The 258015-nt window shown below is 32.6% G+C and overlaps 4 protein-coding genes and 1 long non-coding RNA gene across 14 annotated transcripts; 1 reads left to right on the forward strand and 4 right to left on the reverse strand.

The window, feature by feature from the left end:
- Positions 1 to 3829: 3829 nt before the first annotated feature.
- LOC127732094 (sialin-like) lies at positions 3830 to 32539 on the forward strand. The gene is made up of 10 exons (XM_052241147.1): positions 3830 to 4006; positions 7111 to 7301; positions 8374 to 8604; positions 9618 to 9801; positions 17608 to 17729; positions 18739 to 18888; positions 19765 to 19897; positions 27326 to 27481; positions 27844 to 27929; positions 28565 to 32539. The coding sequence occupies exons 1-10, from the start codon at positions 3907 to 3909 to the stop codon at positions 28769 to 28771; spliced, it is 1560 nt and encodes a 519-aa protein (XP_052097107.1). The 5' UTR covers positions 3830 to 3906; the 3' UTR covers positions 28772 to 32539.
- Positions 32540 to 41654: 9115 nt separating this feature from the next.
- On the reverse strand, positions 41655 to 101410 carry LOC127732239 (uncharacterized). The gene is made up of 9 exons (XM_052241320.1): positions 101101 to 101410; positions 63538 to 63727; positions 60890 to 61043; positions 55284 to 55506; positions 51325 to 51393; positions 49294 to 49385; positions 47908 to 48689; positions 43513 to 43700; positions 41655 to 41870 (listed from the first exon to the last, which is right to left on the reverse strand). The coding sequence occupies exons 1-9, from the start codon at positions 101302 to 101304 to the stop codon at positions 41655 to 41657; spliced, it is 2118 nt and encodes a 705-aa protein (XP_052097280.1). The 5' UTR covers positions 101305 to 101410.
- Positions 101411 to 106475: 5065 nt separating this feature from the next.
- LOC127732114 (uncharacterized) lies at positions 106476 to 233721 on the reverse strand. Of its 10 annotated transcripts, XM_052241164.1 has the most exons (15): positions 134648 to 134777; positions 132727 to 132999; positions 131815 to 131985; positions 129948 to 130196; positions 126202 to 126375; positions 121786 to 122049; positions 121073 to 121246; positions 120281 to 120355; positions 119612 to 119764; positions 118669 to 118750; positions 116680 to 116849; positions 116162 to 116332; positions 109663 to 109796; positions 108841 to 109015; positions 106476 to 107342 (listed from the first exon to the last, which is right to left on the reverse strand). In XM_052241164.1, the coding sequence occupies exons 1-15, from the start codon at positions 134712 to 134714 to the stop codon at positions 106867 to 106869; spliced, it is 2808 nt and encodes a 935-aa protein (XP_052097124.1). In that variant the 5' UTR covers positions 134715 to 134777; the 3' UTR covers positions 106476 to 106866. The 10 variants fall into 10 exon arrangements, with proteins under 10 accessions (XP_052097124.1, XP_052097130.1, XP_052097126.1 ...); XM_052241170.1 differs by lacking the exons at positions 131815 to 131985; positions 132727 to 132999; positions 134648 to 134777 and adding exons at positions 229543 to 229713; positions 233639 to 233721; XM_052241166.1 differs by lacking the exons at positions 121786 to 122049; positions 126202 to 126375; positions 129948 to 130196; ... (1 more) ...; positions 132727 to 132999; positions 134648 to 134777 and adding exons at positions 180993 to 181256; positions 190464 to 190637; positions 193888 to 194136; positions 229543 to 229713; positions 233639 to 233721.
- On the reverse strand, positions 171979 to 174525 carry LOC127732115 (uncharacterized). The gene is made up of 2 exons (XM_052241174.1): positions 173896 to 174525; positions 171979 to 172434 (listed from the first exon to the last, which is right to left on the reverse strand). The coding sequence occupies exons 1-2, from the start codon at positions 174475 to 174477 to the stop codon at positions 172102 to 172104; spliced, it is 915 nt and encodes a 304-aa protein (XP_052097134.1). The 5' UTR covers positions 174478 to 174525; the 3' UTR covers positions 171979 to 172101.
- Positions 203177 to 212022, reverse strand: LOC127732116 (uncharacterized). The gene is made up of 4 exons (XR_007996068.1): positions 211858 to 212022; positions 209772 to 211145; positions 209127 to 209301; positions 203177 to 205601 (listed from the first exon to the last, which is right to left on the reverse strand). It is a non-coding gene; the product is annotated as an uncharacterized LOC127732116 (long non-coding RNA).
- Positions 233722 to 258015: the final 24294 nt, after the last annotated feature.

Below are 258015 nucleotides of genomic sequence, written 5' to 3' on the forward strand. Positions count from 1 at the left end.
AATTTCCGATAAAAAACGTTGAATGCAAACGATATCAACCTACGCAGTCTTATATTATAGGACTTAAGTGCTATGTGCGAATGGTTTTTACGTGGAATTTGTATATGGCCTCACTACAACTAGATTATTATATGCAGAAGATCTTAAAAATGTCTGCTGTGTAGGTTTATAATTGGACAACATTTAAAAAAGAAGATGTGTTATGATTGCCAATGAGACATCTCTCCACAAGAGACCAAATGACTCAGAAATTAACAACTATCGGTCACCTTACTACCTTCAACAATAAGCAAAACCCATACCTCATAGTCAGCTATAACAGGCCCCGACATGACAAATGTAAAACAATTCAAACGAGAAAAGTAACGGCCTAATTTATGAACGAAAAACAAATGTGTAACACATCAACAAACGACAACCATTGAATTACAGGCTCCTGACTTGGGACAGGCACATACATACAGAATGTGGCGGGGTTAAACATGTTAGCGGGACCCCCCCCCCCCCCCCCCCTAACCTGGGACAGTGGTATAACAGTACAACATGAGAACGAACTATAAATATCAGTTGAAAAAGTCTTAACTCATCAGATGAATACAAATAGAAATACATCTAACAAAAACACAGAGTGGACATGGCCGGTTACTTGTATATCCCAACAACAAAAAGACACTAAATACAGATCTTAGAGTACTCGCATTTACTAGCAGCTAGTTCAAAGCCACTAACAACTAATGAAAAAAAATCATGCATCTAAGACTAAATTATCAATCAGTACACATCTAACATAGTTCTTTAAGGTAATTGGTAGCTTTATTATTGAGAATTTTATGAACACGAATCAATTATTGACAAGAAATCCTAGATTTGAAATTTAACCATTTCAGCTCTTTAAATAAATTAACAGTAGAGGTGTTAGTATTGGTGCATTAAGTATAATTTTGACAGCTCTTTTCTGCATCTTAGCAATTCTTTGAATTCCATCTGCATTACATTTTCGCCATATTGAGCAACACAAATGAATTATGGGCAGAATATAGGCATTATAAATACAGAATACCTAGAAGCTCTTGTGTTTCAACAGATGTTATTGGGTTATCTTGTATAACTATATATTTAGTTTATGACCTATCAAATATCGTTTTTGATTTGTTCCAACCAGCATAAAAGTAGTTTTTAATGGATTTTAATATTACCATATTGTTGTTTAAACACGATTTCTTTATAGTATAATCTATTGGTATCGTGGTTTAGTTTTCTCTTTATCGCTTCCTTATTTATACCAGACTGTTTATACCAAGGGTATGAAGTGTTGTATTCAATGACTGAAATTGATGCCTCTTAAGTCACATGATTTATGAATACAACTAACAGTAGGATACATAAAAATAGACCCTTGAGGAACCCCATGTTTAATGATATCAGAATCTGAAGTTGTATTAACTGAGCACACTTTGTGTGGTCTATTTGAGAGACACGAGTTAATTGGACCATTTCACTAAAAAATCTGAGACATTGTTTGAATGAATGCAATAAATGGCAGAGAATGAGATGATCGACAAGATCAAATGCTTTTTTTCAGATCTGGAAAGGCTGTTCCTACATTTTCTGGGAAAACACCTAGTATACTTAAGTTAATTATATATGTTATACTTGGTGCTAAAGCTTCTGATGATTTTTTAAGGGAAAATGGGCCAACATCATCTATATATATATATAAGCCTGTTGTTTTTGGACGTTTCTTACTTACGGAAAGTATATTTTAGTTTCATATGTTTTGATAAATGGAATCGTTAATCTAACATTCTGGGGGATTTAACCTTGCACGTACGAAATTATTTAATTTATCTGCTTGAAAGGATTACAATCTCCTGTTGTTGTGAAGTATGTGTTAAAGATGTTTTCTATATCTTGTATATTACCATATTTCTTATTACTGAGAGCTAAGGTAGAATAAATTACATTTGGAACTGTAGGTTTTAAATCTTTGAGTTGATCCCACATTTCTTTATGTGGTTTGCTATTTTCTATTGGCTGCTTGAAATATGACTGTTTAGGGAGCAACCATTTAACTACAAGGGGGAAGGGGGGAGAGGGGGTTATGGTTTTAAGTCAGTTTGTTTGATTCAGAATTTCTTTTCGTGCAAAGCGCGTACCAATTAATTTACTTTTTCAACACTATCAATCAAATAATTTGGTTCAAAATTTAACACTACAAGGTATGGGGAAAATCTGGATTCAGAATATTTTTTGTGTCTTCTACTTGAAAAGAATATTTTTCATCAATTTGAGAATCAGAATATATTTTTTAGGAAAAATATATGGTAAAAAAAAAAGTATTATAACACCTCCTAATTCCATTTAAAATTTTTTACAAGTATTGTCATTCTATTTTCTCCATTCTCTCTGATATCTATGATTCTTAGATAAATATGCATTTCATTTATAAATTCATTGTAATGGCAATCTGCTCCGCCTATGTGACGGGCACTGTGATTAACAAGATAAAGACAATAAAAAAATAGATCTGTATTGTATAACAATGTTTTTCATGTCTGTATTATAACTGAGACTACTTTACACATAGTTGTCTAATGTTGAAACGAGATATAAAAAACGCTTATAATAAGAATGTGTTTACATGTATTATGTTCATGGTCTTATTCATAATTCTTGGTGAAACGGCGGTATTTAGTTCAATCATTTTCCCCGCCAATTTAGGGTCTCACTAATTAGCAACAAGAAGCGTCAAGAAGCGACAAGAAGAATAATTTTAGCGTCAAGAAGCGACAAGAAGACTATTTAGCGACAAGAAGACTATTTAGCGACAAGAAAACATTTTTTTTTATTAAGATTACTTATTCCAAATAAATATTAAAATATATGCAATTGATTTTTTTTAACATATGGGCAGGAATAAATTAATATTTGTTTTTTTATTATATTGATCAGATGAAGAAATTAAACATTTGTGAGGAAGAAAGGGATTGTGTAGTTTTTTTTAGAGTGTAAGTTTAATAATGCAGGGTATAACTTCCCTTACTATTTCCTTTGCCCAAGAGGAAAACCCTTATCCTAAGGGATTTAGTTTGTCACGGCAACTTTGTACACGCGTCAGACTATACAATTACACGCGCCAGAATATACAATCATTGTAAATTTTGAACACCTGTTGAAAACTCAAGATTGTCATTAATTTCCTTTAATCTTCAATCAACATTAAACTATTCATAAAGTTAACATGATAAATATCGTTAAATGAGGAAATACACAAAATAAAATGATGAAAAATATTCACATTTATGTTTTACTCTTGTTTGAATTTGTGTCTGTATTTTCTGGACAATGATGCACAAATAATGCTTTTCGCAAGTTTATTATATAGTGTATATTATTTAAGAGAGTTTTAAAAACAAATCATAAGATTAATATCATAATACGACAGGGTAAACGTAATACTTGCTGTTATACATAACAAATAATAAAATATCACAAATACATGTAGCAATTAGATCTATGTTTCAAATTTTTTTCTATCTATTTATCGATAGAATATTGACTTTCTTGCCGCTAAAATTGTTTTTCTTTGCATATTCTTTTAATATTTATTTGGAATAAGTAATTTTAATAAACAAAAATGTTTTCTTGTCGCTAAATAGCCTTCTTGTCGCTTCTTGTCGCTTCTTGTCGCTAAATAGCCTTCTTGTCGCTTCTTGTCGCTTCTTGTCGCTAAAATTATTCTTCTTGTCGCTTCTTGACGCTTCTTGTCGCTAAAATTCTTCTTGTCGCTAATTAGTGAGACCGCCAATTTATGACAATGCGTTTGTCATGTGATCAAGTTGTCTTCTCTTTGTTTACAAGGCAGATGGTCTCCTTTGCTGTTCATCCTCACATGACATTAACACAATGTCTGTTGTCTCCGATGAAACCCCAATGATATATTCCCAATCACATGTAAAAAATGACTACTCGAAAGGAACAGGAGCGGTACTAAAACCTCCTTCAGGTGATCAAATCAGAAATTTACCCGTAGCGATCAGTTAAATATATAGCAATTCTGCAAGTGTTCTTAAGTTTGTGAAGTAACATATTATGCTGTGCAGTGGAGGATCCAGAAATTTTCATAAGTGGGGGCCCGGTCAAGTCGTGCTTCAGTGATTCCCTAAATAATCAACCATTTTTTCCCCTTTAAAAAAGGTGGCACCCCTAAATTACAGGCCTAAATCCACCTCTGCTTTGAACACTTCAAACAACAAACCAGTTGATAAAATTTATCATTTATTCCAACTGCTCTTTGAGTTACATGATTTTTACAGTTGCTGAAGTGACCAGTTGCTGATTTAATGTGTCCCTTTGAACTGCTCTGATGAATGACAGTCCTTGGAGACTAATTGCTGGAATGCAGGGTTGGGCAAGGAACTGATTAATTACGAATGTAACAATAATAATTTTGTCTACAGTTACATAGCGTTATTTTTACATTAATGCAATCCAATGTATACTGGGACTAGTAATATGTATTTAAATAAAACTTGAAAACTTATATTTGAATTTTACAACAATATTGCAAAATTTTTTATTTACAATGAGATTTCTACAAATCCAGTATGTTGTTTTGGGAGCATGTGTTAGTCCGACGCATTTTGAAGCCATCACAAATGAGTGATGCAGCAATGTGCATGTCTGTATTGCATACTGAACCGTGAGTGAATGCCATTCTGCACTACCCCTTTTTAAGTGTTAAAGAAGTTTTCAATGTCTTTCATGCTTCAGGTGAAAAATATTTTTTTACTCTTGCGATGTTTATATTCTTGTCCAATCTTTTTGTTGAGTGCATGTGAGGTTGTTTCATGTTGTCTTTTAATATGAGTTCATAATATCATCCATTACTGATTTTATTTCAACTCCAATTTCAATATCCAACTTAACATGCTTAACATACGGTAGATTAAAAAAAAACCAATGATAAACTTAATTTGATGGTAACAATTGCCGACAGATTTTGGGAAGAAACTGGTAGAAACAGTGTTTTCATTTTCAGAATCCCTATAATTTTGTTTTTATTGGCGAAAAAAAAAGATTAAGCAACAAAACTATAGAAGGTTAAAGCAGTGGTTTAAATATACTTTAAGCAAGTGAAGGTCCAGGACCTTTGACCAAAGATACTTACAGGTCCGCCTTTATTCTTAAAGGTCAAATTTTTATTGAAAATTCATTTTATAAAAATAGAAATTCCTTACCATAACAAAACAACCATCATATCTTACTACATTACCCTCAGTTTTTTTCAAATTCAGTCAGAAAAAGGCTTCCTCTTTTCCAACCACTATATGCTGTGTTAAATAACACTTTGTACCTTTATAATTGGTTTGGTTTCAATTGCTGCTTAAGAACACTGGCCTAACTTTGTGTCAGATAACTGCCCAACTTAGGGTCAGTTTCTTTTAACCACTTTTTTTGGCAAGATATATATATGCTGGTGGTTATTTTTCATCATGATTTTTATGGTGTCAAGTTTTTTTTGTACAATGAACCCAGGCACTTTCCCTTTCACTGTTTGTGGGGAAAATTTACGTTCTTGTTTTTTCCTGTCATATATTTGGTCTAAAGACAGATCCTGTCTTTCAGGCTGTGTAGGCCATTTCATCAATCACCCCCGTTGTATCCCCTGCTTCATCAGGTTTTCTTTAGAAGGGGTCACTCCAAACCCAAACAAACTCATACCGTTTACTGGTTATGTTTCAATATTACATTCTCGAGTTTCCCGGGATCTTGTACGACTACCTGTCACATTACTACACATCAATTCAATTGTGAAGAATGTAAGCAAATACATAAGTTTCCTTTCAATAAAAATGCATATTTCAAGATTTTTTTGATTTTATATATTTTTGTTCAACATGTTCAAAAAGCTTTTGTAACTTTTTAACCTGCAAAAATACGAAAGTCCGTCGGGTGTAACTAACTACCGGTGGGAAGGTCCGAACCCTTAAATGGAAGGTCACAGACCTCAGACCACCGCTAATTTGAAACCCTGTAAAGAATAAATCTAGTGTACATTGAAGTGCATTAATGTAACAATAACACAATGTAACCGTAGACACAAATATTATTGTGTCATTCGTAGTTAATCAGATCCCTACCCAACCCTTTATTCCGGCAATTAGTCTCCAATGTAACAATATTTTTTTTATTATTGTTACATTTCCATGTAACCGTCATGACCGTAGCCAGTGCCTATTCAAAAATACCCCAAAACATCAAAAAATATAAATTGTGATTATGATTATGATTATGATTAGCCATTAAACCTACCATTTCTAGTGAAAATATTTATTTTAACCATGTCATTGTAGAAGTATTAAATTAAGAGGAACTGCTGCAAACTGATTATAATGCGATGCTGCACAATCCTTTATTAAAGTTTATATTAAGTATCTGTATAAAGGTAGTTGGGGTGACTAAATGTTCAACATTAGATTTGTCTTATTCTTCTGTCAAAGACGTCTGGGTCAATGTATACGTTTAAATTTCAATATAAAAACTAGTGTTCAAGGACCTTGTTTTCCATTAACATTAAAATTAACGAAGTCACAGTTATTTGATATGGGTTATATAGTGGAAACTTAATTATTCCTTGTTGAGAAAACATTAAGTGATAGAATTGGATAGAATTGCTTTTCTAAATTTTTTCGGAAATGTCTTGAATAAAAATAGGAGGTCATAGGCATGATAGGGGGCCTGATTTAAATCTTCTTGAAAATTAAAAAAAAACACAAATTGTCCTAGCATGCCTATCAAATTCAGTATCTGCCCTTAATTTAACCAGACTTTTTCTGAAAGTCACATTTACACTTAATTTTTTGATAGTTTAATCTTTAAATTTGAAATTTAAGATGTTTCTGTTGTATATTGAATGATACTTGCTTAATATTTTCTATTAATAAATGCACATAATAATTTTTTGAATTTACAGTATACCATGTATACATGTAACAAAAAAATTATTATGTTTCACTGGGAAAACTTATAACGTTATCTTAATATTATCTTCTTTAATCCTATTCTGTTGTCATTTAATTCAGGGTGCTATGTAATTTATAATTTCAGGAGAATGTTTTGGAACCAGACATTTCCTTGCCTTTATGGCCTTTTTAGGATTTGTAAATGTCTACTGCTTGAGAGTCAACCTGAGTGTAGGATTGGTTGCCATGGTGAATGACACTGGTACAACTAAAAATACCAGTGATGAAGAAGCATGTGCAGGCCCTGATTCTGGTAAAAATACTACGGTCAAAGTGGTATGTATAAATCATGGTAAAAATTTTTAGTACAATGTATCAGTATAAAATGAGAGATAAGTAGGGCCAGATCAAGAGTTTAAGGAAATTGACCAAAAATATACTTGGGAGTCATGATCAGTGTAGTGAGGCAAATTATTTTATTGATGATTTTATGCAGATTTATTTTTTAATTAAACAGAAAGACATTTCTTATGTATGTGTATGTATTTATTTACCATAAGTAAAATGAGATTTTGGGTATACAGGAATAAGACAACAACAAAACAACATGAATAACCAATAGACATCTACAGGCAAAAACAGAACTTCAACAATAGACAGATTTCTTGATAAGATTTTTGTGAACATAATTTGTTGTTGAAATGAAAAACAGCTATGTTAACATGGTTAAGCTAACAATGTTTCCTTATGATTATACCTAATAGATATTAAACAATAACAAGTATATATCAATGTTGCATGCTGTGTGTTTTAATGTTATGTATATGTTATTCATATTTGGTAAAAAGCTCTCAAGAGCTTATGTTTGTATTTGTTATATGTGAACCGAATCAAAATAAGACTTTCGTATTCATATTCTTATTGGTCTAATTTGGTTAATTGATGTGCTAACTCACTTACAAACAAAATAAAGTTATCTTCGTGACTGAAACTGACAGTTTATTCAATAAAAAAACTCAGATAAAAAAATATAATTTGTTACTTATTTAGAAAAAAAATGCATTACAAGTTATCATGGTTATGTATTGATTAAATTGTCAATAACACTTGAAAGAAAATGGAATGAATGCCCTGTGTATAAAAAGTAGAAAAAAAGGATATAGAATAAGAAAGCACTTAACTCATGTACTACAGGTTGATTTGACATTATTTAGAAATGTCCATCTATACATTTATCGTCATCATTACTAAGAAATGTTGTAATCAATGCAGTCATTATACACTGTATCTAAATTCATGATCAGTTTATTTAATTTATTAAGCTCCGCCTAGGGCTTTGGGCTTTGGGCATTGTATTTTATTTTTTATATTTAATTCTTCAATCAAACTTGTTCTTTTTGTATTTTAGGGAGAATTTAACTGGGACCAAAACACACAAGGGATCATTCTTGGATCATTTTTCTATGGTTATATCTGTACACAGATTATAGGAGGAAAGATGGCGGAGATTATTGGTGGGAAGAGAATGTTTGGTTTTGGTGTACTATGTACCGCTGTACTGACAATGCTGACACCACTAGCTGCCCGAGCTGGACTCGGTTATTTTATAGCACTTAGGATTGTTGAAGGTATTGGGGAGGTGTGTAATTTTATCCATTAGGGCTATGGGCTGAGACATTGAAGACGAATAAAATGAGGGGGAAATTCACTTAAGCAGCCTTTACATGAGGGTATGAATGCACTTCAGCGTCAGGCATCAAACAGTCATATTGGGCTACCATTAGTGTCACATTGGTTAAAATTTTACCCTGATTCTTCAAAATATTCGTTAAGTGATTCATCAGAGGTCGCAAGTAATTATGTTTACCCTTATTTTTGAAAAAAAAACCAACCTGATTCATCAAAATTAGTTGATTTTTTCATCGTCTAAAAGGAAAAGTACATTTTATCTACATGCATCAAAAATTATCATTAATGTCATTTGGCAAGAATTTTTACTGTTATTCTTCATGAAGGTACCCCCATTACGACCCTCTTACATAAGGCGCGAAAAATTGTAAATTATACATCTGCATCAGTTTCTTTTCATATTTTGTTTCAATGAACAAAGTTAAAGACAAATTCATACAATTATGATTAGAAATTCATTAATTTCACCATGTTCACGATTTCAAAGTTAAAACAACATTCACATCAGATGTGAAGATGTCAGTTTAACTTAAAAATAGATTAATGTAAAAATTATTTATAAAAAGACAAGTCCTGGTTACGGCCAGAAACAATTTTATTTACAACCAAGTCATATAATTGGAACTGGGCATTCATTGACCAAAAAAAACAGCAGGATTTGATGGCCTGTTGGATGTTGTTTGTCTATTGAACTATGGAAGTGTAGTTATTATAAATAAGAAGATGTGGTATGACTGCCAATAAGACAACTCTCCATCCAAGTTACAATGTATAATAAGTTAACAATTATAGCAGCTGTTCCTTGGCTCTTTGTGTATTTTTTTGCTTTGCATGTACTGATTTTGTGTAATGGATGAATACCCCATATCCTTTGTTTTTCTATTATAGGTTAAATAACGTCCTTCACATGTTTTTTTAAAGCAAACAGCAGAATTTGTTTCTAGTAGTTATTTTATTTTTCAGGGTGTAACTTTCCCAGCTATGCATGCCATGTGGGGACAGTGGGCGCCTATCTGGGAGAGGAGTAAACTAGCAGGGTTTAGTTATGCTGGAGCACAGTTAGGAACAGTGATAGCCATGCCTTTATGTGGAATTCTAGCTGACTCTGATTTTCTTGGCGGATGGCCATCAGTGTTTTATGTTTTTGGTAAGTGAGTGAATGATTAGAGCATAGCAATTGGTACTGAAACATTGTAGCCAAGCTGGTAAGTTGGATTTTTTGAGGATTCAAATAAGCATTTTTCTAGTTTCCAGACAATAACTTGTGGAATGGTGTATGGATCTCTCTGAAATTATTCTACAGTAAAAATTGGCTTTGGGGAGTTATGGCTCAAACCTTTTAGGAATTAGGGCCAAAAAAGGGGAGGAAAACAAGGGTGTCCTGGTTAATAGACAATTACTTAAGTATAAAATATAATTTAAAAGCAGTGTAGGGGAAGTAATTCAAACACAACATTTTGAATTACCTCCCTAACACTGCTTTTCAATTATGTATAAAGAAATTTTGTATTGTCTTGAGGTGATTAGCTGTCAATTTATTTTTAGAAGTTACTATTTTAAATATGCTGATGAAGGTAATTTAATTTTAGCCATGATTATGTATGTCATTTTCTATTTTAAGACTTTTATGATGTATTTAAATGGGTTATTATGGTTACAAACTCCAGTGGAAATTTGAATTGAGATAATGACTATATCTTGAGGGAAAGAATCTTTTTGGGAAGTTTGCTATAGCAATACTTTCCTAAGTCCTCGGCCTCAAACTTTCAGGTGACAGTCTATCGCAAATGTTCTGCTCCAAGATAATGTAGTACTAGTATTTACAAACTAAATATTATTTTATATACATATAGGGGCCTTGGTGGCCGAGTGGTCTAAGTAGTTACTACTGTAATCACTAGCCAGTCAACACTGAGGTTGTGAGTTCGAACCCAGATCGTGCAGGTGCACTCGACTCCAATCTTAATTGACTAGGATTGTCAGTTTTCCTATCCAAGGTCGGTGGTTTTCTCCGGGCACTCCAGCTTCCTCCACCAATAAAAACTGGCCGCCACGAAATAGCCCAAAAGCGGTGCTTAAAAGTGGCGTTAAAACACCAAAAATCAAATCAAATCAAATATACATATACACATTCATGGATCTACAAACTGTCGATACCTGTATCTTGTCATTGCACAAGGTTTTTCTCTGACTGTTTATGACGTCTTTACACTAAATCCATTGTATGTTGGATGTGTATGGATTGATAATTTAGTCTTAGATGCATGATTTTTCTATTAGTTGTTAGTGGCTTTGAACTAGCTGTCAATAACTGCGAGTACTCTCAGATCTGTACTTAGTGTCTTTTTGTTGTTTGGATGTACAAGTACCCGGCCACGTCCACTGGTAATTGTAGTATTTGTATTTTTATCCATCTGATGAGCTAAGCCTCTTTCAACTGACGTTGTTCTGTTACACCACTATCCCAGGTTAGGGGGAGGGTTGGGATCCCGCTAACATGTTTAACCCCACCACATTCTGTATGTATGTGCCTGTCCCAAGTCAGGAGCCTGTAATTCAGTGGTTGTCGTTTGTTTATGTGTTCATATTTGTTTTTCATTCATTTTTATACGACCGCAAAAATTGAAAATTTTTTGGTCGTATATTGGTATGACGTTGGCGTCGTCGTCGTCGTCGTCGTCGTCGTCGTCGTCGTCGTTGTCGTCGTCGTCTGGCGTCGTCCGGCGTCGTCCGAAGACACATTGGTTTTCGCACTCTAACTTTAGTTTAAGTGAATGGATCTCCATGAAATTTTACCATAAGGTTCAATACCACGAAAGGAAGGTTGGGATTGATTTTGGGGGTTATGGTACCAACAGTTAAGGAATTAGGGGCCAAAAAGGGGCCAAAAATAAGCATTTTTGTAATTCCAGACAATAACTTGTGTGTAAGTGTATGGATCTCTCTGACATTGTACCACAAGGTTCCATATCACAAAGGGAAGGCTGTAATTGATTTTGGGGGTAATTGCCTCAAAATTTTAGGAATTAGGGGCCAAAAAAGGGGCAAAAAACAAGCATTTTTCTAGTTTCATGACAATAACTTGTGTGTAAGTGTTTGGATATTTCTGAAATTGTACTACAGGGTTCCATATCACAAAGGGAAAGCTGGAATTGAGTTTGGGGGTAATTGCCTGAAACGTTTAGGAATTGGGGGCCAAAAAGGGGCCAAAAATAAGCATTTTTCTAGTTTCCAGACAATAACTTGTGTTCAAGTGTATGGATCTCTCTGAAATTGTACTGCAAGGTACCATACCACAAAGGGAAGGCTGAGATTGAGTTTGGGGGTGATGAATCATAAGGGGGTTCAAAAAATTTGGGGGGGGGATTTTTTTTTTTTCGTTTTTTTTCTTTTTTTCCTTTTTTTTTCTTTTAAAATTTTCCATTTTAAGATTGGTTATTTCTGATTAATATTTAAAAGCAAATAATAATGATATGGTAGGAGTTACACACCAAACAGGATGTGTAAATTATTATATAATAAGTATTGTGCAATAGCAAGAAATTTTCAATTGCACAGTATTGCACAATTGCAAGAAATCTTCAATTGCACAGTATTGCGCAATAGCAAGAAATCTTCAATTGCACAGTATTGCGCAATAGCAAGAAATATCCAATGGCACAATATTGCGCAATAGCAAGAAATTGTCAATTGTACAGTATTGCACAATAGCAAGAAATATTCAATTGCACAGTATTGTGCAAAAGAAGATACTTCGTATAAATTGCTTATTTCTTGATCAATTTCAATGGGGTTTTATTCTTGAATTCTTGGGGTTCTTTAATATGCTGAATCTAACCGTGTATTAAGTTTTTGGATTTTGGGCCCCGTTTTTAAATTGGTCTACATTAAGGTCAAAAGGGTCCAAAATTAAACTTAGTTTGATTTTAACAAAAATTGAATTATTGGGGTTCTTTGATATGCCGAATCTAACCGTGTATTTAGATTCTTGATTATGGGCCCAGTTTTCAAGTTGGTCCAAATCGGGGTCCAAAATTAAACTTTGTTTGATTTCAACAAAAATTGAATATATGGGGTTCTTTGATATGCTGAATCTAACCATGTATTTAGATTTTTGATTTTTGGGCCCCGTTATCAACTTTGTCCACATTGAGGTCAAAAGGGTCCAAAATTAAACTTTGTTTGATTTCATCAAAAATTGAATTCTTGGGGTTCTTTGATATGCTGAATCTAACCATGTATTTAGATTTTTTATTTGTGGACCCGCTATCAAATTGGTTCATATTGAGGTCAAAAGGGTCCAAAATTAAACTTTGTTTGATTTCATCAAAAATTGAATTATTGGGGTTCTTTGATATGCCAAATCTAACCGTGTATTTAGATTTTTAATTATGGGTCCCGTTTTTAAATTGGTCTACATTAAGGTCCAAAGGGTCCAAAATTAAACTTAGTTTGATTTTAACAAAAGTTGAATTCTTGGGGTTCTTTGATATGCTGAATCTAAACATGTGTTTAGAATTTTGATTATGGGCCCAGTTTTCAAGTTGGTCCAAGTTGGGGTCCAAAATTAAACTTTGTTTGATTTCAACAAAAATTGAATATATGGGGTTCTTTGATATGCTGAATCTAAACATGTATTTAGATTTTAGATTTTTGGCCCAGTTTTCAAGTTGGTCCAAATTGGGGTCCAAAATGAAACTTTGTTTGATTTCAACAAAAATTGAATATATGGGGTTCTTTGATATGCTGAATCTTACCATGTATTTAGATTTTTTATTTGTGGGCCCGCTATCAAATTGGTTCATTTTGAGGTCAAAAGGGTCCAAAATTAAACTTTGTTTGATTTCATCAAAAATTTAATTATTGGGGTTCTTTGATATGCCAAATCTAACCGTGTATTTAGATTTTTAATTTTGGGTCCCGTTTTTTAAATTGGTCTACATTAAGGTCCAAAGGGTCCAAAATTAAACTTAGTTTGATTTTAACAAAAATTGAATTTTTGGGGTTCTTTGATATGCTGAATCTAAACATGTGTTTAGATTTTTGATTATGGGACCAGTTTTCAAGTTTGTCCAAGTTGGGGTCCATAATTAAACTTTGTTTGATTTCAACAAAAATTGAATATATGGGGTTCTTTGATATGCTGAATCTAAACATGTATTTAGATTTTTGATTTTTGGCCCAGTTTTCAAGTTGGTCCAAATTGGGGTCCAAAATTAAACTTTGTTTGATTTCAACAGAAATTGAATATATGGGGTTCTTTGATATGCTGAATCTTACCATGTATTTAGATTTTTTGTTTTGTAGGCCCGCTATCAAATTGGTTCATATTGAGGTCAAAAGGGTCCAAAATTAAACTTTGTTTGATTTCATCAAAAATTGAATTATTGGGGTTCTTTGATATGCCAAATCTAAACGTGTTTTAGATTTTTAATTTTGGGTCCCGTTTTTTAAATTGGTCTACATTAAGGTCCAAAGGGTCCAAAATTAAACTTAGTTTGATTTTAACAAAAATTGAATTCTTGGGGTACTTTGATATGCTGAATCTAAACATGTGTTTAGATTTTTGATTATGGGACCAGTTTTCAAGTTTGTCCAAGTTGGGGTCCAAAATTAAACTTTGTTTGATTTCAACAAAAATTGAATATATGGGGTTCTTTGATATGCTGAATCTAACCATGTATTTTGATTTTGGACATTGGACCATAATAGGTAAATTAAAAAAATTGAAGTTCTTAGACCACATTCTTTCTGTGTCAGAAACCTATGCTGTGTCAAATATTTAATCACAATCCAAATTCAGAGCTGTATCAAGCTTGAATGTTGTGTCCATACTTGCCCCAACTGTTCAGGGTTCGACCTCTGCGGTCGTATCAAGCTGCGCCCAGCGAAGCATTTTATTTGTACATAAATTAGGCCGTTAGTTTTCTTGTTTGAATTGTTTTACATTGTCATTTCGGGGCCTTTTATAACTGACTGTGCGGTATGGGCTTTGCTCATTGTTGAAGGCCGTACGGTGACCTATAGTTGTTAATTTCTGTGTCATTTGGTCTCTTGTGGGAAGTTGTCTCATTGACAATCATACCACATCTTCTTTTTTTATATTTGATTACTGATTCTAGGAAGATGCTTTTGAAATTTTGAGTCCTTTTGAAAAGATTACAGCTTGAATAAAAAAGGAATGAATGTTCACCGACAATTCAGGTGAATTTAACTTCATTTTGAAAATGAGTATCACAAACACTACGCGGATTTTCCATGCGCTGAAGAGAAAATCAAAAGAAATCTACGTGAGACATCGTTTAATTCATGAAAATTTCATGAATGAACATTTTCCTGCGCAATTTTTACTACGTACGATATTTACAAATGTTTATTATTAAATATAAAGTAAAAGCCCGAGTGTATCGAAAGAAAACCGTATGACTGACATTACTGAATGCAACATGTTTTATATGTTGACCAAGCCGTGGGATAATTGACAAGTGATAAAAGTTTGATTGAACAATTTAGACAAGTGACAGAAATACTCGATAATCATATGGCTTATGTCACACGCCAAGGATGAGTAAAGGTCAATACTGTCTATGATCGAAAAGTGCATGTTTTTGTCAAAACATCGATCAAAAGGTTTTGATGCCAGAAGCATTTGAAAACTTTTAAATTCTGCTATTCAAATACTAGCTGTTTCACATTCCAATGTGGATTTAAGGACCTTCACTCGTCCAGCATGCTCAGTCACATGGATCAAACTGACAGCTTAAAAACATTGACTCAACGACAGTTCATACATATCACAGCCTCCTCAGTGTTACAATTAACAATTACATTTGTACACAAATCGTTACAAGGATAAGGCAGACAAGTCAGCTTCTACTTAGAATAACTCAGTGTATCAAGACAAGTGCTGTAGCAATTATTTACATGATTAAATGAAATCTGTCCATGTAATAGCAAAATGACTTTCTTACTCTTAGTGCTAGTCCAAATAATTATGACGAACTAAAAATCTCAAATGTTATTGCCTCAATGCTAAATTTCACTGCATCAACTATAAAATGTGTTACAGGGTTTATAAGCACCTCTATGAATCTAGTGTATATAAACTTTTTATTCCTGTCGTCATACTGCTATTGTTATGTCCCCACCGTATTAAGTTTTACCCTTTTTCTTCTGTAAGTATGTACATCCCTTACTTGTACATACATCCGTACATCCCAAAATTGGTTTTTGTTCTCTAACTTTAGTTTTCCTAAACCAAATTGTATGAAACTTATACGCTATGCTTATTTCCACAAAACACAGGTCAAGTTGAATTTTGGTGGCGTCGATTTTACAATTCTAGAGTTATGCTCCTTAACAAATGGAAAAATTGCTTTAATTTTTTGTTTACGATCTCTAACTTTAGTTTGTCTCAACCAAATGTTATGTATCTTGTACACGATGCTCATTATCACAAAACATTGATTCAATTTGAGTTTTGGTGGCGTCAGTTTTACTGTTCTAGAGTTATGCCTCTTTAAAAATTTAAAAATTGCTGATTTTTGTCGAGCCGTTGACTTTTGTCGAAAAAGCAAGACATAGCGATCCTTCATTTCGTTGTCGGTGGCGGCGGCGGCCACAAATATTCACTCTGTGGTTGAAGTTTTTGAAATTTTAATAACTTTCTTAAACTATCCTGGATTTCTACCAAACTTGGACAGAAGCTTTACACACAATATTTTTAACAATGTTTAACCACAAAACCAAGACCAAGTTTGAATTTTGGTGCCGTCATTTTACTGTTATGATTAGGGTTATGCCCATGCCAGTTACAAATGGAAAAAAATACTATCAAATCACAGGCCCTCGATATGGCATGGACACATAAAGAAATTAACAGAGCTTATATTGTATATTTGATTATTTCAGATCTACAGTTTAAGGTTGCAATAGAAAATATCAAAATTTTATATGACAAACATATGAAAAAAGTGATTTTTGATAATTGCTGAAAAGAAAATGGTTTAGTTAAAAACATCAAAGCTGTGATTAGATACATATTTGAAATAATACACATCTATAACCTATTTTAATTAATAATACACATCTACAGTTGCAAACTTCCCAGAGGTGCTATTTTGGAGAAGGGGAGGGGTAAAAAAAATTGGGGGACAGGGACAATTTGTTCTCAAGATTTCAGAAATTAAAAAGAAAATTTCTTCAAATATTTATTTTTTTTTGGGGGGGGTGGGGGGGGGTCAATTCGCAACCACATAGTGTATTGCACAAAAGCAAAGAAATGAATATAAATTCAAATCACATAACCAATTCAAGTTCTTTGACTACAGTTATTCTGTGTCAGAAACCTATTATGTGTCAAATATTTAATTACATTCCAAATTCAGACCTGTATCAAGTGCAAGTATTGTGTCCATTTTTGCCCCAACTGTTCAGGGTTGGACCTCTGCGGTCATATCCAGCTGCGCTCGGCGAAGCAATCTATTTTTCAATATACATATATAAGATAGAGAAACTTTATCTTATAAATGATGCCAATTTAAATCTAGAAATGTTATAAGTCCATGGGAGATAAAAAACAAAAACCAAGCAATACAAAGAAGATAGGTGTATTCGCCTGTGTTGTTGTGTAGTTTAATACCACATGTATGATTGTAATTACAGGTGTATTAGGCTGCGTTTGGTTTGTAGTCTGATACACATGTATGATTGTAATTACAGGTGTATTAGGCTGTGTATGGTTTGTAGTCTGATACACTTGTATGATTGTAATTATAGGTGTATTAGGCTGCGTTTGGTTTGTAGTCTGATACACGTACATGTATGATTGTAATTACAGGTGTATTAGGCTGCGTTTGGTTTGTAGTCTGATACACATGTATGATTGTAATTACAGGTGTATTAGGCTGCGTTTGGTTTGTAGTCTGATACACATGTTTGATTGTAATTACAGGTGTATTAGGCTGTGTATGGTTTGTAGCATGGATGTTACTAGTACATGACACACCTGCAAAGCATCCTAGGATATCTAAAGTGGAGAGAGATTACATAGAGAAGTCTATAGGTGTCAAAGAGGTAGGTAGTTGTTCCTTGTATCAAAAGATTAGTAAATAATGACTTCTACATCAAGGTGAACTTCCTCAGGGGGTTTCCTCCCATCCTCTTGTTGTAGAGAAAAAATGCTGTGTATAAAAAATTTCATAAATGAAATTTTCTAGGCATTATTTTTTACTTGTTTATTATTGACAAATAAAAAACCATGTGTTACATATAGTCTTACATATTTTATTTTGAGCAGTCAATAATAAAAAACAAACCAAGAAACCAAATCGATATTTCTATCAAGTGATATCAATCAAATAGAAAGGCTACAAAGGTACTGTAAACACATTAGATTTTCAGATGGAAGATTGAAGATAAAACATTTCAGCCTATTAGATTTACAACACCATTTATGTTGATAAAAGACCTCCTGATCTGAGGTCTAAACTCCTAACCAAAATTTCACAGTCTCCTGATCTGAGTTTCACAGTCCATTCCATATGAAAATAAGGAGATGTGGTATGATTAACAATGAGACAACTATCCATGTAAGTTTAAATGAAGTTGATGTAAGAAATTATAGTTAACTGTACTGCCTTCAACAATGAGAAAAACCCATACCATATGGTTGGCATACATGTTTGTAAGGGCTGTTCTAATAATGGAATGTAGTTAGAAGGAAATGTTAAGTTTTGAATGTTGGTCTTATATGCATACTCCAGCAGAAGAGTATTGGTACAGAAATGTATATAAAGTTGTACGAGTTTTGTATCAATAGTTTCCGTATGATTTGTATTTGAAAACCAATGATGTTGGGAAATCTTTGTAGTAATATTTGAAAAAAATCTACTTTTCAATATATTTCTGTGCCAATTGAAAGGGAAGCTAAAAAAAGAGGATATGTAATATGTGGAAAGTCCAGGTGTCAATAATGAAAAGGATAAGTATACACCATTTTCAAAGCACACATCAAACATGTCAAATAATTTTAGCGCAGTTAATAAATAATGATTGTCAATTAATCAGAAATATTCTTTTACAGAGATTACCAACTCCATGGTTAGCCATTTTAACCTCTCCAGCAGTGTGGGCAGCCAGTGCAGCACATTTTGCCAATAACTGGGGATTTTATACCATGTTGACATGTCTACCTACTTATATGAAAGATGTACTCAAGTTTGATATCAAATCTGTAAGTTTGTGTACAAGTAGTATAAATGAAAGATAGGGAAAATACCAAGCAGTCAATCAATAACAATAAGTTGAAGAAAATGTTACAACACTGTGGCCAAAAGCTTAACCAACAAAACAACACAACAACAAAGCAACGTAATTAACAAAACAACAATCTTAAAAGAACTACACAGAAAACTAAAGATTGAGACAAAAAAACCTACCAAAAATTCAGGTGCTCAGGAAGGGCAATAAATTCCTGCACCACTTGTGACATATTGCTCCTTTTTAAAAAAATTGTTGAGATCATATCTGGTGATAAGGTATTATACAATAGAAAAGTCAATGAATCAGAAGCCAAACAATACAACAAAAGCGCTGAAGATATGGTCTGCAATTTGCCATTTCAGATTTTGAAACAGTAAAATGTTGACATAAATATTCTGTAATATTCCAAGCTCAAACTTGAACCATGCATTTAGGACAAGAAGCTAAAGAATACTAAAAAGATCTGTCAACAATCCCAAATTTCTTTCTCAAGAAAAACTGAAAATGATTAACTGGAAATAATTAATTGTTTGAGCATACACCTTAAGATGTTTAAGAGGCAACAGTAGTTTACCTATACATGTAGTCTCATAGATTATTTTAGAGTGTACAAATTAATTTAAAATGGTGGTTTTCATATGTTTTCTTGTTTCCCCAAACATCAAATTCAATAATTGTTGTGGTATTTTTTTAGCAAAACAAAACTATAAAGCATATAATGTCAGCCAATTCTCAATACTATAAATTCAGAATTATTGTGTGCATTTATCATGTTTATTGTTGCGATTTTTCAAGTATGGTTTTGTATCAGCCTTGCCTTAAGCTTGTTTGTTTTATTCATTAATAGGATGGTTTTGTATCAGCCTTGCCTTACCTTGTATGTTGGATGAGTATGAATATATCATGTAATTTAGCAGATTTTATCAGGGGTAGAGGATATCTGTCTACTCTTAATACTAGACGAGTTATAAACTCATTTGGTGAGTATAATTTTATGAATGAGATAGAAACTTATGTCACATGTACAGGAGCAGAAAATAAATCCAGAGATCACCATTTTTTACTGTAAATGTTCTCCATGATAATAAAGGTATCTATGTTTGGTTTGGCAATTAAATTCAGGCCATGCCAAATCAATACTTGTTTTGTTGGATTTCTTGCGTGTGCAAAAAGGTCACACTAAAACATTTTTATTCTTAAAATCTGCATTGAGTGCCAGTCCATCCAAATCAGGAATCCAAATTTACACTACAAAAAATTAATGTCAGGCTTATGCTTGAAATAATATCATTTATTAAAAGCAAAGTTTTCATTTTTGGTTGGTGATGTTTCTTTTCACCTCTTTTTGTTAACTTTGTCCATGTCTCTGGTGATGTTTTATATTTCAATGACCTTAATCAATGTACATAGTATAACAGATTAATTGGGATTTTGTTATTAAAAATTACTTAATTCTTTCAAAAATACAACATCTAGTTCTGAAATTTGGCGGTACATGTAGAAATCTCAACACAAACAATATCACATTCAAAGTTTATGGTGTTTATATAGAGCTATCATTATCTACTTTGGTGACATTTCTATTAATGCATATGTATAATAATACATATTTTTGTCTATTAGATATTCCATCACCAGCATGGGTACTCTGAAGTCGAACTACTGTATCACTAGCCTGTCAGCTAGTTTGTGAGTTCAAATCCTGCAAATTGCAGGTGCACTTGACTCCAATCTTAATTGACTAGGATTGTCAATTTTACTATCAAAACTTTGTAGTTCTCATTTGGCATTCTTGCTTCCTCCAACAATAAAAACTGATCGCCACAAAATAGCACAGTTAGGGCTGAAAGTGGCGTTAAACATCAATTTATCTATCAGTTTTACCAACATTGCAGTATAAATGTAACATCACGTCGCCAACACAAAAGGTGAATCATTCTAATATTGTATGCTTACCACAGGGCTATAAAAAAATCACTGGGGAGAACACTGTAGTCCCCTGAAAATTTTATTCTTAAAGTTTATTGATTTAACATTGTTGAAAGATATTTGAACTTTGAATGTGGTTTTTGTCGAGCCTGCGACTTTTGTCGCAGAAAGCTCGACATAGGGATAGTGATCCGGCGGTGGCAGCGTTAGCTAACTTCTTAAAAGCTTTATATTTTAGAAGGTGGAAGATCTTGATACTTAATACTTTGTATATGGATGCCTCATGTTACGAAGTTTCCGTCAGTCTCATGTCCAATGGCCTTGACCTCATTTTCATGGTTCAGTGACTACTTAAAAAAAAAGATAAGATTTTTTGAAATGTTAAATTCTCTCTTATTATAAGTAATAGGATAACTATATTTGGTATGTGCGTACCTTGCAAAGTCCTCGTGCCTGTCAGACAGTTTTCACTTGACCTCGACCTTATTTCATGGATCAGTGAACAAGGTTAAGTTTTGGTGGTCAAGTCCATATCTCAGATACTATAAGCAATAGGTCTAGTATATTCGGGTATGGAAGGACTGTAAGGTGTACATGTCCAACTGGCAGGTGTCATCTGACCTTGACCTCATTTTCATGGTTCAGTGGTTATAGTTAAGTTTTTGTGTTTTGGTCTGTTTTTCTTATACTGTATGCAATAGGTCTACTATATTTGGTGTATGGAATGATTGTAAGGTGTACATGTCTAGCTGGCAGGTGTCATCTGACCTTGACCTCATTTTCATGGTTCAGTGGTCAAAGTTAAGTTTTTGAGTTTTGGTCTTTTTTCTAATACTATATGCAATAGTTCAACTATATTTGGTGAAAGGAAATATTTTATGATCTATATGTCAGTCACACAGGTTTTATTTGACCTTGACCTCATTTTCAAGGTTCATTGCTCAGTGTTAATTTTTTGTGTTTTGGTCTGTTTTTCTTAAACTATAAGCAATAGGTCAACTATATTTGTTGTATTGAAGAATTGTTAGCTGAACATGCCTGCATAGCATGGTTCATCTGACCTTGACCTCATTTTCATGGTTCATTGGTCAATGTTTAGTTTACTTGGTTAATGTTAAGTTTATGTGACTGTTGTAATAAAGCTTTATGTTTAGGACTATCAACATAATATCAATGATTAGTAAAGAAGGCGAGACATTTCAGCGTGTGCACTCTTGTATTTCTAACATGAATTTTTTTTTTTTTTTTTTATTCATAACTCATAATTACACTTATGGTTCTACATCCAGTTGATATTTATATTTCTGCTATGCAAAAGCTTGTGTTTCTCAGGTTCCCTAACTCCAGCAATAGCTAGGAATGTCATGTTTTTTTCCAGGTCTCCTAGCACAACTAACTGTAAATTCAGAAATTACTGGGTGTTTTATTTATTGCGATTTTTGAGAAATTGACAGTAATGCCAAATTAATTGATATGATTTCAGGAAAATCTGCATACAGATATATGTGTTAGATATCAGAATGCCAGTTTTTATACGACCGCAAAAATTAAAAATTTTTTGGTCGTATATTGGTATGACGTTGGCGTCGTCGTCGTCGTCGTCGTCGTCCGGCGTCGTCCGAAGACACATTGGTTTTCGCACTCTAACTTTAGTTTAAGTTAATGGATCTCCATGAAATTTTACCATAAGGTTCAATACCACGAAAGGAAGGTTGGGATTGATTTTGGGGGTTATGGTACCAACAGTTAAGGAATTAGGGGCCAAAAAGGGGCCAAAAATAAGCATTTTTGTAACTTCCAGACAATAACTAGTGTGTTAGTGTATGGATCTCTCTGACATTGTACCACAAGGTCCCATATCACATAGGGAAGGCTGTAATTGATTTTGGGGGTAATTGCCTCAAAATTTTAGGAATTAGGGGCCAAAAAAGGGGCAGAAAACAAGCATTTTTCTAGTTTCATGACAATTACTTGTGTGTAAGTGTTTGGATATTTCTTAAATTGTACTACAAGGTTCCATATCACAAAGGGAAAGCTGGAATTGAGTTTGGGGGTAATTGCCCGAAACGTTTAGGAATTGGGGGCCAAAAAGGGGCCAAAAATAAGCATTTTTCTAGTTTCCAGACAATAACTTGTGTTCAATTGTATGGATCTCTCTGAAATTGTACTGCAAGATACCATACCACAAAGGGAAGGCTGGGATTGAGTTTGGGGGTGATGAATCATAAGGGGGTTCAAAAAATTTGGGGGGGGGGGGGTTTTCTTTTTTTTTCTTTTTTTCCTTTTTTTTTTCTTTTAAAATTTTCCATTTTAAGTTGGTTATTTCTGATTTATATTTAAAAGCAAATAATAATGATATGGTAGGAAATACACACCAAACAGGATGTGTAAATTATTATACAATAAGTATTGTGCAATAGCAAGAAATTTTCAATTGCACAGTATTGCACAATAGCAAGAAATCTTCAATTGCACAGTATTGCGCAATAGCAAGAAATCTTCAATTGCACAGTATTGCGCAATAGCAAGAAATATCCAATAGCACAATATTGCGCAATAGCAAGAAATTGTCAATTGTACAGTATTGCGCAATAGCAAGAAATATTCAATTGCACAGTATTGTGCAAAAGAATATACTTTGTATAAATTGCTTATTTCTTGATCAATTTCAATGGGGTTTTATTCTTGAATTCTTGGGGTTCTTTAATATGCTGAATCTAACCATGTATTAAGTTTTTGGATTTTGGGCCCTGTTTTTAAATTGGTCCACATTGAGGTCCAAAGGGTCCAAAATTTAACTTTGTTTGATTTCATCAAAAATTGAATTATTGGGGTTCTGTGATATGCCGAATCTAACCGTGTATTTAGATTCTTAATTTTTGGTTCCGTTTTCAAATTGGTCTACATAAAGGTCCAAAGGGTCCAAAATTAAACTTAGTTTGATTTCAACAAAAATTGAATATATGGGGTTCTTTGATATGCTGAATCTAACCATGTATTTAGATTTTTGATTATGGGCCCAGTTTTCAAGTTGGTCCAAATCGGGGTCCAAAATTAAACTTTATTTGATTTCAACAAAAATTGAATATATGGGGTTCTTTGATATGCTGAATCTAACCATGTATTTAGATTTTTGATTATGGGCCCAGTTTTCAAGTTGGTCCAAATCGGGGTCCAAAATTTAACTTTGTTTGATTTCAACAAAAATTGAATATATGGGGTTCTTTCATATGCTGAATATAACCGTGTATTAAGTTTTTGGATTTTGGGCCCCGTTTTTAAATTGGTCCACATTGAGGTCCAAAGGGTCCAAAATTTAACTTTGTTTGATTTCATCAAAAATTGAATTATTGGGGTTCTTTGATATGCCGAATCTAACCGTGTATTTAGATTCTTAATTTTTGGTTCCGTTTTCAAATTGGTCTTCATAAAGGTCCAAAGGGTCCAAAATTAAACTTAGTTTGTTTTTAACAAAAATTGAATTTTTAGGGTTCTTTGATATGCTGAATCTAAACATGTGTTTAGATTTTTGATTATGGGCCCAGTTTTCAAGTTGGTCCAAATCTGGGTTCAAAATTAAACTTTGTTTGATTTCAACAAAAATTGAATATATGGGGTTCTTTGATATGCTGAATCTAACCATGTATTTAGATTTTTGATTTTTGGGCCCCGTTATCAACTTTGTCCACATTGAGATCAAAAGGGTCCAAAATTAAACTTTGTTTGATTTCATTAAAAATTGAATTCTTGGGGTTCTTTGATATGCTGAATCTAACCATGTATTTAGATTTTGGATATTGGACCATAATAGGTGAATGTCCAATTTAAAATTTTTAAGTTCTTAGACCACATTCATTCTCTGTCAGAAACCTATGCTGTGTCAAATATTTAATCACAATCCAAATTCAGAGCTATATCAAGCTTGAATGTTGTGTCCATACTTGCCCCAACTGTTCAGGGTTCGACCTCTGCGGTCGTATCAAGCTGCGCCCTGCGGAGCATTTTATTATTACATGTATTGCTATACTCACCCAGTCGCATAATTGGCATTAATAAACACCTTCCAATAATTTCTGAGTTTACAGTATACTGATATCATGTTTTATTTTTATATTTTGTATTTTTCAGGTCTCCTAGCTCCAGCTATACTGATGTCATGTTTTATTTTTCAGGTCTCCTAGCTACAGCTATACTAATCTCATGTTTTATTTTATAGGTCTCCTAGCTCCAGCTATACTGATGTCATGTTTTATTTTATAGGTCTCCTAGCTCCAGCTATACTGATGTCATGTTTTATTTTCCAGGTCTCCTAGCTCCAGCTATACTAATGTCATGTTATACTTTATAGGTCTCCTAGCTTCAGCTATACTGATTTCATGTTTTATTTTTATATTTTTATTTTCCAGGTCTCCTAGCTCCAGCTTTACTGATTTCATGTTGTATTTTTATATTTTTATTTTTCAGGTCTCCTAGCTCCAGCTATACTAATGTCATGTTTTATTTTCCAGGTCTCGTAGCTCCAGTATACTAAAATCATGTTTTATTTTATAGGTCTCCTAGCTCCAGCTGTACTGATTTCATGTTTTATTTTTATATTTTTATTTTTCAGGTATCCTAGCTCCAGCTATACTAATGTCATGTTTTATTTTCCATGTCTCCTAGCTCCAGCTACACTAATCATGCTTATGTCATGTTTTATTTTTCAGGTATCATAGCTCCAGCTATACTAATGTCATGTTTTATTTTCCATGTCTCCTAGCTCCAGCTATACTAATGTAATGTTTTATTTTCCAGGTCTCCTAGCTCCAGCTATACTAATCATGCTAATGTCATGTTTTATTTTCCAGGTCTCCTAGCTTTAGCTATACTAATCATGCTTATGTCATGTTTTATTTTTCAGGTCTCCTTGCTCAAGCTATACTGATATCATGTATAGGATTCATGGACTGTTATATTTTATTTTTTAGCTCACCTGGCCCAAAGGGCCAAGTGAGCTTTTCCCATCACTTGGCGTCTGTCGTCCGTCGTCGTCTGTTGTCCGTTAACTTTTACAAAAATCTTCTCCTCTGCAACTACTTGGCCAAATTTTACCAAACTTAGCCACAATCATCATTTGGGTATCTAGTTTAAAAAATGTGTCCGGTGACCCGGCCAAATAACCAAGATGGCCGCCATGGCTAAAAATAGAACATAGGGGTAAAATGTAGATTTTGGCTTATATCTCTGAAACCAAAGCATTTAGAGCAAATCTGACATGGGTAAAATTGTTAATCTGGTCAAGATCTATCTGCCCTGAAATTTTCAGATGAATCAGACAACCCGTTGTTGGGTTGCTGCCCTGAATTGGTAATTTTAAGGAAATTTTGCCGTTTTTGGTTATTAACTTGAATATTATTATAGATAGAGATAAACTGTAAACAGCAATAATGTTCAGCAAAGTAAGATCTACAAATAAGTCAACTTGACCAACATGGTCAGTTGACCCATTAAGGAGTTTTTGCCCTTTGTAGTCAATTTTTAACCATTTTTCGTAAATTTTTGTAATCTTTTACAAAAATCTTCTCCTCTGAAACTACTAGGACAAATTTAACCAAACTTGTTCACAATCATCATTAGGGTATCTAGTTTAAAAAATGTGTCCGATGACCCTGCCTGTGAACCAAGATGGCCGACATGGCTAAAAAATAGTACATAGGGTAAAAGGCAGTTTTTGGATCATATCTCTGAAAGCAAAGCATTTAGAGCAAATCTGATGAGGATAAAATGATCATTAGGTCAAGATCTACCTGCCCTGAAATTTTCAGACTAATCAAGCAACATGTTGTTGGGTTGCTGCCCCTGAATTGGTAATTTTTTAGAAAATTTTGCAGCTTTTGGTTATTATCTTGAATATTATTATAGATAGAGATAAACTGTTAACAGCAATAATGTACAGCAAAGTAAGATCTACAAATAAGTCAACATCACCAAAATTGTCAATTGACCCCTTAAGAAGTTATTGCCCTTTATAGTCAATTTTTTACAATTTTCATAAATTTTGTAAATTTTTGTAAATTTTTACAAAATATTTTCCACTGTAACTACTGGGCCAAGTTCATTATAGATAGAGATAATTGTAAGCAGCAAGAATGTTCAGTAAAGTAAGATCTACAAACACATCACCATCACCAAAACACAATTTTGTCATGAATCCATCTGTGTCCTTTGTTTAATATGCACATAGACCAAGGTGAGCGACACAGGCTCTTTAGAGCCTCTAGTTTATTTTCCAGGTCTCTTAGCTCCAGCTATACTGAAGTCATGTAAAGGACTACTGGTCTGTTGTATTTGACCTTTTTATTTTCGAGGTCTCCTAGCTACAGCTATACTGATGTCATGTTTTATTTTCCAGGTCTCCTAGCTCCAACTATACTGATGTCATGTTTTATTTTCCAGGTCTCCTAGCTCCAGCTATACTAATGTCATGTTTTATTTTCCAGGTCTCCTAGCTCCAGCTATACTAATGTCATGTATAGGACTAGTAGGTTGTAATTATGTGGTTGTAGTTGTTATGCTGACCTTTGCTGTAGGATTAGGAGGATTCTGTATGGGAGGTTTTAATGTCAACCATTTAGATCTAGCTCCTAATTTCTCAGGTAAGATTAGAATAAAGAACACATTTCCACCTCTTATGAGACCCCAGGATAAAGATTGCACAAAATGACCTTTTTTTGGTGTTTATCCATTAGTGTCATCTATTCAAATATCTGACACTAAAGACGACTGAAGGGAATAACTGTTACAGAAATTTTATCTGTTTATGTAATAGTGTTCCTTCACTGAAATGCCTCTTAAACCGTATTGACTTTGGACTTGGCTTTCAGTGTTGTAGTGTCTATATATTATTTTAAAACATTTTTGATGTTAGGTTGCTGCTTTGTAGCTAAATAATGGTGTGGTGAACCTTCATATGAAAATACCTGAGCATGTTTAATAATTTCTGTTATTTATTTTTCAGGTACATTAATGGGCATTACCAATATGATAGCTACTATACCTGGGTTTCTTGGACCTTATGTTGTAGGAGTTTTAACCAATAATCAGGTAATTTTGATGTATGATTAGTTCATCATTACACTTTGCTCAAAAGGGTCATTGCAAAAAGTGACCATGTGGTCCATTTAAGAAACAAAAAAATGTAACAGAAAAAAAGTACTGAAATCTATTTTTTTTTACTAATTGTACTTTCTTTTTTGTTTTGGGGATTAAATATATACAATCGAACAGTATAATGGCTATGATTAATATAGCCTACAAACTGTAAGATTGTGAGGGTTGGTATGTCATGCTTAAAAATTACTGCATTATTATTTTTATTAATCTTAAATCCTCATGCAAATAAAATTCACTTTTTTTCATGAGTAAATGCATGTGAAAAAAAAAGCACAGTGCCAATTGGTTACAAAAGAAATTCAACCTTTAATTTAACCTCATCTTACGAAATACAAGGAAGTGTTCAACAATATTTCAATTTAGTGAAGTTATTTAAATTATATTTTTAACTGTGCTGGATGCAAATTTCTTTATCACATTCATTAGTAACATTCAATGCCCGGAATATAATTTTTTTCTCATTTGAATAGTAGACAACACTGAATACTCAGTTGAAACAATAAAAAACTCACATAAAGCTTATGTAATATTTTTGGTACCGTAGTCAACAAATTCTCCAATTTCAGGAAACAAGAGGCCAATGGCAGAAAGTATTTTATATATCGGCAGGAGTTTATGTAGCTGGTACTGTTATATTTTTGTTATTTGCCAGAGGAACAGAACAGTCATGGAACAAGGCAAATGGAGGCTTGTCTTTCCGTAATAACAGAAATGTTTCATATTCGGTGCTAGAAGGAGACAATACAGCTAATGGTGCTATAGTAAATCGATGAAATTTATTTTTTAACAATTTGTATAATGCCATGCATACAATAGTTTATTTGCCAATTCAGTAATTTACACTGTAATTAGTGATCCATTTGTAAGAGTTGTTTCCCTTAGAAGAGACATAAGTTATCATTACCATTAAAAAGCAAGCAGAAAAAGCAAATTTATCTGTTCGTAATGTTTATAATCTCTAACTTTTTCAAATCTTTTAATTACATTTAAATTTTTTGCTACTCTAAAACATTTGATATCAATTATAGTTATTTTTCAATAAAAATTGGTCAAAACGCATGTATCAGTTTCAACTTAGCAAGCTTTGCATGGACAACCAGTCTAGAAATTGTCTTCATTTAGCAAGGGAAACAACTTATGTTGAAAGTGTGCTATAACATTATAAAATTGGTAATTGCCAAATAGACTGTTTTGTTGTTGTTTAGTTAAGGTTATATTTGAGATTTTAGTTTTTATTTTATTTTTGTAAAGTAACATGTTAACTTGAAATATATGTTTTTGACAATTTACTATTACAATCTGAATATATAAACCAGTACATTTGCTAAAAATTTATAACTGTTTTGAACTAGTACTGTTATCAACTGGTTAATGTTAACCAACTTATTTTCGTGAGCAATATGTTTATGAAACTTATGAAAATTAAGCAAATACAAGTTGTTTTGATATGATAAACTTGAATCTTCTCTCTTACCAATCTATCAGCAAAATTGAAAAATCATGAAATCATTGTAAACACATGTATCTTAGAAAAAAAAGTTGGTAAACAGTAATCTAGCTATTATGTTGTATTAAGGTTATACACAGTTAAAACCTAACTACCTGTTAAAAGTATATCCAAAGGTCTGATTGTAGAAATTTTTTTTTGGCTTTGTTTCATTGGGGCATTCACACACATGTATTAATATTTATATCAGAGATTAACCACATATTATTAAGTCTTATCAGTTACGGCATTATTGTAGGATTTTATTGAAAAATGGTGTTGTTCATATCATTTTAACTATTTAAATATTGCCAAAGCAACACCCTAAATAGGTTTTAGATAATTAAAAAGTAGACTTCCTTTGTAAATTTCTTTTCGGGCAAGGGTTGGTTTTTATACTAATTCTCTGCATGTATGCATAAAGCCCTTGAATATTTTATAATATTTATTTTACCAAATTTTCTGTCCTTTTATAGCTGTATATTCTGTGACGAGGACATTCTTTAGAAAAAAAAAACATTAGAAGTACAGTTATGTAACATCTAACTCATTGGAAACAACATTACTAAGTTGCAAAATCCATTTGTCCTTTTGAAAAATAAATTATATTTATAATAACATATCATTCTGAAAATGTAATGAATTTTGAAATCATTTGATTTTAGGACAAATTCAGTAGCAAATAATACCTCCGCCTTTATATTTTTATGAACATTTGATATTTAAAGTTAGAATAGTTAACATAAATTTGACAAAAGTTAATAATTACATTTACATGAATGTTCCAACATAAATTTGACAAAAGTTAATAATTACATTTACATGTATGTTCCGTAAAAATCAGTAGTTTTGATTGGCTGACACCAACCCCTAGGTACTCCCATGTCAAATTTTATTTTCATATAAAATACAACAGCTATGACTGCACATGCTATCCATGACAATGTTAAGTCAATGCTTAGAAAAACAAATGAAAAGTTTGATATAACTCTTAATATTATAGTTGTACCATAAATAATAATTCAATGCTTCTTTTTATAATTTTATAAGGTTGTAAAAGTGTTAATCAAGCGCACATTTTTCATATGAAGTGCCCTTCATACAAAATGTGCTTTGATCCAAGCTTTTACACCCCAATAAAATTATAAAGAGACGCATTCAATTCTTATATATAATTTACTTTAATTGTGTGTTTCTTGCACTGTAGAAGATACTTGAATAATTTAAAATTAATGTCATAATTTGCTGTTCAACCAATTGCTCATACCTGACCCCAGATACTAGGCGATAATCTTATTTGACGTTTACTTCACAAAATGAGGGATTATGACATTGCTTTTCTAGGTCAGTTCATATTGTGTTTTATGTAATGGTTAAAATGTCTTGCCAATGTGATATTATACTACAACTATAGTACAGTTTTAGACAGTTTTCTGAAACTAAATGTAAATAAATTTTTGAAATTTGTAAAGGTTTAGGACTGATCTCAATAGGATAAAACTGACCTGGTTAAATAGGATTAAATGAAATAAAACAAGGGAGTAATTAGTTTATTTAATACAATGTTCTTGTACACAACAGCTCAGCTGGGTTTAGTTTTTTCAACCAGTTCCATCCTGGGTGTCAAACCCATACACGGTGACAAGCCCACCCACACCTTATCATGTTTGTATTTCTGTGTTTTTTATGTGTGAACTAAGGTTCCAACTCCCTAAGACAAAGTTGACCTTAGTAGGATTTGGTTATGCTTTTTGGCCCCTTTTGATCATATACTGTAAATCAGAAATTATTGCATGCATTTATTATTTTGGTTTGTTAACAAAGGGCAAAAATGCGAGATTAACTTTTGCAATTTTGGGAATTACTGCATTGAATTTATATTATCGAAATTTAAAACATGAGTTTTTTAATTTTTGCAAATCCTACCCCATCCCAATTTAAGCCATTATAGAAACATAGCAAAAATTTCTGGTTGTTATATGTCCTTGATTTCAAGTGTTCCTGATGAAGACAAATCCAGAAAAGCGCTTAAGACGTAACAATTTGATATATTGTTATATTCGTTTCTCTCCAGTATTTTTAAATTGCTTCCCTAAAACTATAGCTTATCATTTATAATAGATACCACCGTGGTAAAAATACAATACTAGAATGCCATACTGCTACATGTACAAGGCCCTAGAGAGAACAAATAAAATTGAGAATGGAAATGGGGAATGTGTCAAAGAGACAACCCGACCAAAGAGTGTTTATTTTCAATCTTTCACTTTCATTTTGTAGAAATGTTAAATGCACATGCTTATATTTTTATTTCAATAGGTTTTATGATAAAAAGTATCAGCAAATCCACTGCATATGGTGGGCAGAGTGGACTATTTTATTTTTTGGAGAAAAAAACAAAATCTAACTGAACTGTAGTAATGACCTTTTATAACATTTGTAACAGTTTGGCCTACCATGTCATACAAACTTGTAACTTTAGAAAAGGTTAAAGTAAACAAAACCAGCAAGATTTTGTTTAACAAAAACTTAAATAGGTTTCCTTGCTTGGTTAGTGCTATTACAAATAGTGTTGTATTCTTTATGTACCCAGGTATTATAACTAATTTATTTTTGTATGAATAATCTGATTCTTCAGGGAGCAGTGTTCATTTTTGATTTGTCCAAACTTATTAAAATAGAATTGGCCATTTCAGAATCTTAAGAATCTTGGGTAATGACATGATTAGTACAACAAAGTGAAAATAAAGTTACATTAATGGACGAATTTCTAGCGTTCAAATTACTATCATATTATTACAACGTTTTGGGGTAAACATTAGAGAAATGACCTCAAGACCTTAGATTGTGAAACTGCCAATTTTAGATAATTTAGATTATAAAAATTACTTTGAATAATACATATAGATATACATGCTTGATTCTTGTTTCAGGTTAAATTTGTATTCCTAATTGTTAGATATTTTTGTTCAAAGTATGTGCAATATATAAGATGACAAAACTACCTGTGATAATTTATATTTTCAATATAGAATTAAAAAATTTCATTATGTTGTTTAAGTGTTTCATTAGTACAGAAAACAGCCTTTGACCAGACAGAAGGTTAAGAAACTTCTGAGATTCGCTTTGGAATGAATTAAACATTCACGTAATAGGTAACAGTAGTATACTTTTGTGTTAGAATCATACCCTTGTTCGTGGAGTCTTTATAATGTAAATAGACATGTGTATAATGTATCAAATGAGATATAAAAACGCTATATGATGGGCAGATAATAAGTTACTATTGAGAAATGGGAAGTTGACAATAGAACTAAAATCATTACGTTTATCGTATATTCTTGTTTGTATGAGTGAGTTAAAAAACAAAAATAAAGCAATATTACCTTTTACTGACATATTATGAAAAAAGACATTGATAAAAAAAGCATCCTCATCGGTTGTGATTGATTGAATGATTATTGGTGTGTATCATTACTTTCAGCAGCACACTTTGCTATATTGTGGCGGCCAGTTTTTGATATGGAGAAAGCCAGAGAGAACGGTCAACTTACCTTCAGCAGGAAAACTGGCAATCCATGGTCCATTATAGATAGGAGTCGAACGCACCTTCCCAAATCGAGGTTTGAACTCACATCCTCAGTGTTGACAGATTAGTGATCCTGTAGCTAAACTACTTATACCACTTGGCCACCGAGGCTCCTGTCATTGGCTTTGTGTATTTGCAAAGCGAAGTTGCCCTAAATAAAAATTAAATTAATTTCCAAAGCGTTTTTTAGGGTTTGTGTAGATCTTCATCAGAAACACTCAAATCCAAACATTTTAAAACCAAGGATGTATAAGACCCAAACACTTGAAAGAGCTATATGACCAAAAGGGACATAAATCCTTCTAGATCTCATATATACAAACGAATTCGTTCACCGATACGATGTGGCTGTGTCTCAAGTAGCGTTTTCGCGTTTATACATCTTAAGATACCGTAACTGTCGAGACTGTTTTGTAAATTTATGGATTGTGTCCAATTCCCTATCGTAACATTATGACTAAGTCTGGATTCACATGTTCCTTGATGCGTGTTTAGGAGGTAACGCTTACCGTGTCTCTTGTTTTGAGTTCATATGTAAACACCATTTACTTATTACTGACAAATGGGAGTGTCAAAAATTCATGTCTATGAAATGGCAAGCAAACAATGCAATGGAAACAGAAAAGATACGAAGAAGTTAATCTCAAGCCAATAAACAAAGCTACAACTTCTGACACAAACAAAGTAAAAATAAAAATACCAAACTCCAAGGCTGATTCAAAAAGGGAGAAACCCATAAAATCAGACAAAATCAAACGTAAGACAACAAAACGAATAGAACAAGAATATTGGAAGTTGATCAAGTTATTATTTTGAGGTCTCAACCTTATTTGGTAACTTGCGAGAAAGTATGATACATTATTACATATAGAAAGAGAGGCGTCACATGCTTAATATTCAAACTCATAAGTCGATGAAAAACTGACAACGCAATGGCAAAAAAAAGAAAAAAATGGCCAAATAGTTATCAAAGGTACCAGGCTTATAATTTAATACGCCAGACGCGCGTTTCGTCTACACAAGACTCATCAGTGACGCTCAGATCAAAATAGGTATAAAGCCAAACAAGTACAAAGTTGAAGAATATTGAGGACCCAAAGTTCCAAAAAGTTGTGCCAAATTCGGCTAAGGTAATCTATGCCTGGGATAAGAAAACCCTTAGTATTTCAATAAAATCATACTTTTGTAAACAGGAAATTTATAAAATGACCATATAATAGATATTCATGCCAACACCGAAGTGCTGACTACTGGGCTGGTGATACCCTCGGGGACGAAACGTCCACCAGCAGTGGCATCGACCCATTGGTGTAAATAGTTATCAAAAGTACCAGGCTTATAATTTAATACGCCAGACGCGCGTTTCGTCTACACAAGACTCATCAGTGACGCTCAGATCAAAATAGGTATAAAGCCAAACAAGTACAAAGTTGAAGAGTATTGAGGACCCAAAATTCCAAAAAGTTGTGCCAAATTCGGCTAAGGTAATCTATGCCTGGGATAAGAAAACCCTTAGTATTTAAAAAAAATCATACTTTTGTCAAACAACAGTATACGAAACACAACATAGAAAAATAAAGACTGAGCAACACGAACAGGACCAAAAACCGGGGACCATCTCGGGTGCTCCTGAAGGGTAAGCAGATCATGTTACTCATATTGCACCCGTCGAGTTGATCATGTAAGTACAGACTCTGAGATAAGTCTACTCGGTGATGTCACATTCGAGAAAAAGAAGATGGGATTGTTCATGTTGTTGCTACGACATATATATTCCATATGCATGCACTCCTGGAATGTTGCTACACAGAAATGGAAGGTTAACAATTGGAAAGCAAAAACCATCCCTTTTGTTCTCAACCAACCCTCATTGACAATTAATAAGACAAATTCAAGATAAGAGGCGACTTAACTGTATTTGATGTACCCTTTATGTCAAGTTCGATGCGATATATATGTTCAACATAATCGCCAAACTTTATATTTTCAAGTGAGAGGACAGTATCTTTATAGTTGAACGTGGAGTTAAAGGATAATGCTAGCTTGTTTCATTTTCCCTAAGAAGCTCCTGTATGAAGTCTGTCCAATATGAATAAAGATGCAAGTCGGAAAGAAGAGGAGCCGGCACAGTTGGCTCCCATGGGAATGCCAATTATTTGTTTAAAATCAAGACTAATTCTTGCAAGTTGTCTTTGTATTTGGAATGGGGAATACTTGTGTAAAAAGTTCTCTTATATTTTGTCTCTCGTGTTGTGTGGAGGCCGTAGAAAGTTTCCCCGGGCTTGATACAGATCTGTATGTATGCACTTCTGTATTTTTAAATTGATGGTTTTTAATCTTGAGATAACTTATCTTATGTGTGCCACATCATTCTCTCAATTTTAGGCTAGTTTGTGTACCAAAATTTTGAATAGACGCACACCATCTATTCTTGCCCTCATTTTATGGGGGCGGGATCATTATACCGTTATTTATACATCAGACCGTACTGGTTACCGGAATTTTGGAAACACCAAACCAGGTACTTCATATCTGAGAAACAGACAATATATGGCTTCAATTTTAGAATTCATTCATACATTTTTGTATTATTCAAAATTATCAGTCAATATGTGTTCTACAAGGATCACCAGTCCTTTACATTTCATCTGATACCTTAATTACTAAAATATATTCTACATAGTTTAATATTTACACCTATGCGTAGGAACTATTTTGTTTTAAATATGTACTACTCTTTTTTGACCGGACCCGATTTGGTGGTGTTACATCTTAAAAAGTCTATCCAAAGTATTTTTGCAAAGAATTCCGCTCAAGCCGGTGCTAGGGACCATCTTAAATTTGCAGTGAGGTGAGAGTTTTTTGGCTTCGTGTTGAAGGCCTCGCTGTGACTTTAAGATGAAGAACAGCAATAAAAGCGCTGTTCCTTTGATTTTTGTGTGTTTTTTTGCTGTGCATGTACTGATTTTGTGTCATCAATTGATACCCCATATCCATTGTTTTTCTATTAGAAAAGTCAAATATGTTCATACTATTGCAAGAGGAAAGATACTTAGATTATATGTACTCAACAGATCTTAGGAATATTTAAGTATCAACATCTGATTCACACCATCATCTAGAGTAGTTAGTTTTTCAAAAAAATTAAACAACACTTTATAAATTTTGTGCGTCTGAAATATTTTTTCTGGATTTAGCTTCATTAGGAACACTCAAAGCCAAATATTTGAAAGCCATGGATGTAGAAGAACCGAAACAGTTGAAGAGCTATATGTCCAAAAAACGACCAAAAAATAATAGCCAAATCCATATAAATTCAACTTTACTGAGGGAGTACATTGTACCTGTACTATTCTACGTTCTATTTAATATATTTTGTTAGTTCCATTAATTGATCATGTTGATGAAGATAAAAAAAAGTAGGAGGGTTTAACATCGTGGGTTTGTTCTTACAACTGAACCTTGTAAGAGCTTATGTTTGTTTATATTCGAGTGATTTCGTCCTTTAAAGAATTTGATTGATTTAGATTATAATGGCAGATCGTTTATATTCTGTATTGAATTCACTTTTCAGAATCGAGGACATTATAGAGCCAGACAAATGATATGGCAACAGTTTTTTTGTACGGTGGGATTGACTTCTTCATGCATGTCTTTTATACTTCAATGTATTGTTTTCTTGCCATCTCATTGACATAGTAATCAGATCTCTTTTTGTTCATATACACTTATATTTCGTCAACAGTAGTTTACATATGTTCAAGTTTATAAATCGATTAAGAAGACAAATCAATTTAGTAAATAAAAACTGAGGGAATCGCATGAACTACAAAAGGAGCGAGACCGGATGCGTCGACACTGTAAGCGTCTCCTGCTATGCATATCCAAATTTATTCAAAATTTCACAATCGTAAAATAGGACTCATTTGATACATAAACTACCAAAATATATTCTACATAGTTTGATATTTACATTTATGCATAGGCCCTATTTTGTTTCAAACATGTACTACTTTCCAGTATGTTCTGTTCGATTTGGTGGTGTTACATCTTACAAAACCTACGCAAATTATTTCAGTTTGCAAAGAAATCCGCTCAAACCGGTGCTAGGGGCCGTCTTAAACTTGCAGTGAGGAAAGAGTTTTTTGCTCCATATTGGAGGTTTCAAGGTGACTTTGAGAGGAAGAAGAGCAATAAAAGCGCGGTTCCTTTGCTTTTTGTGTGTTTTTTTAGGTGTGCATGTGCTGATTTTGTGTCATGGATGGATACCCCATGTCTTTTGTTTTTCTATTACAATCGGTAACATTATAGACGACTATTCTGGTATCTAAAAGATCCAACACTGATTAAACATAACCAACAAATTCGTAATGGTAACCGTATATTTTATACGTTTCTCAGTGATGAGTGTTCTTGTGTATGTTTGTGCTGTATTTCTGTCACGTAGTGTTGTCACTTTAGCTATATCTTTTAATATTGTTATATAAGCAGGAGGTTTGGCTAGCCATAAAACCAGGTTCAACCCACTACTTTTTCTTAAAATGTCATGTACCAAGTCAGGAATATGGCAGTTGTTATCAAATAGTTCGTTTCTATGTATATTGGCGTTTGTTTTTGTTGCACTTCAGTGTTCCTATTCCTTTGTTTTCCTCTTATAGTTGATGTGTTTCCCTCGGTCTTAGTTTGTAACCCAGATTTGTTTTCTCTCATTCGATTTATGACTTTTGAACACCGGTATACTACTGTTGCCTTTATTTATATGGTGAAGATTTCAGTTATTATTCCTCAGAACTCTGATGGAGCAGTGTTTGTGTAAGTAGCACACCCCTGCAAATGAAGTCCGTATAGCATGACCATGCACGAGTGTAACGTATTTATATACTACTATATATTCTGCATTGACATTTTCCTGCTATTTTTTGCGCATTATTTCTTTGTCATAAAAAGATGTACTTTTTGTTGTATGAACATTTGATTACCTATACAATCTAGCGCAATTGACATTGTATATTCTTTGTGTTTTGGTTTTGGATGTGTTCAGTTCTTGTTTTATATTGAATTGTACTTGCTAATGTTTTTGGAGCTGGTTGGTTTGTTGGTCTTTGCTGGTGTTTTGGTTTTTCCATATTTATATCTTACTAACAATCCCTGTTTTGTTTTGCTCAATATTGCGCAAAAAATGAGAAAACACCATTCATATCACATGCCTTTATTTCATGTAGGAAAATATAACATTTATAACAAGGAATACAATATATATCAACCTGCATTTGGCTAAAATAAAACTGCACCATTTTATCAATTAAAAAATTGCAGAAGAAAAACAGATCTATTCTTCATTTTGTATGAATTACTGTTATTTATGTTCTTTAATTGTCTCTATAACTGTAGTATACAAATAGAACGTAAACGAATGGCAAATCGATTTGAATAGAGTGTATACATTTCTTTCTCTGACAAGACTGTAACCTCGAACAAAGATGGAAAGAAAAATGCACCTGTTCTGAATTTCCATTTGAAGTCAACGCTTTTGATCTTACTCTTACTCTGTATTTTGACTCTCTAAAAAATGTAACAACTTTTGTAAACGTTTCTATTAAGTATTTGTCAAACGTAAAGTCTTTTTTGTCAAATATAACAATATTATAGAATGTAAATCTGGTATTGAATAAAAAATACTGAACAATAATCTAGTCAAATAGAATTTATCTTCCACCAATATAAAAGCACCAAGACACAACATGAACATCCGAAGAAATAACAATATGTAAATATATTATGAATAAGAAAATAAAAAAAAATATATACTCGTCTGATACTTTGGCGGGATATATAATAAATTTAAGCTTTCGGTATATTTAGAGACCTTTGGACAGGATATCAAAGCAAAACGAAGAAGGGGTATGTATGATAAGAGTAATAGTTCCCCCTTAAATAAAAATGAAATAAAGTTCGTCCATTCATTAAAAATACGTTTTTAATAAATGAAGTAAAAAATACAGTTTGGCAAGTGTTTGATGTAATTTTGACACAATCAACATGATAAACATGTCAAAATTGAAATATTTAACAACAAAGTCATTTCATATTGATGATAAGGTATTTGGTCAAATTAAGTTTGAACAATAACTTAACTCGTCAAAAATCAAAAATCGATTTCAGTTCTTATATTAAAATCATTGATCGATATATATTTTAAGGCTTGTTCTTTTGCTCGTATCTAAATATTAATGAGACAAATAAAAACGAGACAATTTTGGCAATAGGTAAATAAACGAAATTGAATTGTGTCTTTTAAACATCCGAAGGATGGATGTATATTGAGATCATTATACATAGCTTTTATTGAACATATATTGATTATTAATTGTACGCTTACCGTTTTCCGTAGTATGTATGTATACCACGTCAGTATATTATTTAACACTCTTGTTAAATGGTTAAATTACCAATGCTATAGACTTAAAGGTGAAATCAGAATGTCTCCTCAATACCTTCAATAAGATAAGCTTTTTTGTATATAAAAAGGCCTAAGCGGAACAGAGAAAAGCCTCTCAGATCAAATATGTCTAAATTGATAAACATGTCATTTTACAGACCAAACGTATTATTCAAAACATGTCTGAACCCAAATACCTTTTCAAAGTATTGTAAATTATAAAATTTTGAAGATCAGATAAACATTTGATACATTGTAAATTTTTATTATCTTCCAAAACCGGTTGAAAGATTTAGTTGACTAAGATGAAATAAACATTGGCCAAATTGTCAACATCTCACAATTTATGAAAAAAAAAATAATAAACATTAAGTTATAATCTGTACACTGTTGTTAAAAAATGCCAGCAAGTCAAATTTGCTATTTAACTTTTTTGCAAAATAGACATGAGTCTAGCATGTCTAGGCCAACATTACAATTTTCCTAAGTCGTTTTAAAGCAAAATGTCTTTGCTAAGTTAAAGCTATGGCTCATATCTAATGTTTATGACAAGATCTCAAAATTCTACTATTTCAGAAGTTTTAGTGTTTTCACATCAAATGCAATAAGTTCGAAAACCTAGAGCAAACATGAAAAACATATCTTAAAAAATTATAAATACGTTTATCTGACAGAATAAAGCCTTGTGAACATGCTGTGAATGCTATTTGACAGATTCATCATATTTTTAGATTTTCTAATTGAAGGTTACACACTTTCTTCTTTGACATAATTAAGCTCGGCTTAAATAGCTACATTGTTAACCAAATCCTTTTTAGGGGAAGAGGTTAGCATTTTAAGCTTATTTAACTGATTGATTTCAAAATAATTATTAATATTCCGGAATAAATTGTTTTCGAGTATAACTGTAAGTAGGTATTTAGTATATTTACTTTTTAAAATTATAATGAATAGAATGTTTGGCTTTCTTTTACTTAAAGGGTCCCATACCATATATAGACCTAAACTAAACTACCCTTTTTCATTAACTTAGACCTAACCAATATCTAACATTAGCCCTAATCCTGCAAATAAATTCCTGACCTAAAAAACCTAAAGCTTAGCTTAAATGTAAAATGAAGCCTAACCCTAAAGTAAGGAAACTCCTAAAGTAAAAGAAGGCCAGTTTTGATGACACAGACTGAGGGCATGACAATTAAAGCAAAATTGATGACGAAATACACCATATTAAACAATGTTAAATGAGACTTCAAACATTACATCTGGTATCATATAAACATGTTAATGTGTTGTTTTTGTATGTATTGTACCTTTAAACGACGCCAGGACAAAACGTTGTATATAAATATTGTTGTAAATTACTTTGCTTCGAGATTAATTTAATTCATTCCGCCAGCAGAATGTATTCTCCAATCGTCTATTCAAAATGTATCTTTCAAAAACCCGTGTTTTTAACTGGTCAAAAGTCTATGACACAATGCTGAAAATAAAAAAAAAAAGATATGAAAGATGATTATACTTCAGCCGGGACACTTCATCATGTTCATGTTTCAATAATTTGCAAGGTTTATCGTGTGTAATATCAATTTCATGTCGCATCACTTCTCTTTACAATGAGGGGCACATTTAGGAATGAAACATATGTGTCTTTTATGTCAACATTTAAAGCCTAGTATTGTAGCAGCAGATAACAACAATATAAGATGAATTTTTTGAAAAATATTTTTGTTTTGGTACTTGGTACGAAACTGTGAAGGTTTAAAACTCGCCTTTCAGAATTTTCAAAGACCCCTGAAATAGCATATATATTTCTGACAACCTTATATTAGAATAGAGAATGGAAACGGGAAATGTGTGAAAAAGACAACCCGACCAAAGAGCAGAGGCTATGAAGATCTGTTATCAACCTCTATGATAATAAACACTATGATGAGACAAAAGACAACCACTGACTAGGTTTTAACTTTGGGGAAGCATATGGACGTATGGCAGTGTTAAATTTTTGTGTTTTGGGGTTCTCCCCCTTACCATATTTAATCCAATCAGTTGACACAAATAGATATGTCCGCAAAAAACATGCAATACAGATAATTACAACAAAAGGATTTCACCGTATAATAACAGTATACTTTATACAACTACTCACCATCCATTTCTTGTACCACATAACACATCTTTTTCACACAGTATTCGCAATAGGAATTCTCCTTCATGTTGTGGAACTTGACTGTAAGGCACAACTACATAGCTTCCCTCCTCAAGATCAAAACGGACAGTTATTTCCCTTTCATCGTTATGTGATTCGCATCTGCTTATGTATTTGTATTTTGAGAAATCTTTACACTCTGGTGTCTTGCACTAAAATTTAAAATAACAAAAAAGTGGTTTTTTTTATTTTGAAAAAGAGAACAATTCATATACTACTGATACCAGTTAGATATGTACGATAAGAGGATACCAAGGGGTATTCAACCCTATACATCGAAGGAAGACATACAATATCAAAGAAAAAAAACCCTTAAAGCACAGCACAGAAACCGAAGATTTAGCTATACACCTATAACAACCAATGCTGAATTCAGATACTCTGGAACTTTAAGCAGTTTCTGATCCACAATATAAGAATAACAAAATTTGATATGATTGCCAATGATACAACTATCCACCAAAGTTCAAATGAAATGGATGTAAGCAATTATAGGCAACCATGAGAAAACCCATACCGTATGGTCGACTATTAAAGGCCCCGACATAAAAAATATGAAACAATTCAATTGAAAAAACTAACGGCCTAATTTATAACAAAACAATTTACGAAAAACAAATATGACAGAGATGAACCAACGAGAACCACTGAACTACAGGCTACTGACTTGGGACAGGAACATACAAAATGTGGCGGATTTAAACATGTTTATGAGCACTCAACCCTCCCCCTAACCTGGGACAGTGGTGTAACAGTACAACATAAGAACAAACTATAAAACTCAGTTGAAAAAGGCTTAACTCATCAGAAATAAATCTAACAAATGCTTATTTCGAATCATAAGTCTGTTAATTTTCTTCATCAAAATAAGCCTTTCTGTCCCATGCCCTTTGCAGTTGTCTATATAAAAATAACATATTAAGTCACAAGAAGGCAAAGAGAGGTAACAAACAAAAACTGCGAGAATCGTCTGGGCTTCAAAGGAGCAAGGAGCGAGACTGACGAGTGCGTAGACAGGGTAAGCGTCTCCTGAATTACGGATGGGTTAAATCAATATGCCACTAGGACTTCGTGGCGCTGGGTATGATTATTACAAGTGCAGTATGATCTTAACAAGCTTATGCGATCTTTTTAATATAACAGTAGATTATAATGTATACAAGGTATGCAATTGATGTCTAATTGTGACTTACTTGTACTTGAATGTCTTAATCACGCTTAAAGCCATGCCTTCTTTTGTTCATATTGAATTTGACTGATGAAATGTGAAACTATCATATGCCAAGGTTTTGTTTATTAGATATAATATGATAACATAATTCACAGTTAAGATCATATATCAAAAATAATCATAACTAATGATTTAAGCCTTAAAATAGAACTATGAATGATATATCAACCTATTTTTAGTTGTAACCCTACATTTATAGTTCATTTTGGTTTTTTTTCACCTTATACGAAACTTTGCTTAGAAGAAAGAAATTTAGCACCAACTTTGAAATGATAGAAAAATTACATTTTGTAAGAAAAATAAAGCCTATTGGTTCAGATTGCATATAGAATAACGATAATTCTGAAGGTAGAGACAGAAATAATAATGACAAATTTTATTAGAACAAATAAATATTACTATATTTAGCTAACTAATTAGACAGAAAAAATTGGCACTATATAGTCCAAATCTAAAGGGAAAAAAAGAAGAATGTATTTACTACTCTTTCAAGACCAGATCTAATCGGGACAGTTATATATTTCTAGAAAGGAAAAATTTAACCAGACACACATAGATACTACCTTGTAAAGGCCTAATCCGATTGGAACAAGTTGTCCACAGGTCGATCCTCTACGGTAGTCCTGCAGGAGTGACACGAGGATGTGGCTTTTACGATGGTAATTTTGTGGTATCATTTCATTTATGACACCTGGCTTGCTGATGGTAAAGTATACACGTGGGCATTTGGACAGATTTGACACATCTAGCTCTAAAACAAAAATATAACAATCACTGCTTGCAGGCCTAAAAAATAACACAAAGACAAGCGAAAATGATATCTTCTAACTCGTTCACTATGCCTGTGTCTTTAGTGACCTTATGTATGTTCATGAATGTAATCTATGTATCGCTGATGAATCATTAAGTCGGAGATTTCGATCAGACCTTTATTTATTTCATAGATACAAATATTGCTTTTGAAGTTTCACCATCCGTATATATTGCTATATGCACCGATGTTTGTTCTTTCCCTTCTTTCTTTTGGTACTGGTTTTCACTGACCTACTTCAATTTGTGATTTTTAATATCTCCTTGATTTTTTTCTTTGTAACAAAAGAGCTATTGTGGCAATATTTTGTATTGTCATTATCAGTCGTTTACAACTAAGATTTGAGTATGTTTAAGGTGCATATGTACAACGAAAATGTATTTGTCAATTATATCGCATGGCATAATATTGTTATGCCATTTCCTCTTGAACTATCATTGATATGGTCATAATTATAAATTAACAGTTTACAAAACTTTGAATTTTTGAAATACTAAGGCTTTTCTACCTCAGGAATAGATTATCTTAGCTGTATTTGGCAAAACTTTTAGGAATTTTTGGTCCTCAATGCTCTTCAACTTCATACTTTATTTGGCCTTTTTAACATGTTATGATTCGAACGTCACTGATGAGTCTTTTGAAGACGAAACGCGCGTCTGGTGCAATTATTAAATTTCTATCCTGGTATCTATGATGAGTTTACTTGTTCCGTTAGCAAGCAAGCATGAAGAAACAATAAACTTTCACATTTTGAAAGACCTTTAAAAGGTCTTTCTATGAAGAGAATATAATACCAAATGTGATAATGTAAAATATTCAAACAAGTTTACTACCACATTTTATATCAATTAGTATCGTAATTTTCATTGTTATTAATAAATGTTATATGAGTATTATAAACCAAATCTTGAATTCTATCCTAATTCTATCCTATTTTGGGGAAATTTCAGAAATTCAAATGTGACGTCACCTTTTTTTTGCGTTGATCTCTTTGGCTAACTCGGCTGTGAATGTTTATGTGCTGGTTTATGTTGTTTTATGAATCCGTTTTTATTCTGTAGTTAGTCACCACTTCGATGTTATCATGTATATCTATTATATAGTCATTTTTATAAATTTACTGTTTGCAAAAGTATGAATTATTCTAAATACTAAGGATTTTCTTATCCCAGACATATAACCTTAGCCGTATTTGGCACAACTTTTTGGAACTTTTGGTCCTCAATGCTCTTCAACTATGTACTTGTTTTGGCTTTCGTACTTTTTTGAGCGTCACTGGTTAGTCTTGTATGGAAGAAACGCGCGTCTTGCGTATTTGATTTTAAACCTGTACCTTTTGTTAGCTATTATTCGTATGTTTCTCTGTCCTATATGTTCTCCCATTTATTTGTATTGTAGTCCTGTCATGTAATGTTGTCATTTTATTAATGTTATATTTAACATTGCCATAAAAGCGGGAGGTTTGGCTAGCCACAAAACCAGGTTCAACCCACCATTTTTTTCTTAAAATGTCCTGTACCAAGTCAGGAAAATGGCCAATGTTATATTATAGTTCGTTTCTGTGTGTGCTACATTTTAATGTTGTGTTTCTGTTGTGTCGTAGTTCTCCTCTTATATTTGATGTGTTTCCCTCAGTTTTAGTTTGTAACCCAGATTTGTTTTTTTCTCAATCGATTTATGAATTTCGAACAGCGGTATACTACTGTTGCCTTTATTTACAAAAGGTCGATGTCTTGTTAATCAATGTTTTGATTGGCGCGGTAGAGAGACACTTTTTTTAGCTTTGAAAAAAGGGGGGGGGGGGGGTAATTAGTTTGAACCTCTTGAATAAACATGCCAAATGACTTCAAACAGTTTCAAATGAGTCTTCAAAAAGCTCTGCTATTAACGAGATAATGAAGAATAGCTAGTCACATGGATTTTGTTAAATCATTTTTCAAATGTGTATTTATAATTTCTCTGTTGAAGCTTTTTTTTTTACTGGGGTAGTGGCGCAGGTCCAGACATAAAAGTCCGACTTATGTGAAATTTTCTAAGTCAAAACTGCTCAAAAAATGCTCAGGTGAGAAATTTGGACTCATAATTTTTTCCTGTAAAAATCCATTAAAACATTCTATGTTCGAATTCCTCACCATCTGCTCAGCTGAGCAGCTATATTTCTCAGCTAATTTTTGTTCTCACCTGAGCAGCTTAGGTGAGAAAATGTGTGCACATGTGAACTACCAAACCGCTCACCTAAAGTATCTAATTTGAATACGTTTCTCAGTTGCTACACATGTGAACTACCAAACCGCTCACCTAAAGTATCTAATTTGAATACGTTTCTCAGTTGCTACACATAACTTTCTCATGTGAATCTCGTGTGCTGAGGTGAGCATAGTCTGTACGGGTTAATTCGTAAATTGGCGATTAGGAATGGAGTATAGTTGACTGTTGAAGTTACAAAAATTTTACATTTATACGTAAACGGTCAAGGAAAAAGGTTCACACAGGGTTACAATTGGTATATGATTTTTACTGGTCAAAATGTACAAATTGTACATATAACTAATTTAATAAAGCTAGTACATTGTAATTATTTTAATAAAAAACCTTTAAAATATCTTCTGTTTTTTTCTTAAGCTGCTCAAAATCATTGCGTTTTGACAACAACTCCAAAATGTACTGACTTTGGTGCATATACTGTACACTTCTGAAGAGATGTGTCTTACTTCGCATTTTGTAGCAATTGAAAAAAGACTTGCCAAGTTGGGTTGATGTTATTTAAGAATTGAACGCTTCTTTTTGTAAATTTATTGGGGTGTAAAAGAGTTGACCGAAGTACATTTTATATGAAGCGAGGAAGCGCTTCTTTCTAAAAATGTGTGCACGGTCAACGCTTTTACAACTATAAAATTACTAAAAGAAGCATTCAATACTTATAATTGGATTTTTTTGCTAGGATCATGAAAACACGATTTCTATCAAGTTTTTCTTTTATTTACGTGTGCACTTTATTGTGGAAGCTCGTGTCGTCATGAATGTTACATTTCATTTTGAAATGAAGGTAAATTTCAGAATGACGCGCGATTGCTGTTAGCCAATCAAACTGACGTATTATAATGAAACATACATGTAATTATTATAAACTTCTCATTTGATTTAGAATTTTGATAATGGTTTTTATTTTATTTTAACTCCAACTTAGTATAAACAAGAATGTGTCCATAGTACACGGATGCCCCACTCGCACTATCACTTTGAAATTGGGGTCAAAACTCTAATTAAAATTACAAAGATCATATCATAGGGTGTACTAAGTTTCAAGTTGATTGGACTTCAACTTCATCAAAAACTAACTTGACCAAAAACTATAACCTGAAGCGGGACACCCCACTTGCACTTTCATTTTCTATGTTCAGTGGACCGAGAAATTGGGGTCAAAACTCTAATTTGGCATTAGAATTAGAAAGATCATATCATAGGAAACATGTGTACTACGTTTCAAATTGACTGGACTTCAACTTCTTCAAAAACTACCTTGACCAAAGACTTTAACCTGAAGCGGGATAGACGGACGAACGGACGCACAGACCGAAAACATAATGCCCCTAGGTGGGGCATAATAAGAGAAGATGGTGGGAATACGTCACGAGGTACTACCACAAAAATCAAAAGACATTTGTTTGTCAACATACTATTTGAAGCACATCCAATACATGATAAATAATACCGTATATATAAAAAAAATGTTCATTGTTGCGTAGGGCTTGCTAAAAGTACTAACCCTGCTGATATGTCCACGAAACTATAATACTATTATTTTTGAAATTTTGTCTCTGCTATGTGGATACGTTTACATATTAATCAGATTTTAATTAGCAAACAAACGTCATTTCAAATATATGTCACCATGCAACAATATCAGATTGTTTACCATTGACCGCATTATACTTTGCTAGGAGTAGCCCTTTGTTTATCTTAAGGTAATGCATTTCTGCTTAAAACCTTGTCTGTATAACATTTGTTATAAAACCATGACTAAATTCAGGAAATTGTTAGGAGATAACACACAAAATAACTTCTTCGCACTTGTCCAGATACAAAAAAAAATGTTTGATAATAGCTTGAATTAAAAGAGTTTAGATATGATATTGATTCAACTTACTGATCCATCTGTCACGATGTTCTACTAAAAGTTTCCAGCCGCCACGTGACCGGAAGAAATCTGTTTTCGTTGCTAGGAAACTACTGTGAGTCAAGTGTGATAAAGAAGACGAAGAGAAGTTTCTTCCTATTAGAGGAGCACTTTTACGTCTATATGCATACGCAAAGCCTGCCTGAAATCCTGTTATATCTGTCTCCCCATTTATACTGTCACCATCCTGTGACTTTTCGGAACATATACTTTCAATCCTAGAGAATGGATAAACTGCAGTATCGTCCGAACTACCTCTTCGCCAATACCATCTCTTCTTGTAAGCTGGACAATCGGAATATTCGTTGTTATTTGTACTACATGGCACATTTCTGCCATTTAAAAGCATTTTCATAATATTATCTGTTTGGGGACTTGACGTAAAACTGTGACGTTTTTGTGTTGTGTCATTTGGCGGGTTTAGAGAGTTATGTAGTCTATTTTGGGATTGACCATTCCTCACAATAAACGATGATGCTGTTGAATTGCGACTACTTAACGGAAGTGCTCCGTCTATACTTTGGCCGCTAGGAGGACGTGTTGTTGAATCGCTTGAATCTGAGCGCTTGTAAATACGTTCTATTGACAACCCTTCTGAACGGAAAGGGTCTGTTCCATTTATTATAATTAATCCACCAAAATTACACCTGAAATCTTCATATTTCATCCAGTACTCGTCTTTATCTTTGCACTGGAGTGGTTTATATTTTTCCATGAACCAAAGGGATACAGACCCCCATGAGATTGGATCACTGCAAAGAAAATTGAATGTTATATGTATCATCAATGTAAATTAAAGCAAACATGCAATGCAACTGTTCAAATTTCTTTGTTAATAATTTGTATTCCCTTATATTCATTTTCTTTGCTGTGACGCAAATGTTTAATCACACATGTTAAAACTATTAGTTTAATGTTGTTTTCTTAATGTTCAGTGACATATATTTCATACATATTCAATACGAGAAAAAAACAGTACATCAATTTTGGAACATTCAAAAAGATGTTGCATACATGTTGGTTCTTAATCGAGCAAAGAGCGTTGGGCTCTCCATATAAGAGGCATCTTATGTTATCATATGTAATGTCCCTATTTCAATCGGACGTATACATTCTATACAGCCAAATGGACGAGACAAATCGTGAGTTTTCAGAAAGTATACGAAAATAAAATAGAATTATAATATAACGTATTCAAATTAATGATTTTCTAAATATAATAAAATGAAAAAGATAAGTACCAGTCTATGACCCCCAATAAATGCCTGACATCTAATGTCAGACATTAAGGATGCTGATGATTTATCAGACTATGTCCCAGTATGTACTGTATAATAAAATGAAAAAGATAAGTACCAGTCTGAAAATTTTCCATGCCAGTTTGGTTCTGCAGTAAATTGACATTTCAATCTGACCATTTCTATCAATCGCCCATCGGTTGTCGGGAACTATATTAAACAAACAAAACATATTAGAGTTATGATATGGCAAATATCAAGCTTACAATCAAAACAGAAGATAATAGTTATAGTATAGCAAATACGATTCTACAATGTAGTGCCATGGCAAAAAAAAATAAATAAAACTGTCATATTTGTTTTTTTTTTATTGTTTCTGTGAAATGAATTTAATAATGCAAAACTTTTCATAATACTTTTGAAAAAAGGCAGAGTTAACACATTCGTGTGTAGGATTTTGAAAACTTATTGATTCACACTGTATTCGAAATCATACTTTAACCTACATGTATGGATATTCGATTTTTGTGTACATGTACATGTATCACGATTTCGTGCTCTCTTCGTGCCAGTTCTTATTTTTTTTACATCTACATATACCTTTTACCCTATCAAATGATCAAATGACCAAATACTCTTTTTTTCTATAGAATAACAGCCACGTACTTTATAATGGGTTAGGGGGAGTATTAGATTTAATCATGATTCTCAGTTTAGAAAGAATACAATGTATATTGCCATTCAAACGAAAATTATTCTCAATAGTTCAATTCGTTCAAAATGTTGAAAAAATAATCTCTTTTTCCGCGATAAAAATGTCATGAAGAAAAAGGGAAAGAAAACATAGCATCCCCTTTCATCAACTAAGTTGGTATATAAATTACTGACGAAGTGACTTGTATTTTTTCATACACCGTTATCGGGCGGTATCGGGTCGTATAACACACCTCGGGGTGTCAGGATTGCCCAAGGATTACCCATTTTATTAATCCTGACGCCCCTCGGTGTGTTATACGACAAGAAAAACCTTAGAATATGCATTATCTATAACATCAGAAAGTTGCCAAGTTTTCGTTTGAATTATTCACAGTTTGTCATGTCAGGGTCTTTTATAGATGACTAAACGGTGTGGGTATTGATCATTGTTGAGGGCCGTTACATAACGTTGCTTATACCCACGTACTTTTGGACTTTGCTGGATAGTTATCTCATTGTCAATTATACCACATCTCCTTATTTATCCATTGTTTATTTTCTTTTTTATCTTTTCGATAGTGTATTGTACAGAGTCGTATCAAACAGTATATATATATATATAATCAATTAATAAACTCTTATATTATAATGTATATTCAATTTATGTTAATCTGAATTTATCTTATTTATGTACAAATCAATAAACAAACAAAGCAATAATTGACAACTACAGAATTTCTGACTTGGGACAGGCACAACCAGAATATTGCGGTGTTAAACATGTTTGCGGGCGCCCAACCCTCCCCTAACCTGGGACAGTGGTGTAAAAGTAAGCTTTATCGCAACTGGTCGTTCATGTAAATATTTTGTTTAATCTTATCTAATACAGACAAATCAGTGACAACACCGTAAGGACTTATACAATACCATAAATATGTACACTGTATTTGAAAAATTTATTTTAAAATAATTTTCCCGCTAAGAATTGAAATTTCACTGTTGGTTCGTATGTGCTCGCAAACACCTTCAAAATCTTAAAGCAAGGTGAGATTCAATTTAGACAAACGTCACGTCACGTCTCCTAATAACATAGCTTCTATCGAATAGAAAGGCGATATATGACAAGAATGTAAAAAAAAAAAGATTGATAACACAACTTTTAAAATCGTTCACTAAATATGGCGTCTGTTGCAAATGTACTTCTCAAACACACTCCCGAAATAACGTAGCTTCTGTCCAATGGAAAGGCGATATACGACAAGAATTGAAAAAAAAAAAAAAAAAAAAAAAGTCGGTAAAATATTTAGAAATTCTTGTTATTTCTGATATGTTTGAAAAATCCATAGACATTCCTTCCCCGCTCACAAGTCTTCTAAATTATTCAGACGAGTTGATATGATAAAGAAATAGATAGGTGAACCCCCTAAAAACAAAATAACTTAAAGTATTATACCTTCGTCGTAGCTGTTATAATGTGTAGATATCTTGTTAGATCTTCATTTTCTTCTTCAAAACTGGTGTTCTAGATAACAAAATATTTAAAAAAGAAATTATGATATATTAGCCAATAGCCATAAAAAACATACTAGTAATCAAGAGGTTTTTTTTTCAGTTCCATCGATGTTCGTCTTGCTGAATTATAAGTTTTCTACGTAATATAAAAATGAGAAGATGAGGTATGATTGTCAATGAGACAACTATCCACCAGGTATAAAGGCTCCGATATGACAAAATGTGAACCAATTCTAACGATAAAACCAACGGCCAGATTGATGTATAAAACAATTTGCGAAAAACAAGTAGGAAAGACAACAAGTCAACCAACGACAAACACTGAATTATATGTGTACACAGCAAAAAATGCAACGCATGTAAACGCATGTTTACCAGGAATTTACCGTACGTTTCTAAACATGTCAGAAACGCATGTTTGGAGCACAGTACGTTTAACGCATGTTTGGGGAACGTATAGTTTACATGCGTTTATGTGAATCATGCGTTTGAAAACATATGGTGAAACGCATGTTTACCATCCGTTTTCAAAAACATGTGGTGAACATGCGTTGCATTTTTTGATGTGTATACTACACAGACTCCTGACATCGGGCAGGCATATAAAATGTGTTGGGGTTAAACATGTTTTCGAGCGCTCATTCCCTCCTGGCATGGGTCATAGGTGTAAAAGCTCAACATGAGAACAAACAATAAAAAATTAGTTGAAAAAGGCCTAACTCATCAGATCGACACAAGTACAGAAAAAAAAAAACAACTAACAAAAAAGATAAGACCGATCTATGAGTACTCGCAGTTACCGAAATCCAGTTCAAAACCAATAACAACTAATAAATAGATCATTGTGTTGTGGCTTGTTGTTTGTCAGTTCGTCTTTTTTTTTCTTTTGAGCATGGTGTTGTCTTTTTTTCCCTTGTTTCTTAATTGGTTTGTTATTGCCCTCATGGTATTTTCTCGCCTTATTGATAATGATAACTATACAATCGTGATTGAACATATCATTATTCTACGTTTTGGAAGTTGTGAGTTCAATTTGCGGCTAAATCAAACCAAACAAAAGCATTATTTTATAATTGGTGAATACTAGATGTACTTTTCTGCTAATCGCCAAATATTTAATAGTTCGAGTGATTGAGGCAGAGTCAGTCGAACTGTAAAAGAGGGACGAAAGATACCAGAGGGACAGTCAAACTCATAGATCGAAAACAAACTGACAACGTCATGGCCAAAAATAAAAAGACAAACAGACAAATAATAGTACAGATGACACAACATAGAAAACTAAAGACTAAGCAACACGAACCCCACCAAAAACTGGGGGTGATCTCAGGTGCTCCGGAAGGGTAAGCAGATCCTGCTCCACATGTGGCACCCGTCGAGTTGCTTATGGTATTACAAATCCGGTAAATAGTCTAATTCGGTAAGTCACATTCGTGAAAAGGGAAGGGTATTGTAGTTACGACATAAGTTCACAATTGGGAAGCTGAAATCATCTCTTTTGTCGTAAAGTTTTGTTTTCAACCGACCCTCATTGTCAATTTCTAGATGTAAGTCAAGATATGAGGCAGACTTAACTGTATCTGTAGTATCCTTTATCTCTAGTTCGATGGGATAGATTCGTTCAACATAGTCACCAAATTTTGTATTATTTAGTGAGAGAACATCATCTATATAGCGGAACGTAGAGTTAAAGGATATTGCTAACTTCTTATCTCTCTTCCTAAGAAGCTCCTGTATGAAGTCAGCCTCATAATAATAAAGAAACAAGCTTGCACTTTAAAAGGCATTAAGACAAGTATATTTTTAAACGAATGTGTAAATATTTAAAACAGGCTAGGCAGTTTAACAGCATATTATTCATTCATTCTTTCCAATTTTAACTATTGTCCAGTAATTTGGCATTATTGTAGCAAAAAAAAAAAAGCAAAAAAAAAAAACAAACAAAAAATGGAAAAAAAAATCAAGAGATAGCTCTTAGATTCATTTATAAAGATTATGATAGTTTTTAGAAATAAGAAGAATAAAAACTATTGCAGAAGAAACATTATAAATAGTTCATAAAAAAGTCCAAGTTATCTTCTTGATTTAATTGATATTAAAATTCAGAAGTATAATTTTAGATCACAGAAAACAGCAGTACTCCCGAGAGTCAGAACTTCCACGTATGGTTTGAGATCGTTTCGCTATAATGCTACACAAATTTGGAATGAGCTGCCTAACCATTGTCGAATGGAAACATCTTTTGACCAATTCAAAAAATTGGTACAAACATGGGATCCAAATAACAGCTCCTGCCAATGCAGTGCCTGCTTATAATATATATTTTTTTTAATTTTGTTTGACTGTTGGATTTGTTAAGCTTTGTTAGCTATTATCTGCTGTGCTAAAACAATGTTTTTAACTTGTATATGTCATCTATTTTAATATCTTACCATGCACTGTATATTTAAAATTTTGCTTGTATGTGTGTATACATTTTGAATTCTATTTGAAAAGCTCACTAGCGCTTGTGTTTATGTAGTTTATTAATATCGTCTGTTGGTCTTTTTTTCTTTATTTTTTAGCCATGGCGTTGTCAGTTTATTTTCGACTTATGAGTTTGAATGTCACTTTGATATTTTTCGCCTCTCTTGTAAATTAAACTTTGAACTTTAACTTTAAACAATCTGGGTCATTTATATACAATCATATTAACAAGTTCTAGTCATGATTTTATATGTTGCAATCTACATTCTATAGATAATATGCAATAATATCCCTAATCTAAACTAATGTTGGATTTAATTGTAGAAATGAATCGTTAAATTGGGCCATATATATAAAATAGCACTATATCTGTAGGTAAACCTTGAATAATATGTCATATAATATAATTATTTTGATAATAAACGAATATCCTTGAATCCTTTCTAATCAAAACTTCCACGTCCATTGTATTATCTATTAACTGTTAAAATTATTCATTTGAATATGGTATGAGTATACTGAGTCTGTATATTTGTTCTCGGGTAAAATATCGAAAAAAGAACAATATAAAAACCGTCTGAATGGGCCAGTTTTTTGTAAAGTACTTAACAGTATTGGCTTTTATTCGTCTAGCCAGGAAAATCATCAACTGTTCTTGATTTGACTTAAGTATCCTGTAGACCATTATATTGTGTTCGACGCAATCTGACCCATACTAAACAATATGCATGTTTGAACTATTCTCGATCGACAGTCACCATTTCAGAACCTAGTGCATTCTTGTTAATAGTTTTAAAACAGAACACCAACCCATTGTAATTGTCCAACGCCGCCTAAACATTTCACATTCAACCAATGATGCAATGTCAGTTTTCAAAATTACATGACATGATTATATTTGTATACATCTCTAGTTCTAAACAAATACCGTGTTCGATGAACATATTTACTTTATTACCAAATCTTTTTCTATAATTCTTCATAGAAAACGTTTTTTTGAAGCGAAAACGAAAAAAAAATTAACATTGTCATTTTGAAACCGCCTAAGTCTGCTAACATCAACGGGCAATCTCTGTAATATACTTTGCATTGAAAATATTAACACGGGTCTAAGATGATGATGGTGGATTGTTGTTAAAAGTCCAGTGGCAAATACTACAGGACTGTCGGGACGAGAACATATTAATGAAATTATGAACCCTACTTTGTGCTAGACCTTAAATTGATACTTTTGCTTTTTATAGATCTGTTCAAAACATTTACCTTTAATTAACACCTCTGCTTTTTATTTAGCACTCCCAAACATTTATCTTTGATTTAGCAACTTCGCTTTTTATTTAGCTTTTCAATACATTTACCAATGCAACACCTCTCATGTAGTATTTTTAATGTTCAGGTAATTCCGCACACTTACCATTAATTTCATTAGCTTACCTCGATGGATTCAAGCGTATGATGAAATCCAGTATGTGTGAGTCTTTTCTCGTTTCTCCAGCACACAAGCAGTGATCGATTCGAGTACGACTTATACATAATGTAAAACAAGTTTTCTGGCGGATTTATATCTTGTGTATAAAATTCACAGATATCTCCGGTAAGATCAGACAAGGCATTCAACATGTTACCGACTTCTATCGATTCGTATGTCTTCATAATTCTACAAAAAAAAAAAAAAAAAAATGTGTATTTTTTTTATCTCATTTTACAACAAAATATTTTAAAATCTTATAACAATGTAAGCCAAAAGCATTTAGGAAGGAGCAAGTGGTTTTTGAGTCGGTGGGTTGCTGTCTAATTGACATTTACAAGAAAAAAAGATCTGTAAAATAAAACCAGATGTGTCATGACAACACAAATGTCCCAATCTTCGGAATGACCAAAAGTACTCACTTATTATTTTTAATAGGAGGTCACTGGGAACAAACGCAAATTCGATGTAGAGCTCAATATTTTATATTAATGAACAAAACGTCCATATCTACAGGTATAACGAAAAATTCCAGACAAGTACAATGTTCATGGAATTTTTTAAGTCCATTTAGGACATAAATCTATGAAAAGTAAGGCATCCGATAAGAAAAAAAGAAACTTATAATTCACGTACTTATCAACTCAGAACCTGCTCAATATCGACAGGCAAAGGGACAAACATATTCAGATCTTGTGGTCATAACAACTTCAGAGTACGATTATCGTACTCAGACTAAGAAATCAGCCAATCATATAACTGTAATCATTGGTGTTTCCAGCACAAATTTGGTACTCGGTGTACCGAGTAAAGTTTTATGACCGTCGGCCCAGGCCTTGTGGTCATTAAAACTTTGAGAACGATTATCGTACTTAGACTCAGAAATCAGCCAATCATATAACTGCAATCATTGATGTTTCGAGCACACATTTGGTACTCGGTGTACCGAGTAAAGTTTTATGACCGTACGCCCAGGCCTTGTGGTCATAAAAAATTCGAGAACGATTATCGTACTCAGACTCAGAAGTCAGCCAATCATATAACTGCAATCATTGATGTTTCGTGCACACATTTGGTACTCGGTGTACCGAGTAAAGTTTTATAACTTAAGGCCCAGGCCTTGTGGTCATAAATACTTCGAGAACGATTATCGTACTCAAACTCAGAAATCAATCAATCAAAATACTGGAATTGGCGTTTCGAGGACAAATTTGGTACTTGGAGTACTGAGTAGATAGGGTTTTTTGACCGAGCGCCCTGGACAACTGTTTGATTCAGTGTTGCTCAGTCTTTAGTTTTTTATGTTATGTTTTGTAGGCTGTTGTTTGTCTTTTGGTCGTTTATCGTTTTTATAATGGCGTTGTTTGTTTGTCTTTTGGTCATTTATCGGTTTTATAATGGCGTTGTTTGTTTGTCTTTGACTAATGAGTTTGAATATCCCTTTGGTATCTCTCCGCCTCTCTTTTTGATATGGGGGAAATTTTGCAATGCAAAAGACCACCTTTGGACCTCTCAAAGAGTTGCTGCATGGTTCCAGAAAATACAAAGAGCATGGCATTTTCGCTACAGAAGGTCCAATTTTTAAACATCGGCTACATTCTTTAGTGTCTCGGTGGAACTTACATTTGGCAATCATTAAAGACAATTTTAATTCATGCTTCAACAGTTATACCATGACCACGACTCATCAAGATTACACACTTGGTTATATTGACTGTTATTCTAAAGAAATAATCTTCAATGGTATTCTGTAATATGGAGCTATTTTTATATATGAACACATACAATTATATCAAATGAATGTCAAGGGACATGCTACATTTCCGAATGTCTAGTCATATATATAAATAATTGATGACTGTACGTCCACAAACCATTATTGAAATTCTAAATATAATATCTAAAAAGTAAATCACTTAAAGCACATACATTGTATTCAGTAAAATCAGTTTTACGTAGCAGCCAACATTCTTTAGCAGTAATTTAAAAAATTATCTACTTAGTACTAACTACATTCCTTCACTCCATTCAGAAGTGGTGTTTACATGTTTCTCTTTCACCAAAGGGTTTCTTAATGTTTTGATATAGATAAGAAGATGTGGTATGAGTACCAATGAGACAACTATCCATCCAAGTCACAATGTATAAAAAGTAAACAATTATAGGTCAAAGTACAGCCTTCAACACGGAGCTTTGGCTCACACCGAACAGCAAGCTATAAAGGGCCCCAAAATGATAAGTGCAAAACAATTCAAACATGAAACCCTACGGTCTAATCTATATAAAAAACGAGAAACGAGAAACATTTATGAACCACACCAACAAACGACAACCACTGAACAACAGGCCCCTGACTTAGGACAGGTGCATGCAAATGCAACGGGTTTAAACGTTGTAACAAGCGCCAACCTTCATCCTAACCTGAGATAGTAGTGTAACATTACAAAATAAAAAGACACTATAAAATATCAATTGAAATCGCTTAACTTGATCAAAAAGACATATAAACAAAAACAAGTAAACATACACTGAACGAATAAGTTTGATCTATGACACAATATAAATACAATAATAATAAAAAAAGATGTAGCAACAGTGTCAAAAAGACAACTCTGACTTGGGACAGGCGCAAAAATGCGGCGGGGTTAAACATGTTTTGTGAGATCTCAACCCGCCACTATACCTCTAGCCAACGTAGAATAAACAAACACACAACAATACGCACAGTAAACTCAGTTTAAAAGAAGTCCGAGTCCGATGTCAGAATAGGTAAAAAAAGAAACTAAGCAAAATAACAATGATACACAAATTAACACAGGACTACTAGCAGTTACTGACATGCCAGCTCCAGACCTCAATTAAACTGTTTGAAAGATTATGTCAAGTTGAAAATCAAGCACAATCCCTCCCGTTAGGGGTTTAAAATCATACCATCATAAAATATATGAGAAGAATATAAACCGTATCATGCCAACAATTGGTTTTAGAACAAATGTGTTTATTTCCGATGCAAAGACCCTATGAGTGAATCAATATTAATACCAAAATATGCCATCTTTAATGACCTGACAACAGTATCGTAACTATATCCCTTCCGAATAAGTCTGTATTAAGGTTTGGTTAGCTTTTTAGGTGAATGTCGATATTTTTTTGCTTTGTATAGAATATTACCATAAAAGATGGATATGAAATACCTGAACGTATAAGATGTCTACATGTTCATTTATAATTACGAATAATGTCTTTGTACCGATGATAACATTTAGTAAATGTTTTGACTAGTTTGTGATGTTGAAAACCCTGGTGTAATAATTTTTCAGTAATACAGAGATTTCTTTCGTTAAAATCAAATACGTTGTTACATACACGAGCGAATCGAACAAGTTGAGATATATAAACACCATAAGATGGTGACAAGGGAACGTCACCATCTAAAATGGATAATTAACAACAGGAAATGAAAAATCATCTCTTTTATCATAAATTTTGGTATTAAGCTTCCCGTTAAAGATATAGATATCAGGATCCAAGAAAGGGCAATGTTCATTGTTTGTATTAGCTTTATTCAAAGTCAGTTCAGCAGGATAAATCTCTTTAGTGTACATACTGAAGTCGTCATTAATGAGAGCCAATATATCATCCAAATATCTGAAAGTTTTATTAAATTTATGTATCAGCTAGATGTTGTTTCCATGGGTCTTTGCTGATTTTAGTCATAAATTGTAATCCATAACAATACAGAAACAGGTCCGCAATCGAAGTAATGCCTACTAATGTTAAAATGAACACAGAACTGCTTCTATTCTAATATGGAAATTTATAACTTTTGTACTTCGAAGCGTACCTATAAGACACGTTCGAAAGGCCGCCATTTTGAATAGATGAAGCCAATACGTGATAGAAACCAACCGTTCATAATTAATAAATAGATATATGATAAGTTTCTTTTATAATGATTTAATTTAATTTCCTATTCAGAAACACCAACACAAATGTCCATTTTGATCTCCGGTGTATTTTAATAAATAAATTGTTTAATTGTGACGTCAATCACGTGATCTCTGGTGTATTTTGATAAATAAATTGTTTAATTGGACATCAATCACGTGATCTCTGGTGTATTTTAAATTGTTTAATTGTGACGTCAATCACGTGATCTCCGATGTATTAATTGTTTAATTGTGACGTCAATCACGTGATCTCCTGTGTCTTAATTGTTTGGTTGTGACGTCAATCAAGTGCGCCAATGTTCTATTGGAACTAAAACAAGGCTTTGTTTCCAAAGCGAAAAATAATAAACGTACAACTGAGGGTTATTATTTACTTGCATTCAGTGTTTTGGAACTAGCCATTATACCATTAAAATTCATCAATTTGAAGAAAAAAAATTGAATTTTTGCACGAAAATTGGTCAGTTTTTGAGTATCATTTATATGACTAACCGTATGGTCGTATATGTTCTTATGTTTTATTCAGGAAGCGAATTAAGGGGAGGCTGCATCTGTTGTGGGTGTTTCTGATGATGGTTTGTTATGAAAAGACCTTATAACGCAACCTTAAAATATGCTTGATAATTAGATATGTATTGTTAAGCGTTTCTTTTTAATAGATATTGATTATATTACTGCATCGAGTGTGATACGATATTTATCCACTCGAGACAGTTAAATTTCAAATTTAAAACGCGAGGCTCACCGAGCGTTTTAAATAATTAAAATTTAACTGTCGAGAATAAATACATATCATATTGCACGAGATTTGGTGTTGGAATCTGTTTCTCTGGTGATTTCTAGACGATATGCAGACAAACTTAATCCTTCTTTTCGAATGATCTGCAAAAAGATGCGTTCTTTCTATGTGACGCAATCAGACATGGTCGCCTTTTTTCATGACGTCACAATAGGAATTTCAGAGAAAAGCAATAAAATTTCACGACATACTCGAATATTGACCAATGAAGAACTGAGATCAAACGAACCACACGTTGATTAAAAAAATTAATTAAAAAAAATAATCAATAGGTCAGCAAAAGGATAGATCGGGTAAGACTTAGAGAAAGATTTATAAACGTGGACAGTTATGTTTTTTTCTCCACAAGAACCGTCTCTAACATTAATTTATTACAAAGTTTTGGTGCTGCTTTTTATGTATTAGTACACATATGGCAAACACAAGATAAAAGTAGACGTTGATGGAAGCTGAAAAATATTTCGATCTTTTTCAAAGATTTCCGAACAAATTTCATATATATTTGCATATTTTTTCCGTATAATTTTAGAAGGCAAATTGTTGCTAGCATAAGATATGTTCCAAAATTATGCAGCATTCGGAAATGTGTAGCATACTTTAAATATTTGTAAATATGTTTTGATCATTTTACATAACTCGAAATTGTGACTACTCCTTTAAGCAAAGATGACGTAAAATGATTCTTGTTATTCGTTCAATTTTTTCTAATTGTAATGCACCCTTTTCTAGCTTGGCTTTTGACATTAATCAATTAAATTCATACATGCACGTCAAATGCAGCAAAACTGATTTTTTTCTCCATATTATTAAAATTTATACTTACTTGGCATAAGCTTTTTCTAGAAGTGGTCCCCAGAATTCAGGTGGACTACCATAGGCCTGACAGTATAACAGACTATTTTGTAGACATGGTAAATTGTCATCTATAATAGTGTCCAACCAATCACCAAACCGCCAAATATTGAAACGAAAAGCACCTGAAAATTATAATGCACTTTTAAACTCATAATGGATACCAGTATTAAAGTGTACGCCAGACGCGCGTTTCGTCTACAAAATACTCATCAATGACGCTCGAATAAAAAAGGTTAACGTACGAAGTTGAAGAGCATTGCTATTCCATCTTGTAATTATAGAAAAAAAACCTCACCAAAGATGTCAGTCTCATAATTTTGTACGCCAGAAGCGTGTTTTGTCTACAAAAAAGTTAAAAAGACCAAATGAAGTACGAAGTTGCAGAGCCCTGCTGACCGCAAAATTCCAAAAGGTTATGCCAAATAGAGTTAAGGTAATCTATTCCTGGGGTAGAAAATCCTTAGAATTTCAAATAATAAAACGTTTTGTAAACAATTTCTTTTTTTCTCCTTGTAAACAACAATTAACAAATTGATATGAACTTTTTAAGAAAAAAATAGTACAAAGTCACGGATTGATGATTGTAACACCTAACATTTGTGTCTGCCTTTATTTATTTTAGGGGACATACATGTATACAGGAATAAATGAAATCATTAATACGTGTTGTTCCTCGTCAAAAAGACTACAAACAAAGACACAAGATAAAAAAAAAAAAAAAAAAAACAAACATCTAGAGGTCAAAATATTGAATTAAAAAGTTTAAATATATTTCCTATTTTGTAAATTGGAAAATGAAAATAAAGACATGTGGTATAATCCAATGAGACAACTATCTACGAAAGTTCAAATGACGAAGATAAGAATTCGATTTACAAAATAAAGATATAACAGTTTCATTCAATAATATCCAAGATTTTATCAGCTTTAAAAAAGAAAGAAAACGCCCTTAATGTCTGATATGAGATATACAATATTTAATTCTATAAACTTAAAAATCTTGCCACTACTACATCACATGATTGGAATAAAAAATAATTAAATATAATAAAATGGTGAAGGTTCGTGTGATTGCGATTAATTTCATTCGTGAAATCGATGATGTTAAGTAAAAATAATATTCTTTGATGAAGTCGTGATTACAGAATCAGACACAAAAATGTCCGCTAATGTATCGTAAATTACAATAATTTTAAGTACAATCAGACTTAGATGTTTGATTTACATGCATGTATCCTAAGTCAGGAATCTGATGTTCAGTAGTTGTCGTTTGTTGATGTGGTTCATAAGTGTTTCTCGTTTCTCGTTTTTCATATAGATTAGATCGTTGGTTTTCCCGTTTGAATGGTTTTACACTAGTAATTTTGGGGCCCTTTATAGCTTGCTGTTCGGTGTGAGCCTAGGCTCCGAATTGAAGACCGTACTTTGACCTATAATGGTTTACTTTTATAAATTTTGACTTGGACGGAGAGTTGTCTCATTGGCACTCATACGACATCTTCTTATACTTATATAGTTAGAATCAGTTCTTATTGAGTTTCAACTCAGAACAGTCTGATTTATCTGTCATAGTACTGTTCTAAGCTGTTCTATCCTTTAACTGATCCGAGAAATTTCCGAACAAGTTCCAGCGAAGAACAGTCCAAAACTGCCAGCATGCAGCTGTTTTACCATTTAAAATGGCCCGAGAACTGATATAAGGTAGAACTGTCAGAACAAGTTCTAGGGGAGAACTCGGTCCACATCTTTTCTAGGGTGATAAGTAAAAGACACAAAAGAAATATATTTTAAGAGCAAACAATTTTTCTTAGAATTTGGAACTTTTCAGAATCTAAATTGATGAAGATTCTTAAAACAGAAATGTTTAGTTTATCGCAATTTGTTTAACATGCTGTCAATTTTAACATGCTTTACCAACACGATGTTCATAGCTATATCTCATAAGAGCAAGTTACTTGTAATCGTGCAATTTGTTAATGGCTTTACAGTAATATTACCAACATGACAAATTATTATCTTTCCCTGCGTAATCTTGGAAAATATTAAGGGAACGCCCATTTGATTTTTCGCGGGGAGGGAGAAAATTTTGATAAGAATAGTCTGACCTATTTTAAAAGAACTGGAAAAATTAATTAATATTCAGAAATTTGTTTTTCTTGCAAACGCACCCCACCCCCTTCCAGAATATTAAATGGTCAACTTCTAACTTTTCTAACAAATTTTAAAACGATATAAAATATGTACGAGTCGATCTAAATGATTAATATACAGTGACCTTCTGCTGTTGTCTGTTCTATGGTCGGGTTGTTGTCTCTTTGACACATTCCCCATTTCCATTCTCAATTTTAAATATGCCTTGTTTCGAAAGAAATAGATATATAAATTGCATCATGTCCTGACATTAATGTCTTCTTAATATCAGTTCTTGTTTCATCAAACACGACAAAAATTGGAATATATAGTTACTCATACGTCACTGTAATAGTCACTATAGGAGAACAGAAGTGATTCAATTGGGGAATAAATAAATGTCGATTTAATATGCATTCAATAAAAAAAACAAAACAAATACACTTAAATGAAAAGACGCTTGAAGCAACTTTTGTATGTAATTACCAATATAATCGTTGATAAAACTTTGATCACAATTTCTGTATCCCGGCATCAATTTTTCCAAGTAACGTACACCCAAGGATGCGACTACGATAGCGGCCTGGAACCAGTCCCTTTTCTTGAACGATTTCCATGGAAATGGAGCATCCCAAGTTCCACCAACTCCGCAAAAAGTTGCATCATTTTCTAAAATCTGAAGTAAAAAAAAAGAAAAAAAAATATTGTGTATGCAACATTTCGTGGTTAATTCTCGTTCCCTGTTTCAACATATTTGTAATATTCAAAAAGAGATGCGACATAAGCGATGATAACAAAAGAAATGAAAGGTGTTCATGCATTTTTTGTGACAAAAGAAAATCTCTAACAATGTTTTTCATCCATCAGTAATAACACAATGAGAGATATATTTGAACATGCTAATGAATGTATTGAATTTCTACAACGTTATGGCGATGCTCAGATCCTGAGCACGAAGGAACAATAAATTACAACTCCGTATATAGAAACATTTTATCATCATTACATAAATGTAAATGCAGAGACATACATGGGTGTTGTTTATTGTATAATGTGCTGAGATGATAGTGATAAAATATTCTGACTTTCTTGTCCGCATAAAAATCTCTGACATGTTATTTCATAATCAGTTTGTAACTTTAATTTATGTGATTTTCTTCCGGGTTGTACTCTATGATTCAAATCTGTTACGTAGAGAATATTCCAGGAACAATGATGCTATATATAGATTTAGTTTACAATCAGCAGCTCTTTTTTGTTCATACTGTTTTAGTTTAAGGTTGTGAATTTTGTCATTGTTGAAGACTTTACGCGGAATCTATAAATATAGGCGCGACTATTTTTATGCCACATGTGGAAAAGGATGTGCCTACCCTTCCAGAACACATAAGTTCATCCACGGTTTTTGCCGGGGGTCGTGTTGCTCAGTCTTTAGTTTTTGCCAGGATCGTGTTGCTCAGTCTTTAGTTTTTGCCGGGGATCGTGTTGCTCAGTCTTTAGTTTTTGCCGGGACGTGTTGCTCAGTCTTTAGTTTTTGCCGGGATCGTGTTGCTCAGTCTTTAGTTTTTGCCGGGATCGTGTTGCTCAGTCTTTAGTTTTTGCCGGGGATCGTGTTGCTCAGTCTTTAGTTTTTGCCGGGATCATGTTGCTCAGTCTTTAGTTTTTGCCGGGACGTGTTGCTCAGTCTTTAGTTTTTGCCGGGATCGTGTTGCTCAGTCTTTAGTTTTTGCCGGGGATCGTGTTGCTCAGTCTTTAGTTTTTGCCGGGGATCGTGTTGCTCAGTCTTTAGTTTTTGCCGGGGATCGTGTTGCTCAGTCTTTAGTTTTTGCCGGGGATCGTGTTGCTCAGTCTTTAGTTTTTGCCGGGGATCGTGTTGCTCAGTCTTTAGTTTTTGCCGGGATCGTGTTACTCAGTCTTTAGTTTTTGCCGGGGATCGTGTTGCTCAGTCTTTAGTTTTTGCCGGGGATCGTGTTGCTCAGTCTTTAGTTTTTGCCGGGGATCGTGTTGCTCAGTCTTTAGTTTTTGCCGGGGATCGTGTTGCTCAGTCTTTAGTTTTTGCCGGGATCGTGTTGCTCAGTCTTTAGTTTTTGCCGGGACGTGTTGCTCAGTCTTTAGTTTTTGCCAGGATCGTGTTGCTCAGTCTTTAGTTTTTGCCGGGGATCGTGTTGCTCAGTCTTTAGTTTTTGCCGGGGATCGTGTTGCTCAGTCTTTAGTTTTTGCCGGGGATCGTGTTGCTCAGTCTTTAGTTTTTGTCGGAGTCGTGTTGCTCAGTCTTTAGTTTTTGCCGGGGATCGTGTTGCTCAGTCTTTAGTTTTTGCCGGGATCGTGTTACTCAGTCTTTAGTTTTTGCCGGGATCGTGTTACTCAGTCTTTAGTTTTTGCCGGGGATCGTGTTGCTCAGTCTTTAGTTTTTGCCGGGGATCGTGTTGCTCAGTCTTTAGTTTTTGCCGGGGATCGTGTTGCTCAGTCTTTAGTTTTTGCCGGGATCGTGTTGCTCAGTCTTTAGTTTTTGCCGGGGATCGTGTTGCTCAGTCTTTAGTTTTTGCCGGGGTCGTGTTGCTCAGTCTTTAGTTTTTGACGGGGTCGTGTTGCTCAGTCTTTAGTTTTTGCCGGGGTCGTGTTGCTTTTGCCGGGGTCCTGTTGCTCAGTCCTTAGTTTTCTTTGTAGTGTTTTGTAGACTGTGTTTTGTCTTTTTTTTCGATTTTGTTTTTGTTGTTTTTGTCACGGTTTTGTGACGCGCAGTTTCTCTTCGACTTATAGTACATGTATCTTCCGACTCTTGTTTAACTGCCCTTCTCTAAATGTTGAACTTCGATCTGGTATTTGATTTTGACCTTTTAGTTGTTTGGAGTTATATTCGAGACATGTATTTCTAAAGAGTATCGATAACCTGCTCATTATGCAAGTTGCGTACTTTTATTTTTCAAATTTTCGGATGGTAATGGTTCACAACAAAGGTATTTTTTTATTGGCTACCTTCGGTACTTAATAACAAAAACCAACTTTAAATTAAGATCTATAATAAATCTGTAATTTATAATTTCGAAAGAGCATCTAATCACGAATTTAACTTTTAATAATTACATAACATGTTTGGTTCATAAGAACCCGTACTTTTGATTGGCTGAAAGCTATCACGAGTTATTCCAATATCAAATTGTATTTCTCAATAAAAATTAACATTCGTGACAGCACATCCTTCTAAAAACAACTTCTCAACAATGCATAGGAAAGCAAACGAAAAATTTGTCGATTGTTTCTGTTTAATCTATTGAAACTTGTATAGACTTGTGAGTTTTAAGAGATTGGCACATTGTTAAGACACCTGTCTATTGTCAAAGACAACATAGATTGCCCTTTATATGTTGTCTGTTTGGTTTTTTTTTCATTGGGTTGCTGTCTCAACGATGTATATCCTTCCGTGCGTAATGTAGATATTTACATATACAAGTTACATGTGTATGTAAAACATGCCTTTCAGTTTACTTATAAATGTGATATGTATCAGAGTCTAAGCACACTTTACACGTATTTCTTGATTGTACAATATTTACAATATGTGATGTATACAAATACTCTGAAAAACACTTGTGAAGATCATGCGATTTACGGATATCAAGTTTTTGATATCCCGTCATGAATTAGGGGATTACTGCCCTGCACGGATGTTTTAAGGACGTATTTCATAACGTCCGTAGCTAATTAACCTGTGTATAAATTAAAAAAAAATATGTACCTGTGAGAGCGTAAATATGCCATTTACTTTTGTTGGCCTTCATAGATACATCATGCAGGCACCTTTACTACAAGACAGCAAACCAGTAACACGAAAAAGACAGGTTCATGCTATATTTGCAGGGCAGTATACCATTAATTCATGACGGGATATCAAAAACTTGAACCTTTATTATAAATCAAAGCATGATATTTTTTTTTAAACCATTTTTTCACGTGAATATATCAACTTCTTATGTTAAAGTGAAAGAAATGTATAAGGCAAATATTTTACAAAGTTTTTCTAATGAAAATAAAACATGTGCTTTTACAGCCGTGATACGGACGTGGTACTATTTTTCCGTAAAACGTCCGTGATACGGATGTTTTACGGACGTATTTCATAATATCCGTAGCTATTTTACATGTGTATAAGTTTTATAAATGAGGCCATTTTCCATAAATTTAATATTCCCAAGGATCATAACTCTTTTTAAAAAAGTCGATCGTCCACTATTATAGAACTTGTCCGAGATATTGCTGATATTAACCTATAATTTAATTTTGGATGTAACACGTCTTCTGATTGGCTGACAGTGTTTTGTCTATCAGCTCATGGACATAATTTTGTCATATGACCGCGACGTCATCAACGTTTTTATCATGATTTACTCCTTTTTAGAATTAAATTATAAGAAATGACTTTAATATTTTTTCTGTCTATTCGAAATAACATAAAAAATGTGGTGCACACTTTTAAATAACCCGCTACGCGGATTATTCAGTGTGCACCATATTTTTTATGTTATTTCTTCATAGACAGAAAAAATGTTACAGTCATTCCTTAAATAGTATAAGATTTGTAAAAATTTGGCAAGAATTGTACCCGTGAGAGCGCTAACGAGGCCATTTTCCATAAATTTATTATTTCCAAGGGGCATAACTCTTTTTTAAAAAGTCAATCGGCCACTATTATAGAACTTGTCCGAGATATTGCTGATATTAACCTATAGTATAAGTTTTATAAAAATCTGGCATGAATTGTACCTGTGAGAGCGCAAACAAGACCGGACGGACGGACGCCCGGAATTTCCATGTCCCCCGCAACGCATTAAGCGGGGGACAAATAAATTCAACTAACTTGTCTATCTTGAATATATCACAATGGCATACAGTTCCGGTAGTTCTGTATTAACATGATTTATGATAATACGTTATGTCATCGTTTTCAAATCAAATTATGTACATGTATTAGTAATTAAACCAAGACTGCAGCTCCCTTGGGTTAAAGTTGACATTTAATGGTATTGACAGTACTATTTAAGTGCATTTTGTTTTGAAGCTGAGAAACTTTGTCCCCTGCTCTGACATGAAATATCATTGTGTCTGTCTTTTTCTGAATTTTACTGATTAATAAAAATTAATGTTAAATCTTTCGATACACGAACGTTTTTCTTCCCCTCAGGCAAATTTGACTCTAGCTGACAACGTATTTCTGCTATTGGATTTTCAATGCTCTTTGTAGTTCATTTGGATTTGCAACTGTTTTTATTTGAATGCAACTGATTAATCTATGTAACGAAATGCGGTACTTATATATATATACTAAATTATTAGTTTTGTCTCTATGATAACTATATATATGAGAGTCTGGATGGGGTTTACAGAATAGAGAATACTTGACAAAAAGAACAGAATAAAGGGAATACAGATACAAAAAAGAGAAACATAGGTCAAAATAGAGAAAAGAATAGAAAAAAATTGGCTAAAAAATTAAACAAAATAACGAAATGAATGCCCCTATTGGTTAGTTAGATGACCTCTAAATTTGATTTTCTAGTTCGCCAATGTATATTGTATCATTGATGTTGTATAATCGCATACTCGTGATGATGTTTCACGTCTGTGGGACATCGAACTTCTAAATACGGGAAAGAAAGCAATTACCTAATTGCCAATAAACTTCAACAATATATATTTATATCTTTTTTTTTTCCAATAATAACATGTCTTGTGCAGAGCCGTTATGTCTAATGTAGAAATAAACAGAAGTTAGCGTGCAACATGCATTCTCAGGTACTTGCACTGAGTGAAATATCGCTATTTATACATTAATCACGTGACGTCAGAATATAAATATAACCCTTTAATGCACTTAAAATAAAAATAAGGAGATGTTGTCTGCATTAGTTATTTTTGCAACCTATAAAAGAGGATCTGATTGGGGGTCCTTCTTTTCGATAATCTTAAGTTTTTAGGTAGTCTTTTTCAATCCTTTATATTTTTTGCCCATTATTCTCTTTTCTTCCCTCCAATTAAGTACCCCATTAGTCGCTATTCTTTATTGTTTTTGTCTTTTTTCTCTATTCATTCTTTTATTGTCCATTTTTCTACTGTATTGGCACATTATTCTTTATTTTGTAAACCCCCCCAGCCAGACCCTCATGTAGAGAATAATTTTCAACATTCAGTCATCAATTTCATACGAAATAAATGCAAACAAAAAACCGCCTCAAGCATTTTTTTTGCAGACTATTTGGAGAATAATTTTCATATCAATAATGCTTTATGGTGCATTATCTAGTGCTAATATCTATTGGTCCCTGGCATTTATATATTGGTTTTCTAAAGAACAATAATCCGATCTAACAGAGAACTTCCTGGTTAACGTTGACATAGACACATTGCTGTTTAATATTAGTCCCACATGTCGTAGATATGAAAAATTGTCGATGACTCAACTACTGCAGTTTTAGAGGTTCATGTATAATTGCATATGGGCTGCGTCGGATAGAAATCGACTTTTTGCAAGTACACAACACAAAACAAGTATATGAATGATTTTGAAACATTCATATACGATAAAAAAGATGAATTTTGGTCTGTTTTGTAGGGTTTTTATATCTACTCAATTTTCAAAAAGTAACAGACTTTGCATAGAGATTTTTTCAACCCGAAAAAAGTTAACAGATGTATTTATTTTCATTTGCATAAGGTCGATTTCTATCCAACGCAGCTCATATGTAAAAATGTATAACTTATTTTATTCAACATTCAGTCACTAGTTTGATAGAAACTAAATTGCAAAAAAAAAAAGATTTAAAATAAAAAAATAAGTTGTGGAATGATTGCCAATGAGACAACTCTCCTCCAGAGACTAAATGACATAGAAGTTAGCAGCAATAGGTCACCGCACGGCATTCAACAGTGAACAAAACCCATACCTCATAGTAAACTTTAAAAGGCCCCGAAATAACAATGTAAAACAATTCATACAAGAAAACTAACGGCCTGATTTATGTAAAAAACAATAAACGAAAAATAAATATAATATATAGCAACATACAACAATCACTTTATTACAGGCTCCATACTTTAGGACATTCAGCATTTTTTGTATACTAATTAGAGAAAAATTTTGATATTAATAAGAATGTATTGTGCATTATCTGGGACGAACGTCTATTGGTCCGAGGCATTTATATATTGGTTTTCTAAAGAACAATAATCCGATCAAACAGAGGACTTCCTGGTTAACGTTGACATAGACACATTGCTGTTTTATATTAGTCCCATATGTCTAGATATAAAAAAATTGTCGATGACTCAACAAGTTTCGGTTGTAGGGATATTAGATATGTTTAACTTATTTTTTTCTTTATTCGATCATCAATTTGATACAAATTGAAATGTACAAATAAAGCTTCAAGCATGTTTTCAAACTTTGCAGAGAGTTATTGTCAAATTAATAGTGATGTTCTGTGTGTTTTCTGGTTCTAATATTTATTTATCCCAGATATTATAATATATAGGTTTCTAAAGAGACTTCGTCTTATTGATTTAAACAAACTGATATAACTGAATAACAATAGATATGGGTAAAATTGTAATAAAACATCGATAAAACCATAGAGGAACATCTGAGATCGTAATGGCAACTTTAGACGTATATTATTCGAATATTTTAACCAACTGATTTATCATAAGATGATTAAACGAACAAAGAAGTCAGGAATCCAATTTCCGTGTCTTCTACATAACCTTCATCAGGTACGCTCGATTCCAAGATATTAGAAAGTGAAATATTTTTAAAACTTAGAGAGCATAAATACAAGTAGAACCTAAACAAGTCGTTCGAGTTACATATACTTGCAACTGCTATTTAAGAATTGAAAGCTTCTTTTTATAATTTTATTGGGGTGTAAAAGCGTTGAACGAAGCACATTTGCGCTTCATAATAAAAATGTGCGCACGATCAACGCTTTCACAACCCTATAATTTATGAAAAGAAGCATTCAATTCTTAAATAGCAGCTGCATAACCATGAAATTAAGAGTCATATCAAGCTGATCGCTGGGTTTTCTATGCATTGTTTTAACATTGTCACGGATAGCACGTGTAGCCATCATAAAAGTTGATGTTAGATTGCCTCGCGATTGTTGTTAGCCAATCAAAATTACGGATTCTAATGAAACATACATGGAATGTAATTATGAGACAATAAAGCACACATTGCACGGTTATTTCTAAGCAACACAAACCCATAGTTTATTGAAATAAGTCTATATCATTCTACGGAATCTCGTGACTTAACATGCATGTTATTCATTAACTTTGTAATAGAAGGAAATGTTAATTGTAAAAGTTGTAAAACCAATATATCTATACATGGAATCGTGGGCTCGTGGCTTCCTGCATTCAGCAGAATAATACAGTGGGGAAAATAATACCGTACTAGTTTGCTTTAGTTTCTTTTATATTTTAAAATCAGGTTGATACCGTTTACAGTTGGTCGCGTTAGTAAAGTCGTCTTTACGTTTCAATCCGACTAGTTCATGAGTATACAATAATCAAACTTGCACAATCAAAGACATTTATTGAACCAACCGTCCGACTTAGAGCATTAAGGTGTTGTGTAGGACACTCGACACCCTCAACTTGCTACCATATTGAACCTGTAAATATCTTATCAAATAAACCACAACCCATTATATACAGAAACTTAACCAAAGTTGTAACGCGTTAATAGATTGTATTTCACCTCATCCCAAAAACAGGGGAATAATGGTTGAAAATCGCCAAATATCTCCAGATATTCTGATACATTCAACAGCTCGAGAAAACCCAAATGTTGGCACTGAAACCTAATTTGTGTAGACACTGACCAGATGCCGACAACCATCGACAAGATACCGGACATAGGACCGCCACAAAAAAATTTGTTGTGTTAAAGTACTTATATGCATTCATTTTTGTTTTTTGAAAGTCAAGTTATGCTTTTTCATAAAATGGAATAACTATGTCAAGTCATCATTAAGATCATTGCCTATTATTCTCAGTCTATTTTTTATATTTTAGCACACCGTTATTCTCTATTCTCTATTCTTTTTTTTCTTTAGTTTGTTAATCTCTATTCTTCATTTCCCCCCTTTTATTCTGTACTCTTTATCCATTATTATATTTTCCGTAAACCCCATCCAGACCCTCATATATAGCTCTACTAACTCTGATTAATATAAATTTTCTACTTTAAATTCAATATAGCAATGGCACAACCAGATGGTTAGCATATGTTTGTTATAAGTATCAAAGAAATAAATAAAAACAAAATGCAATGTGACAGAAAAATGATAGAATTGCTCTATTATCATTATTACATAACACAAAACTTTATGTTGTCATTCCCAGAAAGAAAACATAACCCACACATTCTGGAAAATCCATATATACAATGATCAACCCTTTGTTTAAATATTTCATTTTGTCATCTTTCTGTTACAGCACAATTTTAGTAGATGAAAGGAAAGTAAGTATTTTAATGATGCATCGTTAACCTTGTGGTAAATGTATCGGAGCATGTTGTCTTAAATGCACTTAATACCTTTCCATATAAGTTATAGAAATGTTCTATCATCTATCATGTTATACAAATATTAACGCAGTCAGTGGTATTTAAGATAGGAGGAAACCTGAACTTATACTTCAAGTAGACATTGTATCAAGTTAGCAAAACTGTGAAAGAAACATTAGATACATTATAGGCCATACTTAAGGAACGACCATTTAACTTAAAGGGGGGGTATGGTTTTTTCCTAAAAAAAATATTCTGATCCCCAATTTGGTGAAAACAAATATTGTGGTCAAGCAGATGACAAAAAAAAATATTCTGAATCCAGATTTTCCCCATATAATTTGATTGATAGCGTCGAAAAACTAAAAAAAATAATTTCTGACTCAGACAAAAAACAAAAAACCATTATCTCCCCCAGCCCATCCCCCTCCTTTGAAGTTACATAGTTGCTCCCTTAGAAATAACAAAACACAGCCTGAATAGAAATGAAATACATGTATTACTAGTATGCATAAAAATCCCATGTATGCTAACTTATCGGCGCATTTTCGATTTCACTCCTTTAACAGACTCAGGCTTCTTGGACTGTTATGGTTTTTTTTCTTACATGGACTTGTTATACTTAGGCTTGCTTCAATTTTTGTAAAAGCAAGTATTTCATCATCAAAAACAATGACGTGAGGGAAAAAAGAGAAAAGGTAGTTTTTCATTACAATCATAATCTATATGTGGGTGTTTGCTTTAAGGCTTTAAAAACTCTCAAGTTCTCCATAAAAGACCATCCACCGATTGTCAAATTAATTTGCCTTTCTTTTTTATGTCTCTTAAGATCAGATAGCTTCTTGAGTATTCAGGTGTTTGTACATTTAATTTTAGAGGGAAATGAACGTTCCTAATGAAGGTACTAAAATAAATCCAGGAAAGCCTTATAGACACACACATTTTTAAATAGTTATTTTTGTTTTACATTGATCGCATATTTAGGAATTTTGTTTTTAATTGTTTACATCCTCTCCATATTTGTTTATTTTTCTTCTTATTCTTTTCCCTACAAATTAAGGATTGAATGATAGCAGCAAATGTTACATACATTTTTCCCATGGATATTAAAAAGATTACATGATGTATTCTGATTAGACAAGACCGTCACTCAGGGCCGGACATTTAAAGCTCTGTGTCACAATGTACCATCCAAGAAATGCCATCGATACCATACATATATATCCTCTCCGAGTAGACGGTTCCCTGCTATGGTTCTCATAAGATAAAAGTATGATACCGGGATATAATAGTTGTAAATATGTACTATATATATAGAAATTCCATGTAAAAATTCAAATATTTGTATACCTAAGACTATTATAGGTCAGAGATAGAATGAAAAATTTCGAAATTATTGGCATATTTGTAAAATGTTACATGTTAATGAATTGATCAACTTAAAATAAATAAGCGTGTTTCTGTGCAAATGTATCCATCTTTTTATTAGCAGATCAGGTTTAATGTTTGATTTGTATTAATTTGTCTGCAACAGAGACTTTAATATCTACTGGTCTAATATTACGGATCATAAATTGCAATGTTGATGATGTTTCCCGGCGTTAAATAATTGACATCAAATATCAATTATATGTCATGAATTGCTGGGTCTTTGGAGAAAGAATTTTATTTTAATAAGTCAACATAAGGTTAATAAATCTTAATCAAAACAAGCCATTTTTTAATAAATCATTGTCATGAATAAACAATATACGTAAAATGTTGAAAAATATTTGTTCAAGCCTCTAAGGAAGGAAGAAAATCGAGGATCGCAATCCTTCAATTTAACAAATACAAATGTACGCTTAAACGTGTATCTGCTCGGCTTCTGGAGCACCTGAGATCACCGCCGATTTTTGGTGGGGTTCGTGTTGCTCAGTCTTTAGCTTTCTATGATGTAGACTGTTTTGGTGGGATTCGTGTTGCTCGGTCTTTAGCTTTCTATAGTATAGACTGTTTTGGTGGGGTTCGTGTTGCTCAGTCTTTAGCTTTCTATAGTATAGACTGTTTTGGTGGGGTTCGTGTTGCTCGGTCTTTAGCTTTCTATAGTATAGACTGTTTTGGTGGGGTTCGTGTTGCTCGGTCTTTAGCTTTCTATAGTATAGACTGTTTTGGTGGGGTTCGTGTTGCTCGGTCTTTAGCTTTCTATAGTATAGACTGTTTTGGTGGGGTTCGTGTTGCTCGGTCTTTAGCTTTCTATAGTATAGACTGTTTTGGTGGGGTTCGTGTTGCTCAGTCTTTAGCTTTCTATGATGCAGACTGTTGTTCGTCTTTTTGTCGTTTTCACTTATTGCCATGGCGGTGTCAGTTCTTTTCCGAATTATGAGTTGGATATCTCTTTGGTATCCTCGGTCTCTTTTTATTCCTGTCGTTGTCGTTTATCAACGGTCTCTGCGTTCTCTTAGTATCGCGCTCGTCCTGATTGCGGTAGGTCGCAGGTTCGATCCGTAACCTGGTCAAACCAAATATTTGAACAGTGATATTTGCTGTTTCTTTCAGTGCTAAGCATATGGTATCTAGGAGTAAGAGCAAGTACTGGTTTGCTCGGAGTTAGAAATAATATGTCCGGATGAGTGACATGTCTTCCTGTGAACTGTTATCTTGTGAAATAGAATCTTAACATTAAGACTCGGCGTCTCGGTCTAGTGTAAAGCATGATTTATTTTCCATCACAAATAGAAATGCATTCATCTTAAACTTTTAAAAATATGTAAAAGTTCAAAGTCAGGTCAACGAACCATGACTGAAGGGACATGGCTAAATAATTTACATGGATATGAAATGTGCCAATGCTAGTAAAACTGCACACGGAATATCACCGACTTGCCATCAGTGGTTCCCCTCTAACTAACCTAGCCGCAAAATTCAAAAAAATGTTTTGATGCCAGACGCCGCCGTCCTCGAGAAACTGGACGCCTAACTTAGTGAGCCCTTCGATAAAAACTGTCACAATCAGTTGAACATAGGCTTTACTATTCATATAGGTACAAAACAACAAAACAAAAGAGAAGAAAAATACTAAAAATATTCAGAAGACACAATGTACTCTCGGCTACCAATTTATATAAAAACTATATTTTCCCAGACTAGAATATCAATCAATATTCCTCCAATGGATTTAGATTAAAGTCTGGGAAAAGTATGACCTACACATATAGCGCACACGACCTTGTGTAATTTTAAGCCCATTCGTTTTCCCTACTCGTAGGTTTCTAATGATCTATTGTGTACGGTAAATACGTTTGATGACCTTTTAAAAACCTAATGACCGACCGATTTGCATTAATCGTTGGATTTAAAGGGATTTTAGAATCATGGTGGATAAAGTTAATGCAACTAGAAGTATTTTTCGTAAAAAGAATTACAATTTGCATACATTTCCAGTTTTAGATTAAGGGTAACAGTAGTTTCAGTGATCATGTAAAAATCTATGTAAACGTTTGTTAACGTATTACAGTGCGTTTGAAAACAACATATAATTGGTTTTTCTGGTTTGTTTACATACATTGTGTAAGCTGAAGCTTCATAACTTTACATTATTTTTTTGAATGCCACTGAAAGCGTCAAAAGTAAAGACTATACTAATGTGGGTGTGAAATCACTAAGTTAATTTTGAGTATTTTTGATTCGCATATTTGTAGTAAGGACCAATTCTAGAATATCTCAACATAAAAGATAGAAACGTTTTTGCCTTGGCTTTTATTATTGTATATTCTAAAAAATAAATCTTGTTTGTCATCATTATGTTTTTGTTGTATGGGAGTTGTTTGTTTATTGATGGTATATACAAATAAGGAGATAGGCCATGATTGCCAATGAGACAAATGTCCACCAAAGAACAAAGGACACAGAGGAAAACAACGATAGGCACCATATGGCATTAAAAAAACCACACTGTATTGTAAGCTATAAAAGGTCCAGAGAAAACTAACGACCTGATTTATGCTAAAAACAACAATCAAAAACCAAAAACAGACAGCATCTAGCGACAACCTTTGAATTACAGACTTCTATCTTGTGACGGGTGCCACATGTGGAGCAGGATCTGCTTACCCTTCCGGAGCACCTGAGATCACCCCTAGTTTTTGGTGGGGTTCGTGTTGTTCAGTCTTTAGTTTTGTATGTTGAGTTTTGTGTACTATTGTTTGTCTGTTGGTCTTTTTCTTTTTTAGCCATGGCGTTGTCAGTTTATTTTCGAGTTTGAATGTCCCTCTGGTATCTTTCGCTTCTCGTTTTGTGACAGGCACATATAGAATGTGACGAGGTTAAACATGTCTGTTAGTGCTCATTCCTCGTTGATCCCGGAACAGCGGTAAAATAGCACAACATAAAAACAAAATATAAGATAAATAACGTACCGATTTGAATGTACTTGCAGTTACTGAAAGCTAGTTACAAGCAAATTTTTCAAAAATTCAATCAGTACACATCCAATGGATTAAATGAGAAACACGACCTTGTGCAATGACAAAATATAAGTATCAACAGCATGTACCCATACGTATTTAGATATGTTTTAATTCATTAACAATATTAGAAACGAATAAGACAATCTTCCAATATCTTACTACAGTGTAGAATTGATATTCTTTCAGAATAAGTTAATTCAAAGGATCGATAATTTCACAGGGACCGAATTTAAATGTACGGGCTCTATAAACAACATCATCGTAAAAATTAGGAAGTGATATCCCGTTTGTAATAATATTCCAGCAAGAACAGTAGGATTTCTAACCAAATGTTTGTATCAACAATTAAGTGAAGGTTTTAAGTAGTTTGTGGTAATGACATCCTTGACTTCATAATTTACCGTTTGCTTTGTCCTCCAAAATTTCCGGTAATTCCTGTAATTACTAGAAATATTGAAAGGAAAACAGGAAACAAAACATACAGCATACGAAGATTTTGACTCATTAGAAGAAGTTTTCATTGTTCTGTGGGTTGTTGTTTTATAATGAGACAAATATTTATGGAAGATTAATCCAATGACTACTATTGAATACTGCCTTTGTTTGTATTTTATTCGTTTTGGCTATGAAATGTCTGTTTGTATTCGACTTTGGGTTATTGAATGCCCCTCCTATCTCTTTTTAACTTTTCTACCTTGTATGATAAAAACTGAAAGGCATATTTATGAAACATAACCAAACCAACCAACTTATTAATACATGTTTGATGCACGAAGAATCCAAGGAATAATTAACACGGGGTCCACTTATAGGTCCTTGACCTGAAGGGCAAGCACATCCTACACTTTACGTCACAGCTGGTGAATTAGTCAAAGAAAATGAAGTTAATTACAAAGGATGGTAGAGCGATGTTGATTCTTTCATGCAAGTTTTAATCAATATGTAATTACAATAAAAAAACATTATGATGACTTTGTTGTCTATAACCGTTTTCTAAACAAAAATACATTTACATTCTGCTTAAAAAAGGCAGGCTATTTTATTCCGAAATGTTACATTTTGTTAATTAGTCTTGCAGACACAATACGTTTAAAATATATAAAACTAATGAGGAACTTTTCGGTTTTTTTTTCATCAACACAGCCGTCATCATCATCTTTATTGTTTCGTATTCAAACTTGTTAGCATTAAATATCATCTTCATGTTATTACAATTATAGTCATTATTAAAAGCATTATTATCATTATTATTATCATTATAAAAGAGAAAATTTATTTTTACATCATCATCTTCACCATTCGTATTTTCACTTATTAACATTATAAATATATTATTATTGTTACATTATTATCATTATTATTATAATTACATGTACTATTTCTATTATTATTATTATTATTATTATTATTATTATTATTATTATTATTATTATCAATACTATTCTGGCAGCCATCGGTGGAAAGATAAAAAAAAAAGAAATTGATAAAAAATCTAAATTATCTTTATATACAGTCCGCCAAAAGTTAAGCACCACCTATCTTTGTTGCATCGAAATTTTTTTCATTTAAAAAAACCAGTTAGTCCTCGAAAAAGAGAAAATATTCATGTAGCAATTATGCTAACATATGCCATAAACAAACCATAAACTTAAGTTTGGTCACTGATGCAGGTTCTATGCATTTGAATTTTGCGTTCATAGAAATAGTGAAAATTACACAAATCAGAAACGGAATTTAAGTTTTACTTTGATTTTATTTGTTTACAACAATTAATCACCCAAAATCATTTAAAGTCTCTACAAATAATCTTTGGTATGTTCAGCAAATTTAATGTCAATATTTAAGTCAATAGGATGTGTAACCACCTCTCTTCCGGTACAGTTCCATAACACGGCGTCTCATACTCTGTACAAGCCTTCTGAACTTTAGTTGAGCAAATTTATTCCATTCATCAACAATTGCCCCTCTTAAATCGCCAAGATTTTGCAAAGGTGGCTCTCTGCGATTGAAATTTCTGCTAATGGCATCCCAGATATGTCCGATAGGGTTCAGGTCTGGAGACATGGAAGGCCAAAAGATAGTGTCAATGGCTTCTTGATCTTTGTAATCGGTTACAATCCTTGCCCTGTGTGGTCTAGCGTTTTCGTCCATGTACGAGGGTCTTGACGCAAGTTGGGGATTCTCAAAGTGAGGGACTACAATGTTTCTAAGCACCAAATCCTTGTATGTCTGTCTGTTCATGTTACCCTGCAAAATATGCATACACAACTTACAACAGTATGAGAAGAAACCCCATACTGTAACACCACCATCAACGATTGCTGTCGTTGGGCAATTGCTGTTTCGGTGATAGGCAGTTTTATTTCCCCGCCAAACTCGTATTCTGCCGTCTATTGGTCGTAACAGAAACCAACTCTCATCTGACCAATGAATATTTTGCCAGGTTCTCATGTTCCATCGTCGATGGTCATTAGCCCTTTGAAACCTGATTATACGGTGCCTGGCTGTTAGGGCACGTCTTTTGACAACACGACATGCTCTTAGGTAGCCTCTATGAAGTCGACGGACCAATGTTTGAACACTAACACGACCACCTGGAGGCCAGTGGTGTCTAAGCTATGGGGAAGGAGTACATGGGTTGGCTTTAGCACGACTAATAAGTAGTCTGTCATCACGATAGGTAGTTAAACGGGGTCGTCCGGACCTTGGTCTATCATTTACAGTTCCTGTGTCAATATGACGTTGTTAAAATCTGACAATGACGGTGCGATTAACATTGAAATGGAAACCAATGCTCCTAGTGCTCCTACCGGCATTTGACATGTCAATTGCTTGTCAACGTTCAGTCACAGATAACTTACCGCTTGCCATATTTCACAGTGACTTGGTAAAGGTCAAATTTCACCTGTACGCGGGACAGTAGGAAGATGATTTAAAGGCATTGAAACAGTGTATTTGTAAAAGTGCAGATGACCTTTCATAAAAGGTTGCTTGGAGGGTATATCGGAGTTTAATTTTTTTGGTCGTAATGAATTTTCTTAGTGTATGCTATAGGCAATTCATAACACCAAACATAAATATTTTTTTTGCAATACTAGTAGTTAAAAAAATATTGACAGTTATATTTAGGTGGTGCTTAACTTTTGGCGGACTGTATATGATAATGGTCAACAGTTCTGCATTATTTTCCTTTAAATGCATCTTAATTTCGGAAACAAGCTGAAATCTTAAAGTCATATGAAACGAGTTTCTGGTATTTATACTGTTATGGAGATTATTGAATCAATGCATGCCTATATACTAAACTAAGTCGTTCTGTACGGTTTTTTTTTTACCATTTATTCCGAATCCATTACGTATGATCGACACAAAATATTTCATTTTATGATTGTCCGAAAACTGCTCATTAAAAATTTCGGGTTCTGCTTCCCAAGTTTATCGATCGTTACCTTTTGATAAACAATCAACACAGAATTATAAAGCACGTGAAAAATAAGTGAGATGATAGAGCGATGTTTATTGGTTTTTTTTTTATATTTTCCATGCGTTCCCAGATGTCGATGAAATAGAATATTTAAAGACAATAATTCAGTAGCAGAACATTTCTAAGATTTTGATAAAATAAAAGATTTTCTTTAACGAGAAAGTTTATGTACACGTATTTTATAGTAAAACTTAGCAATTCAAGTATATAAAACATATTCAACATTTTTGTCAAACTTGAAGTATCATATAACTTTAATGAAAGATTTACATTCTAATTTTAATAAATTGCTTCACCTAGCGCAGTTGGATACGACCGCTGAGGTCCAACCCTGAACAGTTGGGGCAAAAATGGACACAATATTCGCACTTGATACAGGTCTGAATTTGGTTTGTAATCAAATATTTGACACATAATAGGTTTCTGACACAGAATAACTGTAGTCAAAGAACTTAGAATTGGTTATATGATTTGAATTTATTTTCAATTTTTTTGCTTTTGTGCAATACACTATGCTGTTGCGAATTGAACCCCCCCCCCCGAAATTTTTTGTTACCCCCCTTTTTTTTGTGTTTGTGCAATACACTATGCTGTTGCAAATTGCCCCCCCCCCCTTTTTTTTGAAAAAAAAAATATTTGAAGAAATTTTCTTTTTAATTTCTGAAATCTGTAATGAGAAAAATTTGTCCCCCCAACAATTTCTTTTTTACCCCCCCCCCCCCTAAAAAAATTCTTTCCCTCAAGATATAGTCATAATCTCAATTCAAATTTCCAATGGAGTTTGCAACCATAATTACCCATTTAAATACATTCATAAAAGTCTTAAAATAGAAAATTACATACATAATCATGGCTAAAATTAATATTCCTTAATCAGCATTTTTAATAGTAACTTCTAAACTTCTAAAAATAAACTGACAGCTAATCACCTCAAGACACTACAACATTTCTTTATACATAATTTAAAAGCAGTGTAAGGGAGGTAATCCAAACATAACATTGTACTTGTAATTGTCCAATAACCAGGAAACCCTTCTTTTTCCCTCTTTTTTGTCCCTTATTCCTAAACGGTTTGAGCCATAACCCCCCAAAGCCAATCCTAACCATCCCTTTGTGGTATGGAAACTTGTGGTCTAATTTCAGAGAGATCCATACACCTTTCCACAAGTTATTGTCTGGAAACTAGAAAAATGCTTATTTTGGGCCCCTTTTTGTCCCCTAATTCCTAAACTGTTAGGACCATAACCCCAAAAATCAATCCTAACCTTCCTTTTGTTATTACAAACCTTGTGTTTAAATTTCATAGATTTCTATTTACATATACTAAAGTTATTGTCCGGAAACCAAATGTCTTCGGACGACGCAGACGACGACGACGACGTAAAACCAATATACGACCGCAAAATTTTTTAAGCCTTAAGACTGTTCAGTTTTGTATTTCTTGAGCTAGGTTATATTATCGATTAGAAGCAATGTTATGCTTGTATACCTGCTTTTTTTATTGTATCAAGACATTAAGATGTAATGAATTATGTTTGATTTTAAATCTCTTCATTAGCGTCTTTGCACATCTGTTGCAGATGCAAAAACCTGCAATGCTCTTGCAAAATTAATCTGCAGTAGTCTCGTCGTTGCGCAACTTTAAATATTAAAGACTGACGTCTGAGGTACTACAAAACTGAGACATTTTGTAGACACTTGAAGTCATATTATGAAACATTTTTGTTAATTATCGCAAAATATACTACTATAAGAATAAGGAGATGTGTATTATTGCCAAAAATCAACTATCTACTAGGGTCCAAAATCATTGGATGTAAGCAACTGTATGTCCCCATACGGCCGTTAACAATGAGAAACAAGAGTTTACACGTTGAAATGTCTCGCTTGCTTTACTATTCATGATTAATTTTCCTTATTTTCATAATGTTCTGCAGATACATTATTATTCGTGGATTTCATGGGTAAAGGTAAACCACGAATTCAAACCTTTAGTGAAGTTCAAAAATTCTATAGTAATATATGGCCTTTGTTAGTCTTGTATGTCTTTTTTATTTTGATTTATTTATATGTTTTGGAGTTTAGTGTGACGTCCATTTTCTCTGAACTAGTACACATTTTTGTTTAGGGGCCACCTGAAGCCCGCCTGCGGGTGCGGGATTTTCTTGCTGTGTTGAAGACCCATTGGTGGCCTTGGGGTATTTTCTGCTCTTTGGTCGAGTTGTTGTCTCTTTGACACGTCCCCCGTTTCCATTCTCAATTTAAGAATTTGGTCAAACCATAAATTCAAATATTCACGAAATACAATTTTTCCCCCTTGCGCGAAAATAAGTACCCACGAAAATAAATGTATCCATAGTACTTTAAACGGCTTTATCTTGTTTAATAGTGCGCTGCATTTACAAGAACACGAAAAATCATCAACAACTTTTGTTGTGTTACCAACTGAAAGAGAACACTACTTGTATATTAAACTTTTATGCCTGGACAGTTCAAAAGCTGATTTAAAACACATTTACTATATATATGACATTGTGTACTTTTTCAAAGTTTTATTAATATTAACACTAAGAACATGAATTATCCGGTCAACTACGATAAGAAGCTTATTAATAAGTTTTCATTATCTATTTCTATCGGGGAATGGGGTTAGTAATATGAACATGATAAAATCATATATCTTTTTCAGCTGTAAGCTGACGCCAGATTCGTTATTCTAACCAGCACAATATTAACTATCTTATTAGTTGCCAAGAACAAGGAATGAACTACATGCACGTCATATTAGAGTTTGAAACTAGACTCCGGAGTATATATATGCATATGATCTTCGCCGGCCATGGTGTTTACACAAAATTATTGCATTGTTATTACATTTAGTTGCTATGTTATAGAATACATCGTACATTATTCGGTTATTTGTCATTTTAACAATCAAACATTTTTAATATAAAAAACTCATCAAAGATACCAGGTTTATAATTGTGTACGCCAGATTCTACACAAGACTCATCAGAGACGCTCGAATCAAAAAAGCTAAAAGGCCAAATAAAGTACGAAGTCGAAGAGCGTTCAGGATAAAGGATACTTGTACTTAAATTCTTGTATTTTCTTTAACAGAGTTTTACATGTCCATAAAAACGCAGCCTTCGTGATCGAATAAACTTGCATGCACATTTTTTTTCTTCAGATTTCTCGTTGTCTCTTTAATTGTCCAGATGACATAGATAGGTACATGTAATTAACTGATTTACTTGTGGCCTCATTAAAATTATATAAGACTAAAATGTCACATTCACGATTAATCAATGATCAATAGTAATTTTACGTCATCACCTAATTGTTGGTGTCATGAGGGTCTGGATGGGGTTTATACAGAATAGAGAATAATGGGCATACAGTGCAGAATGAAGGGCTAGACTATACAGAATACAGAAAAAAAGGCAAACACAAATAAAGAATAAAGAATAATAGGGTGTTAAGATATAAAAAATAGAGAAAAATGGGCAAAAAATATACAGAATAGAGAAAAATGGATTGAAAAATTTAAGAATACAGAATTGAGGGACCCCCAATCCAAAACCCTCAAATATGACCTTATATGTTATCGGATTAGTATAAGTGAAACATATGGACTTTGTCCACGTGTTGTTTGTAACGTTAATAGTGTCAACATTCACTAATATATATAAACAAAAACTTTTCCTACAAAAAAAAATGAATTTGATTAATTCTTCACGGTTATATTTAACTAAAGCATCCAATCATGCGCTAACAATTATGTATATATAAATAGTGTGAAACACATCTTAACAATTAGAATATTCATCCAGGAACTTGTGTAAAATCAAATAGAAGAAAAACTGTCACATTAGTTTCTATTACAAGTAATTAGTAAAACACACACTTCATAGCACAGTCCATCAATAGTTGTGAAAAACACATGTACACGTGTAATTGAACGTAAACGTTCTTACATGGACTTACAGACCTTCCAAAATTCAAACTGACCACACGCACGATACACGCACGCACGATACACGCACGGTGAATGCACGATACACGATACACGCACGATGAGCGATGAGCGTTACACGGAGGATTAACGAAAAATGAATGATGAATGATGAACGCACGATACACGCACGATGCACGATGAATGATGAACACGATACACGCACGATACACGCACGGTGAATGATTCATTGACGAATGAACGATAAGCGCTTAATACACGGTTCTCAAAGCCATTTTGTTTGGAATTGCATTTAAAATTGATGTATGATAATGAAAATCTGTAAGGGTATACAAATTTTAGATATCTCGCTTTCTTATTGTGTCCGCCGTTGTCTTTCATACATATCAATTGGTGTATCCACTGTTTGCTGTTCGTTATCTGTTGTTTATGGCAGTCAGGCCTCGCGATCGGTCTCCAAATTTAAGCCCCCACTTAGGTAAATTAATGATCATTTATAGGGGGGGGGGGGCTTTTTTCTCGGGACAAACATTATTTTCCTTCCTTAAAAACAACTTAACAATTTTCTATATTTTTCATTTAATCATAAACCGATGAATATTAAATGATTTTTAAAAAAATAAAAAAATATTTTTATTCTAATATATCTAAATATCTGGGTTATTTTCCAAATAATTATTTTTTCATTTTTTTAAGGAAAAGGTGTTATCAGTTATGGCCCCTCATTTTAGACATGACATTTTGCTTGATACTGTATGAAGATTATTCGTTGCAACTTTTATGAAGAAATTACCGACTTTTTTTTAACTAGATAAATATACAACAAAAATACCGTTTTTTCTTCTTGTATCAATTTCTTTTCACAAAAATTAAATATTAACAAAGAATTGTTACACAAATGTAGAGCCCTATTTTATAACGAAGATATTCCTAATCTCTTTACCGAAATCCGCATATCTTTATCTTTTGAAACAAAAAAGTTAACGATGTCTGTTCAAAGGACAAAAATGTCCAAGAAACCGAAATGTTATAAGTAAATGTCGAATAATTCAAACCCATTTGTCTTTTAAATTTAGCACATGAAGATATAATTTTTATTACATATACAAATTGATTTTGTAAAAATTAGCTTGTTTATATGTGAACTTTTGTAAATAAAAAATCACTGTGGTTCTAAAACTGTATCACATGCCCATAATTGTCCTAAAGCTAAATGTCATCGTCAGATTATGAGGGTCTGAATAGGGATTCATTATTTCTGTATTCTATCATTTTAGGCATTTTTTTCTAATCGTTATACCTTTTGTCGATCATTCTTTATTCCATATATTCTAGTACCTCATAATTTTCTTTTCTATATATTTGTCTGGTTATTTTTTGTATTCTTTATTTTTTGGTCAAAAATTTTCTATTCTATAAACCCCCATCCACACCCTCATGTATAATGGAAGACGATAAACATTTTAGTATACATACCACCCGTTGTCACTTTCACCTGACATACAAACCACAAATTGTTATTTTTACCTGGACACGGGACTTATATGATTACGTAATAATAACGGATATAGTAAATTCAGTAGAATATAACCTGTATCAACGCACTGGCTTGTTAAATGAATATTGATCTGACAACTGTTTATCATATTTTTAGTTATTTTGAAATTGAGAATGGAAATGATGAATATGTCAAAGAGACAACAACCCGAAAAGAGCAGATGACAGCCGAAGGCCACCGTATTTGATAAGGTTTTAGTTTCTAATGAGACAGTACATGTAACCATCGTATTTTCAGAAAATCTCTAAACGGATAATGAGAGTTTAGCGACCTTGACTGGCTATACAGCCCAAGCACGGTCGGTCTCTAAAAGTTGCCGAATTTAAGAGCCTATATCAAGAGATAGGCTTTACCTAGCTTTAGGTGTTTAAAAAATATCCATTTAAGAACCAAATGTGGCTTCTTTATATTTATACCAAAATTGAGTTCAAGGCAGTATTTTGTCGAAGAGAACAATTACACAAAGTGCAACATGCGAGAAGAGGTTTCATTTCCCTTATTTATTTTTTATTGAAGTGAGTAATCTTTTGAGATTACTTCACGGAAATATATTTTAAATGAAAAGGTGCAACTGGATGCATCCCTAAAAAACAAATTTAAATATATATATATTACCTGAAGATCTGTAAAAGCAGTGAAAGCGCTAGTAAAAGTGATGAATTGAAACCGTTGTCATCTTTTATTAATTTTCTTATATGTTACCAGCATACAGATTCTACTTAACTTTTCTTTATATATATGTATATATAATTTAAATTTGTTTGCTATATATATATATATAAAATGACGGATATTCGTCAATCAGACAGCAATCCAACATAAACACGAGTAAGTTACCTGACATCTAGAATAAGAGGTTTAAGCATACCCCGCGCTGGTCAACTTTCTGAGTTGTGGGTAAAATTCAATATACATGTAGGACTGTGAAACGGGAAATATACGAAAGATTTGTTTTTACGTACGGTGAAGTGTCATTCCCTCAATACATACGGGTCCACCGTGAAACTATTCTTATGATTATATAACGGTAAATGATGATCTCATTAGAGGAACAAATTAAGTAAAGATACATGTTGAAGCAAGAATAATTTCCACATGCAAAACATCAAATAGGACGATCTCTAAATTAGTACGCGGCAACTTTAACTATTACATTCATAGACAATAACACTAGTAAATGCTTTATATACTGACATTGAAACAAATATACAGTACTGCTCATAATAATTGCACATCTGTAGACTTTAATCTAGGTATCCCGCGTTATATAAACCATCGCAAACCATCGAACATATATATATTCCGATTTTCTAATAATGGTTTTTATTATTTTAATTCCCGTAGGTATTGCCCAAAGAAATAGGGTTTATTTAAGGGTTTACACATCTTCATAGCTAAAATATTTTGATACTTATATCACGAACAGATATCTATGACAAACATTTCTTAAATTGTCAGTATATAAATTTAGATTTTTTTTTAAGAAACGTAGGTTTCAGCTTCAGTAGACTAAATTGGCTTTTGTTCGATTGAAGGCTTATGTAAAAATAAGAAAATGTGGTATAATTGCTAGTGAGTCAACTATTCAAGAAAGTTCAAATCAAGAGGAATGCTAGCAGTTATATCTATACGACCTTCGATAATGAAAAAATACGGGAACTGTAAAGTCGGTTATTAAAGGCCCCGCCCCGACATGAAAAAAATATGATACAATTCAATTGAGCAAACTAACGGCCTTCTTTATTTCAAAGCTACATGTATCTTGCCACAAAAAAAAGCCTAAATACATGTATATAACAGAATTGATGTTACGAAAACCACTGAACTACGTGCTTTTGACTTTGGACAGACACATAAACACACAGAATGTTGTGAATGTGTATAGGCCCTTTATTGGTCATATAGCTCTACACTCCTATCTATTTTATACATTCTTTGGCTTTCAAATATTTAGCATTGAGCGTTCCTAGTGAAAGTAAATCCAGAAAAGCGTTATAGATGCATGAAATTTATAAAGTGTTGTTTTGTGAGGGGATCAAAACGTAGGGATCGATGTTAATGTCTGTTTTATATGTGCAATAAATCGGCCTTCTAACTTTAGTGAAACTCTGCAGTTGTTCAGTGACGGATCCAGGGGGAGGGTTCAGGGGGTTGGAACCCCCCTTTTTTTGGACGATCAATGCATTTGAATGGGGACATATAGTTGGAACCCCCCCCCCCTTTTGCCCTGGGTTGGGAACCCCCCTTTTTAAAACGGCTGGATCCGCCCCTGTTGTTTCGTGTATTTGATATGCAAATTATCACAAAACTAAAAGGATAAGATGGATGAATTAATAGTTGATCGTTTAACGTCCAGTGGCATATATTATAGATTCATTATTAGGGGGAGTACAATAATTATGATATAATAATGAACATTGGCAATCATACCACAACTTCTTTTTTATAAGAACGTACATGTGTAGATTTTCGTCTTTTACTGTAAACGACAGTGTCCCCGGGAGTCAAAGCCGAAATCAAACTTGTGTAAATTTCTGAAACATACATTTCATTATTTAACCCAATGTAAAGCAAAACAAATGATACCGTTTTTGAGCTATAAAACCAAGGCAACCCTTTATACTAGTCAAAAGTTGCTGGATCGTGATAGATGCATACGAAACTTCAATTAATTGTTTGTATTTTTTCAATCTTTTATATCCGATAAAGATGAACACAAAATCTATCGGATAAAAACTACCGATTTTTCTATAAGATAAAATTTATCCTTATTGGAGTCAAATTTGTCATATGGATTCATAAAGGACAAAAAAATGTCCTCAGTAACGGAACAAAAAATACCCCCATGGTAAAATAATCCGTCATTCTTTAATACAAAGTACTATTGTGAATTATTTTATTCGGATATTAATCTTTTAGACATACATTAAAAACGGTGTCCTTGATATGCAACCATGAACACAATGAAAAGTGAATCTGTGAAAGTGTTCCATGTTTATTCCATTTAAATAAAGACTTGTTATGATAATACAATATATTTAACTATTTTATCAAAAAATTTAAATAAAAAAGAATATCTTAAACTCGTAAACACAATTTCAAGTTTGAAAAGTTCCTCAATTTAAAATCCTTCTTAAGGAATACGGGATATATTTGCGTGATCTTATACTTGTTTAATTAAAAAAATGCCTTCAAATACATATGTTTATTTGTATTCAATTTTCCACAAAACATATTTAGCTTATTTTAAATGAAAATAAAGAACAGAGAATAAAAACACTGTTGAAGAGAAAATACATATTCGTGTTAAATTCGCATCAGTTTAATTTGTTAATTCAAGTTTGACATCTTAAATCTTAATCCGCAATCCTGACATTTACCCGACAATCTTGTATATTGTATTTTCTCAATGGAATAACCTTACCTGCACGTGACCATCAGAAACGAAGACAAAAATTATATTTGTAATGGTATTTATCAAAACTTAAATGTTTGAAGATTAAGTAGAATATGAATTTGCCAAATAAGCGAAGAATTATAATCTTGCATTGTTCAACATTGGAGAAATGACTCAAGTTGAACATTAATCATGTTAATACTGATTCAATATTTTATTATAGTCTCACCACAAACAAACATAAAATGAGAATCACAGAAATAAACATAAAACATTAAAACATTTGCATTGTATGTACCAATCTTAAAAAGAATAATGAGAGACTTTTAAGGCACAATATATTTACTCATTTAATTTAAAATTTACAGTGTCCACCTGTACTATATGAAAATAAAACATTTTTTCTTTGAGAACTAGGAAATAAAATGCCGTTTCTTTTCAATGAAACATTGTTGATGTTTTTGGCAACTATAGCAGCAACATTGCCGTTATTAAATAAAAATATAAATTTTTCGCTATCTGATAATTAAAGGTTAAAATGTTCATTAAAATGTTTAGCTTAATGTACCATAATTTGTCTTAAATCTACATATAATGGGCATTTTAAAATGACATGAAGTTCATCTTCAATAGTAGAGCTACTTCTTTTCTTTCATACTTTCCAGTTTCTATTTTTAGTGGAGCTACCCCACATCTAAATTTTGCAAAAGCACTGTTGTTTTTAATTGGCGGAATATTTTTTAACAAATAACAGTTGGCCAACAGTATATTTTTAAGCCCATTTCGCTCAGTTGAATAGAAATTCCAATTTTAACTGTTCTGTCGTAGAAATGTCATCATGTTATTGTTTGTACGTAGAACATGTATCATTATATTAAAATGTGTCAGTCCCAGCCAAGATTCACTGAATAACCACGAAATGTTTACAGATGATAAATAAATTTTACACAAAAATTCATGAATCTGTATGAACGTTATGTACGATGAAGTTTATTAAGTGTTCACAAGAAAGTAAGTATGAATGTAAATTTTATTTAAAGTCGGAACATATATATACACTTTAACCGTGAGATAAAATATAAGCTTTGATGAGCTCTATAACCGACTATCATATAAAAACCGTAATGAATGAACGTTACCCGATTAGAGATGAACGTTTGACAAATGCACGTTATCTGATGTACACAGTTATACACGATTGACGAACGCACGATACACGGTTAAGAATGAATGATTGATGAACGCACGATACACGCACGATACACGCACCATACACGATTAAGAATACACGATGCACGCACGTTACACGGAAAATACACGGAACGATGAATGATGAGCGCACGATTGGTACACGCACGATACACGCACGATACACGCACGCAACACGCACGATACACGATGAACGCACGGAATAATGGTCAGTTTGAATTTTAGAAGGTCTGTACATGAGAAGGCGTGATAATGACGGCCAAATAAATAAATATCCTCTAACAAACGAAGGGACAAAGACGTGAACACCTACACCTATCCGGATTACCTGAGATCACCCCTGGTTTTTGGTTGGGTTCGTGTTGCTCAGTCTTTAGTTTTCTATATTGTGTTTTGTTTTTTGTCTTTTAGTCGTTTTTCGTTTTTTGCCATGGCATTGTCTGTTTGTTTTAGAGTTTGAATGTCCATTTTCGTCTCTCTTCTTCATTCTTCAATGAGGTATCTGTATAGTCTTCAACAATGAGCAAAAACATATCGTTAAAAAAAACTATTTAAAGGCCCCACGCCGATTACAAATTGTGTTTTGGGTCTTCGTTATTTCTGCATGTCCTGACTGGACTCAACAATTTTATGTATTATAGAGTTATTATCGAATATCTATCTGTATTTTTTATTTTAGATAATTGTTTTAAGTATATTAATACTTTAACCTTAATATGAAAATAAGAAGATGTGGTATGATTACCTGTGAGACAGATTTTTACAAGAGACAAAATGGCGTAGAAGTTAGCAACTACATGTATATGTCACCGTACGGCCTTCAAAAATGAGCAAAACCTATATAGTAAGCTATAACAGACACCAAAATCACAAATGTTAAACAATTCAAACAAGAAAAATAACGGCCTAATTTGTGTACGAAACAATAATGTACAAATATGATATATTGCAACAAACGACAACCACAGAATTACAGGCTCCTGACTTGGGACAGGCACATATAGAATGTTGCTCGATTAAACATGTTAACGAGCGCCCAACCCTCCCCATAACCTGGGACATTGGGGCAACAATACAACACAATAACAAACAATACAAAACAACAAACGAAAAACAAATATGATAAACATCAGCAAACGGCATTAGTGTGCAACCATTGATTGTGGATATTCTTGTTATTCTCTATAATACATTTAGCCTGGGATCCTGGAGTTCACAAAAATACTTACGACTAAGATTGATCGTAAGTCATGAACAATTCAGTATACTTACGATCAATCTTAAATTAGTCGCAAGTTTTTTTTTTTGTGAAACCAACTCCTGGTTCACTGCTTGACAGTTGAATTGTTTAAATCTATCTAATTTGAGACTGGCTTTACAATTTGTTTTCTGTTAACTTTGTTTTACAAAAACACAGAATATTTGATTGATACACAAGTAAATAAAAAGCCTTATAACGTGAGAAAACTCAATTAATTCGTTCAGTTTATGTTCACTTGTTTTTGTTAATATGTCTTTTGATTGAGTTAAGCCATTTCAATTGATATTTTATAGTGTGTCTTTCTATGTTGTGATGTTACACTATTGTTTCAGGCAGGGTGAAGGTTGGCGCCTATTAAAACGTTTAAACCCGCTGCATTTGTTTGCACCTGTCCTAAGTCAGGAACCTGATGTTCAGTGGTTGTCGTTTGTTGATGGGGTTCATAAGTGTTTCTCGTTTCTCGTATTTTATAGATTAGACCGTTGGTTTTCTTGTTTGAACGGTTTTACACTAGTCATTTTTGGGGCCCTTTATTGCTTGCTGTTCGGTTTGAGCCAAGGCTCCGTGTTGAAGGCCGTACTTTGACCTATAATTGTTTACTTTTTACAAACTGTGACTTGGATGGAGAGTCGTCTCATTGGCACTCATACCACATCTTCTTATATCTATCATAATGAATGTTCTGTAAATTAATCTTTTTTTGTTTATGTTGCTGGAAAACTAGGTCAAGTACTCGTTTGTTCGTTGTATTCTATTTTAAAAATGTGCTTATATATCTTATTTAAAAATTCTAAAATTTTTCTTTGCAGTAGCTACGTATGACAATAATAGTGTATCCACGGTGATTTGTTATTTCAATTTAGAATAAAACAACTGAAGCACCATTTACCGAGAAAGAGAAATAAATAAAAAAAATAGCAGAAATAGGCAAAGTATTATATACATGCCTGCCTGCATTTTAACTAACGCCTCGGTCTGATATTGAATTTTTGCGGTGATGTCAGGAAAGCACTGAATGAAATTTATATATTTAATATGAACAGGAATCTATTTCTAGTATAGAAATAAGGAGATGTGGTATGATTGCCAGTGAGACAACTATATACCAAAGTTCAAATGAAGTGGATGTAAGCTATTATAGGCAACCGTACGACCTTCAACAATGAGAAAAACACATACCGTATAGTCGGCTATTGTATATTTCTTTTAAATTAGCAGAATCAAAAAGCTAGTCAGCGACCAATAAATCACATGTTAGGCAGAAGTATTCATGTAAATTTAAACATTCAAATGGCGAAAATAGGACACTTATGCTCATCACTAGATCGTAATGATGAATTATGCTATTTGATATGCTTTATGGTAATTTCGTCGTTTACAACATTATGAACAATCTAATTATTGATTTTCAATATTTATATTTCAATTATCGTGTATCCTCTTATTCTAAAATAATGGATATTAACGATGATTATAATGAGCACAAATCTTTCTAATAGCAGATCCTGAACATATAATGTAGACATACGATTTATTGATTAATCCTTGCTTTGCGCCCAGTGAATGATATTTCATCCAAATTCTGGACGATCACAAGTTAACAATTAATACGATAAATAGGGTTCTGCTTGTTAGATTGACCTGTTAAGATGTCGGGAAATTTTGACTACCACTTGACAATGAGTGTATATGTATGTTGGATAGGAGCAGTTGTGTTGCTGAAGACCACATACGGGCCCATCAGAGAGTTGTATCTAGGGTTCATGCATGCACAGAAAGCGTAGCATTCACCCGTAACGTTCCCGTTTCCATTGGACATAGCTAGGTATTTAAACATCCCGCACACTCAATTTAGCAAGGGTTTTGAGTGACGATAGAAATATTTCTTTATCCAAGTCAACCCAGTTAATTATCAAATTACTACGATTAACGTTACTCTAAAGACTTTAAGAATTATTAAGGAATAATGTATTTATTTATTTTGCTATTAAGAAATCTGACGTTGGAATTAGCTAATCTTTGGTACTTTTCTCTATTTCTTTACTTCTGGTCTGGACAGGAATCAGAATAAAGTATATAACACTAGTAAAATGAAATACTTGCTACTGGACGTTAGCAAAATTGCTATCAATCTACTGATAAAGTAAGCAGACATTCACAAGTATAATGAAATACTTGCTACTGAACGTTAGGCTAATTACTCTCAATCTACTGATAAAGCAAGCGGATATTCACAAGTATAATGAAATACTTGCTACTGAACGTTAGGCTAGTTACTCTTAATCTACTGATAAAGCAAGCGGACATTCACAAGTATAATGAAATACTTGTTACTGAACGTAAGGCTAATTACTATCAATCAACTGATAAAGCAAGCGGACATTCACAAGTATAATGAAATACTTGCTACTGAACATTAGGCTAATTACTATCAATCAACTGATAAAGCAAACGGTCAGTCATAAGTATAATGAAATTCTTGCTACTAAACGTTAGGCTAATTACTATCAATATTCCGATAAAGCACACATACATTCAAGAATATACTCAAATACTTGCTACTGAACGTTAGGCAAATTACTACAAATCTATTGATAAAGCACGAGGACATTCACAAGTATAATGAAATACTTGCTACTGAACGTTAGTGTAATCACTATCAATCTACCGATAAAGCAAGCAGACATTCAAGAATATAATGAAATACTTGCTACTGAACGTTAGCCAAATTACTATCAATCTAACGATAAAGCACGAGGACTTTCATGAGTAAAATGAAATACTTCCTTCTGAACGTAAGGCTAATTACTATCAATCTATTCATAAAGTACGCGTACATTCACAAGTATAATGAAATACTTGCTACTGAACGTTAGTCTAATTACTATCAATATATTGATAAAGCACGCGAACATTTACAAGTATTAATGAAATACTTGCTACAGAACGTTAGGCTAATTACTATCAATCTACCGATAAAGCAAGCAGACATTCAAGAATATACTGCTGAAATACTTGCTACTGAATGGTAGGCAAACAACTATCAATATGCTTATAAAACAAGCGGACATACAAGAATATAATGAAATACTTGCTACTGAACGTTAGCCAAATTACTATCAATCTACTTATAAAGCAAGCAGACATTCAAGAATATAATGACATACTTGCTACTGAACGTTAGGCTAATAAAGTTCTATCAATCTACTGATAAAGCACGCGGACATTCACAAGCGTTATGAAATATTTGGAACTGGACGTTAGGCATACAAGTATCATACTCATTAAGCACGCGGACATCTGTCATCGGGTAAGAATATGTAATAATCAGCTAAGAACTACGTAATAATTTATGGTTACGCGACATCATAGTATTTTATCATCATCGTGTATTAATAAAAACTATGATCGATAACTACAAATGAAGTCAATCCTTGATGTGACCAACAAAGCTTAGCTAAAATCTTATTAACAAGCAATTTACTAGAACGAATCGACATGAGCATGACATTATTACAAAATGTATATGTCTATGGAATAAGCCTCTCACATGTCTTTTCCAATTTACAAATTGCAAAAGGTAAAGTTTGCTTCAATTTTATTGCAAACTTTAATTCTCAATAGAAATCTAAGACACGGATTTTTTATAAGGAAAAGGTTAGAGGTATATCTAAGACACGGATTTTTATTATGCAAATGTTAATGGTATATCTAAGACACGAATGTTTTATGGAGAAAATGTTAAAGGTATATGGGCTTTTATTGTATTGCTCGTTCCATGTAATATTAAAACCTGGATATTGATTTAGTATTGCTTTTACTTACTAGTATATTACAATCATAATATTTACAATACAGACTGTTAGTCGCCTACAGATGGACGAAAACCAAGCCCCTGAATTATATAATGTTTGTCTTTGAAGGAAATGAAAAATTGGACAAGAGAATTGTCCAGTTAAAAAAAATATTTTTGTGGCAGGATTGCTTCTCTTGAGTAGTAGATAAGCGCTTGAGTTAGCGAAATATTCTTAGCTCATTCGGTTACAGCGCGGATTGTTTTTATAAGAATCATGCTCCCCGGTTACATTATCATTAAATAGTAATATATCTTTTAACATTAAAGACTAAAAATACTTAATGGAATACTTGGAAGGAAAAAAAATAATCATATAAAAGAATATTTTTCATAGGACAATACATGTATGTCTCGCTAGAACCATCTCACATTTTCGTGTTCCGCAAAAATTGGTAAAAAACATAATGTTTTGTAGAGATCAATTCACATCATCATGGACATGTGTACTACGTGTCAAGTTGTCGTGACCACAACTTCATGGTAAACTATCTTTAATCAAATTTTAGCCTGATACGACACGGACGAACAGACAAAAGGACGGATGCACAGACTATCGCAGAAGAGGGGATAACAAATATATGTTACTAGTAATGACAGATTTTACAAACTCATAGCTCATTCGGTTACAGCGCGTTTTTTTTTATAAGAATCATGATCCCCGGTTACATTATCATTAAATGTTAAAATATTTTTTAATATGTAAATGTTTCGTCGCTATGTCCGGATTGAATTCTGTATTAGTGTAAACATATTTTAGTTAATAAGTCATTATGTTTAACTACAAGAATAAATAATACGAAGTATACAAAAAATTCAAAAATAGGATTAGGAACTAGTGCTCTAATATAAATCAATTTCCATACATTCTGTTAGTGTTATTCTATGCTCGCAGATGATAAACTGTCTTTCTCACAAATGAAATTGTTCAAGATAAAAAGAATTTTTACAAGAATGTGTCCATAGTACACGGATGCCCCACTCGCACTATCATTTTATATGTTCAGTGGACCGTGAAATTCTCTAATTTGGCATTAAAATTAGAAAAATCATATCATAGGGAACTTGTGTACTAAGCTTCAAGTTGATTGGACTCCAACTTCATCAAAAACTACCTTGACCAAAAACTTGAAGCGGGACAGACGGAAGGACGGACGCACAGACCGAAAAACATAATGCCCCTAGGTGGGGCATAAAAATTGCTCGTTTGTGAAATAAATTCAAAGGAAATTACCCTTCCATTTTGTACTTACATGTGCACTTTTTTTTGCTTTATATCCTTACATATAAATGATTGAACTAACATTCAGTAGTTGATCATAATTTCACAAAAGACATATTGATCTTTGGTCTTTAAACACTACATAGAAATAAGAAGTTGTGGTATGAGTGCCAATGAGACAACTCTCCATCCAAGTCACAATTTGTAAACAGTAAACAATTATAGGTCAAAGTACGGCCTTCAACACGGAGCCTTGGCTCGCATCGAACAGCAAGCTATAAAGGGCCCCAAAATGACTAGTGTAAAACAAATTAAACAGGAAAACCAACGATCTAATCTATATAAACAAAAAACGAGAAACGAGAAACACTTATGAACCACATCAACAAACGACAACCACTGAACAACAGGTTCTTGACTTAGGACAGGTGCAAAGAAATGCAGCGGGTTTAAACGTTTTAACAGGCGCCAACCTTCACCATGTATTTTATAAAATATTAAAAGGACTTGGATGCAAGCAGAGTAATTCGTATCGTCCAACACATTGTGTTTCCCGAAAGGTCATTACAACAGAAAGTAGAATGGAGCGTTTTCGAACCCGTGTAAACAAAGCTTGGACACCGGATCTGTAATTATGTTAATCAGATTGTTACTTTGGATATCGTTAAAATTCGTTTTACACAAGATAGATTTTTTTTTAGTTTATAACTATTTTTTGTTGTACAAAAAGAGACAAATAGGATCGGATACAAATTTTATCAGTTTATGAAGTCTTTGCATTTGCTTTATATAATATAACAATTACAATAATTATACAGAGAACGATATATAGGTAGGGCCGACTTACCCGGAATTTATTTCACCAAAGGGTCTTTTTCGAAATAACGACATATATTTTTTCAATGTGACCCTAAGCGGCTTCCGTAGAAATTTACCCTACATTTTTCCGTTAAGATGTGCTTCCAACTTAATCATGATTTAATTTACAGTGTTTCAACATAAATTATACTTTATTATGATAACACAATTTTTCCAATTGAGAACAGGATTCCTCCCTTTTTTAAAAGTTTTTTTTTTTGTTGATACAGTCTCCGGAAGTCGGAATGTCTTCTAACCGGTATAAATGTTTTTCAATGTATTTCCAATTTTTCCTTGTCATTTACTTATTGTAACTCACTCTATTCTAGATAAGTATAAGAATCGATACATACCAATATGTTACATTTATAATGAAAGTCGGAAAGCGGAAGCAGAAATTTTACCCTGCAACAGGCACGAACAGACCTCCAGGGAGCTGTTGCATCTTTTCTTTTCCTTGCCGAGATCGTGGCACTCACCATCTTCGAGGAACCAGAGTTAACGCCCAATTTCGACAATGCGTTTGTATGCATCCCGCACAACCAAATGCATCGACGCCTCACTTTAGCAAGAGTTTTACGCCAGACGGGAGAAGTCTTGGAATTACCATATATTTATACTCCACTCAACGCTTGGCGGTTACATTTTATGGATATTACGCTACACACGTGATAATATCTAATAAAGTTGCACTATTAGTTAAAAACCTCTTAACAAATGTTAGTATCTGAACTACGTTGACCTTCGGCGGGCTATTTGGTAAAGACACTTGTCTATTGTTTGGCGTTTTGGACGTAAACCCAACATCTCCTGTAATCTCTATATACATATACTATTGTATATAGCATGTACCATTATTAAAAATCCATATAGTTTAGTCTTGTTGTATTTGAAAACGTAAAAATAATATCAAATAGTCTTTAACTGCTTTTTCATAAAATAACATAATTAATTGTTTATTAATGCAAGGATGAATAATAGAAAACTAAGAATGAACTTTCGATACTTGAATTTTATACATATATAGACATGAAACGGTAATCTTAATTATTTATCATCTTCTGTCTCTATTATCCATGAATGTACAAATGTAGGATGTCATTATAACTGGAACGAGTAGGGTTTATATTTTGACAATGGCATCGTGGTTTGCAGTTACAGTGAGATCAGATGTATTTATTTGTCGGGAAACTAATTTTTAATCTTGAATGTTATAATATACATGTATCAAATGAACTATTGAAAATAGTTTTAGAATATTAATATGTTTCAGTAATTGCGTATACATATCGACATTGCGATATGGGAAGAGAAAACGGGGCTCATCATTAGACTTGGCCAAGACTTATGAAAATACAATCAATAATCAATCAATCAATTAGTTACATTATAATGAGGTCATATCTTATTTATTAGATTCACACTTTTACATGTAATATCAAAAGATTAATCAATACCCAAAAGTTCACCTGTTGTCACCTTACGATTTTAATTTTGTCTGATCTTACATTGTACATATAAAATGACACCTACAAGCACACAACCAAACCACTAGGGTACTTCTAATCAGGGAACCAAGGACGATGAGAATAATCATATTTTAATTATCAAATGAAAAAACAAATGTTTGTAGTTTAACAGAATAAATCACGATCAGCAATTAATTTCATTGACTGATATTTATTATTAAAATAAAGAATTAATGAAATTAGTTTTGAAAAAAAAAAAATTTTAACAATAAAATATTTTTACCTATTCTCGATAGCTTCCGAACCCCCACTGTCTATATAATCACCAGATATCATACTTGCTATTAAAATTGAAATGACACAACTTAAATTGTGTCTGTCCCAAGTCTCATTGTCAAATATATCACATCTTCTTATATTATCTGTTATATGTTGTTCTTCTGTTTTGTATCACAATGATCGGCCATTCATTTAGAGTATAAATTCAATAACATTAAAGACTAAAGATACTTAATGGAATAGTTGGAAGGAAAAAAAATAATCATACAAAAGAATATTTTCCATAGGACAATTCATGTATGTCTCGCTAGAACCATCTCACATTTTCGTGTTCCGCGAAAATGAGTAAACACCATAATATTGTGTAGAGATTTTTTTTCAATTCACATCATCATGGACATGTGTAATACGTTTCAAGTTGTCGTGACCACAACTTCATGGTAAACTATCTTTAATCAAATTTTAGCCTGATACGACACGGACGAACAGACAAAAGGACGGATGCCCAGACTATCGTAGAAGAGGGGTGTAATAAATATATATTACTAGTAATGACAGATTTTACAAACTCATGAGTTACGAGTACCGTTACTCGTAAGATTGTTTTGTGAAAAGAGCCGCTGGGCAGTGGTTTGTCAATAATCCCACTCTTATGATAATACCGATAGATATCATTTTGTTTTGTTTCTTATTCTTATCCACAAGAAAAGTTTGCGTATATAGCTTGATGCATTTGTTATTATGTGACAAAGTTCCCCCAAATGCCAAGGATTCAAAGGTGTGAGGTTACAAATGTTAGTTAGAGTTAGAGGAGAAATTTTCATAATAAATTCCTGTCTGGCTCAGTGGCGATTGGTGAACACATAGAATGAGTGGACTCATCTCAAAAAATGTAAAAGTATAGAATAAAATCCATGATCAAATTGCAGTGAAAAGATATATTTAGTAACAGATGACATCGGAGACATTAATTTCAGCTTTTGTTTTCCAAGCAATTTGATATGACTATTATTTTTCAAACTTTGATTTGATTGTATGTTTACAGTAGCAAAAGTTCATGTCAAGACAGTCATATATTAGTTTTTGACGTATTTAGCTCGGTATCAATATCTTAACATTGAAATAAATCGGTGTCTTTTACCACATATATATTTATTTGATAATTTGATGAGTTTGCACTTGATTAAACAACGGAGTTTTCCGTAAAATGAAATCTAAATTCGAACTAATGCGTTTAATTTACAAAATTTTTAGGAAAAAAAAATTAACGCGAAGAAAAATAAGTACGACCCCTTTACGAAAAAAACTGACTTTTTGATTATAATTCAATGTAGAATGGAATAAATATTAATTTGAACTAAACATGCATATGATGAGATATCATCCTTAGCGTTTTAAACTGTCCACATTACATTCAAGTGGGAGATGTGCATTATGGGAAAAAATACAAAGACATTTAAAATGACTTACCGTTGGTCTTTTGAATACCATTTTTTCATATCTATCATCTCCTGTGTAGACGTATGTAAGTGACGTCAAATCTGGAGGGAATGATGGATCTACAAACAAATCGGCGTCACTCAAACGTTTCCCCTGTCGGCATTTACTTTTTACGTTACGTTTGATCAAAGAAAAATTCTGGTAAGGAACTTCAGAAAATTGTTTTGATGACATCGTTAACTTTAAATAATAATAATATCACAACTTATTTAACATCTTAATAGCACTTTGTTTAAAAACCGCCATCCACCTAAACAAATAAGTCAATATTGTAGTTATACTCGATGTTTTGTCATTAGTAAGAATCTTTATGACTTATGACTGTTTCCTATGAAAGTAAACATTATAATGATACCGATATTATCAGACGACATTTTGTTTCTGCAGCAGGTGTTCTTCAGTTGATCGATAAGTAGATGTCAATTTACAGGTAAATTCTGTAACCAATTACCGTTGATTTGCTAATATTATCGAACAAAAAAACCTTAAACATCGCTTATATAACGTAATACATGTAGAAAGAGACAGGTAAAATAGTATGTATATTGTTAATTAATACTTACATTAAGGTAGATGGGGGGTCTTAGTCTAAATCCATAGAATAATTTGATAATTTGTCAAAATGAAGTTTATATCATGCTTTTTTTAAAAATATAATAAAAAGTATGGGTCACCGCGCTATATTTCACGGTATTGGTTGTGCAAAATTGTCAGATTTTGTATAGATTATGCATGGAAATCCCAAATTTGGGTGATAAAAAGAAAACAACACCATAGAATTTTAAGATAAAATATGAGAATATAGCTCTGATAATATGCTTTCAGATAAGAAAAAGAAATAATGGGGTCACGGGACTCGTTTTCTTGCTACATGATAAAATAGGTAAATTCACAACACATTCTATTACAAAAGTTACTTTATCGAGTTATCTCCCCTTGTAACTGAGTTGTCTACCCTTATATGGTAAAATTTAAAAAAAAATGAATAAAACAAAAATAATCTGATTTTTGTAAAATACAGCTGTAAATATGATTAAAAACATTATTTTCTATATTAAAATGAAAAGTCTTACACATGAATTACATACTACTCTCGAAATTTGCTAATTTCATTAAAGATCTAGACCGATTGTTTCTGCTTTTTCAAAATCCAAGATGGAGGAAGACACCCTATCTACCTTAATTGATTGGAATATTATGTTGGTACACAAAAGTCGCTACCGTGAACTTTAATTTGCACTTTAAATTTCGTTAATAAATATATGTCTTTGACTAAGAATTACGTCACAAGTCATTGGACTTCTGATTATATTTGTTTAGACAACTAAGCGTTTCTTCTCAAATATATACAAATTTTCAAAAAAAACTTATAACGTAAAATGTTTATTTTTCTAATCTACGAATTCAATTAGACTGGTACATTTTGTAAGTTCAAGAAAATATACTAACATTAATATATTGACTATGCATGTGGTAGTATACAAAAATAAGAGGTAGTGGTATGATTGCCCGTGAGACAACTCTCCACCAGATACCATAATGACGTAGCATGTTCTGTTTTAGCTGCATACAAAGACTACGCTCAAATGTTGAAGAATAGAACTTCGCTATCTATTTCTTTTATGAATGATATATAGTGAGGATGAAAAATAAAGGTTACTTTGCTTACCAAAAGTAAGTACATGTATAGATGTAGTATGATTGCCAATAAGACCAAGGATTATATTTTACTATTATATCAATCCTTGATATGACTGTTTGGTTTAGGTTATAAAAATAAAAAGATGTGGTATAATTGCCAATGAGACAACTCTCCACCAGTGATCAAATGACATAGAAGTTAAAACTATAGGTCACCGTGCAGCCTTCAACAATGAGCAAAACCCAAACCGCGAAGTCAGCTGTAAAAGGCAACTAACGTAAAACAATTCAAACGAGAAAACTAACGGCCTGATTTATGTCAAAAATAATGAACGAAATACAAATATGATATACAACAACAAACGACCACTGGATTACAGGCTCCTTGAGTTGGGACAGGCAAAACAGAATGTGGCGGGGTTAAACATGTTTGTCGGGCGCCTCTAAACCTTTTCCATGTAGAGTTTATGTACTTTATTGTACCTTACACTCTTTTCGACTTTTGAGTTCAAATTTTCCCTAAACTAAACTTGGTATCATCCGTCTTATTTTTACGTGCAGTGGGAAAATGTAAATTACGTAGATTAGTACTTATATAAAACGAGAGGGTTTAGATCTTACAAAACTAGTTTAACCTCGCCTGTGTCATGAACCACGTCCGATGTGTCGTATGTCATATCTGAATGTTTTATGAATGTGGATAAATGGGTATTATCATATTGAAGATATTGTATTATGTCGGTTTTTTCACATCTTTTATAGACTCGGGACTATTTATTCTAAAAGCTAGACATCTTGTAAAGACACATGTCTATTGCTGAATACTATATGTTTGCTCAATAGATATATTGTTTTGTTGTTTTTGTCTTTTGTTTGACACATATCGTTTTGACGTACAAATGTATACTCAACATACGACGTTCCTTCATGCTTGTATATTTATGTAACAACACAGTACATATTTTAAGTAATCTATTATGTAATACCTATCTCCAAAAGATGCATGGGATGTTAATTACATTGTACTATGATATTTATATTTTTGTTCATCTATCAGCTTGAATAATCCTCTTTTTTATTTAGATATATAAACGATAGAGGCATATGGAGAAACAACTTAACGTATACTTTACCTTTAGGGGGTATGAGGGGGTCTCAACCCGAATTCCCGAGTAAAATAAATGCCAAATCCCGAATTCCCGTGAAATTAATGCGTCCGTTTCTGCATTACGATATGATTAAATCCGAATTCCTGAATTCCCGACGATTAAACCGGCTATTCCATGAATTCCCGTGAATTAAACGGCACCGTGAATCCCGAATTCCTGAAAAAGGTCCTTCCGTCCCTCTACCCTTGTGTGGAACTTTTAAGACCACATTTTTGTAAGTAGCGGTGGAACATGTTTTACTATTTATAGTTTGTCTGATTTGTTTCTGTTTGTTTTGGAAACATAAGGCAAATTTTCAATAGGTTCAATTGTTCATTAAAAAGCATTAAAACTAATGACAAGTTTGATGCATAATGTGTACCTAAAGTAAGTAACCATTATGTTGATTCTCAAAAGACGCCTCTTAATGTTGTTTAAATATTCCAAAATGGCTCAAGTACACGTTTTAGTAGTACATCCCTTGATTTACGGACTTCATCAGTGACTCATAATAAGAATTACAGCTATCAAAAGATGTTGAGAGTTGACATTTTCAGTTTTATGATATATCCTGTTTAAACCCATTTTATAATGCAAAACCTGTTTGCAGATATGCGATATTCGTGTAATATATATGGTGTTCTTTGCAAGCAATGACGATTTTTTTTTAACAAAAGACGACTGATGATTAATTTTAAAAATTGACATTTAAAAGTAATGTATTTTATACAGTATTCGTAATTTGTCTAAAATATCATAGATGAATTAAATGAAATTTGGGGTACACGTCAGTGAGGCAACAACCCACCAACACAAGTAACCAAAACCTTCAAAGTTATGTTGAGTCTTCAGCAATAGGCAGGTGTCGATATATGTCGAGCTCTAATTCGTGTGGAATTTATAAGGTTATGAATAAATTAAACAGAGACTGTCAAGATTTGCTGTCAACACCAACATTTCATAAAAGACGAAAAATGAAATTAAAATGAATTAATAAATTAATAAAAGTGTCGTTAAAATGAATATCCATGCTGATTAAGCACAAAATTACTCTTCTGGAATTCGTACCAGTACGGAGCCCCTTTAAAAGTGCCATGGAAATATATATATTTTTGTTTGCCGGAGATTTAGTCTGGTGCGCACCAGTTTGAAAAATCGTGCGCACGACATTTTAAAACTGGTGTGCACGACTTCCTTGACAAACGAAAAGGTTCTGTAGACCAGAGATTCTGAGAAATAAATATTGATAGATTGTTTCCAAAATGTCCCTGTTATGAAATGAATTCTGGGGAAATTTCACCTGAGACAATCTTATAATACCGGATAACAAATACTGTGCCTCAATTGTACATAGTATCATAGGATTACTTTCATTATGTGCAATTTTGATTATGTGTATGATTCAATGTAGAAAGATGGATTGCGTACCGTGCATAGTGCCAAGTCCGACTTGGCAAGTGCATTAATGAATGGTGTAATGGGTAGATGACAGTTTATTGTCCAGTGGTAAATTAAATGGCATATTCAAGACGATAAACACATGATAATGTGATATAATATAAACCCAGCTTTGTATTAGACCGACACGCGGAGTCGGATTTTTAACGTGCTAGTTCACAAGACATACTTATAAAAAAGATAACAGTGAGATGTCTAAATATACACAGAATGGGAATCTACACCAGAGACTATCAAAGACTTGTTTGTCATCATCACCAAGTGTAGAAATATGAAGACTCGACAAAAGTTACCTGGCAAAGTTGCATGGACCTTAGATGGATTTGGCTATTTTGTTCATAAAGCTCTTAAACGTTGTCGGTACTTATATACATCCTTGGCCTTCAAACATTCGGCTTTAAGCGTTCCCGATGATGTTAAATCCAACAAACGCTTCCGACGCATGAATTTCATTTTCTTATCACCTACGAAGTTACTGACTTTTCATCTATTTGTTACTAATCCTGAGCATCATGATGGAGGTCACTAGTTGAGCAAAAACCGTTGGTCTTCCAGTACACATGAGTTACCCGTGCTGCCATGTTTATTTTCTCTGTTTAGTCAGTTGTTGATTATTTTAATTTGTTTTGCCTTGTGTCGGTTTTTTTCGACTTGAAATATTTCATGCCCTTTTTAATGTCTTGTTACATTTTAACCTCTCTCTGAGTAACCGGAAATACTAATAACATTAACGGTTTGTGTCGTTTGACTGCTGTATCGTGACGTATACCCATCTTCTTTACTAATGATAAAATAATAACCACACGGAAGATTTCAAGGCGATACACGATGATTATTTTTGCAAACGTTGACTGCAGTTATGAATTGTGGATATTTGCTCAATACTAATACGAGCTTGAAATGTTCTTATTCTAAACTATCAGCAATTTCATTTTTGTTTCTTGTTTTAAACGGAAAACGCAGTTTGAAAAATATTTATGATGTACAGAATTTTTTTCGAAAATACGATCCAAATATAAGGATAAGATGTATGTATTTTAATTATGATATTTATAAGCTGTAGAAGGCGAATATACAACTATTTTATCAACTGTGACGTTTAAAATGCATATAGTTTTATTTTATTATAAAAAGCAAATACATGGCAACTGAAATAGAAATTAAAATGTACATGGCATTTATAAATAATGTATATAGTAAAAATCATTATATTGTATATATGCAGACAAATGATATGTTAACGAATATTTATTCAAATAAAATAAATGACAGTTTTTTCCCCAATAGAACAGGCCTCGATAAAAGTGATTACAACTCTAGGCAAAAAGAAGTCAAATTTGAAGCAAACAATCACCTCCAAAATCCCTTTATAGATGAAACCGTCCTTATTTAATCTTTTATGAAGAAAACATTGATATTTAATAATAAATGAATGTAGAAAAAAGAAACGATATTAGTGTTAAATAAAATGTACATAAAAGTAAATGAATCATCTCCATGCTTCAGTGTAAGCGCCGACCTCGGACGTACCTAAGTGAAATGCTTTCTCCTTTTCAGGTGGTTTGCCGGACATTTCTACGTAATCGTTAGTTTTATGCTGGTCTACAGTTTGTCCCATATCATTATATTGGTTCTCTATAACATCTGCACCGACTGAACACGTGGCATATTTTAGTTTGTCCTCCGACGTTTCGTTCACGACTAGTTTTCTCCGCCTTTTACAAAAGCATGCAAGTATGACCAAAATGATAAGACACAACATAAAGACACATACCCCTATAATTATTGGCATGGCACTAGGTTCGTTCGACGGAATTGTCGATGTACCCTCGTTCTTCGGTCGAAACTTTAATTTGAGCTCGAACTCTGTGTTTTCTGTTCCATCTCCACATATAATAATAAGTATAAATTCGGAACTTGTATTACTTTGAATGCTCACGTTATTCATCAATCTCAAATACGCATCTGTAAAATAAAGCTTAAGATTGTTAATAATAAATGTTGTGTGACTAATTACGTCTGAAACTAGTTTTATATTCCATCTCCACATATAATGATATACATAAATTTGGAAGTTGAATTACGTGAAATATTCATATAAACAACCAATTTCAAATAATCATCTGTAAAATGAAGGACAAGGTTGTTAATCTTAAATGCTGTCTCCCCGACTCTGGTTGAAACTACTAGTAAGTTAGCATTAACTATTTATTCAAATGCGATTTTATGTAAATTATATTGTACGCATTTTACGGATGTTGAAAACGACCAAATAGAGAGTCCTACCACATATCTAAATCGGGACACGGATGTTCAATAACGATCAATTAAATCTCAACCGACTGGTTATGAATTTTAGCAGTAATACGGGTGCCTCTAGAGGAGCTGCCTTCACTTTCCGAATTCACCCCGGTTTTTTTGGTGCAGTTTATATTGCTCAATATATAGTGTTTATTTTCTGTGCAGTTTTTGGTGAACTCTTCTTTTTCTGGTAATCATTTTTTTCTTTGAGCCCTAGTGCTGTCCGTCTTTCTTCAACGTATGTTTTCTTTGTGACCCCCACCCTTTAGTATCTTCTCTTATGTTTTTTTTCTTCAGTTTGTTGAATGGTTAATGTTTCTTGCCTAAATTTATGTTTTAACGAGTACACAAGTCCTCACGTTGCACATAACCCTAATACATGAATAAATAATAAAGCTTAAAGTGAAACACAATTTAAGTGGACACAACTGTCCCAGGTTATGGGATGGTTCAGACCTCACAAACATGCTTAACCCCGCACCATTATGTATGTTCCTTTAATTCAGTGGTTGTCATTGGTTGTTGTCTGTAATATCTGTTCTTCGGTTTTTGTTTTATCATAAATTAGGCCTTCGTTTGAATTGTTTTTGTTTTTTGTCAAGTCAGGACCTGTTAAAGCTGACTATACGATATGTGTTTTCTCATTGTTGAAGGTCGTACGGTGACTTATAATTGCTTAAATCCATGTTTCGTAGACTCTGTTAGATAGTTTTCTCATTGGCAATCATACCACATCTCCTTGTTAAATAAAGGATAATCAAGACCGATACAAAAACACTTACATATATTATATGATAAAATGCACTACGCAAATATAATACAAACGCAAATAGAGTGTATGTTACCATGACAAAGTGGATAATGTCAAATAATTTCTGTATACTGAAAACCATGAATCAACGTTTGAGGTAAAAGGTAAGTTTACTTGTTGACACACGAAAAAAAAATTGCAAATTGAAGATATTGAAGATACATACAATCTTTTTTTATCGGGGCAATTTAGATGTATTACCACCCGTTGTCGAAGAATGTATGTTGACATCTAGGCATGTTGTGAGGTGTTTGTAGTGTTGGGTTCCTGTCTCATTTCCTTTTTAGTCGTACATTTTGTATATACTTTCACGTAACTTTATCTTACTGTTTGTGTGTGACCTAGTCATACCTTTGTCATCAAGCTGTAGGTAAAACAATTCTGTTGGTACATTCGTCTCGTTGATCATACAAGAAATATTATCACCAGAAGGGTCCTTTACTTGGAATTTTGCAAGATATGGATTGCTTTCAGCTGTAGCATGATCTATTTCCAAAGTGTTTTGTAATCCGCTAATCACAGGAGGCTGTAAATACAAGAGCGGACAATGCGATTTGAATGAAAAAAGTGTTTATATCACCTAGTGATTTTAAACATTTGGACTGTTTGGATAACTACCAGTTGTTGAAACTGGTGCAGGTAGACTGGTACTTTTGTAGGTTTATTTGGTCGGTAACATGATTAAAAAGTATAGGCATAATTTAGATAGTGCATTCCTTAGCATAAATTTGATGAAAGTACGTGTAGTCTTCTTGAACTATTTTTGTTACTGGCATTATCATTTCTACATATTTGTTCATCCCTGGCTTTCAATGTTCTGGTGTGAACATATCTTGTGAATGTTAATCCAGATAGGCGATTCGGACAATGAATATTTATAATTGGACATATCTGGATTATAAACATGAACATTCATTCAAAAGTGATTGGAATCATCAAACTATCACGTATTCAGAATTTCGGATTTTGCTATCATATCTGTCTGTGAGGTTACTTTAGTATACTTTGTAAAATAAAATGAACTCTTGTTATTTTTTGTGTTGTTTATTTGTTGTGTATTTGTTCATTATTGTGATATTTACTTTTTCGACTTGATTTTATTTCCTTTTTATATTTTTAACCTTTTTTTTTTTATCAAAATCAGTAGGACATTTCTTAAGTAAATGTACTTACAACATTATATATTAATATCGTAACATTTGTAGTTATAGAATTATAACATGAGTCCTGCACTGTCAGTGTAATATTGTGGCTGTAAGATTTCTGTCCAACTGTATGTGGCAAGACTTCCTTTACGTAGATGTTTCCTGGAATTGATAGATAATAACATTACCAACTAAGACATTAGAATTGAAATGGATTCGAACATAAATCGTGATTTATCCTAAAAATTGCGTCCCCCCTTGGTGACCTCAACATTAGCGCGAAAATGCACGTCGGTGGCTGACAATTTCGACGTCTCCCGCCAATTATTTTTGCAAGGTTATTGGCGACATTTTACAGGTGTGTATATATATTGCTTATAAAGAGCTACCTTAAAATAATAATATTGTTATCGGAAATAAAACATGTGTATCATAAATACCTCTCTCTTTTTATTCTGTTTATGTTCCATGTGAGAAACATCTCAAGCATAGTTATTACGGACTGTTAATTTTTTACGGCTTAGTTTAAAGACTCGCGGCAATTTAGAGCTTGCCATGCCGGTACTGTACACACTCGTGTATTGTTTAAGACCACATGTTGACCTCTAGATGGTTTTTTGTTTTAGTTGGCGGGTTGCTGTTTCATTGACATACCCCTTTAACATTCCTTTATTCACATTTAAATCTCTTTAGATAATTTCACATTTATTCATAAAATCAAACTGTTATTCGGGTGAATGATTACAGTTGAAGAAAACTTGGAGGCTCCTACTGTTTTTAGCCAGTTTTTAAAGTTCACTTGTTTATATAGGTAAGAAGATGTAGCATGAGTGCCAATGAGACAACTCTCCATCCAAGTCACAATGTATAAAAAGTAGACCATTATAGGTCAAAGTACGCTTATTTCGATTGGATCACAGCACAAAGGTTACGTACATGAGGTCTTTTCCTACAAACGGAACTTGCCAGAAAAAAAAAATCTTATATAGCAGAATCTTCAATTTGTTAAAGGAGGCTTTTACCAGACAGAGAAACTTTGCAATAATTTTGAAATTTTTCATAATTTTTGATTTGGCAAAAAAGATTGAATTAATATCTACCCATAACTTTGCTTTTGGTTTGTGCGTCCTTTTTATTCCTCTCCCAAATTTCAACATATACCATCCGAAATTACAATTTTTCAAGCAAGTCACTTAACCCTCTTAATGCCAAAGCGACATATATGTCGTTTCAGTGTTGATGCCAAAGCGACATATAAGTCGTTTGGGGTTTGATGCCAAGGCGACATATATGTCGTTTCAGCAATTTTACAATAAGTATATATTATAAATCAAAACTTTGCAACCTATACTACACTAAATAATTAATACGTTATAACATTGTTGACCATCGGTCATCTAAGTGTATTTTGGAGCAATGACGTAATATCCATGACGTCATTGTGACGTTATAATTATGGCACAAGTAAATTGAGCTTTCTTTCTCTGAAAAAAAACCCGTCTTCCAGCGGCAAACGACAACGTTGGTTTTTATATTTGCATGCACGCACATGACACTGATGCTGACGATTTAAAGATCGACATAAGAGCTGGAAACACAAGATAATTGAACAACAAGACCGGGCCGCCCTTTTTTTGGCATTGTAACTTACCAGACTAACATAATATAAAACACTTTATTAACCGCATATCCGACATATTCGTCAGGCTGTGTGTTGAAAAGTACTTTAGAAAGTTTCGCACATTACGTATGTTCGAATAGCAATGTTTATGTGTTTACCCTCTCAGTCCGAAACGGGAAATCGGTCCACCCATGACAGAATCATGGCCCAAGAGATCGCACAGTTAGGACTCGCTAAATATCAAAAGAATATTGAGATTTGGAGTTATGGAAATTTAGAAAAACACTAATTTTAAACATGGAACTCAACAGAAATTCACTAACATTGTCGATAAAATACACACTGCCAATGCCTTCAGTTTCTTATCTCAATTGAGTTCCTTTTACCCAAATGGTGTTTGACTGATAAGCGACAAATACTTTACTTTAATTTGATAAACAAAATTTCGTATTTATTAGTTTTCGATAATTGAAATTTAACCATGTTTTTAACTCCTTTTGATGTTTCAAAGTGTTCTTTATTATTGCTAGCTGAGTTCCTGTCGTGAAGGAGGAAAGGTTTAATTCCATTTTTTACAAACATATATTTCGTGAACTTTGACTGTTTTATTTGTGTGAACACCGCAGGAAAAATATTTTACAAACATTTTAGAATGAAATCGTGTCATTGAACATTATATGGTGCATTATTGACGGACAATTCCAGTCGGCTTCACATAGTTGATAGACGAAATATTTAATTCTAATTTTAAGTAAAGCAATTTTAAAACTGAATTTACGATTAATTAATTGCATGTCATTTAGTTCAGCGACCAATATTTTATACTTATAATATAAAAATAAGGGAATGTGGTATAACTGCAAATGAGACAAAAATAAACCAAAGTTGAAAAGAAGTGGATGTCAGCAGTATTGCAAGCAACCGTACGGCCTTCAACGATGAGAAAAACAATACCACTAGTCGCCTATAGAAGGCCCCGAAATGAAAAATGTGAAATAATTCAATTGAGAAAATTAATGACCTAATTCATAATACTACATAAGGTCTTATTATATATAGACTAGACTGTAGTGAAAAACCTCATCTCTAATACTATATGGCTTATTCATACTCATGTTCAAGTATAACACACAACTTTTTAATCATTTATTGAAAAAAAAAATGAAAGTTACTGAATGTTTTTGACATTATTTTGGTATTTTTAGCCATGCATGCACCATCTGTATCCAGCTTGAAATTTTAAAGCCTGAGGGACCAGTATTTTTTATTTGAAGTCTGACTTTTCCGGATTTAACAGAAGCTAGGGATTTGATTTTCACTAAACAGATACCACAGACCTGGACATGAAATATTCATAAATAAATTATAGAGAATAAACTGATGAAACAATATGTTCTCCGAGTGTTCGAAATTCATTTTTGTAATTTAACTTAAAAGGATCTTGTCGATAATCGTACTTCTCTGTGCGATGATTCACATTAAAAAATACAAAATGAACACCCAATGTCTATGCATTTGTTAGAAGAGAACACGAAAAGATATATAAGAGGAGACACCCTCTACTGGCACAATTTTTTTTACACAAAAACAGCAGCGGTTATTACGGCCTCTAAAATCTGGACCTATTTTTAACCTTTTGATTCGGTTAATGATGTAAAATATACCATTTAGAAATGATATAAGTTGTTTTGCAGGTGAAGAATACAAGGAGTATGGGTACTAAAATTATTTTCGATAATAGTTACGGGCAATACTTTCTTTCATACTGTTTTTTATTTGCTGTATGTTTTTGAAATTGAGGTTGTTCTACAGAAATTTACACAAAAGGAATCTTGTTACCTTCAATACCCCATCTCCAAGATAAAAAGAAGTGGTTTAGGCCTACATCAAAAGACACAATAAATTAAAAAAAAATCATGACAAACAGAGGTTGACAAACATTCAATACGCAATCACATCTATATAACTTCATATATTTAATAGTCCCGTGTCGAGACAAGTTAAGATAAATTTAAGCCCGTCTTCTGAATTTATCCCTAAACATTAAATGCAAGAAAAAATTTTCTTACATGTAATATAAAAAAAGACTACTGCTCACATGGTTTATGTATAGAGACAGCACAAGACAATGTTGCTAGGTTAAAATATCACGACATTACTCGCCTTCTTTTTTATCGGTAATTGTTAAATCAAAATGTTGCTTATAGAAAAATAAAAGTTCTTGAACATGGGGAAAAACGATTATAACTGACCTTTCATTACCCTTTTAGAAGAAATTATGTACAACTCCTTTTTATACAGTGGCCGAGAAGTATTTTTCACGAACAACTTTTGGCTATATATTACATTTTTTAAATATAAATTTTATAAAGTTATTTCTAATTGGATTTCAATCAACTAATAGAAAAAAATTATCACAAATCTAATATGTTTATAAGTAATATTTATCCTTGGACAATTATCTTTTACTGGTGATATAAACAATAATTTTTCATCCCGAAGTTTTTCATATATTTTACCCAAATTAGTTTGCAAAATATTAATATCAATGTTCACATCAGTAGAAAACAAAAACAATCGAAGATAAAACCCTAAAATATCTTTTTAAAAACTGTTATGATATGAAAATATATAGCCAAAATTGTAGGTGGCAAATAAGTATTGCATAATACTTTACAATATTCCGATGCAATTAAAAAAAAGAACTTTTAATAATTGGTCTTGCGTTTTGGAGAATAATATCAGTCGAAAATTTAAATGGGTAAAGTAATTAACACGTAAATTGCACAAATTCAACAGTATTTTCAAAAATTTATCAGTTAACTTTACATTCTTGAGTCTCCTTGGTCCATCAAGAAGCAAATTTGTATAGAAAGATTTTAATCGGTCAATTTAGCATTATCAAAATGATCTCCTGGTCACCGCTATTGTGAATGCCGGTCGCGTAGAAAAAACAACTTTATAAATCAATATGAGAAAAAAAAAACGCCAAAAAGACGACGTCAAAAGAATTTGGTACTGGCGACGTCAAATTGTCATTGCCCATTGGCAAAGTCGAAACGTTGATTTTTTTAATGTGGCATCAAGAGGGTTAAAGCATTTATAATCTTGTTAGTAAACGTTCAGAAATAACATTATGTTGTAGAAACCTCAAAGTATATCAGTGCTGATTTTTGCACAGGTATGAAATAACATATAATGTTGTAGAAACCTCAAAGTATAGCTGTGATGATTTTGCACAGGTATAAAGACCTTAAAAAAAAAGGCCATCAGTGTGTAATAAAATCATGGAAAACTGCGTTTTTTGTTGTTGTAAAAGTTGCGATTAAAATTCGCGTGTAATATTACACGCATGACGTCCCGCGGAAAATGACGTTTTGCGGGAATTCGAACGCTTAACGTCGCGCCAAGAGTTGACTCCCTCGAAACTGTATAGGATGCCCTTAATATTAGTGCCTTCTTTGATATTACGGTATTGGCGGATGAGAAGTGCGTTTGTGAATGCTGCCTAAAAACTGTACTTTTGATTGGCTGAAAAAAGTCGATAGGCATTTCAGAGTTAGATTTTATCTCTCAATAAAATTCAACATTCATGACAGCATGTGCTTTCCGTGACCACGTCACAAAAATGCAAAGTAAAACGAACGAAAAATTGACATAACTCGTAATTTCACGTTTGTCGCATACATATGTACCTATAAGAATTGAATGCTTCTTTTTGTAATTTTACAGGGTTCTAAATATGTTGATCGTGTGCACATTTTTAGTATGAAGTGATTGCTTGATTTTTAGTTGCTAAACGTCCAGTGGCAAATATTTCATGCATGTTCAGGACGAGAACAAATTAACAATAAATACAATAGGAAGGTCCTGTAATAGAGGATGTATGTCGGTAAAATTTAGACTGTCACTAGAAAATGAGGGTATATAAGATAGGGACAGAAATTTAGCCTTGCAACAGGCCACCTACAGACCCTTCAAGGAGTTGTTGCAAGGGTTCTTAACATGCAGAGAGCGTGGCACTCTCTCTACACGAGGCATCGGATTTAATGTCCCCATTTTGACCGGACGTGGCTGCGTATTTGTACATTCCGAACAGCCAAACGGATGACCACTTTGACAAGTGTTTTACTGCTGGTCGGAAGGAGACCTGTAGTTACCATATTTTTATTCCCCAGTCACCCTTTGGGGTATGAAAAAATTCATTCAAAATGTGCGTCGGCGAATTGGACTATAATGAATGTAGTATTACACCATTGTATACCTTGGACTATTATAATTGTGTAGAATATACTTGTGCAAAACTTAACTTAGATTATCATTTATATATTGTCAAAATAATTTTTTAAAGTTGTGGAAAAAATTAAATATTTGTACAATACGATGACAAAAATTTCATAGTTTTGACAAATAGTTGAGACTGAGAAACATTGCAAAATCGACGTCGGTGTTGATGAATTGACGTCTTTGAAAGACACTTGGGTACTTTATCCACTTTGTTCTTTCATGCATTTGATTTTTGTTATAAAAACAATCTGGAACAAAATAGCTAAATCTATAAATCTTTACGAAAAGTCTTCAAGTATAAATTTAATCAATAGGAAAAGAAAAATTGTAATGTTATGTTTAATATTTTTTTACATTTTTTCGTTTTGAAGGAAACAGAAACTGAAAGTAATTTTAAGATTAATCTAATAAATTAAACAGGTTCCGAATTATTATACAAATTTTGTATTCGTTAAGTCAAAATTATTAAAGATGGGGACAAGTCTCAAAATTTTTTAGAATACATAATATAATATAAAGTGTTTCAATATTAAAGGTATCGAAATTAATATACTTCAATTTCTTAAGTTTGTGATGCACAAAATATAATTGGTAAAATTTATTTTCTTCGAATACCTACTTAATTTTGTATCAAAATAGAAATACTGATTGTCATAGTCCAGTTTTATATTCTCAATGAAATCGCCTTGATCTGGGTCTTTGATTCTAATGTTTGTCACATAGGTGTCTACTGCAGAGTTGTCAGGAATTTCAATGGAGTCATCTGCAAACGACAATTCAACTGCCATGTCTACAACAAAAATCAACAATTTAGAATTGATTAGGTTTGCGAAATGTCGCGTTCAAACCATGGCATGAATAACAGGATTTACTGAAGAATATAGATCTGCAAAAATTAATTCGCTTAGGCTCTTACGCAACAACTGATGCAGTGTGAGATAGATTGATGTTTGATTAACGTTCAGTTAAAAATATTGAAAACAATTTTAGGACGGAGAAAATTGTTTTTAACGATTTTATTCGAAATTTCTGTTTAAAAGATACAATATAGTATACGCGTTTTGTATTGATAACGGTAATATAATTTGATATTAACCAAGTTTTGAAATGTTCAGCTACATAATATGACTAACTTACTCTCAGTTGTTGAAAAATTCCATGCAAATATTTTTTCAGATATAGAAGGTAAGCCATCCGTGTCAATCTCATCGCCATCATTTACGGTTTTCATCAATGAAAATGCCATACAGGTTTCATTGTCGGGAGAACAGTCGTAATATCCGATTATATTATTGCCGCCATCGTACCTATATAAAGAGGAGGAGTTCACTGTTGAAGTATGCATCTATCTTAAACTTCATATTGCAATATACGATCAGTGAAATATATTTTTATTTTGCAGACTAAGACATGGATTCTGTTTGAACACACATATAGGTGAGTTAGACATATAGGGAGGCCGGCACTTTTTCGCGCGCTTTCTCTTGTATGCTGCATCTAAGCGTGCATATTGAATTGGCACTATTTTTACAATATACGTCGCCTTATCTATTTGTAGATTGTTTCTTTAAGCGCGACATATAAAAACAAAAAGAACGCAATTTATTAAAAAATCATTTCATAGCAAACATTTATTAACAGTTTTTTGTTTTGTTTTAGATAGATATTTATCGACTACGATTTTGAAAAATTGTGTGCTATTTTATATTTATTTTTTGATGTTATTAACCAATCAATATTTCGTTTATCACTTTTATCAGCTTGATGAACTTTAATTTCTAACCGACTTTCACTTAGTCAAATTACTTTCAACCTAAATATTTCCCACATTTTTTTACTTATTTCAATATATATGCAACCTATACGACCACGTAAATAGTAAACTTTTTAAAGGAAACAGTGTCAAGTAAAATAAGGAAAACATACCCCCATATATTATACTTGGGAATTAAAGGCCAAGAACAAAGGGATTTAATTGTGGTATGAAGCCAGGAAAAATGAAACGAAGTTATCATTACCCTTTAAATTCACGTTCCGCTATACAAATGGATTCCTCTCACTAAATGATTCGAAGTTTGGTGACTATATGGAAAGCATTTATCCCGTCGAACTTGAAATATAGGATACATGTACTGTTTAGTCTGTCTCATGTCTTGACTTAGAACAAAAAAATGATGATGATTGTCGGCTGAGAACACATCGTCACGACCAAAGGAATAGTTACAGCTTCCTAATTTTGAACTTTTCATTCCTATGTAGCAACATTCCAGCTACGCTTGCATATAGAATATATATCCCCCTATTGAACCAAAAGTTCTAAGTAGTACAATTATAGTCATTTCTTGAAAAGTTTTATGGACGCCATCATGAGTTGGTTGACCGTTATGGAATATCTGTTTAATAGATTACCAAAGATGTGTTCCGTTGTCATAACCACAATACCGTCCTCGTTTCAGCAATTCAACCAATTGTGACATCAACGAATGAGACATCGGCTGATTTGTTTTTGCATAAGCAACACACTGGGTTTTCAGACGTGGAGCAGGAAGTACTCTTTTCAGAAGCACATGAGTTCTACCACGGTTTAGTTGGGGTGCGGGCTATTCAGTCCTTCGTTTAATATGTAGTTATTTGATTTTTTGTTCGTCTTTTCGTCGTTTTTTGCCATTGCGTTATAAGTTTTCCCTCGTTTCCCGCTTTAATAAACTCGTCATAGATACAAAGCAATCATTGCATTATATTGCTGTCCATTTAAGTATAGTTATGCAATTAATTATTTCTTTAGTCGTTTGCAGTTTATGGAGTTTATTTATTCAAATATATAAGTGTAATAAATGTTCTATGTTCATTTGAATAAAAGAAGATATACATCTTTAAGACAGGTACCTACATGTAACACCTACATAGAGGGTATCTCAAATGTTTATCTCATTAAATGCAAATTATTGTCTTTAAATTACCAATAGCTGGAAGCTAATAGTGACAATCTAGAAATATCAAATTCCCTTTGAAAATAACACTATGAACTGTAACTGAATTAGCTACTTGTTACATTCCTCAGACAAATACAAATTTGCTGAATTAACGCGTTAAAACAACAGCAAAAACGAAAACATAATAACTGACCATCCAACTATGTCGTCATGCACGACAGCTATGCGTTCATATTTTGTCAAGTTGTGTTGAACAAACTTCCCAATGTTTTGTGCTGAAATAAATATTGTAAAAAATATATGTTTGGCTCTTTCTACAGGCATTAATGGTCAACAAAAGCTTGGTACTGACATCATTTAAATTCTACATTTTTTCTTAAGAAATGTTGAACATTATGATTATGTATTCAAATAAAGCTACTACGGTTACATGTGCCCATTTGACTGTTATGGTGTTTAATTACTCATACAGTCGGACATCGGTACCACTGCTGGTAGACTATCAGTTCTGAGTAGTACCGTTCGTTGTATGGCTAATTCAAACTTAGATAAAGAAAAACTGTATGAACAAAAATACCGAACCCCAAAGTAAATTCAAGAGGGGTAAGTATATAAAACATGAAAAAAACAAACACTCAACCAACGGAACGAATGAAAAATAACTGCCATATTCCTGACTTTGTACAGGCATTACATTTTTTTTCTCCTGTCAGACAGTTTTGACTGTTCTGTTTAGACCTATCATTTTCCAAAGTTTTATCATTTTGTCTATTTTTCGTTCCCAACTTCAGACTTGAGTGTTAGCGATGAAGATTATTCAAGAAACACATTAATAACACATTGAGATCAGTACTACACGTCTTCTTTAAGCAGGATAACTTACCGACTGCTGCATATATGGTACACATGCGTATAAGAAAGTGTAATAAGGTTGCGTGCATGCATGGTGAAACTTTAATTATTGTTTCTCTGAGTGTTATGAGTAATGCTATGCAATGAACCGAAACTGTATCTACTACAATTACGTGTTAAATGGTTATACCATTTCCTCTACAATAAAAAGTGCTCATATTCTAAAAGATTGAATAGATGTGGTGCATACTGTTTCAATACTACTGATTCAACTAATACCATACCTGTAACGGATATTGTATTTTTCTTAATAGCTTTGTATGTATTTCCTCTCACGCGCCTCCAAACAATAAATTTAACATCTCCAGTATTTATAGGAATAAATTGAAATGCATTTACTGTACCACAACATCCAATTTTGTATATGTCTGTCTTTCCTAGATATCAGATTTATGAAAGAAAATACAGATTTTTCATTCTAAAAACATAAACTGCAAAAAAAAAAAAAAAATGAAACATGTACTAAAAGATAACAGAAGAAAAACTAAATTGTAGAAATAAAGTTAAAGATTCATCAAATTAATAGGTTTTATAAGGTACGTAACATAATGATGATTACAATCTCGCTTAATGTTAAACAGTTAAATTCAGCGAACAACATAATGTATATGTACACTAGTTCTGTGTTCTTCTAATGAACTCTAAATACAAGTTTTTTGCGTAACTTTTTTTTTCATTCGAAAACAATTACCGGTATGTTATCTCCTTACTTACACTGATTTGATTAAAGATACACTCAAAACTGCTGTTATCATTTACATTTTCTTCACGTATGCGTTATATTATGAATTACATAAGAGTTAAGTTAATCAAAATTTCATAGCATATTTCAGACATGTAGAAATTGAGTAAAATGGCCAAATGGCAATAACGAATAAAGCATAAAACATTACCAGAATTAGAAGACACATCCCGTTTAAGTTTGAAATTACTTGGTATCTGATGAGGAAAAATATTTTCATCGCAATCTGTGAAAAAATATTTGGAAATGATTTATTAGCATTACAATACGTTCATATGCCTAATCTAAATCCAATTTTGTTAAACTTTGATCACTTGAAGTTTTCATTTTCTGCTGTAAAAATTTCCAATATTCCTAACATCAAAATATAATAAACATTTCACATCGCTGTAGAACATGTAAATGTGATACGAATATGAACTTTGTTTTGTACTAAACAGACAGGCTGAGTTGTAGTATTAACGTCCAAATTCACATCGTACCAATCGATAGGAAGACATGTCACCTTACTCGGAAATACACCTCTGACTAGGAGCCGTTTTTATTCCTACTCCAGATGCCGTACGTGCTCAGTGGAGAAGCAGGAAACATTTAACGACACCCGGTTACAATATTAATTATTCTTTAAGTAAGCTATTTACTATGAACTTTGGTTTTACATTTGGACATTCTTTTCAGCATTTTTATCGTCGATACTCAAAGTTTGCATACATTTGTTGAAATTGAAAAAAAATTATACATTTATGTTTCAATCAGTTGATAAGAAGTGTAAACTTATGTAAGAATCTCAATCGAAACAATTATGTTTTTCAACGATTAAACAGTCAACATTTAGAGGAAATGTGAAACTAAAAAAATGGTAGTCTGCTTGAGTACACCAGAGGTTATCAAATAGATAACTGTGGTAAAAAGTTAATATTGCATTCTTATCATGTATACAAACATGGACACTGGATACTGTTGCACATTCTTGTTTCTTCAGACGACCCTTTGCAGTCAATCAAATAACCATCCGTTGTGTTAAACTGGTTTAAACAGTTGCGTGTTCTTACTTGTTCTCCAGAACCGCATGATTTAGAACATATCGACCACTCAGTCCAAGTATTCAATTTTGCTTCTGCAACATGCGAACATCAAATAATACAAATAAGCGGATCTATGATCTCTTACAAAAGAAGTTCACAAAATACGGATATTGCCATACTTTTTAATATATTTATATGTGTACACAAATTTGATAAAAGTGATTACACAGTCTGCACAGTACTGAACAATTCTCATGGTTCTACTGTTTTAATGTGTCTACGCATTAGAATTATTTTGTGTATTTTTTTTTCTCTTAAAGAATAGTGTTTATCTAAATGCTAAAATATCAATAAATTTAATTGTCTACATATAAATACGTTCATTAAGGTACTATGAAAGACATCGTAAATGGATAATCATCACAATGTGATAACTTAATTTTCTTATGTTTTAGTGTCAAGCGAATCAATCAATAAAACAATTAAAAAAAGTTCGATTTAAAACAAAACATGGTTTGCAGAATTACAAATAAATATAAATTCAAATGACCACTTAATGAATCATCCCGTGAGTCATTTGTGATAATTGATGACTGCTAACTACTATATTTGATAATTCATTCTCACTTACTTGTGCATATATATTCATATTCTAATTGAGAACATGTTTTATGTAGTTCTTTACAACTAACGTTAAAAGTATTATCGTTTGCTGTAAATGTGCAAGATTTCCTTTCATTGCAATGTTGCCTCATTTCTCGGAGAACATCAAACTTTGACGTAATTCCAGGCACACCACAAGTGTTACTTGCTATCCAGTCTGCACGTTTCATTTGTATATATCCATCTGGGCATGTCCAAACAGTTTTGGTATCTCTACATACGCTTCCTATAACTGAAATAAAAAAAGTTATAATATTTTTTTGAATTATAACAGGAGTAACACGACAGGTACCACACAGTTCACCCCATGCTATAGCCCTCTGGTGTACAAGGTTGTGACCGTGAACAATTCGGGTAATCAGTTAAATCGCTAATGTCACGTAATTTTAATCGGTGACTGGGTAAATAAAATACAAACTATTATCGTAAGTAGCTCAGTTTTTAAGTGTTAATACTGTGAATTAACATTGTATGCGAAATCCGAAATTATATATCGTATAACTACGGCGGAAAACGACAAAGAAAGGACACAATTATGAGGTTTGAAGAAATTTAGAATGCAATTTTTATTCATTCCCAGCTTGCCTTGAACAAAGATTTCACTTTCCCTGTCTGTCTGGCTCTGTCAATGATAATTGCGAAGAACCTTCCTTATTGTGACCAGTAGCGGCGACCAGAGCAACTAGTTGTAATTAAAACTAAGATAAATGTATCAAGAACCACCGAAAAGTTTGTTTTATCATGATTTAAGGCTGTAGATAAAAAATGCGAAATACTTAGATATAAGCATAGGATCTTGAATATGCTTTCCCCTGTTGTCTCATGGAGATAATACGGAAATATCATAGAAAGCAAAACAAGATGTGGGGTACTTTCATTACGTTGACCGTTTGCGACCTGATAGAACTATTAAGTTTCAGTCTTTTAAAGGATTTGTAACTTTATAAATCCTTGGGCTTTCTAAGGGTGTTATGTTGTAGTCCTCACTCTGGCCATGCCAAATCAATATCTCGTTATCCTCTGAGTTTAATTTTGATTTTGTTAAAAGCCACTACTTCATGGCTTAAATACATACTCAAGGGTCAGACGATGTACACATACATTTTTACATGTACTAGTACTGTCAGGCATGTCGATTGGTACCTCACTAATTTGATTTTTTTTCTCGACAAAACATGTATGTGTGTTAACATTTTTTAAAGAACCAATCGTCTTCTCTAATCAATAGTATGTTTAGCCCAAATTACTATATTCTAAATTTTCCTTTCACTAACTTGCAAGTTAGTTTCAGGGAAAGGGTTTTATTTTCTTGTCGGCATCTGAAAACTTAAAGTCAAAGAAACAAATAAACAAACAGGTTAGAGCGAAGGTTGGCGCCTGTTAAAACGTTTAAACCCGCTGCATTTGTTTGCACCTGTCCTAAGTCAGGAGCCTGTTGTTCAGTGGTTGTCGTTTGTTGATGTTGTTAATACTTGTTTCTCGTTGCTCGTTTTTTTATATAGATTAGATCGTTGTTTTTCTTGTTTAAATTGTTTCACACTAGTCATTTTGGGGCCCTTTATAGCTTGTTGTTCGGTGTGAGCCAAGGCTCCGTGTTGAAGGCCGTACTTTGACCTATAATTGTTAACTTTTTACACATTGTGACTTGGATGGAGAGTTGTCTCATTGGCACTCAAACCACATCTTCTTATTTCTATAAACAACTTACATATGTATGAGTAAATTGACAATAAAATATCGTCTTTGGTCCGATACCACGCATAATTCTGACCATGAATTTAAATTTTCAAAGGCGGTGATGCAACCAGTGCGAAACTTTCAAACTAGAAAAGACGTCAATTTGTTGTTAAAGATAGCGCGACAGGAAAAGGATATCCATTCTTTATTCATGGACATTTTTAACGCACATTGTTACAAGTTTTCTATTTGGTAAAATCTATTTCCAAAGCCATCAGCTACTTAGCAATTCATGCAGATTGATCAAGATATTTTTCCTGAAGAAACAGAATATTTCTAGATGAAATTTGTTTCAGGCTCCAATCGTCAATGATCTGATGTTGACTTTTCTATCTGCTTGTGATCCTGGCTCAAAATTTATTTCCCGTCCCTTAGTCTGCTGTCGAGCAGAAAGCAATGATCCCATGTTACTTTTGTAATATTTCTGTCGGTTTATAAACCCTCGGGCAGTTCCGTTCTAGCTCGGATGTAATTATCTATAGTCTCTCTCTGCGACCTTATAGATCTGCAGCCGGTTGTACGAACGTGTCATTAGTCTAATGACTCATTAAGTCTTAATGACCCTTTAGGCTAATGCCACGTTCGTACAACCGGCTGCTGCACAATTGGCACCTTCTGATCGAAAAGGAGGTAACACTTTATTTGTAATTAACGTCTATCGTGCTGTCACTTTTAATATAACCTCGTTACAATGTAATACTAAAGGACAGAATGACGGATGTGTGATTTCTGAATTATCCCTTTTCTTAACGATGCAGGGATATATAAGGGCTTTACAGTTTTGCTGTAAATTCTAAGCTTTCAAAATAATGGTTTTTGCGTAAAAACAATATTGTTAGAGGCTTTTTCTGCTGGAACAACCACATATTTTATTGTTAAGATATGATAAAGCATTCACAACCCTGGGCGTTTTGAAAAGGTTAGAAACCCATGTTCTCATTGAACGTCGTATACCTTTGCCTTGTTCCTATTAGATAAAGTGGTAATATTTTGTTTATCTGGCTTGCACTTTATGTATGTTCTGGCATGGTATTCTACTACATTCATTCATATGAAATGACATATCAGCTACGCGAACATTTATGTTCCTTCTTATACCCAACTATTTTCTGCCTTGTCCTGATATTTGTTGGAAACACATTAATCCTGTCTTGGGTACAGTTTTTTTTCCAGTTATTTCCAAACGAGAATATTCCAAAATCCCTATACTCCATCAAAATACCTAATGATCATTCCCTAATAGTTTCCAAATTAGTGTTCACTTGAAACTTACTCCCTAAATATACTGATATCATGTCAGCGTACAAAATTATACGTTTACGACCAACCACAAGACATTTTAAAAGTCCGATGTCCGATTGGCCGATATTTTCTACTCTACCTGTTTAGCTTTGTTGAAATACCTTCTTTAAGTATTCGAATCAAATTCAATGAAGCCTTTAGTTGGTAAACACTTTTTTTATAGGTTTTTGTTTTGCAATACGATTATTCTACATATAGCAATGCACTTGTATGTGTAAAAAAACACTGTTTAGAATTCAAATATATTTAAAATTTTCATTCGACTTCATTTAATTGTATTCAACCAGATCGTATGAACATGATAACAACAGAAAACAGAAATTACTAGGTTATTGCCAATACAAAATTAAAACGACCAGGAAATTACCTTCGAAACAAAATAGTCAAACTATTGTGCTTGATATAATAAAATATATAAAACTGGTTGCTGGTTGCACATTCATGTCTCTATAATATAATAATTTTTATCGTGGGGAAGTGAAACTGTGTTTTTTACTATTCAATGCGAGTTGAACAATTATACACTAGATAAGTCATTTTGACACGGAAGGCCGAATACGGTATGCCTTGATTGTTCAGGAATTTTGTGGTGTTTAGATATCAAATCAATTACTAATTTGGTTGCGAAATTTCTTTTGCGCTGTCATTTTGTGAGTAAGGTTTTCTTTGATCAGTAAGCATACTAGAAACGTGCGGGAACTCTGGTCATATTGTCATATCTATCTTCATAATTTTCATTCAACGGTACCTGAAGGTGCCAATGGTCAGAACCATAGATAACCTCATGCACCTATTCAATTGTACCCGAAATATGCCAGTTACATATTTGCGACTATTAAAATGCGCTCCCAATTCTCAATGTGTAATTATCAATTTTGATTTGTTAATCTCATTGTGTTTTTGTAACTGTAAGATTGGCATTACATTCTAGTATATTTTGTTAAATATCCAAATGTAATGCTTTCGAAAAACTTACACATAGTTTAGAAGAGAAGGACTTGCCATACAAAGTAACACGATTTACTTAATAGGCTTTCCGAAATTTTCATGGTAAAAAAAATTACTAGTGCTTACGAAAACTCATACGAAATTGTCTACAAAAATACTTATGTAACAAACTATTGAAATATATAACATGTATAAGGTCTCATTATTTTTGTGGCCACATATCACAGATTAACAAAAGAAAACCCTAGACAATGTTGTTCTCACATAACGTAATTCAATCGGAAATGAACAATACTTTGCTGAAATTATTTGAAATATCTTCAAAATATACGTACGTACATCAAATACACTTTGCACTTCGCCTAATACACTCAGAATAGTTTACAGCTGTACTTACAAGGACAAGAATTGTCATTGCATATTTGCTCATCAAAACTGGTTCCAGAACACGAGGCTCCCAACTCATTTGGGGTCGGGTTTGTACAACTGCGTGTAACATTTTGTAAAGCACCACCACAGTTGACGGGACAAGATGTTGTTGCATTTTTCCAGTATGACCAACCACCATTTCCTAAGTAAGAATATGAATAATTATCATTAGATAAGTTGACAATGTTTATAAACAGGATGGTACAACTTTATTGATTTTAGTGATCTCTGTTGATTTGCAACCATTCGATCATCAACAGATTAAGCTGAAGATATTGGAAAGTATAACAGACCAATTGGCTTTTTTTTTTGTGTAAAAAAGAATCATTTAAAACAACATAATCAGCCTGAATATGTTTTTTGTAACCTTCCATGAAAATTAGAAGCTTGAACAATATAAATCCTACAAAAAAACAGAACTGAATTAGGGGCCACCGGATGACACATAAAACAACTCCACTTATAGCAACCATCATGTTCAGTGAAGAAAGAGTAGTTCAGTTGACTTTTTTGCATGTACAATTTCATAAATATATGAATCTAACTCCAATACTTAACATATATGTCAGAAGTCAGAAATTGTTAGGATATCATTAGCCATTTATGTTTAAAACTGAAAAAAAAGAATTTCACAATTAACTTAAATTATTATAATGCTTATTATTTAATTCCGGTCATATTTAGTTTAAATGGTTATGTGGTTTTAGCTAAAAAAATACATTGTGTGATACAATGATTGATTTCAAGACAACTGATGTAATAATATTTAGCACTTAATTTAGATTACAGAACAAACTCATCGTTATATTAATTTTGTAAGGTTTAATGTTTGATCCTTTCTTATCATTATGGGGGTGGTGAAAAAAAATTTCCAATTAACTAATCATAGATACCAGGATTAATATTTTGTACGCCAGACACGCTTTTCGTCTACAAAAGACTCATAATTGACGCTCGAATCATAAAAGTTAAAAAGGCTAGATACAAAGATTTGTCTGCAAGTTTGGCTGTACCTGTAGAAAACATATTTCAAACGGAATAGCACATCCTAAATTTTACAGTGATGTTGTAAACCGAGCCCGGAAATTTAGATACGATCCGGGTAAATTTATCAATCCTTTAAATAAACTTATTCTAAAAGGTTAGCTATTCAACACTGTAATTAAATCTTTGAATATTGTTTTTATTGGTATAACTATTGATTTTGTTATCAGTAGATTAAAATCATACTAAATATAACACATATGTACTTTTACGGCACTCAAATCTGTCGATACCTATAGTTTGGCATTGCACAAGGTCATGTTTTTCTCTGACTGTTAATGACGTCTTTACACTAAATACATCAGATGTTGGATGTGTACCGATTGCTAGTTTAGTCTTAGATACATGATTTCTTTATTAGTTGTTATTGGCTTTGAACTAGCTGCCAGTAACTGCGAGTACTCTCATATCTGTACTTAGTCTCTTTTTGTTGTGGGGAAGTACAAGTACCCGTCCACGTCTACTCTGTGTTTTTGTTAGATGTATTTCTATTTGTATCCATCTGATGAGTTAAGCCCTTTTCAACTGATTTTTATAGTTTGTTCTTATTTTGTACTGTTACACCATTGTCAAAGGTTAGGGGGAGGGTTGAGCGCTCACAAACTGTTTAACCACGCCACATTCTTTATGTCAAGAGCCTGTAGATCAGTAGTTGTCATTGGTTCATATCTGTCATATTTGTTTTTCGTAAATTGTTTTGTTATAAATTAGGCCGTTAGTTTTCTCAATTGAATTGTTTCATATTTTTCATGTCCTTTTATAGCCGACCATACAGTATGGGTTTTTCTCATTGTTGAAGGCCGTACGGTTGCCAATAATTGCTTACATCCACTTCATTTGAACTTTGGTGGATAGTTGGCTTATTGGCAAGCATCCCACATCTCCTTATTTTTATAAAGATTAAACAAGAAGTTGAATAGCATTGAGAACCAACGATTCAGGAAGGTTTTGCCAAATGCAGAATCCAAAAATTACATTTCGAGGAAACATGTCCGAGATGAAATGTGCTCATTCTGTCTATTTCATCAATGTTGTCAATACATGTCTACGGAAGACAAAATGATTAATTGATTGTTTGTTGCTTAACGAACAGTGGCACATATTTTATTTATTTCAGGACAAAACAAGTTAGCAATGAATAAAATAGGTAGGTCCTGTAATAAAGGCCGTCCGGAATGAAGCTCGGGGACATTTGAACTGCCACTTGAAAATTAGTGTAAATTGGATGAGGACAGAAATTTTGCCTTCCAACAGGTCACTTACGGGTCCCTCAAAGAGTTGTTGCAATGGTTCTCAACGTACAGGAAGCGTTACACTCCCCTTCCACGAGGCATGGGATTAAACGTTTCCATTCTGACAGGACATAGCTGCGTACTTGTACATCCCTCACAGCCAAACGGATGCCCCGTTGTGGCAAGGGATTAACTGTCGGTTGGAAGAAGACCTATGTGACCCCTTTTCTAATTCTCAGTCAAAAAAGACGAAACAAAGAAAATCTCAGAGAAAGAGAATCGTTATGCTTTGTTTTGATCTATATCTGTTCAACACCCAAATTTAGTCATTTTTTCTATCGCAATGCTTTAAACATAAAACATATTATGATTTGCAAATCAAATAAGAGAAAGCTGGTTGTTGAGAATAGACACCTAGCACGGCCGATTGTTTATTTGATAGCATCATGTCATTTGTGTTCATAGGACACCAAGTTGGAAAACGGCAGTCACCTGGGAAGGAATGGTCTAATATTTTTTTTTTTAAGTTGAAAGATTAGTTTTTGCGGTTAGATAGAAGAAACGTGTAGATAGACATATACCAGTGGTTTATAAATTTGGTAAAATGGAGATTTTATAGAATGTTATTGTATAATGTATTAATACCCATTATGATTCATTGAATAATCGTGTTGAAATTGCTCCGAAACGAATAAGGGCTGTAATGAAATTTGGCAGTTTTATCGATATGGATTCATAAATTCATTAGGGAAATAAGAGCTAAATAAAGTTAGGTGCTTTCGAAGAACTTTTCCGTTTTAATCTTGATTAAAAACGTTAAAACAAAAACGGGGCATAAAAACAACAGCTAAATACAGTGTATATGCAAGTATGTTATAAATCATTGCAGTTCCGAAACACTGACGATTGAGCTCATGATCCTTTTGGCGACGAATTGTCCAGTAGCAACAGTAGCATCCCAGTTGTAGAAAAGACATTAGAAGATGCGTTTCTTAATTTAGAATATGAAAGTCATTTGGGAATGCATTCCTGCATAGATGATTCATAAGATAATTATCAAACGTGTCTACAAATTTGAATACTTTCCTCTGGCTTAAACGCAACAATTTATAATTTTTATTGTAGCAGCCTTTTAATCTATTCTAAATTTGTGTTCATGGGTACATATGTAAAGATAACTTTGATGAATGACTAAGGATACTACCATGCATTCATATAAGCTAGTTTAATGAAAAAAGTAATTATTGTTTGAAGCGTGAATTCTAGATGTCTACTTATTGCGCTTTGTACTGTGTGGCTGCAATCTTATTAACGTTTGCCTAACATCTTCTAGTATCATGTTCTATCTTTTTAGGTTTTGAAAATAAAACACAAAATATGCTGTATATTGGATCAAAATGCATTGTCGTCTTATTAAAGGCTATAAGGTATAACTCACGTATGCAATTGTACGTAATTTCAAGAGATGCCGTTCCGTTAGCACCACATGAACTACCAACATTACTGTTAGAAACGTTAAAAATACATTCTGTCATCCCGTTACATATATTCCCGATACCATGTAAATCATTGTGACTGCAGGATCCTTTTTCATATTTGATTGCAACTATTGTCATTATTTCGTTGAATTCAATTGAACATGTTAGATAAGCTGTGTCTTCCTCCATATAGTACTTAGTGAAAGGATCTGAAATGATACATCATGTACATATTTACCCAGTTATTAACTTTAAATTTAACCATACTAAGTGTAGTGAATTATTAAATCACCTCCAGTTTTCTAGCAGTGAAAGTAATCAATTGTCAAGAAATATTAAAGAATATGAATGTTTCCTCCTTATTTCTTCGTTTCATGAAAACTTCAACATTTCTAACATTAGAACCTGTTTGCATACATAAGCTGTTTTAATGGAGATTGACTAATAATGTAGATTGTGTATTTTGTCGAATAACTATTTAGTGTAAAAAGCAGAGAGAAAGAATGGTGTAAACGTTAGAAAAGGTAAACAAACTAAAGGCTTTGGAATTATTCAATTACAAAACAGAAGTTATTCTCAAATTGGTAAAGGTATGAATTAAAAGAGAGACGAAAGATACCAGAGGGACAGTCAAACTCATAGATCGAAAACAAACTGACAACGCCATGGCCAAAAATAAAAAGACAAACAGACAAATAATAGTAGAGATGACACAACATAGACTAAAGACTAAGCAACACGAACCCTACCAAAAACTGGGGGGTGATCTCAGGTGCTCCGGAAGGGTAAGCAGATCCTGCTCCATATGTGGCACCCGTCGTGTTGCTTATGTTATTACAAATCCGGTAAATAGTCTAAATTGGTAAGTCACATTCGTGAAAAGGGAAGGGTATTGTAGTTACGACATAAGGAACATATCCGGTATCATCTGTGAAACGGTTATTCCATAACGGTCAACCAACTCGTGATGGCGTCCGTAAAATTTACGAAGGGATGATTCAACTTCACCATTTGGAACTCTTGGTTTAATAGCTTCCTTGTGAGCAGCAATCCTCTATCAAGGAAATCATGATAGGAAACACAAGCCTGGGAATTTCGTATCAATTGGGAGATATATACTCTGTATGCAGGCGCTGCTGGAATGTTGCTACATAGAAATGGAAAGTTCACAATTGGGAAGCTGAAATCATCTCTTTTGTCGTAAAGTTTTGTTTTCAACCGACCCTCATTGTCAATTTCTAGATGTAAGTCAAGATATGAGGCAGACTTAATTGTATCTGTAGTATCCTTTATCTTTAGTTCGATGGGATAGATTCATTCGACATAGTCACCAATTTTTGTATTATTTAGTGAGAGAACATCATCTATATAGCGGAACGTAGAGTTAAAGGATATTGCTAACTTCTTATCTTTCTTCCTAAGAAGTTCCTGTATGAAGTCAGCCTCATAATAATAAAGAAACAAGTCGGCAAGAAGAGGGGCACAATAGGTTCCCATTGGAATGCCGACAGTCTGTTGAAAAACACGTCCTCCAAACGTAACAAATATGTTGTCAATCAAGAAATCAAGCATCTTGATAATGTCAGTTTCAGAGAATTTTTTGTTTGAATCAGAGTGATTCTTTACAAAGTAGGATTTATCCCTCCCCAAGACAAGACACTTGTATCTACGTTCGCCATTCTTTTTAATGAAACAAAGTAATACCAACTCTTTCAATTTGTCTTTTAGTTTGGAATGGGGAATACTTAAATGATGCATGTCCTTAACTGCATAAAACGTTTAATGTATATGTAGTGTATACATTTTGTACAACGCATCTAGACTTACTAGAGCAGTTTTGTGTGTTACAGATTTTTTCGTCTACATTGTTACCAGAACAGTTATGACCATTTTCATTTAGAGCTGGATTGGTACACATTCGTGACCTGGTTTGTACACCTCCACCACACGTCACAGAACAAAAGGAATAGTCATTCCATTTTGACCACATACCAGTACCTACAAAAATATGGCTAGACAATTAAACATGAATAGTAATAAGTGAATAGATTTTATGCAGCATTAACTTATTTCGAGAAAACATAAAAACAGACACAGAAGAAAAAAGGTGGAGCAACAGTAAAAGCAGTAAACATTATTAATCATACATCGATTTTCAAAACATCATAAATAACAAACGATATTTAAAGGAACTTGTATTTAGAAGCCTGGTATCTATGATGAGTTTATCTATAACTATTCAGTTTGATTCGAATCAATATTTAGAGTTTTTTAAATAGAATTCAAACCAATCGGAAACTAGAAAAGGCTATGGCGGCAATGAGTGTTGACATGTTAGTTGCATCGCGTATAAAGGAATTTATCGTTTTCATTGCTTTTCCAGAAGATGAAGATCAAATGCAAAATACTAGTTGCCAGTAGACGTCAAACTAACATAAAAAGCTTCCATTACCGATGGTGCAGGTGAGCTAAAATATAGGATAAACATGTTTGTCTTAAAAATGCGGCTTGTGCAGTTAACAATATGCAGATAGCAATTATGTTGTTTTAGATTTAAAATTGTTCAAATATCTATCCTTGATATTCAAGCAGACATAATGGCTGTTTACTAAGTTTATTTACATTAATTATTGTTAACAAAATTTAATTCTGCCTCTCAGTAGACAAAATCTGTGAGCTGATTTACCCATAATAGGTTAGGTTTATTATCGGTGTAAAATCTGTACAAAGTATACGTACGAACACAGTGATAGTTTACGTCAAGTAGATCACTATCGGTCCCATTCAAAGAACATGTTGTGTTAACGTCCCTCATTTCATTCATGATACTAAATTCACAAACTGTTTTACCATTGCAAATACTTTTAAAGTGCCATACAACTGCTGTATCAGTGCTGTTGCACAATGGTGAGTTAACCTCGATAGAGTCAACATATATCGTTGACTGTTTATCAGACGTACAATTCAGAATGCCAGTACCATTGACCAAAATTGCCACTTCAGTATCGCTCTCTGAAATAAAATGATGACCCCTAAGCTTTGGCAATGGTGGAGATTAATCTCGACGAGCGTGTCTTGCTTTCTAATTTTGAATTAACAGAATTCATTTTTGACAGTGAATATGACAGCTGTTTTCAATTCGTTTGATATGTTTTAGCTTTTGATTTTACCATTTGATAAGGGACTTTCGGTGTTGAATTTTCCTTGGAGTTTGGTATTTTTGTTATTTTACTTGTTTACAGAACCAATGAATCCCTGTACATTTTACATTTTAAATCAATGTCCAATTTTCTGCATTAGAAGCATTCTAAAGGTGTAGAAATACTGGGCAATGAGGTATATTCATGTATATGGTAAATGAAGACGACAGTAGTTTATCGATGTTTAAATTTCATAAATCGATTAAGAAGAGACAAATCAAGGTTAGAAAAAAAAACACAACACAAACAAGCAATAGTTGAGTTACTGTTGTCGTAATTGAAGTAAATCCGTATCATTGTTAAGACAGATAACCCAATGGATTTGTATTTCACTCAGTGTTCTTTATTGTGTGTTTCAGTAACATAAATCATGTATTTTTACAGGTAAAGATCATTTGCTAGATAATATCAAAAGAATTCTTCCTTTTTCGCTAACGAAGGTGAAAATCTAGTTATATGCAAATGATATTCGATTGTTGATTTTTTTTAATAAACATTCCTCAATTATTTCCTGATAAACATTCCTATTATAATTGTAATCATTGATAAAAATAAACTTTTAGCCACTGCCGAATTATTTGAACGAGAAAGAATCTCTTGCTTGTATTTAGCTGTGATGGCATATTGATTTGCAAAATAATTCTAAACATATTTGAGAAATTATAATCCAAACATTTATTTAGCCGATTATGGCTTATTACACACAGAGAGAGAGAGAGAGAGAGAGAGAGAGAGAGAGAGAGAGAGAGCTGTTTATTTATTACTTATCTAAGATGTTTGTGTTAATACGTTTGTGTTGAAGGCAGGGGCAAACACTACCTACGTATATTTTTTTTTCAAAGTAAATGCATTGGTTCCTGTTGATTATCTTAATGTTTCTTGATCAAAAGATGATCAAAATATCTTACACTTTAAAGCAAAACTAAAATCGTCTCCGGGTAGAAAGAAATGTCTTCCTGTGGACCAGTACCTTGTGTGCAAGCACATAAAAATTCCAACTCACCGTGTTGCGTACTCAGCAGGGTTGAAATTCATATAACATTAACAATGGACGTAAAACATATATGCATTAATTCTACTTACTGAGCTTTACTCATATCATATACAAGCATTTCTATACTAGATAAGCAGAGCGATAATTTATATGTAATCTTAATTTTAAATTCAATTTAAGGTTTAAATCACTGAATCGTTAGGATTCGTTCCGATGCCTTATTCGAAGAATAAAACTTTCAAAAATATTTAAATATGCATTAATGGCATGGATTATTCAAAGAATTAAATGCCCAATATATATGTAGTATAAAAATGCAAAAATTATCTTTCGCAATAGAGTTCATGGATTAAAATAAATATACAATACTTACTTAATATATGATAGTCTTCCGACCATATGCCTTCAAAGAAGAAAATGTTTATACATTCAAAACATTCATAATTTTATGTTTGTAATCACTAACCTGCGACTGCAGCACTCAATATAAATGAAGTCGTCAAGACAAGATGAAAAAGTCTAACAGTCTTCATTATTGTCGCTAAGATGAAATCCGGAAGCAGGAATTCAACCAGGATATAAACCTTAAACAATGAAATGTCACGCTCATTTGAAAATCACATTCAAAAGAATATTATCGTGAGGTTAACTTACATTTTATACACATGAATACAATAGTTTGAAAATAATCCTAAATGTGTATGCATTAATAAAAAAGTAATAAACAATACAAAAAAGAAATGTGCATGTTTTAACACCACTCTTAATTCAGCAGTGTCGATGACAAGAACGTAGATGTTTGACAGATCTGAAAACCAACTACACGTTAGACACTGGTTCTTCGTTAAAGCGCCCATTTTATGATGTTAATTTGTCCCACCACAAGAAAGCAAAACTAACGACTTCGAGTTATATATACCCGTAGTTTGTTATACTTATATCTGAGATTTTTATATTTCTTTATTATCTATATTTTTAATTTTTATAAAGTTTAGTACATGTTGCACAACGACAGTGATCGGTACGGCCGTCAAAATATTTTTTTCGTAAACCTAGCTGTAATTTCCGTTAACGGAAAAAAAATATTAACCACAACATTGAGTGTGATATGAGTTAAATTTGATTATAAGGTTACCATAAATAATTTTGTTTATAACAATGGTCATTTATTCCAAATCATATCAGTCTGAAAAACTAAACAAAGATGAAAACTGCAGAGATTTGTTAAGCATGTGATCTCCGTGGAATGGTCTATTCTAAACAAACACCTATTTTAAAACAGATCGATATCGGTGTCAACATTTAATTTTAGTACAACTTCTATCTTCAGATACACGTATTATGTTTTATAAATGACGAAATCTTCGAAATGTAACCTCCGTGGAATGTTATCTCCGTTAACGTTTTGGTAAAGAGTGCTTTCTATCACGTCCGCACTTCTATCGAGTATGGCATGCCAAATAAACATATTAGATAATTATTGCGGATGGCGAATATATAACATACAGATCAATAACATACATTGTAATTATCGACATAAGAAGACACCATGTGACAATTTTTATTAATCAATTGTTTAAGTGTAACACAGTTGCTTTTTTCTCAGACCTAGAAAAAAACCGAACCGGATGATTTTATAGAGAATAATACATGGCAAAATCCGTATCACATGCCGATTCATCCCGAGATACCAATATCAGCCAGAGGGATCATGATACGGCATGTGATACGGATTTTGCCATGTTTACGCTTTATCACAGATTTAAACAGGAGAGTATATATGAACTGCTTACTGATCTAAAGCACCTGGGTTACCTTCAGATTTATTCATTTTTGCCATGTTTTAAAAGTTTTATCATATATAGGAACTGCCTATTGGGTTACCTTTCAATTTAGGTCCTGTTGTCCATAGAAATATTTTGCTTATTGTATTTTTTGTTTGTTTGTGTTTTGTATGGTAGTTCATTCAGTTCTTTTTATCCTCCTTTAGTAATGTTGTACTATATAAAACACATTCTGAATAAATCCGAATAGGGGTGCGATGAAAGGTAGACATGCGATAAAGGGTGTGATAATGGGTGCGGATTTAACAGCAGGCTATTTATCAAATATTCAAAACTTCTGTATTTACTACTAAATATAAATTATGATAAATATCAATATTAATGCAAGTAAATAATTTTAACCTGTTTTCAATATTCAAGATATGTAACGTTTATTATTAATATAAATTTGATACCGAATTTAATACGATTTAACAATTATGCAAGTAGCCATTAAAATTGCTCTGCCTAATGAGTTTTATGTCATGTTGCACAGGGAAACAAGCTTTTAAATACTTTCTTTCATTTAAATGAAATTACGACGTCGGCTGAGAGGGCATGGTATATATTGTCCGTTACATTTATTAACAACACCTTGTACAAATATTCTTTTCGAAAATTAAAACAGTTAAATAATAAATAAACGATATAATGGAATTTGATGCGACTGTCATACAAGTGAGAGGTTTAGCGCTATAAAACCAGGTTCAATCCACCATTTTCTACATTTGAAAATGCCTGTACCAAGTCAGGAATATGACAGTTGTTGTCCATTCGTTTGATGTGTTTTATCATTTGATTTTGCCATTTGATTAGGGACTTTCCTTTTGAATTTTCCACGGAGTTCAGTATTTTTGTGATTTTACTTTTTAAATAGATCAACAAAACTATCCGTCACAATATAATATATATGACGGTCTGGATTATGGGAGGGGGGTCTACATTTCTGTATTCTGTTATTCTTTAGGCCATTTTTCTCTATTCAGTAAGAAATATGATTATTCTGTAAAATTCTTGTGTTCAGATCCTGCATATGAAAATTTCCTGTTGTATCATAATATTGACATGATAAATCTTCTTGTCTGTATCAACGACATACGTATGACGACACTACCCCGTACCCCAACCCCCTTTTTTTAATCTGTCACTGTACTGCACAAATGATACCATTTATCAATTTTAATTAATATCTGAATATCTGATTAAAACCAAACGGGGGAGAAAAAGACCATTTTAATTTCTTCGTGATAATTTGGATATCTGGGATAATAAACAGAAGTTAAGATGACATGAGGTATATTTGATCATATTTGGTTTGTCATATGAGGTACTAGTACTGAGAAGCTGAACATTAAGTTTTATAACAGAGACAGTACCGGTAGTTAACCGACATTAAAAGAAATCTGAAATCCGATAGAGTAAAAATTCAATCACCAGAACTAGATTTTATCCTTGATTGCCCAACTGTCCAACAAAATATTAAAACTTTGCCTATTAATCAATTGTTTTGGAGAATATTAAAATTATAAAGAGACTCAGGTTTCAACTCCATCGGGCAAAGTTAATCTTCGATTGATTTGGCTATTTTTTTTTATGTCCTTTTTGGTCATATAGTTCATCAACTCTTTCTGTTCTTTTATATCCTTTGCTTTCAAATATTCGGCGCTGGGCGTAAATGATGAAGATAAATCCAAAATAGCGCTTTGAAACGAAATGATACGTTAACTCGTGCAAGATCGTGATTTTGGGGGAAAATACCGATGCTTATGAGTGTATATAATTTGCATCGCTAATTTCAATAAACCAGTTCCGATTACGACCAGTTCAACATTTCATTCCAAATGATCTACTTGTCTATTGTCAATTATCAATAATAAATTTGATATGCCGAAAACGCGAAGTTTCATTATTCTGTAAATTATTTATTTCTGAAATCAGTATTTTCTTTACCTTATTCTTATAATTTTTATACGATTATTTTTTTTACACCCCATTATTTTCTATTCTTTATTTGATTGCCTATTTTTCTTCATTCTTTATTTTTTAAGGGGGGGGGGGGACATTATTTTCTATTCTATAAACCACCTCATATATCTTGTGTTATTTCCAATAAATATCAGATATTCAAGCGGAATAGGATACATAATACTACTGGGCCTCGGTGGCCGAGTGGTCTAAGTAGTTACAGCTGTAATCACTAGCGAGTCAACACTGAGGATGTGAGTTCGAACCTCGCTTGTGCGGGTGCACTCGACTCCAATCTTAATTGACTAGGATTGTCAGTTTTCCTATCGAAGGTCGATGGTTTTCTCCGGGCACTCCGGCTTCCTCTACCAATAAAAACTGGCCACCACGAAATAGCCCAAAAGCGGTGCTTAAAAGTGGCGTTAAAACACCAAAAACAAATCAAATCATTATACTACTAGTATGAGAGTATCTACAAGGAGAAGCTGTTTAGTTGGTCGTTTTTAATGGTCTCTTTTAAAATTAAAGTCGGTGAGATTAATATGCTACAACCAACCATCAACGAGGGTTGCCTACTATGAATAAAAAATCTATTGAAAATGTTTTTATATTTTATTTTTAGCTGTTTGTTTTTGTTTTTGTCGTCTCTCTTTCTCGTCATGGTTTTGTTTATTTTTATTAGTTTTTGGGTTTTATTAATTTCTTTTTTTAACGACAACGCATGGAACATCTTATTTATTGTTTGCAAATTCTTCTCTCGGTCATAATTCTGCATGAAATATTTGCCACTGTACGTTCAGAAAACAACAATCAATCAATCATTTCTCCTCTAAAATTGCAGTATTATAATAACTTTAAACATTATCAAAAATAGTTATTCGTTTAATCCTTTGATCTGATATAAACACGTCTCGTCACTCTCCTATATTAACATTTCAAATTTCCGATACCAAGGAAAAAAGTATTATTGAATATCAAAGGAAGTAACCTATCAAAGATTCAAAGGTTGTGTTTCGTCTACAAAAGAAAATTCTTAGTTATTCAAACTATTCAAAGCAAGGGATGAATGCATTATACGCCATTCTTGTGCATTTTGAAAATATTTATAAATATGACCACATCAATGATAATCCATGGTAACACAGATTGGCAAACTAGATGATGATGATGATGATGGTGATATGGAGGAGGAGGGGGAAGGGAAGAGGCGGCGAATTATATGCATATTCGGGTCGAAAGCATGTTAATACGATATTAATATTTATTTTGCTTTGTACAAGACCAACACGCTGAGTCGATTTTTTTGGCGTACTAGTTCACAAGGAAACAGTCCACAGGAAGATGTACCACCTTAATTTGTATTAATTTCAACTCACAAGAAAAACGCACATTAAAGTTTTTGAGAATTAATAAAGATTAGAAAACACCGTAAAAATAATGATTTCAAAGTTTTTAGCATTTTCGGTATTGGAAATCACGCTATCAGATAACGACGTCAAAGGAAATAAAATGACGTTAAATGTATTTTTTTTTTACATTTTTCCATTTAAACTCTCTCGATCATTACAAATTAACGGTAGCATATTACATGCTGAAATTTATATGTTGGAAAGAATATACTATGAGGATGTTCCATGTTTTTTATTTACAAGTTTTGCTGCAATTTATATTTTATCATTTTTTACTCGGACGTTGGGCGCTTTACCGGAGAACCAGTGTACAACGCATTACTTCAAAGCTGTTAACAAAATATAACGTCACTATGTTCAGTAGTACTGGAGAAACGTGTGACGAAATATTTTACGGTAAATCACTTAATGAAAATATCAAAGTATCGGTAAATAGGTAAAAAAAACTAGTAGATTTCTCACAAATTCAAACAGTGCTCACACGTTACAATGCATCACTGCCAAGCTTTTCGCCAAGGATGAAGTTATTCTGTTCCGTAGTACTTGAGAAAACTGTGACGGAATAGTTTTCGGAGGTAGTGAGGGACAAGTGTGAACACAATATAGCCCCTCATTCATTGACTTGTTGTATAAGTACTAGTACACCATAGTTAATAATTTTTGGCCGATCTAAAATAATCAAAAACATGGATTCCCGTTAAATATATAGTTAATTCAATTATAGATACATGTAATACAAAGTAGAAACAACACTGTAAAACGTTTGTGTTCGAATCGCAGTGAATGACCAATCTGCACCAGGAACGCCACATAGGTCCCCACTTTGATCTATGTTCAGCACATCAAATTTTTCTAAGTTTACACATTTTTGGTCTGGCTTTGCTAAATGTATTTATTGTTTATTATGTTTAAAGTGGCTTACGTCCAAAATAAAAAAAAACCCGATGGCGGCATGCATAAATATCGAATCACGACCAACAAGAAACATAATAGCACGAAGAAAATAACAGTGAAACCAAAGTCATATAAAAAAGATAAAAGATACACAACTTCAGCACCTAGAATCTATAACGCAAGACCTTCTAATATCATTTGTGAAGTAGACACTCAATAGTTACCTATTAAGTCTTGGTATTTTCCGATGAACTTTTTGAGAAAAAGGACGAGATGTTCTTTGACAAAACCCAGGCTCATTTATATTTTACAAAAACACAGATGACGTTTTACGAAGTCTGAGTAGCAGCTGAAAGGTCTTGAATATCTTATGAGTTACGAAACGTTAACTTCATACGCAAGAGAAGTTGATATATTGCTGATCAAGTGAAGAAAATTTATAATATCAAAATTGAAATCGTCTCAATTTTCAGATTCTAGTACTGAGATGACCGCTGTTTTCAAATTTAAGGTAAATGTCTAGAATTTAGGCAGAGAAAGCCGAATCTGTTGTGTTTTTAATCTCTAGTCAAAAAGGATATATTAATTGGACCCAATCAGAAAAGTTTTTTGTTAAAGAAAAGCAAATTCTGAAGAAAGCTTAATTAAATAATCTAGCTTCTAAGATCTTCTTAAGGTCAACTTTGCCAGAGGAAGTTTAAACCTTAGTTTCTTATAAATTTTTAAATTTATTAAACGGACAAATTTGGAAAGTTTTGTAATTAAAAATGTCAGTACCGAATACTGAATATTGAGTTGATAATTCCGTTTGATTCTGATAGTCCACCAGCAGTGGTATCGACCCTGTGCTGTAAAAAATGAAAACAACACTTTTTAAATGTCATGCGGCCGAAGCGCTTTTCTTGGTTTACCGTCATCAGGAAAAGCTCATGCCGAATGTTTAAAAGTCAAGGATGTATAAGATCCTAAACAGTTGAAGAGCTATTTGACAAAAAAAAAAACAAACTAAAAATCATAGCCAACTTCATCTTAGGTCAACTTTTGCCTGAGGAAGTTGAAACTCTAGTTTCTTATCAGTTTTTAAATTTATAAACGGACTATTTTAGATTGAGAAATTATAAATCAAGTCAGTACCGAAGTACGCCGTTTGAGAATGTTTGCATATATTGGAAATGGTTCAGATTCCTACAAATTCGTCTTATCTGTAATTTAACATGATTATGTCATATTCCCGATTACGACATTTTCAGTGCGGATTCGCATTGTGGGCGATGAATGCAAAGCAGGAGACGCTGCCTCGTAGGAGGGATCGGTCTTGCTCTGTTTCGAATCCCTGACTTTATGTGTGTCGCCTTGATTCGTCGTTTGGTTGATTAGTCCGATTTGAACATTTGAAAACTACTGTTAAAAATTTAGATCCGTTTTCTTATTACTTATGTCAAGAAGCGATGAAAAAGACTTGTTTTTGTGAAAGACTATATCAATAAACACTAGATTATGATCATATTTGTCCCAATGCTTTTTACATCGTAAGGAGATCTAATTTAAGAATTAGATAAAGTAGTATAGATTATTGGAAAGTCCTACATTTTGATATCATTACAAAATTATAAACATTGACGGAGGATATTCAAGAAAATATTTGTATTTTCCAGGAATGCACATCTGATTAACAGGATCTTGAAATATTTCGTCACTCTTATAAAATAGTTTGAAAATGACTTGTTTGCTTTGCAGGACCGAGAAAGGAGTTAAAAAAACAATATTATAAAACGATAACAGACAGACAGACAATGGCGAATCAATATTTCGACCACAATAGTCCTTATTTATTGACTTTTAAAACACTAAGATAATATTGGACCAAGGTAACTGAAAAACAGGTTATATGTCTGGGAAACATGATTTATTTTTTAGTTGTAATTGGCTTTGGACTAGTTTTTATTACCGTGAATACTCTTATATCGGTGCTTTGTGTCTATTGTATTTATGCCATTCGGTTTATATTTGTTTAGCCATCTGCAACTGATTTTACATAGATATAAGAAGATGTGGTATGAGTGCCAATGAGACAACTCTCCATCCAAGTCACAATTTGTAAAAGTAAACCATAATAGGTCAAAGTACGGCCTTCAACACGGAGCCTTGGCTAACATCGAACAGCAAGCTATAACGGGCCCCAAAAATGACTAGTGTAAAACCTTTCAAACAGGAAAACCAACGGTCTAATCTATATAAAAAACGAGAAACGAGAAACACTTATGAACCACATCAACAAACGACAAACACTGAACATCAGGTTCCTATGGTCTGTTTTTTGTTTTATGGTTTTGTTTTATGGTTTTAGCACCGCTGTCTAATGGTATAGAATGACTGATCGCTCTCACACATGTTTAACCCCACCACATTTTTTATTTTAAGTCAGGAGCCTGTAATATAGTAATTGTAGATGGTTCATGGCTATCGTATTTGTTTTTCGTAAGCTATATTGCCTAAATTAGGCAGTTACTATTCTCTTTTAAATTGTATCACATTTAATTTCGTCGGGGTCTTTTATAGTTGACTGTACGATTAATAGGGTTTTCTTTATGTTGAAGGCTGATCGGTAACCTATAGTGATTTTTATCTTTTTCATTTGTTCAAATCTCATCAATCGATTAAGAAAGTACTAATTAAGGTAACATTTAAAAAAACACTGAGGGATTCGCATCAACCCCAAAAGGACCGAGGCTAGGTGCGTCAACAGGGTAATCATCTCTTTATATTTTCGTGTAAGGACAACATCCCTGTTAATGAAGTTCATATAATTTGAATATACACGAGCGTAACGTTTTATAAATGTAAACGCCATAAGATAAGACAAAGGGTATGTTAATGCTGAGAAATTTTGTAAGTTTACAATTGGAAGGTTGAAATCATTATACTTGTCACGGATTGTAGATTGTAGTCGTCCTTCTGTGTCAATATATTTTTAGTCAATGAAACATGGGAAATTACAGAATGCCTTATTAGGCACAATGTATAAAAATTGCGTATCAAATTATAACAATATAAAAAAATGTCTTGATTTAGGTTTTATATACCACTCCATTATTATAAATATTCTATCCCACACTATTTGTATATATATATAGTACATATATTTAAAGAGCCACACAATATTATTTGATTTTTACTATGAACAAAAACCTCGAACACACCAACAAAACATTCTTTTATACAAAAAGGTAAGAATTGTCATGATTTATCATCTAGTCTATCACGTATAGCCACACATTTTGTACATCATTACATTCCCATGAGCAACACGACGGGTGCCACATGTGGAGCAGGATCAGCTTACCTTTCCGGAGCACCTGAGATCACCCCCAGTTTTGGTGGGGTTCGTGTTGTTCAGTCTTTGGTTTTTCTATCTTCTGTTTTGTGTACTATTGTTTGTCTGTTTGTGTGTTTTGTGTGTTTGTGTGGTTTTTTTTTAGCCCTTGCGTTGTCAGTTTATTTTCGACTTTCTTGAACAATGGAAAATATTTTTTCCTGATTTCTTAACAAAACGTACATAATTCAGTTTTGTTTAATTTGCATTTAAATACAAATGAATTACTTAGTAAAATCATATAAACAATCTTTAAATGATGATTTTGTAAAAACAAATTTCTCGTTGTTATAAATTGCATAGAGTAAATAGTATTCCAATCTTCAATTAGTATATTCAAATATAGTTCCTATTCCTTACGGGAAGATAAAGGCAATACTTTATTATATTCCAAAATTGATTGATAAAAAAGTGTTCCCGATTATATATACTTCTTTTTAAAACTTTATCTTCCTGTTTATTTTCAACAGTGTTCTACATTGAATTACCTTCTATCATGATTATGATTTCCCATCTATTTGGAATGCTTTAATTATGCCATAAAAGTCCACAAAATGTATATCAATTTTATATTTTCTTAAAAATTCTTTATATGAAAAAAAAGTATTATTCTCTGACACCCTATCGTTAATACAAATATGCAATTCTATATTACTGTGAACTTAAAGATAATGTTGCCATCTAGTTTGATATTTGGGTTCAATCATATAGACTGTGTCAGATTAGCAATATTTTTTCCACTTTAAAATCTTTTTGAAACCTAGAAAAAATATCAGGCTAAAAATGATTGACTTACTTAGCGAAATAAAGTAATCAATCTTGACTTATATGTAAAATTGTTTTTTCTCCGAATTTCTGTATATAACTTTGATTTTTATCAACGACAAAAACTTTTTGAAGACGTTTTTATCAAATTTACCATCAACTACAACACCATTTTTGTTGGCGTCTTTATTAAATATATTAGTATGTTTGTACGAGTTTTTTATTCAGGTGTGTTGTATGTATGTGGTATATGTTTTCACAGTTTTGGGTTTTGCATCACAAATTGTCACATTAACCCATTATGCTGTTTGGGTTAGTCACCCAATTTTGTCAATACAACGAAACTAAAATTACCTTTGTGACAAGTTGGAGGTTTACCTAGCTATATAACCAGATTTCACACATTATTTTCCTCGGAAAATGGCTGTATCAAATCAGAAATGACAGTTATTTTTCACTCGTTCCGTTTGTTGATCATGTTGATTATATTTGATTTTTTTTTTAGTTTATATAAACTTCCCTTTTTTGAATTTACATTGCCATGAACAAAAAATCATTGAAGGGTATTCAAAATATTGAGACAAGTTGAAATATGAGTACGTAGCACCTTTCAATTACTAAAATCGTCTATGATGAGTTTATTTACAATCTATCAAATGTTTTTTTTTTTTTGGTTTTTGTCATGTATACATTGATAGCTTCAGTTTAAATCTAGTTGGCACATGCATTACAAAATATACTAAAGTGCCAGTCTGCCTAAGAATCTGGCAAATTCTAAAAATTTTAGAAAATCAATTGCAGTATTAAGTATTAGCACTTCGAAGTTCTATATGTTTTACTATTATCCGATGTAAATCCAGGTAATTTCAATTCAAAATAAATTGTATTACCAGAACCGCACAATCACAATGATTGCAAATATAAATACTAAGCAAATAGAAATTTCAGGTTTAAGCCTTCGTCTCGTGGGTTTTTTCGTCTGCTTGTCAAAATTCCATTCCAAAGATTCTGTTGCTTTGTTCATGTAAGAACACAATTTACAGAGTTACTTCCCCTAGCGGAACTCTTTTGATGTAAACAACACTGATGTCATGCATGTGGCAGACAATGTTGAACTGTAGTTTTTCAATCTTTTTCTGACGACGAATGTGGGGATTCACAATATTCTAAGGATGAAAAGACAACACGCCAATTGGACAATGTAATAGAACTGTTGAACCACTTCCCTAGGATTAAAATAGGCAAAAATCAAGTTGGAGGGACATTTGATTTTTTACAATATTGCCTTATTATTGGGATCTTATCCCAATTACATGTACATTCATACTTTGTTTGTCTAAAACACCAACAAACTCTAGGAACATGCATGCGATTATTAGAAGGAATGTTGGTTGTGCCAAACCGTCTCACAAAGGAAGGATCAATGCCAGACAGAGCAGTGCCCATCCAGATGAACAGGGCCTTTTTCTCTGTTCTATAGAAACACAAGGTACACTATTTACACATATATTCAAAAGATTGTTTTGGTCATACACCATTCTCCTCCCCCATTATATATTTTATTGAAATTGGTTTAGGTTCAACATGAATATAAAAAAGTGGGGGGGGACTCATATTTTGTTTTTTGGCTGTGTTTTTCTAGGTACCTCGAATGACCGAATAACACCGTTATTATCAGAATAACACTTGTAATGACCGAATAACACTTGAAATATAGTGTGTACATCCAGCATGGCGACCAAGGAACACAATGGTCGCCATGTTGGATGTACACACTAAATTTAAAACGATCTTTATGAACTTACCAGCTTTCTGTTAATCATTTTTAAGTTATAAAATTCACTTATAATATAATATTATTTAATAATCAATGTTTAAAAGTCACCAATATGTGCTAATATTAAAATTTCAAGTGATATTCGGTTATTACAAGTGTTATTTGGATAATAATGGTGTTATTCGGTCATTCGTGTTACCCTGTTTTTCTAGTAGATTGACAAGTAAACTGTTTTTTTTCTCATATTTTATAGAGGATGTTTAGAAAAAATGGTAATAATGCCAAACATTAGCTGCGAAACTATAGCTCTAAGGTCCTTATGTAATTTTTTGACTATTTGCCGACCATCCTCAAATAGTAAAAAAATAACACAAGGACCTAAGAGCTACGGTTCCGCAGCTAGCCAAAAATATGAGTGTGTACTAAACTGAAGGAGACCCCTGAAAAATGGATTATTGTCTTTCCAAAGGAAGGTTCACATGCAATTTTTTAGCAAATGTTAATTGTTTAAGGTTTCATACACAATGATGCATTTAGGCCTAAAAAGATAGCACCAGTGTTTCTACAACAGCTGAAAAGAATTAGGTTAAATAGATAGGAAAATGATTTTTTTTTTTAAAGTTTTTGACTGTTTTAAAAAGGGGAAATTATTTGACGCAATATAAATAGGGCTTGTTAAAAGCTTACAGAAATGTTTATACTTGGTTAGGTTATCGAAGGAATAACTAGTTTCTTTTAAATAGGCTTTCAACAAATTACAGAAATTATTTTTATTTGATGATTTATTAAACCGTACCTTATTGGCTTAATTAGAGGCATATATTGTTTTTATCAGTGCTATCAAAAAATGACAAGAAAAACTTTGCGGTGTACTGTACTGAAGGCGTTTTTAATCATACAATAAAGGTCAGTATTTTGAGTACTTCAAACACACATGTACACATTTTTGGTTTGCCTTAGGCCCATTACCATATTCATAATTTTTGAATGTACAAAAACAAAATTAACGCAAAGTCCTTGAAACTCTAGCTCTCAGGGGTTAAAACATGCATTGTATTCTGCATAACCTGTACTTAGGGAAATGATTTTTCTCAGTTAATGTTATTTGCAACTTATCAAATTGGTCTAAAGTAAGAGCTCCAAAGAAATTTGTATTGTCTTAATAAATTATATCATTCATTCATATACATGTATATATTTTTATCAGACTTCACAAATTTGAAATTTTTTCTTCAGGGATTTGCTGAATTGCAGATGTGATTTGTAAAGACACATACATGTACCTTTAATATTTGAAAAGACTATTGCACATGTTGCACTGAAGAGGTAAAATTATTTGAATTTAAATATTTTATATACCAGTAAATTCCAGTAATTGATTGTTGACTTCAACCTATCCCCACTGGGTCCATATTTTTAGGTGAAATATTTTTTTGTACATGATTTTGTGATTTTAGAAATAGATAAGAATTGCTTTAGCTACAAGATGTTTTTTGCATCGGGATGATCCCCATTCACAACGGGACAGCTCATAGATATCCCTGTCGGTATGCAAATGCTGATTTACAAAACGATTTTTGCATATTGGTTCAGTGTTGAGCAAGTGGCGAATTCATCTTATGATATAAGATATGTACATGTATATATATATATATGTTACAACAAGAACTAGGTGAACATGACCTACATTTTCTGCTGGAGCTACTTGAGTAAAATTTTGACAATGCTAAACAAGAGTTAAACCGAGACCACCTACACATGTATTGTCAACAACATCGAGAGTTTATTTGCATGTACAAAAATCATGCATTTCCTTTCCCTACTCAAAACATATTGGTGTTCAAAAATTTTTGATTAGGTCAGTTTGAGTGAAACTACTAATAATAAAAAAATATTAATTGATATAAAGATGTATTAGCATTCAATCTGATGCATCTTCTATCCATGGAGATTATTTTACCCTGTCCCCTTACTGCAGTCCCAAGTCATGGTCTATTGATCTTGTCATTTTAGCAAAGTTTACATTTTAAAGTTTATTATATACCTATATGGAGTTATTTTCTTTCAGAACGATAGGTCATTCTTTCAGTAGATTTTTTTAGACCTAAAATTACTGTTAACGTCACTTGGCAAGAATTTGTATACGACCGCAAAAAAATTTTGCGGTCGTATATTGGTATGACGTTGGTGTTGTCGTCGTCCGAGGACACATTGGTTTTCGCACTCTAACTTTAGTTTAAGTGAACGGATCTCTATGAAATTTTACCATAAGGTTCAATGTTACAAAAAGGAAGATGGGGATTGATTTTGGGGGTTATGGTACCAACAGTTAAGGAAAAAGGGGCCAAAAATATGCATTTTTGTAACTTCCAGACATAACTTGTGTTAGTGTATGGATCTCTCTGACATTGTACCACAAGGTTCCATATCACAAAGGGAATGCTGGGATTGAATTTGGGGGTAATTGCCTCAAAATTTTAGGAATTAGGGGCCAAAAAAGGGGCAAAAAACAAGCATTTTTCTAGTTTCATGACAATAACTTGTGTGTAAGTGTATGGGTCTTTCTGAAATTGTACTACAAGGTTCCATATTACAATGGGAAAGCTGGGTTTGAGTTTGGAGGTAATTGCCAAAAACGTTTAGAAATAAGGGGCCAAAAATAAGCATTTTTCTAGTTTCCAGACAATAACTTGTGTTCAAGTGTATGGATCTCTCTGAAATTGTACTGCAAGGTACCATACCACAAAGTGAAGGCTGGGATTGATTTTGGGGTAATTGCCTCAAAATTTTAGGAATAAGGGGCCAAAAAGAGGAAAAAAAACAAGCATTTTTCTAGTTTCAGGACAGTAACTTGTGTAAGTGTATGGATCTTTATGAAATTGTACTACAAGGTTCCATATCACAAAGGGAAAGCTGGGTTTGAGTTTGGGGGTAATTGCCCTAAACGTTTAGGAATTTGGGACCAAAAAGGGGCCAAAAAACAAGCAATTTTTCTAGTTTCCAGACAATAACTTGTGTTCAAGTGTACGGATCTCTCTGAAATTGTACTGCAAGGCATCATACCACAAAGGGAAGGCTGGGATTGAGTTTGGGGGTGATGAATTATAAGGGGGTTCAAAAAATTTAAGGGGGGATTTTTTTCCCTTTTTTGTCTTTAAAATTTTTTATTTTAAATTCAATTTGGTTATTTCTGATTTATATATAAAATCAAATAATAATGATATGGTTTGAATAGGTAAATTAAAATTTTTTTTAAGTTCTTAGACCACATTCATTATGTGTCAGAAACCTATGCTGTGTCAAATATCTAATCACAATCCAAATTCAGTGCTGTATCAAGCTTGAATGTTGTGTCCATACTTGCCCCAACTGTTCAGGGTTCGACCTCTGCGGTCGTATCAAGCTGCGCCCAGCGGAGCATTTTATATCGTTTTTTGTCATGATGGTACCCCCATTACCAACCTCTTATTTGGTATGCAGTTGGTTTTAGCATTAATGGCATTTCTTAGTTCTACAAACATTTTTAGGCCCTTTACTTTCAGTAATTATAATGGTTCATTCACTTTGAATATTTGGTATATTTTTACATTTCAGAGTATAACTATTTGATTTCATCATTTGAATTTTTCTTTCAAATTAACATACAGACTGTGTCAAGTTTATTTATTAACTAACTTTTACATATTTTAGTGACAAAAAATGAAGAAATACTTTTGATATTTATAAAGGGAAAAATGACGAGTGATTGCGAAATCACTGGTAAGTAAGAAAAAACAATCTTCCACCTAGGGTCTTGCACATAAATTTATATATTGGTCCCATTGTCCAGATACATGTACCAAAATTCATGGCTGTTTCCTGAGTGTTCATTTTTTAAACTTCAATCATTTACATTTCATTCAACCAAAATGATCCATTGAACTTGAAATTATCAATATGAACTGTAAATAAATTGCTAATATATTTATTTTGATTTTTACTGAAATTTCATATGATTGCAGGATTGATGATTAAAAGATTCGACTACAGCAAAGTTCAATGTAGCTCATCAAATTGTGATGCCAATATTGCACACTGGAGTAGGAAGATCAAAATGTTTGTAGCAAATGAACGTAAGGAAATAGCATGCTTTCAAATTGACTAACATTTCTGAAGTGAAGGATGACAACTTATAGCCTCTATTCATGGAGATTGCATAGCCATTTTTGAACCTAAAGAACAGATATACCAAATCTGTATGACAGATAAAATAATAAGACATGATAAATATAATAAGACTCTGAACAATCTGAATATTGTAAATTTTTATAAAACATTTGAATGTTGAGATTGGTTGAGTATCTCAATGATAAGAATTGGCATTCTGAAATCAGAATTTGGATGAGCTTTTCCTGTACTAGCATAAATTAATCTCTAATTTTGGTCAGTTATTTTTAAAAACATTACAATAAATGAATGCAATAATTTGTGCAATTTATTGTTTTCTTTTTGAAAAATGTTGCATGTTTATTATGACATACATTTTTGTCTCGCAGTATGCCAGACAAAGGCATTACTATCTGACGGTTGCAGTGTCAACTTCATGTTTTATATTTTAGATGGTAGAAGATCTGCATTCTTCATATAAATAAGAAGAGCTTGTTTGCAGATACCTTATGTTTCAAAGTTTCCGTCTGTCAGATGTCCAATTTCCTGGACCTCATTTTCATGGTTTTTTGGTCATGTGAATTTCTCACTTATTATGAGTAAAATTAGGATAACTATATTTGGTATATGGGTTACTGGCTATGTCTACATGTCGGTCAGACAGGGTTCTCCTGACCTCAACTTCATTTCATGGATCAGTGATCAAGGTCAAAGTTACATGCATGTAGGAATAGGTTCATTTCTCTTATACTATAAGCAGTAGGTCAACTATGTGTGGTGAATGGAATAAATGTAAGGGTTAGATGTCAGTCTAGATCTGGCAGGTTCCATCTGACCTTGACCCCATTTTCATGGTTAATTAGTCAATGTTAAGTTTTTGTGTTTTGGTCAATGTTACAAGTACTTAAATCAGTAGGTATTAAACCCCATGGTGTATGGAATAATTATAAGAACATGTCAGTCTGGCAGGTTTCATATGACATTGCCCTAACTTTCAGGGTTCATTGGTAAACTTTTTTTTAGTGTGTTTGGTCTGTTTTTCAAGTACTGTAAGCAATAGCTTAAACTATATTTGGTGTATATAACGATTGCAAGGTGTATGTGTCTAAGAAGTCGGTGTTATCTGACCTTGACCTCATTTTTACGATTCAAAGGTCAACGCTAAGGTTTTTTTAGTTCCGGTCAGTTTTCAAGTATTAATAGCAATTCAATATTGAAGCATTTAACATAAAAACATTGCATAATTTTGATGATTGCCTATAATTTTGATAGAATGAAGGTGGAATATGCATACTTAACTTTTGCTAAGGAGTATTCATGGTTGTTATGCAGATCCCTTTGTTTAAAAAAAAACAACAACCAGGTTGTAATAAAAAAATTCAAAGCATGATAGTGTCAGTGACTATAATGATAGGTCTCAAACCAATATGAATCTAGAATAAGAATTCAACTGTTTATCAGATATAAGTAAGGGGGTAATGAGAACCCATCACAATATTTATAATGGCTTTTCCAAGATTTTTTATTAAAAAACAGCTCTTTAGATAAAAAAAATGCATATTGATAGTATTTTTTTATTATCTTTTTTCATTTTAATTATTGGCATGGTAAGAATCCATTTTGTTACTAGGAGGTTTAAGTTGTTGCTAATGTAATGTAGATATTGTTTAATTTAGTTATTTTATATATAGAAATGATTGATATCTGATCACAAAAATGTCACTTTTTGCACTGGAGAATATTTTTGTTTAAAAAAAACAAAATTTAAAGTTTGTTCATTTTGGTTGCTAAGGACATTTTTTGGTTGCTATGTAATACTTTCTGAGCAAAAAATGGAACAATTGACAACACTCGAATGTGAACAGCTTAAATAAATCTTATTTAGTCCATATATATGCATTCAGACTTTAATATTGAATACATTTGTTACAATTTGTTTTTTTAAGCTTTGTTGCTCATGTTGCTATTGGGTTATCTTTGTTGCTATGGTTACTCAATATTTGGAAAAAACCCACCGAGCTTTTATGAAATAATGATAGTATGACCACTACTTGTTCCATATCAAGTAACACCATGTATGTGCTGTTCTGGTAATAGAAAATATTTGAACTTGATTTCTGGCCTTTTTTGGCTATTTTGGACATTATGGTCCATGGAGAGCATCCGTACCCCAAAATTTCTAGAATGAAATAGAATTTCATCATGACATCTGTTCTTCAAGAATATTCAATAGTTGAAAAAGTTGCAGTACAATGGAGAAATACTAGATTTTATATTATCAGCAGTTTTCATGAGACTGAAATAGTGAAAAACTGTGAGTTTTATGCTAATCTCAATAACTCTTGCTTTGGAAAAATCAAATGACTTGGTTACAATAGCAACCATATGTTAATGGTTTGAAAAGTATTTTTTTCTTTAAAACTTGTTATTGAGATGATTTGTGCAAGTTTTCATCAAAATCTGAGACTATCATGTTTTGGTCACTGCCTGATTCTTAGGCAGACTGGCACTTAAGAATTAGTAAAGCGCAATTTGTAAACGTTTATATCAAATCATGCGTAAATAAATTGTATAAGAGACAGTCGACGTTAGACTATATGCCCTGCGTTTGGACGCATCACATGAATGGTTGTTTATTTTCATACAAGGTGGTATTTGGAACAGACATTTTGAAATTGTCTTTTGGTGTTTTTTGGTCCCGATTTTGTTTAATTTCATCATAAGGGTTTACACCAACATCTCCTTCAATAGTAGATATATACTGTCTACGACTACTTCTGCCTCGCGCCCGTGTTTTCGTCATGAATATCATCCGCCATTTCCAAATGCAATACAGAACAACTATAACACCAATGGATCCACACACTGAAATAATTATCAGTTTGATAATCCGACCGGATTCTATATCAGTGTGAATGTATATCTTTGAACGAAAAAGCATGGTTATTTCGAATACTATGTTATCAGTTCCGTCCTCACATAATATTTGGAGCTCATATCCCAATGTTGAATTAATTGTCGATTGGTCGGGTATATGTAAATATGCCTCTGTGAAATAAAAAGAGCAAATTAACTTGTAGTTAATAGTATTGTGTACACAATTTAAACATTGTGTACATATCAACTCTTCATCGAAATGTAGTTCACAATACATACATATAATCTTTAAAACTACAGAAATTTTTTTAGAACTAGTATTCGATTAAGTTTTACAAAATCGAAAAGGAGCAATCAAAACACATTGCATAACTCAAGTGCCATATTTGTCAACACAAAATTATTGGGTAAACGATTTTTGTGCAAAACTTAATGGTCTGATATGGTTTCCCTGGCGAATCTGAATCCCAATCAGTACATTGTTTAAATGAAAATAGATGCACATCTCTTCAAGGTCAAGTGAATAGACGAATAAAGTAAAGGTGCTAACAATACTACAAATTCAGAACGTTAGGGATTTGAATTTGTATTTAAATGTTCTATAAATGCATGTTCGGTCATCTTTTTCATAAATGTATCAAAATGACTTTCATTTCCACCCTGTAAATTTTCATTTGTCAAGACAATTCCGAGAATAAAGCATTTTAGCTAGCTATCTAACCAGGTTTAATCCACCATTTTCTACATACGGATATGCTTGTATCAAGTCAGGAATATGACATTTGTTTTCCATTCGTTTCATGTGTTTGAGCTTTTGATTTTGGCATTTGATAAGAGACTTTCATTTTGAATCGGTATTTTTGTTATTTTACTTTTTGTTTTGTTGTTTAATGTTGTTTTACCTTCGCCTGTAATCTCTAAAGTTAATGCATTCGTCGGAGGAAACGGTTTACTCAAAACGCAAGAAACGTTATCAGTCGAGGGATCTGCAACATTCAAATTTGTGAAAACTCGAATCGTCTTGCAGTTCTTGTGGATCTATGCTCAATTCTTCTATCAAACCGGTCACAACAGGTGGCTGTGAAAATAAATATATAAATATTTTCAAAAACATAAATACCGCTACAGTAACGAAATCTATACTTTACGTAGTCATCACGGAATATTGAGTAAGATATACATTATATATAAGATCTTATACATAGAAGATAGTTTTGTAGTCTGCAAATATCACCATTCCAGATCTATTGAGTTTTCATATTTTAAATAGAAACTACTGATAATTAAAGAAAAACCTCCGTAATTCCGTTAGTTGACTGTAATATTGTTATAGTTTTTACCTATTATGCCATTATCCAATTTTGGTATAGACTAAAATTACCAGGTTAATGTTTAATCACTTTTTTATACTGTTCTAAAAAAGAATGTCCCTTAAGCACACCGTCGGATAATAATAAGACCAATAAGAACCTCTGATTATCGGTACTGTGATATTTCAAATAATATCTGAATATATATATATATATATATATATATATATATATTATATACAAGTCTAAATTGAAAACAACGTTCAAACCTATGATTGCGTTGGATAAAAACCGCAATTTTTATACGTGTGCATGCAAAACAAATTTCTTGGTAGAGTGGTCTAAATACAGCACAAACAACATTTTCCAAAAGACCAAAAAGAGTGAAAAAGTATATTTTAACAAAACGCATTTGACTAGCAGGTCGAACAACGGATGTTCTTAAACCCTGCTGACTGCAATGGCGATTGCCAAAAAAACGGATCACCAGATGTAAAAATGGATCTTAATTTTTTGATTAAATACCAAACAGAAAACAATAAACTTGCGGAAAAGATGGTATACCGCAAACATGAGGTGCAAAAATTTGTACACCATATCCGGATTTCGACAATTAATGTCTCTTCAGTGATGTTAGGAATCGAAACGGTATTTGGAAAGCCATATAATTTACCTCAATTTGGGATTGACTCTTAAATTTTGAAGAGTCAAAATAGGATGAACGGATCATATAAACCCGAAGGCAAATATAATACAAGCCCAAACGAAAAAATATAAACAAGTCTAAATTGAAAACAACTTTCAAACCTATGATTGCGTTGGATAAAAACCGCAATTTTTATACGTGTGCATGCAAAACAAATTTCTTGGTAGAGTGGTCTAAATACAGCACAAACAACATTTTCCAAAAGACCAAAAAGAGTGAAAAAGTATATTTTAACAAAACGCATTTGACTAGCAGGTCGAACAACGGATGTTCTTAAACCCTGCTGACTGCCATGGCGATTGCCAAAAAAACGGATCACCAGATGTAAAAATGGATCTTAATTTATTAATTAAATACCAAACACAAAACAATAAACTTGCGGAAAAGATGGTATACCGCAAACATGAGGTGCAAAAATTTGTACACCATATCCGGATTTCGACAATTAATGTCTCTTCAGTGATGTTAGGAATCGAATATATATATATATAACTGTTTGCTGATACTTACAGCATTGGATGATATTATGGTGATGCTAGCTTTGGCCAAATTAAAACATGAGTCCTGAACCGTCAGAGTAAAGTTTAGAATTGAACTTTTCTGACCTATCACATGTGGAAGAGCCTTCTTTACATGAACACTTCCTACAATGAAAAGAAACAAAATTGAAATACCTTTTACTTTTTAAATTAGAATATTTATTTTAGTATCAACTTAAAGTCCATTTGTCGGTTTTAAATCTGTTATTATATAATTTTTGAACGCCTTATCTAATGAATGACAGGCTCACAGAATTATCAGATGGATTTAGAAACTTAGTGGACGCACACAGTCATGACTGCTATCGCAAGTGTTATGACTGGCTATAGCACGAAATCAGAACGGACAGTTTTCAATGTATTTTGCTTTTAAGGCTCATTCTTTGTCAAACAATCAATGAACTTATGCTAAATTGACAGACTGTTACTAAGTATGTTTAAGGTTATAAAATGATATATCACAATCCTGACATTTTTATTAAGTTAGTGATGCTTATGAATAATTTTTCCAAATGCCAAATTTGCCATTTGTAGGAATTGTATGTAAGTTTGAGTATGCCAAGAAACACAAAACAAGGAGATAGAGGATACTTTCAAAGGTATTTTTTCATGGTGATAAAGTAAGCAATTAGTTAAAAGGTGCATCGCTTACAAATGAAAAAGGCACACATTACATGCATTAACTGATGACCGCCTCCGGGCCCGGATTTTTGTCGCTGAGTTGAAAACCCATTGGTGGCCTTTGGTTGTTTCTCCTCTAGGTCGGATTGTTGTCTCTTTGACACATTTCTCGTTTCCATTCTCCATTCTATTAGCTTTTTGTTTTATTTTGCAATATATTGCTTATATAATGCTTATATACTAAGAATATAAGTCAATCTGCTGATCATATTACACCTCTTTGTTTAATACCACAGACAGTTTAAGACATCATAAGAAAATACTTAAACATTTTTGAAGCTATTCATTACCAAGTTCACATGATTTAAAACTCATTCGTAAAATTTACCCTACAATATGGTAGATTAACCACATTCGTGTATATGAAAGTTTACCTGCATACCTCTGTTTGTTTGATGACATGGGATATAATATTTTTAATCGAAACATACTAAATTGTAAACGATATGAAAGTCGTTTTTTTATTTAAAAAAGATAAGAACTGTTAATTTTTACCCACTTAGTTTTGTATTAAAATAAAAATATTCATTGTTGTAATCAAGTTTAAAATCTTGTATAAAGTCGCCGTAATCTGGATCATGTATTGGAATTGTCATCACAAATGCATCTAACTTTAAGTGATCCGGGATCGTCACAGGTTCAGATGATATGGCAATTGTGACTGCTCTATCTAAAGTAGAAATCACAGAACAAAAAAGAATCCTGCAATAGTTCATTTAAATGCATTCGTTCAAAGAAATTGTATTGAATACTGGATATTAAAGAAATCGTTTTTGATTGAGTGTCTTGCCGTTTCTTGTGTTATCTACACAATGCAATTTGATGTTCATTGTCCGTTAAACGCAAATAATTGCGTTTGGAAATGTGTGCCATGCTTCCATTTACCTAAGCATTAATGACAATGGACATGGTTTTGTGGTCGCAATACATTTATAATTACCAATGATTTTTTCCAATACCAAATTTAGAGATAACGAAACAATAATACAATCTCTGTATACCCAAGGTATAGATTACCTTAGATGTATTTGGAATTTGAGGTTATTAATGCTCGTCAACTTCGTTTTATATGATTTGGCTTTGCAAACGTTTTAGTTGGACCGCCGCTGATTCGTCTTATGTAGAAATAACGCGATTATGACGTACCAAATTATAAGTCTTGTACCTTTGACGAGTTTTCACTACTAATGTCTAAATATCGTTTGAAATGGATTATCCGTAGAGAAAACACTATATTTGACTTTGACATAATATAAGTGATTTATTGCATTAAATATTCAGCTCAAATGTAATTTAACAAAACTATGGTTGCAATCATCTCGAACTAAGTCTTAAACACACTTGGCTGTTCTGTTTATACCTTTTTGTTGTTAATGTGCTCAAAGGGTTTCGAGCGTGCCTGAAAAAATCAGAAACACGTATTGTGCACACTTATAACAGTAAATATGTTTGTTGGTATGGTGGATACAAGGAAGACATCATTATATGTCACTTCATTTGTAGTATTCTTCGTACAATGTTTAACTGTTTGACTTGATAGTGGTATCAAATATTAAATAAACTCATCATAGAAATTATTATAATCTTTCTCACTTAAAATATAGGCATAAAGTAACATACTTTGAGTTGTTGAATAATTTAGAGCATATATTCTGTTGTCCAAGTTGCTTAAACTCTCAATATCAATAACATCTCCCTCATTCGCAGGATTCTGAAGCCTCAATGACAAGGGACATGGTTTTGTGGTTGGAATACAATCATAATAAGCAATATTGTTTCCACTACCAAACCTGGAAATAAAGAAACAATAACACAAGATGTGTTATTTTAATGAATTGAAAAAAGCTGTTTTTTTCAAATAAAGAAATCACTTAGTACATAGTTAATATAAAGGTACTTAAAAAAGATGTTGGAAATTAAAATCAACTATTTGCATGTTCTAAGTAATGCTGTTGATAAATAAGATTGAAAGAAAGCATTATGTTTAATAAGAATGATTGATGAAAAAATAACATGATAATTAGGTATAAAAAAAAGAAAAATCTTTTTAAACAGAGTGATATGTTGCAAAGATTAACCTTTTTTAATGTACGGGACATAGGCTTAAGAGAAAGGACTTTGTTTTGACATATACATTAATTTTCAAATAGTTATATTGTCAAATAGACATCATTTTGAAATAAGAAATTTCCATACCGATTAGAAAACAGGTCTAATTTATTAGAGATAGGTAGTTTTGCGGGAAATGTTATCATGCATAAAACTTTAACATTCATTTATTGAAAAAGCCTTAGATTCGGTTGGTATATACATTTCCCGTTTTTGTTATATATCATGTATGCAACAAAGATCAACATTTATAAGATTGATTGATTGATTGATTGATTGATTGATTGATCAATTAATTGATTGGTGTTTTATGTCACTTACATCACTATATTGCTATCTCGTCAGTTTTTAATTGGTGGATGAAGCCGGAGTGCCCGGGGAGAACCATGGACCTAACGTAGGAAAACTTGCAAACCTAGTGAAATAAGATTGAAATCGAGCTCACCTGCCACGTGCGGGATTCGAACTCACAACCTGAGTGTTGACAGGCTAATGATACAGTAGTTAGACTACTTAGATTACTCTACCACCAAGGCTCTTAAAAGATTGATGATAGCTTCTAATTGTATTTTTCTCATGGAAGAATTAACGGAGGAAAATTTTGTTTTTGCATTTATAAAAAAACCTCTATAACATGATAAGTTTTTACTCGATCCCCGAATTCGGAAGTAAAGTATATTTTATTTGTGGGGGTTGACACTGGGGATATATACAATCATACATATAATAAACTTCTATGCTTAATTGCATACAAATTCGATAACCGATGAATCAATTCATGTGATTTGTTTTTTGTTTAACTTTACATTAGATCTTTAACGCTGAACTGATGTTTTTGTTGCAGAATCCTTAACACATTGTTCAGCTTTTGTCGTTATTTGTCAAATCTGAACTCATTTTACTATTATTACAGCACTTTTTATACAACCATTTAAAAACTGCATGCTACTATTTTCCTTACCACGTTTGTAGAAAAAGTATTTATGTACTTTTCTATTTAACAAAAATAAACAAAAATAATTCTGCAAACCTTTTTGATTTCGAATCGAGTAAAATACTATCAATCTTTTAGTCAACACAATCTATCATCATTGACTTCTAGAAAATTAATGTTCGTGACCTAATAGATTAATTGACAATTTTGTTAGAATTAATTTAATGTTTTATAAAAATCGTTTAAATCATTTCAACCAGGCCATGGCATTTAAGACAGAAGATGTTAAAATAAAGAATAAAATTTACACAAGAAAAATACTCTTTCTGCATCTATTGGCTCACTTAGCATGAAGGGTCAGGTAACGTACTGTCTTAACTTTTAAATTTTAATCGTCTTTAAAATCTTTTTCGCCATTTGCAACCAAACAAGACATGAATCTTCATATTTAAAGGTACATGCACTTTCCATTACAAAGTTTTTTTTAGTGTGAATCTAAAATTTTAGATGGCTACAAGGGCAAAAATGTATACTGATTGCCTGAAATTGCAAAGATCATCTGATTGGCATATTAATCAAAAAAATTGTAGGAATGATCCATTGAAAGTCTAATACCAAATTTGAGTTTTTTTTTGTAACCAATGGCCAAATTAAAGATGACAACCACCACTGGCACCATTAAACAAAGTTTAGAATAGAACTATAAGAAATACATATGCATAGATTTTTCTCAAAAACTTTCTTACACATTTGACTGAAATCTTGTACTGATGATACTAAGGCGATCCTATATAAATTTTTTCACCTTTTGTTGCCTAACCAAAATAAAAAAAGAAAATAATTACCACCAGGGTGAAACACAATAAAACCGTAAAAAATACATATATACAGCTGCTGGGAAACCATCGCACACATAAAAACCAAATCATGCACACTGATCTGTGTCCACACTTTTATTCTAAATAAAATATTATAACATTACTTTTAATACAATGTATATTGACGGGTTGGAGAGAATTGTTCAAAATAAGATTACCAAATTAAAATTTCCATACTTAACCATACTTTAGACCAGTTTACTTGAATCGTTTCATAATGTAGTTTGTTTGTGTCTTGTAGATCTCGACTCTCCAGCTACTAGTATACATCTCCTATTAAGTTCTTTATCATCCAGCGTTGCACACCGAACATAATTATTTATTATTGTTATTTCACTTTAATATAGGAATGAGTATGTTATGATGTGTTATTGTCAAGTTATTATCATGAAGAAAACTCATTACAGAAATACTCGTCACCATGAATTGGCTACCCATTACGATGAAAGAAGTTACTTGCCATCCAATAATGTCTCCCTGGCAAATAACAATACGTTCATCATCAGACACGTTGATCTGTGATGATTTGTGAAGGTCCTTTGCTATTGAAAACAATATGAATCTATGGTACAATCCTTTTCGTTTACTTACATTAATACATAAATTTCTACATTTAATAAAATGTGTGTGAGTCTTCCTATTAATATATATATATACATGTGTATATAGTCAGCAGGGTTTAAGAACATCCGTTGTTCGACTAAATATACTTTTTCACTTTTTTTGGTCTTTTGGAAAATGTTAATTGTGCTGTATTTAGACCCATCTACCAAGGAATTTGTTTTGCATGCACACGTAGAAAAACTTGCGGTTTTTATCCAACGCAATCATAGGTTTGAACATTGTTTTCATTTTAGACTTGTGTATATTTTTCGTTTGGGCTTGTATTATATTTGCCTTCAAGTTTATATGCTCCGTTCATCCTATTTCGACTCTTCAAAATTTAAGAGTTTATCCTAAATTGAGGTAAATTATATGGCCTTCCAAATACCGTTTCGATTCCTAACATCACTGAAGAGACACTAATTGTCGAAATCCGGAAATGGTGTACTAATTTTGCACCTTTTGTTTGCGGTATACCATCTTTTCCGCAAGTTTATTGTTTTCTGTTTGGTATTAAATTAATAGTTAAGATTCATTTTGTTAAATCTGGTGATTCGTTTATTTAGCAATCGCCAATGGCAGTCAGCAGGGTTTAAGAACATCTGTTGTTCGACCTGCTAGTGAAATGTGTTTTGTTAAAATGTACTTTTTCATTTTTTTTTTGTCTTTTGGAAAATGTTGTTTGTGCTGTATTTAGACCCCTCTACCAAGAAATTTGTTTTGCATGCACACGTATAAAAATTGCGGTTTTTAACCAACGCAATCATAGGTTTGAACGTTGTTTTCAATTTAAACTTGTGTATATATATATTTATATATAAATGCCTAAGAATGTAACTTTAACACACGAATGAGTGTTATAAAAATTGTTGTTATATTCTATATATTCACGCAATATTTCGCTAAACAAATAAGCTTCATCAGGCTTCATTTTTATTTATATATATATATATATAAACGCCTAACAAGTGTTCAAAACAACAACAATATTAAAAAAAAAAGAAAACTTAAATGACATTAAATGTAATTATCCATAAATATTTCGATTCAGCTTTATTTGGTTTATTGCCTTTTCCCATGGATTTCAGGGATTTCTTTTTTGTCTCCAGTACTCGTCTTGAGTGGGCAAACTCTGGATCTTTTTTTATACTGAAATATAAAGTGTTGAACATTAGGTTATCTTAAAACACATTAAGTATTATGTATTAAATTTCAAAATTCAGATTTAATATAAGGCAAATCAAAAATCCATTCGTACGTGTGTTTCCACTAACAAACATTTTTTAAAAACTTTGTTCATACATATTTTGTAATTTGTTCAACCGTTTTTATTAAAATACACTTTTACAGGGCCTAAATGGAAAAAAAGGAGTGGGGGGTATTCTGACTGTGCATTAATGCCATTATTGAACTTCATAAATAAAAACGTAGTAGCTCAGGATTGGCAGCTTCTGTTGATATATGAGATTTAGATAAATCAATATATGTACCTTATAGTAAGTTTCATAACCCTGAAGTATCTATCCAAGCTATTATGAATCCCATGTAGACTGTCTGGTTCATATTCTGACAAGTCTCTCTTTCTGACTCCCAAAAAAAATCTTGCTAACAGACTGTCCAGTTCTTTAGGGAGAATTTCTGTTGGGTCCCTCATTTCACCAACTGATATGAAGAAGTCTCTCACAATTTTAACATCGCTTTTGGTCTTTGATCCAGTGTTTTTGTTCTTATTAATGTCCAGAAATTGATCAGTCTCCTCATCGGTGTATATTTTGAATCTACCTACACTCTCCTCATCATTTTCTTTGTTATCGTCGTCATGATCATCATCCCGTAATAATTGGGCAGTCATGTTAGTCTGTGGCATGGTTGGTTGTTCAACTTCAACTTCTAGTTCCTCATAACGTACAGAGTTTGCGACGCCTGTCACATTGTGTCTAATTGTCTCCTCCTCAAGTTCGGCCAATTGTTCATAGCGGAAGATATCTTCCACCAATGCGTCCATCATTTCCTCTCCGTTTGTTATTTTTTTGCGTTTAGGCATGTTTTGGTGTGTAGAAAGAACGACAGTGTCTTGCAGACGACTGTTTACATATCTTTGCCTTCATCGTGAATTTCTAACTAAAAACCAGAGAAGTTCCGAAATCCTGTATTGGCCGGATCGGAACTCGGCCAATACAGAAAAAATCTATATTGGCCGAGTTATTCTGTATTGGCCGAGTTGATACTTTTGTATTGCATAGACAGTTATCATCATATTAAGTCCAATAAGAGAGTAGTTACTTTATAAGTATGAATAATGTTTATTTCATATTGAATATAGAGCATCGGCATTGTCGTGTAACTATCTATCAGGAGAATAATTTGTATAATTTTGTAACATTAAATGTTATAAGTCTTAATAACATTACTACTTATTTATCTTATATTTCAGATAATAAAGCTGAGTTAAAGTCTGCAATTGACAAGTATTTTGGAAGAGATGTCGATAAGCCAAATCCCCCACCAGCAAAGAAAAAGAAAACAGCGTGTACGAAGGTATGTGATCATGGGCACTCACATTTTAAAAGAAGCAAAGGATTCTCAAATAAAACTGCAAATCATGTTCATTCAAACCCAAAACAAATTTTATCGTTTAATTATAAAATTAATAAGATGTGATATGATTGCAAATGAGAAAACTCTCCATAAGAGACCAAATGACATAGAAGTTTATGACTAAAAGGTCACTATATGGCCTTCAACAATAAGGAAAACATGTACCTCATATTCAGCAATTAAATGCCCGAAATGACATGTAATACAATTAAAATGATAAAAAACTGCATGAATTATGAACAAAACAATAAACAAAATACAAAAATGGTATATAGAGTTAAGCCCTATACATGAAAAATATGAAATTTTTCGTTTCTGTGTCTGTAACTTAAGTTTGGCTCATTCAAATGCTATGTAACATATACACATTGCTTATTAGCATATTGAATGAATAGAGTCAACATGATCAATTAAATTGGAAAATGATCATCAAGTTTAGTTAAATAAATACATGAAAAATGACTAAAAATGCCATTGTTGAAAATACAGGTGAGCGACACAGGCTCTTTGGAACCTACAGTTTAACATGTTTATGATATTTATAAAAGTACAAAAATATTCAAAACTTTCAGTTATTGCTATCATATGATTGACATTAGAACACCTTTCTTTAATCCCATTGTGTATGCCCCAACCGTTACCAACAGATGCAATTAAAATTACCAGTGATTTTCGAAATTGGTGTTGCAAAATTTTAGCATGGGCATTTGTCCCTGTACACATTCTTTTATTCTAGCATATACAGTCAAAGTTAAACTATACATTTGGGATATGGTTAAGTTCATGTCAAATCAACTTGAGACTATGTACACATTTTCATAATGAAGTGAACTTCTCGTTTCTCGTTTTTATATAGATTAGACCGTTGGTTTTCCCGTTTGAATGGTTTTACATTACTAATTTTTGGGGCCCTTTATAGCTTGCTGTTTGGTGTGAGCCAAGGCTCCGTGTTGAAGGCCGTACCTTGACCTATAATGGTTTACTTTAAAAATTGTTATTTGGATGGAGAGTTGTCTCATTGGCACTCATACCACATCTTCCTATATCTGTTTAACATTTGTGTTAAGTTTAAGTTTGACTTGATTTCAGAGCTATTGGTTGTAGAAACATGACATTATTCTTTTTTTTATTTTCTTGTAGGAGAAGAAGACTAACATCCTTGCAACCACTGCTCCACCTAAGTCTGTCAGTAGTACCAGCAGTGTAAAATCAGCCAAGTACCTTGCATCAGAAGAGGTGATGAAGAAGTCATTAGCTTTACATCAAGTTCAGAAGAAATGTCTCCTGAGAATTCACCACCTAAACAAACCTTATCATCTCATATTCAACCAACACCATCTTCAAATCCAGTTTCTTCTCATTCAACAAGTCATTACCAGTCATCAACTCCGTCTGATATTCAGCCAGCCATTCTGTTGAAAACTCATTCTCAGTCTGCTATATTTGCTGAGTCAGTATTATCTACAGAAGCTAATTGTGATATATTGTCATTGTCATCTCCTCCTTCAGTACTTTCAACTCAACCAACTTCAACTCAACAGTCACCACATTCATCAGTTCAAGCAGTGTCGTCACCTCTTCTGTCAGTACCTTCGACTCAACCAATTTCAACTCAACGGTCACCACATTCATCAGTTCAAGCAGTATTGTCACCTCCTCTGTCAGTACCTTTGACTCAACCAACTTCAACTCAACGGTCACCACATTCATCAGTTCAAGCAGTATTGTCACCTCCTCTGTCAGTACCTTCGACTCAACCAACTTCAACTCAACGGTCACCACATTCATCAGTTCAAGCAGTATCTCAGTCATCTTTTCAGTCAGCGGCACCTTGTAATTATGTTTCTACTAAATCTACTCATTCAGCAATGTATAGCCAGCCATCTATTCAGCCTAATATTCCACAATCACTGATCAACCCAATATCTGACATACAGTCTACATTTCACAGTCAGTCAACTACATTCCATTCTCCGGGATCTACACAGTCACCAACATTCTCTACTCAGCATATATTTGTAGCAGAACCATTTGTACCAATGTTTTCTTCCTCTTCAGAGAATTCTACTCAATCATCCATGTCATCTGCAAGACAAGAAACAAGTTTCATAGATGATCCAACTGATTCTTCTGACATTTTATCTAACAGCAATGTTCAGCATATTATTGCAAGCCCAGAATCAGCACGTCTTCTACAGAGTATTATGAAGGACAACATAAATACAACACCATCCTGCCAAATGGTACACCACTGCAGTTGCCTTGACAGAATTGAGAAGACAATGAATGAAGTTCTTAAAGTTTTGATATCAATGCAGTCTCTTAATCCTGTACAAATTCAGGTCGTTGACGTTATGACAAGTAACACAGATTCCATCCATCCTCAGTCATTCAGTGCTCCAACATCAACAGAGACAAATCAAGTAATTCCTTCAGTACAATCTTCAGTTGAGAGCTGTATTCTAGAGTCATTACCCAGATATACAACAGAAATACCAAGTTCAACTCTGCCGTCAACTATCACTCAAGTAAGAAATCCAAAACCATCATTGCCATCAGCTACAAGTAGCAACATATTGTCAACATCATCAGCCAGATACATCTTAGCTGAACTGAACTGCCAGAGCAACATTCCAGATAAAGAACCTATTGCACCAATTTCTCTCAACATTAGGACACCAGTGATTGACCCACAGTTTTTATCTTTGAGTTTGACAACAATTCTACAAAACAAACCTTCTTCTGTTAAAACCAACTTGCACTTGTTTCAACCAGCACCTACTATCTCACTGTACAACCAGATCCCTGACAACCATGTGCAAGATGCCAAAATATCCGCAGGTGATTCTAGTATACGATTTGCAGTCAACCTCTTTAGAAATATTTGTTCAGTAGAAGATGTAATCAACAAAAATGTAAAAGGAAAAGTTTTTCAAGGGAAAGCGTCTTTGAAGGGACAGATATCAACTGAGAAGATCAATGCGATTCGCTTTGCCTGTCAGACTCATTATCCATCATTACCATTACTTGCCGAAAAGAACTGGTCAGCTGTTGTGAGAGCAATTGACAAAGCAAATTGGAACTTTCATCAGCATTTGAGGAAATCCTTTGATCTCTCTGATCTCAACCTTTAAAACTGTATATATTTAAAGCACTGATAATTCAAATTGTCCCCAAAAGCTTGTTCTGATTTTGTTTTGGACCTCCTTGAAGTCAAACTGGATAAACATTTAAGAGTTTTTAATATAAACTCGATTTTAAGATGGTTTGATACATTTAGACAATTATTAGACAATTATAATATGTTTTTGTTGTTGCAATACTATTTAAGTTTTAAGGTGTGAATGTGCTTTACAAGTGGTGTGTAAAAAAGTAAAAAATTGAATTGTGTGTTGTACAGTATATTTATATTTGTATTAAATTTGTGTGTAACCGTCTTGCATGAGAAATGGATAGACATTTGAATTTAAATGTTTTTTAGATGGTTAAATACATTGAGACAGGGTTTTTGTTTTACATTTTTTTTTACATATGTGTGATTGTGCTTTTCAAGAGGAATTGCAGTGAATTGAATTATGTGCTGTATACAATGTAGTAATATTAATATATATATGTATGTATGTTGATTTTCATAGTTTTATTTGAATATTCTCATCTTATCTGACCGTATGTTGATGTTCATAGTTTAATTTATATATATTCTCATCTTCTCTGAACATGAGCATAATTTTATAAATAAAACATCAGTTCTCATAAGTTGTAGTTTTTTATATTGAACACACACTTATGTTTATTCCAAATATATATATCCAGACTCGATCCGTTTTATATATACCAAAATTTAGGGAACTACAACATACTTTGCAGATACAGGTCATTGTAAAAGTATTAACTTGTGGTACTATTGCCAATCAGACAACTATTATATGATACAAAGGGACATTGCTGAAACATAACCTTCAACAATGAGCATTTTTTCCGGTATTATAATCTGATATAAAAGGCCATGGCACAACAAAATTTAGAACAATTCAAAATAAAAACCCAATGAATAATTAAAGCTCAAATAAAAAAACAGCAAACAATTACAATAACAAGATCACCCTCAGTTTTAGTGGGGTTCTATTGCTCAGTGTGTACTTTTCTATGTTGTGTTTTTTTGTACTCTGGTTTGTCTTTTGGTCGTTTATCCATGGCGTTATCAGTTTATTTTCAAATCTAGAGTTTTAATGTCCTTAGGTATCTCTTACATCTCTCATACTGAATACAGACATTGGACAGGCACTTACAGGGGAATGAACATGTTTGTGGGTTCTTAAGCTTCACCTAACCTGGAGTCTCCTCAAATCAGCAGTTATCACAAAAATCTTGCTAAAACAGAATGCACGCATGTACCTGTCTCACTTGCACATAAAATTAAAGAAGGAACCAAAAAAATGTGGTCATGGTCAGATGATTCCTGCCAGACAGACATATAAACCTTACAATCATTCTAAACACCAAATACAGTTGACCTATTGCCATATGGTGATTAAGATATCTATAAGTACGCTAAACATGTAGATGCATTGGTTATTGTCTAGTTGATGCATTGAAATTCACTTGTCTATGATAATTTAACCAGAGTGCACACACTGAAAAACTGTCGCCTTCTTTACTAATCATTAATTTTAGGTTGATAGTCCTAAATATAAAGCTTTACTACAAGTATCGCATAAACTCAACATGATCGAAGACAAATGAGACCAAGGTCAGATGAACCAAAACAAGAAATACATGTACACCTTACAATTATTTAATACACCAAATATAGTTCACTACTTGTTTATAGTTTCTAAGAAATAGACTAAACCAAGAAAACTAAACATTGACCAAGAATCATGAAAATGAGGTCACGGTCAGATGAACCATGCCAGACAGACATGTACAGCTTACGGTCAATATATATGGATTTTGATAAAGGTGCTCATAGCATATAAGAAACAAACTTAACACAGGTGCATGATTTTTTTATTAGTTGTTAGTGGCTTTGAACTAGCTGTCGGTTAACTGCAAGTATTCTCAGATCAGTACCTAGGGTCTTTTTGTTGTTCGGATGTACAAGTACCTGGCCACGTCCACTTGTATTTTTGTCCATCTGATGAGTTAAGCCTTTTTCAAATGATTTTGATAGTTCGTTCTTATGTTGTACTATTATACTACTGTCCCAGGCTAGAGGAGGGTGCGGATCCTGCTTACATGTTTAACCCAGCCACTGTATGTTATGTGCCTGTCCCAAGTCAGGAGCTTGTTGTTCAGTGGTTGTCGTTTTTTTCTGTGTTACATATTTGTTTTTCCATTCATTTTTTGTACATAAATAAGGCCAGTAGTTTTCTCGTTTGAATTGCTTTATATTGTCATTTCTGGGCCTTATACAGCTGACTATGCGATATGGGCTTAGCTCATTGTTGAAGGCCGTTCTGTGACCTATAGTTGTTAATTTCTGTGTCATTTTGATCTCTTGTGGAGAGTTGTCTCATTGGTAATCATACCACATCTTTTTTATATTATCATCGACCAATGAACCATGAAAATGAGGTCAAGGTCAGATGATAACTTCGAGATAGACATATACACCTTACAATCTTACCAGACAACATATATAGGTAAACTATTGCTTATAGTTTAAGACAAAAAGACCAAATTACCAAAAATTAACACTAAGCAATGAACTGTGAAATGAGGACCTTGCAAAGTACGCACCTACTAAATATAGTTATCCTATTTATCAAAATAAAAAAGAAATTAACATTACAAAAAAAATCTTCAAATTTTTCAAGTGGTCACTGAACCATGAAATGAGGTCATGGACATATGACAGACTGAAACTTTGTAACATAAGCCATATATATAGAAAGAATGATGCATCCAGGTCTACCCTATCCTAAAATAATCACTCAAAAACAGGACTACAAAGAGTATAGTCAAACATTGGTTGAAACAAACAGTCATATGAACTTTATCTTAAACAGCTTATCTAGACAGAAGAAACAATATCATGATTTCAACCTTAAATTTTCTGATTATCAACTAAACAGACATATGAAATATACATTTTATTATAATAATTGAATAGTACATAATGGCATATCTAGTTTTGGTTAATAATATCTTAAAAAAGAAGGTAGACAACTTTAAATCATATAATTTATAGAACACTAGGCCCAAATTTAAATATATAGCAAATTTCCACACAAATAATAAAGAACATTTAATGTTTTACAAAGACAAAAGTTTATCCTTTCAGAAAATAAAAATATATCTAAAGCAATTACATTTATAATTAAGGAACAGAAATTAAACAAATGCATACTGTGAAATAACAAAAAACCAACAATATTAAACAAAAGCATCACACAAGAAAAAAAAAGATATGAACATGATGGAATAATGTATTCACCAATATATAATTGTTAAGTAACTGCATTAAAGAAAACATTCAGCTCAATTTACACTTTATGCTATAATGCTTTACCTCCTCTTACTGTAAAAAAAAAACGGCTCAAAAAATTGTTAATACATGTCAGTATCATATTAAATGCAGACAAAGCATTTTTCTTTAACCAGTGTGAAAAGATAATAAAAATAAGTTTAAACTGCATTCTATTCACATATTAAATTTTTATAATTTTTTATATCTTCATTATTTTGAACAGTACTTCTAATAAAGATGTTTTAAACCGGTAAATAATACATTTTGTATGTATATCTTCTAAACTGATTTTTTTCCCTCAGCCGTGTCTGCTAAAAAATAATTTTTGACCCTGAACTAAAATTGACAAAATGTATGCCTTGAGTAAAGAGAATGAATGACAGCAATTGTAATCTTCTAACAATTCTATTTCCTAAAACATTATTCTTAGTATTGCTATCTATAATTTCTCCTGAAAGGCTATCTATCGAATTCCAACAAAACATATACATTTGTAGTTGACAGCTCATGAACAGAATATCAAACAAGTTCTTAATGTCCAGATGCTGCTCCTCCAGCTGTAACCACAGCTGGTATAGCTTTGTACAGATGGTCAATGTAACGCACACATTTTTCAGGAGTCATTGTCTGCCAAAACTCTGTAATACCATCAAGAAGTTCTTGCTTATTTTTAGGTTTCTTCCTTCTCCTTATATGGTGTTTCAATTCAGCCCAAACCTATAATTAAATAAATATATACATATATATATTTTAATAAATCTTTAAATCTAGGATTGTCTTAATGAATTAAAATATATACTGGTATCTTGTGATGTGTATGAATTATTTAAGAAATAATTGATGCAAGCTATACTGTATTGTAGTTTTCACATGGGTAGGCATTTTATTCGTGATTACGATATTCAAGGTCAATAAATTCCATATAGGGCTCACTTTGCTGGCTCTTGCACCATATACAATAAAATATAGACTAGAAAAGAACAGTTATTTTTAAATATATACAGATTTGACAGGTAAACTATTTTGCACTTGGTATTAATAATTACCATTTCAATTGGATTCATATCAGGGGATTCAGGTGGTGTTGGCCAATGGTTTATGTTGTTTGTGGTCATGAACGTCTTTGTGGACCTTGAAACATGCTTTTTTTTAGATGGTGACGTTCCCTTGTCACCATCTTACGGTGTTTATATATCTCAACTTGTACGATTCGCTCGTGTATGTAACAATGTTTTAGATTTTAACGAGAGAAATTTATGTATTACTGAAAAATTATTACACCAGGGTTTTCGATATCACAAACTAGTCAAAACATTTACTAAATTTTATCATCGGTATAAGGACATCATTCGTAAATATAGCTCAACATGCAGACTTCTTATACGTTCAGGTATTTCACATCCATTTTTTTATGGAAATATTCTTTATAAAGCACAAAATTGTCAGTATTCACCTCTGAAACTAACAAAACCTTTAAATAGACTTATTAAGAAGGGATATAGTTACGATACTGTTGTCAGGTCATTAAAGATTGCATATTTTGGCGTTAATATTGATTCACTTATAGGGTCTTTGCATCGGCACTAAACACATTTATTTAAAAACCAGTTGTTGGCATGACACGGGTTATGTTCTTCTCATATATGTTATGATGGTATGATACTAAACCCCTAACGGGAAGGATTGTGCCTGATATTCATATGATGAAGACATAATCTTTCAATCAGTTTAATTGAAGTCTGGAGCTGGCATGTCAGTTAACTGCTAGTAGTCTGTTGTTATTTATGTATTATTGTCATTTTGTTTATTTTCTTTGGTTACATCTTCTGACATCAGACTCGGACTTCTCTTGAACTGAATTTTAATGTGCGTATTGTTATGCGTTTACTTTTCTACATTGGCTAGAGGTATAGGGGGAGGGTTGAGATCTCATAAACATGTTTAACCCCGCCGCATTTTTGCGCCTGTCCCAAGTCAGGAGCCTCTAGCCTTTGTAAGTCTTGTATTATTTTTAATTTGAGTTTCTTGTGTACAATTTGGAGTTTAGTATGGCGTTCATTATCACTGAACTAGTATATATATTTGTTTAGGGGCCAGCTGAAGGACGCCTCCGGGTGAGGGAATTTCTCGCTGCATTGAAGACCTGTTGGTGGCCTTCTGCTGTTGTCTGTTCTGTGGTCGGGTTGTTGTCTCTTTGACACATTCCCCATTTCCATTCTCAATTTTATTTGGATCATTATCTTGGATAAGGCGGTGGTTGTCTGGAAAAGTTGTTTGGATAAACGGAATGAAAGTCTGTTGAAGAATCTGCTGATAAAATATACTATCCATTATCCCAGTAAATATAAATAGTCCAGTGGCACCTCGACGGGAGATTCCTCCCCAAACATGAACCTGAAAATAAGAAATGTGTTTATTACTAAAATGATTTTAATACCTTATTTAACATGCATGTGTGTTTGACAGTCAACTCTGTCATTAAAAAGAATTGTATTTAATAGTTATCTGTCACGTCTGTGCCCAGACTAAACACCAAGCTATCTTAAACATGTTAAAGATCTACGAAAAAATCCGTACAGTACATAATATATTTACTGAGTGAGGATTCATCGTGTTCATTTCCCATTTTTGTATATATTTATCATGTTTATGTCACACTTTCATTTGACTTTATAAGCATGACTAGCATGTTTTAATGTATTACTGCAAAACAAACTCTTTTTTTTGTTTAATTTTAATTGTTCAATTTTCATCTGGCCTTTTTTTTTAGCAGTATTCGGTTTTGCTCTTTGTTGGAACGCAGAACAGGTGAACTGGCTTTAGTCATGGTAGGTTAAAATCCATATAATTCGGATTCTGATGTGTAGTTGTATTTTATTTGAATTCATACCAACCATATCTCCTAATTTTATATTGTCTGAGTGAATGAAAAGAGAAAAACTTAATTTCATTTCTGTATTTTGTAATACGGTCAAGAGTTACAGAATCAAGCAAGAAAAGTTAAACATACAGTCAAAGGCATCCCAGTAAAATAGTAAAATAGGGTTTCACTATGACTTACATGTACATACACGTCATTTAAGTCATAGGGTTTCACTATGACTTAAATGACGTGTATGTACATGTAGTATGGGACAATGTTAAGTTTATATTTGCAACGAAAAAAATAATCTACGATGACTGATCTTATTCATTAACATGCACATTTAAAACACATAAAGATACACCAATCTCAAGCTGATATTTTAAGAATAAGTTTCACCTGTTGGCCCAGGGTGTCAATCTAGGTAATTAAACAACATCATTGAACAATTTGTTCTTACTGATTCATGATGTACATAATCATTGAAAATGATTTCACACGTATCATAGATGTTTTTTGTGTTTGTTTTTTTTGCGGGGGGGGGGGGGGGGGGGGGAGGGGGGAGGATGTATGATAGCCAACTGGTATGCGTAATAAGGCACTACAAAAATGAAATTACCCTTAAGTTAGTTGAGGGTAAGAATGCCCTTCATATATTAATAAATATAGTCTAGCTAGCATCGAAAACCTTACCTTGCAAACCGTCTAACATGATTTCGGTTCCTATGTAAGTAGGAGATTATTTTATCTAGTAATCTCATAAATAAGCATTGTAGGACTCATAATAATAAAAATATTGTTAAAGTTTCAAGTGACTTCACAATATGCCTCATTCTTCCAGATGTTAAGCAAGTACATGTGCAACAGGAATATGGTTAAGTTAATTCAGGGAAGAGGGGAAAGTAACCAAAACTACATGCCCGTTGTGGTTTTGATAATGAACGGATGAAACTCCGGTCAATTTAAATAGTTAGTGTTAAAATAATTCATACCTGATAGGGATGCTTTGGTTTGCCCTTTGCTGGAACTCGTTCATCGTCTTTGCGAAAACTGTATTTTGTGGATGTCTGAATTTTTACTGTTGTTTCATCTGTGAAGATTGCATTATCGAAATTTTCATTTGTAGCGATGCATCTCAATGCAAAGTTCAGTCGTTTCGGCTTGTTGTCGTCCCTTATCATCTGGCAGTATTGAGTTGGAGAATGCTTCCATCCTAGACGCCGTCTTGCCCTTTTAACGGTGGTTGAACTGACTCCAAGTTGGAAACGTCGCCGTAAACTAACAGCTACTTCCTGGGCAGAAATTTCCCTATCTTGACGAATTGTCTGGTCAATAAAAATTAAATGATTTCTTTTCAGAATCGGTGGCTTGCTTGCGATCTTTGGAATGTCTTTTAACGAACCACTCTGTCGATATCGTTTTAAAAATGCACAAATAGCATTAACGGACACCTGAATATTTTCACTGTCAATCAAAGTTTGTCTAATTTTGCGTAGAGATTGTCCCCCTCTCCGCAAACTGATTATTCGTTCTCTTACATACAATGAAAGTCTTGGTGGTTTTACTGGTGGCATAGTTGATATTTGTTTTTACATTAAAAAGGCAAAGATCGTATGATTTTCACTTATAGGAAGTCGATACTCATATGACATTCATCAATCAAAGCAGTCCTGCTAACAATTAAGTTAACTTTATCTTGGAGGAGCAGACCAGACCAGACAAAAGTTAACTTGGGATCAAGTTAACTTTATCTTAAAGGAGCAGACCAGACCAAAGTTAACTTTGAATCATGTTAACTTTATCATGGACCAAACCAAAGTTAACTTTTATAAGAACAGGTCTGGTTTGACTTTGATAGCAGACCTGGTCATAAGTTTACTTGTGTGTAGGACTGCTTGTGGCAAAGTTAACTTCGTCCAAGTTAACTTCGATAGTGGCCATGGACCTGTCCTGAAGTTAACTTTTCGAACAATCATTAAACAGTCCTAGGACCAAGTCTGCTTTTTAAGTTAACATAAATTCTGTCCTAGGACCGGTAACAGCAGTCATAAAACCTGTCCTAAGTTAACTTTAACCAGTCCTAAAGTCTGCTTATTAAGTTAACTAGCTGTACAGGTTAGGACCGCACCCATCTGTATACTGATATACTGTATATACTGATTTTGATTTACAATTGTGCTCTGGAATCAACTGTTCTACAGAGCATTTAAGTTCTATACCTGAGAGATGTACTTGGTTTGATCCAACAAATTTGTATTTGTGACCATCTGACTTTTTTAGGATCACAAATGTAAGACTTCCAGTTTTTACAGGAATAAACTCCCACATTTTTATTCTCCCACAACAATTAACAGCAAATATCCCATTCAGAAGCAAAAAACCGGATCCTGAAAGTAATTATAATATTCAATTTAAAAAATATCTAAAATTAAAAAAATAAATCGAGCAAATTTCAAAATTATCGTCGGATAGCCTTTACAAAGCGAACCTTATCGTATCATAGCTACGAAATGTATCAATAAATAGATTATGTAAACACGAAATACATAATTCTATCAAAATATTGTGTACTGTTATTATATTTAGCTTGAAATATAAGTTTTTGATAAGCAGTCCTTCTGAAGAATTTAATTATTAATTTTATAACTAGATTTAAGAAAATAATAATACCAGGAGATGTATCTTCCTTCAGGTCCGAGAAGGATTTGGATAATGAATAGTGAAAATTGTTGTCATCACAATCTACAAATAGAATGCATTTAAATAAATTTCCCTTTTTTTCGGGAATCGAGAATATATATTTAATCAATAAAGAATATTTTCCGTCCCTATAGCCAACTCCTTTTAGACATGTCTAAATGTGTACAAAGTATACAGCTGATTTTGCAGTTGCATTTTTGTGACATGGTGATGTTAAAGTGAGTAAAATGAAATAGAGACTTTATTTACTGTTAATAAAATGATGAATTGTTAAAAAGTAATACCTCAGACATAAATGACCTCCGTCCTTAGTAACAAATTATTAATGTTTCACATTTGAACCCTTTTACTGAGTGTACATTGCCTTATAATATTTATTAACTTTGAACTTCTCAATTGTATCATTCATGCACACGAAATTTTTCTGTTATTTTTTTTTTGCGACTGTGTTATCATCGTCGTCTGATCTGTTTTGTTTTTTTGCGACTGTGTTATCATCGTCGTCTGATCTGTTATTTTTTTTGCGACTGTGTGATCATCGTCGTCTGATCTGTTATCTTAATGATTGTGTCCTATTGAGTTCTATTCCCGATTGGAACATTTTATCTGAGTATTGCGACTGCGTGATTCATGTATAGAAGGAGTCGATAACCATGTCAACGCACTCGGACTCGCTTTTTCGAGAGTTAATGCAAAAACTCATTTTTAATTGGTTGCATTGATTTGCATTTGCTCAGACGATTTGTGAGATTTGAACATCGTCAAACTACTATTGTTTTTCTGTTTTGTGCCCAATTATGGTTTTTGATTTCCGTTTTGGTAACTTCTCCCTCTTTTTGTTAATAAACATTAAAAATACGTTTTAATTGTATAATTTTTTTTATGACTTCAAAAGGTGTAATAATTCTTTAACTTTATTAGATATACATTTTGTTTTTAAATTTGATTCAAACAACATATCATTCATGTGAACTTTATGTGTATGAACACCTTCTACATGATCGAGTTATGGGACTGTCCATCAGTTATTTGCAATCTACTCTACTATTAGACTGTTATTTAACCTAGCTGCAATAGTTGGATGACATAATTGTTTCACGTTAAGAGTTGTTACAATAGTTTTAGGATTATGAACCTTCCCTAATATAGTTTAAAAGCCAAAATTCAAAGAGCATTATAGATTTAACAGATGAAATCTTTCATGTTTATAAGACATTAGTCTTTAAGATATCAATATTTTTTAAATTGTGTCAACCACAAATGCTGAAAAACAGTTTAATATGCATTTTGTTCATACAGTATCATGGGGAATGAAATTACACTGGAAACAAACTTGGTGATCAATTTAAATTTCAATTTAGTCATATGGTCTAATTCAAAAAGGCCGAAATGGATACGTAAGTAGCTGACAAATGACTAAAGACACATTAAGATGAATCTGTTCTTACTAGGAGTACTGAGAGCTGATGAAGCGTTTTTTGCAATAAAATTTATTTTAAAGAAGTACACTACACGATAAAACAGAGAGATTGGTAGCTCTGAAGGTGAAACTGCCATCGTTTCCATTAACATTAGTAGATCTCCAAATGATAATTAAACTGCACTTGTATTGCCAACATCAAAGATACACACACAAATAATATATTTCTTATATTTATGTTTTGTTCTACATTTGCTTCATCCCTAGAATTCAAATACAATGATTTCAAAAGTATTCCTTGTGAATGTACTACATAATCATGTGTACGAGGCATTACTAGTAAATTTGTCTTTGTTTTTAGAGGTTTTATGGTCAAATATATACTTAGATTGCTATGCCATGTTGAAATTTGCATGTATTTGCTTCTCTGTTCATACTGTCATAATGTGTTAGTATACTGCAAAAGATCATGAAGATAGCCAATACACAGGTCTCAACACACTTTAAAAAATAGTCTAATGAAATGGCCAACTACACGTTATCCAAACAAGTTTGAATGCTTCCTCAGGAACATTATCAGAAGAGTTACTTTCACAGCATGTCATTGTATTATAGTAGTGAAAAAAAATGGTCCGATAAATCCCGATCTGGTTGAAATACAGATCCCTTATCCACGCTTTGCTTAACGGAATCTGAAACAACACCGTTTTACTTTCTATACACAATCCAATGATATTTCTGTCTTCTAATTTATGAAGGTATGTATCATTACAACAACACTAGATGAATCCGAAAGTTCTTTAAAACATAAAGTAAAACTGCACCCTGTCCGATCTTTGAAAGCGAAGCGCAGAAATATGAACTTTCTTTTTTACAATCAGATTGCATAATTTAACAATAATAGTCAAAAAAAAAGACAATATAACATGTCAACGTCAGTTGATCCTTGAAGGACAAAAGCTTTCATTATTTTTAAGAGTAAAACAACCAGAATTAGTGATCTAGTTATCACATATAGCCCCGCCTGCAGAAGAACTCTTTTAGGTAAATACCAGTACCAAAGTTCAAAATTGAACATGGCCTGTATTTTATAACATTTTGTTAAAAAACAATTATAAATCCAAATTAACGTTGCAGAGATGATAAAATCCAAAAAAGACTTAAATCATATTAAAATCTGAACAAGTAGTTAGAGCTTTGCATGATGGAGATATATACCTTAATTTAAAATTATTTCAAAAAATTTATAACTGCAAATTTCAATTAAACAATATCAGAAGTACTATACTGATGATACCGGCGGTGACTAAAAGTTCAACAGCAGATGAAGTAATAACATACTCAGAACCAATTTTACTGCACAGATGCGCATTTCGATATTTATTGTCTCATCAAAATACTTGAAGCCAACATTTTTGAAAATTAAAAACCTAATCTAAAACTAAAACTAAAAAGGACCTTAAGTATATTCGAATCTGGACAAGGAATCAGATCTTTGCATGAGGGAGATACATTCCTTAATTTAAAATTAATTCAAAAATTGTATTACAGCAAATTTTAATCAAGGAATATCGGTATTTTCATGCCAGTATAAAAGTACTGGCAACTGGTCTGGTGATACCCTCGGAGACTGACAGTCCTTCAGCAGAGAATCGACTCAGCTGTAATATCAGATGTAACAATACCAAGTTAGAAAGATTTCAAACAGTCTCTGAGAAGATACGTTCGAGAGGAATCATTGCTGTACATTTGTAGTATTATGTCAAAACCCTATACATTCCGCCGAAATGTCAAGTCACTGGACAGTACGATACAAATCTCATGATGCCAAACAATCCTATGTGTGCGAACTTTCTATCAAAAGATTTCAGTTAAGTTGCTCTAACAAGTGCCATTGTACACAAAAATAGAATATTATCGTATGAAAATATTAGGATGTGATACATTAACAATGACATTTCGTTCGTATACCTAAACTAAAATAGATTGTTTTCCAGCTTTGTACACTAGAAGTTTTGATTTGTCTTATTATAATTTCTCATCATTTTAACAAATATTTCTCAAATCTAAACATTATTCAACTTTGCTCATTGCTGTAATACCTAGCTTATATGATTATGTAGATATGTTTTTTAGTTTTTTATTGAATGATGCAGAAGATGGATTGATGTTACACGTCAAAAAAAGAGTAAAAAATGGTATACCAGAGGTTATCAAATCAATACCTGAGGTAAAAAGAAAAGATTGCAAACTAATTATTTATACAAACATTGACACTGAATAGTGTTGCACACTCTTGTTTCTACATATGACCCTTCACAGTCAATTAAATACCCATCCGTTGTGTTAAACTGGTTTAAACAGTTGCGTATTCTCACTTGTTCTCCAGAACCACATGATTTAGAACATATCGACCTTTCAGTCCAAGCATCCCATTTTGCTTCTATAACATACCCACATAAAATATAATAAATAAGTGGATCTTTAATCTCTAACAATAAAAGCTCATAATATAAGAATCTTGTACACATGTTAGATAAAATTATTCGTACAGTCTGAACAGTACTGAACAACACTTCTCATAAATAGTTGAAGAACAATTGGTGGCCTTCGGCTGTTTTCTGCTCTTTGGTCGGGTTGTTGTCTCTTTGACATATTCACCATTTCCATTCCAAATTTTACTGTGTTAATTTATTCAAGCATTAAAAAAGAGGGGCGAAAGATACCAAAGGGACATTCAAATCCTGAGTCGAAAATAAACTGACAACGCCATGGCTAAAAAAGAAAAAAGACCAACAGACACACAATAGTACACAAAACACAACATAGAAAACTAAAGACTGAGCAACACGAACCCCACCAAAAACCTGGGGTGATCTCAGGTGCTCCAGAAGGGTGGACAGATCCTGCTCCACATGTGGCAGTCGTCGTGTTGCTCTTGGTAGTACAAACCCGGTAATAAGTCGAATTCGGTAGGTCACATTCGGGAAAAGGGGACGGGATTGTAGTTACGGCATTAGGAACATATCCGCTATCATCTGTGAACCGGATATTCTGTAACGGTCAAGCAACTCGTGATGGCGTCCGTAAAATTTACGAAGGAATGATTTAAACTTCACCAATTGGAACTCTTGGTTTAATAGCTTCCTTGTGAGCAGCAACCCTCTATCAAGGAAATCATGATAGGAAATACAAGCCCTGGAGTATCGTATCGATTGGGAGATATATACTCCGTATGCAGGCGCTGCTGGAATGTTGCTACATAAAAATGGAAAGTTCACAATTGGGAAGCTGAAATCATCTCTTTTGTCATAAAGTTTTGTTTTCAACCGACCCTCATTGTCAATTTCTAGTTGTAAGTAAAGATATGAGGCAGACTTAACTGTATCTGTTGTATCATTTATCTCAAGTTGGATGGGATAGATGCGTTCAACATAGTCACCAAATTTTGAATTATTTAGTGAGAGAACATCATCTATGTAGCGGAAGGTAAAGTTAAAGGATACTGCTAACTTCTTTTCTTTCTTCCTAAGAAGTTACTGTATGAAGTCAGCCTGATATGAATAAAGGAACAAGTCGGCAAGAAGAGGGGCACAGTTGGTTCCAATGGGAATGCCGATTGTTTGTTGAAAAATAATATGATTCTGTCTGTTTTTGTAAGTAATAGAGTTTATCTAAAAGTTCAATTGAATGATAGGTATAAAACATAACTGTATATATCTGTATACATCTACAGTAACAGATGTTCATTGTGATATTATCAGCATGGTAACGTTTACCGTAAATGGAATACTTTCGATGATCTGATGACTTTAAATTGAAAATGTGATTTCTAAAAATATGGTTTGTTCGCAGAATAAAAAATAAAGAAAAATTCATCTTATCTGCTTGTATTTACGAATCATCCAATGCGTCCTTTTTGTAATTGATGACTGCTAACTACTATATATAATAACTCAATCACACTACTTGTGCATATATATTCATATTCTAATTGGGAACATGTTTTATGTAGTTCTTTACAACTAACTATAAAAGTATTATCGTTTGCTGTAAATGTGCAAGATTTCCTTTCATTGCAATGTTGCCTCATTTCTCGGATAACATCAAACTTTGACGTAATTCCAGGCACACCACAAGTGTTACTTGCTATCCAGTTTGCACGTCTCATTTGTATATATCCATCTGGGCATGTCCAAACAGTTTTGGTATCTATACATACGCTTCCTATAACTGAAATAAAAAAGTAATAATATGTCTTTGTATTAACACAAGAATAACACTAGAGGTACCACACAGTTCACCCCGTGTGACCGTGAACACTTTGGGTAATCAGCTAAATCGCTAATGTCACATAATTGTAATCGGCGACTGGGTCATAAAAATACAAACTTTTATCGGTAGTAGCTCAGTTTTCAAGTGTTTATACTGTGAATTAAAATTGTATGCGAAATTCGAAATGATATATCGTATTACTACGGTGTAAAACGAGCAAGAAAGGACACAATTATGAGGGTTTAAAGAAATTGAAGAATGCGATTTTTATTCATTCTCAGCCTGCCTTGAACAAAGATTTCACTTTCTGTCTGGCCCTGTCAATGACGATTGTCAGGTTATGTCATAGAAAATAGCGATATATGCGAGATATCTTCCTTATTGTGACCAGTAGCGGCGACCAGAACACATAGATAGTTGTGATTAAAACTAAGATAAATGTGTTTGCTTATCATGATTTAAGGCCGTAGATAAAAAAAAAAGCGAAATACTTAGATATAAGCATAGGGGCTTAAATATGCTTCCCCCTGTTGCCTCATAGAGATTATACGGAAATATCCTAGAAAGCAAAACAAGATGTGAGGTACTTTCATTACGTTGACCGTTTGCGACCTGAAAGAACTATTAAGTTTCTGTCTTTTAAATGACTTTCTAAGGGTGTTATGTTGTAGTCCTCACTCTGGCCACGCCAAATCAATGTCTCGATTTCCTCAGATTATAATTTTGATTTTTTCAAAAGCCACTACTTCATGGCGAAAATACATGATCAAGGATTAGACGATGTACATACATATATTTTGTACATGTACTAGAATTACAGGAATGTAGATTGGTACCTCACTTATTGATTTTTTTTCTCGACAAAACACGTGGTATGTGTGTTTCCATTTTTTAAAGAACCAGCCGTCTTATCTAATCAATAATATTTTTAGCACAAATTTGTTATATTCTCAATTTGCCTTTCACTAACTTGTACGTTAGTTTCAGGGAAACGGTTTTATTTTTTGTCGGCATCTGAAAACTTAAAATAAACAAACAAATAAACAAACAACTTACATATATATGAGTAATTTGACAATGAATTATCATGAATCTAAGTTTTCAAGGGTAAATGCAGGCGGTGATGCAACCAGTGCGAATCCTTTAAACTAGAAAAGACGTCAATTTGTTGATAAACATAGCGCGACAGGAAAGCGTGTCCATTCTTTATTTATGGGAATTTTTCACGCACATTGTTACAAGTTTTCTATGTGGTAAAAACTTTTTCCAAAGCCATCAGCTACTTAGCAAATCATGCAGATTGATCGAGATATTTTTCCTGAAGAAACAGAATATTTCTAGATGAAATTTGTTTCAGGCTCCAATCGTCAATGATCTGATGTTGATTTTTCTATCTGCGTGTGATCCTGGCTCAAAATGCATTTCACGTCCCTTAGCCTGCTGTCGACCAGATAGCAATGATCCCATGTTACTTTTGTAATATCTCTGTCGGTTTATGAACCCTTGGGCATTTATGTTCTAGCTCGGATGTAATAAGAATCTACAGTCTCCTTCTGTGACTTTATTGACCTGCACAATTGGCACCTACTTATCGAATAGGCGGTAACACTTTATGTTTAATTAACGTCTATCGTGCTGTCCCTTTTAATATAATCTCGTTAATACTAAAGGACAAAATGACGGATTTGTGATTTTCTAAATTATCCTTTTTTTTAATGATGCAGGAATATATAAGGGCTTTACAGTTTTGCTGTGAATTCTAAGCAGTCAAAACAATGGCTTTTGCGTTAAAAAAACAATATTGTTAGAGGCTTTTTCTGCTGGAACAACCACATGTTTGTTGTTATGATAGGGTAAAGCATTCACAACCCTGGGCGTCTTGAAAAGGTCTCATTGAACGTCGTACATATTGAATGCGCTTCTGAATACATGACCAAATAGAGTTGATCCTATAAAATAAAGTGTCAATTTTTTGTTTATCTGGCTTGCACTTTATCCATGTTCTGGCATGATATTCCAGTGGGAAAGCCACACGTCAGTTCTGCGCCTCCTTCCATATGACGTAACGGACAAGAATTCAAGGGCGACAATCGCGATTTTTACATAGACGGCGACAGTATCGCACCATCTCGGTAATTTGTTTACATCGTGTACAGTTTGATTTTTCAAGAAATTTATTATTAAAGACAATTAAACTTGCATCATTTCATCATCGATTAGTTATATAGGTAAGTTTAACAGGTGACCATGCTATTTTTTCTTCTTATGAGATTTTATTTTACAAGAAACAAACATCTGAAAATGGCAAGTGACGTTGTTGTTTTGGAAGATAAAAATATGGCGGGTGTTTTCCCCTTCTGAAAATAACTGACACATTTGCATCCTAATGGTTATTTAAATATAAAATGACCAAAAATAGTATCTATGATGATGGGAGTCCCTAAATATTTGCATAACTACCCATCACTCCGTGTCAAATTGCAACTGAGGCTGCGAAAGGGAAGTACATAAATCGACGCCATTTTTCAACAGATCCACATAAATAGTAGGTTTCTGTGCTCACAAAATCCTAGGAATATTCTTTTAATGGTTAGTAGAAAGATATGAACAATATCCATAACATAATTTTATTGATCAGATCGGTTTATGCCAAATTATGGCTATATATTTGCCCCTTTTTCTATGCTGAAATTTCCACAGACCACATCATGGCACATGTAAATAAACGCCCCATTATTTCCCAGCGTGAGACAAAACTTTAATTTCGGCCTGTCAATGTTAGCATTTATATTTTAGTTTAATTATTACGGTTGTGTAAAGCATTTGTGATCATTTGTTTGATTCTCTCGAATAGTAAAAAGGTTAGTAATGCATGGTTCAATGAGTGTGTGACAAAAAAAAATAACAACAGAATATATAGAGAACTATGGCTAAAAGTATAAAGAATAGAGAAAAATTGAATAAAAAGTATAAGGAATAGAGAATAATGTTGTGCTAATTTATTGAGAAAAGAGAATGATGGGCAAAAAGTATAAAGAATAGAGACAAATGACCTTAAAGATTTAATAATATAGAAATGGAGGACACCCCATCCAGACCCTTGTTTATGTGAACAACAGTACCATTTTTTTTTTGTTAAATAATGCATATATGGTCATGAAAAATATTTTTGAACAGATATCAGGTATATGAAATATTAATCAGTAGGAAAGTATCAGTTCTGCTCCTCCTTCCATGCTAAAAAAACACATAAGTTATATGTGATTGATTATTGATTTTTAACGCCACAGGATTGGCTATAGGCGTTGTGGCCAGGTTTTATTGGTGGTGGATGCCTGATTGCTCATATACTTTATAGTACAGCCCCGAAGAATGCCCTCAGATTTGAGGGAATCTCAAATTTCACAACTGATTAGCTTCACAGTTTGAAGTCCTTGTAATTTATATATCACTCTTCCCAATAAACTGACCACAGATGTTACACATAGGTTATCTGATAAGAAAGTCAACATTTTGACATTTTCTGTCTTTACTTGAAATATAAATATAAATATTTTTCATAAGATTTTGACAATCTAGTCAGTGTTTTTATCTATTAATCATGTTCAGATACAGTTAAAGGAATGTAATATGAAGTTATGATTTTTTTTTTATTAATTTTCCATTTTTTTAAAATTTAGAATAGATCCATAATCTGTTGTCATTTTGAAGATTAATTTTCATTAGAAATAAATATTCTTAGTAATTTTCACATTTATTTTGATAAAATGTCATTTAATGATAAAAGGAAATTTCCTAAATATTTAAAAGAAATTCTTAATAGAATAATCATTAGGCAAAGACAATTTGGAAAAAGAACCCTCCTTTTTATACGCCTGTTTATAAGAGGTATCATGGTATACCGTTGTCCATCCGTCTGTCTGTCTGTCCGTCATAGATAACCACAGACCTTTGGTTACAGCAATCCTAATCAATTTTGATTGGAGTTCAGATAACCCGCACAAGGAGAGTTTGAACTCACAACCTGAATGCAGAATTACTTGTGCATTTATTTTATATTTTTGCTCTCATACTGATATTTTGTTTGTAATTATGATGTTTACTTACATTTAATATCATTTATGAGGAATTAAAGATATGAATGATTGAATGAAAAGTTACCTTTGAAATAACAGATAATGATAATTTAATGTTGCATATGAAGTTAAACTTTATTTAAATATATATTAATATCTATTAAAAAGATTGATATGCTATTATAGTGATGAATTTAACTTTAACATGTTAAGATACTGAAGTAAATGAATAATTGAATAGAAAAATTTCTTTGAACATATGTTGCTGTATATGATTATGACCTTTTCTAATCAGACATATCATTTAAAGTCATTAAAATAAATTATTTATTTACACCAAAAGTCTAAGTTTTTTGGTTTATTTTTTTTGAGCTTATATACATACTTTTGATTATTTAAGATTAAAATAAGAATAATTTCAATTTCAAAAAAAATAATAACAAATATCTAAAAACAAACTTAAGTATATACATTATTGGATTTTCTCATGTTTGAAGGCTTTAGTGTTGCATAAAATTGCTTATATCCACTCCATTTGAGTTTTCGGGGATAGTTGTCTCATTGGCAATTATTTCACATCTGATTAGTTTTACATTAGTGAAATTAGAAACATTCAATTTAAATTAAAACGTGGACCACATAAGAATCAGTAGACAATTAAAATAGAAATTATAATTTCATATGACAACTCTAGAGAAGTTGGAAATTATTTTCATTTAATATCGTATGCATAAATTATATATTTACAGATATCAATAGAAATAAGGAATTAAGAAGAGCAGGGAACATTTCCATTTTGAGGATTTATGGAACAGAGGACTTTTTGACTTGTTTTTACTTTAACTTGGACTTTTTAACAATAATGCTTCTTAAATTTTAATCTTTATTGTTATGCGTTTGTTTTTTTTTTTACTTTCAAAGTATTAAGTTGTATTAAATGTTGTTTATTTGATTGAAGCTTATTTACTTATAATTATTTAAGATATTATTTACATATGTTTCAATTTAACATTATTTTTATGCATTTGTATTTATTTATCTTTTAATAAACCTTTTTTTTCTTTACATTTTTATATTTTTAAATATAGAAAGTGAAACACCATAATTATTTTATATTGATAACATGGGGTAGATGTACATGAGACAATGCTGCTTCTGCAATACAATAAAACATTCATAGATGCAAAGCAAGCATATTAGCCATATACATGTATGAACTGTAGTATTTGAGACATAAAAAAATATCAAAGATGTAAAAGGTCTACTTTAATGATTTATTAGGTGTGAAGGACTTTAACGGAGTGGTTTTAGAAACGTTCACTTCTCCCAGAGGTATCCTTGATGTCTCTCTAATAGACTCTCATGACATGACTTTTCACTGTTATATGCTTCCAGGGAGATTTTGAAGTGTGGTGACCCCTGCAGATACATATCTCTGTTTTCAGACTACTTGATGAAAAGTTTAAACTAATATACAGATTAGAAAAAAATGAAAACTGAGCAACTTGAACCCACAAAATACAGATGATATCAGGTGCTCTGGAAGAGTAAGCAGATCCTGCTCCATGTGTAGTATTAAGAATGAGATGCCTAGGTGCCCTTTTCCTATATGTAATCACATGATTTTGTAAATTATGGTGTGCTTTTATTATTGCAAATTTGAAGAATGGAATAAAATGTGTGAAAAAGTATTGCTTTTGCAGATAAATCGGCACACAGATATAGGAATGGTATGAATCCGAATTAAGTATAGATCCGGTGTCCAAGCTTTGTTTTCTTGTAATAAGCTTGGACACAGGATTTGCATTTTAATCAGATTAAAAGGTATCAGAATGCAATTTATTATTTAGATACTCACCCACTCACATTATTGCAGTGATAAAAACTGCTATCCTTTCTGAATTTACAGTACCTAAAATTTCCATCATGATAGACCTCGAAAAAGATTAGTGTTTAATAAAAGTTGTGGGTCGAACATTAATATCAATGCAACAAAACAGGATCACCAAAATCAGAGTGAGACATTCATATGCCATCTTCAAAGTAGACCTCAGAAGCAATATAGCTTTTTTTAATGCTCTTAATGGTCATTTAGCTCTCACTTGCATTAAGACTTGTATGTACTAGGCATTGAGCATACCAGTTGAAGGTTAATCCAGGAAAGCCCTTGGATGCATTCAATTTAAAATATTTTTTTTTTTCATTTTCAATGAAGGAATAGTGTAAATAATGAATGCTATATTTGCAAAATACCATTGTTAATGTTAATTTCTTCAGCAGCAGCATATCTGGGTTGAACTATTTTTTCAACTTTAGTTTTTCCTTGGGAAAAGTTGTTTTAAAAAGAAACCCATATTGACATGATTGCCAATTGATAGAGGATGATAATTATAGGTAACAGTTTTAGCCTTCAACAATTTGCAAACCAATTTGTCAAGTATAAAGGACCTTATAAAACAGCATGTAAAAATTCTAAATCCAGAACTAATGATAAAATAAATACAGCTACTATATATAAATGGAAGAAAAATAAATTTGATGAATGGCCGCGAAACTTTTTTAAAAGAATTCTTTAAGAACATGCACACACTTTGAAAACACAATGACAAATATTTGTTACCAGGGCCCAGACACACTTAAACATGAATGGTTAGTGTACAACAGGTTCCTTGATAAGGACAGGCAAAATACAAATGTTTGTGTGTTAACTTCCCACTTGCCTAGTAGTTTTATTTATACAATAAGAACAACGACTAAAAATCAAGTGAAAATTATTGACTCATGTCACAGTGGCAGGTAGGCAATATTTGTTGATTGATACTTTTAATATTTTTAAAATTGACAAGTTGACACATTTCAGGTAAATATTTACAGAAACAAAGAAAGCCTGTAATCATTAGACTAAAAAAATGGCTTAAAACAGACATTAGCTGAGTGTTTACACTTTGCATTTGTGCAAGCTTTTCATTAAGACAATATTTATTGCCCAACTGAAATTTCTTGATAGTGGGAAAAAGGGGGGGGGGGGGGGGGTCGCTTCAAGACAAATGAAGTCATTTATATGGACAAATTCATTCATAGAATAAACCAGTTTCAATGTACAACATAAATCTGTTATACACTGCAGCATAATTAAATAAATGCAGAAAATTATCAAAACAAGGAGTCTGAGCAACATGTAAAAAATCAACAAATGACGGAGTAAAGCCTTCAACCTATCAACATTTTTATTTTAAAAACATATTAAAAATCCAGGAAACATCATCACACTTCATTGTCTTAATCAATTTCGTGGTTAAAAACTGGCAAAATTGACATCATTTGCTCCATTTTGCAATGAAATAACGCCTAAGACGTTAGAAAAATGTTTAATTTTTACCTTCGGTTGAGGTATTTATTATGTAAACAAGACTCGAAGTGACGGGGAATTCTTTACATTGTCATGTGCCCATATGTTTCTGGGTCACGTTTATTTATATCTCAACCAATGAAAAGCTTTAGGATGCAATTGTGTCAATTATTTTTAGACGGGGGTATTACCCGCGTTTTTTTTGGAAATCAACGCAGGTAGTCTTTTGATTTATCATATTTCAATAACGAAGCACTTATTTTAATATATTTTTGGCAGTCGTGTGACAAAATCTATTCTGATGAAGATTAAGCCGCAAATACTGTTGGATGATAAGTCGTTTCGATAAATTTATTGTCTGAAACATATGCTACGTTTTTGTTTGCACGCTGATTACAGCGCCACTTCGAGATTTTTAGATTATGTCCCCTTTCCCGCGTGACCACCGGAAGGAACTCTTCAATGTCACTGGCTTTCCCACTGTTCAACTACATTCATTCTAAACCGGAAATTCTTCTTCCAGTTGATAGGCTGGGGAATTCGATATTTCGGGCCTTTGGCTAACAACTGTCTTATTTTTGTACGATGCGAAGATTTCCGGTAATCACATGACCAGCGTTCAATATTGCCATTACAAAATTAAAATGACCAGAAAATTACCTTTGAAACAAAATAATCAAATTGTGCTTGATATAATAAAATAATGTATAAATCTAGTTTTTGGTTGCACATTCATGTCTCTACAATATAATAATTTTTATCATGGGAAAGGGAAACTGTGTTTTTAACCATTACAGTGCGAGTTGAACAATTATATGCAAGATAAGTCATTGTGACATGGAAGGCCGAATACGGTATGCCTTGATTGTTCAGGAATTTTGTGGTGTTTATATATCACATGCGTATTTGTATCGAGATGCTGTCCAGATGGCGACATGTTGAAAATTGATAGTCGGATTTACAAATCTATTTCGATCACTTATCAAGGAAAATAACAAATGATCATCATAAAAATTACTAATTTCTGTGCGGAATTTCTTTTTGCGATATCATTTGTGTGAGTAATGTATCCCTTGATCAGTAAGCATACCAGAAGCGTGCGGGAACTCTGGTCATATTGTAATATCTATCTTCATAATTTTCATTCAACGGTACCTGAAGGTGCCAATGGTCAGAACCATAGATAACCTCATGCACATATTCAATCGTACCCGAAATATGCCAGTTACATATTTGCGATTATTATAATGCGCCCACAAATCTCAGTGTGTAATTCTCAATTTTTATTTGTTAATCTCATTGTGTTTTTGTAAATGTTAGATTGGCATTGCATCGTAGTATATTTTGTTAAATATCCGAATATAATGGTTTCGAAAAACAAAACAAACTTAAACATAGTCTAGTCGAGAAGGACTTGCCATACAAAGTAACAAGATTTACTTAAATTGTCATGGCAAATCTTAAGTACTAGTGCTTACGAAAACTCATACGAAGGTGCCAACAAAAATACTTACGTAACAAACTATTGATATATATAAGGTCTCATTTTTTTTGTGGCCATATGTCACAGATTAACAAAAGAAAACCCTAGACAATGTTGTTCTTACACAACGTAATTAAATCGAAAATGAACAATACTTCGGTGAAATTATTTGAAATATCTTTAAAATATATGTACGTACATCAAATACACTTTGCTCTCCGCCTAATACACTCATATTAGTTAACAGCTGAACTTACAAGGACAAGCATTGTCGTTACATATTTGCTCATTAAAACTGGTTCCAGAACACCAGGCTCCCAACTCGTTTGGGGTCGGTTTTGTGCAACTGCGTGTAACATTTTGTAAAGCACCGCCACAGTTGACGGGACAAGATGTTGTTGTGTTTTTCCAGTCTGACCAACCACCATTTCCTAAGTAAGAATATGAATAATTATCATTAGATAAGTTGCCAAGTTTATACAGGATGGTACAACTTTATTAAGTATTGATTTTAATGATCTCTGTTGATTTGCAACCATTCGATCATCAACAGATTCAGCTCAAGATATTGAAAAGTATAACAGACCAATGGACTTTTTGTTTTATTTAAAAAAAGAATCATTTAAAACAACATAATCAGCCTGAATATGTTTTTCGTAACCTTCCATGAAAATTAGAAGCTTGAACAGTATAACTCCTACAAAAAAAAAGAGCTGAATTAGGGGCCACCGAATGACACACAAACCCACTCACTTGTAGCAACCATCATGGTCAGTGAAGAAAGAGTAGTTCAGCTGAGTTTTTTTCAAGTACAATTTTTTATAAATATATGACTCTTACTCCAATACTTAACATATAGGTCAGAAAATGTTTTGATATCATTAGCCATTTATATCTAAAACTAAAAAATAAGAATTTCACAATTATTTAAAATTATCATGATGCTTATTATTTAATTCCAGTCATATTTAGTTTAAAGGGTTAAGAGGTTTTAGAGAAGCTCAACATTACATTGTGTGATACAATGATTGATTTCAAGACAACTGATGTAATAATATTTGTCATCATTTAGCACTTAATTTAGATTACAGAACAAAATCATCGTTATATTAATTTTGTATGGTTTAATGCTTGATCCTTCCTAATCCTTATGGGGGTCGTGAAAAAACATTTTCAATTAACTAATCATAGATACCAGGATTAACATTTTGTACGCCAGACACGCTTTTCGTCTACAAAAGACTTATAAGTGACGCTAGAATCGTAAAAGTTAAAAAGGCCAGATACAAAGATGTGGTCAGCAAGTTTGGCTGTACCTGTAGAAAACTTATTTCAAACGGAACAGCACATCCTAAATTTTACGGTGATGTTGTAAACCGAGCCCGGAAATGTAGATACGATCCGGGTAAACTTATCAATCCTTTAAATAAACTTATTCTAAAAGGTTTCCTATTCAACACTGTAATCAAATCTTTGAATATTGTTTTTATTGGTATAAATATTGATTTTATTATCAGTATATTTAAAACCATACTAAATATTACACATATGTACTTTCACGGTACTACAATCTGTCAATACCCATAGTTTGGCATTGCACAAGGTCATGTTTTCTCTGACTGTTAATGACGTCTTTACACTAAATCCGTTGGATGTTGATATTTTAGTCTTATATACATGATTTTTTTTTGTTAGTTGTTATTGGCTTTGAACTAGCTGTAAGTAACTGCCAGTACTCTCAAATCTATACTTAGTCTTTTTTTGTTGTGGGGATGTATAAGTACCCGTCCACGTCGACTCTGTGTTTTTGTTAGATGTATTTCTATTCATATTCGTCTGATGAGTTAAGCCTTTTTCAACTGATTTTCATAGTTTGTTCTTATGTTGTACTGTACCCGGTTAGGGGGAGAGGTGAGCGCACACAAACATGTTTAGCCACGCCACATTCTTTATGTGCCTGTCCCAAGTCAGGAGCCTGTAGTTCAGTGGTTGTCGTTGGTTTATATCTGTCATATTTGTTTTTAATAAATTGATTAATTAATTTGATTAATTGATTATGTGTTGCTTAACGAACAGTGGCACATATTTTATGTTTTTCAGGACAAAACTAGTTAGCAATGAATAAAATAAGTAGGTCCTGTAATAAAGGACGTCCGGAATAAAGCCCGCGGATATTTGAACTGCCACTGGAAAAGTAATGTAAATTGAATGGGGACATAAATTTCGCCTTGCAATAGGGCACTTATGGGTCCTCGAAGAGTTGTTGAAAAGGTTCTCAACGTACAGAGAGCATGTCACTCCTCTTCCACGAGGCATGGGATTTAACGTCCCAATTCTGACAGGACATAGCCGCCTACTTGTACATCCAGCACAGCCAAACGAACGCACCGTTGTGGCAAGGGTTTAACTGCCGGTCGGAAGAAGACCTAAGTGACCTCTTTTCTGTTTCTCAGTCACCCTTAAGGTAAAAAGACAAAACAAAGGAAGTCTCAGAGAAAGATAATCTTTATGCTTTGTTTTGATTTATATATGTTCGACACCCAACTTATATTATTTCTATCGCAATGCTTTAAACATAAAACATATTATGATTTGCAAATCAAATAAGAGAAAGCTGTCTGTTGAGAATAGACATATAGCAGGGCCGATTGTTTATTTGACAGCAGCATGCATGTAATTTGTGTTCATAGGACACCAAGTATGAAAACGGCAGTCACCCGGGAAAGAATAGTCGAAAAAATGGTCTCACATTTTTTTTTAAATTGAAAGATTAATTTTGGCGGTAAGATAGAAGAAACGTGTAGATAAACATATACCAATGGTTTTTAAATTTGGTAAAATGGAGATTTTATAGAATGTTATTGTATAATGTATTAATACCCATTATGATTCATTGAATAATCGTGTTGAAATTGCTCTGAAACGAATAAGGGCTGTTATAGAATTTCGCAGTCTTATCGATATGGATTCATAAATTCATTAGGGAAATAAGAGCTAAATAAAGTTTGGTGCTTTCGAAGAACTTTTCTGGTTTAATCTTCATGAAGAACGTTAAAACAAAAACGGGGCATAAAAACAACAGCTAAATACAGTGTATATGCAAATATGTTATAAATCATCGCAGTTCCGAAATACTGACAATTGAGCTCATGATCCCTTTGGCGACGAACTGTCCAGTAGCGACAGTAGCATCCCAGTTGTAGAAAAGACATTAGAAGATGTGTTTCTTAATTCAGAATATGAAAGTTATTTTGGAATACAGTCCTGCATAGATGATTCATAAGATAATTATCAAACGTGTCTACAAATTTGAATACTTTCCTCTGGCTTAAACGCAACAAGTTATATAGTTTTTATTATAGCAGCCGTATAATCTATCCTAAATCTGTGTTCATGGGTACATGTAAAGATAAATATTATGAATGACTAAGGATACTACCATGCATTCATATAAGCTAGTTTACTGAAAAAAGTAATTATTGTTTGAAACGTGAATGCTAGATGTCTACTTATCACGCTTTGTACTGTGTGGCTGCAATTCTATTAACCTTTGCCTAACATCTTCTAGTATTCATGTTCAATGTTCAATTTTGTTTGGTCTTGAAAATAAAACACATAATATGATGTATATTGGACCAAAATGCATTGTCGTCTTATTAAAGGAATTAAGGTATAACTCACGTATGCAATTGTACGTAACTTCAAGAGATGCCGTTCCGTTAGCACCACATGAACTACCAAAATTACTGTAAGTAACGTTAAACGTACATTCTGTCATCCTGTTACATATATTCCCTATACCATGTAAATCATTGTGCCTGCAGGTTCGTTTTTCATATTTGATTGCAGCTATTTCCATTTTTTCTTTTAATTCAATTGAACATGTTAAATAAGCTGTTTCTTCCTCCATATAGTGCTTAGTGAAAGGATCTAAAAGAATACACCATGTACAGATATACCCAGTTATTAACTTTAAAATTTACACATACTAAGTTAATCTTTAAATCACCTTAAGTTTTCTAGCAGTGAAAGTAAATCAATTCTCAAGAAATATTAAAACAATATGAATCTTTTCTCTTTATTTCTTTGTTTCATGAAAACAGCAACGTTTTATACATAAGAAGTTGTTTGCGTACATAGTTACTTTAATGGAGATTGATTAATTTAGAATGTGTATGTTCTCGAATACCTATTTAGTTTAAAAGGAAGAAAGGATGAATGGTGAAAACGTTAGCGAAGATGAACAAAAAGTAAAATTACAAAAATACCGAACTCAAAGGGAAATTCAAAACAGAAAGTCCTTTATAAAATGGCAAAATCAAAAGCCTAAACACATCAAACGAATGAAAAACAACTGTCATATTCCAGACTTGGTACAGGCATTTCCTAATGTAGGAAATGGTGGATTAAACCTGATTTTATAGCTAGCTAAACCTCTCACGTGTATAACAGTCGCATAGAATTCCATTTAATTGACAACAATGTGTGAGCAAAACAAACAGACATAATAGGTAAAAATGTCAAAAATTAGGGTATAGCAGTCAATATTATAATATAATCTAATCACTATAAAAAACAAATATCTATTTCAACAAAGAAAAAATGGCATATAGACACTCTATAAACAAAGTATACAAGTAAAAATGAAAGACAAGAATACAAAATTGACCATAGCACAATAACGGGATGTAAAAGTACTAAGCCACGCCAATAGTATATTACCAAAATGGGCTAAAGAGTAAAGGTTAAAAATGTACAAGGACAAATAAAAAGAACACTATAACACGTAATTAAGATGACAAACAACGTCAGTAGTTAAAACTATACTTTAAGACCATCATGTATTATTTTTGAAGTTGATACGGAATATTAATCAACAATGTCTTTGTATGATTATCTACCAATGAACTGTTTTAGACAAAAGGACGAGACGTTCTTTACATGACCCTAAACTTAAGGCTTTGGCATCAATTAATTACAAAACAGTTGTTTTTGTCAAATCGGTAAAGGTGTGGATTAAATGATGGATGTCCTTAACTGCGTCCAACGTTTAATGTACATGTAGTCTATTTGTTACAACGCATCTAAACTTACTAGAGCAGTTTTGAGTGTTACAGATTCTTTCGTCTACATTGTTACCAGAACAGTTGTCACCATTTTCATTTGGAGCACGATTTGTACACATTCGTGACTTGGTTTGTACACCTCCACCACATGTCACAGAACATGAGGAATAGTCACTCCATTTTGACCACATACCATTACCTACAAACAGGTACTTAGCAATTAAACATGAAAAGTAATAAGCGAATAAATTTTATGCAGCTTTCACGTATTTCGAGACAAACATACAAACACACACGGAAGAAAAAAGGAGAAGCAACAGTAAATGAAGTACTGTATACATTATTAAATCATATATCGATTTCAAAACATCATAAATAACAACCGATATTTAAAGGAACTTATATTTATATGCCTGGTATCTATCATGAGTTTATCTACAACTATTCAGTTTGATTCGAATCGATATTTAGAGTTTTTTTAACAGAATTCGTACCAATGGGAAACTAGAAAAGGCTATGGTGGCAATGAGTGTTGACATATTGGTTGCATCGCGTATAAAGGAATTTACAAGCAATTCTTTTATTGGTTCTCCAGAAGATGAAGATCAAATGCAAACTACTAGTTGCCAGTAGATGTCAAACAAAAATAACAAGCTTCCATTACCGATGGTGCAGGTGGGGTCAAATATAGGGTAAACATGTTTACAAAAATGGAGGCTTGTGCAATTAACAATATGCAGATAGCAATTACGTTGTTTTAGATATAAAATTGTTCAAATATCTATCCGTGATATTCAAGCAGACATAATTGCAGTTTACTTAGTTGCTTTACATTAATTATTGTAAACAAAATTTAACTCTGCCTCTAAGTAGGTAAATTCTGTGAGCTGATTTACCCATAATAGACAAAGTTTAATATCGGGTTATAATCGTTACAATATAAACTTACGAACACAGTGATAGTTTACGTCAAGTAAATCACTGTCTGTCCGTTTTAACAAACATGTCATGTTAATGTTATTGTTTAAACAAGACTACCAGAATATCGACAATAGAATATACCAGATGATCCTAAACTTTTTGCAATGATGAAAGCAAATCTCGACATTCGCGGTTGATCTTTTAAATTTAACAAAAAATAGACTACAACATGTACAATATGAGTTCGAATGGACCTTTAAACATTTTACATTTTAAATCAATTGTCATTTTTTAGCATTCGAAGCGCTTTTCTCGATTAGTATTCTTATTAAAAGATAAGGAAACATATAAGTTCAAGCTAAATAAAAACTAAGAATGGAATGATATGAATATATGTGGTAAATTTCGACGACATTAGTTTACTGATGTTCAAGTCTCGATTGTCGATTAAGAAGAGGCACATCAAAGTAACAACACACTGATAAAATGGCATGAACTCAAAAAGCCTCACCCACAATAAGAATTCACACTCAGTCAAAATGCTATAATAGGGAATAGGAGACAATCGGTAAAATTACAGATCAAACGACTGTACTGGTATCTAAAGAACCATCCCTACTTTACAAAAAGAGAGAGAAAAAAAAATGAAAAACAAAAACAAATATAAATAGTTAAAAAACAGATATCACAAACGTGAAAAATCCAGCATTTGATATTAAGTAAAACGAACATTGGAATTCTAATACTTACAGAATAAACAAATAACAGAAAAGAAAAAGAAAAAAAAAAACGACAAAAATTCGATATACCAAATATATCAGATTGCAAGATAAACCCAACAAAATATAAAATCAAGTCAGCCCTGTTTGTAGTAGGCAAGAATAGACATATAATAAATAATAAACTTACATGTGCATAAAAAGAAGAAAGAAAAAAAAAAACACAGATAACGAATTTACATTTTATTCAGTGTTGGAACTTACACACAACACCAACTAGTCTAGTGACAAACATGTTGAAAATATTTGAGGTACCTTTGTCGTATTGAATATAAACGGCAGATAACGTTGAAATTGTATTTCACTCAGTGTTTATTATTGCGTGTTGCAGGAACACAAACTATGTGTATTAACAATAAATGATCGCATGTTGAAAACAATGACATGACTTCTTCCTCCTTCTCTAACCAAGGTGGAAATCCGCTTATTCATAATAACACATTTGGCAAATTGAATACAAAGACAATCCATTAAATTAAATGCAAATGATATTTGATTGTTTTTTTTTTTATAAATATTCCTCAGTTATTTCCTGATAAAAATTCCTGTTATATTTGTTATCATGAAATAAATATTCTTTTAGCCACTGTCGAACTATTTAAACGAGGAAGAATTCCTAACATGTATTTTGCGATGATGGCATAATAAATTAAAAAATTCTAAACATGTTTGAGAAAATATCATCCAAACATTCATTTAGCCGATTATGCAGAGAGAGAGAGAGAGAGAGAGATAGTTTTGGTTAATATGTATATGTTGATGACGGGGCAAACGATACCTATGTATACTATTTTTTCCAAAATAAACGCCTTGGTTCATGTTGATTATGTAAACGTTAGTCGATGAAAATATGATGAAAATATCTTTCACTTCAGAGCAAAACAGAAAACATCAAAGTCTCCGGTAAAAAAAATATGTCTTCCTGTAAACCAGTACTTTGCATGCTCTGTGTACAAACACATTTAAACTTCGACTCAGCGTCGTGTCGATTACAAATCAAGGTTAATATTCATATCATATTAACGATGGACGCAAATGACACAAATGAATTAATTCTATTTAAGTAGATTTACTTTTGTACTATATAAAAGCATTTTCTTAACCTTAACTCACCTAAGCTTCTAAACAACTGAAGATGCGCATAAAACAATTATATGTATTTGTTTAAGTACATTGAAAGGTATCTTTAAGTTGATGCGAATAGCGTTTTCACAATAAATAAGCAGAGGGATTAAAAAGGATCTTTCAAAACAGAGTTTGGGAATTATAATGGGTCTAAACTCTTTAATTGAAATATGCTATTCTTTCATAAACTTTCCTACAAAAGAATTAATTGATTATACATTAAAAAAAATATCGTTTTATATTTGTAATCACTAACCTGCGACTGACGTACTCAATATAAATAAAGTCGTCAAGGCGATATTAAAAAGTCTTATAATCTTCATTATTATCGTTACAAATTTTAAACAGGAAGAAAGGGGATTTAACCAGGACATATACTTTAAACAAAGAAATGTCACGCTAATTTGAAAAATATTATTCCCTTATGGTTTAAACTTACATTTTTATTCACATGTACACAATAGTTTGACGTACATCACTAAATTTGAATCCAAAAAGAAACGTACGCATTGTCGTGCTAAATTTAACACCACTCGTAATTCAGAAGTATTAATGAACAGTAAGTAGATGTGTGACAGATCCGAAAAGCAAGTGCACGTTAAAATCATTACTACAAAGCTGTTGGTAAAGAAAGGCAGTTTTGTTCAGTAGTACTACATAATTGTGTGACGAATTATTTTAAGGTTATTCACTAAATTAGATTAGTATCGGCAAAAATGTAGAAGTCACGTAGGTATCACACGGATCCAAACAATGATCACACATTACAACTTCTCACTGCCAAGCTTTTAACCGGAGATGGAATTATTCTGTTCAGTAGTACTTCATAAAAACTGTAACGGAATAGTTGTTGGACGAAGGGACGGACAAAGTTAAAAAATTATATCCCTTTACTCATTGAATAGCTGTATAAATACAAATACATAATTGTTAATAATTTCTGACCAATCTTAAATACTTTAAAAACGTTGTTTCCCGGGAAGTAGAAAAATATATAATTTTGGCTTAAATCTGTAGAAAAAAGAAATTGCCTTGTTTATTTAAGTCTGCAACTATTATGAGTTAGTGAATGTCAGATAATCTCTTTATCACGACGAAACATTTGCTTTATAAATTGTTTTAAGGATTAATCTTTTGTAATAATTCCACGATCACCATCTGAGATGACTACAACAACAGTGGTATTTATTAAGAGACTACAATAAATAGGAATAATAAATAAATACTACTACTACTACTACTACTACTGCTGCTACTACTACTACTACAACTACTACTACTGCTGCTACTACTACTACTACTACTACTACTACTACTACTACTACTACTACTACTACTACTACTACTACTACTACTACTACTACTACTACTGCTACTACTACTACTACTACTACTACTACTACTACTACTACTACTACTACTACTACTACTACTAATAATAATTATAATAATAATAATAATAAAAATAATAATAAATACAATATATAATATTAAAAACAATGTATAATAATAATAATACATAAAACTTCAATATAAGATAACAAAGTAATAAATATTAAATCTTATCTTTTATTTTGAGCAAAGGTGAAAATTTGCAATGCATTTTTTATTTTTAGTTTCCCTGTTCCTTGCAATTTATACTTAGTTATAAAGGCAACCTTTGTTTGATTATCAAAAAATGTGTGTCATTTATATAAAAAAAACATCCTCAAACTTATAAATGAATTCATTCAGAAACCTTAACAATACCACTTCCCTTTACCGTGAACTGGAACAGTGAAAACAATGCACACTTAATCGTGTACATACACGGTATTGTTGAAATTTATATAGTCTAAGATGCAGAGAAAGTTCTTTGCTGATTTGTAAGTAATGTAATCTGGTAACATGGTTTTATGTTCCGGAAAATATTCAAATCAAAAGAAAAAATGCATAGGAACAGTATATTAGTGTATGTTTAGATATTGTTGGTCAAAGTCGAATAAGTAATTTCATGGATTACCAACATGTGCTTTGGGCATTGTAAATTTTTCCTGATTTATCCATTCATTATACGATTCCAAAGCTAGTACCCAGTCGTACCAAAGCTAAGAAAATAAGAGAATCGATAATAGAATAGTCGACAGTGAATAATAAGGATCAACGACAGAATAATTATATCTAAGACGTTGACAATATGGAAATAAGAAGATGTGGTATGATTGCCAATGAGATAACTTTCCACAAGAGACCAAATGACACAGAAATTAACAACTTTAGGTCCCCTTACGGCCTTCATCAATGAGCAAAACCCATACCGCATAGTCAGCTATAAAGGGCCCCAAAATAACAAATGTAAAAAAAAAAAATCAAAAGAGAAAACTAACGGCCTAATTTATGTACAAAACAATGAACGATAAACAAATATGGTACACAGTAACAAACGATAACCACTGAATTACAAGTCTGCAGCAGTTGATGATGGCAAATGGAGAACTGGACAAGTGATTATTTCACTGGTACTCTCGCAATTTGTTGCTGGTCCTCGAAAACTTCAGTACATCAGTAAAAAATATACAAGTAGATTTTTGTAGTTTATTTGACGGGTTAAGTTGGTAAAAAGCGGAGGAAGCTGTATCGGTTGTTTCTTTAATCTCTAGTTCAGGAAGATATATTAATCAGAATCAATCAGAAAAGTTTGGACTGGTAATGGAAAGAACATCATCAATATACCTGTATGGGAAATTAATAATCTTGGAGTTAAACACTTTATTTTTTTTTAATCAATTCGTAAATTTATAAACAGACACCTTTAAAAAGGTTTGCAATAAATCATGTCTATTCGAAAGAACTGACTATTGAGTTGATGATACCATCGAGACTGATAGTCTACCAGCAACGGTATCGACCCAGTGCTGTAAAAATTGAAAACGAAACTTTATAAATGTCATTCGGCCGAGGCCCTTTTCTAGATATACCTTCACCAGGAACGCTCAATGCCGAATGTTTAAAAGCCAAGGATGTATAAGAACCAAACAGTCAAATAGCAATATGACATCAAAATAAAAGAAAAATCCATATGCTTCTAAGGTAAACTTTTCCTGAGGGAGTTGAAACCTTAGTTTCTCAACAATTTCTTAACTTATAAAAGGACAATTTTAGAAAGGTTTGTAATAAATCATGTCTATTGAATTGATAATACCCTCGGGGACTGAAAGTCCACCAGCAGTGGTATGGACCCAAGGCTCTAAACAAATATTAACACTTTTAAAATGTCTTGCGTTCGAAGCGCTTTTTTCTTGGTTTACCGTCATCAGCAACGGTCAATGCCGAATAATTGAAAGCCAAGGATGCACAAGAACCACAACAGTCGGAGAGCTACATGTATAGGTAAAAAAAGGGCCTAAATATTATAACCATATCCATGTAAGGCCACTGTTTGCCTGAGAGAGTTGAAACTCTGGTTTCTTATCAATTTCTAAATTTATAAACGGACTAATTTAGAAAGAGAAGTTATAAATCATGTCAGTACCGAAGTACGCTGTTTGAGAATGTATGCATTTATTGGAAGCGATTTAAATTACAACAAAGTCGGTTTATCTGTAATTTACCCGATTATGTCATATTCCCAATAGCAACATTTTGACTGAGTGTGGATTTCCATTGAGGGCGATGAATGCAAAGCAGAAGAAGCTTGCCTTAAAGGCGCGACCGGTCTCGCTCTGTTCGATTCCCTGACATTATGCGTGTAGCCTTGATTTGTCCTTTGTTTAACATGATTGAATAGTTCGATTTAAACATTTGAAATCTATTGGTACAAAATTTAGATTCGTTTTCTTATTACTAATGACATGAATTGAAAGCTATGAAAAAGACTTGTTTGTCTGAGAGACATATCAATAAACACTAGATTATGATCATATTTTTCTCAATGCTTTTTAAATCACAATTTAAGGAGAGCTGATTTCAGAATTAGATATAAGATAAAGTAGTGTAGATTATTTAAAAGTCATACGTTTTTATTTCATTACAAAATTATATACATTGACGGAGGATATTGAAGAAAATATTTAGATTTTCCAGTAAAACACGGCTGATTAACAGGATCTTGAAATACTTCGCCACAATTTTTTTTCTTTGCTTTGCAGGACCGAGAAAGGAGTTAAAACACAATATTGCAAAAGATAACAGACAGAGAGACAATGGCGAATCAATATTGCGACCACAATAGTCCTTATCAAGGGACTGTTTAAAGACTAAGAAAATGTCAAGATCATAATTCGACCGAAGAAACCGAAAAACAGGTTATGTCTGGTAAACATGATTTATTTATTAGTTGTAATTGGCTTTGAACTTGTTGTTTGTTAGTTAACGTGAATACTCTTATATCGGTGCTTTGTGTCTATTGTATTTATGCCATGTGGTTTACAAGTGTTTTGTACCTATTCATTGAGTTTAGCCATCTGCATCTGATTTTTACAATTTGTTTTTGTGTTGTAACACCACTGTCCCATGGTAGAGAATAACTGAGCGCTCACACACGTGTTTAATTCCACTATATTCTTTATTTACTTATCCCAAGTCAAGAGCCTGTAATATAGTGATTTTAGTTGGTTCATGTGTGTCATATTTGTTTTTCGTAAGCTATATCGCATAAATTAGGCAGTTACTTTTCTGGTTTAAATTGTTTCACAGTTTTTTACGTCGAGGCCTTTTAAAGATGAACGTACGTTTAATAGGGGTTTCTCATTGTTGAAAGCCGATCGGTGATCTATAGTTACTTTTATCTTTGTCATTTGTTCAAATCTCATCAATCGATTAAGAAGGTACTAATAAAGGTAACAAACAAAACACTGAGGGATTCGAATTAACTCCAAAGGGACCGAGACCAAGTTCGTCAACAGGGTAATAATCTCTTAATATGTAAGCATCACCAGCCATGTGAATCTACATTCTGTCAAAAGTGCATAATCTGGTATAGGACACATTGGTAAAATTACAACCTTGACGACTATTTTCGTGTAAGGAGAACATAACTTTTAATGAAGTTCGTATAATGTGAATATACACGAGCGTAACGTGTTATAAATGTAAACGCCATGAGATTTGTTCTTCTAATTTTTCTATTTTATTCAATGAAACATGCAAAATTACATAATACCTTATTAGGCAAAGTGTATAAAAATTACGTATCAATTTATAAGATATAAGAAAAAATATTGATTTAGGTTTTATATACCACTCCAATATTGTAGATATTCTATCCCACACCACTATGTTGTGGTCAGCAATACTTTCTTACATCTTCTTTTGTATACATAGACATGTATGTAAAGAGTCACAACATAATTTTTAATGTTTTACTATTAACAAAAACCTAAAAACATACAGAAAATAACTTATATTGCACTAAAAGATAAGAAAATGTCATGGTTTATCATCTAGTCTATCCCCATAGCCACACATTTTATACATCATCACATTCCCAAACAAAGGAAAATATTTTTCACTGATTTCTGAACAAAACGGACATAATTCAGTTTTGTTTAATTTGCATTTAAATACAAATGAATTACATGGTAAAATCCTATGAACATGAACTTCTTAAAATGAAAATGATTTAAAAACAAATGTCTCGCTATTAAAAAAGAGGGGCAAAAGATACCAAAGGGACTTTCAAACTCATAAGTCAAAGCTAAAACTGACAACGCCATGGCTAAAAAAGAAAAAGACCAACAGACAAACAATAGTACACAAAACACATAAACTGCATAGAGTAAATAGTATTTCAATCTTCCATATGTATATTCAAATATAGTTCCCATGCATTATTGGAAGATAAAGCCAATACTTTATTATCTTCCAAACATGATTTATAAAAAAGGTTCTGGATTAATCTTCTTTTTTAACCTTATCTACCTATTTATTTTCAACAGTGTTCTACATTCAGTTACCTTCTTCATGATAATAATTTCCCATCTATTTGGAATTGCTATCATTCTACCATAAAAGTCTATACAAAATTGATATTAATTTTATATTTTCTTAAACAATTTTCATATGAAAATAAAGTAGTATTCCCTGCCATCGTATCATTAAAAAAACAAAACCACACTTCTCTACTAATTTGAACTTAAAGATAACCTTTCCATATATTTTGATGTTTGGGTTTAACCATATGGAATGCGTCATATTATCAGTATTATTCCACTATAAAATCATTTTGCAACATGGAAAAGATTTACCAGGATATCATGCCAAAAAGGATTGACTTGCTTAGGGAATAAAATAATCCATCTTGACTTAAATGTAAAATTTTGTTTTTTCTCCGAATGTCTGCATATAACTTCTTTATCATTGACAAAATATTTTAGAAGACTTTTTTGTCAAATGTACTACCATCTATAACACCTTTTTTGTTGGTGTCTTTGTTAAATTTATTTGTATGTTGGCATGAATTTTTCAGTCAGTTGTGTTGTATGTCATGGCTGAATGTTTACACAGCTTTGGCTGTTGGATCCCAATATGTCTGTTTGGGTTGGTAATTAAAATCAACTGCTGTACAAAAGGGAGGTTTATCTAGCTTCAAAACCAGGTTTTTTTTCGGATAATGGCTGTACCAAGTCAGAAATATGACAGTTGTTTTTCACTTGTTCCGTTAGTTGATAACGTTTGACTTTGTCAGTTTTTATGGACTTCCCCATTTTGAATTTACCTTGGAGTTCGGTAATTTTGTTGAACCTTTTTTGCAAAAACATCAACATATGTACCAATAAAAGCGATTAAATTATGTTTACATTGCCTAGGACAAAAAGTCGTTGAAGGGGATTCTAAATCTTGAGAAAAGTTGAAATATGAGTAGGGAGCACCTTAAACGTTCTAAAACTATCTATGATGAGTTTATTTACAATCTATCAAATAGATCTTCAGTCTGAACCTTGTTAGCACCTGCAGTACAAAATGTTATCAAAAATTAGTGAAGCGCAATTTGTCAATGTTTATATTAAATCATACGGAAATAGATTGTATCATAAATAGTCAACGCTAGACTATATACCCTGCTTTCAGACGCATCACATGAATGGTTGTGTATTTTCATACATGGCGGTTTTTGGAGCAGACATTTCCAAACAGTCTTTTGGTGTTTCTTGGTCCTGATTTTGTTCAAGTTCATCATAAGGATTTACTTCAAAATCTCCTTCAGTTGTAGATATATACTGTCTACAACTACCTCTGCCTCTCGTCCGTGTTTTCGTCATGAGTGTCATCCGCCATTTCCAAATGAAAAACAGAACAACTATTACAAGAATAACAAATACTAGCCCACCAATGGAACTACACACCGAAATAATTATCAATTTAATACTCAAACCGGATTCTGTATCAGTGTGAATGTATATCTTTGAACGAAAAAGAATTGTTATTTCGAATACTATTTTATCAGTTCCGTCCTCACATAATATTTGGACCTCATATCCCAATGTTGAATTACTTGTCGAATGGTCGGGTACATGTAAATATGCCTCTATGAAACAAAAAGAGCAAATTACAATTTAAATATTGTGTACATATTAACTTCTTCATCGAAATGTAATGCACAATATAAACATATAAGCTCTAAAACTACAGAAAAATAAAGTTTTAAGAACTTGTATTCGATTTACGTTTAAAAAAATCGAAAAGAAGCAATCAAAACACATTGCATAATTCAAGTGTCATATTTGTCATTTCTTAAGGACATCAATGAGTCAACACAAAAACACGATTTTTTATTTGTGCAAAACTTTATGGTCTGAAGTGGTTTCCCGGGTGAATCTGAATCCGAATCATTACACCAATACATCAAAATAATTGCAAATATAATCACGATCAAGTGAATAGACGAATGTACAGGTGCCAACAGTACTACAAATTCAAAACTTCAGGGATTTGAAGTTGTATTTAAATGTTCAATAAATGCATATCTGGTCATCATTTTCATAAAGGATTAAGGCTATAATGGCCTAAAATTGCCCCAGATTTACAAAATGATAAAAGTTTTAACCGAACAGATTTCTCTTCATAAATTATTAGAATATGAGTCAATAATTAAAAAAAAAAGTGTTTGTCTAACAAAAAAAAAGAAAGTTTAATGAAGTCACAGTGATAGGTGCAGATGACGTCATAATCGGGAAAATGAGCAAAAATACAGAAATTGGGATGGTTTTCTTACATTTTGACCACCGCACCATGCTTGCACCAATTTGAAATTTTAACATTTTGACAAGTCAATACATATGAACCTTCAGATACAAATTTTTTTTGGTGCAAGGTTGGTGTGATAGTTTATTATATATTTTTGATAGCCAAGTAGAGCAATAAAGAGCTGAAATTTGCTTTAAAAATGAGACCTATTCTTCTTACAAAGTTTAATTTATACATTCTTATGCTCATATGAGTTTTACTTTTTCGCTTATGATTCAGTAATAGGTATTTCTAATATTATATACGTAAGTATACCTAGTTTAACTTACAAAACAAAACCCAAAAGCAATGAACTACATATTATAAGGGAGTCATGATAATTTTAAGGAAAAGTTTTTTTTTATAAAATATGAAATTTTAGATAGACATACAATATAACAAAATCTGATCATTTCATATGTTTCTGCTAATCTCAATTCAAAATTTGTGTTCGAAATGGGACAATCTTCTCTGATATTAGGGTCTGATCCAGGATTTATGAAAAGGGGGATGGGGTAATTCCAGAATCAAAATCTACAGAAAAAAGTTAAAAGATTTTATGCGTAGATTTACATTATTGGTGAGAAACGTGAGATTTATTTTGTTGGCGATCAAAACAGGAAGGGGCACATGCCTTTATACTTGCCCTTTTGATTGGACACTTGGTATCATCATTTTCATTAGTTTTGGTTAATGATGTGAGATCTAATTTGCTTTAGTTCTTAATGATGAGACTAAACACAAAAACTGGATACATAGAGAATGATGCAGTATTGTTTTATGTGTTAATCTATATTAGCTAAGTTGCAAGATAGGTCAAACTTAACTTATATAATCATGAATGCTTTCGTCATCCACAAGTTTAAATTTCTGTTTAGTAACAACGGTTTGAGCTGTAAACAATATATGTATCATCATGTGGCATGTATGGTCAACGGATTCGACAGATACAAAATTAAAGAAAAAACAGTACTCAACACAAATTAACTGTTGACACAGAGATATGTCTCGCCTTTTTGTAATTTTTATAATATAATGCAAATATTGAATCCAAATGTCAATATTTAAACATAAAAACTATGCAAACGTTCAGCGTAAATAAACCATGACTTTAGATGCAGGACCAAAAAAAAAAAAACCCCCATTGAAATGAGAAATGCCAAAACTTGTAAAACTGCATACCAAATAACATTGACCCATCATGAGTGGTTCCCTTAACACTAACCTAAACACACACTTTAAATTATAAACAATGTTAAAGTTCAAAAGTCAATGAACCATGATAGGGAATGGGGCTAAAAGAGAAACGAAAGATACCAGAGGGACAGTCAAATAATTAAATAAATAATATCCATGGAAAAGAAGACTTGCAAATGCTAAATTATACTATCATTAAGTTAAAATTAGTGGTTCCTCTTAACCAGATCAAATCACAAACTTTAACATGTAAACTATGCAAAACATTCAAAGTCAATAGATCATGACTAATGAAGTGGGCCCAAATAATCTCAATGGAAATGAGATGTGTCAATGCTAATACAACTGCATAACAAATATCACAGGCCTACCACTATTGGTTCCCCGTAAACTGACCTAATCACAAACTAATACATTGTTGACGCCGCCAATGCCGTAGTAAACCGCATAACTAAGTCTCGATTTTTGACTCCGTCAAGGCGAGACAAAAACCCTGCCGACTCTACATAAGTACTGTAACAAAAATATACTTATTTAAAAAAACACCCTTTAATGCATGTTTCTATATTTATTTATCATAAATAATTAACATTTAATTATTTTTTTCGCTAAATCATTCTTCTTGTCGCTAATTAGTGAGACCTGCGGCGAGGAATTAAAAACTTAAAAGGACTCCATCCTGCACTGGAGACAAAATCTGTTAATATCATCAATAACCGGTATAACGGAAACATTATATAAGATGTACACTTGTTAATTCATGCAAAAAGTAATAACCAGTAATTTCACCGTAAGGGCAAAGCATGGTACACTTTTTCACTTTACAGATGGATTCAGAGAAGTGCATTTCGTTACCACGTTCTCTTGAAGAATTACTGTTGTTTGTCTACAGTTTTGTTTGTGGTTATTTCAACATTGATTTTTATCCTTGACTTTTTCCTTTGAGTTTGTTACTTTTTACAATGTGCATCTTTAATCATCTTTTCGTTGCAACATACTTAAAGTTAAATCTTGTGAAATAGAAAACAAATTGCCATTGCCATGGGCAAATATTTGTTGCTAGGGAGAAATTACAATGATTTTGCCAAGAAATGTGCATTACATTGTGATACATTTAAACAGCGTATAAATGCATAATGCACTGCACGTTAAACAGGTTTGATTTCAAATATAGAAAGATTTAAGCTGTACATTTAGTGTATGCAATGACTTTATCTCCACCATTTAACTGGTTGCTAGGCAACAGAATAAATGAGACAGACCCAAAATGCCACCATTTTCAGAAGGTTTGTGATATAGAGTTACAACATGACAAATTAAATGAAATTTGGGGGTGGGGCCAAAAATAGCCCTTATCGCCGCTTTTCCTTTATCAAAATAACTTTCATTTCCGCCCTTTATGTTGTCATTTGTCAAGACAATTCCGCAAATCAAGAATCTTAGCTAGCTATAAAACCAGGTTTAATCCACTATTTTCTACACAAAGAAATGCCTGTACCAAGTCAGGAATATGACATTGTTTTCAATTCGTTTGATGTGTTTGAGCTTTTGACTTTGCAATTTGATATAGACTTTTCGATTTGTATTTTTATTTTTTCACTTTTTGTTTTGTTGTTTAAATTTGTTTTACCATTGCCTATAATCTCTAAAGCTAATGCACTCTTCAGAGGAAACGTTTTACTCAAAACGCAAGAAACGTTATCAGTCGAGGGATCTGCGACATTGAAAATGTGAAAACTGGAATCGTCTTGAAGTTCTTGTGGGTCTATGCTTAATTCTTCTATTAAATCTGTCACAACGGGTGGCTGTTAAAATAAATATTTAAATATTAAAAATATATATATGTACCGCAACAGTAACGAAATCAATTCTTTATATACTTTACGTCGTCTTCACGTAATATTGAGAAAGCTATACATTTGTACATTATCTATCATATCTTATAAATAGAAGATAGTTTTGTAGTCTGCAAATTTCAATATTCCAGATCCTTTGATTTTTCATATAGTTTAAATAGAAATTACTGATAATTAAAAAAAACTCCGTAATTTCGTTAGTTGGCTGTAATATTGTTTTTTTACCCATTATGTCTTTATCCAGTTTTGGTATAGACTTGAACTACCAGGTTTATTTTTAATCATTTTTTTAAAAAACGTTTCTAAAATTATCCCTTTAGCACACGGTCGGTTAATCATAAGTAAGAACCTCTGATCATTGGTAATGTGATGTTTCAAATAATACCTTACAATACATATAACTGTTTGCTGATACTTACAGCATTGGATGATATTATGATAATGGTAGCTTTGGCCAAATTAAAGCATGAGTCCTGAACCGTCAGAGTAAAGTTTAGAATTGAACTTCTCTGACCTACCACATGTGGAAGAGCCTTCTTTACATGAAGACTTCCTACAATGAAAAGAAAAAAAAAATGAAATACCTTTTACTTTTTAGATTAAAATGTTTATCTTAGTATCAACTTAAAAGTCCATTGTTCGGTTTTAAATCTATTTTATAGAATTTACTGAACGCATTATCTAATGATTGACAGGCTCACAGAATTATCAGGTGGATTTTGAAACTTAGTGGACACACAAAATCATGACCTGTATCGCAAGTGTTATGATTGGCTATAGCACGAAATCAGTACGGACAGTTTTCAATGTATTTATGTTTTTAAGGCTCAGTCTTTGTCAAACAATCTATGAACTTATGCTAAAATAACAGACTGTAACTGAGTATGTTTAAGGTTATAAAATAATATATCACAATCCTAACATTTTTATTAAGTTAGTGATGCTTATGAATAATTTTTCCAAATGTCAAAATTTGCCATTTGTAGGAATTGTATGTAAGTTTGAGTATGCCAAGAAACACAAAACAAGGAGATAAAGGATACTTTCAAAGGTATTTTTTCATGGTGATAAAGTAAGCAATTAGCTGAAAGGTGCATCGCTTACAAATGAAAAAGTCACACATTACATGCATTTACTGAGGACCGCCTCCGGGCGCGTGTTAGTCGCTGCGTTGAAAACCCATTGGTGGCCTTGGGCTGTTTTCTCCTCTAGGTCGGATTGTTGTCTCTTTGACACATGTTTCGTTTCCATTCTCTATTCTATTAGCGTTATTTTTTTTATTATACAATATATTGCTTATATACTAAGAATATAAGCCAATCTGCTTATTATATTACATCTCGTTGTTTGATACCACAGAAAGTTTAAGACGTCATAAGAAAAAACTTAAACATTTTTGAAGCTATTCATGACCAAATTAACATGATTAAAACTCAATCGTAAAATTTACCTTACAATATGGTGGTTTAACCTCATGCGTGTATATGAAAGTTTACCTGCATACCTCTGTTTGTTTGATGACATAGAACATAATATTTTAATCGAAACATACTAGATTCTAAACGATATGAAATTCTTTTTTTTTTATTTAAAAAAGATAAGAACAGTTAATTTTTACCCACTTAGTTTTGTATCAAAATAAAAATATTCATTGTTGTAATCAAGTTTAAAATCTTTTATAAAGTCGCCGTAATCTGGATCATGTATTGGAATTGTCATCACAAATGCATCTAGCTTTAAGTGATCAGGGATCGTCACAGATTCAGATGATCTGGCAATAGTGACTGCTCTATCTAAAGTAGAAATCATAGAACAAAAAAGAATCCTGCAATAGTTCATTTAAATGCATTCATTCAAAAAAATTGTATTGAATACTGGATATTAAAGAAATCGTTTTTGATTGAGTTTGTTGCCGTTTCTTTTGTTATCTACAAATGCAATTTGATGTTCATTGTCCGTTAAACGCAAATAATTGCGTTTGGAAATTTGTGTTATACTTCCATTTACCTAAGATTTAATGACAACGGACATGGTTTTGTGGTCGCAATATATTTATAATAACCAATGATTGTTTCCACTGCCAAATTTGGAGATAGAGAAACAATAATACAATTTGTGTATACCCAAGGTATAGATTACCTTAGATGTACTCGGAATTTTATGTTATTAACGCTCGTCAACTTCGTTTTATATGATTTGACTTTGCAAACGTTTTAGTTGGAGCGCCGCTGATGCGTCTTAGGTAGAAACAACGCGCTTATGACGTACCAAATTATAAGTCTTGTACCTTTGACGAGTTTTCACTACTCATGTGTAAAAATCGTTTGAAATGGATTATCCGTAGAGAAAACACTATATTTGATTTTGACATAATATAAGTGATTTATTACATTAAATATTCAGCTCAAATGTAATTTAACAAAATTATGGTTGCAATTATTAAATAAACTCATCATAGAAATTTTTTAATCTTTCTCACTTAAAATATAGACATAAGTAACATACTTTGAGTTGTTGAATAATTGAGAGCATATATTCTGTTGGACAAGTTGCTTAAACTCTCAATATCAACAACATCTCCCTCATTGACAAGATTCTGAAGCCTCAATGACAAAGGACATGGTTGTGTGGTTGAAATACAATCATAATAACCAATGTTGTTTCCACTACCAAACCTGGAAATAAAGAAACAATAACACAAGATGTGTCATTTTAATGAATTGAAAAGCTGTTTTTTTCAATAGTACATAGTTAATATCAAGGTACTTAAAAAGACGTTAGAAATTAAAGTCAAGTTGCTATCTCGTGACGGTCAGTATTTAATTGGTGGATGAAGCCGGAGAGCCCAGGGAGAACCACGGACCTTCGGTAGGAAAACTTACAAACCTAGTCAATTAAGATTGAAATCGAGCACACCTGCCACGTGCGGGATTCGAACTCACAACCTGAGTGTTGACAGGCTAGTAATACATTAGTTAGACTACTTAGACCACTCTGCGACCGAGGCTCCTAAAAGATTGATAATAGCTTCTAATTGTATTTTTCTCGTGGAAGAAATAACGACAGAAATGTTAAAATAAAGAATAAAATTTACACAAGAAAAATACTCTTTCTGCATCTATTTGCTCACTTAGCATGAAGGGTCAGGTAACGTTCTGTCTAAACTTTCAAATTTTAATCGTCTGCAAAATCTTTTTTTTCTCATTTGCAACCAAACTAGACATGAATCTTCATATTCAAAGGCTCGTCCTAAACATGCATGAAATTTTTGCCACTGGACGTTAAGCAACCAACAATTAATCAATCAATCATATTCAAAGGTACATGCACTTTCCATTACAAAGGTTTTTTTTAATGTGAATCTGAAATTTTGGATTGCTACAAGGGCAAACATGTATACTGATTGCCTGAAATTGTAAAGATCATATGATTGGTATATAAATTAAAAAATATTGTAGGAATGATCTATTGAAAGTCTAATACCAAATTTGAGTTTTTTTGTAACCAATGGCCAAATTCAAGATGACAACTACCACTGGCACCATTGAACAAAGTTTACAATACATAAATACATATGCGTAGATTTTTCTAAGAAACTTTCTTACACATTTGACTGAAAGCTTGAACTGATGATACTAAGGCGATCCTATATTACTTTTTACCTTTTGTTGCCTAACCGAAATAAAAAACAAATTACCACAAGGGTGAAACACAATAAAACCGTAAAAAATACACATACACAGCTGCTGAGAAACCATCGCACACATTAAAACCAAATCATGCACACTGATCTGTGTCCACACCTGTATTCTAAATAAAATATTTTAACATTAGGCCAATTAAAATTAATTGATAGATTTTCATCCCCGCCCGCCCCTCTGAAATCGTCCCGCCCCGATTTTTTTTATTTTTAAAAATTTTCGATTTCCGGATTTTGTTCGTTTCCGTTACCGGTAGCCGCCGATAATTTCGTTTCAATCAAAACTTCCTGTAGCAAATTTCGGTTTTTGTATTTCTTCCGAGTAATTTAACCAAAATGATGAAGTCGAAACATTCTGCTGCTCTATGATGACAACATTATCTTCCGAGAATAGAGATTTCTTACGAGAATGGCGTGAAATATTCGGGTTACGAGTAACAGGCGGTGTCCAAAAACACAAATCGTGGTATGTCACAAATTTCAGTGATTAAAAAACCGTGGATTTTTTTATTTATACAATGACTCTGTGTCAGGAAATTTGGACTGTGAATGATATCCAAAGCGCAAGAATCGTGGAACACATTGCTACAAAAAAAATATGACTGGAATAAAGAAATTGACACAAGCACGAACTTGTGCGATCTATGTTTATAACCATATATTGAGTACAAAAAGTCGGCCAACGTTCAAAATGTATTGTCACGAAATAGAAGTTCATTCATAATAAAAGTTCCATGTGGAAGAAATATTCTGTAATATTATTTCCACTGGGACAAATATTACAGAATGTGTTCTTAACGGAATAAAGGGTATAGACTATTTGTTCCAACTGGAACAGATATTATGACATTGTTAATAACAAAGGTTCCAGGAGAACTTCTGTTAGGCGGAACAAATATACGTTGACAACTCTAGTATTTTCAAAACAGTTTGAGTTTTCATTTCACTCTGTACTCATAATACTTGTAATGGGCACTACAAACCATAGCTTAGAAAGCAAAATAAATTTGATGTAGGTAGTCTAAAAGAGAGCATTTCTCCACCTTTTTGCTATTTACTAACAATAGGTTTCTAAAACGGCAATTAAATGTAGAACAGTGGTTGCCAATCAGAAATATTATGAATTAGAAAAATTATGTAGAATTCCTTATATATACATAATATAAACTTAATATTACCCTTCCATATGTACAGTCTGATTGAAAACATCCCCCACTATCTACAAAGGCAAATGGATAGTAGGGGGTGGTTTTAATCAGACTGGCATATGAAGAACAAGTCACAAAAGGGTTTCGAAGGAAATAAAAATAAAAAAATAAAATCTTCCCACCCGCCCCATTTTTTTTCAAAAATTTGGATGAAAATCTACTAATTAATTTTAGTTGGCCTTACCTTTAATACAATGTATATTGACGGGTTAGAAATAATTGTTCAAAATAAGATTACCAAACTAAAATGTCCATACTTTACCATACTTTAGACCAGTTTTAATTGAAACGTTTCGTAATGTAGTTTTTTCGTGTCTTGTAGATCTCGACTCTCCAGCTATACATCTCCTATTAAGCTCTTTATCATCAAGTGTTACACACCGAACATAATTATTTATTATTGTTTTTTCACTTTAATATAGGAATGAGTACGTTATGATGTGTTATTGTCAAGTTATTATCATGAAAATAACGCATTACAGAAATACTCGTCACCATGAATTGGCTACACAATTTATGTCGAGAGAAGTTACTTGCCATCCAATAATGTCTCCCTGGCCAATAACAATACGTTCATTATCAGACACGTTGAGCTGTGTTGATTTGTGAAGGTCTTGTGCTATTGAAAACAATATGAATCTATGATATAATTCTTTTCGTTTACGTTTAAAGTAATACATAGATTTCTAAATTTCAGAACATGTGTGAGTCGTCATATTAATATACATACTGAAATGGCAAATTTAGTGTTCCCATAAGGAAACCCAAGAAATTATTTGGATCAGCAACTGATAAATATAGATGCTGAGCTTTTATAACATGACATACTTTGTGCGAGTTAGTTTTTTGCTCTAGGAGGCTGTTTTCAAGGAGTTGCGGATAAACAAAGGAAAAGCTGAAGTCATGTGTAATATCGCGGAATGATAAAGTGGTCCCCCAGAGCCGGGCAACTAAAAATTGTGTGCTTTCATTTTGATAAACATAGCACTGCATCGAGTGTGATGTCACAATAGTAAATTCGGAGGAAAACAAGAACATTTGACGTCATAATCGAATTTTTACCAATGAAGAACAGAGATCTGACGAACAAAAACTTAATTAGATACAAATAATCAACAGGTCGGGAAACGAAAAAATCGGCTAAGCTTTAATAAAACGATTATGTAATATAGCCTTGTGTAGAATAAAGCCTAATGTCGTGACTAAATACATTGTTTTAGTGTGATGCCACACACTTGAAGCTGAATGTACCGAATCAATAGCACCCGATACAAAAATAATCTCTTTATATTTTTTCTCTGATGTGAACACTATGGTCAATATTGACTTTTTAAAAACAACATCTGTCTTCAATTTCATGTTAAAGAAACAAAATAATATTCGTTCTCTATATTTTGTGGGTTTCAAATAAATTCTGTGTAGTACGTAAAACATTGTACGGATGATATATTTAAACATCAATCTCCAGTCGTTTTTTATGAATGAACTTACACCGATTGACCTCGGGACATGGGGTGTTAACGACATCATTGAGTATTTGGTTTTAATTCTGACGTAATAACATAAGCATTGTACGGGAAAGTGCACGAGTTGGAAAGTCGTCTAAACATAATTGCCGCTTCAATTTTGTTCTCAATTTGTTACAGTTTTAAAAGCTTTTGATTTACAGTTGTGATGTGCAATCAACTGTTCTATATAGCATTTAAGTTATATACCTGAGATATGTACTTGGTTGGATCCAACAAATTTGTATTTGTGATTATCTGTCTTTCTCAGGATCACAAATGTGATACTTCCAGTTTTTACAGGAACAAACTCCCACATTTTTACTCTCCCACAACAATTAACAGCAAATATCCCATCCAGAAGCAAAAAGCCGGATCCTGAAAATAATTATAATATACAATAAAAAAAAATATCTAAAATGTAGAAACTATATGGAGCAAGTTTCAAAATTATCGTCGGACAGCCTTATAAAGCGAACCCTATCGTATTATAGCTAGGAAAAGTATGAACAAATATATTATTTAAACATGAAATACACAATTCTATCGGAATATTGTGTACTGTTTTAATATTTAGTTAAAATAAATGTGTTTTTGATAAGCAGTGTTTCTGAAGAATTTAGATATCAATTTTATATCTAGATTTAAGATAATAATAATACCAGGAGATGTATCTTCCTTCAGATCCAAGAAGGATTTTGATAATGAATGGTGAAAATTGTTGTCATCACAATCTACAAATAGAATACATTTTAATACATTTCCCTTTTTTTCCGGGAAACGAGAATATATATATTCAATCAATATAGAATATTTTTCGTCTCTATAGCCAACTCCTTTTAGACCTATCTAAATGTGTACAAAGTACACATCTGATTTTGCAGTTGGATTTTTGTGACATGGTTTTGTTAAAGGGAATAAAATGAAATAGAGACTTTATTTACCGTTAATAAAATGAGGAATTGTTAAAAAGTTTGACTCCAGACATAAATGGCCTGCGTCCTGAGTAACAAATTATTAATGTTTCACATTTGATCCCTTTTACTGAGTGTACATTGCCTTGATATATTTATTAACTTTGAAATGCTCAATTGTATCATTCATTCACACGATATTTTTCTGTTGTTTTTGTTTTTGTATTTGCGACCGTGTTTTCATCGTCGTCTGATCTGTTGTTTTTTTTTGCGACCGTGTTATCATCGTCGTCTGATCTGTTATTTTTTTTTGCAACTGTGTTATCATCGTCGTCTGATCTGTTGGGTTTTTTTTTGCGACCGTGTTATCATCGTCGTCTGATCTGTTTTTTTTTGCGACTGTGTTATCATCGTCGTCTGATCTGTTATTTTTTTTTTTGCGACCGTGTAATCATCGTCGTCTGATCTGTTATCTTACCGATTGTGTCCTATTGAGTCCTATTCCCGATTGGAACATTTTATCTGAGTATGAATTTGCATTGCGGCTGCGTGATTCATGTATAGAAGGAGTCACTTACCATGTCAACGCACTCGGACTCGCTTTTTTGAGAGTTAATGCAAAAACTCATTTTTAATTTGTTACATTGATTTGCATTTGCTCAGTCGATATGTGAGATTTGAACATCGGCAAACTACTGTTGTTTTTCTTTTTTGTACCCAATTATGGTTTTTGATAACTTTTCCCGCTTTTTATTTATAAACTTTTAAAATACGTTTTAATTGTATAATTTTCTAATGACCTCAAAAAGTTAATCAAGTCTTTAATTTTATTAGATATACATGTTTTTTACAAATTTGATTGAAACAACATATCATTCATTTGTACATTAAGTTGATGAACACCTTCTACATGATTGAGTTATGGGACTGTCTGTCAGTTATTTGCAATCAACTCTACTATTAGACTGTTATTTAACCTAGCTGCAGTAGTTTGATGACATAATTGTTTCACGTTAAGAGTTGTTACAATAGTTTTAGGATTATGAACCGTCCCTTATATAGTTTTAAAGCCAAAATTCAAAGAGCATATATTTATAGATTTTACTGATGAAATCCTTCATGTTTATAAGACATTAGTCTTTCAGAAATCAATATTTCTTTAAATGTGTCAACCACGAATGCTGATAAACAGTTTTAATATGATTGTATAAAAGAGTTCTGTAATATTTTGGTGGATGATTTGCGTCTACAAGTTGACATTGGATTACAATACATAAAATCTTTAAGAGTTCTACAAATCATTGTCAACTCAACATAACGGTAAAATATTGTCAACTATACATAATAGTATACAATTCTATCAAGAACTGAATATTCCGTCCAAACATTCTTTAAATGTTTACATGTAAACCATTGCTACATTTAGGTTTTGGCACATTTAGAAATGGACAGAGAGGGTCGGTTAAAACTTCACTCGTAATGGAATATAATCAGTTGGATTCTATCAACATAGTCATAAAACCTTGTTTTTTATTTCATAAAAATTACGTCACATCAGTTTTAAGCGGAACATAATGTTAAAGGAGTAAGCTAAACAAAGGGAAATGCTTAACCTTTGGCAGTGTTGGTGTTTCAAGTAAAACAAAATGACATGTGAGCTCTTACTCATTATCGGTATCCACACTCTAAATATTATATGCATAGACAGTTGACATGCGACGGTTGTGTAAACGCATTACACGCAATGAAAATCATCTCATGATTCTCTGATTTTATTTCATGTAGTGCTCGGCGACAATACAACGAAATGTACATTATGTGCAAGAATATATGACACAAACCACACTAATCGTCCTTCAATTTTCGTTAATTACAAATACAGTTCCTAGTTTTGACAGTGTTTCACTTACATTTTTCTCATAAAATATCCACTCCAGTATATTTCGTCGCGCATGTAGGGGAATGAAATTACACTGTAAACAAACTTGGTGGTCAATTTAAAGTTCAATTTAGTCGTACGGTCTAGTTCAAAAAGGCTGAAATGGTTACGTATGCAGCTGACAAATGACCCCTTAACATGAACCTGTTCTTACTAAGAGTACTGAGAGCTGATGAAGAGTTTTTGCAATACAATTTATTTTAAAGCAGTACACTACATGGTTAAACAAAGAGATTGGTAGCTCTGAAGGGGAAACTGCCATCGTTTCCATTAAAATTAGTAGATCTCCCGAAATAATTAAACTGCACTTGTATTTAATATCTATTAATATTGACAACATCTTAGATACACACACGAACAATATATTTCTTATATTTATGTTTTGTTCTACATTTACTTCATCCCTAAAATTAAAATAAAACGATTTCAAAAGTATCCCTTGTGAATGTACTAACCGATCCTACATAATCATGTGTTCGTGGCTTCACTAGTTAATCTGTTTTTTGTCTTGAGAGGTTATATGGCCAAACATAAACTTAGATTGCTATGCAATGACAAAATGTGCATGCGAGTGTTCCATGCTCTGTTAATAAGGTCATAATGTTTACGTTTACTGCGAATTTGGACAAGGAATCAGATTTTTGCATGAGGGAGATACATTCCTTAATTTAAAATTAATTCAAAAATGTTATAATAGCAAATTTTGATCAATGAATATCGGTATTTTAATGCCAGTATAAAAGTACTGGCTACTGGTCTGATGATACCCTCGGAGACTGACAGTCATCAGCAGAGAATCGACTCAGTAGTAATATCAGATGAAACAATACCAAGTTAGAAAACTTTCAAACAGTCTCAGAGAAGAAACGTTCAAGGAGTCATTGCTGTACACTTGTAGAATTATGTCAAAATCCTATAACTTCCGACAAAATGTCAAGTCACTGGACAGTAGGATACATATCTCATGATGCCAAACAATCCTATGTGTGCGAACTTTCTATCAAAAGATTAAAGTTAAGATGCACTAACAAGTGCCATTGTACACAAAAATAGAGTATTATCGAAATCCGTGAAAATATTAGGATGTGATACATTAACAATGACATTTCGTTCGTATACCTAAACCAAATAGATTTTTTCCAGCTTTGTACACTAGATGTTTTGATTGTGTGTTATTATAATTTCTCATCATTTTAACAAATATTTCTCAAATCTAAATATTATTCAACTTTGCACATTGCTGCAGTACCTAGCTTATATGATAATGTAAATATGTTTTTTAGTTTTGTATTGAATGATGCAGAAGATGGATTGATGTTACACGTCAAAAAAGAGAGAAAAAAATGGTATACCAGAGGTTATCAAATAAATACCTGAGGTAAAAAGAAGAGATTGCAAACTAATTATGTATACAAACATGGACACTGAATAGTGTTGCACACTCTTGTTTCTACAGACGACCCTTTACAGTCAATCAAATAACCATCCGTTGTGTTAAACTGGTTTAAACAGTTGCGTATTCTCACTTGTTCTCCAGAACCACAAGATTTAGAACATATCGACCACTCAGTCCAAGCATCCCATTTTGCTTCTGCAACATACCCACATAAAATATTATAAATAAGTGGATCTTTAATCTCTTACAATAAAAGCTCATAATATAAGAATCTTGTACACATATTAGATAAAAGTATTCGTACAGTCTGAACAGTACTGAACAACACTTCTCATAAATAGTTGAAGACCAATTGGTGGCCTTCGGCTGTTTTCTGCTCTTTGGTCGGGTTGTTGTCTCTTTGACATATTGACCATTTCCATTCTCAAATTTACTGTGTTAATTTATTTAAGCATTAAAAAAGAGGGACGAAAGATACCAATGGGACATTCAGACTCATAAGTCGAAAATAAACTGACAACGCCATGGCTAAAAATGAAAAAGACCAACAGACAAACATTAGTACACAAAACACAACATAGAAAACTAAAGACTGAGCAACACGAACCCCACCAAAAACTGGGGTTGATCTCAGGTGCTCCAGAAGGGTAAGCAGATCCTGCTCCACATGTGGCACCCGTCGTGTTGCTCCTGTTAGTACAAACCCGGTAATAAGTCTTATTCGGTAGGTCACATTTGGGAAAAGGGGACGGGATTGTAGTTACGACATTAGGAACATATCCGCTATCATCTGTGATCTGGATATTCTGTAACGGTCAACCAACTCGTGATGGCGTCCGTAAAATTTACGAAGGGATGATTTCAACTTCACCAATTGGAAATCTTGGTTTAATAGCTTCCTTGTGAGCAGCAACCCTCTATCAAGGAAATCATGATAGGACATACAAGCCCTGGAGTATCGTATCAACTGGTAGATATATACTCCGTATGCAGGCGCTGCTGGAATGTTGCTACATAAAAATGGAAAGTTCACAATTGGGAAGCTGAAATCATCTCTTTTGTCATAAAGTTTTGTTTTCAACCGACCCTCATTGTCAATTTCTAGTTGTAAGTCAAGATATGAGGCAGACTTATCTGTATCTGTTGTATCCTTTATTTCAAGTTCGATGGGATAGATTCGTTCAACATAGTCACCAAATTTTGAATTATTTAGTGAGAGAACATCATCTATGTAGCGGAAAGTAAAGTTAAAGGATACTTCTAACTTCTTTTCTTTCTTCCTAAGAAGTTCCTGTATGAAGTCAGCCTTATATGAATAAAGGAACAAGTCGGCAAGAAGAGGGGCACAGCTGGTTCCCATGGGAATGCCGATTGTTTGTTGAAAAATAATATGATTCTGTCTGTTTTTGTAAGGAATAGAGTTTATCTAAGTGTTCAATTGAATGATAAGTATAAAACATAACTGTATATTTCTGTATACATCTACAGTAACAGATGTTCATTTTGATATTATCAGCATGGTAACGGTAACCGTAAATGGAATACTTCCGATGATCTGATGACTTCAAATTGGAAATGTGATTTTCAAAAATATGGTTTGTTCGTAGAATAAAGAATGGATAAAAATTCATCTTATCTGCTTGTATTTTCGAATTATCCAATTCGTCCTTTTTGTAATTGATGACTGCTAACTACTATATATGATAACTCAATCACACTTACTTGTGCATATATATTCATATTCTAATTGGGAACATGTTTTATGTAGTTCTTTACAACTAACTATAAAAGTATTATCGTTTGCTGTGAATATGCAATATTTCCTTTCATTGCAATATTGCCTCATTTCTCGGAGAACATCAAAGTTTGACGTAATTCCAGGCACACCACAAGTGTTACTTGCTCTCCAGTTTGCACGTCTCATTTGTATATATCCATCTGGGCATGTCCAAACAGTTTTGGTATCTCTACATACGCTTCCTATAACTGAAATAAAAAAGTTATAATATTTCTTTGTATTATAACAAGAATAACACCCCGTGTGACCGTGAACAATTCGGGTGATCAGCTAAATCACTAATGTCACGTAATTGTAATCGGCGACTGGGTCATTAAAATACAAACTTTTATCGTAAGTAGCTCAGTTTTCAAGTGTTTATATTGTGAATTAACATTGTATGCGAAATTCGAAATTATATATCGTATAACTACGGCGGAAAACGAGCAATAAAGGACACAATTATGAGGGTTTAAAGAAATTTAAGAATGCGATTTTTATTCATCCCCAGCTTGCCTTGAACAAAGATTTCACTTTCCCTGTCTGGCCTGTCAGATTATATCATAGAAAATAGCGATATTTGCGAGATATCTTCCTTATTGTGACCAGTAGCGGCGACCAGAGCAAATAGTTGTGATTAAAACTAAGATAAATGTATCAAGAACCACAGAAAAGTTTGTTTATCATGATTTAAGGCCGTAGATTAAAAAAAAAGCGAAATACTTAGCATAGGGTCTTGAATATGCTTTCCCCTGTTGCCTCATGGAGATTATACGGAAATATCCTAGAAAGCAAAACAAGATGTGAGGTGCTTTCATTACGTTGACCGTTTGCACCTGAAAGAAGTATTAAGTTTCAGTCTTTTAAATGGCTTTCTAAAGGTGTTATGTTGTAGTCCTCACTCTGGCCACGCCAAATCAATATCTCGTTATCCTCTGAGTATAAGTTTGATTTTTTTAAAAGCCACTACTCCATGGTTTAAAAACATGATCAAGGATTAGACGATGTACACACATACATTTTGTACATGTACTAGAATTACATGCATGTAGGTTGGTACCTCACTAATTGGATTTTTTTCTCTCGACAAAACACGTGGTATGTGTGTTTCCATTTTTTAAAGAATCAGCCGTCTTATCTAATCAATAATATTTTTAGCACAAGTTTGTTATATTCTCAATTTGCCTTTCAATAACTTGTAAGTTAGTTTCAGGGAAACGGTTTTATTTTCTTGTTGGCATCTGAAAACTAAAAATAAACAAACAACTTGCATATATATTAGTAAGTTGACAATGAAATATCGTCTTTGGACCGATACCACACATAATTCTGACCATGAATTTAAGTTTTCAAAGGGTAAATGCAGGCGGTGATGCAACCAGTGCAAATCCTTCAAACTAGAAAAGACGTCAATTTGTTGATAAACATAGCGCGACAGGAAAAGCGTGTCAATTCTTTATTTATGGGAATTTTTCACGCACATTGTTACAAGTTTTCTATGTGGTAAAAACTTTTTCCAAAGCCATCAACTACTTAGCAAATCATGCAGATTGATCGAGATATTTTTCCTGAAGAAACAGAATATTTCTAGATGAAATTTGTTTCAGGCTCTAATCGTCAATGATCTGATGTTGATTTTTCTATCTGCTTGTGATCCTGGCTCAAAATGCATTTCACGTCCCTTAGCCTGCTGTCGACCAGATAGCAATGATCCCATGTTACTTTTGTAATATCTCTGTCGGTTTATGAACCCTCGGTCATTTCCGTTCTAGCTCGAATGTAATTAGATTCTACAGTCTCTCTCTGTGACTTTATTGACCTGCACGATTGACACTTACTTATCGAAAAGGCGGCAAAACTTTATGTTTAATTAACGTCTATCGTGCTGTCCCTTTTAATATAACCTCGCTAATACTAAAGGACAGAATGACGGATTTGTGATTTTCTAAATTATCCTTTTGCTAAATGATGCAGGGATGTATAAGAGCTTTACAGTTTTGCTGTAAATTCTAAGCATTCAAAACAATAGCTTTTGCGTAAAAAAACAATATTGTCAGAGGCTTTTTCTGCTGGAACAACCACATATTTGTTGTTATGATATGGTAAAGCAGTCACAACCCTGGGCGTCTTGTAAAGGTCTCATTGAACGTCGTACACATTGAATGCGCTTCTGAATACATGACCAAATAGCGTTGATCCTATAAGATAAAGTGTCAAATTTTTGTTTATCTGGCTTGCACTTTATCCATGTTCTGGCATTATATTCAACTACATTAATTCTAAACCCGATATTCATCTTTCAGTTGATAGGCTGGGGAATTCGCTATTTCGGGCCTTTGACTAACAACTGTCTAAGTTGTTATTTGTGTACGATGCCATGGTTTCCGGTAATAACATGACCAGCGTTCAAAATTGCCAATACAAAATTAAAATGACCAGAACATTACCTTTGAAACAAAATAATCAAAATATCGTGCTTGATATAATAAAATAATGTATATAGCTAGTTGCTGGTTGCACATTCATGTCTCTATAATATAATAATTTTGATCATGGGAAAGGGAAACTGTGTATTAAACCATTACAGTGCGAGTTGAACAATTATACCCAAGATAAGTCATTTTGACACGGAAGGCCGAATACGGTATGCCTTGATTGTTCAGGAATTTTGTGGTGTTTATATATCACATGCGTATTTGTATCGAGATGCTGCCCAGTTGGCGACATGTTGAAAATTGATAACCGGATTTAAAAATCTATTTCGATCACTTATCAAGGAGAATAACAAATGATCATCATACAAATTACTAATTTGAGTGCGGAATTTCTTTTTGCGATGTCATTTGTGTGAGTAAGGTATCCCTTGATCAGTAAGCATACTAGAAGCGTGCGGGAACTCTGGTCATATGGTCATATCTATCTTCATAATTTTCATTCAACGGTACTTGAAGGTGCCAATGGTCAGAACCATAAATAACCTCATGCACCTATTCAGTCGTACCCGAAATATGCCAGTTACATATTTGTGATTATTATAATGCGCTCACAATTCTCAGTATGTAATTCTCAATTTTCATTTGTTAATCTCATTGTTTTTGTAACTGTTAGATTGGCATTGCATCCTAGTATATTTTGTTAAATATCCGAATATAATGCTTTCGAAAAAAAACCAAACTTAAACATAGTTTAGACGAGAAGGACTTGCCATACAAAGTAACACGATTTACTTAAATTTTCATGGCAAATATTAAGTACTAGTGGTTACAAAAACTCATACGAAGGTGTCTACAAAAATACTTATGTAACAAACTATTGAAATATATAAAGTCTCATTATTTTTGTGGCCATATATCACAGATAAATAAAAAAAAAACCTAGACAACGTTGTTCTTACACAACGTAATTCAATCGAAAAAGAACAATACTTCGCTGAAACTATTTAAAATATCTTCAAAATATATGTACGTACATCAAATACACGTTGCACTTCGCCTAAAACACTCAGATTCGTTTACAGTTGTACTTACAAGGACAAGAATTGTCATTACATATTTGCTCATCAAAACTGGTTCCAGAACACCAGGCTCCCAACTCATTTGGGGTCGGTTTTGTGCAACTGCGTGTAACATTTTGGAAAGCACCGTCACAGTTGACCGGACAAGATGTTGTTGTGTTTTTCCAGTCTGACCAACCACCATTTCCTAAGTAAGAATATGAAAAATAAAAATAAAAATTTCACAATTATCAAAAATTATTATGATGCTTATTATTTAATTCCAGTCATATTTAGTTTAAAGGGTTAGATGGTTTTAGAGAAGCTAAACATTACATTGTGTGATACAATGATTGATTTCAAGACAACTGATGTAATAATATTTGTCATCATTTAGCACTTAATTTAGATTACAGAACAAAATCATCGTTACATTTGTTTTGTAAGGTTTAATGATTGATCCTTCCTTATCCTTATGGGGGTAGGGAAAAAACATTTTCAATTAACTAATCATAGATACCAGGATTAACATTTTGTACGCCAGACACGCTTTTCGTCTACAAAAGACTTATAAGTGACGCTAAAATCGTAAAAGTTAAAAAGGCCAGATACAAAGATGTGGTCAACAAGTTTGGCTGTACCTGTAGAAAACTTATTTCAAACGGAACAGCACATCCTAAATTTTACGGTGATGTTGTAAACAGAGCCCGGAGATGTAGATACGATCCGTGTAAACTTATCAATCCTTTAAATAAACTTATTCTAAAAGGTTACCTATTCAACACTGTAATTAAATCTTTGAATATTGTTTTTATTGGTATAAATATTGATTTTATTATCAATAAATTAAAACCATACTAAATATTACACATATTAACTTTCACGGTACTACAATCTGTCAATACCCATAGTTTGGCATTGCACAAGGTCATGTTTTCTCTGACTGTTAATGACGTCTTTACACTAGATCCGTTGGATGTTGATATTTTAGTCTTATATACATGATTTTTTTTTGTTAGTTGTTATTGGCTTTAAACTAGCTGTCAGTAACTGCCAGTACTCTCAGATCTATACTTAGTCTCTTTTTGTTGTGGGGATGTATAAGTACCCATTTTGTTAGATGTATTTCCATTCATATTCATCTGATGAGTTAAGCCTTTTTCAACTGATTTTCATAGTTTGTTCTTATGTTGTACTGTTACACCACTATACCATGTTAGGGGGAGAGGTGAGCGCACATAAACATGTTTAGCCACGCCACATTCTTTATGTGCTTGTCCCAAGTCAGGAGCCTGTAGTTCAGTGGTTGTCGTTGGTTTATATCTGTCATATTTGTTTTTAATAAATTGATTAATTAATTTGATTAATTAATTTAATTAATTGATTGTGTGTTGCTTAACGAAAAGTGGCACATATTTTATGTTTTTCAGGACAAAACTAGTTAGCAATGAATAAAATAAGTAGGTCCTGTAATAAAGGACGTCCGGAATGAAGCCCGCGGATATGTGAACTGCCACTGGAAAAGTAATGTAAATTGAATTGGGACATAAATTTCGCCTTGCAACAGGCCACTTATGGGTCCTCGAAGAGTTGTTGAAAAGGTTCTCAACGTACAGAGAGCATGTCACTCCCCTTCCTCGAGGCATGGGATTTAACGTCCCAATTCTGACAGGACATAGCCGCCTACTTGTACATCCAGCACAGCTTAACGAACGCACCGTTGTGGCAAGTGTTTAACTGCCGGTCGGAAGAAGACCTAAGTGACCTCTTTTCTGTTTCTCAGTCACCCTTAAGGTAAAAAGACAAAACAATGAAATTCTCAAAGAAAGATAATCTTTATGCTTTGTTTTGATTTATATATGTTCGACACCCAACTTTAGTCATATTATTTCTATCGCAATGCTTTAAACATAAAACATATTATGATTTGCAAATCAAATAAGAGAAAGCTGTCTGTTGAGAATAGACATATAGCAGGGCCGATTGGAGATTTTATAGAATGTTATTGTATAATGTATTAATACCCATTATGATTCATTGAATAATCGTGTTGAAATTGCTCTGAAACGAATAAGGACTGTTATAGAATTTCGCAGTCTTATCGATATGGATTCATAAATTCATTAAGGAAATAAGAGCTTAATAAAGTTTGGTGCTTTCGAAGAACTTTTCTGGTTTAATCTTCATTAAGAACATTAAAACAAAAAAAGGGGCATAAAAACAACAGCTAAATACAGTGTATATGCAAGTATGTTATAAAACATCGCAGTTCCAAAATATTGACAATTGAGCTCATGATCAATTTGGCGACGAACTGTCCCGTAGCAACAGTAGCATCCCAATTGTAGAAAAGACATTAGAAGATGTGTGTCTTAATTCAGAATATGAAAGTTATTTTAGAATACAGTCCTGAATAGATGATTCATAAGATAATTATCAAACGTGTCTACAAATCTGAATACTTTCTTCTGGCTTAAACGCAACAAGTTATAATTTTTATTATAGCAGCCGTTTAATCTATCATAAATTTGTGTTCATGGGTACATGTAAAGATAAATATTATGAATGACTAAGGATACTACCATGATTTCAAATAAGCTAGTTTACTGAAAAAAGTAATTATTGTTTGAAACGTGAATGCTAGATGACTGCTTATCCCGCTTTGTACTGTGTGGCTGCAATCCTATTAACCTTTGCCTAACATCTTCTAGTATTCATGGTCAATGTTCAATGTTGTTTGGTCTTGAAACTCAAACACATAAAATGATGTATATTGGACCAAAATGCATTGTCGTCTTATTAAAGGATATAAGGTATAACTCACGTATGCAATTGTACATAACTGCAAGAGATGCAGTTCCGTTAGCACCACATGAACTACCAACATTACTGTTAGAAACGTTAAAAGTACATTCTGTCATCCCGTTACATATATTCCCTATACCATGTAAATCATTGTGACTGCAGGTTCCTTTTTCATATTTGATAGTGGCTATTTCCATTATTTCTTTGAATTCAACTGAACATTTTAGATAAGCTGTTTCTTTTTCCATATAGTGCTTAGTGAAAGGATCTAAAAGAATACATCATGAACAGATATACCCAGTTATTAACTTTAAAATTTTTAAATCACCTTAAGTTTTCTAGCAGTGAAAGTAAATCAATTCTCAAGAAACATTAAAACAATATGAATCTTTTCTCTTTATTTCTTTGTTTCATGAAAACAGCAACGTTTTTAACATAAGAACTTGTTTGCATACCGAAGTTATTTTAATGGAGATTGATTAATTTAGATTGTGTATGTTCTCAAATAACTATTTAGTTTAAAAAGAAGAAGGAATGAATGGTGAACACGTTAGCGAAGATGAAAAAAAGTAAAATTACGAAAATACCAAACTCAAAGGGAAATTCAAAACAGAAAGTCCTTTATAAATGGCAAAATCAAAAGCTTAAACACATCAAACGAATGAAAAACAACTGTCATATTCCTATCTTGGTACAGGCATTTCCTAATGTAGGAATTGGTAGATTAAACCTGATTTTATACATAGCTAAACCTCTCACGTGTATATATACCAATCCCATAGAATTCCATTTAATTGACAACAATGTGTGAGCAAAACAAACAGACATAATAGGTAAAAATGTCAAAAAATAGGGTATAGCAGTCAACATTGTAATATTGTAATAATCACTATAAAAAACATTGTAATATTGTAATATAGTAATAATCACTATAAAAAACAAATATCTATTTCAGCAAAGAAAAAATGGTATATAGACACTCTATAGACATGGTATACAAGTAAAAATGAAAGATAAGAATACATAATTGACCATAGCACAATAACGGGATGTAAGAGTACCAAGCCACGCCAATAGTACATTACCAAAATGGGCTAAAGAGTAAAGGTTAAAAATGTACAAAGACAAATAAAAAGAACACTATAACACGTAATTAAGATGACAAACAACGTCAGTACCTAAAATCTATACTTTGAGACCATCATGTTTTACTTGTGAAGTTGATACGGAATATTTATCAACAATGTCTTGGTATCTACCAATGAACTTTTTTAGAAAAAAGGACGAAACGTTCTTTGACATGACCTTAAACTTAAGGCTTTGGCATTAATTAATTACAAAACAGTTGTTTTTCTCAAATCGCTAAAGGTGTGAATTAAATGATGAATGTCCTAAACTGCGTCAAAAGTTTGATGTACATGTAGTATATTTGTTACAACGCATCTAGACTTACTAGAGCAGTTTTGTGTGTTACAGATTCTTTCGTCTACATTGTTACCAGAACAGTTGTGACCATTTTCATTTGGAGCACGATTTGAACACATTCGTGACTTGGTTTGTACACCTCCACCACACGTCACAGAACATGTGGAATAGTCACTCCATTTTGACCACACGCCATTACCTACAAACAGGTACTTAGCAATTAAACATGAAAAGTAATAAGCGAATAAATTTTATGCAGCTTTAACTTATTTCGAGACAAACATACAAACAATCTCTGATGCATGATGTTTTATTATTAATTATTTTGGCTTTTAACTAGCTGTCAGTAACTGCGAGTACTCTCAAATCGTACATTCTTTTTAATTTGACCTGTTGATTCTATTTGTAATGCTTCTTTTTAGTTATTTAATGTTAACATGGATCTTGTCTATATACCAGCTTTGATTATTTGGTATTACTACAAATTTTCACTTATTCATACTATGAACATCAAAATTATTTCATTTCTCCTTAAATTCTTGCACCTGTACAGGAAGTTTTATCTAGCACTTATTGTATTGTTTTATTGTTACCCATATGTACCAAGTGTTAAATTAGTTTTATTGATATTAAAGAAATTTCTTGGTATTCCTAAACGGAAGATTTTATACACACAGAAGAAGAAGTATACTTAACAACAAAATTATGTTCATTTACCTGTGTATAATATGACGCAGGTTTTTTCAAAAGTGATGATTTTCTAGATATTGTTTAACATTTCACAGTGGTATCAAACTTTAACTTTGTTTAAACCTGTTTATTTACTTTTGACCTTAATTATTCATCCCTTATAATTTTTATTAACTATGTATTTGCAGTCAGGTATCACAGATCAAATTTATTCGTTCATTGTGTGTTAATTTACGTTTTTTGATTGAGTTAAGCCTTCCAATTGATATTTTATTGTGTGTCTTTCTATGTTGTGATATTATATTATTGTTTCAGAAAAGGGAGAAGGTTTGGTACCATTAAAACGTTTAATCCCGCTGCAAATGTTTGCACCTGTCCTAAGTCAGGAATCTGATGTACAGTAGTTGTCGTCTGTTTATGTAGTTCATACGTGTTTCTCGTTTCTCGTTTTTATATAGATTAGACCGTTGGTTTTCCCATTTGAATGGTTTTACACTAGTAATTATTTGGGGCCCTTTATAGCGTGCTGTTCGGTGTGAGCCAATGCTTCGTATTGAAGGCCGTACCTTGACCTATAATGGTTTACTTTTATAAATTGTTACTTGGATGGAGAGTTGTCTCATTGTCACTCCTACCACATCTTCCTATATCTAAACACACACGGAAGAAAAAAGAAGGAGCAACAGTAAATGCAGTACTGTATACATTATTAAATAATATATCGATTTCAAAACATCATAAATAACAACCGATATTTAAATGAACTTATATTTAGAAGCCTGGTATCTATGATGAGTTTATCTACAACTATTCAGTTTGATTCGAATCGATATTTAGAGTTTTTTTAACAGAATTCAAACCAATAGGAAACTAGAAAAGGCTATGGCGGCAATGAGTGTTGACATATTGGTTGCATCGCGTATAAAGGAATTTGCAAGAAATTCTTTTGCAAAGTTTGTTATCGTTTTGATTGGTTCTCCAGAAGATGAAGATCAAATGCAAAATACTAGTTGCCAGCAGACGTCAAACAAACATAACAAGCTTCCATTACCGATTGTGCAGGTGAGGTCAAATATAGGGTAAACATGTTTGTCTTAAAAATGGAGGCTTGTGTAATTAACAATATGCAGATAGCAATTACGTTGTTTTAGATATAAAATTGTTCAAATATCTATCCGTGATATTCAAGCAGACATAATGGCAGTTTACTTAGTTGCTTTACATTAATTATTGTAAACAAAATTTAACTCTGCCTCTAAGTAGGTAAAATCTGTGAGCTGATTTACCCATAATAGACAAGGTTTATTATCGGGGTATAATCGTTACAATATATACTTACGAACACAGTGATAGTTCACGTCAAGTAGATCACTGTCTGTCCCATTTAGAGAACATGTCATGTTAATGTTAATGTTTAAACAAGACTACCAGAATATCGACAATAGAATATACCAGATGATCCTAAACTTTTTGCAATGATGAAAGCAAATCTCGACATTCGCGGCTGATCTTCTAAATTTAACAGATAATAGACTACAACATGTACAATGTGGGTTCGAATGGACCTTTAACCATTTTACATTTTAAATCAATCGTCATTTTTTAGCATTCGAAGCGCTTTTCTCGATTAGTATTCTTGTTAAAAGATAAGGAAACATATAAGTTCAATCTAAATAAAAACCCGGAATGGAATGATATGAATATATGTGGTAAATTTAGACGATGTTCAAGTCTCGATTGTCGATTAAGAAGAGGCACATCAAAGTAACAAAACACTGGCATGAACTCAAAAAGCTTCACCCACAATAAGAATTCACACTCAGTCAAAATGCTATAATGGGGAATAGGAGACAATCGGTAAAATTACAGATCAAACGACTGTACTGGTATCTAAAGAACCATCCCTACTTTAAAAAGAGAGAGAGAGAAAAAATGAAAAGCAAAAACAAATATAAATAGTTTTAAAACAGATATCACAAACGTGAAAAACCCGACATTAAATATTAAGTAAAATGAACAATGGAATTATAATGCTTACAGAACAAACAAATAACAGAAAAAAAAAAAAAAAAAAAAAAAAAAACCGACAAAAATCAAATATACCACATATGTCAGATTGCAAGATAAACCCAACAAAATATAAAATCAAGTCAGCCCTGTTTGTAGTAGGCAATAATAGACATATAATAAATAATAAACTTACATGTGCATAAAAAGAAGAAAGAAAAAAACTCACAGATAACGACTTTACATGTTCATTTTATTCAGTGTTGGAACTTACACATAACACCAAACAGTCTAGTGACAAACATGTTGAAAATATTTGATGTACCTTTGTCGTAATTGAATTTAAACGGCAGATAACGTTATGGAATTATATTTCACTCGTTGTTTATTATTGCGTGTTGCAGGAATATAAACTATGTGTATTAACAATAAAAGATAACGTGTTGAAAACAATGAAATGACTTCTTCCTCCTTCTCTAACCAAGGTGGAAATCCGCTTATTCATTACAACATATTTGGCAAATTGAATACAAAGACAATCCATACAATTGAATGCAAATGATATTTGATTGTTGTTTTTTTTTTCATAAATATTCCTCAGTTATTTCCTAATAAAAATTCCTGTTATATTTGTTATCATGGAATAAATATTCTTTTAGCCACTGTCGAACTATTTAAACGAGGAAGAATTTCTAACATGTATTTTGCGTTGATGGCATAATGAATTAAAAAATTCTAAACATGTTTGAGAAAATAACATCCATACATTCATTAAGCCGATTATGCAGAGAGAGAGTGAGAGTTTTGGTTAATATGTATATGTTGATGACAGGGGCAAACGATACATATGTATATTATTTTTCCAAAATAAACGCATTGGTACATGTTGATTGTGTAAACGTTAGTCGATGAAAAGATGATGAAAATATCTTTCACTTCAGAGCAAAACTAAAAACATCAAAGTCTCCGGTAAAAAAAAATATGTCTTCCTCTAGACCAGTACTTTGCATGCTCTGTGTACAAACACATTTAAACTTCGACTCAGCGGCGTGTCGACTACAAATCAGGGTTAATATTCATATCATATTAACGATGGACGCAAATGACACAAATGAATTAATTCTATTTAAGTAGATTTACTTAATATGTACTATATAAAAGCATTTTCTTAAACCTAACGCACCTAAGCTTCTAAACAACTGAAGATGCGCATAAAACAATTATATGTATTCATTTAAGTACATGAAAAGGTATCTTTAAGTTGATTCAAATAGCGTTTTCGTAATAAATAAGCAGAGGGATTAAAAAGGATCTTTCAAAACAGAGTTTGGGAATTATAATTGCTATTCTTTCATAAACTTTCCTACAAAAGAATTAATTGTTTATATATTAACAGAAATGTTCGTTTTATATTTGTAATCACTAACCTGCGACTGACGTACTCAATATAAATAAAATCGTCAAGGCGATATTAAAAAGTCTTATAGTCTTCATTATTATCGTTACAAATTTAAAACAGGAAGAAAAGGGATTTAACCAGGACATATACTTTAAACAGAGAAATGTCACGCTTATATATTTTTCCAGTATGGTTTTAACTTAAATTCTATTCACATGTACACAATAGTTTGACGTACATCACTAAATTTGAATGCATAAATAAACATAAATAAAAGTTACAATAAATACAATAAAGAAACGTACGCATTGTCGTGCTAAGTTTAACACCACTCTTAATTCAGAAGTATTAATGAACAGTAAGTAGATGTTTGACAGATCCGAAAAGCAAGTGCACGTTATAATCATTACTACAAATCTGTTGGTAAAAAAAGGCAATTTTGTTCAGTAGTTCTACATAATTGTGTGACGAATTGTTTTAAGGTTATTCACTAAATAAAATTAGTATTGGCAAAAACGTAGAAGGCATGTAGGTATCACACGTATCCAAACATTGATCATACATTACAACTTCTCACTGCCAAGCTTTTAACCGGAGATGGAATTATTCTGTTCAGTAGTACTCGATAAAAACTGTAACGGAATAGTTGTTGCACGAAGGGACGGACAAGGTAAACAAATTATAGCCCTTTACTCATTGAATAGCTGTATAAATACAAATACATAGTTGTTAATAATTTCTGACCAATCTTAAATAATTAAAAACGTTGTTTCCCGTGAAATAGAAAAATATATACTTTTGGCTTAAATCTGTAGAAAAAAAAATGCTTCTTTACGTCTGCAACTATTATGAGTTAGTGAATGTCAGATAATCTCTTTATCACGACGAAACATTGGCTTTATAAATTTTTTTAAGGATTAATCTTTTGTATTAATTCCACGATCATCATATGAGATGACTACAGCAAAAGTGGTATTTATCAAGAGACTACAATGAATAGTAATAATAAATAAATGATACTACTACTACTACATTTTGTACTACTACTACTACTAATAATAATAAAAATAATAATAAATACAATGTATAATATTAAAAACAATGTCTAATACTAATAGTAATACATAAAACTTCAATATAAGATATCAAAGTAATAAATATTAAATCTTATCTTTTATTTTTAGCAAACGTGAAAATTTGCAATGCATTTTTTGATTTTTAGTTTTCGTGTTAATTGTAAATTTATACTTAGTTATAAAGGCAACATTTGTTTGATTATCAAAAAATGTGTGTCATTTATATAAAAAAAAAAACATCCTCAAACTTATAAATGAATTCATTCAAAAACCTTAACAATACGACTTCACTTTAGGTATAGAACCACTAATTTAGGCCCGGTCGGAAAGAACATACAAGAAAATAATACATATTTAAAACAAAATAGTTCCTACGAATAGCTGTATCTTTGTCAATAGGTGAACTATTTGGGTAGTTTTGGTATCAAATGAAGGCTTAGGGACTTGGAATCACTGTAAAACCCTTGTTGAAAGTTTCTTTTGAATAATAAAGAAGTATATTCAAATTTTAATAGGAGGGTACATTTGCCCTGTTGTTCAGATCAGAAGTACCTGTTTTTGTACTATCCAACTTCCGGGAACCAGTACGCTCTAATATGAAATTAATGGTATGTTGAATTTTTCAGCACAAGTCAGGATAAGGTATAGTTTTGACATGAAATAACTGCCACTTTGTTTGAACTTAAGGCAAAGTAGCCATTATTGCATGAAGTTGCCTAATTTAACATAGAAAGCAATGGGGCTATGAATTAGTGGTTTTATACCTTTTACCGTGAACTGGAACAGTGAAAACAATGCAAAACTTAATCGTGTAAATACACGGTATTGTTGAAATTTATATAATCTAAGATGGAGAGAAAGTTCTTTGCTGATTTTTAAGTAATGAAATCTAGTAACATGGATTTATGATCCGAAAATTGTTCAAATCAAAAGAAAAAATGCATAGGGACAGTAAATTGGTGTATGTTTAGATATTGTTAGTCAAAGTCGAATAAGTAACTTCACGGATTGCCAACATGTGCTTTGGGCATTGTAAAATTTTCCTGATTTATTCATTCATTATACGATTCCAAAGCTAGTACCCAGTCGTACCAAGGCTAAGAAAATAAAAGAATCGATAATAGAATAGTCGACAGTGATTAATAACGATCAACGACAGATTAATTATATCTAAGACGTTGACAATATGGAAATAAGAAGATGTGGTATGATTGCCAATGAGATAACTTTCCACAAGGGAACAAATGACACAGAAATTAACAACTTTAGGTCACCGTACGGCCTTCATCAATGAGCAAAACCCATACCGCATAGTCAGCTATAAAGGGCCTTGAAATAACAAATGTAAAATAAATCAAATGAGAAAACTAACGGCCTAATTTATGTTCAAAACAATGAACGATAAACAAATATGGTACACAGTAACAAACGACAACCACTGAATTACAAGTCTGCAGCAGTTATGAATTAATTGATGTAGTAAATGGAGAACTGGACAAGTGATTATTTCACTGATACTTTCGCAATTTGTTGCTGGTCCTCAAATACTTCAGTACATCAGTAAAAATATACAAGTAGATTTTTGTAGTTTATTTGACGGGTTAAGTTGGTAAAAAGCGGAGGAAGCTGTATCTGTTGTTTCTTTAATCTCTAGTTCAGGAAGATATATTAATCGGAATCAATCAGAAAAGTTTGGATTGTTAATGGAAAGAACATCATCAATATACCTGTATGGGAAATTAATAATCTTGGAGTTAAACACTTTATTTCTTTTAATCAATTCATAAATGTATAAACAGACACCTTTACAAAGGTTTGCAATAAATCATGTCTATTCGAAAGAACTGACTATTGAGTTGATGATACTATCGCGATTGATAGTCCACCAGCAACGGTATCGACCCAGTGCTGTAAAAATTGAAAACGAAACTTTATAAATGTCATGCGGCCGAAGCCCTTTTCTAGATATACCTTCACCAGGAACGCTCAATGCCGAATGTTTGAAAGCCAAGGATGTATAAGAACCAAACAGTCAATTAGCAATATGACATTAAAATAAAAGAAAAATCCATATGCTTCTAAGGTCAACTTTTCCTGAGGGAGTTGAAACCTTAGTTTCTCAACAGTTTCTAAATTTATAAACCGACAATTTTAGAAAGGTTTGTAATAAATCATGTCTATTGAATTGATAATACCCTCGGCGACTGAAAGTCTACCAGCAGTGGTATCGACCAAAGGCTCTAAAAAAAGATCAACACTTTTAAAATGTCATGCGTTCAAAGCGCTTTTTTCTTGGTTTACCGTCATCAGCAACGGTCAATGCCGAATAATTGAAAGCCAAGGATGCACAAGAACCACAACAGTCGGAGAGCTGCATGTATAGGTCAAAAAAGGGCCTAAATATTATAACCATATCCATGTAAGGCCAACGTTTGCCTGAGGGAGTTGAAAATCTAGTTTCTTATCAATTTCTAAACTTATCAACAGAAAAAGAAGTTATAAATCATGTCAGTACCGAAGTACTCTATTTGAGAATGTATGCATTAATTGGAAGCGATTTATATAACAACAAAGCCGGTTTATCTGTAAATAAACTCATCATAGATACCAGGATTGAAATTTTATATTTACGCCAGACGCGCGTTTCGTCTACAAAAGACTCATCAGTGACGCTCGAATAAAAAAATGTTAAAAAGGCCAAATAAAGTACGAAGTTGAAGAGCATTGTGGACCAAACATTCCTAAAAGTTTTGCCATATACAGCTAAGGTAATCTATTCCTCAGGTAGAAAAGCATTAGTATTTCAAAAATTCAAAGTTTTATAAACAGTTAATTTATAATTATGAACATATTAATGATAACTCAAGTCAACACAGAAGTGCTGACTACTGGGCTGGTGATACCCTCGGGGAATTAAAACTCCACCAGCAGTGGCAATGACCCAGTGGTTGTAAATAAACTCATCATAGATACCAGGATTGAAATTTTATAATTTAACCGATTATGTCATATTCCCAATAGCAACATTTTGACTGAGTGTGGATTTCCATTGTGGGCGATGAATGCAAAGCAGAAAAAGCTTGCCTTGTAGGCGCGACCGGTCTCGCTCTGTTCGATTCCTTGAAATTATGCGTGTTGCCTTAATTTGTCCTTTGATTGACATGATTGAATAGTTCGATTTAAACATTTGAAATCTATTGGTACAAAATTTAGATTCGTTTTCTTATTACTGATGACAAGAATTGAAAGCTATGAAATAGACTTGTTTGTGTGAGAGACATATCAATAAACACTAGATTATGATCATATTTGTCTCAATGCTTTTTAAATCACAATTTAAGGAGAGCTGATTTCAGAATTAGATAAAGTAGTGTAGATTATTTAAAAGTCATACGTTTTGATTTCATTACAAAATTGTATACATTGACGGAGGATATTCAAGAAAATATTTGGATTTTCCAGGAAATCACGTCTGATTAACAGGATCTTGAAATACTTCGCCACAAATTTTTGAAAATGACTTCTTTGCTTTGCAGGACCGAGAAAGGAGTTAAAACACAATATTGCAAAAGATATCAGGCAGAGAGACAATGGCGAATCAATATTTCGACCACAATAGTCCTAATCAAGGGACTGTTTAAAGACTAAGAAAATGTCAAGATCATAATTGGACCGAAGAAACCGTAAAACAGATTATGTCTGGTATACATTATTTATTTATTAGTTGTAATTGGCTTTGAACTTGTTGTTTGTTTGTAAACGTGAATACTCTTATATCGGTGCATTGTGTCTATTGTATTAATGCCATGTGGGTTACAAGTGTTTCGTACCTATTTATTGAGTTTAGCAATCTGCATCTGATTTTTACAATTTGTTTTTGTGTTGTAACACCACTGTCCCATGGTAGAGAATAACTGAGCGCTCACACACGTGTTTAATCCCACCATATTCTTTATTTACTCATCCCAAGTATTAATATAGTGATTGTAGTTGGTTCATGTGTGTCATATTTGTTTTTCGTAAGCTATATTGCATACAATAAAAAATTGAAAACAACACGTTTAATAATTTCATGCGTCCGAAGCGCTTTTCTGGATTTACCTTCATCAGGAACGCTCAAAGCCAAACATTTAAAATCCAAGGGTTGTATAAGTACCGAAACAGTTGAAGAGCTATATGACAAAAATACCTAAAACAAATAGCCAAATTCATCTAAGGTCAACTTTGCCTGAGGGAGTTGAAACCTTAGTTTCTTTATAATTTCAAAATTTATAAACAAACAATTTTAAAAAGGTTTGTTATAAATCATTTCAATACCGAAGTACTGACTACTGAGCTGATGATACCCTCGGGGACTGATAGTCCACCAGCAGAGGTATCGACTCAGTGATGTAAAAAAATGAAAACAACACGTTTAATAATTTCATGCGTCCGAAGCGCTTTTCTGGATTTACCTTCATCAGGAAATTAGGCAGTTACTTTTCTGGTTTAAATTGTTTCACAGTTTTTTACGTCGGAGCCTTTTATAGATGAATGTACGTTCAATATGGTTTTCTCATTGTTGAAAGCCGATCGGTGACCTAAAGTTACTTTTATCTTTGTCATTTGTTCAAATCTCATCAATCGATTAAGAAGGTACTTTTAATATGTAAGTATCACCAGCCATGTGAATCTACATTCTGTCAAAATTGCACAATCTGGTAAAATTACAACCTAGACGACTATTTTTGTGTCAGGAAAACATCACTTTTAATGAAGTTCGTATAATGTGAATATACACGAGCGTAACGTTTTATAAATGTAAACGCCATGAGATGGGAAATATGTTATGTTAATGCTGAGAAATTTTGTAGGTTGACCATTGGTAGGTTGAAATCATCCTGCTTGTCACATATTTTAGTTTGTAGTCGTCCATATGTGTCAATATCGAAGCAAACGATAAGATATTTACACATAGAGTGATTTTTTGTTCTTCTAATTTTTCTATTTTATTCAATGAAACATGCAAAATTACATAACACCTTATTAGGCAAAATGTTTAAAAATTACGTATCAATTTATAATGATATAAGAAAAAATATTAATTTAGGTTTTATATACCACTCTAATATTGTAAATATTCTACTCCACACTATGTTGTGGTCAGCAATATTTTCTTACATCTTCATTTGTATACATAGTACATGTATGTAAGGAGCCACAACATAATTTTTTATGTTTTACTATTAACAAAAACCTAAAAACATACCAAAAATAACTTCTATTATACTAAAAGATAAGAAAATGTCATGGTTTATCATCTAGTCTATCACGATAGCCCCTTTTTATACATCATTACATTCCCAAACAAAGGAAAATATTTTTCACTGATTTCTGAACAAAACGTACATAATTCAGTTTTGTTTAATTTGCATTTAAATACAAATGAATTATATGGTAAAATCCTATGAACAATCTTAAAATGAAAATGATGTAAAAACAAATTTCTCGCTATTAAAAAAGAGGGGCGAAAGATACGAAAGGGACATTCAAACTCATAAGTCAAAACTAAAACTGACAACGCCATGGCTAAAAAAGAAAAAGACCAACAGACAAACAATAGTACACAAAACACATAAACTGCATAGAGTAAATAGTATTCCAATCTTCCATATGTGTATTCAAATATAGTTCCCATGCATTATTGGAAGATAATTATCTTCCAAAAATGGTTTATAAAAAAGTTTCTTGATTATTCTTCTTTTCAAACCTTATCTACCTATTTATTTTCAACAGTGTTCTACATTGAATTAACATGTATCATGATCATGATTTCCCATCTATTTGGAATTACTGTTATTGGAATACCATAAAAGTCTATACAAAATTGATATTAATTTTATATTTTCTTAAAACATTTTTCATATGAAAATAAAGTAGTATTCCCTGACATCGTATCATTAAAAGAAAAACGACAATTCTCTGCTATTTTTAACTTAAAGATAATCTTGCGATATATTTTGATGTTTGGGTTCAGTCATATGGACTGCGCCATATTCGCAGTATTATTCCACTTTGAAATCATTTTGCAACCTGGAAAAATTTACCAGGATATCATGCAAAAAGGATTGACTTGTTAAGCAAAATAAAGTAATCCACCTTGACTTAAATGTAGAATTTTGTTTGCTCCGAATTTCTGTATATAACTTTGTTTTTTTATCAACGACAAAAACATTTTAGAAGACGATTTTGTCAAATGTACTATAAACTATAACACCTTTTTATTATTCCTTTGTGTTGTATGTTTGTGATGTATGTTTACACAGTTTTTGCTGCTGGATCCCAATTATTGTCACATTAACCCATTATGTCTGTTTGGAATGGTCACCCAATGTGTCAATACAATGGAACAAAAATCAACTGCTGTACAAAAGGGAGGTTTATCTAGCTACAAAACCAGATTTAACCCACCATTTTCTTCGGAAAATGGTTGTACCAAGTCAGAAATATGACAGTTGTTTTTCACTCGTTTCGTTGGTTGATAACGTTTGACTTTGTCAGTTTTTATGGACTTCCCCTTTCTGAATTTACCTTGGAGTTCGGTGTTTTGTTGTACCTTTTTGCAACAAAATCAATGTATGTACCAATAGAAGCGATATGCCGGGTAAATAATTTTTACATTGCATAGGACAAAAAGTCATTGAATGGGATTCAAAATATTGAGAAAATTAAAATATGAGTAAGGAGCACTTTATAATGACAAAAATGATCTATGATGAGTTTAGTTACAATCTATCAAATAAAGTTTTTGTATTTGTCATGTATACATTGATAACTTCAGCCCGAACCTTGTTAGCACCTGCATTACAAAATATACTTAAAAAATTAATGAAAAACAACTTATCAATGTTTTTATCAAATCATGCGGAAATAGATTGTATCAGCGATAGTCAACGCTGGACTATATGCCCTGCGTTTGGACACATCACATGAATGGTTGTGTATTTTCATACATGGTGGCATTTGGAGCAGACATTTCCAAACAGCCTTTTGGTGTTTCTTGCTCCTGATTTTGTTCAAGCTCATCATAAGGGTTTACTTCATGATGTCCATCAATTGTAGCTGTATATGACTACTTCTGCATTTCGCCCGTGTTTTCGTCATGAATATCATCCGCCATTTCCAAATAAAAAACAGAACAACTATTACAAGAATAACAAATACTAGCCCACCAATGGAACCACACACCGAAATAATTATCATTTTAATACTCAAACCGGATTCTGTATTAGTGTGAAGGTCTATCTATGAACGAAAAAGAATGGTTATTTCGAATACTATGTTATCAGTTCCGTCCTCACATGCTATTTGGAGCTCATATCTCAATGTTGAATTACTTGTCGAATGGTCGGTTATATGTAAAAGTGCCTCCACTGCATGAAAAGGTTGATTTGCATTTCTTTACTCGTGTATAAAGGCAAGGCAAAGATAGGCACTTTGTTGCACCATATATCTCAATACCCATTATTTGGTGAATAAATACATGATAAATTTGCATTCGTACACTATATATGCAAAGAAAATGCAAAAATTATGCTAATCTTTCCTTAACTTTCAAACAACGTTAAATGTAAGTAAAGTCAACGGTCTTATTTACTTACATTTATAAAGTATTGAAACGTATTTAAATGTTAACCTTAATTGGTTGTTTTGTCGTCCTATATAAATATATGAAAGGCCGCCTTTTACATTGAATTTACAACATCGTCAAACATAAGCAAACAAGACACTTGTATTTGCGTTCTATTCGCATAGTGTGTTAGATATATGCAAAGCTTTCCCATATCTTTGCAAATGTTCATATAGCTTCCGAAATATATTTAAATATGAATCTTAAATATTTGTTTTGTCGTCCTATTTAAAGATATGAAAGGCCGTCTTTTACAGTATATTTACAAACATCGTCAAACATAAACAAAGTAGACACTTGTATTTGCGTTCTATTCGCATAGTGTGTTAGATGTATGCAAAGCTTTCCCATATCTTTGCAAATGTTCATATAGCTTCCGAAATATATTTAATTATTAACCTAAAGTGGTTGTTTTGTCGTCCTATTTGATGATATGAAAGGCCGTCTTTTAAATTAAGTTTACAAACATAATCAAACACAAACAAAGTATATATTGTATTTGCATAATCTTTAAAACTTGGGTAAAATGTATAAAAAGGTTTCCCCATGTCTTTGCATATATATATGTATTGATGAATTTATACGCAAATTTTCGGCCGATAGATATATAGCATTATGACTTTAAAAAATACAGACATATTTTACATACATAAATAAACATAATCAAATGTTTTGCAAGTCTTTGCATAGCTTTGCTTTGTAAAGTTTTCCTATTTTTTGCAACCATTCGTATTTGTAAGAATTGATAATATGATTTGATTTGATTTTTGGTGTTTTAACGCCACTTTTAAGCACCGCTTTTGGGCTATTTCGTGGCGGCCAGTTTTTATTGGTGGAGGAAGCCGGAGCGCCCGGAGAAAACCAACCACCTTCGATAGGAAAACTGACAATCCTAGTCAATTAAGATTGGAGTAGAGTGCACCCGCACGAGCGGGGTTCGAACTCACAACCTCAGTGTTGACTGACTAGTGATTACAGTAGTAACTACTTAGACCACTTGGCCACCGAGGCCTCTATTGATAATATGTAATACTGCATCATCAGATCCGATAAATATGACCTTTAAATATATGACAGACCGCCTTATGAACGAGGGTGTGGATGGGGTTTACAGAATAGAGATTAATGGACAAAATGTGCGGAATAAAGGGCCAAAAACATACAGAATAGAGAAAAATGGCATAAAAATAAAGAATAGTGAAAAAAATGGCAAACAAAAAAAATAAAGAATAGAGAAAAAATGGAAAAATAATAAAAAAATAGAGAATAATGAGGTGTTAAAATATAAAGAATAGAGAATAACAGGCAAAATTTATAAAGCATAGAGAAAAATGGCATAAAAAATATCCGCAATGAAGATCCCCCCCTCCACCCCCCCCCCCCCCCCCCCCCCCCCCCTATCCAAACCTTCATAATGTGTTTTACATTCTTGAATAAACATGTCCAAATCGTATGCAAGTAAATAATTCATATTGACATTTAAGCCAAATACGTGTAAAGTTTTCCTATTTGGTTGCATGTTTTAAGTACTAACTGATATTCACTGAGGCCAACGGCCGAAGTGAATATCATTTTTTTCAAAGGTAATTAAACCTGGCACATATTTATTGAAACAAAGGAAATAATTCTTTTATTCCGTCTTCTGATAGAAAAATGTATTGTATGACAATTATCTACCAAAACCAACTGCACATCAAACATTTCCCATAATTATACATGAAATTGACGTTTAGCGCGGCGAAGTTCACTTTTCTTCAAATGAATATGCTGTTTTATTCAAAATCCATTACATATAGAAAAACGTACTATAATAATACCAATTTGGAATAATCTATTATCAATTTTTTTTTTTTTTATCTTTCTCTTTCTTTTCGTCGATTATTCACTATTATGTACTTATACATGTTCAGTAGTTGTCGGTGCCGTTGGTTTTCCCGTTTGAATGGTTTTTCACTAGTCATTTTAGGGGCCCTGTATAGCTTGCTGTTCGGTGTGAGCCAAGGCTCCGTGTTGAAGACCGTACTTTGACCTATACTGGTTTACTTTTACAATTGTGACTTGGATGGAGAGTTTTCGCATTGGCATTCATACCACATCTTCTTATATCTAATGACTTTTTTATTAGATGTAATACTTTTGGTTTTCGTTCTATTTCATGGTTTCCAAAGATTGCCGTGCATTTCGACATGGGAGTATAATATTGACTTTTAATTTACTTCCATGATTTGAATAAATGGTATTTACTCCCAAAAATACACATTGCAGAGAAAACATTTTGACAATATTATAATTAGAGCAATAAAAAAGGGTTAACTATTAAGACAAAACTTCACTATAATTTTGTATAAATTCACTTGTTTTGATTTTTATTTACATAATATAAAGAACCTAAAGGTATCAATATTTCGTAAAAGGAAAGAAAATACAGGATATTTTTAATTGATAAATCCGGGAACCAACTCACAACTTGGTCACCTAATTTTATATTTAATTTTCACACGTTCTAAGCAGTTTTTGTATTGTTTATTTAATAATAGCAAGTCAAGAATAATTTTTACATGTAGGACAAATGTTAAATCACAATAAATATAGGAAGATATATATTTATAATGGAGACTTAAAAATCTTGTATTTCGTTTGTTGTGTCCATAAAACCATTTGTATTTTTCAATCATTGGCAATGTCATTACGTAACCAGACGACGTGATTTTACTGATTTTTTTCACACGGGTGTTAATTGTAGAGCATCTCTGCATGTTCTGATAAAAATTCTGTCTTAAGTTTCTGATGTTAGTTTATAACAGTGGGATATTACTTTGTTGTTTTATGAAATTCACACCTCTTTGTGCACAATATTGTACGATTTAGAAGTTAACAAAAAATATTAGCATAATTATGCGAAAAATCTTTATTGAACCATGGAACTATTATAATAGTCAAATTATAATGCTTCAATGATTGAACTTACTTGTCCTGCTGTGTAGAAAATATGGACGAAAGAATACGAGAATACAAAAGTTGGAAATAAAAATGAACTTGATATAAGACGTTGTAATCTCCCTGTAATGTTTTCCATACATGTTTTCTAAAAGCTACATTAAAAAAGAAACTCAAGTAAAAAGTAACTAACCAATGCCGTGCTTTTGAGAACTCTCGTTTATATATGTGAGACATGAAACTGATCAGAGTGAATGTTACCATAAAATAAAAATTCATAGAATACATTGGCATTTCACATGATATGAATATAGATTTCATACAGCTTAAAACTTTTATATAGAATAAATACTGGATAAGTGTTTAATGATCAGTGCTAAAAATCAGACAGGTTTCCCTTAACACACACCACATTATTATATATAATAAGTATTTTATAACACTCGTTTTATTGCGTAAATCAACATAATATATTCTAAAGGAGTAAGGCCACATTCCCCTGATTTTATTTACACAACTGCCATTCTCAAAGTCTTTCAATCTTCACTTAAATTCATAAAATCAAAGCCCAAGGTATGAACTTTAATGTTCTTACACTGTTATGGCTTATTCCTGAACAGGCATCAAAACGCCGGAGACAAAGGTTTAGCATTTTTTCCCAAAAATGTATAAATGTTAACCACTATAAAAAATATGTTGGAAGTAAAGGTATCTATTGACTCTTTGATACACATATTATATTTGTTATGGATAGCGATGACTTTCGATCGGCGCTTTGCCGATGATTTGCATCAATCGGTATTTCATTTGCGCCAAAAATAATAGGTGAAATTAAAAAAAATTAGAATTTAAAATTGATACTATAAGTTGGAAAAGTTTTTAAGGAACAAAATAAGCTAAAAATATTGATAGGTTATGGAGCTCCTTTTCGAGATATTTATTTTTTTTAAATGGCAAGAAAAGGCTGACTCGGAATTTTACCTTATATTTGCTTTGGGTATCAAATCGAAAAAAAAAGAAATCTAGAATCTGCTTAAATTTTGGTAAATATGAAAAGAAAAATGGGTGTTATGGGGCAAAATATTTTACCCTGTATCGTCGGAAAAAAAGCAAGGAGTCCTAACATCTGACACAAAATCCCAAACCTGACCTAAGTACATCCTTAAAACAATATCTACAGCTTTTGTTGCATCATAAAACTATGTGCATCTAAGTCTGTTGTCGCAAAAATTCTTTTTGGCAGCTATGGTATACAAATAAGGAGATGTGGTATGATTGCCAACGAGTCAACTATCCACCAAAATTCAAATTCAATTTGATGTAAGCAATTAAAGGCAACCGTACGGCCTTCAACAATGAGAAAACCCCATACTGTATAGTCGTCTATAAAAGCATGTGCATAGACTCTTTAATATTCAATTACTAGCAGAATTTGACAGCTTGTAGATTTTGACCTTGTGAGTGATTTGGTCGCATCTAAATGTTATTATTCTTATTCATCAACTTGTGTATTGAGGGGTGATCTTTTCAAATCATTTGATATATTCGGATTTGGTCCGATTTTACGGTATACTGAACATGGACGTAAGAGAGTACGAGTTGGCCATGATGTTATATGGACAGATATATTTAATGTACATGTAGTTTTATTTAAGTGTGAAAAGGTTTATTTGATCGAAGTTCATTTTTATGAAGCAAAGGAAGAGCTTATACTTAAAATGTGCTTTTACAACCCTAAAGAACTAGGAAACTGTCGGTTTTAATCCTTTATTACATTTAAATGCTGAAACAGGGCAAGAATATTCTTACTAATTGACGAAAGGTTGCAATGGAGAGAACATGCAATTATGGAAGTATACGTTTATTATATACCTAATCACAATAAAATACGACGTGGTTGTTTATGCTACTTGAATGATGAAATTCATATGAAACATCTGTGTACTCACAAATTGTAATCTGAATCTTAGACCTGATTCCTGTACAAGCTGAACACTCTGGTCCATAGTTAGTGCATTCTAGATCACAGTTAAGGGAGCAACCATTTTACTTCAAAAAGGGGGGGGGGGGTATTTTTTTTTCTGAGTCAGAAAATTTTAGTTTTTCGACGCTATCAATCAAATTATTTTTTTCTGAATTTAACACTAACTATAAGGTATGGGGGAAATCTGCATTCACAATAGTTTTTTTTTGTCATCTGCTTGACCAGAATATTTTTTTTTTCATCAAATTGGGGATCAGAATATTTTTTTAGGAAAAAACCATAACCTCCCCACTCCCCTTGAAGTTAAATGGTCGTTCCCTATAGCTAACGTAACAATTTCATCTGGATGACAATTTACCCTGCTCGACACTTCAGCTAGTTTTCAGTCTATTGTTGCTATTAAAAAAGAAACAAAAACAAAAACGGAGAAGCAGCAAATACACACCACAAAATGTGTTGGTTTAACCTCGATTTTGTTCATTCTGGACCAATATATAGATTTATCCTATTTGTTTCACAATAAGTCTAATGTTATAATGTCCTAACATTTTTCTTCTCAGAGTATGTTTATTTTTTTATGTTGATTGTTAAAGTATTTACATTTGTACTTGATAATATATGTTCACATGACAGACGGAAAAGTCGTAAAATAGGGTATCGATATACAAGGTATGAAGCATCCATTTCATACATGTATGTGCATTAAGTGTTAGGGCTAATCAATGTGGTTCTATTCCTAATACAAATTTATTGGTCTCATTATTTAGCAAAGATGGGTGTGACATAAACAAATATAATTGGACGGACTTGCTGCTATTTTGACATCCATGTAGTCGCCTCTCTGTACATTTGCTTTAATTGGATTTAGAGAACAAAGTACTGTATAATATTACAATACTAAAGTGTGCGATCCTACCCCATATGCGTCTAAAACTTAGATATTCACAGATAAAAAATACAAATTATTTTTTTATGCTATTGGGTTGTTAGCTCTTTGGCACACTCACCAAATTTGACATAACGCATATAATACATGAATGTTAAATAGTTATTTAGTATAGTTTGTCAAAACGAACAATTTTATCCAACCGCTTAATCGGATAATCTTTCGGTCGATTAACCGGTTAATCGATATCAAAGTTGATATTCATAGACTATGTCTACAGTATATACTTAACGAATCTATTTAGATTTATCATGACATTCTTTACTAGATCATTCTGTATTGTCTGTATGTAAATGGTACGATTGATTGATTGATTATTTTGCTTTACGTCCAGTGGCAAATATATCATATAAAAAATAAGAACGGATGTGGTATAATAGCTAACGAGACAACTCTTCACCAGAGACCAACTGATATAGAAGTTAACAGCTATAGGTCACCGTACGATCATCAACAATGAGCAAAACCCATACCGCATAGTCAGCTATAAAAGGCCCCGAAATGACAAATGTAAAACAATTCAAACGAGAAAGCTAAAAGACCCGAAGTACAGACAACATTCGAATGGCAATACGTATTACAGAAAAAAAAAAAGAAATCAGAGCATCATATTGTCAAACTTCTAGTAAACGATTCCCGTAAATTGGGAAAGTTTGGCGTAGGGATATTCTGGCGTTTTTCTCTCGAAAGGCATGTGTTTTATTTTGGTGTGTATAATTTTGGTGCTTCGTCTAATTGATATGTTTCATTTTGGAACAACAGTAGTGAGCAAGATCATTCATATTTGCCTTTATTTGCCCGTTTATTGACAAAATTTCATTTAATTTCTCAAACTAGAAACACGACAAAACTTAATGAAGGAGTCGGATACGAATGCAATTACAAATAATTCCGTATATCGTGGTTCAAAGCTGAAAGAAAATATGAAATAAAATCTTAAACATTAAAATCACTTTTTAAATAGATTATTTATTCTTTACAAATATCATATGAAATAAATTTTAATCATCTCTATCGCAGTACATGTTAATCTATTGACGATCAAGGATTTACATTTTAATCATTATGCCTCTGGCAGTACATGTTAATTAATTGAAGATAAAGGATTACAAGGAGTTTTGATATTCTTATTACCAATAACGGCGTCTAATCAGCAATAGCCTGGCATATTTATGACATGTGTGAATAAATATTCATGTTGTGACTTCTTAACAATTTCAGAAAATTGACATTTAAGTAAAAATTATATATAGTGTTGTTGTCCAATTATACCAGGTATTTATTTGCAGATTTGGCTATGTATAGAATTGTAGGAAATATACGGAAGATAAAATAACATAAAATATTTTCCCCAAAAATTAACATTACGATATTGTCGTACCGGTACTCGATTTTGGCGTTTCAATTTTTAGTGTTTGTTTAATTTTCGTGTGTTTAATTTTGGCACTTTCATTGGAGGCATCAAATAAACCTGGGAACAGTATATCAATATATATGTTCCCGAAAAAACCAAAATAAAACTACAACCTCACGGTATAAGCAGGGTTACAGAAAAATATAGATTTCATACAAAAATTGATTTTTGTGTGCAAGACGTCGTTTGTAAAATTTTAGTGAATATTCAAAACGGAAAAATGATGCATTTAAGGAACAACCCTTTCGTTTAAAGGGGAGGGGTATGATATTTTGATGAAGAAAAACAAATAATTCCTAAGGGAAGAAAAATAAATTAGCTGTCGTAGCATTGGCCACACTATTCTAATATAACAACTTGCTGCCACACAACTTCAAAGAAAACAACATTTCAAAACCAGGCAGTGCATGATACTTTATAATTTGTTTAATAGGGTAATTTTAGTATTTGAATGCATGCAGCGTTTACTTACAATCAAACTTGTGGGCGGGTATCCAATTGTGTGAACATAATACGTCAATTTGATTGGCTAAAATGAATTATAGATAAATATGTAGACAAGCCAAGGGTGATTTAAAATATGCATTCTTTTAATAACTGTCGAATAGTACCGCATGAGTATGACTTAGACATGTTAGAGCATAGAGTATCTGTTAAGTACGTTAAACATCGCTAACCGACATCGAACTGTTGAATACCAACAACCAGGAACCATTTTTCATCGAGTTGTGTAATCGCTCTGATGTGGATCAAAACGGAATTAATATTTTATGTGGATTGTTATTGATGACGGATATTTTTTGGATCATATTTGTAGATAATACAAAGATTTGAAAAATTAATAGTCCTTGGTTTTAATATTAAATAACATGAATTATAAAACTTTCAAGGAGTCAAAAAAGTAGCCGAGGAAGAAACATAAACAAACCAGAACATTTACTTTGGCCTTTTTTACTTTTTGCTTGTCGCTTATTGCAGCTGAACAAGTAGTAACAATAATTATAAGAGTAAGAATTTTTCGTATTTAAAAACACGATTGACGTGTTACCAGTGTTTTCAGTGAGATGAGATAGCAGTCACTTCATGGAAATAATTGTATTATGTATTAAATAAATTTAATTAATCATGACTATACGCATATCATGTATTATAATCAAACGACACCATAGTTACAAAATCTTTAATTTTCAAAACTGCGAGTCGCTATTACCCAACAGCAATATGTACACCAAACAAGTATTTATACAGAAAACAAGGAATGAACTAAATGCAAATATAACTATAAATTTACAGTTCATTTCAATAATATAAATGATTGCAAACAACAACCTTTCAAATCATTTGCACACCACATAAACGGTCTGGCATGTTAATGTTTCCTATATATTTACAAAGGTTTTGCATATATGCAATTTCCATAATGCCGTTATCTTTGGATAGCTTAAAATTAATCACAAATGATAAGGATGCCCATTACTTTATGTATGTAAATCAACCTTTTCATGCAGTGCTCTGTAAAATAAAAATAGCTGTATTTATTAGGAAATTAACTTGTAGTTAATGAAATGTATACACAATTTAAACTTCGTCATTGGAATGAAATGCAAAATGTGTATTCATACACAATACAAACATTTAAGACTTTAGAAAAATAAAGTCTTAGTACATATATTCGATTTTAAGTTTTAAAAGGTCGAAAAGGACCAATCAAAACTCATTGAATAATTAAAGTGCCATATTTGTGATGTTAAGAACATCTATGAGTCAACACAAAAGTATCAGGTAAACGATTCTGCGCAAAACTTTATGGTCTAAAGGGAGTTACTGGGCATATTTGAATCCAAATCAATACAGTTTGTACATAAAAAAGAATGCAAATCTTTTCGCGGTCAAGTGTAAAGACGAAGTACGAAGTTTAGGTGCCAATATTACTATAAATTCAAAACGTTTCGGATATGAATTCAGATTTAAATGTTCGATTAATGTATATTAGGTCACCATTTTTGTAAATTTATCAAATTAACTTCTATTTCCGCCCTATGTGTTGTCATCTTTTCATGTCAAGATCAAGGATAATTCCATATTTTTTTGTTTTATTGTTATTAAGTTTTTTTACTTGACATACCATCGCCTGCAATCTCTAAAATTAATGTATTCGTCGCAGGAAAGGTTTTACTCAAAACGCAGGAAAAGTTATCATCCGAGGGATCTGCAACATCGAAAATGTGAAATTTGGAATTGTCTTGAAGTTGTAGTGGATCTATAATCAATTCTTCGATTAAACCTGTCACAACGGGTGGCTGTAAAAATAAATATTTAAATATCATCAAGAACATAATTACCATTAAATTAACGATATCCACTTTTTATAAAAATAAGGAGATGTGGTATGAATGCCAATGAGACATCTATCTTACATGCTTTAGGTCGTCATCACGTAATATTGAGAAAGGAATACATTTCATTTCATAGCTTATTCACATAAGATAGTTTTGAAGTCTGCAAATTTCACCATTTCAGATCCAGGAATTTTTTATTTCGTTTAAATAGAAATTACTGATAATTATAAACAACTGTGTTATTCCGTTAGTTGGCTGTAATGTTGTTAGATTTTTTACCCATTAAGCATTTACAAAATTTTTTTTAAGACTTAAATTGCCAGGTTATTTGAAATTACTACATGCGTTATAGTAACAATAAGTAAGTTTAAAAAGGACTACTCACAGAAGTTATATATTTGTTTGATTTTTGTCAGTAAAAGATTATGTGTTTATATTATATATGATATTATATCTTATTCTTAAACAAATATTGATTGTTTCAATTGTTACTGCATGTGTAGTTATTTTCATGATACAAAAGCGCCATTTGGACCTTGGCTTTCAAATATTTGGCTTTGAGCGTTCCTGATGAAGGTAAATCCAAAAAAGCGCTTCTGATGCATGAAATTTATATAACGTGTTGTTTTCATTTTGTACATCACTGGGTCGATACCTCAACAGGTGGACTATCAGTCCCCGAGGGTATCATCAGCTCAGTAGTCAGTACTTCGGTACTGACATGATTTATAACAATCCTTTCTAAAATTGTCCGTTTATAAATTTTGAAATTATAAAGAAACTAAGGTTTCAACTCCCTCAGGCAAAGTTGGCCTTAGATGGATTTGGTTATTTTATTAGGTTATTTTTGGTCATATAGCTCTTCAATTGTTTCGGTTCTTATAAATCCTTGGCTTTCAAATATTTGGCTTTGAGCGTTCCTGATGAAGGTAAATCCAGAAAAGCGCCTCGGACGCATGAAATTTATATAACGTGTTGTTTTCATGTTGGACGATAGTTTATGCTTTGGTGTTTTTTTTTAAATAAGTTTCTACTGCCCCGAAATGAAGATAAAGTTAAAAAAAATACATAATATGTTCACAATGAATACAACAAAATTGTAAATATCTAACAACACCAGTCAGATTAAGAATATTTAGACATGTCGGCCTTTTATGTCAAAGGCTTTTCAGTCAATTGTTTAAATGATGACTGAAATCAGAGTGCATTTGTTCAAACTGATATATTATCAAATGAGACATCATCTGCAAGAACTATATAGTATCAAATGTCGAACATTACTTAAATAACTCCTTGTATGGAGCAGGTTCTCCTTGTGAATAGGTAATCAACCCGTACTCTCCATGATTGTCTTATAAGGTATAAGATAGTCCTTTAGGAAAATCAAGTCATTTAGTTTTATACTGTTCTAAAATAGAATGTCCCTTTAGAACACAATCGGCAAAAAATAAAAACAGAAATGATCATCGATATTGTGATGTTTGAAAAGATATCTTATAAAACATTATAACTTTTTGCTGATACTTTCAGCATTGGATGTTATTGTGGTAATACTAGTTTTGGCCAAATTAAAGCATGAGTCCTAAACCGTCAGAGTAAAGTTTAGATTTGCACTTTTCTGGCCTACTACATGTGGAAGAGCCTTTTTAACTGAACACTTCCTAAAATGAAAAGGAACAAAAATTGAAACACCTTGAAATTTAACATAAAAAATATTTATTTTAGTATCAACTTAAAGTTCATCATTCCATTTTACATCTGTTTTTATATAATTTAAGCACTTTCCTCGAAAATTTCCTATACCAAGTCAAGAATATGGCAGTTGATTTTCACTTGTTCCGTTAATTGATATCGTTTGATTTGTCAGTTTTTATTGACTTCCACTTTTTGAATTTGCTTTAGAGTTCGATATATTTGCTATACTGTTTTGCTGAACGTTGTATCTGTGGAATGAAGGACCCACATAATTATCAGAGTTTTTAAGAAACTTATTGGACACTCCTGACAATTTTATTAAGTTTTTGATGCTTATAAACATTTTCGTCTAAACGTCAAAGTTTGATTTTTGTAGGAAATATTTGTAAGTGTATATATGGAATAAAATACAAAACATTGAGAGAAATGATGCTTTAAAAAAAATTATGATGATCTAGTTAGAAATTAGCTGAAAGTTGCATCGCTAAGAGAGGATAAGTCACCCATACCATGCATTAGCGTTCATTATTATTATACAATATAAAATCCTTATAAACACACAATTGTCGTCAGGAAGGCTAAGCAGAGAAAACGATTTCCAATTAAGAAAGATATTCTAGGGCTGTACTAAGAATAAGAGTAAATTTGATAATTATATAACATCTCGTTGTTTAATATCACAGAAAGTTCAAAACGTCATTACAAAAAAAATAACAAAATCTGAAACTAGCTTGGTTGATGGCATGGAATATAGTATTTTCAATTATAAATCTGACAATGACTATTAGCTTTACATAACCGATAACAAGTGTATCGGATAGAAAGACTGCTGTAAACATATATGTCACAGTCCTGATGATATGCGGAAGATACCAAGGGGTCATGTCATCACTCATTTGTCGAACAAAGCTTCCAACGCAATGATAAAAATGAAAAATACTAAATTGTAAACGATATGACAGTCGTTTTTTTTTTCAATTTAAAAAGGATAAGCACTGTTCATTTTAACTCACTTAGTTTTGTATCAAGATAAAAGTAATCATTGTTGTTATCAAGTTTAAAATCTTGTATAACATCGCCGTAGGCTGGGTCATGAATTGTCATCACAAATGCATCTAATTTTAAGTTATCCAGGATCGTCACAGGTTCAGCTGAAATGGCTATAGTGACTGGTCTGTCTAAAATAAACTTATAGAATAAAAAAGAATCCTACAATAGTTCATTTAGTGTTTTACTTCAAATTAAATGTATTGAATTCTGGAATTTAAAAAAAGGCTTTTTTGCTTTGGTTTTATTGTCGTTTTTTGTAATGTATACGAATATCATTGATGTTCAGTGTCCGTTACACGACATAAATGCGCGCGGAAATTGGTGCCATACTTCCATTTACCTACGACTATATGACAAAGGACATGGTTTTGAGGTCGGTATTCAATCAAAAGGTTTTGGATAAAATACGTGCTTTTGATGGTCCTTTTAATTCTGTTGACAGTTATGATTTTTCTACTCTCTACACTACACTTCCACACAATCTTATCAAGAAAAAGTTTTCATATTTAATTGAATGGTCTTTTGAGAAATCTCGTTGCAAATTTATTTGCTGTAACTCGTTTAAAGCCTTTTCTGTAACGAAAAAGGAAAGTATGCTAGACACACTTACTGGAAATGTGAAGATATGATTGAAGCTTTAGATTTTCTCCTGGACAACATATATGTACGTTTCGGTGATAAAGTGTATCGATAAGTAGAAGGTATTCCTATGGGCACTAACTGCGCCCCTTTAATAGCAGATTTATTCCTGTATTGCTATGAATCTCAGTTAATGACCAAACTCAGTAAAGACACGTCATTGTTGCATTTGGTTGATACATTCAACTATACCTACTGTTATCTGGATGACATTTTTTCGTTAAATAATCCAGAGTTCTCTAAATATACTACCGAAATTTACCCAAAAGAACTTACTTTAACTTAATCTAACATAAACAGCAGTAGTTGTCCTTTTCTAGATTTAGATATTTCAATTTCTAAACGGAAACTCCATACTAAAATTTACAACAAAAGAGACGATTTTTTCATTCCCTATTGTTAATTTTTTTTTTTCAGACGGCGATGTTCCTTTGGCTCCATCATACGGTGTTTGTATATCCCAATTCGTTCGTTATGCCCGTGTGTAGTGATGTCATAGATTTTAACGAACGTAATCAATGCATCACTGATAAATTATTAAGTCAGGAATTTCGTAACCATAAATTACTTAAAACTTTTACTAAATTCTTTCATAGATACAACGATTTTTTTGCTGTACCTGTAGAAAACTTTTTAAAAACGGTATTTCACATCCTAAATTTTACGGTAATATTGTACTAAAAGCGCAGAAATCACTATGTGATCCGTGTAAACTCATCGCACCTTTAAACAAACTTATTAGTAAAGGTTATCTTACCAATGTTGTAATTAGATCTTTGAATATAGTTTACATTCGAACTAATATCGATTTTCTCATCAACAAATTAAAATATAACCAAATTTGTATTCTTTTCAAACGGGGTGTATAAAGACACACCCACGTTCATTTTTATCTATTAAGAGGTTAACTCCTAGCTATCCTACTGCCTGTCGATACATCTATTTTTGGCATTGCACAAGTCCTGTCTTCTTTGACTGTCCATGACGTTAAAATACTAAATCCCTGGGATGTGTTTTAGGTGATTTTAGTCTCTGATGCATGATTTTTTTTATTATTAATTGTTTTTTGCTTTTAACTAGCTGTCAGTAACTGCGAGTACTCTCAAATCGTACTTTCTTGTTAATCTGACCTGTTGATACTATTTGTAATGCTTTTTTGCTATTTAATGTTTACTTATTCAGGGTTATATATGGTCTATGTACCAGCTTAATAAGTATTTGGTATTACTATTCATTTTCACTTTTTCGAACTATGAACATCTAAATTATTTATTTTGTAAAAATATTTCCTTTCTCCTTTTAAACTGTATACCTAACAACAAAATTATTTTCATTTACCTGTGAATACTATTATTGTAAATGTTAAGGTTATTGTTGTTTTTCTGAAATTGTTTAACATTTCATAGCGTTATAATACTGTTGCTTTAATTATTCATCCCTTATTTTATTGATTTTCTTTTTAATTTACATATTAACATAGATCAAATTTATTCGTTCAGTGTATGTTCATTTGTGTAAATATGTCTTTTGATTGAGTTAAGCCATTTCAATTGATATTTTATAGTGTGTCTTTCTATGTTGTGATGTTACACAATTGTTTCAGTTAAGGATGAATGTTTGGTATCATTAAAACGTTGAAACCCGCTGCAATTGTTTGCACCTGTCCTAAGTCAGGAATCCGATGTTCAGTAGTTGTCGTTTGTTGATGTGGTTCATAAATGTTTCTCGTTTCTCGTTTTTTTTTTATATAGATTAGACCGTTGGTTTTCCCGTTTGAATGGTTTACACTAGTAATTTTTGGGGCCCTTTATAGCTTGCTGTGCGGTGCGAGCCAATGCTCCGTGTTGAAGACCGTACTTTGACCTATACTGGTTTACTTTTATAAATTGTGACTTGGATGGAGAGTTGTCTCATTGGCACTCATACCACATCTTCTTATATCTATATAATAACCAAAATGTTTTCCACTTCAAAACCTTGATATTAAGAAACAAAAACACAAGATGAATTAATTTACTGATTCAAATGTCTTTTTCAAATTATGAAATCACAACATTCTAACCTATGTCAAGGTATGTCAAAAGGATTTTGGAAAGATTTCTACCCCAGGTATAGATTGGCTTAGCCGTATTCGGAATTTTCGATTATTAATGCTCTTCAACTTCGTTATATTTGATTTGTCTATGCAAATGTTATGTTTCGATTGCCGCTGATGCGTCGTATGAAGACAGAACGCGCGTCTGGCGTACCAAATTATAAGCATTGTACCTTTGACGAGATTTCGCTACCCCTGTGTAAATATTGTTTGAAATGGATTATTCGTAGAGTTACCACTATATTTGCTTTTGACATTATTTAAGTTATTTATTTTGACATTAAATCTTTAGCTCAAATGTAATCTAACAAACTCATGGTTGCAATTATCTCGAGCAAAATCAACCTCAAATACACGTGGAGGTTCTGTATATATCTCTTTGTTGTCAATGTGCTCAATGTTTGCACTTTATATCGATTGAAAAACGTTTGGTTTCGAGCGTGCCTGAAAAAGAATAACGTATTATGCACACTAATAACAGTAAATATGTTTGTTAGTACTATATATATATATACACGTATAAAAATTGCGGTTTTTCTCAGACGCAATCATAGGTTTGAA

This window comes from Mytilus californianus, unplaced genomic scaffold (genome assembly GCF_021869535.1).
Source record: "Mytilus californianus isolate M0D057914Y unplaced genomic scaffold, xbMytCali1.0.p SCAF_22, whole genome shotgun sequence".
Classification (NCBI taxonomy): domain Eukaryota; kingdom Metazoa; phylum Mollusca; class Bivalvia; order Mytilida; family Mytilidae; genus Mytilus; species Mytilus californianus.

Bases quoted from the DNA above. Each gene is read 5' to 3' on its own strand.
- LOC127732114 (XM_052241164.1), bottom strand. From the start codon at position 134,714: ATGAAGACTGTTAGACTTTTTCATCTTGTCTTGACGACTTCATTTATA. The intron at 122,050-126,201 runs GTAAGTACAGCT...TTTTTATTTCAG, and splicing joins CAATGACAATTCTTGTCCTT to TTATAGGAAGCGTATGTAGA. The intron at 119,765-120,280 runs GTAATGTTTTAT...TCTGATATCTAG, and splicing joins GGATGTGTCTTCTAATTCTG to GAAAGACAGACATATACAAA.
- LOC127732239 (XM_052241320.1), bottom strand. From the start codon at position 101,304: ATGTCATCAAAACAATTTTCTGAAGTTCCTTACCAGAATTTTTCTTTG. The intron at 51,394-55,283 runs GTAAGCTAATGA...TTTGTTATCTAG, and splicing joins ATACGCTTGAATCCATCGAG to AACACCAGTTTTGAAGAAGA. The intron at 49,386-51,324 runs GTATAATACTTT...TGTTTAATATAG, and splicing joins TTATAACAGCTACGACGAAG to TTCCCGACAACCGATGGGCG.
- LOC127732115 (XM_052241174.1), bottom strand. From the start codon at position 174,477: ATGCCACCAGTAAAACCACCAAGACTTTCATTGTATGTAAGAGAACGA. The intron at 172,435-173,895 runs GTATGAATTATT...TCTTATTTTCAG, and splicing joins AACCAAAGCATCCCTATCAG to GTTCATGTTTGGGGAGGAAT.
- LOC127732094 (XM_052241147.1), top strand. From the start codon at position 3,907: ATGTCTGTTGTCTCCGATGAAACCCCAATGATATATTCCCAATCACAT. The intron at 18,889-19,764 runs GTAAGTTTGTGT...ATTCATTAATAG, and splicing joins TCAAGTTTGATATCAAATCT to GATGGTTTTGTATCAGCCTT. The intron at 19,898-27,325 runs GTGAGTATAATT...TTTATTTTCCAG, and splicing joins ACGAGTTATAAACTCATTTG to GTCTCCTAGCTCCAGCTATA.